This window comes from Camelus bactrianus, chromosome 4, assembly GCF_048773025.1.
Source record: "Camelus bactrianus isolate YW-2024 breed Bactrian camel chromosome 4, ASM4877302v1, whole genome shotgun sequence".
Taxonomy (NCBI): Eukaryota; Metazoa; Chordata; class Mammalia; order Artiodactyla; family Camelidae; genus Camelus; species Camelus bactrianus.
This window is the reverse complement of record NC_133542.1, coordinates 75,215,838-75,486,522: the sequence shown is the minus strand read 5'-3', so window position 1 is coordinate 75,486,522 and position 270,685 is coordinate 75,215,838. Positions and strand designations below refer to the sequence as shown.

At 59.7% G+C, this 270,685-nt stretch overlaps 10 protein-coding genes and 2 long non-coding RNA genes across 58 annotated transcripts; 8 read left to right on the top strand and 4 right to left on the bottom strand.

Moving 5' to 3' along the window:
* Positions 1–1,513: 1,513 nt before the first annotated feature.
* LOC123617120 (uncharacterized) lies at positions 1,514–12,861 on the bottom strand. Of its 2 annotated transcripts, XR_006725194.2 has the most exons (4): positions 11,833–12,861; positions 5,266–7,336; positions 4,150–4,315; positions 1,514–4,003 (listed from the first exon to the last, which is right to left on the bottom strand). It is a non-coding gene; the product is annotated as an uncharacterized LOC123617120 (long non-coding RNA). The 2 variants fall into 2 exon arrangements; XR_006725195.2 differs by lacking the exon at positions 5,266–7,336 and having other exon boundaries at positions 1,515–4,003.
* A 114-nt stretch (positions 12,862–12,975) lies between these two features.
* On the top strand, positions 12,976–60,292 carry NOTCH1 (notch receptor 1). Of its 2 annotated transcripts, XM_074362557.1 has the most exons (34): positions 12,981–13,282; positions 15,008–15,089; positions 33,199–33,461; positions 34,050–34,388; positions 36,720–36,842; positions 37,315–37,548; positions 37,881–38,036; positions 38,235–38,420; positions 38,770–38,883; positions 39,607–39,720; positions 40,020–40,253; positions 40,326–40,436; positions 40,981–41,173; positions 42,606–42,751; positions 42,926–43,039; positions 44,579–44,698; positions 45,057–45,209; positions 45,971–46,199; positions 46,864–47,065; positions 47,679–47,832; positions 47,923–48,107; positions 48,598–48,730; positions 48,949–49,206; positions 49,283–49,395; positions 50,068–50,639; positions 50,968–51,396; positions 51,979–52,127; positions 52,846–53,062; positions 53,201–53,288; positions 53,380–53,545; positions 54,156–54,451; positions 55,438–55,585; positions 55,674–55,771; positions 57,125–60,292. In XM_074362557.1, the coding sequence occupies exons 1-34, from the start codon at positions 13,222–13,224 to the stop codon at positions 58,613–58,615; spliced, it is 7,671 nt and encodes a 2,556-aa protein (XP_074218658.1). In that variant the 5' UTR covers positions 12,981–13,221; the 3' UTR covers positions 58,616–60,292. The 2 variants fall into 2 exon arrangements, 1 of the variants encoding a protein (XP_074218658.1); XR_012506606.1 differs by lacking the exons at positions 54,156–54,451; positions 55,438–55,585; positions 55,674–55,771; positions 57,125–60,292 and having other exon boundaries at positions 12,976–13,282; positions 52,817–53,062; positions 53,380–53,440.
* Positions 60,293–69,806: 9,514 nt separating this feature from the next.
* Positions 69,807–103,151, top strand: SEC16A (SEC16 homolog A, endoplasmic reticulum export factor). 5 transcript variants are annotated; one of them, XM_074362545.1, is made up of 32 exons: positions 69,807–69,945; positions 70,884–70,960; positions 74,996–78,678; positions 80,401–80,537; positions 82,807–82,904; positions 84,163–84,289; positions 84,795–84,975; positions 85,067–85,241; positions 86,288–86,430; positions 87,097–87,158; positions 87,263–87,401; positions 87,784–88,023; positions 89,184–89,281; positions 89,700–89,781; positions 89,985–90,102; positions 90,266–90,377; positions 90,550–90,655; positions 91,445–91,585; positions 92,472–92,585; positions 92,758–92,950; positions 93,405–93,650; positions 94,140–94,222; positions 95,088–95,240; positions 96,848–96,928; positions 97,129–97,185; positions 97,311–97,422; positions 97,834–97,971; positions 98,247–98,341; positions 98,950–99,024; positions 99,528–99,587; positions 100,444–100,521; positions 101,478–103,151. In XM_074362545.1, exons 3-32 carry the CDS (start codon positions 75,064–75,066, stop codon positions 101,544–101,546), a joined length of 7,128 nt encoding a protein of 2,375 aa, XP_074218646.1. In that variant the 5' UTR covers positions 69,807–69,945; positions 70,884–70,960; positions 74,996–75,063; the 3' UTR covers positions 101,547–103,151. The 5 variants fall into 5 exon arrangements, with proteins under 5 accessions (XP_074218646.1, XP_074218645.1, XP_074218648.1 ...); XM_074362546.1 differs by lacking the exons at positions 69,807–69,945; positions 70,884–70,960 and adding exons at positions 71,282–71,398; positions 73,458–73,685; XM_074362544.1 differs by lacking the exons at positions 69,807–69,945; positions 70,884–70,960 and adding an exon at positions 71,260–71,398.
* Positions 103,152–103,703: 552 nt separating this feature from the next.
* INPP5E (inositol polyphosphate-5-phosphatase E) lies at positions 103,704–114,827 on the top strand. Of its 3 annotated transcripts, XM_074362551.1 has the most exons (11): positions 103,704–103,812; positions 104,566–105,646; positions 108,800–108,923; positions 110,274–110,371; positions 111,173–111,297; positions 111,391–111,510; positions 111,833–111,940; positions 112,460–112,621; positions 112,705–112,820; positions 113,286–113,422; positions 113,813–114,827. In XM_074362551.1, exons 2-11 carry the CDS (start codon positions 104,799–104,801, stop codon positions 113,943–113,945), a joined length of 1,971 nt encoding a protein of 656 aa, XP_074218652.1. In that variant the 5' UTR covers positions 103,704–103,812; positions 104,566–104,798; the 3' UTR covers positions 113,946–114,827. The 3 variants fall into 3 exon arrangements, with proteins under 3 accessions (XP_074218652.1, XP_074218650.1, XP_074218651.1); XM_074362549.1 differs by having other exon boundaries at positions 113,286–114,827; XM_074362550.1 differs by having other exon boundaries at positions 103,714–103,812; positions 104,428–105,646; positions 113,286–114,827.
* Positions 114,828–116,189: 1,362 nt separating this feature from the next.
* Positions 116,190–126,551, bottom strand: PMPCA (peptidase, mitochondrial processing subunit alpha). 2 transcript variants are annotated; one of them, XM_074362552.1, is made up of 13 exons: positions 126,405–126,551; positions 124,896–125,098; positions 124,402–124,481; positions 124,029–124,111; positions 122,436–122,530; positions 121,544–121,644; positions 120,888–121,151; positions 120,471–120,563; positions 120,272–120,390; positions 120,073–120,163; positions 119,922–119,984; positions 118,290–118,434; positions 116,190–117,269 (listed from the first exon to the last, which is right to left on the bottom strand). In XM_074362552.1, exons 1-13 carry the CDS (start codon positions 126,473–126,475, stop codon positions 117,100–117,102), a joined length of 1,578 nt encoding a protein of 525 aa, XP_074218653.1. In that variant the 5' UTR covers positions 126,476–126,551; the 3' UTR covers positions 116,190–117,099. The 2 variants fall into 2 exon arrangements, with proteins under 2 accessions (XP_074218653.1, XP_045373324.1); XM_045517368.2 differs by lacking the exon at positions 126,405–126,551 and having other exon boundaries at positions 122,436–122,528; positions 124,896–125,034.
* Positions 126,552–126,588: 37 nt separating this feature from the next.
* On the top strand, positions 126,589–133,103 carry ENTR1 (endosome associated trafficking regulator 1). 4 transcript variants are annotated; one of them, XM_074362553.1, is made up of 10 exons: positions 126,589–126,798; positions 126,928–127,077; positions 127,807–127,875; positions 128,593–128,708; positions 128,965–129,372; positions 129,919–129,992; positions 130,431–130,542; positions 130,908–130,970; positions 131,351–131,490; positions 132,097–133,103. In XM_074362553.1, exons 1-10 carry the CDS (start codon positions 126,729–126,731, stop codon positions 132,191–132,193), a joined length of 1,299 nt encoding a protein of 432 aa, XP_074218654.1. In that variant the 5' UTR covers positions 126,589–126,728; the 3' UTR covers positions 132,194–133,103. The 4 variants fall into 4 exon arrangements, with proteins under 4 accessions (XP_074218654.1, XP_074218656.1, XP_074218655.1 ...); XM_074362555.1 differs by lacking the exon at positions 126,928–127,077; XM_074362554.1 differs by lacking the exon at positions 127,807–127,875.
* Positions 133,104–134,623: 1,520 nt separating this feature from the next.
* On the top strand, positions 134,624–159,704 carry SNAPC4 (small nuclear RNA activating complex polypeptide 4). 6 transcript variants are annotated; one of them, XM_074362532.1, is made up of 24 exons: positions 134,624–134,713; positions 135,828–135,966; positions 136,875–136,921; positions 137,860–138,027; positions 138,169–138,294; positions 138,868–138,946; positions 139,454–139,535; positions 140,355–140,459; positions 140,543–140,615; positions 140,953–141,117; positions 144,043–144,190; positions 144,413–144,519; positions 144,660–144,754; positions 146,393–146,487; positions 150,822–150,901; positions 151,229–151,708; positions 152,525–152,608; positions 152,818–153,037; positions 153,583–153,653; positions 154,124–154,234; positions 154,991–155,018; positions 155,678–157,287; positions 158,579–158,691; positions 159,509–159,704. In XM_074362532.1, exons 2-24 carry the CDS (start codon positions 135,837–135,839, stop codon positions 159,579–159,581), a joined length of 4,290 nt encoding a protein of 1,429 aa, XP_074218633.1. In that variant the 5' UTR covers positions 134,624–134,713; positions 135,828–135,836; the 3' UTR covers positions 159,582–159,704. The 6 variants fall into 6 exon arrangements, 5 of the variants coding, with proteins under 5 accessions (XP_074218633.1, XP_074218631.1, XP_074218634.1 ...); XM_074362530.1 differs by having other exon boundaries at positions 151,226–151,708; XM_074362533.1 differs by having other exon boundaries at positions 151,226–151,708; positions 158,579–158,703.
* A 122-nt stretch (positions 159,705–159,826) lies between these two features.
* CARD9 (caspase recruitment domain family member 9) lies at positions 159,827–169,910 on the top strand. Of its 5 annotated transcripts, XM_010955930.3 has the most exons (13): positions 159,827–161,330; positions 162,671–162,934; positions 163,084–163,221; positions 163,746–164,050; positions 164,141–164,320; positions 164,421–164,564; positions 164,853–164,978; positions 166,467–166,658; positions 167,102–167,143; positions 167,430–167,478; positions 168,787–168,863; positions 169,426–169,508; positions 169,631–169,910. In XM_010955930.3, exons 2-13 carry the CDS (start codon positions 162,751–162,753, stop codon positions 169,728–169,730), a joined length of 1,620 nt encoding a protein of 539 aa, XP_010954232.2. In that variant the 5' UTR covers positions 159,827–161,330; positions 162,671–162,750; the 3' UTR covers positions 169,731–169,910. The 5 variants fall into 5 exon arrangements, with proteins under 5 accessions (XP_010954232.2, XP_074218641.1, XP_074218642.1 ...); XM_074362540.1 differs by having other exon boundaries at positions 162,749–162,934; positions 169,426–169,910; XM_074362541.1 differs by having other exon boundaries at positions 162,746–162,934; positions 169,426–169,910.
* Positions 169,911–170,043: 133 nt separating this feature from the next.
* On the top strand, positions 170,044–171,935 carry DNLZ (DNL-type zinc finger). Of its 2 annotated transcripts, none has more exons than XM_074362543.1 (3): positions 170,044–170,355; positions 170,834–170,922; positions 171,683–171,935. In XM_074362543.1, the coding sequence occupies exons 1-3, from the start codon at positions 170,158–170,160 to the stop codon at positions 171,849–171,851; spliced, it is 456 nt and encodes a 151-aa protein (XP_074218644.1). In that variant the 5' UTR covers positions 170,044–170,157; the 3' UTR covers positions 171,852–171,935. The 2 variants fall into 2 exon arrangements, with proteins under 2 accessions (XP_074218644.1, XP_010954228.1); XM_010955926.3 differs by having other exon boundaries at positions 170,048–170,355; positions 170,783–170,922.
* A 1,201-nt stretch (positions 171,936–173,136) lies between these two features.
* Positions 173,137–203,736, bottom strand: GPSM1 (G protein signaling modulator 1). Of its 7 annotated transcripts, XR_012506604.1 has the most exons (17): positions 203,531–203,736; positions 195,681–195,902; positions 194,557–194,692; positions 193,689–193,831; positions 193,118–193,241; positions 192,795–192,910; positions 192,285–192,440; positions 191,281–191,389; positions 190,037–190,160; positions 184,680–184,750; positions 183,625–183,804; positions 178,110–178,266; positions 177,468–177,676; positions 176,252–176,407; positions 173,920–174,043; positions 173,626–173,676; positions 173,137–173,243 (listed from the first exon to the last, which is right to left on the bottom strand). XR_012506604.1 is itself a non-coding variant. In XM_074362535.1 (15 exons), exons 1-15 carry the CDS (start codon positions 203,596–203,598, stop codon positions 173,981–173,983), a joined length of 2,034 nt encoding a protein of 677 aa, XP_074218636.1. In that variant the 5' UTR covers positions 203,599–203,736; the 3' UTR covers positions 173,417–173,980. The 7 variants fall into 7 exon arrangements, 4 of the variants coding, with proteins under 4 accessions (XP_074218636.1, XP_074218638.1, XP_074218637.1 ...); XR_012506602.1 differs by having other exon boundaries at positions 173,626–174,043; XR_012506603.1 differs by lacking the exon at positions 173,626–173,676.
* A 10,325-nt stretch (positions 203,737–214,061) lies between these two features.
* Positions 214,062–266,634, top strand: CCDC187 (coiled-coil domain containing 187). Of its 16 annotated transcripts, XM_074362522.1 has the most exons (26): positions 214,062–214,280; positions 220,580–221,085; positions 222,358–222,456; positions 224,759–224,854; positions 229,064–230,223; positions 230,451–230,545; positions 233,569–234,134; positions 234,494–234,581; positions 238,817–238,929; positions 244,133–244,185; positions 244,569–244,682; positions 245,842–245,966; positions 246,072–246,160; positions 250,145–250,230; positions 250,838–251,025; positions 251,921–252,008; positions 253,146–253,292; positions 254,234–254,406; positions 256,866–257,029; positions 258,420–258,508; positions 258,702–258,777; positions 260,181–260,359; positions 260,672–260,778; positions 261,320–261,396; positions 261,665–261,943; positions 262,453–266,634. In XM_074362522.1, the coding sequence occupies exons 2-26, from the start codon at positions 220,620–220,622 to the stop codon at positions 263,553–263,555; spliced, it is 5,820 nt and encodes a 1,939-aa protein (XP_074218623.1). In that variant the 5' UTR covers positions 214,062–214,280; positions 220,580–220,619; the 3' UTR covers positions 263,556–266,634. The 16 variants fall into 16 exon arrangements, 14 of the variants coding, with proteins under 14 accessions (XP_074218623.1, XP_074218627.1, XP_074218628.1 ...); XM_074362526.1 differs by lacking the exon at positions 220,580–221,085; XM_074362518.1 differs by lacking the exon at positions 214,062–214,280 and having other exon boundaries at positions 220,486–221,085; positions 261,668–261,943.
* On the bottom strand, positions 215,028–221,322 carry LOC105069731 (uncharacterized). Of its 4 annotated transcripts, XR_006725189.2 has the most exons (5): positions 221,061–221,322; positions 220,369–220,456; positions 219,595–219,692; positions 218,427–219,273; positions 215,028–217,764 (listed from the first exon to the last, which is right to left on the bottom strand). It is a non-coding gene; the product is annotated as an uncharacterized LOC105069731 (long non-coding RNA). The 4 variants fall into 4 exon arrangements; XR_012506599.1 differs by having other exon boundaries at positions 218,427–219,692; XR_006725188.2 differs by lacking the exon at positions 219,595–219,692.
* Positions 266,635–270,685: the final 4,051 nt, after the last annotated feature.

Below are 270,685 nucleotides of genomic sequence, written 5' to 3'. Positions count from 1 at the left end.
GGTTTCTGGCTGCTGTTTGGCAGCTAGGCCTCCCAGCTCTGGCCGGGTACCAGATGGAAGCCCAAAGTTCATAGCAGCACTATTTACAGTAGCCAAGACATGGAAGCAACCTAAATGTCCATCAACAGATGACTGGATAAAGAAGTTGTATATACAATGGAATACTATTTAGCCATTAGAAAGAATGAAATAATGCCATTTGCAGCAACATGGGTGGACCTGGAGATCATCACTGTAAGTGAAGCGAGTCAGACAGAGAAAGACAAATATCACATGATATCATTACATGCGGAATCTAAGAAAATGACACAAATGAACCTATTTACAAAACAGAAACAGATTCACAGACATAGAAAAAAAACTTATGGTTACTAAAGGGGAAAGTAGGGGAGGAATAAATTAGGAGTTTGGGATTAGCAGATACAAACTACTTAACAGAAAAATAGGTAAACAGCAAGGTCCTCCCGTACAGCACAAGGAACTATACTCAATAGCTTGCAATAACCTACAATGAAAAAGAATATATATGTATCTGACTCACCATACTATGCTGTGCACCAGAAACTAACACAACACTGTAAACCAACAATACTTCAATCGAAAAAAGAAAAAAAAGAGAGTATCAGCTTCAGGTATGGCTGAATCCAGGGCCTCCTGGTAATGCGCCATCTAGACCTTGTCTCTGTCTTTCTCTAGGCTCCTTGGGCTCCACTCCTCACAGCACGGCAGAGATGGCTTGTGTCCCCCCAGCTCAGCAACTCCTGTGGAAGATGGACTCTGCACAAGGCTTGGACCCCTGTCCCAGCCAGCCTGGGCCATGTGCCCACCCTGGACTTAGAAGTCCAAACACACGAGCAGAGGACTGGGGAAGCAGTAGGTTCCGAAACCACAGTTGTCCACCAAAAGTGCTGATCACAAGGCAGACCCAGAAGCATGGAGGGCCCACTTAGCCCATTTCAGCCCCTCATAGGTCCCAGAAGTGTGTCCATTCTACAGCTGAGAAGCCTGAGGCTGAGAGCAGGAAAGCCACCTGCCTTAGGCCACCCAGCTTGCTAGACCGTGAACAAGCACTGTGGATCAGGGGTTCCTGACCCCAAACTCTAAGATGCAACCCCCAAGCTCTCCCTCGGGCTTTAGGAGTGATTCCGGAAACCCTCTGCAGCACGAGGTCAGTCGTCACCCCAGGGCAAGGGCCTGCCTGCCCAGTGCTCCCCCTTCTTGGGGTTGACATTTGAGGTGAGGCTTCTTGATGTGCGGCATTGGTAGGGAACTGGGAGAGCCAAGTCCATGGAGTAAAGCACGGCCTGTTTGTTCTGGAGCTGGGTCTTTTGTCGGCGCAAATGGCGCTCACACAGGCCGAGCCGGGGACACCACGATAAAGCGCATGTTGCGATAAAGCAAGGCACACACGTTTTTTGGCCCAGTGCATCTAAAAGTCATGTTTACGCTATACTGTAGTCTACTAAACACGTAATAGTATTATGGCTAAAAAAGCAATGCACATGCCTTAACTTAAAAATTCTTTATTGTAAAAAAAAATGCCAACCATCGTCGGAGCCTTCCGTGAGTTGCAATAATGCCAAAGTCACTGACCACAGATACTGTGACAAATATAATAACCATGAGAAAGCTGGAACTGTATTCAAGAATTACCAAAAGGTGACACAGAGCCAGGAAGGGAGCCAGTGCTGTTGGGAAAATGGCTCCACTCGATGAGCTTGACGCAGGGTGGCCGCAGACCTTCAATTTGTAAAAATCAGAGTATCTGAGAAGAGCAATCAAACGAGGCCTGCCTGAATTCTAAACCAAATGTAAACAAATGTGAACACACACACTGGCACAACAGGAAGGTAGGGGGGCACAGCTCCCGGCGGCTTGGGCCTGGAGGGCACCCCACCCCCTCTGGCCCCGCACCCCTGCACCTCGGGTGAGGTTCTAGGGAGCCTTTTCACAGCTCCTGGAGGCCAGGCTGCCCAGAAGATGCTGAAACAGAAGAGCTGAGGTCCAGGGAAGGGCGTAGGGAACATGGGTCTTGGGGTTCCCTCCAGCCCATGCCAGCCCCCAGTCCCGCGCTAAGGAAGCCATGCATCTCGGGCCAGCCCTCGACGGCCCAGAGTCTCACATGAACTCGAGACACCGTCCAGGGAAAACAGCACCCCTCCCCCACGTGTGCCCTCACTGCCCCTGGCCTGGGGGACTCTGACCATGGCCACCGCCAGGCCACAGAGGCCTCCCCCACAGTTGAGTCAAAGGACGTCCCTGAGAGACTCCGGCACTTTGGAACACAGCTCGTCTGGGTTAATTTCCTGTTCCATCTGACTGACTGCGCATGGGGCTCCCAGCCCACCGTGAGCCCAGAACTTTCCTGACCTTGAGATGCAGAGGACTCTGGGCTACAGGGGGTGAGCTCCCCATCCCTACAGGGGTGTGACCACAGGTAGCGTGCCGAGGAGTGGACCACAGGATGGGAGCTGGAGAAAGTCCTGCTCGTACTCGCTCATTTGACCCCCAGATTGAGTGTCTACACTGCGTCCGGCTCTGTAGACCCCCGGCAAGCTGCCCCACCCAACCGCCGTCCCCAACCGCCGTCCCCATCCCCTGAAGATAACTATGGCGTCTGATCACAATGGCGGGCCCGGCGGTGGGCGTGCGGGACGGGGAGGAGACCACCCCAGCTCAGTCTCTAACCGAGGCAGAAAGAAGGGCCCTTGCTGGGGTGGCAGGGATGTAACCTCCGTCTCTACGCTAGTTGCTTCTGTCTGAATTTTTATAATGGGGGGGAGGAATTTTCATTTGTGTGAAAAAACATAACCAATAAACACAAACATGTTTGTTTTTTCATCAATTGGCCTTGAAGTGAAACAAGAGCCACTCCCCACGGAGGGGGGAGAGGCCAAGGCCTCCTGGGACCTGCTGACAAGGGTGGCCCCAGCCCGGGGCCTCTCTGCCTTGGTTCCCCTCTTGGGACGTTCCGAGGCCACCCAGCTTAGCGGTGACCAGAGGAGGATGCCCGGTCAGAAGTGTGGTCCTCCCTGCGTCTCTCCCCTCAGCCATGCCCCCTTCCACTCCCTGGCCTGTGTGGCTCTCAAGACCACCTCCCTCCTGCCACTGCCATGTGTGGGCTGAGGAGGGTCCCCACGGGGTCGAGTCTGGCCCACTGGGAGGGGCCCATGGAGGGAAGCCATTTCCTGGCTCTGGGCTCCTAGGAGATGGGGCCTCCCGTGGGCATGGGGTGGGAAGTCTGCCCCTTGGTCGCAGCACCAGCAGAGCCTGGACTCCCCAAATCTCACAGCCCCTCCCTTCTTCGGGGGCCTCTCAGGACCCAGACCAGGTGAGCCACTCAACCCAGCACCCAGCTCAGGACTGTGTGGCACGTGTCGGGGGCAGGTGTAAATCAGTCGTGGGGGGTTGACAAGTACCTCTGGGAGGTGGCCTTGGTCCTCCCCACCTCTCAGTGGGAGCTGGTCCGAGCCTCAGGCCTATCCCTCCATCTCCTGGGGTCCCCCCGCATGTCCCTGGAGCTTGTGCCTTCCTTGGCTGTGTGTGGCAGGGGAGGAAGTCCAGACTGAGTCATCACGGAGCCCTGTGGGCTCTTCTAGAACTGCCCCGATGAGGCCATCCCTGCCACCTGCGGGGTCTGCAGGCAGAACCGGGGACAGCCCCCCAGAGCTAGGGCCACTTCAGGGGGAGCTGCTTCCCTGTTGTCCAGAGTCTCCTTTGGAACCAAAATCCCACACCTTTGAACAAGAAGAGAGCTGATGAAGAAAAGGCCAAGACGCGGTTTCAGGGGCTTTGAGTACCTGTGTCCGTCTCATATTCCCGCTGGGCTGGGACACAGAGTCTCGGCAGAGCAGGCTGGGTGCCCCGCTCTCTGGGCTCTGACCGCACCTTCCGTCAGATGGAGGACTCGGGGAGGAGGGGCAGATACCAGCCGGGCAAGGCCCAGGCGGGGCTTTCAAGGAACATGTTCACGAAGATTCAAGGAGCAACCGTTTTCCTCGTTCTGCAGAAACAGGAAGCGGGGCTCCTTTGAGGACCTGTCAGCAGTACCCCTCAGGAAGAAACACCCAGAAGGAACCACTTCCAGACGAGCCTGTCGAAGCACACCATCCTCCCTTTCTACCTGAGGCACGGCGAACTTGAACCCACCCTGATTTAGTTTCCACTTCAATGCCAGCTCAAGATGCTTGTAGCCCACACTAATCCGCTTGCAGTGTTCCGTGCTTTCCTCCGAGGGGCTGAGCCCACAGCTTGGGTGAGAGAGCTGGACGTGCCCAGTGGCACAAACACGCAGCTTGCCAGTTGGAGTCTGTGTCTGGGGACAGAGCAAGTTCAGGTTTCAGTGTCGTTGTATTTTAGCAAGAATGTGGCACGTCGCCCCCACCCTCTCCCCCATCGGGGAGGGATCGGCCCAGCGCTGTGGACCAGTGGACACAGGACAGAGGCCTTTAGCCACCAGAGATCCAGGACCTGAGCGGCACCCTCCCTGCCATCTGTGACAACCCAAGCCCCACTTTACAGCTTAACAGACATCAAGGCATCTCCTTGTGCTGTTTCGTCGTTTCATCTGAAGAGGGACCTGCTGGAGCCACGTGCCAGCGAGTGGGCGTGGAGGCCGGTGCCAGCAAACCTGGGCTCTCTCCCCTGGCATGAGCAGCCTCTCCCCGCCCACCTGTGGGGGACTGGGCTCAGCCACACCCCACTCCCCCTCACCAAGCCCTCCTTGGGTTAGTCTCCTGGGCCGCAGCAACAAACGACCACAAAATGGGAGCCTTGGAACTACAGACAGCGATGCTCTCCGAGTTCTGACCCCACTCCAGTCCGACCTCACTGTAACTTGATTACGCCTGCAAAGACCCTATTTCCAAATAAGGTCACATTCACAGGTTCCGAGAAGAAACTATCCTATACATCTTTGCGGGACAGCCGTGACTGGCAAGTCACAAACCAGGAACCGCCTCCTGGCGGGCAGAACCGAGCACAGTAAAGGAGACAGGTCCCACGGACGGTGCTGCAGTCCCCTGATTTTATTCTAAGGGCCGAGCGTGGGCCCGCCAGGCTAAAGGCACAAGCCAGCCTTTGGCACCCGTGGCCGGTCCCTGTGGGAGCACAGGTGGGTGCAGAGGAGGGTGTGCTGGCCCCGCTCTGCTCAGCCATTTCTCCCCAGATACCTGCACGGCCCCTCCCTCACCTTCTGGGGTCTCTGCTCCTGTGTCGCCTCCTGCACTGACCCCACCCAGCGGCACCCAGCGCTCCGCCTCTCACCTGCCTCCGGCCACACACACCGCTGTCTTCCTCCTTCCTCAAGCACGAGGGGTTGGTCACTGTCCCACCCCTGCACCTGGCACAGCGGAGAAGGAGCCTGACAGATGCCTCTGAGTCCACAAAAGACTTTCTGGCCTCCCCGACCAGGGCACTGGTCCTGCTCGACACAGACATAAGAGTTCCCAACCCCCTGCTCTGTGCGCTGAGCGCTGTTGCATTCCTCAGCCCGGGGCCGGCCGGGCCTGGTCCAGGCGCAGCCGATGGAGGGGTTTGGGGCTCAGGTGGCCTCCAAGTGCAGGTATATAACTGCTGACAAGGGATCCCAGCCCCGGCCCGGCGAGGGGCCCAGGCACACAGACAGACAGAGGAACAGACAGACAGGTCGCTGCAGCTGGTGGCTCAGAACCCCGCATCAAGTTCCCGGGGACCAGACAGCCCCATGCAGGGGTCTGGGTTGATGTTGGAGGGACAAGGGCTCTCCCCACCCACAACTTTGCAGAGCTCCTGGCCGCGGTGGACAGAGCGTGGAGGTCCCCTGGAGATGGCATCTGCTTTCCTTCACATTTCTTCCCTTGAATTGACTCCAAGCCTCACTGTTCTAAGTGAAGAGCAGACGTTAGTCCAAACACACCCAGGACCTCCAGCTTCGGGGAAGGGAGGACAGACACCCCACCATGAGTCGGGGCCCCCAAGGAGGGGGAGGGGCCCACGTCACGTTCACTGCAGCGGCCCACCTCCCCCAGCGCCCTGCTCAGAGGATGCGTGGCAGAGGGGACCTCCCCCTACACTTGCCCCACACCAGCAGAGCCCTGGGCCCCTGTGGCCCCTTCCCAGCCCTGCCTCCAGCATGGGAACCAGCTTTCCTTCCATGAGATGCTTGGGAACCAAAGAGGGAAAAATCAGTGAGGCCCTTCACCCCTGCCATATCAGGTGGCTGAGGGAGTGGGGTGCCCACGGCAGGTGCTTAGGGCATGGTAGTCACCCCAGTGCAGGGCAGGTCCCACGCGTGGGTCACCAGGCTGGGCCAAGGAGGGGCAGTGGCCCTGGGTTCCCACGTCTGCCAGCGCCCCCCGCCCCTACCTTAGGGCCCCGCACCCCTGGGAACACACCAGGGAATCCCATCAAGGCTGCTCCCACAGCACTGAGGTATTTTTTATCCTCCCTCTGACCGAGCAATAGCCGGTCTGATTTATGTTGCATGAAGACCCTCGGTGGCCGAAGACCTTCGGTGGCCGAAGCCCCCTCGGGCGTCTGGCGCTGCTGGGCAGTCCTCTCTCCAGCTGGGGCCAAGCAGTCACAGCCACATGAAAGATGGCTTTCCTGGCTGATTTTTGAGAATTATCGCACCAAACATTAACCAGAGAGACGCTGATAGTGACCAGAAGGAGGCTGGAGCGGCCAAGGGAAAGGCGACTAGAGGGGGAGGTTGCAAAAGCCCCTTCTGGACTGCAGAAGCTCCGACCAGGCACGGCCCCCTGGTATTTGCCACCAGTGTGCCTGTTTGTATTTAAACTGCCCAGAGCAAGCCTCTGACTCAGCCAGCATTCCCACGCCAACACTCAGCAGCGCCTCTGGTTTTTGGCAAATTTTTTCCTTAGCTGTCAAGGCAGAAATATAGAAGAATTCTGGTCTTACTTAAGGATTGTTGGGGTTTTTTCCTTTTCCCCTGGAGACGTGAAAATAACTCACAGATGTGCCGTACCTGCTAATGTTTGTGTTCCATTTTATGTCAGGAACAGAATTCCCTGTGCTCCCTGTAACCCAAACCTCGGTTTCCAGGCCCATTTTCTTTTTAACAGGGGGCCGTTGGGGGGTATGTGGGGGAGGGCGGAAGTCCTAGACATGTTTAAATGTGTCTGGAGCAAATGGGAAGAAACCCAGGCAGCCCTGAGAAACTTGCTGAGAGGCTGAGAGTCCCGCAGGCGAGGGCTGAGGCCCCCCTGGGGGATGGGGCAGCCCCAGAGGGCAGGGGCTGCAGAGCTGGGGCAGATGGTCCGCAGGGGCTCCTGGCTCCTCCCCAGCGACTTCTGCTGGGGCAGAAAGATTCTGCTGTGAGACTCCTGTATCTTCCCTGTGAAGATAAAAACAGACTTTTTTAGGAGATCTCTAGCTATTTTTAGCCCCAGAGAGAAAGAAAGGGAAGGAGGGAGGGAGGGAGGGAGGGAGGGAGGAAGGAAGGAAGGAAGGAAAGAAGGAAGGGGCAAGGGAGAGGGAGGAGATGGGGGAAGAGGGACCCAGCCTGGCTGGCTTCTCCGTGAGTGGGTGACTCAGGCCTGCGGAGGCTCTGTTCTTACTGAAGCCAGAGGGGTGGGGCCTAGCAGTTTCGTCCCCTGGGGCCCTTTCTTTTTGGAGAAAGTTCTGAGCTGCAGCCAGCAGGGCCAGGCAGGGTGGAAGCTCCCTAGGGCCAGGGCCAGCCCCACTCCCAGTAGGCACTGCAGGGGTCCCAGGATCCACAGGGGTGGGGGGGTTCACAGGGTTAGCCCACGGGCCAGGTGGGCTCCACAGCGCCCTCAGTGTCCTGTCTGTAAACCGGGCATGGCGACAGCTTCCCTGCCTCGGCCAGCCCCTGCCAGCCCCTGCCAGCCCCTGCCAGCCCCTGCCTGGAGCTGTCAGCTCTAAGCTAGACAGCCTTCCTGAGCCCACCCACCGACGTCCCTCCTCCATGGTTTAGCAGGCTCAGCCTGCTTCACACAATGCCCCAGGCCCCAGGCGGGCCCTTCCTCCTTTGAGGCTGGCTGTCTCCCCGCTGGGCACCCAGAGGTGAGCCACTGAGCCCTGAGTGACACGACTCCAGGCCCAGCTCCGCCAAGGCTCTGTGGGCAGCTGAGGGGGACTGGGGGCCTTCTCAGAGCTGGGGACACCATGCCAGGGCCACCTGCCCCTGGGGTCTGTGCACTGAGCAGTCCACGGGCTCCTGGGGAGAGGCGAGTGGTCCCTGTCAGGGCCTGCACTCCTCTGACTGCCCTGCAGCTGAGTTCTCATGTGACAAGCACCAGGTGCGCCCCATGGGCCAGTCTTGTGGCCCCCGGAGCCCACACCAGCCACGCCGATCGGCTCCCCTGCTCAGGGAGGAGTCTCCCTGTAGGGGACTTGCCCGGGCAGCACACTGCCCGGGCTCTGTGCCTGCTTCTGGGATGCCGACCCTCCTGCCCAGGCTTTGTAGGCAGCAGGGGTCTTACAGTCAATCCGCTTCCTGGCTCTGAGCTGCCAAGAGGTCTTGGGGCTCCCAAGCAGTGACCGCTGTGGGTGACAGGTGGATAGCACCCTCAGCAGGGCAGGGCTCTGTGCAATCACCCATCACCGGGCCATCTGTTAGCCATGGGTTAGTCTGCCTCTGTTGTGGGGGAGGTGGGGGTAGGACCCACAGGCCCCTGAACATAGGACTGCACCCTCGCCGCCCCCAGCCCCAGAACGCCGTATGATTGGTGCGGGGGCTTGGCAGGCCCTCGGGTCTGGGATAGCTTCCTGGAGGTGAAGGCTGATGAAGGAGGGGTCATTTCAGCAGAGGACGTGTATGCAGATGGCAGAGCAGGGAACTGACCCACTGCAGACTGCCTGGGGTGCAGAGCATGAGGGGGCCTCTGCCATCAGGCCTGGTGAAGCTGGCCCAGGAGAGATGCCAGCACCTGCAGGTGGCCCCGGCCAGTCTGCTCTCAGTGTAGGCATGTGGGTGCACACCCCGGCCTGGGTGACAGTGGATCCCTGCATGTGGGGTGAAGGCAGGGTAGGACGCACGTTCTAGACCCCAGCCTGCCCCTTTCCTTTTTGGAATGATGAGGGAAACCCTCAGAGCTTGGCCTGAATGCATCCTTAGGAAAGAGCAGCAGAGCCCCAGGCCCACCCGCACAGAGAGGAGCTGCTCACAGCCCAGTGTCCGGCACCGGGGACGGGGTAGCCCGCCCTGGCCCATCCTCCTAAAGCAACACCACACAGCCACTGAATCCACATCCTGGAAAGATGCTCAGACCTCTGGAAATGTTCTGAGTTGGTTTTAAGCAGGAAAAGGTAGACAGGGTTTTAGAAATCTCTCTGTAGAGGAGGAAACGGAGGCCCGGGGGCAGTGACGGTCCTTCAGTGGGTCTGCTGGTCAGAGGCCAGTGCTGGGCCTGGGCCTGGCTGTGTTGGGGTAAGAGTGGGCCCCTAGGCTCTCTCTTTCCAAGCAAGTCACCTATGTTTTACAATCGGCTTCCAAAGGTGGAGAAGCCCTACCCCTTGTGTTCTGGAATCGACCCACAGCTGCCCTGGCTGGCACATCCCCCCACAGATCAGGCCAGTGCACCCATCAAAAGCCACCCCCCCGCACTGTTCGCAGGCCGGCCTCCAGGCCCTCGTCTCTTCCATGGACCTCCCTCCCCCGCTATAGGGCCACCCTAACTCACACCTGTGCCTGCACCCTGCGTCTGACCTGCTGCCCCCACACTGTGAGCAATACACAAGGGCAGAGAGGGCGACCCCCAGCCCTGCTGGTTCTGGGAGCCCGTCCGCCTGCTGAAGACCCAGGCTGGAACGTGGTCTGACACAGAACCAGTCTCATCACAACCTCTCTGAAAAATCAGGAGCGTCACACTACCCCTACCCCGGGCTGCAGGGTCACAGGGGAGCCCCTGAAGCACCAAGACCAATCACCCCTGCATGAAGGAAAGGGAAGGAGCCCGGGATCATGAGGCTCAGCCCTGGCTACACCCTAGAATCCTGGGGAGCTCTTTTTTTTAATTGACGTACAGTCAGTTTGCAATGTTGTGTCAGTTTATGGTGCACAGCGTACTAGTTCAGTCACACGTATTCATAAGTATATTCATTTTCATATTCTTTTCATTATAGGTCACTATGGGATAGTGAATAGAGTTTCCTGTGCTGTACAGTAAAAACTTGTCATTCTTTGGGAGTTTTAAACATGCTGACTTGTCCCCCAAGCAGGCCAAGTCATGCTGGACCCCCGGCAGGAGGATGCTGGGATGGGTTTTCTTTGGGGGGCAGGTATGGGCCAATGCCAGCATGGCCTCCCCAGCCCATCCGGATGATGGCACCCCTGTATCTCTGGAAGCAAGAGACAGGGGGACTGACCCAACTCAGCCTGAGGTCCTTCTCCCCTTCGGGGCCCGGGCAGGCTGGCCCCCAGGACTCTCACCCGTCCCCTCTGCAAGCCAGGTCTGCAGCCTCACTCCCCCTGGTTCAAGCTCCCCTAGACAACTTGGGAGCTGTCCATTCAGCAGCCTCTGCAGAGGACTGCCCAGCAAACCCAGTCCCGGCTCCCGCCACAGCAGGACAGGACCCAAAGTGGTGTCCCACTGCTGTGCCTCAGTTCAGCTTCTGGCTGCCCCAGGCCCCACCCTCCCGTTGGGTTTTTGAAGTGGCCAGCACCCCAAATTCCTCTCTCCTCCCTTGTTTCTCCTTAGCTTCTCCCACATCCACTGACCAGGGCTTCCCTAAGCTGCCCACCCTGTAAGAGGTCTCCAGGGTCTAGGCCATCTGGCCCTCCAGCCCTCCCCTCCCTCAAACTCCCTGGCCTGAGCAGACTGATAAAGAGGGACAGGAAGGGGAGGCCAGAAATCTCCCGCCTCATTTGTGAATGAAAAAGCTTGGGGCCCATTTGCCAGGGCCTGGCCCACCCCTTTCCCAGGACTGGATGGGAGGGCGTCCTAGCCCAGCCCCTGTCCTTGGCCTCACACACAAGGCACTTCTGCTTTTTCTGGGGTCTCCTTAGGGCCCCAAGTTGCCCATGGGACAGCCCAGGCAGCAGGTGGCACAGGGGTTAGAAGCTTGGAAGGCCTGGTTGCCCGTCTGTACCATGAGCTAAAGAGAGAGCCCAGCTCCTGGGCAGAGACCCAGGGTAGCGTTGGCAGGGCTGGGCAGATCCAGGTGAGACTCCCCTCCTCCCTCCCTCCCCACCTCCTGCAGTGCCCCCTCCTCCAGTGCTGCTCCTTGGCAGAAGGGTGAGAACTTGCTCCCCAGCCAGGGCTGGATGGGACTTTACTTTTGGTCTGGGTCCTGCTGGCAGAGACGCAGGGCTCCAGTGGAGGGCACACAGGCAGTGGCTCCCAGAAGACTGCCTGGCATGAGGTTCTCAGTTCATCCCCGGGAGTAGAGAGGGATGTGGCCTGCAGAGATCTGAGTCCATGAACTCGGGGTATGCAGGGGAGGGACTCTGCAGCCCCCTCTTCCTTCTACGGAAAATCTGCTCTTCCAGGCTGCCTGGCTGCTGTTATATAAACATCTCTGCTGCCTCCGGGGGCCTCCTCTCCCGGGCACTGACCCCGACAGAAGTTACCCCAGGCTCTGAGAAGTGCCGCCAGCTTCTGGGAGGAGGCAGGCCAGGGAGGCTCCAGCAGTAGCTGCTGGGGGGCCAGGACTGACTGTCCCTCTTGTGCTCGTGACAGCATCCCAGCTGCCAGCAGTGCCCAGCAACAGGTGTGCCAAGAAGGGCAGACTGGGATCAGGTCTGTAATATGCCCACCACCGGGCACCCCACTCTGCCCACCTCTCTGGACCTCCCCAGGAAGGGCTGCTTCTCTGCCAGTCTCTGGGATTTCTGCAGTCCTGAGGGTTCTCCTGCCCCGGGCCCCTTACCTTGCGAGGACTCTCTCAGCCTTTAAGGCTCCCCTCTGGCATCACCTACTACAGGAACGTCGCCAGGATGCAGGGCTGGGTGGTTGCGCCACCTGCCTGGGGCTCACTACCCTGTGTTGAGATGAGGGGGTGCTGTCTGTCTCCAGTGCCAGACTGTAAATTTTGGTTTAGTTAAGGTAGGCATTTTGGACGCCCAGCACTTAACCTAGGTTGGCACAGGATGCCCAAATTTGGCCTCGCGGAGGAAATAAATAAATCATCCGGAAGGAGCTCGTGGGAGGGGCCCTGGCTGTACAGGTGATAGCAGCAGGTCTGTTTGACCCATGCGTGCTTTGCCGCGCGCCTTATGCTGGAGGCGCTAGAGAAGGAACCAAGAAGCGTCTAGAGGCGGATCCCTCCTGGGGAAGCTGGTGCGCAATCCATCCGTCCAGGCATTGGCCCCAGACTGTTTCCTTGGGGCATTCAGAGCCCCCTTTCCAGATGCTGAGGCCATGGCGCCACCGTCCCTCGGGGTCAAGCGCCCCAGCCTTCAGAGCTACGGGTGTCTGACCTCCGTCTCTCAGAGGCTTAACTGCGACCACGTAGCCCCTGGGCCAAAGGTGCGCCCACGGCTGCTGAGGGCACGACTTCTGCCAGAGTCCCCGTCCCGTCCCGTCCCGTCCCGTCCCAAGGTCCCCCAAACTGGGCTTCGGTCGCTCCTCCCCATCTCCCCGGGCCCAGCTCCTCCCCGGGCACGACTTTCCCCAGGCTCCCCATTCCCCACTTGGCCCGCGCCACCTCGGCTATTGAGATGCAAATCGTTGCCAATTGTCGCCGAGCGCGACGACTGCCAGAGCCGGATCCTTCCGCAGCCCTGGACCAAACTTTTGGCTTCCGAAAACTTTTGAACAAGAAGTAGTCCCTAGGGCCGGGTCCCGACCCTTCCCGGTATCGCCGCGGCCCCCAACCCAGGAGGATTTGAGCTCAAGACACGCGCCCCAGTCCGAGGAGGCGCGCGGCTGGTCGGGGCGCGCTGAGGGGCGCGGCCAGCGAGGGGAGAGGGGTGCGGAGGGATCGGCGGGGGCGGGACCCGGGGGCGGAGCTGGCGGGGCGGGGGCGGAGCGCACGGCGGCCCAGCGCCTCACTAGTGCCTTGGCCGCGGGAGGGAGCGAAGGGGCGCTGGGCGCTGGGCGCGGGCGCGGGCGCGAGCGCAGTGAAGGAACGATCTCGGGCGCGGAGCCGGGCCGTGGAGGCCGCGAGAGCCCAGCATCGCCCCCCAGCCAGAAAGGAGAGGGCAGTAGCGGGCCGCCGCCGCCCGTGGGACCGTCCGGCGCGCGTGTGTACGCCCGAGCCTAGCCGGCCGGGCGCAAGAGGCCGCCACCGGGCGCAGCGGGCAGCCGGCGGGCAGGCATGCCGCCGTTCCTGGCGCCCCTGCTCTGCCTGGCGCTGCTGCCCACGCTCGCCGCACGAGGTAGGCGCCCGCCCGCCCGCGAGCCCGCAACTTTCCGCGCCTTCGGAAAGTTTGGCGGCGCCCTACGCGCGCGCCCTGGGTGGCTGGGAGCGGGCGGCCGGGGTGGGGAGGGGAACCGGACGACCTCGGATGGGGTGGGAGCTGGAGTCCCGCGCTCGCGGAGAAGGACTGAGCCTTCCCCGCGCCGCTTGCCCCATCGGGGCGGGCTCGGGCCGCTCGCGCCTGGAACTTATTTGGAGCCGGGTTTGAAGTCGAGTTTGAAGCCTGACGTGGGCCGCTGGGGGCCCCGAGGACCCAGCCCTGGACTCGCCCTTCACCAGCCGCGCGTGGGGCTCGCCGCCGGTCCTGGCGAGCGAGCTGCCTACTACTTTTCGATTTGAATCGAGTCGGTTTTGGTTTCCTGTTGCTTTGGGGCCATTTATCTTTTTGCTTCGCCTCTGGCCCGCGCCGGGGGCGGATGTTGGGCCCGGAGCCTAGGGTCCGGGGCGCCGCGTTCGCCTTTACTGAGCCGCACCGCCGGACCCGGCTGCGGGGCGTGGTGGGCAGAGGGGCGCGAGGTGGGCGCGGCCTCCTTCCTGGTTAAGAGAGTTCGCACGGGGCCAAGGAGAGGGGCGCGGACCAGGTGTCCCCGGGCTCCTGGCTGCCCCACCAGCGGTGTCCGCTCCCCACGCCGGCTTGCTGCCCCCACACCGGCTCGCAGTTTTTGTGGGGTGGGCGTGTGTGCGGAAGACCGAGCTGCGTGCAACTGGTGGGACTTCCACTTTTCGGAGTTCAAGTTTGGAAACCTTGCGGGGGAGTGGGGCGGGGGGCAGTTTGGGAGAGGGGCGCTTTTTCCTCTCCACTTCACATCGAGGGGAATCTAAGGAATCTAACGGTGATTAATTCTGCTCTTCCCCCAAAAGTTGGAGGGAGAATTAGCTCCCCAGTTCCAGAAGGTAGGGCCCCCCATCACACCCCATCTGGGCCCCCCTGGGGGCTTAATTTACACACCCCTAGTAAGATCGAGAGAGAGGGGCTTAATTGATCCCTTCCCAAGAATGGGGTCGAATTCCTAACAAATGGGGCATCTTCATCCCCCTCTCCTGGTTGTGTGTGAGGGGGCTGCCACTGAAGATGCCCTCCCTGGGGAGCCGGTGTTGGGTGTCCGTGGAGGCGGGGCCATGTCCTCGGGTGCAGTCCCGGTGCCCTAGGAGGCGGCCCTGGCGGGACAATGAGCTGCTCTGATTCCTCTGCCGGCGCTTTGTTGGCGGGCGGGGCAGCGGGCCCTGCAGCTGTCGCATTTTCCCACGAGCGGGGAGCTGAGTGTAGCCACCGCCACCCCCTCCCCAGCACTGCCCCCTCGAAGAACTTGTTTGAACAGCAGCACAATCCTGGTGACTGGTAGGGGCCCAGCCCAGCCAGGGTCCCAAGTGAAGACAGGTTGGGAAGTGAGAAGTTTGGGAGAGTGGCCAGGGTCATCTCTGCTTTTCTCCACCACTGTCCAGAGGCATTTCAGACTACCCGTCCCCACTTGGGGCATGACTTATCCACCTGCCATCCAGCCAGCCTGTTCCTCCTCCCCCTAGTTGTGACTTCAGAACTCTAGGCAGAATGTCGAAGGTCCTTGGGGTTCGTGCAGGGCTTCCTGGGACCCCCTTGCCCCCAGCAACCCCATGATTGGGGCAACCTTGGGGTGTGCCCTTTCTAGTACTGGCCAGACTGACCTCTCCTCTTGCCCCTCCCCAGGCCTGCGATGTTCCCAGACCAGCGAGACTTGCTTGAATGGTGGGAAGTGTGAAGTGTCCCTCAATGGCACCGAGGCCTGCGTGTGAGTATGCGCCCCTGCGGGGACCTGTTGCTTTGTCGGGAGCAGAGCCCTTGCCTTCTGCAGCAGGGCAGCAGGGGCAGAACACTAGGCCATTGTCTTCTGGAGATGGCCCAGAAGGCTGGGCGCGGTCACGTGCTACTTTTATTGGACGAAGTCTGGCAATTACTTAATCACCAGCAATTATGCTGCGTGTGGAGCTGGTCTGGCTGCTGGAGGTTTGAGCACTCTTTTGTGGGCCACCTAGGGTTCCTGCGGTGCTAGGTGGGAATCCCCAGTACCTGTTTCTTCCTGAAGTCCCTGAGAAACAGCTGAGCTGCCGGGGGGGGGGGGGGGGGGCTCTGGAACATCTATAGAGAAGCTGCGCCCTCACTGCCCTGCCACTTGGGGGTGCCTCTGCCGGGCAGGTGAGAGCCTCCTGGGCAGGTGATGCCTGTCAGCAAGAAACTGACTATTTCAAAGCCAAACCCGCCCTTCTCAGCCCTCTGCCTTCCCTGTCCACTCCTCTCTGGTGTCAGGTGAGGTGGGGGAAGACTAGCTGGAACTCATCTCATTGGCTGTGCCCTTCTCCCCAGGTTGTGGGGGCTAGTAGGACCTGCAAGAAGCTTGGTTTTGGTTCTGGCATCTGCAGTTCTGACCTCCTAACTGGCTGGCCCTGCACCTTCCCAGCCTTGAGTCCTCAGCTGTGAACTGAGGGAGATGGTGACCTGCCTGGATTGTCCCGGACTCGGGCAGGGAGTCCGTTTAGAACCTGCCTTCTGCCTGTCTGTGAGGACCAGTCAGCAGCCTTAGGGAAGTGTTTCTGTGGTGGCCGATGCCCTTCAACTTGAGTTCATCCCTGATGGGAATAATGAGGAGGTGCCTGGTGGCTGGAGAAACGGCCCCCTCCTCTCCCTGGAGGCTGCAGAAGAAGTGGCTCCCCAGCCGGGTTGGCGCGCCCTCATTCCAACTGCTGAGGGCCCATTCCCTTGACAACCCCGAGCCCGGGCTTACTGCCTGCCCAGCCAGTGGGCAGGCAGCCCCCTCCTTCCACCACCCCCACCTCCCCGCCAACTGAAGCCAATTAAGCAGGTCTGTGAGCAGTTTAATGGACAAAGCGGATTGTGTCTTTGTCAGATGCTAATGAATGCACACTACTTTTTTTTTTTTTTTTTTTGCTTTTTTGGGGGCCTTTTTCTCCTCCTGCAGAAGCCTCACCGACGCTTGATGCCCTAAATCTTGTTTCCTTTCATTCAGAGACCGACAGCTGGGATTCAGTGGAAGTGCAGTGGCTATTGTTGGGGGAGGCGGATTAATGCTGTTTGATTAATTATGCGTGGCTTCCCAGAATGCATAACTCCCTTCCCTGCGCCGTGGCGCGCTCCTGCCCTGGCTTTGCCGCTCACTGGTGTGTGTGTGTGTGTGTGTGTGTGTACGCGTGTGCGTGCACATATGTTGGGGGGTACTCAAAATCTCTGTTCTTCTGCAGAGGGCTTTGGGAGGGTAGGGGGAGTGTTGTGCTGGGGAAAGTGGGAGCGGTCTCTTCTTGGGGAGTAGGGACAGCCTGGGGTCTCCAGGACTGAGGCTCGCGCCCGGTGCTGCCAGGGCCAGCCGGGAAGGAGGTGCCTTGGGCCATCAGCTGCTGCAGCTCGCTCCCTGGCCTCAGGGTAAGGCACTTCAAGCGGACAGCACCCTGCTGTCCCACCCCTCAAACCCGGGTGCTTTGGCGGTCCTGCCAGCCCTGAGCCATGGCCCAAGGCTGGGGTGCCGGCCTTTCTTCTCCCTTGGGCCTGGTGCCCCGTCCTCCTTGGTGGGAAGCCTGCCTCTCTGGCCTGGCACCCGGCCGAGCTCGGCCCACAGAGACCCCATTGTGCACACCCCACAGATCCACTTGGCAGATGAACGGAAGTGCCCTCCTCAGAGGCCCCACCTCTGGGCAGCACTGCTGGGGGCAGGGGGCAGGCGAGGGCCCAGAGTGGGGACGGCCCGGCCAGGCGCAGCCGTGGAGAGGCACGGGTCTGCGCCCCCGGGGGTTGCGAGGCTTGCTCTCCCAGCTGAGAGAAGCCGCTTTCTTTCCTCCGAGGTGTCAGGGTGCAGGCCTCCGGAGCCCTGCCGACCTGGTGTGTGAATTCCAGCTCTGTGGCCTCCAGCTGGGCCCCTCAGAAAGCCCTTTGACTTTCCGTGCTGACTTGCTGGCTCCCCTGTGGACAGGGCGTGGGAAACGGTGGTGTCAGTGTGCCAGGCATGTTAATACCTGGTGAATCATCTGTTTCCACCCCGAAGAGAAGGAACCGTCCCCAGAAGCCGCTAGTCAGGTGGCTGCAGGGCTCAGAATCGGAAAAAGAGGTTTCTGCTGGTGCGAGTGCCTTCCCAGGAAGTCAGGGGGTGCAGGGGCCTGGCCGGCCAGTGGCCTTGGAGGAAAGGCTCAGTTGCAGGTCCCCATGGGCAGAGTGTCATCTCTGGACAGTGGCTGTGTGTGGTGGCCCGGGGGCTGCCACAGGGGGCTGGTGGCCTGTGGGCAGGCTAAGGGGGGGCCTCTACCCGACCCCAGCCTCCTTGCAGGCCCCACTGGGGCCGAGGAAATACGGAGGTGGACTCCCCCTGATGGGTGGGAAGGCCTGTGGCGACTGCTGTCTGTTTGGGTGAGCGTGTGTTTTCGGTCTGAAAGGCTAAACAGGAGCTGCTCGGTTCTGGGCTGGGAACTGAGGCCCCAGGATGACTAAGATACTGCTCTTGCCTGTGAGAAAGTCAGAATTTCACTGGGGGCCTCTTCCAGGTGATCAGAGAAGTGGGGTGAGCCCTTCCACCCAGAGCACCCGGCAGGAAATTCCTGCTGGCTGGTGGGCCTCAGCTCTGGACAGCCCTGTATTTGAGGCCTGGCTCTGCCACCCAGGGTCTCCGTGACTGCAGATCATCCGGTCACCTAAACTCAGGTTCCCCCAGTCTGTGTTTCGTGGCTGATACACAATTGATCTCTGAATGGTGCATAAGGATTGCATAAGAGTGGCCTGCCGTAGGCACCGGGTGAGTGTCTGTTTCCTCCCTGTCTTCTCCTTTTGAGCTGACAGTGCTGGTTTCAGGATCCTCATTCTCGAATGTTTAGTTAGCTGATAGGTTAATTCAGAGAACCCAAAAGGTGCAACCTGGTGGGCCGGAGCCGGGGTGCCGCCCAGGAGGGGCTGGCCGATTTTGAGGATCTGATCGCCTACGATGGCTCCAGTCAGCAGCCCTCTTGGCGTCCTCCCGCACTTCTGAGTGCCTGGTGTGTGCTGGGTTCTGCTCTAGGCTTTGGTGCAGTGGGATCAGGTCAGACACAGTTTATCTTCTTTCTGCCCCTGCCCCCATGGAGTTGACCTTCTAGTATGAGGGCAGGAGAGGCAACATGATGTACATGTGACGTGTCAGGTGGAGGTGAGCACAGTGGGTAGGGCAGCCTGGCCCCATGTGGCTCGAAGCAGCCCCGTAACACCACAGGGATCAGGGCGGAAATGGGGGAGCACAGAGATGTCGACGCTTGGCCCCAGGATCACACAGCACAGAGTAGAGTCCAGCCCTGGGTCTTTCTCCAAAGTTGTGTTCCTAACCACTGCTGCATCCTGCCCGCACTGCCCCAGGCCCTCCCTGGCCACCCTGCCAGGAAGCAGGGCGGGGACTACAACTTCCCTTTAAAAGAGGAGGTTCAGAGGGTCGGGTGGGAAGTGGCTCGGCTGCCCGCCCCGGCTGCGGAGGGATGGAACGTCGTGTGTCTCTGTCACCTGGTCCGTCTGTTTCCACTGAGTCACCTGCAAGTCTTGGGCGAAGCCGGGGGAGGAGCAGGTTAATCCTCACCCTCGCCCCTAGGCTGCGAGCAACAAAGGTCTGGTTCAGGACTTCCTCTGTTTATGCAGCGCCTGGGCTTCAAGGACGCAGGGTTAGAAAAACACACCTTAAACGCACAGCGTCAGCTAGAAAGTCTCACCTACTGACTGACTGTGGAACAGCATCAAGGAACACACATTCTTTAAAGGAAGGTGCCTTCTTGGGCTTGGCCCTGGCCCTGAATGACAGCCAACATTTTTTCCATTGAAAAAAATAATAGTAATGTTTTTTAAAAAGAGAAAGAAGATAAACTGTGCCCTTAGCTGAAAGAGGGTGGGGCAGGGCAAACAGCTGGTGGAGAAACTCTTAACAGGACAGCTGAGCTGGGCCTGGGCTGGGTGCTGGGACCCCCCCCCCCCAGAAGCTAGGGTGGCAGGGGGGTGTCCAGAGGGTTCCACTCCCAAGTGCTGGGTGGCACCTGAAGTTCCCACAAGAGCTGGGAGTGACGCTGTTCCTTGCTGACTGTGACTTTGCTGGGTGGCAGTGGCCGTCACTGGCACATGGGGTCTGCTGGGCAGAGGGGTTGCGCCCTCCTGGGGTGGGGAGGGCACCTTTCCTGTTTCATGTCTCATCTATAAATAGTGAAAGGATGTGGTTTTGCAGAGTTGATTGAGCGTCTAGATTGCTTTCCTCAATAATGTAACGATCATAACTCCACGCACAGACAGCCGCTTTTATTGGGCATCATAAAACCCCAGGCAGACGTTTTATCCAACTGGCTCACACCCGCTCCAGGTGGTGGCCAGCTCTGCCTTTTTTTTTTTTTTATCCCCAGTTTACAGGTGGGAAAAACTGAGGCTGAGAGTTGAAGAGGCTCTTCAGGGAAAGGGGGTGGGGATCTGAGGCCAGCTTGCATCAGCTTTTGCCTTCATGTACAGGCATATCCAGAACTTTCCAGAGGCTTTAATGAGCGGCTGGCTTTGGGGCATCGTGACTATGGGTCAGGATGTGTTTGATGGTCCTGAAGTTCCTGGTGGGGCTGGGGCTTGGCTGTCTCTGGGGGCCCCACCCCATGCCCCGCCACGGACAATCCAGGAGACACAGAACCAGCCTGGCTCTGGTTTGCTGTGCCCCTCCAGACACATGTCTCCTCTCTGAGCCTCGGTTTCCCTCTCAGTACTTGAGGGTGTTGGATTAAGTGGTCCTTGGTGCTGTATCCTTCCAGCTACATGCTGGCAGGACCCCGGGATTGGCCGGCAAGAGCCTGGGTGGTGGCGGTGGGCAGCAGCAAGGTGCGGGGAGAGGCACCCAGGAGTCAGGCCTGGCCGCGATGCAGCGTGGCAGACTCTGCCCGTCTGGGGCCAGCTCTGGGCTGTGGTGCTCTTGTTACCGGGCTGGGGACACACCTGCTGGAGATGGGGCAGGGCTTGACAGGCACTCCAGAGGAGGGGCAGGTGGGCAGAGGAAAGCCCTTTGCCAAAGTGGCCTCAGGTGGCCTTTCTCGAGGCCTCGCCCCACCTCAGCCTGCTCTCTGAGAACATAAGGGAGTCGACGGCTACACTGGAGGGGGTGGGTAATACGTACATGTACTTTGGCAGTAAATTGCCTATAGCATAAGTTTTATGATTTCATCGATTTAAAGCGTACATTTAAATGTACACTTAAATGTACATTTCAAGTGAAGTGGGGCATTTGGTACATTCACAAGGTTGTAGAACTGTCACCCCAAATAGAACCCCCACACCAGTTAGACAGGCACCCCCATTCCCTCTCCCCCAGCCCCTGAGGAGCACCGATCTGCTCTGCGTCTGCAGATTTACCTATTCTGGACACTTCACACGATAGGATCACATGTGTGGCCTCCGGCTCTTATCCGGCCTTCTTTCACTCGTGTGTGTCAGTGCTTCACTCCTCTGGGCACTGGACTTGACCTGCCTGAGACTGTCAGGGATGGGCTGGCGGTGGGCACCAGCATCCAGGCCCTTGCGCAGTCTCGGTCTTGGACAGGAGTCCAGAGGAGGTGGTGTTGGGGGTGGTGGATGACTGGAAGGCTTCCTGGAAGAGCTGGTGCTCATCTCTGTGCTTGAGTGGGGCCTGGTATGTCCCAGGTGTATTAGTTAGGATGGCCTGTGTGTCTTCTGCTCCCAGCCTGCTCGGCGCCCCACGTCAGCTCGCAGCCTCAGGTCCTGTCCCTGGGCCTCAGCTTCCGCCAGCCAAGCCGGCCCGGGGCAGGAGTGCCCAGGGCTGCGGAGCCAGTGCCCCACTTGCCTGGTGCTGCAGGAAAGCTAGGGGAAGCGGCTTTACTGAGCAGGTGCTAGGTGCGGGGCCGGGAGCGGGCCAGGCGGACGCAGGCCCCACCTGTGCAAGAGAGGAGGCACATTGCTTCAGCACCAGGCTTCAGGGAAGACGCCTTGACGCCTACTGCTCGTGGCCCAGTGCTGTAGGAACACCCTGTCCGTGCCCCAGGCCTGCCGCCGCCTTGGAGTGAGTCCACCACAGAGATGGCAGGCAGATGGGCTGGGACAGGTCAGCAGGCAGTGCAGCCCTGGGCGGAAGGAGCGGGAAGTAAGGCTTTGGACCATGGAGGGAACACTGAGACCCTGAGACCCTTGGTCCCTGCCCAAGCCAGCTGCCTCCTCCCTGGCCTTTTCCTGTGGTAGGAGCACATCTTTTCCTGGACCCTCAGGGTCAGCGTGGAGTTACCCCCAGTGGACCCCTGGCAGGAGGTACTCAGCCTTATGTGAGGGGGAGAGGGCTGGGGGCTGGCCCCCCGCTCTTAGCATCAGACAGGCCCCCTCCAAGCTGCCCCCGGGGCTCAGGGAGGCTCTGTGTTTGCTACTTGGCACCAGAGGGGCCCGGGACCCTTGACAGAGCAGCCCTCCTGGTCAGTGGTAGCGTCTGGACACCTGCTTGGCCCCAGTGGGGAGGGCTGAGACGGTCCTGGCATCACAGGGCCGGGAGCTCTCCGTGCGTTTCTGAGACCCGTGGAACTCTGGGGGCAGAAGCCCCTTCCCCAGTGCTTCGCCACTGCGTGGCCCCTTCTTGCTGAAGGTTTCTTCCCCACCTGCACCCACTACCCCTGGGATGGAAGCGTTCTGGGAAAGGTGGCCCGAGACCTCCCCGTCCACGTCCCCCAGCCCCGGGGGCAGGGATGGGTCATCGTGAATCAGGTTAGCATCACCTTCTTCCCTCTCCCTCCCTGACACAAAGCTGCCGCTTTGAGTGGACGCCCACTAGGTGGGGTGTGGATGCCTCAGAAGGGCGGCCTCGCCTACCAGGCAGCCCACCTCTCTTGGGGTCCCAGGCCTCCCAGAGCCCCCATTTGGCGCACTGTGGTTCTCAGGCTCCCCTGGGCTGGGGGCTGGGGGCCGTCTCTGGAGCCTCCCTCACCTGAGCCACACCGGCAGCTCTCTGGGCTCTCACAGTTTCCCAGAAGGAGCACCTGGGGTGCTGGTCTCCAGTGACCTTGGAAGGGATACACTGGGGGAGGCTTACCACCAACGCCCATGCCGTGGTTCCCAAACCTGAGAGTCACTCAGACAGGCTGCCAGGCCCTGCCAGGCCCGGTCTGGGAGTCCTTATGCAGCAAGTGCCAGGCCCAAAGGCTGCCCCAGCACCTCAACCCAGACAGCCCCCTCCCCCCACCAGGCTGCCCGGGGACAGGTGGGCCCCAGGCGGGAGCTACTCTTACCAATGGGAGGTAAGGCCGAAGCCTAGATTGGTCGCTGAGATTTTCACCAAAGAAACGGCTGCGTTGTGACTCTGCTGCACCAGGTCTGGCCTCTGTCCCCGGCCTGTCCCAGCTCCCCCGCCCATCATTGGGCTGGGTGTCAGTCATGTGTCCCTGAAGTGCTTGAATTGGTTGTCCTTTTAAGCTAGGTAAACGGTCCCCTTGTCACTCTGTTGACACTGATTTGCTGAACAAACTCATACCCTACAGGTAGCACGGAGGCCAGCCTCACCCAACCCAGCAGAGGCTGCGGGCAGGCAGGTCCCACGGTGTCACAATGATCCTGGTGTGAGTGCAGTGGGCCCGGGAGAGGAGCTGGGGTTCGAGAGGTGGCCAGGAAGTGTCTGAGACACCCAGGACGGGGGACACAGCTAGAGGCTGGCAAGAACCTCAGCTCTGGTCCTCGTGCCGAGGTCCCCTCCGGGGACCCCTCGGGGACCAAGGCAGCAGTGTGGCTCCTGGCCTTCTGCCTTCGTCACTTCCTGATCGTGGCCCAGCATGAGTCACAGCCGGGCCGCAGGCACCTGCCCCGCAGACCTTTTGCCGGACAGACCCCACGTTAGGGAGCCCGCTCACTGCACCAGGCCCCGGTGAGGACTGCCACCCTGTTTACCCATCAGGACACAGCTGGGCCCCGGAAGCTGCCGAGAGGTAGCAGCACCGGCTTCAACCCTGGCCACCCTTCCCAGGTGGTCGTGGGCCCACAGCAGAGCCGGGGCTGCTGGGGGAGGACACCCGTGAGAGGAGGTGGGCGGCAAGAGCAGCTGCTGGCAGCCTCTGGAAAGATCTGTCGGTGCCTGAGCAGCAGGACCGGGGGCCCTGGGACCTGCCTCCCACCATTTCCTCTCAGTTTCGGTTGTTGATAAGCGGAAACTACACAGTTACTGGAAATGAGAGGTTTGGGGGAGAAGCCAGAGTTTTGAGTGTGTATATTTTTCCCTGACAGCTTTTCAGTAAAAGATGCTGGGCTGAGACTGGGCCAGGACAGGGGACAGGCAGGGGACAGGGTAGGGGACAGGCCACACTCCACCCTCTGGAGTGGAGTGTGGACAGGCTTCCATCTCCCCTCTGTCCGCAGAGGGCTGGGGAGGTGACTACCTCTGGGCCTCCAGGGTCAGCCTGATGGTCTCTTTTCCCCACTCGCCAGACTGGTCCTGGCTCCCAGGGGCTGGCCCCACAGGGTGGGGCTCCCCTCACTTACCCCTCTCGGGGTCAGAATGAGGACAGCCTCAGGCCTGTCTGGTTAAGAGCCAGAGCAGGGAAGCATCCACTGTCGCAGGGGCTCAGACCGTGGCAGCATCCTCTCTGGGGGCCCAGGGTCCAGGGCCGGCACAGCATGCGCACTCAGTAGGTTTCCGGTGTGCGAGCTGGGAAGGGCTGGAGCCCGGTGGGCATGGAGCTGGAAGTGGAGGCAGGTGGGCAGATCCAGGTTTCTGGAAGGCCTGGCTTCCAGGCTGCCGCGAGGCGCTGTCTGAGCCGGTTGCCCTGCACCGGATTTCCCCTGTTCCCGCTCGCTTGTGTCTCTGAGCTGGGATGGTGCCGTGGTCAACAGCCCGGGCGTGGAATCAGCTTCCTTCCCCCACCTGGGCTGTGTGACCTTGGGCTGCTCACTCACCTCTCTGAGCTCCCCCTCCCAGGAGGATGGGACTCAGCCTCTGCGAGGAGCAATAAAGCATCACACGAGTTCCTGACTAGTTAGGGTCATCCTTGCTGCCCGTCCCTTGTTATTCTTCATTCCCCGTCTTATTTTGAGGTCATTGTGGATTCACACTCAGCTGTAAGAAGTAACCAATCCAGACTGGCCCCATGGGGTGCCCTCCGTTTCCCCCAGGGGGAACGTGTCAGTTCAGTTTCACTCCACACTGGAGTCTGTTCCTGATGCCCCGAGGCCTCATCCTGAAAGCTCTCCCAGAGACCAGTCCCACCCAGGACTTGGGCAGGGTCATTCCGGGGCAGAGGGTCATCCCCAGCCTGAGAGCCTCCAGCGTTCCCTGCAAGAAAGAGCCCCCCCACCCCAGACGCCAGCTGGCCCGGGATGCCCAGTGTCCCCAGGGTGTGACAGGGCAGGCCCTCCCCTCTTCAGGCCCACGCGGGCCTGGGTGCAGCTGGCTGGATTCTGCCTCTGGTGTTTGCTGTCTCCCTTGCTGCTGGTGCTGGGCCCGGGGTGAGAGCAAGGGTATGAGTGGCCGGCCGGGGGGGCGGGGCATGGGGGCCTAGTGGTCTGCCTGGGGCACTGCTGGGGGGGGGGCAGGTGGCCTACATGATCTGGAAGAGGAGGCCAGAGAGAGGCACTGGTGATGCTTGCAGGATGGGGGTGGCCTCTGGGATGACCACTGAATTCTGCGCTGGGCGCTGCGGCTTAGTAAGAGGCCGCCCACAGCCGGCCCTGCCTGCTGCCCGTAGGCAAGGGGGTGTCCTGGGAGCCGTGGAAGAACGTGGCAGGGGCTCGCCCTTGGCTGGCCTGTCCAGCGGCCGGCTGGCTGTGGGCTTCATCCCTTGTGTCCCCAGTGCCAGTGGATTGGGAGGAAGGTCACGCAGGTACTGTGGGTGCTGCTGTGACCCTCCTGATGGACAGAAGGGACATTGGGGAGCCAGGGCTTCCCAATTCCCAGGCCTCTCACCCAGAACCCCGCCCTCCCCCCCACCTCCCCCCGCAGGGTTTTGAGTTTCAGCTGATCTTGTGGGGATGTGAGAATGCATTGTCTGCTCCAGCCCTGGCCCTCCCGGTCTGGGGAGATCAGGTGGTCAGGCAAGAAATCCAGGCCTTTGGGGGTTGGGGGGACCCACACCTTCCCTCCTCTACCCATGGAGCTCCTGCGGACCCTTTGGCCATCTCTGGGGAGGCGACCCTGCTCCGACTGCCCTGGGTGGCTGGCGTCTGGCCACCACTGGTGGCAGGAGAGGTTAAGAACTGCATTCAAATCCAGGCGGTACCATGGGCATAACCTGCCTGAGCCCTGGTTTTTCTCATCTGTAAAATGGGCCCGGTATGCACCTGCAGGGCCGTCTCCAGATAAAGCTGGCAGAGGCCAGGGGTGGAGGAGAGGTGTCCTGATTTTCTTCCTTCTGGGACCCGTGTCAGGGGGTCCTTGGTGTCCTCGTCCCGTGTTTTCAACCAGACACAGGACGGACACAGAGCGGGGCTGTCACCCAGGATCCGCGCTGGTCAGCGGGAGAGGCTGGCAGCGCCAGTGGGCAGCCCTCCCCTCTCCCCACACCCCCGAGACAGCATCTGCTCCCGCGAGAAGAGGCGCGAAGTTACCAGAATCGGTTCTGCCTTTGGCGTGGAGCTTGGTCTGCAGTTGCTGACTTAATTAATCGAGTTTTGGATTAAGTCCTCCCCGTGGTACCGGCTACACAAGCATCGATCCTTCGTTACATCAGAGGAGAGTCTGGGAGCGGGGGCCCGGGCCCCGCCCTGCTTGGGCACAGAGGCCCCTGGCGGCAGTGGGGGTCCCTGGGCTCCCTGGCAGTGGGGGTGCAGGCTCGTCCACGTGGGTCTCGAGGGGCCGTTGGGGGTGAGCTCAGCGGAAGACACACATTCCAGCCTTTCTCCAGCTTAGGGCTCCATCTTCTGGGGGGCAGTAGAGCAGGGGCGTGGGGGGCAGCAGGCTTTTCTCACACCCAACAGCCCCTGGGCCTCGCTCGTGATGGCCGGTTCCTGGGAGACCCTGCACTTGCTCGGGTGCCTTCTGCAGGGTTGGGAGGGGCTGTCCGGCCAGGGCCCCCCCCGCGCCGCGGGTGAGTCTGGGCTGCCTCTGCCCGCTGCAGCTGGGTCATGTCCGGGAAGCCGCTTGACCTCTGCGCCGGCCTTTCCGTCCCCTCAGACGGGCGCACAGCTTCCCATGTCGAGGGTGGGGCGGCTCAGCTCTGAGCGCCTGGGGGTCAGCGGGCCGGGGACATTGTTTTCCTTGCAGTGGGAAAGGTGGCTTCCCGAGGACAGGTTCCGTCCCACACACAAAGGGCTTCCCTGGAGCCAGGGAAGGAAGCCGTCCCTTTTCCTGCACTTCCTCTTTCCAGGGTATTTTAAACCATCCGAAGATGCAACTTGGGGAAAAGATTCAAGACAAAGAGCAGAGAGTGCTGGGAGCAGCTGCTGGGCTCAGAGAGCCTGGCCCTGCAGCCATGCACCCTGCTCCCCCTCCAGGACCCGGCTCCTCCCCTGCCCGCTGCCGCCACTGCCATTCTGGGCTGAGGATTAACTGTTGTTTGGGGTTGGGGCCTGTTGGTATCAGACCTAGCTGGCCCCCTTTCTGGGTCCGCAGTCCCTCTATAGCCCTGACTGCCCCTTTCCTCATTCCTGGGCCCTGGGGACCAGGGGCAGGACCCCCACCCTCCACACCACACAGCTCTGTGCTGCCCCAGCCCAGCAGCTGCAGAGGCTGGAGGGAGGCCACAGCTCGACCAGGTGCCGGCTGGTCCCCCTGAAGTCACTTGCTGGGGCAGCGGGGCCACAGTGGGGGTGGAGCAGCGGTCCCACACTGGTCTCCAAACTGCCCCAGGCACACCCCACGCGACCCCCACCCCATGTCCCTTAAAACCGAAAGGAGAGAGCCCAGCAGAGTCGCTGGCTTGGTCCTAGCCCAGCCCTCAGACAGGTGTCTGGACAACAGACGCTGCAGGCTTGAAGGAACCCTGAGGGCTTTCCATGCTCTGGCTCTGTCCTGGGTGCCCTGGGGAGAAGAGGGCGGGGGGCCGTGAGGAGTCACCTGGCTCTCATGTCTCCTCTGGGCTTTGTTCCCCAGAGCTGAGCTGTCCCGGCTAGGCCCAGTGAGAAAGGACTCCAGGAGCCCGAGTGGGGCGCAGCGGGGGGAGGCTGGCAGATGTCACCGAGCCCCCGACCCAGCCTGCCGTGAGCTCATCGTCCCTCAGCAGCTCCCGCCTCCTGGAAGGTGTGGTCCCCCACTGGGGTTGGGGGGGGGCTGGGACTGGCCAAGTAGGGGCTCAGGTCCCAGGACACTCCCCCACCCAAGCCCTGACTGGGAACGCAGTTGTGCTCATTGCCCCTGTCTTCTCTGGGGAAGGAGTCTGGGGCCCCCCTGTCCTGCTTTGTCCTGGCCTCAGTCTCCCCTTGTGGCAAGGGGTCAAGAGCCTCCTCTGCCCAGTCTGCAGGTGGTCCCAGTGGCCTAGGCTGGGCCAGGGGTCTCAGAATCTTCTGGCCAAGCTGCCCAGGGGTTAGTGGGCCTGCCTGGTGGTGATTTCCTGTTTTGTGCCCAGTGTCAGTGGTTTAGGGGGAGGGCAGGGGGCCTTAGCGGGCCTTTATTTGGCACTGCGGGTTCACCCAATGGGGAGGAGGGGGAGACCACACCGAGCCACCCATGCTCCCCCCCAGCCCCTGCCACATCAGTGGGTCCTGGCGACATGGCGTTGGGTGGAGGGTACAGAGCAAGTGCCCCAGAGCCCCAAACTTCCCTTCCTGGGCAGAAACCCAAGAGAGGAGGCAGTGCTGGTGTGGGGAGGGGCTTCTAGGCAGGCACTCTGCTGCAGGCAGAGGCGGGGCCCAAAGAATGGGTAGGAGGGGCCTCTGGCCGTGGCACATGCGACCCAGGCCCTGACTCCGGGCACTTAGCAGGTGGGGGCTGGGCAGCGTTTGAGGGGGCAGCCCCCCCTGTATAGCTCGTGAGCAACCACTCTGCCCTCTGCTGCCAGAGGAGACTTTGGAAACTTTGGACTTCGACAGTGGCGGGAAGATGGGCTGGGAACAGATGCTGGGGGGGTGGTGTCCTGGGGAGGGGCAGGTGGAGTATTGCCTTCCCTGGTACACCTGGGATGGGGGAGCCCCCTAAGGACAGGACGGCTAATTAGAGCCAGGTGACTCCTTCCACCCTGGTGCTCAGGGACACAGGCTGCCTGGTGGGGCTTCCAAGCGGCCTGGGGCCCACAGAGCTGTCCCTCACTGTGTCACCTTAGGAGTACAGGCCCCAGGCTGGCAGACGTGGCCTGCAGCCAGGGTTACAAGCTCTTCTGCTGCACATCCTGGCCCCAGGCAGCGCAGGGTGGGGCACCTCTGTGCCAGGGAAGCCTTGTGTCCCCCATGGCTTTCCTTTAACAGATGCACCTCCCCCAGGTGCAAAGTACATGTTCCTAGGGATGCATCAGTAAATTGCGTGCAAATCAAATTCACCAGCACGTGTCCCCTCTGCCCAGATGGCCAGGTTGCCTCTGCACAGAGCCCTCTGTGAGCACACGCCGGCCCCTCGTACCCCCATTGCACTCACAGGGAACTGAGGCCAGGGAGGCAGTACCCATCTGTGCTGCGGAGAGTGGAGACTCCTCTCATGCCCTCGAAGTTCCCTTGATCAAACTGCATCTCACCAGTCCATCGGTGGAGCCCCGAGGATGCATCTCCCCGGGGCATCTCCTGCAGGAGGACGGAGGGGCACCACATCACTGACCCCCGTCCCCAGCTGGCCAAGGTGCAGTGTCCCGTGCTCACCCTGGCTCTGCCCCACTTGACCATAAACTCCTTGAAGGCAGAACTGAGTAAATCCCGCCTGATACTTAGTCCCTCCCCATTGGAACTAAGAGGGAGCTGTCATCCATCCCCTGGGGGTGGCAGATGGCCGTTAGCTTAGAAAGGAAAACAGCACAGTTTAGAATTAGTCCCGGGTGAAAGGGTGAGAGGTCGAGGTAACATCTGCCTCCGGATGCTTTCGGGAGTTGCATTTCTATGGAGCCGCACTGGTGATGGGGGAGGGCTGGCGGGGGAGGGCTGGCGCCCAGCACAGTGGAAAGATTGAGGCGGTAACAAAGCTGACGCCAGGCTGGGGACACAGCCATTTGGCGCTTCTCCGGGCAGGGAAACCTGCCCCTCCACAGCCCTTCCCCGGAACCCCCAGCCCCACCTGTCCCTCACCTGCTGCCGGCCAGGACGGGTCACCCCAATGGGCGTGTGTGGGACGGGAGAGAAGGAAAGTGGAGGGGCAGATGCTGGGGTGACCTCCTCCAGGAGGGGAGCGAGAAGAAGAGAGCCATCATGGGCCCTGGGGGGCCGGGAGCTGGGCCGTGCAGGGGACAGGGCCATTGTCCGGTTTGTAGGGGGCTCACGCCTCCCACCTTGGGTTCTCAGCACTGTCCCCCAACAGCCCCCCAGCAGGAGGGGTGTGGGGCCAGCAAGGGGTGTTGCTCACTGGAGACCCTGGCCCGGGACCCTCTGGGAAGTTGCAGAATTGCAAGGCAGGTGTTGGGTGCAACTTCCTTCTCCAAGCATGGGCACCTGTCCCCACTGGGCACTTCTGCTGACCCACCAGGATAAGTGTCAGGACAGAATGGCCATCAGGGGCTTGGTCACTGGTGCTGGTGGCCCTGGCCATGTCTGAGCGGGGCCTCCCACCTTCTCAGGCACCGTGGGCAGAGAAGGCAGCAGGTGTCTCCCCAGGAAGTCCAGCACGATGGCCAGGCTGGGAGAGACATGCAGACAGGTACAGAGGAGAGAGAGATGGCACAGGCCGGGGGCTGCCCAGAGCTGGAACAGAGCTCTGGAGAGTGGGGTGAGTGGCCTTCGGGGCTGGCCTGAAACCTCTCTGCCCACCTCCAGATCCAGGCCCTGCTCTCCTGGCTTGGAGTTTCCTCCGTCCCCGCATAGGTACCTGGCACGGCCTGGTTGCGCCTCATACATGGTGCTTCCCCATAAAGCGCCTGCCTTGCTGTCCCACCTCCAGAGCCTGCCCCTCCCCGTGGCCCTGCCTGTCCCCGCGGGGTGCTGGCGGGGTGGTGGCAGTGCTTAGGCGCAGCCCGGAGCCGGCCCGAACGGGCAGCATGCCTTCACGGCAGTGTCCGCCAGGCCTGGCGGGAGTGGGGCAGACAATGGGCCCTCTCAGCTGCCAGGAGTCTCCCTGGCTCATGCCCCGCCTGCTGGGGTGGCGGCCACCATACCCGGCTGGGAGCAGCTGCCGCCCGCGTCCCCGGCCACAGGCGCACCTGCTCCCCGGCCGCCCTTTGTCCACGTTGCTGACGCCTGATTTACTGGACACGTTTTCCCTCACTGGCCCAGCATAACGTAGCCTCACTGCTGATGATGCAGCCAGTCCTGGCTGATGCTCCCACAATCCTCCACGTTAGGCTCCCCATTCAGGTTTTGGGGACGTGCGTTCAGGGGCACACTGCCCTATGGCTGGAGGATTTAGGATTGTGCATCTGGGCAGGATCTTCTGGTCCACTTGGGAATACTTAATGTCCTGACACATTAAGGTGCTGGGCAGAGGCCTGCTCTAGTGGGGGACCCCAGGGTGTCCCCCCTTCCCCAGGACCAATGATGGAGGCCTAGCCCACAAGAAGGATGGCACTGGGCAGCCCTGTGTCAATTCCCCCCAAAGCCATGGGGTGGGCCTGCCTCATCTTGCCCACCCGGGTGGGCTTCCCTCCCCTTGGAGTTGGTGGGGCAGGGGCAGGGCACGGAGGGTGTGCAGGAGGCATGGACAGGGTGGGCTCCTACCCGGCTTTGATGATCAAGTGTTCTCTGTCCAGCACCCACCGCCTGCCTGCTCGTCAGTAGCTGGGAAGGAAAAAAGAGCCTTTTCTCCAAGTGGGAGAGGCAGCCAGCTCCTGCCTGACAATGGAGACCATTGATAGGTTGGGGGAGGTGCTGCCTCTGTGGCACCCCCGCCCTGACACTGGCGTTCCAGATTCCCAGTGCCACTCAGGCTGCGACCAGGAGGCTTGTAACTGAATCCGTGCACAGTGAGGGCCACGTCACCCTCCCCAGACTCCCGGGCTGTGTTCTTAAAGGAGCTCAAGGTGCCACAGCGCCGCCGGCCGCACTGGGGGTGCATCCTGGAGTCCTAGCCCTTCACAAGGAGCCAGCCAACCACCCCCCCCGCCCCCACCTTCCTGAGCCCTGGCTCAGGCCTGAGCTGCCTCCCCTGGACCCCTCCCAGAGGGGCAGCTGGTTTTCTTTAAGCCAGTTGGTTTGGGACTTTTGGCTTCTGGCAACAGATGGTGGGCCGGAGTGGCCATTTTGTGTCCTCCCTGCCTGCCCTCCCCAAGCTGCAGCCACAGATAAAAGCCGTCAGGGAGACAGACGCCTCCCAGGCCACAGGGGTAGGGGAGCAGCTCACCTGCTGAGAAACAGGCAGACCCCGGCCCCCCCAGACTGCCACCGCCACCCCCCTGGGGCAGAGCCTCTGCTGGGGCCAACCCTCCCCCTTCCTGTGCAGCTTTGATTATAGCCCCTATGGCAGGTGGGAGGGGAGGGAGGGAGGACTGTCAGGCTGGCATTTGTTGGGGGTAGGGGTCCCCGAGTGAAGGCCATGACCACAGCTTTGGGTGCCTGGCACCAAACAACAGCCCCTCCTGGTGGGCTCTGAAAGGGGGGTGGTCCGGTACTCGGGAGGGCTCTCTCTTCAACCAGGGGACTGGAGGCTCCTTGCTAGCCCCCCTTGCTGCCAGGTGGGAGGGAGCCCCACCCTGCCGGTGCCCAGCGCTGTGGGCCCAGCGTCAGGGCTGCCTTCCCAGGCCGCCGCGGGCTGGGGGCTGGGCCAGGGCACGTTCTGCCTCAGAGGCTTTGCTGCTGGGAAGAGTGATGCCTGGCTGATCCCAGAGCCTTTCCTGAGCTGTTCCCTCGAGTGCAAGGCCATGAGGTGACCTCGGTGGGCAATTTACAGCCCAGCCTCTGGAAGCTGAGCCAACAGGTGGCCAAGAGGGGAGGCCCTGGGGTAGGGATGGCAGGTGCTAAGCCCCTCCCCACGGGGAACACGTGAGACCAGGCCTGGGCGGGAAGTCAGGATGTCCCCCTTCTGGGTCATCTGCTCCCACTACAGCCTGAGTGGCGTACACGGTGGGGTGGTCATCGGCCAACCTGGGCCATCTCAGAGAGCTCAGGAGCCTGGTCCTCCTTGACCTTGGTTTCTCCAGCTGTGCAGTGGGTGCTTCTGCTCTTGCCTGACGTTGTGTGGACATGAGCGGTGAAGACTTGATCCCAAAAGGGAAAAACTGTGTCTGGGTGCTCCGTGTGGGTGGGGATGGGGTGGCAACCAGCAAGATCCCTGCTGCCTTAGACCCCTGACCAAGAGTTCCACGTTAAAAGGAAACTGGTGGCCAGGGCACCAGATGTCTGCAGTCCTTTCCGCATTTGACATCGTATTGGTGTTGAAAGAGGAAAAGGCCAGGAGCTCTTTTATTACCCAAATAATGCACATTCATCACAGAGAGGGGGTAAAAAGCAGACAAGCCCCCAGAACAAAAGGTTTTACAGAGCACCCCACCAGAGCATGGCTGGGACTGGCCCGTGTCCCCCTTCTCAGTGGCTTTCCAGGTGCAGACAGACGCCTACGTGGGTTTGAGATCTGAGCCAGGTTCTGCTGAACCTTCTGGTTTCCAGCTCGTTCTCCAATTAACATAATCACTTTTTTTAATGGAGGTGAATTCACTTTATATAAAGCTGACCTCTTTAAAGTGTACAGTTCAGTGGCGTTGGCACATTCGTGATGTGCAACCACCCTCTCCGTCTGGTCCCAGGACCCTTCCATTGCCCCTTGGGGGGCCCTGCCCGGCCACGCGGGCCGCCCATGGTGGTGCCTGACTGGTGGCAGGGGCTGAGTGGCGGGGCTGGTGGGGGCGGCTGGCTGGGGGAGCCGGGGACTCACTGCTCTGCCGTGTCCGCTGCAGCTGCAGTGCGGCCTTTGCCGGCCAGAGATGCCAGGCACCCAACCCCTGCCTCAGCGCGCCCTGCAAGAACTCCGGGACGTGCCGCGCGGTGGACCGCAGTGGCGTGGTGGACTACGCCTGCAGCTGCCGCCTGGGCTTCTCGGGGCCACTGTGCCTGACGCCTCGCGACAACGCCTGCCTGGCCAGCCCCTGCCTCAATGGTGGCACCTGTGACCTGCTCACCCTCACCGAGTACAAGTGTCTCTGCCCCCCGGGCTGGTCAGGTGAGGGCGCCTGCGGGGGGCGAGGGGCGGGCATGGCACCCAGGGCCCGCTGGGAGCCCTAGCCCAGTGGGGGCAGCCAGAGCCTGGCCCGCCCCCAGCTGCCCGCATCCCTGACCTGCCTGGCAGGTGCCGGGCCCCTGTCTGTGTGGCCGAGAGGAGGTCCAGGGCTTTGCTGGCCATTGGGATCGGGGTCCGTGACCAGAAATCGCCCAGAGCCCCCACCCAAGAGTCCCGTGCCCCTTTCCCTCCCTAGAGGTGTCAGGTTTTGGCTCAAGGGCCCCCACCCCTCCCTGCCTCTGTCAGAAAAGGGGATACTCCCACCTCCGTCCTCCTAGGAGCGCAAGCCCCCCCCCAGGAGTCATGATGTCAGCATAGGCTCTGGAGGGCGACAGGCTGGGTCAGCTCTGGAGGGCCACCCTCCCGCCACACGTCCTGGGGTGGCCACTTAGCCTCGAAGATGCCGGGGTCCTGAGGTCTAAGGAGATGATGCTGTTTGGCATCCCTGGCTGGCACCTCCTCTGTGGTGCCTGGATGCTGGGGACCAGGAGCAGGGAGCTCACCTGAACCCCTCGCCCCTTCGACCCCCAGGAAAGACATGCCAGCAGGCTGACCCCTGCGCCTCCAACCCCTGTGCCAACGGTGGCCAGTGCCTGCCCTTCGAGGCCTCGTACATCTGCGGCTGCCCTCCCGGCTTCCACGGTCCCACCTGCAGGCAGGACGTCAACGAGTGTAGCCAGAACCCTGGGCTCTGCCACCACGGCGGCACCTGCCACAACGAGGTCGGCTCCTACCGCTGCGCCTGCCGTGCCACCCACACCGGTCCCCACTGCGAGCTGCCCTACGTGCCCTGCAGCCCCTCCCCCTGCCAGAACGGGGGCACCTGCCGCCCCACCGGAGACACCACCCACGAGTGCGCCTGCCTGCCAGGTACTGCCCCTCGGCCCCTGCGGGGGTGGCTGGGCTTCCACGGCTGTCTGGTCGGAGGGAAGGCCACCAGAGGGGGCCGGGGTGCCCAGTGAGGAGAGGGTGAGGGACCGTTTGGCAGGGGTGCAGTGGGTGGAAAGCTGGGCAGGCTGCACCTAGGAGGGGAGATTGGACAGCAGCATTGGGTGTGATGTAGGGACAGGTCTGGAATAGGGGCCACCCTTTAGGAGGTGGCTTGTGTAGGGTCCAGGCACCCACCTGCCCGGTTCTGCTTGGGGGTGTATCTGCTGTGTCTGTACAGCTGAACCCATAACCCCCAGTGCTCCTCCCTCTGCCAGGGGCCTGTGGTCCCTGGAGCCCCAGGGTGGGCTTCTCTGCAAAGTGCAGGCCTGGGTGTACCCTCTGCCCCGGAGCACCCCTGCCTTCGTGGCCCTGGCATCTCGTCCTTGCTCCGAGTCTCTCAGGGCAGTGGGCACCAGCCTCTTTGAAGCCACTCAAGAGTCTCCCTTATCTTTAGTTCCCGGGAACCACGTGTAACAAAACTCTCCACTACCTCTGGGAGCACCCTCACTTGTGCAGCCCCAGAGCTTCTCCCATTTCCTGGGGCTGGCACTGTCGTCACTTGCCCTAGGGGCGGCCCTTCCTCCTGTCCCCACTTGTCTCCCACTGGTGGGCGGGGAATGGCAGGCAGGCGCAGCACCCTCTGCTGTCCCCCAGCAGCTCCACCATTCCTGCTGTACATCCCGGCCTTCCCACCGTAGTTCTCATTTGAGTAAATTTTGTTGCTGCTGATCTAAAAATAATCATGAAAAAGAGGCTTGAAAACCTCTAGTCTGTCGACTACACGTGAGCGGTTAGGCAGGAGCCGGGAAGGGGAGGGTCCTTCAGGTCGGGAGGAGGTGGGGTTGGTGGGTTTGGGGAGCTGGAGTCGGGCCCAGGGTCCGGCTGACCCAGAAGTGATGCAAGGGCTGCCCCAGCCCCCACGCTGCCCAACCCAGCCCGGGCCCCGCAGAGAGGAAGTGCTCTGCCCACCTGCCATCCGCGAGCCCTGGGCCTTGTCACTGCAGCAGCTGCCTCTGCATGCAGACGCCAGGCGCGTGCATTTCCTGTGTGTCACTGGGTGCCCCCTCACCACCTGCCTGCCCGGCACTGCTGGCTGCCTGGCTCTCTCCAGGGGGCTGAGGGCTGAGCCCTCTTGCCAGGCCCACCCCTGTGTTCTGGGTTCAAATGCCTTCTTGGTGGCTGTGGAACCCTGGGCATCGACCTTACTTGTGGCCACTTGGGTCATGATGGGCTGTGGTGAGGGCTGGGGGCGCTGAGGGGTGCGAGGAGCCCCACCAGAGCTGCCCCAGCCGTGGAGCTGGTGCTGGCCCCACCTGGGCGGGGGTAGGGTGAGGTCCATCTGCTTTAGAACAGACCCTCTGAGGCAGGGGAGAAGCAGCGCTGAAGGCCCCGATGCAGGAGAGGCGCTAGCGTGGGGGCTTCTGTTTGGGGCACCTCCCTAAACTACTATCCCATTTGCATTTTGGCTTTTCCTGGCCTCCTGCTTTGGCTCCAGGGCTCCAGGTGTTGGGGGGCCTCAGAGGGAGGGGCAGGAGGGGGTCCAAAGGCACCCGGGAGGGGCATTAATTAGTAACTGGCTGCAAGTTTGGCTATTGCCAGGCGCACCTTTCTGGGTTGATTATTGAACCAGCAGGAGTTGAACGGATTAATAGCTAACTGGCTGGCTGCGGAGGTGGTGCCGCAGAGGTTGGCCCAGGCTAGGGGAGGAGGTGGGCCCCGTGCCTCTGTTCCTGGGAAGCTGAGGGCTGCGTCTGCACTCTCCCTCAGGAGTCCCACTGCATCCTAGGTCCCACCGTCTCCGGCTTCCAGCTCCGAGGGCTCCCAGCCCGGCGCAGCCCCTGGAAGATAGCATGTCTGTGGCCGCCTGCGGGGGTGTTGCAGAGAGCCCAGCACAGTGCCTGGCCCACAGGCAGTGCCCACCTGTGGGACCCCTACCCAGAATGTCTATCACAACAGAGCCTCTAGAGCTCTGGGCGCCCGGGTCGCTGTCTGCTCAGCTAGCCTTTACAGAATAATTCCTTGGAGATGACTGCGTTGCTTGTGGGCTCTGGAGTCTGCAGCTTGGCCACAGGCGTGGGATGGGCAGGGCGTGGGGCATAGAACGCAACGGCCTCAAGGCTGTGGGCATCACGGGGCGGGCCACAGAGGGGCAGCTCCCCGTCCTGAGCGGGAGGTCGTGGGTCCAGCCAGGAGGATGCGAGAGCCCGGCGTAGCGAGCTTGGTGGGGCAAGTAGGGAGGACTGACTGGGCTCCTGGCTCCTCCTGCCACAGGCTTCACCGGCCAGAACTGCGAGGAAAATATTGACGACTGTCCAGGAAACAACTGCAAAAACGGAGGTGCCTGCGTGGACGGCGTGAACACTTACAACTGCCGCTGCCCCCCGGAGTGGACAGGTGTGTGCACGGTGAGGCAGGGATGGGAGTCAAGAACCTGGTCCAGGCTGGGGAGGATGCTGTGACCTGGGGCCCACCGCAGCAGGCGGCACAGATGTGGCATCAGCTTGATCTGTGTGGGCCGTTTGCAGCCTGGCCCCAGGCAGCCCTGAGCCAGAATCAGGTCCCCAGGCTGGATAGGACACAGGGACGCTGGCCAGTAGGACATGGGCCCTGGCCCCAGGGCTGTCTCCCTGTATGGAGATGACAGGTGAGCGTGGACCCTGGTGCACCTGTGCCCACAGAGCAGCAAGAGGAGAACCCCCTCCGGTGCCCAGGATGCAGAGGAAGGGGTCATTCAGGCTGGCGGCGGGTGGGGTTCACCAGAGGAGGGAAGGTTTCCTGGTGGAGGTGGGCCCTGCACCTCGAGGGGTGGGGGTCTCATCCAAGGGTCTGGAGGCCCTGCCTGGCCTGACGGACCCGACCTCTGCAGGTCAGTACTGCACTGAGGACGTGGACGAGTGCCAGCTCATGCCCAACGCATGCCAGAATGGTGGCACCTGCCACAACACCCACGGCGGCTACAGCTGCGTGTGCGTCAATGGCTGGACGGGCGAGGACTGCAGCGAGAACATCGACGACTGCGCCAGTGCCGCCTGCTTCCATGGCGCCACCTGCCACGACCGCGTGGCCTCCTTCTACTGCGAGTGTCCCCATGGCCGCACGGGTGAGCGCAGGGCCCGGAAGGGCAGGCTTTGGCCTTCTCGCTGCCCTCGCTCGAAGGAGGGCCTGGCGGGTGGGAACCTGGGAAGGCTCGTGCAGACGCAGATTGCAGCTTTTTGGGGCCTGTGAGGAGGACCTGAAGGGGCCTTTCTGGGGGAAGTGGGGTGGCCGGGGTGGGGGTGGCCCACAGTCAGGCCTGCTGGTGGTGAACCTCCCAGAAAATCCCATGCATTGTGGGACGCTCCCCAGGGTCACTGGCCGTGTCACGGTGGGAGGGTGGCATGTGGGCAGCCTGGGGGGACACAGTGCCTCTGCTGACCATCCCGCCCCGCCCAGGTCTGCTTTGTCACCTCAATGACGCCTGCATCAGCAACCCCTGCAATGAGGGCTCCAACTGCGACACCAACCCCGTCAACGGCAAGGCCATCTGCACCTGCCCCTCAGGGTACACAGGCCCAGCCTGCAGCCAGGACGTGGACGAGTGCTCACTCGGTACGCATGGGCAAGGGGCAGCCAGGTCCCAGAGGAATCCATCAGAAATGTACCCTCTCCTTAGAGGGTTCCTAGTCTGATGGGGGAGGCAGGCCCCGACTCTGGACCACCAGTCCAATGGGGGAGGTGGGCACATCCCAGAGTGTTCCAGAGGCCAAGGCTCTTGGAATGGCTTCTCATCCAAACCATGTCTCCCAGGCGCCAACCCCTGTGAGCACGCAGGCAAGTGTATCAACACCCTGGGCTCCTTCGAGTGTCAGTGTCTGCCGGGCTACACTGGCCCGCGCTGTGAGATCGACGTCAATGAGTGTGTCTCGAACCCGTGTCAGAACGACGCCACTTGCCTGGACCAGATCGGGGAGTTTCAGTGCATCTGCATGCCTGGTACACCACCAGCCCCCCGCCCACCGCCCGTGGGCAGGCGCCTTTGCCTGGCAGTGGGGAGTGGGGAAGCCGCGTCAAGGCAGATGGCCCCCGGCAGTGCCCTGGCCACGTCTCCTCGGCCCGGGCATCCACGCCCGCCCTAGCCGCACCCTCCACGGGTCTCTGGGGAAACTCGGCCAGTCCTGCAGGGCATGGCCGAGAGTGGGCCAGAGCTGGGCAGATGGGTGGGGTGCTGGGTGGACTGCCAGCGAGCAGGGCATTGCTTTTGGTGTCAGAACCCCTGGCCATGGTGGGGGCCCCAGAGGTGGTTCACACCCCCTGCGCCCCTGACTCTCCCCTCCCCCACCAGGCTACGAGGGCGTGCACTGCGAGGTGAACACGGACGAGTGTGCCAGCAGCCCCTGCCTCCAGAACGGCCACTGCATAGATAAGATTAATGAGTTTCTGTGCGAGTGTCCTACGGGTGAGGCCTGGCCTTGTCCTGCAGGAGCCCTCCTGCTCTCCAGGAGGGGTGCCTGATCAGGTCCCCCAGGGGCTGGGCTGGGGCTGGGGGAGAGTGGGGGCTTCTCAGGAGCGGATGGGGCGTTTTCAGGCTGGGTGTGCTCACCCAGGGCCCAGAGACCCTCCTTCCTGCTGGAGTCTCTCTGGGAGCAGCAGTGTTCTCGCCAGCCCCCTAGGGGCCGGGATGGGAGGAGGGCCAGTCTGAGTCCCTGATGGCTCACAGCTGGGAGGGAGCCAGCCTGCCGTGGACATGATGGCTGGGAGGAGGGCTTAAGGAGCCTGGGGTAGGGGGTGGCAGCTGAGTCTGTCCCCGAGAGAGCTGGGGGCTGCGGGACACCAAGCCCAGGGAGGCGTTGTGGGTCAGAGCCTTGGACCTCCCGAGATGCAAATCAGCTGTCCCAGACACCGAGCGGGGAACCCCATTCACAGCCCAACCCGGCTGTAGGCACAGCAACCAGAGTTCAGTCTGGGGAAAAGGCCCTTCTGTGAGGGCGCAGGAGGGGTCTGACCTGAAGGGCAGGAGCTGAAAGGGGACGAGGAGAGAAATGGGTTTGCCCGGTGCTGGCCAAAGCACTCTGGGGGGACCCCTCCCTCCCAGGCACTCCCTGCTCTCGGCTGGCTGGGGCTCGGCCATGGGGCCGCCATCCCCATCGCATCTGACCGCCACCCCTCTCCCCGGCCGCAGGCTTCACTGGGCACCTGTGTCAGTATGACGTGGATGAGTGTGCAAGCACGCCCTGCAAGAATGGCGCCAAGTGCCTGGATGGGCCCAACACCTATACCTGCGTGTGCACGGAAGGTGCGGGACTGCCCAGTGGTCTCGGGCAGAGGGAGGAAAAGCAGACGTGTAGGGTCCAGGGAAGGGGGACGGTTGGCAGTCGAGGCTGGGAGGGTATCTCTCAGTCTGGGGCCTCTGGTCCAGGGGCCAAAAGCAAAGCAGGGCTCTAACCCTGGGCAACAGGGGGCCATCCCGAGACAGAGACCCAGTCTTCCCCAGCAAGGGCATCAGTGACTCAGTCTGGCTGGTGGTGTCCTGGGACAGGACGATGGCATGCCCAGAAAGCAGCCACCCTGAGCCCCCCAGTCCCCGCCCTACAGGCTACACGGGGCCCCACTGCGAGGTGGACATTGACGAGTGTGACCCTGACCCCTGCCACTACGGGTCCTGCAAGGATGGTGTCGCCACCTTCACCTGCCTGTGCCGGCCGGGCTACACGGGCCACCACTGCGAGACCAACATCAACGAGTGCCACAGCCAGCCCTGCCGCCATGGGGGCACCTGCCAGGACCGCGACAACGCCTACCTCTGCTTCTGCCTCAGGGGGACCACAGGTGCCTGGCCGGGGCTGGGTGGTGGTGCTGGGGCTGGGAGGGCGGGATTGACACCTCCGGCCCCACCCACAGGCCCCAACTGCGAGATCAACCTGGACGACTGTGCCAGCAGCCCCTGTGACTCGGGCACCTGCCTGGACAAGATTGATGGCTACGAGTGTGCGTGTGAGCCGGGCTACACGGGTGAGCCACCTGGCGCGGGGCCCCGCGGGGCGCTACCTCCCCTGCCTTCGTCTCTGCCTTGCCGAGGGACCAAGACCCCTCTGATCTACAAAAGTGATCTGGGACCCAGAGGGCAGGATGGTGTAGGTCACTGTCCAGGGCCCAGCTGTCCAGCCGCCCGTCTTGGCCAACAGCAGCAGAGACCGTGAAAGGGCTGGGGCTCTAGCTGGTGTGGGGATGGCCATCTTCAACCTTCTTGTTTCTGGTCAGATGCAGCCCAGCAGGGCAAGAGTGGAGCCAGGCTCCCGGGAGCATGTTCTGCTCTGCTGCTGCCCTCTGCCCCGAGCTCAGCCAGAGCCTTCAGGGCTTCAGGCCCTTGTCAGCCAATCTGTGCCCCCAAGACCTCAGAGGGGAGAGATCATGTGGGTGCCTAGTCTGGGCCTCAGGAGGCCCTGGGGAGGGGGCTTATGGGAGGGCTCAGACGCCCCTCCCCGGGATCCCTCCTGCCCTTGCTCCTGTGGGGGTGGGCACGGGTCCCTGAGCCCTGCCCCCGCCCCGCCCACAGGGAGCATGTGCAACATCGACATTGATGAGTGTGCGGACAGCCCCTGCCACAATGGGGGCACCTGTGAGGACGGCGTCAACAGCTTCACATGCCGCTGCCCCGAGGGCTACCACGACCCCACCTGCCTGTCCGAGGTCAACGAGTGCAACAGCAACCCCTGCATCCACGGGGCCTGCCGGGACGGCCTCAATGGGTACGGGCCGGGGCACAGCCGCCCGACGCGCCGTGTCCTCAGAAGCGCTACCCCAGGGAGGTGGCTGCTCGGTGGCCGGCGGGTGGCAGGCCAAGGAGGTGCCAGCGCAGAGCTCCCACGGGCCAGCAGTGGGCCCCTGGCTGAGTGGGAGGGCGCTCCCCCAAGCACTGACCCGCTGCCAGGGCCTCAAAATGTGCCGTCTGGGCACAGCTCCTGGTCTGTGCCCATCGCTGTCCTGGGCTCCGTGTGGTCACTGGCCACTTTGGTCTCGGGAAACATGTTTGTGCCAAGGCAGCAGCCGGGGTTTCTGTGACGTTGTGTCATAATGAGAGACGATTATTTTGGTCTTTGTCCTGGTTCCTGCAATCACTCAGGTGTACAAAAGTGGAAGGGGCAGCTTCTGTTATTTGTCCAAGTCCCTTTCAACTGCACCTGAGTTTAGGAGGCTGCTGGGTCACCTCAGTGTGAGGCTGGGTGCCCAGATCCATGTGATGAGGGGGCTGGATCTTGGGGTCCCACCCTGACCTGCAAGGAGGGAAGAGGGGCTGCTGGCAGGGTGAGCTTCTCACCAACAGCCAGTGATGTAATCGGCCGTGCCTATGTGAGGACGCTTCCAGAAAAATGTTCACAGGGAGTTCAGAGAGCTTCCGGGCTGGTGAACGCAGCTAGGACGGCAGAAGCTCTGAGCCCCTCCCCATGCCTGGCCCTGTGCACCCCTTCTGTATGACTGTTCCTGAGTTTAACCTTTTATAACAAACCACTCATCAAGTAAGTGAATTGTCTTCCTGAGTTCTGTGAGCCATTCCAGCTAATTGCGGAACTCAGGGAAGGGGTCTGATTCAGAGCTGCTTGGTCAGAAGTACAGGTGACAACTTGGGACTTGCAGTTAGTGTCTGACATGGGGCCAGTCTTATGGGACTGAGCCCTTAACCTGTGGGGTCCACACTAACTGCAGGGAGTCAGTGGCCAAATTGAATTGTAGGAGACCCAGCTGGTGTTTGAGAGCTGGAGGGTTTGCTTGGTGTGCGAAGAAGCCCATGCACACATGGTGTCAAAGTATTAGTGTAGAGAAGAAACACAAGCTCACCTCTAGTTTTTGACTCTCATCACATGCGCAGCACTGCTCCGTCTCGATGGGGCCATTGAAATGGGCACGGACCCCATGTCCTCTTTTTGCACAGAGAGGGTAAGCACTCTTTTGAGGCCACACAACAAGTGAAATGGGCACTGTCCCCAATCTGGCTTAACAAACCCTCACCACTGTCTTGGACAAGGTGGGCTATTTAAAGGAGTGTAAAAGACTCTGAGGGTCAGAGTGGACCAGCATCTCCATACAATCAGATCATAGGATGGTGGCAAAGCTGGGAGTGCCCATAGCCTGGGCCCTCCGCTCTTGGGCCATACCTGAGCAGCAGTGTGGTCACCTCTGCAGGTACAAGTGTGACTGTGACCCCGGGTGGAGTGGGGCAAACTGTGACGTCAACAACAACGAGTGTGAGTCGAACCCCTGCGTCAACGGGGGTGCCTGCAAGGACATGACCGGTGGCTACGTGTGCACCTGCCGAGAGGGCTTCAGCGGTGAGAGGGGCAGGCGCTCCCAGCGCAGAGCGGACCTTCTGGGGCAGTGGGGTGGGCATTGCCGAGCCAGGTCACGGGCATACGTCTGCTGGGGTTGGCCCCAGGCAGTGCAGTAGGGCCTGGCCATGGCACCCAGGGAGATGGATACACTGACTGCTGTCCCTCTCTGTATAGGCCCCAACTGCCAGACCAACATCAACGAGTGTGCGTCCAACCCGTGTCTGAACCAGGGCACCTGCATCGATGACGTGGCCGGATACAAGTGCAACTGCCTCCTGCCCTACACAGGTGAGGGCAGGGCCTTTGATCGGGCACAGGGCCTGTGCAGGGCCTGGGCCGCCCTCGGAGCGGTGGCTGAGGGCACAGTGGTGGGTGGAACCTTTGGTGGCAGAGCTGGGAGCTGGGCCTGGGCTGTGGGTTCATGTTTGCACTGCCGTGGGCCCTGGGGCCAGGCCGTCCTCCGCATCCGCTGGCCGAGCCTCAGGGCTTTCTTTGATGGCGGGCCCTCTGTGTGTGGAGAACAAGGAGTCTTCTGTTGGCACTGTGAGCCGCAGACGACGTGTCCCTGGTTGTCTCAGCCTCAGCCGTTGGCCAGGGGATCACCCAGATATGGTCCCCTCCTTAGAAGAGATTTACCAAGTTTTAAAAGATAGAAGCCCACAACCACCTGGGCCACCAGGCCCCGCTGGGAGTGGGCAGAGAGTGCCACCACTGGGGATAGTTCTGGTCCTGGAGGTCCTGAGAGGGCCCTGCCTGGCCTGGCCGGCAGTGATGGGGGCCTGTGACTGCGGTTCTCATGACATTGGGAGGCCCGTGGCCAGATCATTGTTTTTTTTTGAGCAAAGCTGGGGACCTGGACTTTCTCTCCTGCATCGGTGAACAAACTCCCCTCGGTGGCTGTCCATGGGCCTCTGCGCCCAGGGCACACCCCAGTCCCTTTCGGCCACGTTGACATCGGAGGCGGAGGGCCAGCGGGGAGGAGCCGGCCTGTGCTGACCTGCTTCCCGTCTGCCCGCTTCCTGCTTCCCTCTGCACAATTGTCGGAAACTCTGGCGAATTTCCGGCCTGCCCAGGTCGCCGTGGAAACCGATAGAAAGAAAGGCCCTGGACAATCGCATGGAGGGGCCGGGGAGATAGCAGCCGTGAGGAAGATAATGCTTCCGTGCTGCCTGGGGACTCAGCCCCCACGGGCTGTAAACAGGAAACCCTCCATCGGGCAGTGGAGGAAAAGTCACCGGTGTGCGCAGTCCTGGCCATACTCCCGTCCCCGTCCCAGGGGTCCTGACGCCGCACCCGATGCCCGCCCCCCCCCATAAGTAGGACGTGCTTGAGGCTGAGGCTGGCATGTCCCCTGTCCCCCGGCAGCAGAGGGCTCGTCCCTGCTGTCACGGCCTCCGTTCAGTGCCCCCCCCCATGACGGGCACTTGCTGCCTGTGACACAGAGCCCCTGGGGTTAGATCCTAGGCCACCCGCTCAGTGCAGGGCGTTCTGCCACCAGGAGGCGGGGCGGGGCGTGAGGTGGGAGCAAGGCCAGGGCCCCGCGATGTTGTGGAGGGCACAGTCCGAGCCCGGTCCTTACTCCTGGTGCTCTTGGCGCAGTGAGACCCAGGCAGGGTCCTGTAGCCTCAGAGGGCGCCAGGGGTTCATCTGATTTGTCTTCAGTTCAGCGTTCACACAGGACTCCAGAGCGGCGCCATATGCCCTCCTGCGGAGCCACCCAGATGTGTTCTGATGGTGGAACGACCGGCAGGCCGTGGCCACGTGGCCTCTGCCACAGAGCTTTGACCCTCTGGGCTGGGGCTCACCTCCTGTTCCTCCTCCCCTCAGGAGCCACGTGTGAGGTGGTGCTGGCTCCGTGTGCCCCTGCGCCCTGCAGGAACGGCGGCGAGTGCAGGGAGTCTGAAGACTACGAGAGCTTTTCCTGCATCTGCCCCACAGGCTGGCAGGGTGAGCCGGTCTGCTCCCTGCGGCCCTGGCTCGGGCCGAGTCCCAAGAGGCGCTGGGACAGGGAGGATGGGAGGTCCAGGGCACACAGGCATCTCCGGAGCGAGAGTTAGCAAGCCCTCTCTTTTTGGAGATGAGCCAGGGGGCTGCAGGAGAAGGAACTGACCTTGCTGAGCCCTTCCAGACTTGAGCATCGAAATCTTGCTTGGCCCCAAATTGGGGGACACCAAGTCGGAGGGCCCTTCCTTCTCGGGATGTCCCCAGAGGACCGTCCTCCAGCTGCGGAGGCCCGGCTTCTCGGGGGCAGGGGAGAGGCCTGTGGGGCGCGGGGCTAATCTGACTGCCCCCGCTCCGCCTGCAGGGCAGACCTGCGAGGTCGACATCAACGAGTGTGTGAAGAGCCCTTGCCGCGGCGGCGCCTCCTGCCAGAACACCAATGGCGGCTACCGCTGCCACTGCCGGGCCGGCTACACCGGGCGCAACTGCGAGGCGGACATTGACGACTGCCGGCCCAGTGAGTGGCCGGGGCGGCGGGACCGCCAGGCTGCCCTGCCCGCCCTGCCCACCCGGCCCACTCCAAGACCCCCAGACCTGTCTCCCCAGGCGGGCTCAGGGCAGGAAGCTCGTCGGTGTTGGACAGGAGGGTGGACATGGAGCACCTGGGGCGGGGTTGGCCCAGGCAGTGTCCGGCATCTCTCCAGACAGGCCTGGCCCCCTCGGTCCAGCTGGGCCCCCCAGGAGGGAGTGCTGGGGACCGAGCGTCACTGTGGGCCTTGCATGGACTGAGCTGGGTGGTTCCAGGCGGCCTCTGAGGCTCTCGAGCCAGACTGAAGGGCTTCAAGCGCGTCCCAGCATCTCCCAGCCAGATTCCAGGACTCCTCGCGCGCTGCCATGCCCGGCCCCTGTTCAGCATGGCGCTTGCTAGTCCTTGTCCCGACCACCCCTGAGCCTGGTTCACAGACCTCTGGGGTCCAGAGAAGCCAAGTATCTTGTCTGGCGTCACTGACGAGCAGGAAAGACTGCGACCCCAACCATGATTTGTCTCCTCATTAAGCCTGTGTGTCCTCCAGCTCTTGTGGCCTGGGGACTGGGAGCATATGGGGTGTATAGACCCCAAGTACGGGAGAAGGGGCGCCGTGCAGCCTTCCAGGTCAAGGGCTTCCGGCCAGACCCCTCTGTGGCCGTGGGGGCAGTGCCAGGAGCCCTCCCACTGTTGGTCACCTAGGCAGTGGGGGTGGTGCCCACCCCTCAGACCTGTCCTCCTGTCCCCTCCAGACCCGTGCCACAACGGGGGCTCCTGCACAGACGGCATCAACACAGCCTTCTGCGACTGCCTGCCTGGCTTTCGGGGTGCCTTCTGCGAGGAGGATGTCAACGAGTGCGCCAGCAACCCCTGCCGCAACGGTGCCAACTGCACTGACTGCGTGGACAGCTACACCTGCACCTGCCCCGCTGGCTTCAGCGGGATCCACTGCGAGAACAACACGCCTGACTGCACGGAGAGGTGCGTGGGGCTGCGGCCATCAGCACAGGTGCCGCGCAGGGCGGTCCTGCTCCAAGGGAGGGCTGGGGGCAGGTGGGATGCACAGCGTCCAGCAACCGGTGCCCCCGAGCAGGTGTCCGCCCAGTCTAGTTGAGTTAGACGTTGTTTGTTGTGTTGCCATGTTCCTCCTGGAAGGGCCATTGTCCACTGACCAGTGTGACTTGGAAGCAGTAACCCTGGTAGTTTATCCTGAGGAACTGGACCAAGGACCTTGTAGCCCATCTTGTTTCCCTTTTTGCCTTGGCTGCCAGGAAGCTCAGTATGAATGTCATTCTTGTCTCTTTTTACATAATTATCTCCTACATTGTCTCTGCAGTTCTGGTTTCTCTCTCATTTTTTATCTTAACCACTCTTTACCTTAATGTGTTATAAAGCCCCTCTCAACGTGAATTATAAAGAAGGCTGAGGAGAGGGTATGACATGATATGAGAGAGCCTGAGGTCCCTGGCCCTGCGTTGGGGACCTCCTGGGACTCCTGTCGGCCTCCTGAGGTCAGCCAGGCTGCTCCTGGCCTGTCCTGGCACTCAGGCCCCCTAGCCACGCTGCGTCAAGAGGGAGAGGCCAGCACGGAGGCACCTGCTTGGGCACCCTGCTCACCTCCCCACTGCTGCCTACCCTCCTCCAGCTCCTGCTTCAACGGCGGTACCTGTGTGGACGGCATCAACTCCTTCACCTGCCTGTGTCCACCTGGCTTCACAGGCAGCTACTGCCAGCACGACGTCAACGAGTGTGACTCTCGGCCCTGCCTGCACGGTGGCACCTGCCAGGACAGCTACGGCACCTACAAGTGCACCTGCCCGCAGGGCTACACAGGCCTCAACTGCCAGGTGAGGGGGGCCACGTGGCCGGGCCTGCCCACATCGGCTCCAGCTGCCCTCCCCGCCCCGGGTCACGGGAGAGCACACCAGGCTCAGGGGGCGGGGATGGCCTCAGTCCGGTGGCTCCTGGGGATTTGGGCTGCCAGCCTGGTGCCCAGCCCTGGGCCCTGCTGCCAAGAAGCGGTGAACAGGGGCCTTCCAGGTCAGGCAGCAAAGCTTTATGGAGAACCAGGACTAGGTGACCTGGGGGAAGACAACTAAAAGCTGGTGTCTTTATGGAAGGTACGTAAAAAAGTACTGGAGATTTACCTTCGTTTAAGGTTTTCACATAAGACACTGGTAACAGAAGAGTTCTGACAAAGTTGTTTGCTTCTGAAGAAAAACTTTTCCTTGAATGAAAGGCAGCTAGTGGTCCGGATTCACTGAGGGCCCAGAGCAAGAGAGAGACCTCCGCTCCACCCCAGGCTGCTCCCTAGCAGGGGGGCCCAGGGGCCTCAGTTTCCATTTTCGTGGGAGGGGGTCACGAGGCACCCTGGGCGGAGGTCCTCTGCCGGGTGGGCGGCCCTGTGGGAGCTGGCCTGGGTGGGGCTGCCGGAGCGAGGCTGAGCGCTGCCTTCCCCAGAACCTCGTGCGCTGGTGTGACTCCTCGCCCTGCAAGAACGGCGGCAAGTGCTGGCAGACCAACACCCTGTACCGCTGCGAGTGCCACAGCGGCTGGACCGGCCTCTACTGCGACGTGCCCAACGTCTCCTGCGAGGTGGCTGCATGGCAGCAAGGTAACTGGCTGTGTCCCGCCCTGGCCCAGGCTTCCCGGTGCCCCCAGGACGGGAGCCCCAGCCTTACACTCCCTGCTGTGTGCCCTACAGGCATCAATGTCACACACCTGTGCCGGAACGGGGGGCTCTGCATGAATGCGGGCAACACACACCACTGCCACTGCCAGGCCGGCTACACAGGCAGCTACTGCGAGGACCAGGTGGACGAGTGCTCACCCAGCCCCTGCCAGAATGGGGCCACCTGCACCGACTACCCTGGCGGCTACTCCTGCGAGGTGGGGACCTGGCCTTCATGAGGGTGTGCATGTCTGGGTCTGGGGAGGGGGTGTCACCGAGGGCCAGGCCCTGGGCTGAGAGCCAGCGCAGCAGGGAAAGGTAAGCCCAATAGATGTGTATCCCTTTCAGTCCCACTAAGGGAGGGCTGGGGTAGTCAGGAAAGGCTGCCTGGAGGAGTCGTCCTGTGGGGGCATCTGGAAGAGAAAGAATATGCTGAGAATTGGGACAGGGTTTTCTCTCCCCCAGGTTTGCCATGGGGCCCTCCTCTATCCTAGGGAACGGGGCCTAACCCCCAACTTAGGCTGTGAACCACAGCCTACTGGGGCCCTTCCTGGGGTCTCCATCTGGGTCCACCAGATGTGAGGAACCCATGGCTTTGCTAGACAAGAGGGCAGCTCACATGGCCCTGTCAGCCTGCACAGGGGGTAGGGGGGGCTGCACCCTAGCTGTCCACTGACCACAGGCCCTGCCCCTTGCGGTCCCCTGCAGTGCGTGGCTGGCTACCATGGGGTGAACTGCTCCGAGGAGATCAATGAGTGCCTGTCCCAGCCGTGCCAGAATGGGGGTACCTGCATCGACCTCACCAACACCTACAAGTGCTCCTGCCCCCGAGGCACACAGGGTAGGCGCTGCCACACCCCAGGGCCAGGCGTCGGGGAACTCGGGCAGGCACAGGGCTGACCAGGAAGGGGCTGAGAGAGGGAGCCTGCCGGATTGGCCGCCAGCATCCTTCTGGGCATCTGTGGTCCCAGTCCTGACCCCTGACCGATGGGGCACGCTTGGGAGGAGTGGGGCTGGTGAGCAGCCAGCACAGGGTCTGATGGTGCCGGGCGCCTGCAGGCGTGCACTGCGAGATCAACGTGGACGACTGCAGCCCCCCCATCGACCCCATCTCCCGGGGCCCCAAGTGCTTTAACAACGGCACCTGCGTGGACCAGGTGGGCGGCTACAGCTGCACCTGCCCGCCCGGCTTCGTGGGTGAGCGCTGCGAGGGCGATGTCAACGAGTGTCTGTCCAACCCCTGTGACACCCGCGGCACCCAGAACTGCGTGCAGCGCATCAACGACTTCCACTGCGAGTGTCGTGCCGGCCACACCGGTGAGTACCCTGGCCGGGGCCGGGGGTGGGGGCCGGGGGTGGAGGGCCAGCCCCTCACGCCCGCTCTCATCCCCAGGGCGCCGCTGCGAGTCGGTCATCAATGGCTGCAAGGACAGGCCCTGCAGAAACGGGGGCACCTGTGCCGTGGCCTCCAACACCGCCCGTGGGTTCGTCTGCAAGTGCCCCGCGGTAGGTGCTGCCAGGGCAGGCGGTGGGGAAGGCCCTGTGCGGCCAAGGGCTCCCTGGTCTGAAGGTGACAGGAGAACGTCCTCACTCAGTGCATCTTGGGGTGGAGGGCCCTGAGCCTGGGCTTGTCCCCCTACCAGAGGGCAGAGGCTGGCTTGAGTGTCTGACTCCGTCCTCCTCGTTCTCTTCTAGATCATGTGTTTTGTGTCAATAAACTACTTTCATAGTAGCTTCAGGGTTATAGAAAAGTGGTGCGGGAGAGTCCCCACGCACCCTTCCCACCACACCCAGGTTCTCCCATTACTAGCATCTTGTCGTTGGATGGTACACTGTCACAGTCCCAGCGTTGATGCATCGCTAAGTCCGCTCCTGGCGTCCGGCCTCCTGTGGGCTCTGATGCAGGCCCGGTGTCACACCTCCACCAGAGCAGCGCCACGTGGAGGTTTTAGTGCCTAAAATGTACCCCTTGCTCCGCCTGTGCTCCTTCCCTTCCTCCCTCCCGACCCAGGGCAACCCCTGCACGTTTTTTGTTGAAAGGCTTTCTTTCAAGGAGTCGTGCTCCCTGGGGAAAGACTGCCAGCCCTTCTTCTGGGTGGGCGGATGCGTGGCTCAGCCAGGCCTGGGTGCGTCCCAGCCCACCCTGATACCCCCTGCCCGCGTCCTTTCCCCCGGCAGGGCTTCGAAGGTGCCACGTGTGAGAATGACGCTGGCAGCTGCGGGAACCTGCGATGCCTGAACGGCGGCACCTGCATCTCAGGCCTGCGCAGCCCCACCTGCCTGTGCCTGGGCCCCTTCACCGGCCCCGAGTGCCAGTTCCCGGCCAGCAGCCCCTGCGTGGGCGGCAACCCCTGCTACAACCAGGGCAGCTGCGAGCCCACGCCCGAGAGCCCCTTCTATCGCTGCCTGTGCCCCGCCAAGTTCAATGGGCTCCTGTGCCACATCCTGGACTACAGCTTCGGGGGCGGCGTGGGCCTCGACATCGCCCCGCCGCAGGTCGAGGAGGCCTGTGAGCTCCCCGGGTGCCGCGAGGAGGCCGGCAACAAGGTGTGCAGCCTCCAGTGCAACAACCACGCCTGCGGCTGGGACGGCGGTGACTGCTCGCTCAACTTCAACGACCCCTGGCAGAACTGCTCTCAGTCGCTGCAGTGCTGGAAGTACTTCAGCAACGGCCACTGTGACAAGCAGTGCAACTCGGCCGGCTGCCTCTTCGACGGCTTCGACTGCCAGCGTGCGGAAGGCCAGTGCAAGTAAGGCCAGCAGGGATGGCTGCTCCTCGCGGCACGGGAGGAGGGAGCCACCACTCATGGGGCAGGGAGAGGAGGGAGCCACCACTCACCACTCACCACTCACGGGGCGGGGAGAGGGGGTCGAGAGAGTGGGCAGAGGCGGAGGGAGGACCCTGAGCTCCCGTGCAGAATGGCGTGCGGCCAGAGGCTGGCCAAGGGTCTCCCGGTGGACAGGGCAGGCACAATTCCCTGAATGTGGCCCGGGGAGGGCAGCAGGATGGAGGTGGGCAGGTTGTGGCTCCGGGGCTCCAGGCGCAGAAGGAGTCCTGAGCGTGCCCTGTGCCCGCAGCCCCCTGTACGACCAGTACTGCAAGGACCACTTCAGCGACGGGCACTGCGACCAGGGCTGCAACAGCGCCGAGTGCGAGTGGGACGGGCTGGACTGCGCGGAGCACGTGCCCGAGCGGCTGGCGGCCGGCACGCTGGTGCTGGTGGTGCTCATGCCGCCCGAGCAGCTGCGCAACCACTCCCTGCACTTCCTGCGCGAGCTCAGCCGCCTGCTACACACGAACGTGGTCTTCAAGCGCGACGCCAGCGGGCAGCAGATGATCTTCCCCTACTACGGCCGCGAGGAGGAGCTGCACAAGCACCCCATCAAGCGCTCTGTGGATGGCGGGGCTGTGCCCGGCACTCTGCTCGGCCACATGAAGGCCACGCTGCTCCCGGGGGGCGAGGGCGGGCGCCGGCGCAGGGAGCTGGATCCCATGGACATCCGAGGGTGAGTGAGCTCCAGCGCGTCTCCCCGCCCCAGCCCCGGCCAAGGCCTCCCCGACCCTCAGGGCTGCCCCCGAAGGAGGAGGTACACTCTCCACTCGATGGTGAAGGAGACCGAGGTTCCAAAAGGACCCAGGACTTCCGGGTCCTGTGATGGACAAGGGGCAGAGACAGCATTCCCACCGAGGGCTCTTGATTCCACAGCCCATGCCCTGGGGCCTGGCGTCAGCTCTTGGAGGAGGATCGGGCCTTGAGATCTGTCTTTCTGAGATGAGGAAGAGGGATGTTCAAGGGACGCACAGGGCCAGGGTGGGAGAGCACTTTGAGGGGTGTCCGTGATGAGCACCTGAGTGGGCCCAGCTAGTGCTGGTGCTGGACGTGGTGGGCGGCAGGGGCCCTGTCCACCTCCTGGGTTGTTTCCAGTCTAGACCCAGCTCCCTTCCACCCCTCAGGTCCTGGGAGCATCTCTCCCGCAACTCACTGGGGTGATGCCATGGGGGCAGGACTGCTCCTCCAAGGCAGCTCGCTGGGCGGGCGCAGGGAGGAGGCTGGGTTCTGAGCCCCCTGACCCTGCCGTGTCCCCCAGGTCCATCGTCTACCTGGAGATCGACAACCGGCAGTGTGTCCAGTCGTCCTCGCAGTGCTTCCAGAGCGCCACGGACGTGGCTGCCTTCCTGGGCGCGCTCGCCTCACTGGGCAGCCTCAACATCCCCTACAAGATCGAGGCAGTGCAGAGTGAGTAGCCCGCCCCGCTCGGCCCGCCACACGCCCTCGGGCGCTGTTTGCTTGTGTTTGGAGGAATCCGCCTGGGAGGGGCTGAGTCTCCCAGTGACCCCCACCCCAAGATGCCCTGTGTGCTGTTTGCCACCCACAGGCGTGTCATGCCATCCAGAGTTTGGGAAGCGCGTTTCTGGCATTTTCTGCCTGGCATGCTCCCCCTACCCATAGTGACAGCTGTCTGCAAGGCTGGCCCAGGGGAACCCGCCGGGAAGTGGGGGCCTTTTCCCTCCCCACCCCTTCTCCTGATTTTTCTTTGTTGGGTATTATTTCAAAATCATTACAGCTTTTTAAAAAAAAAAAAAAAAAAGAGAGGGAGAAGAATTGATCGGTGTCATGTGAAGTGTTGAAGTTTGTATCTCGAAAATCCCCCTAAATCCTTTGTCTTAACAGCTCAATGCGAGTGCAGTGATTTGAAGTCGACTAATCCTCCTCCCTTAAAGGAGAAAAAAGTGAAAGCCGGCTCCAGATAGCCCGCTGGTGCAGGAGAGAATTTAGCGATAGTTTGCAATTCTGATTAATCGCGTAGAAAATGACCTTATTTTGGGGGGCGGGATGGAGGAGAGCAGGCGAGGAGGCACTGGCCGTGGAGCCAGCGCGCTGCCCCCCGGCCGCCAGCCTGCCTTGTAGCGCTGCCTGATGTCCAGGCGCCTGCCTGCGGCCCCTGTGCCCGCAGGTGAGACGGTGGAGCCACCCCCGCCCCCGCCGCTGCACTTCATGTACGTGGCCGTGGTCGCCTTCGTGCTGCTCTTCTTCGTGGGCTGTGGGGTGCTGCTGTCCCGGAAGCGCCGGCGGCAGCATGGCCAGCTCTGGTTCCCCGAGGGCTTCAAGGTGTCGGAGGCCAGCAAGAAGAAGCGGCGGGAGCCCCTCGGCGAGGACTCCGTGGGCCTCAAGTTAGTGGACGCTGTGGGCTTGCGGGAGGCGGGCTACCCTGCAGACCCCGGTCTCCCCGGCAAGCTGCCTGAGCCACGGTCTCGGGGGTTTTCTGGGGAGCCCTGCTCAGTCCTGCTTCCCTGACCCTCCGCCCCCAGGCCGCTGAAGAACGCCTCGGACGGCGCCCTCATGGATGACAACCAGAACGAGTGGGGCGACGAGGACCTGGAGACCAAGAAGTTCCGGGTGAGTCGGGGGCCCCAGCACTTCCCCAGTCCCCTGCCCACCCTGCCTGGGCCCGGCAGGACATGCTTCTCTGCTTGACCCCCTTCCTTAGTTCGAGGAGCCGGTGGTTCTTCCCGACCTGGACGACCAGACAGACCACCGGCAGTGGACCCAGCAGCACCTGGACGCAGCCGACCTGCGCGTGTCCGCCATGGCCCCCACGCCACCCCAGGGCGAGGCTGATGCCGACTGCATGGATGTCAACGTCCGCGGGCCGGGTAGGTGCGGCCGGACCCCTACTCTGCCCCCAGGGGCTCCCCGGCCGGGTCAGTCTCCTCAGGCAGCCTGCGCTTCCCTGACCTCATGATCCACCTGTCTCCCGCCCCTGAGCGCTCGCAGTCGGTACCTGGAAGCTTAGCCAGGAGGGGCAGCGTGCTCCAAGGTCTCAGCGGGATGGGAAGTCCCAGGAGTCTCGCTGCCTGTTCACTGGCTCCCTCCTCGGGGTGCCTGTCTAAGCTCACTCTGCCCTCCAAGTTGATTTCTCCTCCCAAAACACTCCTTTTAAGACACTCAAACTGTTGGTTTTCTAACCACCCATCTCTCACTTCGTCTTTCGCCTGGACGTGTTGTTGGTGAAGATCTTGAACAGGTCAGAAAGCAGAGCCTCGGGGTCCCTGTTGCCCACCTGCAGGCTGGCCACTGGACTTGACTGGGAAGCTTGGATTGATTCCGTTGGCCCCAGGCAGCATGGCCTTGTGTGCAGGGCCACCATGGGCCACATGTCCACAGGGCTGCCCACCAACCGAGGGCCATTGTTACTGCCCAGAGCAGCTGCTGAGGGCTGGCCTTTCTGACCAAGCCCCCGCCCTTGTCCCGGCCTCCCTGCAGATGGCTTCACACCCCTCATGATCGCCTCCTGCAGTGGAGGGGGCCTGGAGACAGGCAACAGCGAAGAGGAGGAGGACGCACCGGCGGTCATCTCCGACTTCATCTACCAGGGTGCCAGCCTGCACAACCAGACGGACCGCACCGGTGAGACCGCCCTGCACCTGGCTGCCCGCTACTCGCGCTCCGACGCGGCCAAGCGCCTGCTAGAGGCGAGCGCTGACGCCAACATCCAGGACAACATGGGACGCACCCCACTGCACGCAGCTGTGTCTGCTGACGCCCAGGGCGTCTTTCAGGTGGGCAGCCCACCCACCTCCCCTCCTCCTGAGCAGGGGCAGCTGGTGTCCTTCCTCTGCACTTGGAAGGAGGCACGAGGCCAGGAAGGTCATCAAACCCCACGCGTCTTCCTCACAGGGAAGCCAGGCAGTCCAGCAGGAGGCCAGGGGGACCTGCAGGGGGCAGGGCCTCCCCGCCTCACCCAAGACAGGACCCCGATGTCCCTCTGCGTCTGCCCCTCACAGCCTTGTTCCCCACTCTGCTTTGGCTGCAGGCGTTGCCTCTGGCGTTGGGGCAAAGGGATGTAGGCTGCTACTTGCAGCCTGCAAACCTGGGGCTCTGGCCTTGCCGAGGATCCCAGGACAAGGGGGGATTAGGGACTTGGATGCCTGGGTCTCTGGGGACTGTCCTTGGCAGAGGCTCCTTTTGAAAGCTGCCAGCCAGTCCCCCTGCCACAAACCCCCAGGCTCTGGGCAGCACTGCTCTGCACAGACGGGCAGGTAAATGGGGCACAAATAGGGGAGTTTTATAGGGATTTATTAATTCTTAACATGTCCTTCTATGAAAATAAGAAATTTTTTGTTCTTTTTAAATGGAGGTGCTGGGGATTGAACCTAGGACCTCATGCATGCAAAACACATGCTCTGCCACTGAGCTACACCCACCTGAATGCCCCCTATTCCTGGGGAAATAAGAAATTGAGAACAGTCTAACAAGCTCCTGGAGGCAGGCCCTGGCCATGGTGGCACTGGTGGCCTTTCTGACACAGGGGTACCTAAGTTCCCATGGGTGCTTTGCAGGAGTTAAGTCCAGTCCTGCACTCAGCTTGGCCCCCAGTGGAGTTCTTCCCTCCCTGTGCGCCCACTCCCCACTGTCCAGCCTTGCTGGGGCCATTCAGACCTCCGGACGGGCTGCTTCCAAGTCCAGGATTGATTCCTAAGAACATGTTCCCAGCGGGGGCCTCAGGCTCACATCTGCTAAGGCTGAGACCTTCCCTGTCTTCTAGATCCTTATCCGGAACCGAGCCACCGACCTGGATGCCCGCATGCACGACGGCACGACTCCGCTCATCCTGGCCGCCCGCCTGGCTGTCGAGGGCATGCTGGAGGACCTCATCAACTCCCATGCCGACGTCAACGCTGTGGACGACCTGGGTGAGCCGGCTGGGCCCTGGCCACGGGGTGGGGTGTGGGCGCCCGCGGCCACCTGCTCTTCCCAACCCACTCTGCGTCTCCAACACAGGCAAGTCCGCCCTGCACTGGGCCGCCGCCGTGAACAACGTGGAGGCTGCGGTTGTGCTCCTGAAGAACGGGGCCAACAAAGACATGCAGAACAACAAGGTGGGTGGGGGGCGCTGGCTGGCAAGTCACTTCCCCTAGCGCCCTTCCTGATCGTGGGACGCCCCCAAGCCGATGACTTCAGCTCCAGGAGAACCTCTGGGCACTTAGACGCAGACTCCTCAGCAGGGTGCCTTGTGTCGGGGCTCTCTCCCCTTCATTTCGTATCTACAGGTCCCCTCCCAAGTGCGGGGCATGGGTCCCAGCAGTGGATGGGTGGCTGCAGCTGTCCTGTGTCACTGTGACCTGGACCTCATCCTCTGTTCCTGGCTGTCACCCGGCAGGGTGGGGGGTGACCCAGGTGGTGCAAATTGAGCTGAGGCTGGTGGGGGTGGGGGGCTCTGCATTCTGAGGTCCTCAGTTGGAAATGCAAGGGCCGCCTTGCTACACATGGACTAGCCTCTTGTCTTGCTCAGCGTCGCCATGATCTGTCCCTGAGGCTAAGGAAGCTCTTCCCAACCCCAGTCTGACCCCGCATCTCCTGAACCTACCTTGGATTCCTCTGTGTGCCAAGCCCCACCCCACACTTCACTGGCCTATGGCTGCATTTCAAACGGGTCTCCCTCTCACCTGGGTGAGGGAACACTGAGTGCCCAGTGGGGCTGAGGCATGATCCCACCTCCTCCTGGAGAGGCTAAGCCTCAGAGACAGAGGGTCTGGCCAAAGGGACTGTCATGGTATGGCAGCAGCCGTTGCCACGGCCTTGTGTGTACCAGGCAGACACCATCAGGTCTCACCCTCCACACAGCAGCCTGGCAGGGATACGAGGCATGTCTGCTATGCAGATGAGGAAACTGAGACCCAGGGAAGGAGCTCAGATGTCAGTGTCCCTCAGGGACCATCCGGTGTCCATAGTTGCTCAGACCCCCACGTCCCTGAAATTGCGGCCATACTTGCATCTGCGCCATTTTGGAGGGAGGGAAGAGGGGCCACGGCTTAACTTTCCAGTGGAGTCTGCGACCCTACAGGGCAAAGCCTTACTGATTAAGAATATAGGATCCCACAGACCATCTCTGGGTGGGTCTTAGAAGATGTAGTTAAGGTGTTTAAGGCTTTTTTTTTTTTAAGACTTAACAGTCCAGGTAGAACACTGGAGAGGGTCCACAGCAGGGAGGTGGGGGTCAAACTGCTGGTTCCTCTAGTGACAGGGCATTGATGGACCACTGGTCAGGGGACTCCAGGAACGGGGTGAGGAAGGGGTGCTCAGGCACCTGCAGCTGGTGGCTGGGCGTGGTGTCCACGGGCGAGGAGGAGTAGCTGTGCTGCGAGGGCAGCGTCAGGAACTGGGCAGTGGTCTTGGGTGGGGTGACCATGATGAGGGTGACCCGCTCACCTGCTCCCTGTCCATTCCCCCAGGAGGAGACGCCATTGTTCCTGGCCGCGCGGGAGGGCAGCTACGAGACCGCCAAGGTGTTGCTAGACCATTTCGCCAACCGGGATATCACAGACCACATGGACCGCCTGCCTCGCGACATCGCGCAGGAGCGCATGCACCACGACATCGTGCGGCTGCTGGATGAGTACAGCCTGGTGCGCAGTCCCCAGCTGCACGGCGCCGCCCTGGGTGGCGCGCCCACCCTGTCTCCCCCGCTCTGCTCACCCAATGGCTACCTGGGCAACCTCAAGCCGACAGTGCAGGGCAAGAAGGCCCGCAAGCCCAGCACCAAGGGCCTGGCCTGCGGCGGCAAGGAGGCCAAGGACCTCAAGGCGCGGAGGAAGAAGTCCCAGGACGGCAAGGGCTGCCTGCTGGACAGCTCCAGCGTGCTGTCGCCCGTGGACTCCCTGGAGTCGCCCCATGGCTACCTGTCGGACGTGGCTTCCCCACCCCTCCTGCCCTCCCCTTTCCAGCAGTCTCCATCCATGCCCCTCAGCCACCTGCCCGGCATGCCTGACACCCACCTAGGCGTCAGCCACCTGAGTGTGGCAGCCAAGCCCGAGGCGGCGGCACTGAGCGGGGGCGGCCGGCTGGCCTTCGAGGCGGGACCCCCACGCCTCTCCCACCTGCCTGTGGCCTCCAGCACCAGCACAGTCCTGGGCAGCGGCGGCGCAGCTGTGAATTTCACCGTGAGTGGGGCCACAGGCTTGAACAGCCAGTGCGAGTGGCTGTCGCGGCTGCAGAACGGCCTGGTGCCAAGCCAGTACAACCCGTTGCGAGGGAGTGTGGCACCCGGCACCCTGAGCACACAGGCCCCCGCCCTCCAGCACGGCATGATGGGCCCGCTGCACAGCGGCCTGTCCGCCAGCGCCCTGTCCCAGATGATGGGCTACCAGGCCCTGCCCAACACGCGGCTGGCCACCCAGCCCCCCCTGGTGCAGACACAGCAGCAGAACCTACAGATGCCACAGCAGAGCCTGCAGCCTCAGCAGAGCCTGCCAGCGGCCAGCCTCCAGCAGCCACAGAGCCTGCAGCCGCAGCCACCGCAGCCGCTCCTCGGCGTGAGCTCGGCTGCTGGCAGCCACTTGGGCCGGAGCTTCCTTGGTGGGGAGCTGAGCCAGGCAGATGTGCAGCCCCTAGGCCCCAGCAGCCTGGCGGTGCACACCGTCCTGCCACAGGATGGCCAGGTCCTGCCCACATCACTGCCGTCCGCGCTGGCCCCGCCCATGACCACTGCCCAGTTCCTCACGCCGCCCTCGCAGCACAGCTACTCCTCCTCGCCGGTGGACAACACGCCCAGCCACCAGCTGCAGGTGCCTGAGCACCCCTTCCTCACCCCGTCCCCAGAGTCCCCTGACCAGTGGTCCAGCTCATCGCCACATTCCAACATCTCCGATTGGTCCGAGGGCATCTCCAGCCCGCCCACCAGCATGCAGTCCCAGGTCACCCACATTCCGGAGGCGTTCAAGTAAACATTCGGCCGCCCAGAGGGACCCTGCTTCCTTTCCCAAGCCCTGCTGGGGCGATTGCGTGCGCTCCGTGGATGCTGCGGCCGACCAAAGGAGGTTTTTTTCAAGAAACGTGTTTTTATACAAAATAAGAGAACAAGGATTTTTAATTTTTTTTTTTTAGTATTTATTTATGTACTTTTATTTTACACTGAAACACTGCCTTTTTATTTATATGTACTGTTTTGTATGGCAGCAGGTAGACTTTTATCTGCTCCAAGAAAATAAACTAGTTCTCAGTCGTGATTTTTCCTACTTAGGATACAGAATCCTAGGTATTTGTAAAATATAAACAAAGATTCATGATTTATACATGCCATTTATTTATTGATTTCCTTTTTTTTTAATCCAAAAAGAAATGAGGTTGAAGAAGGGAGGTTTGAACCAGTTTTCAAAAAGTTGCTGGGGTGCCTGGCCTGTTGTGATCTCCCCAGACGTGCCCCCCAACCCCCAAACCCGGACCCTCCCGGCCCCCCCGCTCCTCCCAGCACCACCTGCATTTTATGGGAAGATGCATCTAGAGACAACGAAGCAAAACTTTGACACCTTTGGCACGTGGGTTAATTTGCGTCTAAAATAGGAATGTAAAATGATGTGGTTTATGCGTTTTGGTGTTCCTTTAAGTGACTTTTAAAAACATGCTTTTAAAAATGTGGCCTTGGTGTATACCAAGGGTACATTTCATGGTACCAATCATGAATCTTTGTTTTGGGTTCAGTATTATGTAGTTGTTCATTGAGCTTGTGAGTTCTTGTTCCTTCTGGAGGCTCCTCTGCCCGCCCCCTACCCTGCCCCCGCTGATTCTGAAGCATGCTGTAGAGTGAGAAGTTGGAGATGTGGCCGTGTGGTACCCACCTTTGGACACTGTGGTGGGGAGGCCCACTCTCTTCTGGGGAAAGACACTGCCTGGGCCGCCCCATTGGAGGCCTCACAACCTGAACTGCATCTTCCAGGTTCAGCAGAAGATGGACAGGCACTCCTGGGGCCCAGCCGCTAATGGGCCCTGGTTTTATAGGAGACTTGGAGAAACATGGCTGGGTCCAGCCTCCGTGCACAGAGCCCTCGTCCCCCAGCTCGGTGGGGTGCTGGGGGCGCTAGGAGCCTGCTTGTGGGCCACCCCTCCTGGTTTAGGGGGGTGTGTGCCTGGAGGAGGAGCAGATTCTTGATATAGTATCAAGTGTAAGCCTGTGGCGGAATAAACGTCTGTAAATACATTTTTAAAGGGGATTTTGTTTAAGAAATCTGAATGAAAGCAAATCTGTCGGGACACGCTAATAAGGAATGTCGGACGGAACCCAGTCCTCGAGACCTGTGTCTGCTGGACCCGTAGATCCTATGAGCAAACCCAGGGAAGGGTCTGCCGCCCCACCCTCTCCCGCTCCGTCGGGCAGCACCACCTCCTCAGGGCAGCTTCTCTGGCCTCACCAGGGGCGTTTGCCATCCCTAGTGGGCATGACCAGACACTGCCTAAGATGTTGCTTCCTATTGTGTTTTATAAAATAGAGTGTAGTTTACATAAAAAGGAAACTTTTCAAAAACATTATCTACATGCAAGAGGGTAGGTGATGTAAATGATGTATTTTTTTTCATCTTTTTTGTTAACTGATTTGCAATAAAAATGGTCATCCAGGTTTTGCTAAACTTGGCTGAGGTGCTGGCTTGCTTCCTGAGAGAGGGAGGGCACGCCGTTCTGCTGTGCAGTCACGCGGAGTCCCTGGCCCGTGAGTGCCGGGGTCACTGTCTCAGAGGTTGTACAGTGGCCCTGTCTGCCTGGGCCAGCCTCCATGCGGGGAGGCAGAGACGCAGCTGTGAACAGGGCATGTGCAGCCCTGTCTTGGGAGACTCAGCCACCCTGACACCAGGCTCCAGGCTTTCCCATCCATCAGTGCCTCAGAGGGTGAAGGCACCACATCCCCAGCCTGGGGACTTTGGCAGGGAGGCTGCTGTAGGCAAGAGGGGCACAAGGAGGGCCTGGAGTAAGCCAGACCCTAGCATGCGAGCAAAGGGAGCTGCAGAAACATCTCAGCAGGGGCACCATGGGGGTGACAGAGTAGGGGAGGTTCTGTGACCACAGGGGGTGCTGGCTGAGCAACACCCTTCCCTGGGGAGTCCTGCGTAGGGCCATCAGGCACCCACATGGGCCTCCCTGTCTCCCTCCTGCCTGGGCCTCTACCTCCACCTGGCCCCACCCCTTCTCTGCCTGACCACGCCCCTCCCACTGGCCCCACCCCCAGGCCAGTGGATTCAAACCAGGTCAACCAAGGGAGAATCTGATGACCTGCTTCTACTGCAAAGTGCCACCTGGGCCTGGCATATCCAAGCACAATTGTGAACCCAAGATTTCCTCACTAAGTTTGGATGCTGCATTCCTGGGACAAGTTCTGGAAAATGGAATATGGCAAATGGCTGAACTTTCACTTTCAGAGGGAGTGGACCCAGCCTGAATTCTGCCCGAAGAGCTCTCAGCACCCTGAAATCACACTCCTAGGTGTACACACAAAAGAAGCGAAAACAGACCCAAACAAGTCCACGTACACATGTGCTCACAGCACCCAAGAGGTCGGAACAACCCAGATGCCCATCAGCTGACAAATGTGTGAACCAAATGCAGACCCACCCTCTGATGGCTGGTTTTACATGCCGAGCGGCTGGGCCCTTGAGCCACGTGTGAGCCTGCCTCTGGATGAGATGAGCAGTGGAGCCTGTGGGCGAGTAAAGAAGACGCCCTCCCCCGTGCGGGTGGGCCCGTCCAGCCAGGTGGAGACCCGAACAGACCGAAAGGGTTGAGCAACGGGGCCGTCCTCCCGCCTGGCCGCTTGAGCTGGAGCACCTGGCTCTTCCTTTCTTCAGATTTGGACTGAAGCCTTCTCTTCCTGGGTCTCAAGCTGCTGATCACAGACCTTGAGACTTAGCCTCTGTCATCATGTAAGCCAATTCCTTAGAGTGAATCTCTACATGTTGATACGTCTTGTTGGCTCTATCTGGAGAACCCAGACCAAATACACATATGATGGAATATTATTCAGCTATAAAAAGGAATGAAGCCCTGACACCTACTACAGCGTGGCCAAAACTCAAAAACATGCTAAGTGATAGAAGCCAGACACAAAAGGCCGCGTAACGTGTGAGTGCATTTGTGTGAAATGTCCGAAGCAGGTAAACCCACAGAGACAGGAAGCAGGTTAGTGGTTCCCAGGGTGGAGGCAGGGGCGTGGTGCAAAGTGACTGCCCAGTGGGTCAGGGTGATTACTTTGGGGGATGAAATGTTTTGGAACTTGGTGGAGGTGGCAGTTGCACACCATTTTTAATGCATTAAATGCCACTGAATCGTTGGCTGTACAACGGTTAATTTTATGTTCTATGAATTGTATCCCCATAAATTATTTTTTTAAAAGAAAGAACTCCCTGCAACCTGTCCTTCTCATCGTGGATGTACAGTCTGAGTCGGCCCGCTCTGCCACCCCACCCTCACAAGGACCCTCGCCCGGCCACCATGCACCTCCCAGGGAGGACACAGCCCCTCCCTTGGACTAAGCTCAGCCAAGACACCCCTGACTTGGGGGTCTGTTATGGGCTGAATTGTATCCTCCCCAAATTCATAGGGTGAAGCCCCAGCTCCCAGAGCTAAGAATGTAGCTGTGTTTGCAGACGGGGTCTTTACAGAGGTGATTAAGTTAACATGAGGTCCTAGGGTGGCTGTAATCCAGTGTGACTGGGGTCCTTATAAGAAGGGGTGATCACGACACAGACACACAGAGGGACGATGTGAAGATGTGGGGAGAGGACGGCCAACTCCAAGCCCAGGAGACAGACCTCCCAGGACATCAGCCCCACTGACACCCTGATCTCAGGCTTCCAGCCCCCAGAACTGTGAGAAACGAATTTCTGTTGAGCTACCCGGTCTGCGGCACTTCGTCATGGCAGCCCCAGCAGACTAACACAGAATCCCAGGTCACCCCTCTCAAGTGCCCGGTGCGTGTCCTAGGGGCCACATCCCCAGCAGCTGCAGCCAGCTGGCCCTGCTGTCTGCCCTGGTTGCCTGGCCCTCCTCGGGGGGGGGGGGCACAGCCCAGGGGTCCGACTTGCACTTGTCAACACGCAAAACGCAGGAGGCCAACACGTGGCTGCCAGTCCACCCTCTTGACTGCTTGGGGGAGGGGGCACCTTCCTCCAGGACTTGAGGATGGTTTAAAGCAGCACCATCCAACAGAAATGGCATGCAAGCCACATGTGCAATTGCAAATGTTTTAGTAGCCACAATTAAAAGTAAAAAGAACCAGGTGAAGGTTATTTTAATAATACCTCTTAGTTAACCCAATATATCCCAAATATTATCACCTCAGCCTGTAATCGACATAAACAGTTAATGGGATATAGTTTAGATTCTGGTTTTTTGGGGGAGGGGAGCAGGGAGTATCCTGTGACTTTGAAATCCAGTTGGGATGAGGAGGGTAATAGCTCAGGGGTAGACTGTGTGCTTAGCATGCATGAGGTCCTGGGTTCAATCTCCAGTACCTTCATTAACAAAATAAATAACATAAATAAACCTAATTACCTCTTCCCCCGAAAAAAAAATTTTTGAAAAAAAAAGAAGGCTATGGTACACCTCTGTCCTGCCACAGCTCAGGTGCGTGATCACCATGTGTGGCTCAAGGCCATCACGTTGGATGCTCGGATTGAGATGATCAAAGTGTCCAACTTCTCAGCAATGCAGGGAAACCTAGGTGTATCACTGGCATGGTGTGCTCTCCACATTTTCCTGGACTGAGCCCCAGATGTGGCTCTGCACCCCTCTAGCCATAGCAGAGAGGGGATCCATGAGCCAGGAGGGACAGCATCAATGCCCAGATTAAACAGACTGGCAGGGCTACCCCCTGCCAGAAAGCCAGCAGAGTGTTGTGGGCGCTGGTGCTGCTCAGAGGGCCATCGCCAGCTGCCCGCTTTCTGAACATCGGCAGGCGAGGCTGTGCTTAGCAGGGAGCTGGCCTCCACTCTGGTGGGACTTTGTATCTCATCACGGGCCAATGACAAATTGTTTGTGGACCAGCCCCATCCAGAAACCATGGCCAGGAGCCATGCTGGAGGGGGCAGAGCTGTCAGTGGACAGATGATGATGGAGAGCTTTTTATGGTCACTTCTCATGGTGGGGTCCTGGGCAGCACAGCCAAGGATTATTGTGTCCAAGTAATTCAACCAGAAACCTAAGTGATGTGGTCCAGCTTGATCCCATGGCCAATGGAGACCTGGAAGCACTGTGTCCCAAAGGGTGTTTGGTGGATGGTTGACGGGTTTGGGAAGCCCTAGGTCAGGGGATCCCTTTCTGGAGGACTTCTTAGACCTCTGAAACGATCGTGTGGACCGTGAGTCTCTAGGAGGGAACACATGTGCACTGGTTTCCAAAGGAACTCACCGTTACCACGATTGAGGCATGGCGTCAGTTGGGCACAGTGGGGAAACACTGCTCCAAGGAGTCATGGAGTCTGCCTGCTGGGCTTCCTAACTGTGTTCCTGTGTCTCCACCTGCCCCGTTGCAGCCAGTGCACCTCAGGCAGGTGACTCAGTGTTTCCGAGACTCAGTGTCTCAGGCATTAAGCAGGAGCTCTCTGAGCAAACCTCCTGGGCTTGCGGCAGGGATGGGACTGGCAAGATTGCTGACACGGAGCTCCTGGAATGGGGCACGGACTCAGAAATAGCACAGAGTTCTAAAGTGTGTTCTTCGCGCTGCCCCTGCAGACCCGTGCACTCACTCAAGCCAGGCAGCAGTCCCACTCAGTAGATGCTGCCCCCGACCCCGTTCAGGACAGAGAAACCCAGGCTCAAGGAGGTGGTGGTCTGCACCGCAGAAGCATTGCTTATGTGTAACAACAGACCTGCCGTGTGAAGGGCCTGAGTTACATTTTATATTTTTTCACATGTGACCCGTTCCTGAACCACGCGGTGCATGATGCGTTACCAATATTTGTTATCAATCTATAGTTCTCTAGAGATTCACGATAGCTACTACAAATCTCCGTACACCTGAGAGATATTGCGAGTTTGGGTCCAGGCTGTGCAATAAAATGAGTATCACAGTAAAGGAAGTCACACAAAGTTTTTGGTTTCCCAGGGTATATAAAAGTTGCGTTTACACTAGACTGCAGTCCATTAAGTGTGCAATAATAGCATTAAGTCTAAAGAAACAACATATACACCTTAATTAAAAAATGGGAACAGTGGGGAGGGTATAGCTCAGTGGAAGGGCACATGCCCAGCATGCACGAGGTCCTGGGTTCAATCCCTGGTACCTCCATTAAATAACTAAGTAAATCTAACCCCCCCCCCAAAGCAATACAGTAACAGACAGTAACTAATAGCAGTAACATCAGGCCGTTTTCCTCTCTTGGACTGGCCCACTCCCAGCTCCCGGGAGTGCACTATATTTCACTACTATGTTTTCACTTCACTAATAAAAGTCCTGTTTATATCAAAAAAAATTAGTAGTAACATCAAAGCTCACTGGTCACGGATCACCATGACAAACATAGTAATAATGAAAAGTTTGAAATACTGTGGGAATTACCACACCATGACACACAGACATGAAGTGAGGGCATACTGTTGGAAAAACAGCACCCATAGACTTGTTCAATGCGGGGTTGCCAGAGCCCTTTGATTTGTAAAACACACAGTATCTTTGAAGGGCAAGAGAGCTGGCTCTGCCTGTACTATAGTCTTTGTCACCCTGTTTCAGCATTTCTTCATTTAAAAAAACAAGCCTTAGAAAAGTGTGTGTGTAAATTTATGTAGGTTACGTATCCTCCACCAGTCATTTTCTCACCTGCAAATTAAAGAAAGAAAGGATGCTGACCTGAAGTGGCATTCTCCCTGGCCATACCTGGCTAAGGACTTACCCAGTTACCAGAGACCTAGTGGGTGCAGGATGAGTGCCAAATATGGATTCTTTATTTAAAAACGACACTTACCAGCCCCCACTGCTGTGAGGATTAAATCGCTGAGCATAGAGCTTGAAAAACGCACGTCCCCTTTAAGCACAATTCCTGGAGGATTCAGGGAGGACCTGCCTTGTTCAGCAGACCCCACCACCCTCAGGGAGGGCAGAGATGAACCCTCCCCAGAGAGAGCTGCAGTCTGGGGGTGCTGCGCAGGGCCAGAAACCATTCTCTGGCTGCACTGGTGCCAGTCCTGAATGAGCCTGGGGGATTCCTTATGCCAGCACCTGGAAGCCCAGAGCCTCAGCCGTCATGGGAGGAGCCGCCAGCCTGGCAATGGCTTAGCCTGCCTACTCGGAGGTGGCTCTCTGCCTCCCCCTGCTGGCCATGCCCCACCAGTGTCCCCTTTGGCAAGCAGGTGGTCCCCATGGGGATTTCCAGTGGACCAGGTGAGGCTTCATTATTTACAGTTTATGTCTGCACCTCACCTAACACTCAGGGCCATCTCCTGCAACACGGCTGTTATCCCATTTTACAGATGAGGACGGTGGGGCTCAAAGAGGTAAATGACTGCCCCAAGTTCACTCACGTGAACCAGAACTCTGGGACTCTCCAGCCAAGGTTCCCATCACCTCTGAGGGGCCATCTCCCCTTGGAGGGCTACGAGGGCCTGTTGAGCCTGTACTGCTCAGCCCTGCCAATCTTCAGACAGGGAAACTGGCGCTCATGGAGGGACTTGCCAGCGTCACTTTGCCAGGAGTTAACGCTGCAGCCAGCCTGGTGCTCGGCAACCTGCTGGTGTTCCTCCAAGTTCCACTCTAGGGCCTTCCTAATTCCCAGTCCACAGTCCTCCCAGGCCTCCAAGTCCGCACCTGTAACTTAAGTCACCATCGATGCTCAGGACTCCTGCCCTCCCATCCTGTTTGCTCCCTTGGCTGACGTGTGTGGAGCATCTGTGCTGTGCCGGGGGCTGCAGATGCAGCTGGCAGCAAGAGAGCCAGTCCTGCCCCCAGAGGTCATCCAGGGTTCAACTGTCCCGACCAGTCTGCCCCTAAACCCCTGGGGAACCCAAGGCCAGCTCCTGGGCTCCTGGCTCTGGGTGGTCTCCCGTCAGAGAGACAAGGGGAGGCTAAACTGATGTCATTCCTGGCTGAAAAGCCCCCAAACACTTCCCATGCTTTCAGAGACCAAGTCTACGTGCCCTCAGGGAGCCTGCAGAGCCCCACGCAACGCACACCCACCAGCTCTCGCGCCGTTTCCCACTTTCTGGTTTCTGCTCCTTGCCACTACAGAAGCTTCTGTTTGCTTCAGCCACAAAGGCTCCTTTTTTTCCATCCTGCCTCTACCTGACCCCCAACAGGGAGGATTCTGCCTTGCCAGGTGCCCTCACAGTGCTCCCTGCCTGCACTGGGCACATTCACAGCTGTCCAGTGTCCACGCTCCCCCAGGGATAGCAGCCAGGCCTGTCTGTCCCATGGACAAAGCCTCAGCACTCTGCAACACCTGGTGTGCAGTAGGGCTCAGCAAACATCTGCGTTCAGTTTGGGGAAGGACGGCTCCCAGACTTTCCTGAGGCCCCGCTGCAGCTAAGGAGCCACAATGCAGGTTTTCCTGCGACTCCAGGTCTCTGTAGCCCCAGGTGGGTGTGGACTCAATGTCTCCCTGTGCTTTCTATTTCATCCCTGTTTGCTTATCATCTTAGATGCTTACTACTTGGCTTAATGATTAATAAAAGAAAGTTCTCTAAACCTTGCTAGGCGCCAGAAGTGTTTCCAGATGCTGCAGATGGGAGACAGCGCTGTCCTCGTGCCAACAGTGACACTGACGGTGGTGACATTTATCAGGCCTGGCTGGGGCTTGGCCTGGATGTGGATTTCCTGCCGAAACCAGCAGCCAACCTGGAGGCACGACAGGTGCCAGCATACGCAGGGGCCCGACACACAGGTGCTGCGGAACAGATTCTAATGTGCAGCTACCTGTGCCTGGGGACTGCTTTCTCCCAGAGGGGCAGACTCCCACCCCTCCTCTCCAGCCATGCAGTCCTCCTCAGCCCTGTTAGCGCCTCTGGAAGCCCTCCCAGCCTGCTCTTTTCACCTCTGTGGCCCTAACATGCTTTCTGACCAGACCACTCAGCCAGCCCCATCTCATGAAGGCTGTCCCTTCTCTCCAGGCCGAGCTAGGCAGGCCCGCCTCCCGCACCCCGAGCCTCAGCACCCAGGACTGAGGGTGTGTGTGTCGGGGGCAGAGTGCCTGGCACGGAGCAGGCTTGCCCTACAAACAGCCCCAAACCACATTTGGTGCCCCAGGGGGAGTCAGGGGCAGAGGCTCAAGGCCTTGGGCCACCCGCCTCCGCCTACACCGAGACTGCTGCCCTACCTCCCAGGGGCTACTCTGAGGACTGCCTGGCTGGTCGGTCATCAGAAGAGGGCCAGTTCCACCAACCAGGAGGCTACAAGCCCCAGGCTGGGGATGCTGAGTGGGCAGCCCCTGTCCCCCTGTGACAATGTGCTCACCATCTAGACCAGCACTGTCCAGTGGAATTATAATGCCAGCCACGTACAGAATTTTCAACTTCCTGGTAGCTATATTTTTTAAAGAAAACAGATGAAAACATATTTTATCATATATTTTAATTTATTTAACCCAATATATTCAAAATATTATCATTTAAATAGGTGGTAAAAGGCTACCAATGAGATCTTTTGCATTCTTGGCACTGAGGCACATCCTCTGCACAACCAAGAGCCCATCTTGGTTCGGACCAGCCACCTGTCAGGTGCTCAGTGGCAGCCTCCTTGGAAGGCACAGGCTAACAGGAGAGGCCAACTGTCATAATATGGAACACAATGTCACAATGAAAGGACAGCCAGGTTCTCTGGCACAGGCTCCGCCCATTGTCTGGGCAAGTGTGCAGCTCTGGGTCCTGTGAGCTCTGGGTAACGTGACTACAGCTTGGGTCACCGAGTTTTGCATGAGGAGCTACAACTTTGTCCCCAGAAAAGAGCGGGTGATCCTAATCCACATAGGGGTGCTTCAGGGAGGAGGAGACGTTTGTATCCAATCTCTAAGTATGAGCCAGGGGAGGGACTGAGAAAAAGGAGAGGAGTGGGCATTGCAGGCAAAAGGAAGCAAGCCTAATCAAGAAGAGAGATGGCCCTGGGGCAGCGCACCTCCAAGGCACAGCCCCCCATCCTCGCTTCCCCTGACAGTCCCAGTTCACGCCTGATGTCTTGTCCCAGCATGTGTATCAACAGTACCCTCTTTTAGTCCTCAAGTTGTCTGGGTGCTCACCCTGCCTAAACCCTGGGATGACAAGGATAAGGAAGCTGACAATGGCCACACAGCATCTAGGTAGCAGACTGGGCATTAAAGCAGACGGTCTTCGACTCAGAGCCTTGCCTCCATGGCACGATGACTCGGCTGTGGGCCCAAGAACCATCTCCTTCACATCAGGTTGCAGACCTGAAAACCTGAGAGGGTCTCCATGTAGGGGCTTAGCAGGAGGAAGGAGAGGGAAAGATGGCCCCAGGGTCCTTGCAGGTCCACTTTGCTGACCATGGTTTTCCTTAAAGTCACCATCTAGGAGTCAACACCACGCTTCACCTTTGACAACCCACTCAGGGCCCAGAGGTCTCAAATTTGCCCTGGGCAGGTTGCCTTCTGCAGCTTCTGGTGTTTTCAGGTTAGAGCCCGCCAGACCTGACCACAGGGCTCCCTGGGTCACTAGAGGGGAAAGTCTGAGCCCCAGCTACTGTGCTCTTTGAACTCAACCCGAGAGTGGAGGAGCGAGCCCTGGGCCTGGGAGCGTCAGTGCTTTTGCCTCTGCACTGGGGTGGGGACAGGTGGTGGTGGGGTGCGTGAACAGCCACATCCCCCTCTGCAGAGCGATTTGTTGGGACAAAGTGACTGCAGAACACAGTGACCACCAGGAAGAAGGGGATCAGGTGGTGGGGCCCACGGATGCGTTCTAGCACCTGTTCCCTGACTTTGTATTTAAACAGGCTGGGAGCTCGATTTCTGCAAGGCAAATGTTAGCTTAGCAGAGTGGCCACGTCAGATGGGCTGAAATTCTCCCCGCACCCACCTGGTGCTCTGACAGCGTGGCTGCTCCCTTGCCAGCGTCACAGAGAACAAACAGAAGAATCACACTTCTTCCTTCTTCCCAAGCTTCAGGGTCCCACCAGTGACCAGGGTGCCCTCCCGCCCCCACCCCCCCAGGGCCAATGCACAGCAGCAGCTGGGAGCTGCTGGAAGCTGCTGGGAGCTGAGTGGCTGGGCGTTGTGCAATTGGACAGGCACACTTGAAGGAACTAGGGCAAGCCAGAGGGCTGCTGTTCTTCCCTGTCCTTGCCAGGCAGGTGGCAGGTGAGTGGGCCGGGTCAGGTGGACGCTTCTTCACCTGCTAAGCCTCCCACTTCTCAGTGGGAGAACAAGGGTACAAATGGCAACACCTCGTCTTCCCTAAGATCCTCCACAGTAGGGCTCAGATGGTGGCCGGGTGGGCGCCAGGACGGGGTAGGGACAAGAGGCTGAGGCCCAGCAGCCTAGCGTGTCACTCCGTACCTCGTGGGTCGCCTTCATTCAACACAAATGTCCACTCAACAACGGTTATGGAACAGCGCAGAGAGCCCCTGGCTTCCGTCCACGGGGCATCACTGGGCACAGAGGGAACCGCTGCTCACTGGGAGAAGAGTCAGGGGGCCTTGAGGAGGCTTAGGGCAGACAAAAGAGGGGCCTGGGACTGCGCGGCCAGCGCCCGGGAGACGGGGGTGGGGGTAGGGGGAAGGAAAGGACAGGACGGATCGAGTGCCCGCGGAAGGCGACGGCCGAGCCGGGGGAGGGCGGGGTCTGGGCGAGGCGGGGCGGCGCGGCTGGGGGCTGCGGGCGGACAGGAAGACCCCCGAATCGGGAGCCTGGGTGGTCAGTGGAACTCCGACGGGGGCCTGTGGACTGGGGGCCGGTGGCGTCTGTCCCTTCTTGACTTCTGTGCGGAGAGACGGCCCTGCTCCTCGAGAGCTAGACGTGGACGGAAACGAACTTCCCGGGCCGAACTGGAACCTGGAGCCCCGAGTGGCCGTAACAAGGTCACTCCCGGGCAGCCGCGAGGCGCGCACGCGCAGTCCAGCGGGCGGCCGGCGCGTGCGCGGCAGCCTTCCGCCCATCTCCCAGGCTTCGGGAGTCCAACGGCAGAATGGGAGGAACGCGCCTGCGCCAGGGCGCCGCTCGGGTTCTCGGCTCAGCCGTAGCCGTTCTCGGTGGGTGCACCTGCTGGCATCGGTCGTTCGAGACTGATTCTTCCCTAGGGTCTGATTGAAGAATCCCGACTCTTCTCACACCCTAAGAGGAGAAAAGACTGGGAGAAAGAGCAGGCGTAACCCAGGTAACGTCCTAGGGCGGTCCTCACTCGCCCCATCGGGCAGGTGGGCGAGGGGCGGGGCCAAGCGTGGGCGGTCAACGGCCGTACGCAGGCGGGGCGGGGCCAGGGGCGGGACGAAGGGATGGAGCGGTGAAGGACAGGATACCGGCGGGGGCGGGGCCAAGGAGCGTGGCGGGGCGTCGCAAGCGCAGCTGCGAGGGGCGTGGCGGGCGGGCGTGGCGCGTGCTGACGTCGCAGCCGGACACGTCGGCGGCGCGGCGGCCGCGGCGGCCACGGCGACCGGAGCCGGATGTGCCAAGATGGCTGCTGCGGCTGCCTTGTCTATTCTCGTCGCAACCACCGGGCAGTCTTCCGCCGGCGGCTCCTGAGGTGCTGGCGCCTGGGTTCGCGGAGGGACCAGGCGGGAACCGGCGCGAGCCTTGGCCGCGGTGCGGCGCGCAGGTGAGGGCCGGGGTCGGGGCGGAGGGAGGCGGCCGGGCCGGGCCCAGCCCCGAGCGGCCGGCGCGTCCCCGGGGTGCCCCAGGGGTGTCGGGCCGGGGCGCAGGGGGTCGGGCGGGGGCCTGCGGGTCCCGTGAGTCGGGCAAACACCTTTATTGGCCGCCCCGTCGGGCTGACGTGATCCCACCTGTACTGCCTGCCGGGCTCAGCTGTGTTGATACTTGCGTCAGCCGTGGTCGCCTCGGTGTAGGGTTGTGTTGGAATGGCTGAAGGAAAAGCCGGACCTGCAACTTTCTAAAGAGTAGAACCCTTTAGGGAATTTCTGTAGCAGTTTAGCGTCTTCTTTGCTTCGAGGGTTCTAAAGTTGTTCTGTGCGCATTGGTTGAAAGACTCGTACTGAGCCATGCTGGCGATGAGGTGGGTTTACGTGTGAACCAAGGAGCAGCGGTGTTGCTGTCTGTCGGTAATCTCCTGGCAAGGTGACCAGGATGTTGCAACGGAGGTCGAGTACTTGTATTTTATATCAAGGGGTAGAGTAATGTGTAAACCAGCTTGCCCTTTTTGTGATGAAAGTATTTCAGTAGAGCATCTGGACATGACGCAGCCATTTAAAACCCGCTTTTGCTTCTTTACTTAAAAAGTTTTAAATGCCTTGGAGGTTGAATGTGAGTTGCTTGTTAAGGTTTTGTTTTAAATATATATGACGCAGATGTTAACTAGAGAGGTATTTCCCATCCCCAATATGGCAAGAAACAGTCACAGATAGTTGTTCTTAGAGTGATATTTTGCAAGTTTCAGCACAACCAGCCTCCCTGCAGTTTTTTTTTTCCCCTGTGCCCTTTCATAGGGTTCTGGGTGCTGTTATCTTACAAAGATACAGCAAGAGGCAAAAAATCACTTTATTGCTCCTTGTGACTCATTCACTGTTAATAGCTGTTACTACAGTAAGTCTCAAAATTGTACTCAAAGTTTTCTTTAGAGTAGTGTGTAAAACTTAACATGGTTCCTTCTTGCTTCTGTAAACATCTTTCCTGAGTGTCAAGGTGTCCTTTTGGATCTTTGTCCTTTTTAGCAGTGTTTAGACACCCCCTTCTTCTTTTTCTTAAACATCTAAATGTGTTTGATTCTTTACTTAGAAAAGTTGGAGTTTATGATGTTTTTGTGTCAAGTGTCCCATAGTCTGATAGGTACATCACTCTAGCAGCCACCGTAAGGGGGGATTGTAGGCAGAAGAGAGATTTCTTGGCACTCTTGTTGGTTTACATGCTTACACTTGAGGGGGCAGGTCTGGGAGGAGAGGAGTGTGCTTTAAATATCAGTTCAGTAGCCAGGAATTTATATTGAAACAGTTTGTGCTTATTTCACACAGATCCGAGGCAGTTTAATTGAAGAGCTAGGTTTATGAATAATGCATCTTTTGGAAGATCAGCTGGTTCCTTTGAAACAGTCTGCCTTTTTAAAAGTTAGATGACTTGAGGCTACAGAACGACTTACTGAACAGAATAAAATTCTCTATAGTCATGAGATAAATGATACGCAGTTGCATTGTTTTTCTGTTGGGGAATAGAAAAAAGAATCGAAAGAGTAATGTTCATGTCACAAGATTGTTCCAAATGAAATTGGTATATGGCTAAATGCTCTTGTCAGAGGGAGGGAAGGGGACGCTACTTTGTAGGGAAGTGATAGTGTTTGCTTAAAAAACGATTCTTAGCCTAGGAGTTGAAAATAATTTTAAGAAAGTTGCTATAAGGAAAACACTTAAATATAAATGCTTTGTGAAATTTGTAGATTGTGATAAGATTTCCCTATTAAATAGCCGAAGGGAGTAGGGCATCCCAGAATCCACTGTGAATAGAATTTCATAAGATTAAACCCAGAAAGGACTTTAGAAATCATCATTTCAATTCTCTCACTTTATAGATGAAGAAATTGGGCCACAGAAAGAGAAGTGGTGTGTCCAGGCCGTTCAGCTGGACGCCCAGACTTGCTCTCACAGTGACATCTGATGAATAAATCCTCTAGGCCTGTGCTCTGTTTTTTTTTTTTTTTTTTTTTTAAACAGCTGAGAATGGTTGAGGGTCTTCTGCTGAAACCTTACAAAGAAGTCGTCTTGTCCTGTAAGATGTCCTGGGTGCCTCTGTTTCACAGAGAAGAGGAAGAGGCTCTTGCTGATTCTACCCTCAGTCCACATAAAGCTGAGCTGCAAAGGTTCTTTGTTTTAAAATGACAGCTCAGAACCAAAGGAAGTCTCTGATGCTGTTCCTGATGTATTTAATCCCATTAAATCTGAGTGAGTTTCAAAGTGCTTGTCAGTCAGAAAGGGTTCCCTGTTGGCCTAGGGCAAGAGTGTGTGTGGGCAGTAACAGTAACTCATTCGTAGGTTTATAGGACTGGTTTTCAGGTAGGAATAGGGACTTTGATTTATAAATAGCTTTATTTAATGTATGCTCTTACGTTTTCTCTCTTATCTGGATATCAGAAAGATTTCTGAGGACAAAATCATTATATATCTGCAAAAGTGTGTGGATGAAACTCTGGAATCCTTCCATCAGTTCTCCTTCAGTGTTTACTTTTTTCTGTAATGGGCTCGACTCCTGTTCGTGAGGGTGGTGCTGGGCGGAAGGACTGACACATAGAGGGGGGCTTGGTAGAGTCAGTGCTTGGATTTTTGTCTTAAAAGTTCAGGTTAACCATTCAAGGTTATACTTAGTGTGTTTAACTAACAAACAACAACAACAAACGCTGTAAGAGGATTTCTGCCCCTTTGTTTTCCTTAAAGTCTTTGTGGGCACTCTGCCTATTATTGACCATTTTTGAATCAAGTCAGTTGGTCAGTTTTAAAGCTGCTTTAGGATTACTTGGGATTTTCATTCCAGGCATAGTTGTTGCATCTCCAACAGTCAGAGGCAACTTGTTTTGCTAGTGATGTTCAACCAGTCACAAAATGAGATATTTTACTTGGTGGGATAAAAGGCATTTTAGCTGGATATATTTCAGATATTTTGTAGCATATTATTCTGTATTTTATAATACTCTTTAGTTAGTGGGAGGACCAAATTTTAAACTTTTGTTTTCCTTTCGAGATTTAGAATTAACCTGTATGACAAGTATGATATGCAGTCTTAACAGAGGAGTTGGCTCTTACTAGATGTGCTGATAATTTTTAGGAAAATGTGGAGGAACTTCATACCTGGTGACTGGCAGTTAGGTTCTGCTTTGTCCCTGCCAGCTTGGTGAGGGCATCGTGGAGGCAGTGGGCATTCCACGTGGGTACCTAGCTGGGTTATGGAACTGAATTTCAGAGAAGGGCAGCGACTTGTCTGAAGTCCCTCAGCTAGCTTGGGGCACAGCCAGCTTCTGCGTCCTGTCCCTGCAGTGTTCTCGCTCCAGGCCTCCCCCACCCCCAAACTCCCCAGAGCAGGAATGGCTCCTCAAGGACCACAGTCCTCCCGGGAATGGGAAGGAGAGATATATCCCTTGGGACTTAAATGATGCAGAATCATTTTCAGTCTTTTTTTTTCCCCTCCTAGTTTTCCTGATTGCAGCCATGACTTTGAATATATGGATCTTATGCTAATTTTTGTTCTTTGTCTTTTTCAGTTCAAATTAAGGAAACCTATATCCTGCTTCTTTCTGTGAGCAGCGCCTGACTGTGCAGGAGATCAGTCATGCAGCCGCAGCCCCAGGCGGTCCCGTCAGGCGTGGTCGGGCCACCTCCAGCTAGGAACCCTCAGGGCATGTTCTGGTCCAGCAGCCGGTATAGGAGACAGGCAAATAATCACGCCCCGGTGGCCCCGGTCACTTGCCCACTGCAGCCGGTGACAGATCCTTTTGCTTTCAGTAGACAGGCGCTCCAGAATACGTCTTTGGACAGTTCGTCTAAAAGTAGCCCATCAATTTTGCAAGGCCCGGCCCAACCGTCGTTTCTTCAGCATGCTGGTTTGCCTGTGCCCCACACAAATGCCAGGGATAGCTCCCGGGGGCCCTGCGAACCTCTGCCTGGACCTCTGTCACAGCCCCGGGCAGATTCCAGCCCGTTTCCTGGCCTCTTGACGCCCTCAATGCCACCTGGGCCAGACAGGAGCAGGAGTGCCGAGGTCACTCCCAGCTCCAACCCCGAAGTTCAGCCTCTGCTGTGTCCTTCTCAGTACATTCCAGGAGCGGGTCCTGACAGCTCTCACGGGGGCCGTCCGCAGGGGAGTGCGCCTCAGCCCGACAGACCGCTGAGTCTGCCAAGCCTGCACGACGGTGCCGTGGTACCGGCAGCGTCCCCTTTCTCCCTTCAGCTTCATCAGCAGTTGCCAGGGCAGTGGGGGCCCGTGCAGGGAGGCCCACAACCCTCAGGTCAGCATTACTGGTCTGGTGCAGAAGGACCTGTTGAGAACACGATGCCCCATGCCTCCGGTGTTGCCCAGTTTCCCACTCCGTCCAACCCGCATCAAGGTCCTGGCCACGAGCAACAGAGTCCCCTGGTGTCTTTACCAGGACCCTTGGTCAGTGATGGAAGAAATGAGGCAGTCTGTCTGCAAAGTGGAAACCACTCGGCAAACAACTTGGACCCTGAGAACACATCCAGGCAGAACTCCAGAGCTGGGACTACTCGCGCAAGCCACGAGTTCAGGTCGAATCCAGGAGTGAACAAGGAGCAGTTGCCAGACCTTGCTCTTGTCAATCCATTCGCTCAGGGAAATAGCCCAGAAAGCCATTTGCACTACCCCCCGGGGGCTGGGGGCAGCTGGACCCTGCCGGAAGTGGGCTCGGGAGCGCTCTCCATGTTTTTCCAAGGAGGAGAGACAGAGAATGAGGAGAACCTCTCATCTGAAAAAACAGGCTCTGCTGCTCAGTCCGACTCAGATGGTTTGTCCCCCAGCCTGGGACTCGGCCATCCTCCTGCCCATGTGGGAGCCAGAGGAACCTATCAGCTCTTTCTCAAAGGTTCCAACAGCGAGACCACGCAGCAGGGAGAAGACATGCAGTCTTATTTTACCCAGTCTGCAGGCTTCCAGCAGGATAAACCAACCACTCAGAATGCTGCTCTTGACGTGTGGGGTGATGCAGCCAGCGCAGGGACTCACAACACGGGCAGCTCCCAGTATGAGAATGTGGAAAACTTAGAGTTCATGCAGAATCAGGAAGTTCTTCCAAGTGAGCCCCAAAGTCTGGACCCTTCCTGCCCAGGCGATCCGCTCAGATATGGACCCCTTCCCGGGCCAGCTGTCCCCAGACTCAGTGCTATGGGCCACACTGGAGGCGGAGGCCCAAATATCGAGGCCCCAGATGCAATGCCACACCCCGTGCGATCTGATAGCACATCCTCCAGTTACAGCGGCAAGAGCCCCCGGGGCCTTAGCAGTGCAGCCGCGTCCGACGACGCGGGGGGCACCTTCATTCAGCAGGAGGTTGGAAAACCTGAAGATGAGGCTCCGGGGGGTTTTTTTAAGCAAATTGATTCCTCTCCCATCGGAAGCAAGACAGACAAACCCACCACAAGCCAGAACTACTGCAGCGGCCTGTCCCAGCCCTCAACCCCCAGCCCCCCAAAACCTACGGGCATATTTCAGACAAGTGCAAATAGTTCTTTTGAACCCGTGAAAGCCCACCTCGTTGGAGTGAAACCGGTTGAGGCAGATCGCGCCAACGTGGTGGGTGAGGTGAGGGGGACCAGCGCTCACCAGAAGCAGCGCAGACCAGGCGCTGCCCCGCCTGACGCCTCCCCGGGCAACCTGGAGCAGCCACCGGACAACATGGAGACCCTCTCCCTCCCCCAGCTCTGTGCCCTGCCTCTCACCACGCCTGCGGAAGCCAGTCATGGGCTCCTGCACGCCAGGGCGCCGCCCTTGGAAAGTGTGCTTCCAGCACCTGAGAAAAGGCCCTCGACCAGGGCTCAAGGAGCTGGGAAGTGTGAGAGCCCAGCCACGACTCTGTGGGCGCAGAATGAGCTGCCAGATTTTGGAGGCAATGTCCTCCTAGCCCCAGCTGCTCCCGCACTTCACGTGCCTGCGAAACCTCGGCCACCTGAAGTCATCCAGCCTCCAGACGAGGGGTTGTCTGGTCGGCAGTCCCGGCAGCCTGTCCCCATCCCTGTCCCCACCGTGCAGAGCGGGGATGCCATTGGTGCTTCTGAGAATCTCGAGAACCCTCCCCAGATGGGCGAAGAGGAGGCCCTCCAGTCCCAGGCAAGTCCCGGTTATGCCAGTCTTCTGTCCTCGCCGCCCACCGAGTCTTTGCAGAATCAGCCAGTCTTGATCGCCCAGCCTGATCAAAGCTATAGTTTGGCTCAGCCCACGAATTTTCCTGTGTCCTTACCGAATCCTAATGAGAAGAATCATTCCTGGAGAGATTCATTGGTGGGAGACAAGGCCACAGTAGGCAGCCGAGCTGTCGGGGGAGATTCTGGAGAAAACACTGCTTTGTCTGGGGCTCTGGCTGGCTCTCTCTTCTGCCCGCCTCTGCCTCACAATCTTGCCCAGAGTAATTCCCCACAAGTTTCTGGTACCTCTGAAATGGTTTCTAACCTGCCAGCCGATTTGCTGATTCAGCTGTCGTGTCATCCAACTCCAAAGAACTTGCTTCCAGAAAGTCAGAAGACTGAAAATGCAGAGAACGTGCTTCCCGAGTTAGTTAATGGTCCTGGGGGAAGCACCGGCGTGATGTTAGTACCACCTGCAAACGGTGCCTCGGTACCCAGTAGTACTAAGGCAGATCACCCCAGTAACCGGGATGGAACTTCAGGAGCTCTAGACTGCTCTCTAACTAGGACTTTGGAAAATCCTGTGAGAATGTATAGCCCGTCCCGTTCTGATGGCCCAGTTCCTGGTCAGCAGACCATCGCCAGTCTTCCCAGACCACCTGAGCCTGGGCCGCACGCCCCAGACCATTTCTACCAGCAGGTGATGAAAGATGCTCGGGCCCAGCGCAGCCTAGAGGGAGCCCAGCAGGGGCCAGTGCCACCTCCGCCCCTTCCACCGGCTCCCAAAGCAGCACTTTCAGAGCCTCCAGACCCAGGAAGTCCCCTAGCGCAAGGACAGCCCCAGAACTCAACCCATCCTCCTGCAAGTCCGTCTCCGGCTGACGCGGGCCAGCAGCTGCTGCCTCGGCCACCTCGGTCCTCCAGCGCGTCCGTCGTGTCCACCAGTTCGAGCCAGGCAGCCGCGCGGTCAGACCAGCAGTGGCCACAGCAGCCGCCTCCAGACCTGGCATCCTACTACTATTACAGGCACCTGTATGACGGCTTCCAGTCCCCGTACCCGCCGGATCCTGGCCCCGCTCCCCACTACTACCAGGTAGGGTCGAGCTCTCAGGCTGTCAAGTCCTCTGACCAGTGGTTTTTCCTGCCATGTCGTGCTCCTAGGCAGGGTCCTGTTGGTCAGGTCTGAGATGCCCCGTAGCCCCGTTTCTGGCACCCACTGCTTTGTGAGAGGAATGCTCCTGGTCAGAGAGCTCCTCCTGAGCGCGGCCCCCCTCTGGGAAGTCCAGGTTGCGCGTTAGCGTGTTGGGCTGGGTTGGATACCTGCTTAATTTCTGTTGAACACAGCATACCCCAACCTATGTGACAGAAGGGACCTCTGTTTGCTGTCAGACCCGTTGGCTCTCCACAGACCCAGAGTTCTGGGCCACACACTTTGGGAAACGGATGGCCTCGTGAAGCTTCTTTGTGGTTTGGACACCAAAAACCCACCTGAGAACAACAGGACACGTCTAGACTTATCAGCCTCTCCTTTAGAATTAGATCATTTAGGGAAGAAAGTTAGGTTTGGAATGTAATCCAAATGAAACAGCTAAGCCGAGAGGTGGAATTCCATAAACTTCCCCCAGGTGATACCTGGTGATACCGGCAGCAGAGCAAGGGGCCCCTCTGTGCTACACAGAAGATTCTTGCCTCTTCACGGTGATGCAGACTCACAACTGTTTAACCTTGCATTAATGTGAGAAACACGGTCCAGGTGGGCACGGTTGGTTACTGCCTGCTTCTCACCACCTCTAGCCCTCGCCAGCATCGTCCACACCCAGCTGAGGCAGGAGGACTGTGGGCCAGAAGTGTGGCATCCACTGTGTCAGCAGAGGCTGACAGAGCAGGGCTGTCACCAGTGGCACTGGGGGCTGCCCCGGCAATGGGGGCCCGTGCCCACCTCATGGGCTTTGGGACGTTTGTATATGTGTGAGCAGTTACACGCCTAACCCCTGAGGCCTGCGAATCCTAGATCCAGAAGGAACCCCGGGGACTTTTATTTCGCAGAAGGAAGTTATGCGCTGCCAAGAGCTCGGGGAGGGAGCCGTGTACCTGCATTGGGTCTTCTGTGTAGCGGCTACTTCTGCGTCCCAGAGGTTCCACCCAGCACCCTGCGTCACTTTGTGGGAGCCCACTTCTTTTTGCCTTTCTCTGTTTCATTGCATTTTCCATCAGGGTCAAGAATCAGTCCATCTTACGTGATTTCTCATTCTCTGCCAGATGATGGCGAGGGTCAGGCTCTGAGACAGAAGGACTGACTCTGGCTTGTGCCCCCGTCACCTCATCTCTGCTTCTGGGCCCAGCATGTCCACTCCTTAGAGCCATGGGGGTTCATTGATCTGAAATGGGCTGAAAGCTTCATGCAAATAGCATGATCCTCCTTTTGAGGCTGCTTGTAGCTTCAGGACCCATTTTAGTGGAACCCTTGTTCCACTGAGGCACCTGAGACAGTGTCTGAAATAGGGCCCAAGCTTGGGGGTCATGGCACCTACGCACACGACGCCTCAGGAAAGAGAAGCCTCGCAGCCCTGGGAGAGTCACTGCCGCCCGCTCCCCGGGGCCTGCTGGCCTGCGGCCGTGTGCCGAGCGCGGTGGGCCGCAGGAGGGAGAGGCTGCACCTGCCTGTGGCTGCGGCTTTCACTCTAGCTTCTTCTTTCATGTCAGTGAAGGGAGCCCTGCCTCCAGGCTCCTCCTGGAGAGCATCACTGTGGGTGCTCGTGCCAGTTGCTTAACAAGTTGGCTCTTCGTATCTAATGAGACATCCGTCTTTCAACAGGATGTCTATGGCCTGTACGATCCCAGATACAGGCCCTACGACAGCGCTACAGCCGCCTACGCAGACAGCTACCGCTACCCCGAGCCCGAGCGGCCCAGCTCCCGCGCGAGTCACTGCTCCGACCGGCCGGCTGCCAGGTGATCGGTGTTCATGCTGCTGGCTGTGCTAGTAACTTAGTGATTTCAGAAAGACCGTGTTTGTGAGGAATGATACAAGCCTGTTTAATGTGTTTGCATCTTGTCAGCGTGGACAGGTGGTAGGATGCGTTTTTAAACTGAACTACTGCCTGTTCTTTGCACCTTGAACTACCAAGCACATTGCCACACAGTCACAGTCGTGGCTGTGTCGTCAGCTGCACTGGTTGGGCCGGGCCCTGTGCGGGGCCACTGTGAAGCCACCAGTGCCCCCATGCAGGGTTCCTTCCGGGCCAGGCATTGTCCCATCGCTGAGGCACACACACAGCTCTTCGGGCTTGCTAGGCGAACCTTCACGGTCCTTGGACCAAGGCAACTTTCCCACTTGTGGTTACAGAGGTGCCCTGCTTCCCAGGCCAGGCAGGCTGGGCGGAATTCAGAGCTGGCCCGCTGGCCCGCTGGCCCTGACAGCCTGGCTTCTTTCCCCAGAGCCTGTGCCCACAGCAGCACGCCCTGACACCTCGGGAGTGACCTGTCCCATGGGGTGGGGTTTGCTACAAGGTCACGTGGTCCTTAACCTTCATAGAGAAAGTCCGGTCACAGGTGAAGGCTTCATGCACACACTGCCTTTCAAAGCCGTGGGCTCCTTATGCTGGTTCTTTGAGGCCTCAGTAGCCTGTCTGGAGACAGGGCTCTACCTCTGTGAGCCTTCTCCCGTGCAGCTGGCCTCTCCCCACGCAGCTCCACAGGGACGAGCTGACCTGCATGTAGCCTGGTGCTCTGGGTGCTTCATGTGCGAGAGTGCCTGGCGTCCCCAGAAGCAAGGTTGGAGTCCCAGTGGGCAGGTGTTTTCTGGTACCCCTGGGAGGCGCAGGAGAGTGGAGGGAGGAGCCAGGCACATCTGGCCCTTCCTGTTTTCCCTGCCTCTGCCTGCCGCCTGCTGCTTAATGTGGCACTTCATTCAAGAGGCCACGGAGGCTCCGTGCTGCTGGGGGGCACCTGCGTGGAGGCTCGGTCGGATTACCTTGCAGTGGTTCTGTCACCTAATCCGCAGCGTCTCCACGTCTCCCCCACTTCCTTGGGATGGCTCTGGGGAGCAGCCTCCCCTTTCCTGCCCTGCGTGCTTGTGTATGCACAAGAGTGTGTGCCTGGTGGTGTTCTCGCACAGCGGGGAGCATCAGCTTGTCTGTCTACTGCATGGTGTGAGCTCTTGAGGAGGGGACACACCTTGTGTTTCTGTGCGTGTGTCTTTCCTGATAGACACGCAGGGTTGGCCAGGGCAGCCAGGAGGTGGCACGCTCCGGGGTTTGCCCATCAGGTGGTTTTTCCGGAGCCCCCGCTGATGTGTGCAGGCAGGGCAGTCCAGTGTGCTCCCCACAAGGCCCCCAGCCCAGCGGGTATTCGTGGGGCTGAGCAGGGCCGGGTGGTGGCGGGAGCACACTCCTCACGGGCAACACCCCACCCCCAGGAGTGAGCTGGCTGAGTGAAACATTCCTGAAGGGGCATGTTTTCAAAATCAGATCCTGCCTGAGTCTTACTCTTAGAAGACAGAAATGGTGGGAGGGTATAGCTCCAGCGGTAGAGCGCATGCTTAGCATGCACAGGGTCCTGGGTTCAATCCCAGTACTTCCATTAAAAAAAAACCCAGAAAACCTCACATAAACAACAACAAAAAAACCACAAAAATGCTATTAAGTCTTTCCAAGAATCTTACTGCCCCAGAAGTTCTGACACCTGACCTTCCCGCTGAGGTCTGCCTTTCCTGTGGTGAGAGGTAGTGTCCATCTGGGTCTGTGAAGCTGACCTTGATCACTTCCGTGGTGAGTCCCGAGCCAGGCAGCTCTGAGGACACCAGGGGCCCCTTACCTTACCACTCCGCGCGTGGTCTGTGTAGTGGGTGTCAAAGTCGGCCTCAGGTTGGTTTGATAGCTTAGTGCTTTTTGCTTCAGCAGGCATGATGACAAAATCGTGAGGAGCTGTTCCAGCGCCGGCTTTTATAGGACACAGCACTGAGAACGCAGAAGAGAGTCCGTTCTTTTATGTGGAACACCACTTAAATAGTTACTCCCACAGATACATCTCAATTCGCTATGTGTAGGGAATCCCGCAGTCTTATCACCGTTACTGGTTTGGATCTTCTGATTAGAATTTTCTCACAACCAAGGTGCTTTGATCAATGCCTGGTACTCTGGTATAATTCGTATTGACTGATAGCTTGTGGCACTTTAAGAAATAGGTAATTTGTTTTTTAACAGCACCGTGTGTTTTTCAGGCAAGGGTATCCTGAAGGTTACTATCATTCCAAAAGTGGATGGAGCAGTCAGAGTGACTACTATGCAAATTACTACTCCAGCCAGTACGGTTATGGAGGTAAGTGCAGGGCTTTTAATCGGCCAACCACTAGCAAACCTGTGTTTAGACCATTAGTGCAGCCAGGTGCAAAGCAGCAGCCTATGGGATTTCTTAGGGGACTTCCCTTTTTGTTAGTCTTATGATTTTATTCAAGAGCCAAAGTAATTGAAAATGAACTGTATCTGGCCATAATTGTATTTTGTTGCTATTCATTAAAAAGTTGTATCTTAACTATAGAATTAATGCATTTTCGTCACGTTAGTAGTTTTCTTTGATTTTTTATTTCTTTGATAATTTTCAGTAGTCCTAGAGTGGCCTGGCCCATGTGTGGCTGTTTAAATTGATGAAAGTAAGTAAAACGAGGGACCGCCTGTTCTTTGCACCAGCCATATCTGACATGCACGGGGCCACACGTGGCTGGGGTCCCCGTGTTGGATGGTGTGGACATAAGCTGCCCCAGGTGCCACCGGCGTCGGGCAGTGTATGAGAGTGGGTGTGTGTCCCCTGAGCAGCCCTGCTGGTCCCCCTCCCTGGCAGTGACCAGATGCAGGGTCCGGAGTCTGCAGCCCCTCGCTGTCCTGACACATTCACCCTCCACATCCCACAGGCCTCTTCCTCCCCTTTTACGTTTACACTGCTTTACACATAAGTTCTGCACACAGCTGCCCAAAATGGAGTATCTGGTTTGTTTGTAATGCTAACGTGCTTTTTTTAAAGCAGTCTTCCCGTTTTGAGAGTATTTATTTAGACTCTCTGAACCACATTAGAGAGAAAAGATATGAGTAAACTGGATAGTCACAGGATCAACTATTAAAAAGCAGTAACTACAAGTAACAACTTAATAAAAATGTTTTTTCGGGGAGAGTATAGCTCAGACGATAGAGTGCATGCTTAGCATGCACGAGGTCCTGGGTTCAATCCCCAGTACCACCTCCAAATATAAATAAATAAAACTCAGTTACCTCCCCATCATAAAAAAACAAACCAAGAGAAAAAAAAAATAAAGATGTCTTTTAGCAGTTTTTTTTTTCTTTTTAATTATGTATATTGAGAAAAAAACAGCCAGTGGCCATTGGGTATCAGTACAGTCAAGACCCAGAGGGGTACTCTGGGTCTCACAGCTAACATCCCCAGGGTTGTGTTGGTTTTCGGGCGGAAAGTTTGGTTCCTCTAGGAGGCAGAAAGCATTCTTTGGTCCTGGGGTGCCGTGGTTTCTCCAGTGATGGCTGAGGGGTGTCTTGCACATTGTGTTGACCTGTTGATCTCTGGCCTACAGCTCCTGGTCGCTGGGATCGGTACCACTATGGTTCTCAGTTCAGGGACCCCCGCTCCTACGACCGGGGGTATTGGTACAACACTGAACGCGACGCATACAGGAAGGAGAGCTGTGCTTATGGTGACAGGTTAGTGACACACACCTTGACGGTGAGGGTTGGTGGTAAATCAGAGCCGTGCTTGTGCGTCTCTGCCCTGGTGTCTTTGTGATTCACTCAGGAGCTCCAGTTGTGTTGGGTTTCTGGTGGACGGCTGACGTCACAGTCACCGTCTGGAAGAGGAGGATGAACCAGGCGCTCCTGGCGGGTCTTTCTCTGGGCTGCTGGAGGAGGCCTGGCCTCAGAACCAGTGCCGGGGGCCAGTTCACTCCTCTCCTCGGTGCCATGAGCGGCACGCCGGGTCGACTTGCAGCAGTGCCTTGAGGCTTACGGTGGGGCCTGAACTTGGGCTCAGGAGACGGCAGCTCCTCACTCGAGGGGGGCTCCGACCCGTGTTCTTAGGCCCGGGACTCGGGGTGATGTTTGCGCGGTGGGCAGCGGGGCCATGGTGGGGCCCCTGTGTAGTGGGTGCACGGCGGCCCTGGAGCGCCCTCCCAACTTCCCTTCCCCCGCCACTGCCCCACGGCCCCTCCAGGCCCGAGAAGTACGACGACCAGTGGAAGTATGACCCTCGCTTCACCGGGAGCTTCGACGATGACCCTGAACCCCACAGGGAGCCCTATGGCGGAGAGGCGGACCGGCGCAGCATCCACAGCGAGCACTCAGCGCGCAGCCTGCGCAGCCGCAGCGGCAGCTTCAGCTCCCAGTCGCAGCAGGTGGGCGGGCGCGCTGCACCGGCCTCGACCCGGCGGGTCTGCCCGCCTGCCCAGGCCTCACGGCGTCCCTGTTTGCTTTCTGCTCTCGAAGAGTCAGATTTACCGAAGTCACAACATGACGGCTGGTTCCTACGAGGCACCCCCTCCACCAGGCTCCCTCCACGACGACTACGCCTACAGCACCTATGGCGGCAGTCTCCACGGTGCCCTGGGCTTCCCGGAATACAGCTACCCCGCCGATGCCGGCTGGCCCTCCGTGGAGCACGGTGTGTGTGGTTGAGGACCAGCTGGGCCTGTGATGAGACACAGGGACTGGGCTATACCTGGGACGGGTGCTGGTGATGGCCTGGCCTGGTGGCTTCCCTGCAGAGAAGGGCACCTGTCCTGCTGAGTGACAGCTTCCCACGCTGGGCTGGCAGCGTCCCTTGGGCTACATTTTGGTTCACAGGCTTGAGAGCTGCCCAGCCTGTCTGTTGTGTCCATGTCAGTGTGACCGAGGACAGGCTCACGGCCGAGCTCTCAGGCAGGGCCTTGTGGTAGCCCTGTGCTGACTACAGGGGTCAGCGGCTTTTGGAGGAAAGCTCTAACTCCACTCAGAAAAACCCCTGTTCATACACTTATCACACGGGCCACGTCCTCAGCTCCCCTCTGAAGTGTCTGGTCAAATGCTGTTTCTTGGAAAACTGCACAAGCATGTGTGGAGTTCTGCACTATAGCAGCACGAAGCAGAGGTGGGATGGCTGCTTCGCTAGTGTCCTGTCTGTTAAGCACCTCGCTGTCTGTGGGCTGGGGTGCTTTTCCTCTTGGTCACTTTCATTTTGGTTTCTCTTCTGTTTTCTTTTTTTCAAATGGAGGTACTGGGAATTGAACTAAGTACCTCCTGCATGCTCAGCGCGTGCTCTACCAACTGAGCTATCCTCCCACACCCTCTCGGTCACTTCGTTGCTCCTCCGACGCTTGCTCTGAGGTTGAGGGTGCAGCGGGGGCTGTGGGAGGGTGCCCCAGCCCAGGGGGCGGTGCGCTGCGCTGCTTTGTGTAACACATGCATCCTGGCGGTTCTTAAAGGAGCACTGTGATTTAAAGGAGAATAGTTCTCGTGTTTAATGATTTGAATGTTTTTCTGACATATGTTTAAGTTCTATTTTTTAATAGGATATTTAACAGTTACTGATCTCTAGTAGAAAGTCGGGTTGTCGTGATAAACCTGTGATTCCAGCTGCACAGGCATCTTGAGAATTTAAGCTGTTGATCTAGTTCAGAAGCATTAAAATGTAACAAGCCTATTGTTTCCTTTTTACTTTATTTAACGTAGCTCCATCAAGACCAACGTCTCCTGAGAAGTTCTCAGTGCCTCATATCTGTGCCAGGTTTGGTCCTGGGGGTCAGCTCATTAAAGTGATTCCGAATTTGCCTTCGGAAGGACAGCCTGCATTGGTTGAAATTCACAGCATGGAGGTAATTCCACGGGTAGAAATTCCACGTCACAGCCCAGGCTGCCCCCTGCCCTCCACTCTGCTTGGCAATCTTAACATCTTCAATTTGTGAGTCGCTGTCTGAAAAAACAACCTTGGGAAATGTTTATTCTTGTAAATCTTCAATTTGTAGATCTTTCTGGTTGTTTGGTCGTCTCTTTTTCCTCCCAGAAGTTGGCATTTTAAGAATCTGCTTTGGGTACCGTGTTAGACTTGGTTTTACCGTGTGTTCATTTTCTGTGCTTACTTGAATTTCTGATTTTGGAGGGAGGACCCTGTCCATGGTCACTTTCCTGGTGATTTTGGAGAGTGGGTGGAGGTGCGTTATGATCTCCGGGGGCCGGTGTGGGTTGCCCCGTTCTGTGCCCTGGCAGGCCTGTCCTGTGACTTCTTTCCAGGCCCCGCCTCAGAGTTTGGGCAGGGAGAGGGAGGGTTGGTCTCACTGCTTAAAATACAGTTAGAAAATCATTGTTGTAGAGCAGACATGCCTGCGGTCCGTGATGGAGGCCTTTGCCCCCCACGTCGAGGGACAGGCCATCCTCAGGACCGCGTCTGTCACTCCATCTGCAGGCAGAGCCAGCAGAGGCAGGCCGGGTCAGGCAGTGATGTGCCTGCACCCCGTGAGCTGCTCTCTCTCTGTCCCCCGCAGATCTTGCTGCAGCACAGGCCGGAGCAGGAGGAGATGCGGTTGTTCCCAGGACCTCTTGGCAAGTACGTGCCCCACGGAAGCAGTCCGCCACGCATGTCCCGGCAGTGCCGAGCGTGGCCTCGCAGATGCAGTGTTGCTGTTCACTGAGTGTGTGTTCTTTTTTCAGAGATGACACCCATAAAGTGGATGTTATTAATTTTGCGCAGAACAAAGCTACAAAATGTTTGCAGAATGAAAATCTAATTGACAAAGAGTCTGCAAGTCTTCTTTGGAGCTTTATTGTTCTGTTATGCAGACAGAATGGGGTATGTTTCTCTTTGCTTTTAGGGTGGTTCTTTTGTCAGGCTTTATAGTCTTAGGGATCCTCAGTCCCCCCAAGGAGCTGGGCAGGTCTCTGGCCCAGGCTGTGCACGGGGAGCAGTGCTGCCATCCAGGACTCCCCTGGGAAGAAGGGCTTGGCAGTCATTTGGGGAAGTGGGAGCCAAGCAGGGCCTGTGGTCTGGGGTGGAGGGAGGTTTGGGCTCACTGTCCTATGCCTGTCTGGTGGCCCATCTTGGTCCTAGGCAGGTTGGGAGCAGCGCCTTGTGCCCTCGGGGACCAGGACCAGTCCTGTCTGGTCGCTCTTGCAGGAAGTTCTCTTCGTAGTAAAGCCTTTGTTCTCCTGCCTGTCCCTGCTGACCCTGACAGACCGTGGTGGGCACGGACATCGCGGAACTGTTGTTACGAGACCACAGAACCGTGTGGCTTCCTGGGAAGTCACCCAATGAGGCCAACCTGATTGATTTCACTAATGAGGCCGTGGAGCAAGTGGAGGAGGAGGAGTCAGGGGAGGCCCAGCTCTCGTTTCTCACTGACAATCAGGCCGCCACCTCCCTTGAGAAAGAAACGGAGAGGTTCAGGGAGCTGCTGCTATACGGCCGGAAGAAGGTGAGCCAGCTGAGCTCAGCGCGGGGCGGGGCCCGTCCTGCTCCCGGGGGTGCCAGCATCTGGGCTGAGCGCAGTACTGGGGGCCTGGTCCCACAAGGCACATCTGGCACCTGGTGTGTCATCTCTGAAGGCGTGGGTGGCAGTTTCTCCTAAGCGTTGCCAGTGTTGAAGACTCGCAGGTTGGCTTTTAGGCATTTGACGATAAACACGTTGACTGAGCTCAGGCTGTGTGGAGCCCGTCTCAGGGATCAGCACATGTGCGAGGTAGGAAGTTAACGTGCACACGCGCAGCCGGGGTGCCCTCAGCATTGCTGAAGTGAGGGTTCTGGGTGGGAGCCCTGCTGGGAGTGAGCTGGTCGCGCAGAGCAGGGGCTGAGGCCTGTAGGCAGGAGGTCGGTGGAGAGTGCCTCAGAGACTCGGCATTGGCCCATGAGAGTGTGCTCTGGTTGTGCAGAACACAGGGGCCCAGACAGGCACATGGCAGGGGACACCGCATTGGGGCATGTTCCCAGCACACGCCTGCCTCTGGCAGCACGGGTCTGGGGGAGGCCAGAGTTCTTGGTACTTTTATGTTATGATAAAATCAGAAAGTTCATACCTGATACTTAAATGACCTTAACATGGACGTTTTACAAGTGATCAAAGTCGCGTGTTCTGTTAGGTTTGATTACATTTATCTCTATTGCAACATTTTTGCCTCCTGGTCAGAAATTCTTTAAATTATGCCCCAGATTATTTTGGATCCAGGGAGGCTGCTGTAGTGAAGGCCCTGCTTGTGCAGAGAAGACACCCAAGGAGGCCTCATGGGTCCCCTGGACCCGGGGGTCCATGTGCCTGTGGCATTTCTTGCAGTGGGAGGGGCAGCTTGGGGGTGGCGGTTCAGCCACTCCATGTCCCTGTTTCTGATCGGTGTGCTTGTTCCCTGTGCTGATGTTGAAAACAGGGACCTCCTCCAGGAGGGACTTTGTGACGAGGGAAGACGGCCCCACTTGCCTTCTCTTCCACTTTGGGACCAGGAGCGGGTGTGTAGGGGGACCTTTTTCACGTGCAGCTGAGTCCTCTCCTCCCTGAGTGTGCGAGTGACACATGTTCCGTTGCTCCTGTTTGCTCACATCACTGCGTTGTTCCAAGAATCAGAGAACCACTGAAATGTTTTGCAGGATGCTTTAGAGTCTGCGATGAAGAACGGCCTGTGGGGTCACGCCCTGTTACTGGCGAGTAAGATGGACAGCCGGACGCACGCCAGAGTCATGACCAGGTACAGAGCTCGCCGTGTGGACTGTCCCTGGGTGTGTCTGCTGGTCAGTGCGATGCCCTGGCGGCTCCTTGACGCACACAGTCACCTGTGCTCCTGTCAGCAAGAGCCATGGGCATCCCGCCTGCACTGCACCTGGTGCCGCCATGTCCGCGTGCGTGCAGGGCCCTCGTGCTCGGGTTGTGTTGCTGAGGGGTTTAAATTTTCTGTTAAATGCATGGGTTTTTTTTCTATAAAATCTCAGTGAGTTCTGTAGTCTTCATCTTTTCCAGCCTTTTATAAAAGTATTGCGGCGCGTATCCTTTGCTTAGATCAAGTGTCAGGCCAGTCCTAGAGGGGCTGAGTGAGACCAGACTTGTGCTTTGTTTCCTGTTGTTTAAGCTGGGCTGAGTTAGCTCTGTCTCTCTTCGTGTCTGCCCAGGTTCGCCAACAGCCTTCCAATCAATGACCCTCTGCAGACAGTCTACCAGCTGATGTCGGGGCGGATGCCAGCTGCGTCCACGGTCAGTGCGGGGTCCACGTCAGCCCCCCACAGCCCAGCTCTCTGCTCAGAGCCCGCTCCCGGGAGAGGCCACCTCCTTTGATGCGAAACCTGGGTGTCTGTCCTCTTTTGCCTCCTCATTGTGCTCATGGAGCTCAACCACCACAAAATTAAAACGACACTCTTTCCAAGGATAAGGGTTTTTCTGCTCTGTTCTGCCTTCAGTGCTGTGGAGACGAGAAGTGGGGAGACTGGAGGCCACATCTTGCGATGGTTTTATCCAACCTGAACAACAACATGGACGTGGAATCCAGGACAATGGTCACGATGGGTGACACCCTAGGTGGGTCGGGCGTGGGCGTGGACGGCTGACGTGGGCGGGCAGCTGTCGAGCTGCTAAGGCCACGAGCCTTTCCCTCCGGAGTCTCCCTGGTGTCTCCTGTCAGCCCTCCGGCTGCCGGGAGAACCCCCATGACTGAGGCTGGGCCTGTCTTATGTCTCTTCAGCTTCCAAAGGCCTCTTAGATGCGGCGCACTTCTGCTACCTCATGGCCCAGGTTGGATTTGGGGTTTATACCAAGAAAACCACAAAACTTGTCTTAATTGGATCAAACCACAGGTGAGAAATCGAGTAAATGTAGCGTCATCCGTTTCCTCTAGAGAGGAAGCGGCCCCTCCTCTGGCGAGCCCGGACACACACGTGCGGGGCCGCCGGTGGCGCCCTTGCATCTTCGACATGCAGTTACACATTCCAGGTGACCTGCTCCAAGATTAACTCATTTCCTCAACAGTTTGCCGTTTTCAAGGTTTGCAACCAACGAAGCTATTCAGAGGACAGAGGCCTATGAGTACGCTCAGTCCCTCGGGGCGCAGACCTCCTCCCTGCCTAGTTTCCAGGTGGGTGGGAACTGCGCGGGCTCCGGCTCTGACGGTCGGGCTGACAGGGCTTCAGTTGTTCCGGGTTTTTGGTGGTTCAGGGATTTTAAATTTTCCCATAAAATAATGAAGTGTTTTTGGAAACTTTGAGATGATTGCTCGAGAACTGAACCCTGTTGAATTGAGGGGTTTGTGTTTTGGTTTTTATGTTTCTTATGTTTATTTTTGGGGGGAGATAATTAAGTTTCTTTATGTATTTTTTGATTAATTAATTTTTCAGTGGAGGTACTGGGGATTGAACCCAGGACCTTGTGTATGTTAAGCATACACTCTACTACTGAGCTATATCCACCCCTTGTTTTGGTTTTTTATACTTTAAATATTAAAAACCTTTAGTATTCAATGTCAAGTAGTTTCCTGGCAGCTTTGGCAGTAACACGGGGACTGCACTGCCTGACCCCGAACTGTGTGTCGGAAACGCTGACTCCGCAGACCAGGCGCCACAGAGAAGGGTTCCAAGCAGGTGGCGGTCATCGCGGGGCACATGCCGCATTGTGGTCTCTGTAGTCAGAGCTCTGGCAGCTCTGTTAAGGGTGTTGAAGAGAAGTGAGTTTCTTAGCAGCTTAGTTGTTCACTCTGATGTAAACCAGCTCAGGAATCGGGATCAGTTCTGCTGCGGGCAGGTTTGGGGGCACGCAGGAGAGATTAGAAATGTCCAAAGCAACATCCTCCTGCAGGGCGACCCCAGGATGATGCTGGGAGGCGGTAGCGGGGGAGGCCGGGCACGCCAGCTCCATCTGTCTGTTTCAGGTGTTTAAGTTCATCTACTCCTGCCGCCTGGCTGAGATGGGGCTTGCCACGCAGGCCTTCCACTACTGCGAAGTGATCGCCAGGAGCATCCTGCTGCAGCCGCACAGACACTCCCCGGTGCTGCTCAGACAGCTGGTACAGGTGCGCCTTCCACAGCGTCGTCCCCACCATGCCGGCACGCGGGGTCTCTTGATCATCCAGGTGCTCGTGACCAGTGGGTGCTCTAGACTGACTCTTGGCTGAATTGAGACACTCACTTTTCTTGGGCAGGGGATGGTGTCTTCCACCTCAACATGGGAGTCTCGTGCAGGTGCAGAACTTAGCAGCGAGCTTTGGAGTAAGAAGGACCCTCTCCTCCAGGAAGTTCGTATCTTGAGGCATCTTAAGTCTCGCAGTTAACAGTGTAGCTTCCGGAGTCCGGCCTCCTGGGTCTGGTTCTGGCTGCGGGACTGCTGGCCCCAGGTTCCGCTCTGTAAACCAGAGACAGTGTGACCAGCCCCTGGGCTTTGTGAGCCGAAAGTGTGATGGAGCAAGACAGTGCCTCGCCAGCCCCGAAGTGGCCGCAGCCTGTGTTCCTTTCCCCCAGGAGCTTCATTTTTGAAAGCGTGCTTGTGTGATGCCTAAAATTTTCACTGTGGATATTTTTAGACGTACAAAGATAGAATAACAAGTGAACCCTTGTTTTCGTCCCCCAGCTTCAGCAGTTAACATGAGGCCAAACTTGTTTCATCTATTCCCACCCCTGGCCCCCACAGTCCCCCTCCATCCCCCCTTCCCTCACCCCGCAGACCAGAGTGCAAGGAGAGTGGGGTGGAGGCAGGGCGGTGCTGCGGGCCCCGTGCCGGCGCCAGTGGCTGGTTGCCCTGATGTGCGTGCTCAGCCTCGGTGTAAATGTTTAAGGACCAGTCACAGAAGCACAATGGAGAAGGGCTTACATAGCGCATTAAAACACGTGCTCCAGACCGTAACGGGTTCCGCCAGCATGATTTTGCTTGCCATCCCCCGTGGTAATGGCCTTTGTTTCCAGGTTGCCTCCCAGTTACGCCTCTTTGATCCTCAGCTGAGGGAGAAGCCGGAGGAGGAGTTCTTTGTGGAGCCTGCCTGGCTGGCCGAGCTGCGGCGGGTGGAGAAGCAGGTCCAGGTGTGGTTTGCTTCCAGTCAGAGGGCTTGACACTGAGGGTGTGGGGCAGATGGCACAGTTCTGGAGGCACGCATTTGTCAGAGCCCTAGTTCCCGGGCCAGGCTGGCGCTCCCTGGAGCCCAGCAGACTGAGCGGGTCGGGGGTCAGCGTCCAGTGACGCATTTCTCCTTAGGAGGGCACCGTGGTGTGGAGTCAGGACGGAACCTTCCCCCTGCGCTGTCCCAGCACCCCCAGCTCTGAGGCAGGGCAGTGTGACGGCCTGGCCCTCACTCAGCTGGCGGGCTTGGGCACCGACAACCCACTGCTGGTGCCGCCCGGGCCCAGCGCCGAGCACCTCAGCCAGGACGTGTGGCTGCTGCCCTCAGGTGAGCCAGCATGCCTTTCTCTGCTTTATTCCTTGGTGAGCCTGCTGCTCTCCCAGCTTAAAGGTCTGGGTGAGTGGGCAGGTGGCCTCTTTGGCTGGGAGGTGGAGGAGGTGGGGAGAGGACTCAGGGAGCATGGAGAGCCAGCTCTGGGCCAGGAGGCTGCTCACCGGCTGTGCTGGGGTCGCACTGTGGCTTTGAGCCCATGCCCTATGTCCCGCTGAATGATGTCCGCCCCTGGCCCTGAAAGGTGCATGTTCCACCTTTGCCCAGCCAGACCAGTGATGTCCCAGCAACTTCAGCCTTTGTGCTTTGATGATTGATTTCCTGTTCCTTAACGAAGGAAACGTGTCCTGCTGGGCATGTGCGAGAGGCTGTTTAGTAGCTGCCAGATGGCTTTTCAGGTGACCAGAGTGAGCTCAGCACCTTAAACCTTCTTGTCCATGTCTCCATGCAGCTCCGTCGATGCTCCCTGACAGCCAATCGGCCATCCCCGCCAGGGTGCCGATGTTCCCAGTGCCACAACCCATGGGCCCAGTCGAGCCGGGCCCTGGCTATGGACCCCCCGGGCCTGCACTTGGCTTTCCAGAGTCCCCAGGGCCTGATCCAGCTGCTCTGTACCCGGGGCCTGGCCTGACGCCTGGTGCACCACCTCTCCAAGAGAGTGACCACCTGCTCCCGGACCCCAGGAGCCAGGTCCCAGGTGGGTCTGCCAAGGCGCTGTCCTGGGGGAAGAGCTGAATTGTGTTTAAGTCCAAGGAGGTGACTGGGGAGAGATTTGGAGCAAATTCTTTTACTTAGTGTGTACCCAATACTCCAGAAGTCCTAGGCTGACTGGGTTGATCCAAGGTTGGTGACCTGGTTTTCTTTAGGACATGAAGTGGGAGTGGGTGGCCAGGGTGGGCAGGCCGGCATCGAGGTGCCTGGCCTGCGGCCCCTGTGAACCTTACGGGAAGCTGTGCCCTCCTCGTGGGAGGCAGATCCATCACCAACCTGCACCTGACTGTCTTCCTGACAGCCCGGCTTTAACAAAGAAACCGTCTCCACGAGTCCGGGAACATTTTCCGTCTTGGTTTCTGCAAACAGGGTTGGGGAGGCATGGCCGGGAGGAGCTGTGTGTCCCCCGTCGGCGCCTCACTTCCCGGCTCTGTGCTTGGCCCCGCCAGGTCACGCCGTTCCTTTCCCTTGACAGGAGCGATGCCGCAAGATGGTCCCTGTAGAAGCTCACTTCTGGAGTCAAGAGAAGAGGATTTTGGTGGAAAATTTGCTCATATGGTACTTCCCCACTTTTTTAAAAACTGTTTTCCATAAACACCACTGAAGAGGTACTCAGACTCTGTTCTTAAGTTGTAAGTAGGGAGATGATACTTAAAATTATGGAATTATTTTTTCCATTGTTTCTTAAAGAGAAAGCTTGAGTCCTTAGACCATGAAGACATGGTGAAAACATCCATAGGGAAAAAGGTGGTTTAATGCTGTAGAAATAAGGGGCTTTAAGGAAGGAGTGCTTGTCTATAATGAAACCACTCTGTCAATTTTAACTTTTCTAAAATGGAGAACTTCCCCCAACTTTTGCGTTTCTTTCTACCATAGAATCCCTAAAATTTTCAGTGGCTTTTTGAAATGGAGATTGACTTGATCAGATATGTTTGCTATAAATGGCACATCTGTGCTGTGATCCCAGTGGGGGTGTGGGGGCGACAACCGCGTTCTGGAAGCTTCTTTACAGACACCAGCTCTTTATGGGCCCGTCGGTGGGGGTGGCTGCAGCTCACACTCTCCTTGTGTGCTCTCCCACTAAAGTGTTCTGTCCCCGGGAAAGCAAGGGTGGCAGGTAACTGTGCTAAAAACAGCATCTTAACCCAGGGTAAGTATTTTCAGAGAAGTGTGTCTTTGGAGGTACACCTACCCCGTTCTGCCCAGTCCCGTCCTCCATGCACATAGGTACCCATGTGTTCCCACCCAGCAGTCCCATTCAGCTCCAGAATCCACACTTGAATATTGTACAGCTCTATGAAAAGTCTCTCCCCAGTGCCCCCTCACTCCCCTCTGCTCATCGTGGTCAGGAGCCTCTTGGCAGCACTGTGAGGGCTCCCAGAAGTGCCCCAGGTGAGCCTGCCCCCGTCTTTCCTTGGGACAGGGCCCTTCGAGGACACCGCTCAACTCCGAGGCGCCTCCAGCCTGGGAGGGTGCCGGCTCAAGGTCCCTGCCACCGTCTCCGTCCCTGACATCGGCGCCCGAGATGAAGAGACCTGAACAGGTGGCCAAAAAAGAGACCAAGGAGCCTAAGAAGGTGATGGGCAGCCCACCTCCAGCTGGCAGGGCCGGGGCTGGGCAGGGGGCTCAGCCACTGGAAGCGAGGACGGAGCGTTTGTTTCTTTTTCGTTTAAGCCAGACATTTTCTCAAAGTGCAGTAAGCATGTGGGAAAGCGTGTGGCCCTTTCTGTGAGTCTGTGTCCACGTATGACCAACCACCCCCGGATCGGAGTTCCTGGGGGCCCCACGAGTCCAGGACTGTGGGCGTCCACCCCTGCAGGGTGGCCTCCGTTCTGGTCTCTGGCTCCACCGCTTAGTTTTGGCTGCTTCCCAGCTTCGTGCAGAGGAGGTTCACCCTTGTCATCATGGCGTAGTGCCGTCTGTGCCACAGTTTTATGCACCCTTTCTCCTAACACTGGATGTTTGGGGCTTTTTCAGGTTAGAGTTTCTGAAATAAAGCCACATGAGCGTTCTTATCTTTTGGTGGCAGAGGCACTTGTTTCTCTCGAGTGTGCCCCGAGGTCACAAACAGCTGTGTGTCCAGGTTGGAGTGAGCTGCCAGCCAGTCCCCTGGGCATTGTCCCAGGGGCCCCTCCGGCAGCCTCTTTGTTCACAGTGGCAGCCGCAGTCCAGTCCTCGTCCCCGCGGGCCTTGTGCTGTCAACCCTGTTCGTTTTGGCCGTTCTGCCGGGATTGGTGACACTTGATTGCGGTTTAGTTTGCATTTCCCTGGCAAGTGATGGCGCTGAACACGTCTCACGTGCTGCCTGCCACCCTCTGCGCTTATGTGTGGGGCCACTTCCCGTCTTCCCCTGACCGTAGCTGGGCACTCAGTCACCTGCAATTCTTTGCCTGTTGTGGCTCCGAGTCCTGCCTGATGTCCCGTGTATTGTGTATTGTGAGTACCTCCTCCCGGTCTGTGCCTTTTACTTTTGGCGGTAGCTTATGAAGAACATGGTTCTTCAAGTTCAGCTCATGAGACTTTAATTTAATAGTCAATGTTTTAGGTAAGCACAAATGTAATGCCAGACATGCATGAACCACAAGGTAGAACACGGCCTTCAAACAAGCTGTGAGTAAGCAGTTACTCCCCTCCCCACTCCAATAGGCGCATCACTCTGCTGCAGGTTCAGGGGAGCAGGCTGGGGGAGCGTATGGGGTTTAGTACAAGTGAGGTCACCCGGGAGCACCGAGGGCCTTGTCCTTGGGACCTCTCTGCCACCTGTCCCAGCGCTGTCACTCCTCAGATGGGAGATGGTCATAGGCTGCTCACTTGTTGGCATTTAGAATGAAAAGCTCCATAGTGCAAATGATTATTCTAATTTTTTTAAGTTGTGGTTAAATATACACAAAACTTACCATTGTAACTGTTGTTAGTGTGCGGTTCTGTGGCATTAGATATGTTCACATCATAGTCTAACCACCACCAGCTGTCGCTAGGACTTTCTCATTGTCCCAGACTGAAACTCCCCACTAAACACCAGCTCCTCCTTCCCGCCCCCGCCCTGGGCATCTGCTTCCTGTCTCTGTGGGTTTGACTCCTGGGTCCCGCCCTCAGGGACTCCTGCAGGATCGCCCTTCTGGGTTGAGCTAACTTCACTCAGCATGATGTTCTCAAGGTTGTTCTGGTGGTTTTTATATTTAGACTAGTGAATCCTGGTTTTCTCGTTGGCTGCCTGGGAAGAGAAGGACAGAAGCTTACTTGCCAGATGACAAGAACAAATCGGTAAGCCTGGCGAGCGGGGCACTGAGGAGCCGGTGGGCGCCGTGTAGCACGTCCGTCCGCTGGTCTGCACGCTGCGTCTCAGCTTCAGGATGAACCCAGCAGGTGCCTCTCAAGTAATCGGGTTCTAGTTCTTCTCTGCTTCAACGACTGAGTGTTTTGTTTTTGTTTTTGTTTGTTTTTACTTTGCATAATTGTGGCAGATCGTCTGGGATGAAAAGAAGAACCGATGGGTGGATGTAAACGAGCCGGAAGAGGAGGTGAGCTGGGGGCACTTGCCGTGACCGGAGGGGGCCCCTCAGTGTTTGGGCGGGGGCGCTCTCTGAGAGGCTTCAGCCTGCATTTGTCCGAGAGCAGATTTCTGAAGTGGTCTTTTCCTTTACAGAAGAAGGCTCTGCCCCCGCCTCCAACATCACTTCCCAAGGCTCCGCAAGCTGCCCACCCTTGTCCCGGAGGGCCCCCCAGAGCCTCTGTGAACATGTTTTCTAGAAAAGCAGGTAACAAAGTCAAACCAGAGATCAGAGTGAGTTTGGTTAATTTGTCCTACAGATAGGCCAGAGTTTAGCAATGATGAGGCACATGTTAGATGGTAGTTTGTCACCTTACAGGAGGGAATCCTGGTTGTATGAGGATGAGTCGTGGAGGAAGATACCAGGTCTCTTAGAGATTAAAACAGGCCTCAGAGGCCAGGTGCCACTAGTGAGCAGGTCCCGTGGTCGGAGAAGGGCTCTGGGAGCGTTGTGGTGCGAATGGCCCTCACCCCAGGCCAGATGCCGCACACGTGCTCAGCCCTCCGGAGAGCCCGCCTTCACGCCCCGCCCCTGCGGCTTGCGGGCTCCTGCTGCCCTTTGGAGCAGTGGAAGCGGTCATCACTGTGCTGGCCTGAGCCCGCTCCCTCCCCGTCACAGGCGGCAGCAGAGCACGCTACGTGGACGTGTTGAACCCGGGCGGCCCTCAGCGGAGCGAGCCAGCGCTGGCCCCCTCGGACTTCTTTGCTCCGCTTGCCCCCCTCCCGATCCCAGCTCACCTGTTCGGACCACACCCAGGTAGGCAGCACGGGAGCAGTGCCCATGGGAGCCCTGGCGTCCTGACCTTTGACCCTCTTTCTGAGAGCCTGTGGCTTTAACCTCCTTAAGGAGAACGAGCAGCCAGCGCGCCGAGAGCCTGAGGTTGGCCTGTGCTGGGTTTTGGGTCTGTCTCCCATTGCCTCCATTGGGGCGGGCACTGTGTGGACCCTTCTCGGCTTCTTTCCAGTGAACCACACCCCCGCCCCCCAAGATTTTGGACTAAATGACCACCTCTCACACTGTCTCCTCCACAGATGCAGAGGACGCACCACCTGCAGAGGGGGCTGGCAGGGAAGGGCAGGCACCAGCTGGGGGTCCAGCCAACCGAGAGTCTGCGTCAGAACCCAAGGTGAGCGGAGCCGTGGGACAGAGGGGAGGGCCCAGTGGGGAGTCAGCCCTGGTCTTCTGCGCGTTGAGTTCCATCGTGTGCACAGAGCACCCTGTGTCTCCCGGGAGTCTCTTTGCTATTGAATGTCCTCCGGGGGCTGCAGGTTAGAGCCACGTACGTGTTACGCAGTGATTTTGTCTTGCTGAAATCACAATAGTAAAGACATTTTTTTGAATAATTAAAACGTATGTGTGAAATACAGTCGTTTAGCATATGGTCTCTGAAGTTGAATGGATCTGGGTTTCAGCCCTGGTTCTCCATTAACTGCCATTTAAAGTTTGGGGAAGTCACTTACCTAAGCCTCAGTCTCCTGCTTGGTGGATACGGTGACAAGACCATCAAGTCACCAGGCCGTTGCAGGGCACAGCGGGCCCTCCTTAGGGATGCGCTGGTGGTGTTGGAACCTGTGGGACGGCCGGCCCCACTCTGCGGGTACACGCAGGAGCGCTGTGCGTGGAGCAGAGTGGCTTGTAACCTGGGCAGAGGGCCGGCCCGAGTGCTCTGCCTCCTGTGGGGACTCTGGTTCCCTGGGGTGTGCTGGTGGCTGCATTTCTTCTTTTTCCTGGCAGGTGTTCAGTTCTGCGGCCCCGCTCCCTGGTTCTGAACTGCCCCCCTCCAGAGCGGACGGCTCCCAGGGGGGAGAGGTAAATGGCCCTGGGTGAGAGTATCTGTGGAAACTCTGAGCTGAGGAAGGTCGTTTTTATTGTCAAAACAATTTTTTCCTTTAAAATGGATATTAATGGGTATGAAAAAGGCAGCTTGGGAACTTTTGAGAACTTGAAAGTGTTGTGCTCTTAAAAAGTCACAGTTGTTTCAGCAGAATTGTTTGGGGGCTCCAGACAGAGCAAGGGGTCGAGTACGTGCTCACCAGCCAGCGTGGCTTCTGTGTGGAGTTTGTCAAGTGCCCCGAGGTCATGCTGGCTGAGGCCCGGGCTGGCCGGACTCCTTCCCCTGAGCCAGTGGTGTTTCTTAATAAAAACTGTACCTTAAAATAGGAATTTAAAGCTAACTCTGGCTTTTTCCCAATGAATTGTATTGACTCTGATGGCCTCATAAGCTCTGGAATTACACTGACAGCTTGGAGCAGTGACTTGCATCTTGATTGTTTGATTTGTCTGTCTCTGTGTGTGTTCTTACTGTTTTGTAGCTTTCGCGCTGTAGTTCAATGAGTTCATTATCACGTGAAGTCAGCCAGCATTTTAACCAGGTACCTGTGGCTGGCCGTTCTCACTGGACTTGGACTTGAACTGGGCTGTTTGTGTCGCTGTGCTGGCTGGTCCCTTGCTCTCGGTGTCTAACATTACCTCTCGTCTCAGCCAACCGTCACACGACTGAGGATGCAGTGTTCCTGTCTTTAAACCTTCTGGAAGGGTGGTGCTAGATATCCAGATACACTGACAGTCGAATTGAATGAAAACGTTCATAGTGAACCAGCAAGTTCTGGACTCCTACACTTTCTGAATTGATTTTTCCAAATGACCAGCCTCAGGCATAGCCTTACATGTGTGTGTGTTTCAGAAGCCGGGCTGCTCTCAGTTGAAAGGAGGAGTTTGTTTTCTGACGGAGCATGAGAAGCTTTGTTTTAGGCCAGGTGGGGTGGCAGTGACCGCTGCCCTGTGGTCAGTCTGGGTGGGACGTAGAGGAAATATTCCGTCTTCACGCGTATCGTGGAACGAAGCTTTGCCCACTGCTCGGCAGAAAGGCTTCGTGTGATTGGTTTGCATATTAAACCACTGGATTTTGTAGCTGCATACTTTGGGCTGAAGTAGCCAGAAGTCGCTTCTAACTGCTCCAGCTGATGCCAGCGGGCCCCTCGGGGCGCCGCACTGCCTCGCCTGCGTGCTGTGGTCTCTGAAGCGCTGTGCTCTGCATGTTGCTGTGGTGTTCGCCATTTCTCTCTGAACCACTAAATAATTAAATCCAGTGTTGCAAGAAGTATTTAGATCTGCTTCTGTGCATATTTAGAAGTCGTACAAATCCTGACCCAGAAATAGTGTATTTGCAAGTGAAACACAAACCACTTTGTAAGTTAGTTGTTGAGATGAACTCTCTGTGGTTCTCAGGCTCCCAGTGCTCACACCCCTACAGGGGGCCCTCCCGGGGGAGCAGTGCCCTTCTACAACCCTGCCCAGTTTGCGCAGGTAAGCGCCCTGGCTGTCCCTCAGGGGCGGGTGGGAAGCTGGAGGAGGCCTTTCCCCCACCGATGACCCCGACTTGCCTGCTCACCCTTCTCCCTTCGCCGCCACCGCCATGGGTATGAACGCCGCCACTGTGCCCGGGGTCCTGCCACCTCCTGCTGGTCCACCTCCCTCCCCTGTTGGCCTTGGCCACCCCTCACCTGGTACTTGTGACCTCCAGGCAGGGAATGTTCCTGAGTGTTCCCTTTCATTTCTCCCCACCTGCCTTCTCTCTCCTCCCTTCCAGGCTCTTTCCTGCAGAGTAAAGACGGCTGCCCGTCTAGGGGGAGCTCAGGGTGGGACGAGGTCTGCGGGAGGTCTTGGCATTCAGAACGTGTAACCTTCCCTGATCCCCGGTTGTCCCGAGGCAGCCCCAGCCTCTCTCCTCCCAGCCACGGGCTTCTGCCTCAGCTGGCAGTGGTGGCCTTCCCGGCCTGCCGCCTGCACCCTCCCCTGGTCCCCGGGCTGCCACCTGCTTGTTCACTTCAGGTTTCCATGGTTGTTTTCTCCTCTCCTGTCATCTTTATCTTATGGGTTATGCCTTTACAAACGCTCCCTGGCTTTCATTTCAGTTAGGATTTTCGAGGGAGCAGGAGTAGATGTCCACTGTCTTCCCATGGGCGTCCCTGTGTCCTGTCAGTAGCAGGCCGGCCCCAGGCCCTCCCTGGAGTCTAGGCACTCAGCTGTCGGGTCAGCCTGACGAGACTGCAGGCACCCTTGAAGGGGATGTCAAGACGGGGTACTGCCTTGGTCAGTTATCACGGGTTTGCAGCAACAAAACACGCAGAACATGCGTGTCTGTTGAGAGAAATGGTCTGTTCTGGCTTGTTCCGCTGACCCGCTGATCCTTCATGGAGGGTGGCCCACCTTGGGGGTGAGGGGCCAGGTGTGCGAAGTCAGTGCTGTCTGTGTTGTTTCAGGCCTCTGCTGCCTTGGGAAGTTCAAGGACGGGAAGGATTGGCCAGAGGAGATACCCAGCATTGAGCTAGAATGGTCCGTCTGGATTAGCGTTTGGAACCCTGAAATTATTACCCTCCACCGAGAGCTCAGGCCGATTGCCTGCAACCTCTCTTCTGTTCCCAAATGGACGGCCGTGATTCAGAAGTACCTTCATTTCCTCCTCACCACCTGTCTTTACACAGTATCGCCAACAGTGATTCCACACCTTTAAGATGCTGAATGACAAGAGTAAATCTTTGACTCAGAATCTTTCATTCCTTTTAAGGATCCAACATTCTTAGTCATTTAAGGATGTTACACTAAGCAAAGCTGCAAACATCTTGGCTACAGGAGGACCTTGCTTTTCCGTAACTAAGGCATCTCTCAAAACCTAACAGTGAATTATTGCCAAGTCACCCCACGGGGTCCTTCAAGATGCTAGAAGGAAGTGGTGGACCTCTGACTCAGAGGGAGGCGTTGACACCCACCCTACACGCAGAGGCAGTGGGCTCCCACGTCACTGTGGCTGAGCCTGGGAGGGCGTTCCTCTCAAAGGAAATGTGGGGTTAATTCAGCGAGTTCAGTCAGGCTCTGCGGGAGGCCTTGGTTACTGAAGTGCATTTCTCTCTAGCAGAGCTGGGTCCAGCTTCACTTAACCTTCCTGATCCGGCCTGATCCGGCCTGTGAGGGGCTCCACGCAGCCGAAGGAGCTGTCTTTGCCCGTCCCTAGGGGCGGCTCCATGGCGGGGAACGAGCCACAGGGAACTTGTGTTCTGACGTGACTGAGCCCAGCTAGTCAGCCACATTAACACCTGGTCACTTGGGGGACTTTGAGGTACGTGTGCGTAGCCTGGTCAGACTCCCCGTCGGAAGCTCTGGGTCGCCGTGCTCCCCGAACCAGTCGATGCGGGGCTTCCTCCTGGGCGGTGTTCACAGCACAGCCCCGCTGACTGGCTCCTCTCCCCTGGTTGACTTCATATAAGGAGTTGGTAACATCTCGAAAAAAGTAGCTTAAAATAATTTCTTGACGGAAGCTCTGGAACCTGATCTTTCTGCCCCTGAACTTCTCCCACACCGAGCTCCGGGGGAGCTAACGCGTCAGCTCTCGGCCACATGAGGCCGCAAGGAAGACCTCCTCCTGTGGGCTCAGAGCTTTAAGGCTTCACCGACTGTTTCTAAAACTTCACATTCTTGTTAAGTCTAAAGGGACTAAAGAAAATATTTAAATATTTATAAAAATCATTAGGAAGTAATTTCTGTAGATCGCTGGGGGAACACGGTTGGTTGGAGTTTTAGACCCAACTGTGAGGTTGTGTGTGGACCCGGCAAGGTCTGCCTGTCTTCCAGGGTCACTTGTCACCTAGGAGAGACCCACAGTGGTTTCCAGAATGCGTCACAGATCTGTGACTGATCCATATTCCTGTCACCTCGCTGACAGGCAGTCTGCCGTGTCCCTTGGTCAGCGCTCCGTTTCATTCCTGGGACCTGAGACCCTCCTGGCACCATCAGCTCCCCCGTCAGCCCTGCCCATCATTCTGTGTCGACTGCCAGTGACTTTTGACTCAAGAAGCTTCCTCTGAGGCGGGAGCTGCTATTTTTCCTAAATGCAAATTGTTACACTGCAAATTGTTAAATAAAATATTTTGCTCTCTCAAGCATTTCACCCTGCCTCTTTTTGTTTATTGGGAGCCAGTGAGTCTCCCTCTGCAAGGCCTGGGAACCCTGGGCCGCACCTGCAATTTTTTTTTTTTTTTTTTAGTTGGAGAAAATTAGGCTTATTTACGTATTTTTTAATTATTTGTGTGTGTGTAGGTACTGGGGATTGAACCCAGGACCTTGCGCACGCTAAGCATGAGTTCTACCACTGAGCTACACCCTCGTGCTCACCTGCACTTTATTGTACAGAGGCGCCTGGGCCACCTGAGCCTGTTCGCGATCCTTGCTTTTCATGGGCAGAGGAAGGAGGACGCCTCTGAAGGGTGGTGGGTTTGACATGGATACCCTTCCTGGTGGGAAGGAGATGAGGCAGTGCTGCTCCCTGGGGACCCCGGGCAACACCAAGTGTTCTAGGATTCCCTCTGTCCGAAAGGGCCCCAGCCCGCATACCTGCACGGGCATGGGGGCGGGGGGCGGAGGCAAGGAGGCCGCAGGTGCACTGGCGCCCACCGGGGGGCGCCCCCCATCCTCGCTGTGCGCGGCTGGGTCCTCCGACCGCCAGGGGCCGCTGCAGGCGCCGGGTCCCGGCCGCCCTGCCTGCCGGTTGCCGGGGAGCGGCCGCCGAGGCCCGCCGGGCTGGAGAGCAGGCGGCTCTGAGAGGTGGGGACACGGGGCGCGGGGCCCCAGGGAGAGGGCGCGGGGTGCGGCGCGAAGTGACCCCCGGGCGGGGGCGCGGCGGGAGTCCTGGACGAGGTCCGGGGCGGGGGCTCGGGGCCCAGGGGTACCAGGCGCGGGATCACCCCTGGGCGGGGGTGCAGGGATCCTGGGCCGGGCGCGCGTCGGGGCACGGGGTCCTCGGCGCGGGGCGGACCGCGGGGTCCTAGGCGCGGGGAACCCCTGGGCGCGGGTCTCCTCTCCCCTCCCTGCCCCTCCGCCGGGGCCCCGCGCCGGTCGTTGCCCTGAGGAGCCCCACAGCCGGCCAGGCTGGACTCGCAGGTCCTGAGTCAGGGGCCTTCGCAGCCGGGGCCGCTGACCTGCTCAGGGTCGCCCGCTCTCAGGGCGGGCACTGCGGGCCGAGCTATGGTGGTGGGCGCGCAGGTGAGCGGGGCGGGGCCGCCTGGCTGCGGGAGGAAGGAGCGCGGCAGGGTCCCCATCGGAGGCTGCGCCGACGGGGAGCTTACTTGGTCATGCCCCCGCACCCCACGGGAAGAGCAGGCCCCTCAGGAGGGTGGACTTCCACCATCCTAAGTTGCTCCTGCTTTCACCCACCTCTAGGAGGAAGCCGCAGGCCAGAACGTCTAGATGCTACTTCTTGCTGGCCTGTTGCTGACCTGTCAGCTCCGTCACCTTTAGGAACAGTAAACTGGCATCAGGGCCACGGTGGTGGCAGGCTGATAGCACACTTTCCTTTAGGTTCCAGTCGGGGACTTCAGACCTTCAGGGCTTCCAGCCATGCAGCAGCCAGCCCTGGTGGTGCCGGACCACCCCAGGCCTGAAGGGGAGCTGCTGCCGGTCCTCTCCTCCGTGCCTCACCCAGCGACGTCTGACTTCGCACCCCTAACACTGGGCGTTGCCAGTAGCCCCAGGAGGAGCCATCTTCTGAGTCGGCTCAGCTGCTGTCGTCCGTGAGGGCTGGCCCCTGGACTATGCCATCTGAGTTGGCGTGTGTGGGGCACTCGGAGGCTGCCCCCCAGCAGCCCGCCGCCCAGGGGCATCTGCAGCCTGAAGTCAGGATGCTCAAGGGGCAGCTCCCAAACACTGAGGAAGACCCCGTCCCCGACCCTTGGTCCCTGCCTGACAGCCGGCAGGCACCTGAGAAGAGCCCAGTGCTCCCTCCTAACATCCCAGCACAAGTCACCGATGAGGATCCACATGCCAAGGCAAGAGCCTTCGCACCGAAGCCGCCGACGAGGCCCCGGCTGGAGCGAGCACTGTCCCTGGATGAGAAGGGCTGGAGGAAGAGGCGTTTTCGAACCAGCCGGGAGGACCTGGCTGGGCGGAGTGGGGCCAGCCCTTCTAGGGGCTCCCTGCAGGATGAGGCCCCCGGGACCCCCACCCACAGTGGCTCCCCACCCTGCCTGAGCACCTCCCTGCAGGAAATCCCCACAACCCGCAGGGCCCCCTGCAGCTTGGGTGGGGGCCCCTCCTCGTGGGGGAACTGTCTTTCTGGAATGATCAGCACTTCCCTGGACCTCCTGCACCGGGATGGGGCCTCGGCTGGGAGCACCCCCAGGCTGGCCAGCCTACTTCCCCCACGCCCGCTGCCTGCCATGGACCAGAACGTCGCCTCCAATGCCCTGAGGACAGCAAACAAGGTGGACTCGGATCACGCGGACTACAAGCTCCGCCTGCAGGCCAGGCTGTTCCGGGCCCACAGCAGCCTCGGCCCTGGCCGGCCCCCGAGCCCCCTGGCCAACGACGACTGTTCCCTTCACTCGGCCAAGTCCACCTTCAGCCTCCTGGCACCCATTCGTGCCAAGGACGTCCGGAGCAGGTAGGGCCTCCGGGGTGGAGGGGTGTCGTCCGCTGCCTTTGTGTTAACCTTCAGATGCAGGTCCCATGAGAACCACGGGAAGGTTCTCCTAAAAGCATGTGAGGTGCTGGAGCAGCTCTTCCACCACTGACCCCCTTGACCTAGCGCCTCCCCAACTTTGAGACGTGCCTCTCATCTCTTGTAAGAACTTAGGGCTCCCCTAACCCAGGACGATCTCATCTCCAGGACATCCTTTACTACATCTGCACAGACCCTGTTTCCAAATAAGGTCATATTTGCAGATTCTGGGGGTCAGGTGGCAGACAGAGGGCCGTCTTCCCCTCTCTCCTCCCTTGGTGAGCTGAGCAGTAGAAGCCAGGCAGGTGGTCTCTCTCCAGCCCTGGAGTGAGGGCCGCTGTCCCCAGGCTCCCTCCTGCTCTCTCCATCAGCGAGGGAGGGGCAATGTTTATTATTATTATCACAAAGTGAGCTCCTTTGTTAATTTCATCCACCGTGAGTTTCTCGTAAAGAGCAAGATCTCTTTGCGCATTTGAAGTGTTCTTATACTGTCTGAATTATACGCAACTTACGTAGATGTAGCACGTGTTATAGAAAATGAGAAACACATCTCAAAGTTACAAGCAGCAAAGGTGGACTGATGGGGACACCTCCCTCTTCCAGACCCTCTGTATGTTCTCGGACAGGGGTGGGCTTTGTAAGCCACGTGGTCTCCGTGGCCGTGGGACACACACATCAATGGCCATGGCTGTGCATCAGGGGCACTGTTCAGGGACAGCAAAATGTGAATTCATGTCATTTCTTCATGTCACAAAGTACTTTTATTTTTAACCCCAACCTTTTGAAAGTGTAAAAGCGATTTTTGGCTCGCAGACTGCACACAGCCCAGATCTGGCCGAGGTTGGGCCGGGGACCCAGGGAATTGCCCTTGGAGGGGCTGCTCTCTGGCCACGCAGCGGACGGCCCGCTGGAGGAGATGGCACTACAGGCAGTGGAGGGGGTTTGAACACGGTCAGTGAGGTTCCTCCCTCCTGACGTGCTTAAATTCATGTCCTTCAAAGCTTGGTCAGGCTTCAAGAGTCTCCTGTGTGAGCCCGGGGCTTGGGAGCCACACTCCAGACCTTATCTCCTTCAGAGGGATTGGCGCCTCTTTGAAAGCTAAGATTTTCTCAACAAGCTGCAGTGAAAAGAGCGCGTGAGCAGTTTGCAGGTTTCTGGTAACTGACTCAGGCTTGACCCCAGGCGCCCCTTCCCTTCTTGGGAGCTCGATCAGATGGTGTAAACCCTTGGTGAACAAGCGAGCTGGGATTGGGGTGTCCACGGTGGGGTGTCCACCTTCCCGGAAGGTGGAGGCCAGCAAGTAGACCAGGGCTTAAGGGGTGCGTTTGCTGCGGAAGTGCCTGTCTGACCAGGTGAGAGTGGACCCCAGGACAGAGGCCAAGCTGGTGGTTACCCAGTTGGCCCAGCTGCAGGAACAAGTCCCCCACACAGGCCTCCTGCACCGCAGCGCCCGGTGGCTCTCCTCATCACATCGCAGAGCCCAAGCAGCCCCCCGTGATGTGCTCTCAACACTGGACAGGGACATGTCAGGAAACAGGGAGGGGCCTCGGAAGAAATCAGAAAGTGTGCCGGCAGGAGTGGGCATCTGCAGGTCCCGGTGATGAGGGGAGATGACTCAGAGGAGGGCCCATCAGGCGATGCCATGTGCACCCACCAACCCATCTTGGTGCCCCTGGATGGGGAACGGGACACGTGGAGCTGATCGGGGCACATCCGTCAGGAAATGGGAACAGGTCTAATCAGCCTCGAGTTGTCACGAGCACTTGGGAGACAAAGGAGTCTGAGCTGGGACTTCACAGGCCTGATGACCAGTGTCCCCAGTGTGGGCAGCATGGGGGAAGGAGGCCTGTCATGGAACTAAGAAGACGTCAGGGACGGAGCAGGCCAACCCAGGGTGTGGCCATTGCCGGGGTCCCGATCCAGGGACCAGCCTGACTGAGAGCTGGGTTGGTAGTGGGCTCCTTCCAGAAGGAGGGTTCCCGGAGAAAGGCCCGCAGACAGTGCAGCGGGAAAACGCAGGGGCCTCCCTGCGCGAACGAGTCTCAAGAGGAGGAGGGAAAATTAGAGCAGGGAGGGGACACAGCCGTCACCACCCAGCTGGCCCCCTGCTCACCTGCCCAGGCAGGGATGGAGAAGGCGGCCACCAGGGCCTCGGTGCGGAGGAGCTGGACTTGGTCCCCACGGGAAAGAAAGCAGCCCCTGTAGACCTGGAGCAGGAACGCACTCGGGGTTGGGCGGGACCGGGACGGGCCGGCGCAGCCGCCACCAGTTTCTGTGCGGTCCCCCAGCCGAGAACGGTTCTCACATTGTTGAAACAAAACACTGAGGCAGTACTGACACCCTTTGTGATGTGTGAAAGTCACGTGGAACTCAGGTTTCGGTGTCCCTAAGTAGAGTTTGACTGGCACACGGCATGCGTCATTCGGTTCCGTATGGGTGGTGGCTGCTGTCAGCCGAGTGAAAGAGGGACAGACTGGTGGCCCAGAGTGAAACACCACAGCTGCTCAAAGTGTCAGTGCGACCTTCAGGGCAAGAGTGGGGCAGGGCGGGCCTTTCTTGTTCTTTGTCGGGGCCTTGTTAACCATTTGCAGGTGGTGTCCTCTGAAAATCTGAAAGTGGATTTAACCGCCGCGTGTCACGTGCAGCACGTGTGCGCTCCCAGTGCTTGAGGACGAGGCCAAGGCCAGGCCCTCAGAAGAGGGCCGGCGTCCTCCCCGAGGTCTGCTTACAGCCAGAAGCCCACCTCGACCTCTGTCTGTGGCCCTCCCAGGGCCTTGCCTCTAAGAGTTTCCACAAAAAAGCCCAGAATGTCCCCTCATGTCCCTTCACCTATGGAGGTGAGAAAGAGAAGTCGGAAGTCTGGTGTTTGTGGAACTGCGGACCTGGTAGTCTCCTGAGAGGGCAGGGGACCCCGGTGCTCGGCTCCGGGCCAGCTGGCAGGGTCCTTAGGAAACCCCAGCTCTGGGAGAGAGGCTTCAGGAAACCGAGGCCTGAGGCCGACAGGCCTGCCCGCGAGGCGTGCCCTGCACCTGGCCCCTTTGTGGGCCATCCGCTCCCACCCCCAGCACCCAGTTCAGTCTGTCCCTGTCCCCACAGGAGCTACCTGGAGGGGAGTCTCCTGGCGAGCGGGGCCTTGATGGGGGCGGATGAGCTCGCCCGGTACTTCCCAGACCGGAGTGTGGCCCTCTTCGTGGCCACCTGGAACATGCAGGGCCAGAAGGTAAGCAGGCCGCCCCCTCCCACCTTGACTGGGGCCAGGGTTCCTGCCAGGCTCTTTCCAGGGCCTCCCCAGCTCGCCCGTCACCCTCACCCCCGAGGAGCCTCCTGCCCGTAACACTGACTCGGCCACCTCTCCACCCTGACGACGGGGCTCAGGGGCCCAGGGCTTCTGTTGCACACACACTGTGTTGTTAGAGCGGCTTTAGGTTCACGGCACACCTGAGAGGAAGGGCGGAGGTCCCACAGGCTCCCCACCTGTGGCGCCCGTCGCAGGGCCCAGCCACTGCAGGCAGCCCAAGCCCACGGTTCCCCTTGGGCCACTCCTGTGTGCATCGTGGATCCTGGCACATGTGGGGACACACATCCACCCCTGTCCTCCACAGAGCAGCGTCTGCACCATTATCCCAGTCTGTTTCTCATCGTGAGTCCCTCACTGGTCGGGGCTCCCCATCCTCTGCCCCACCACGCCCCGTCAGGGTCCCACTGCGAGCCGGGCGCTCAGCTCCCTCAGTCCTTGTGGACTAGGTGAGCATCCTGGCCGCCAGGCTGGGGCTTTGCATGCTGGTTTCTGGGGAAGCCCATTGGATGGACGCTGTCCCAACGGCCTCCTGTGCTGCCAGCGCCTGAGTCTCCGGGGGCGCCCTTCCCACAGTTAGTGGTCTCCCCCCTGCCTGTGGGGCTGGGCGTGGACGTCCTCTAGACTGTGGGTGACCCTGACACCTGGGTGAAGGAGATGACTGGCCACCAGTGGGGGCTCGGGCTATCGCCCACGTGTGCCAGTGTGTTTGCTGCCAAGAGGAGCGAAGCAGCCGTGTCCTGGGCTGACAGCAGGGTGATGGGCGGGGAGGAAATGGCGCAGGGCTGCAGCCCCCACAAAACAGTGACCTGAGCGAGACAGAAGTGATTGTCTCTCGGGAGGAGGCAGTTGCCCAGGCTGGTGGCTCCGTCGTCCTCAGGGAGCCACCCTGCCCATCCACCCATGGCCCTCACCCTGGGCCCAGAGGGCCAGAGCCGGCCGGCAGCCCATGGCAGGGCCGGCAGCAGCTGGGGTGAAGACCAGGGGGGCTCGCTTCCCTCCCTGGGGCTGCAGTGAGAGCGGAAGCACAGGGGAGGGAGGCGGGGAGCCCACTTAGGGGACGGCCAGGCTCGGGGCTGGATGCAGCAGAGCAGACAGTGGCTGCACTGTGGGCAGGGCCGAGGCGGGGGGGGCATGGCGAAGAGGGGAGCCAACTGGGCCGTGACAGACCAGGGACTCCCCTCCCTTGGGAGAGGCCGTGGGGTCTGCAGGCCGAGCAGGAGCCCTGCGTGCCAGCCTCTCCAGCCCCTGCCGGGCGCTGCTGCTTTCCCACAGGAGCTGCCCCCGAACCTGGACGAGCTCCTGCTACCGGCCGAGGCCGACTATGCCCAGGACCTGTATGTCGTGGGGGTCCAGGAGGGCTGCTCCGACAGGTAGGCGGCTCACCCACTTTCCTGCCTCTGCCCCGCCCTGCGTCTCTGAGCTGCTGATCCCACCCAATCCCTGGGAACAGCGGCTCCAGTGGGCTTTCGGGGCCGAAGCTGCTGTGGCTGGAGAACCCCGTGTGGGGCAAGACACAGGCCACGGCCAAGCCTGGAAGCTTTTCCTTCTCAAATGGTGACTCACAGAATTTTAAATAAATGAGATCTACCGTCTTGTAAGTGAATAGCTGATCTAAGAGACAGTGAGGGCAGCGAAGCCTGGCACGTCCTCTTGGCTCTGAGCCCAGCCCTCAGTGGTGTCGCTCACCTGTCCTAGGTCTGGCGGTGGCCCTCAGGTGTGTTTGCGAGTTGACCTGGTGAGGGGAGTGGGGTCCCCACCCCTCGAGCAGCAGTGGGAGGCCTGGCCAGAGCGGAGGTGCCCCGACTGCACAGACACTCGGAGGGGGCTCTGCTCCCCAGGGGTCCTGGCCTCCAGGGGAGGTGGCCTCACTCCTGCCCGGCCCTGGAGCTCTCCCTGGGCCTCTGCTCAAGTCTCCACTGGGGTACCAGCCCCGTCCATCACTGAGACCTTTGGGAGGCAGCGGGAGGACATGGGCCTGTGACCATCACCGGAGACGCTGAGGAAGCGGGTCTCCTAGGGCCCGGTGGACCTCTTGTGCTACTCGATCACCGCATTCCCACAGGAAGAGGAGCTTGCTTCCCTCCCGGCTCCTGGGGGCTCTCTGGGGCTGGGGCGGGGGGCTGGCGGAGCTGGGAAGCCCCATTCCCAGGCCGACTGCTTCCTCACCGCAGGCGGGAGTGGGAGGCGCGCCTGCAGGAGACGCTGGGCCCGCACTACGTCATGCTGTTCTCCACGGCCCACGGGGCGCTGTACCTGTCTGTGCTCATCCGCAGGGACCTCATCTGGTTCTGCTCAGGTAGGTGGCCCAGCTGCACCGCGTCCCCTTCCATGGCAACCACGGGGAATCGATCGGCCATGTTGGGGCTCAGCGCTCTTCCCCTCCCTGCAGAGGTAGAGAGCGCCACGGTGACCACACGCATCGTGTCCCAGATCAAAACCAAGGGCGCCCTGGGTGTCGGCTTCACCTTCTTCGGCACCTCTTTCCTCTTCATCACCTCGCACTTCACCTGTAAGTCTTGCCCCAACACTGGGTGCCATCTGCCAGAGTCAGGCTGGGGGCAGAGGGTGCCGGGTCCCTCGTTGGCCTCCCAGGACCTAAGAGGAGACCTCACGGGGGCCTCCCATCCAGATGGGCTCCGTCCTGAGCTTGGAAAGGTCTGCTGGGAGGTGCTGTCAGCCTGGTGGGCCGGGTCCCCACATAGACGCCGTGTGATTAGAGCACTCTCAGAGGGCAAAGGGGGGGGTCTTTGCCCAGGACGTACCCCCCAGGTGCCCAGGCCTGGGTTCAGAAACCTGCCTCTGTGGAGGCCCTCACCACACCATCCTTGCAGCTGGAGATGGGAAGGTCAGCGAGAGGCTGGTGGACTACAGCAAGACCATCCAGGGCCTCGCCCTGCCCCGGAACGTGCCGGACACCAGCCCCTACCGCTCCGACGCAGGTGAGCGGCCCGGGCAGTGCTGCTGAGAGATGCTTTACCCCAGAGACCTGCAGCAGCTGCCTCGCCCCCTGGATAGTTCAGTGGGGACGGACTGTTTAGAGCTTTTGAGAATCGAGGTCAGGAAAGTCTGGAGAGTCACAAGGCTTTGGTGCCTGCCCACCCGCAAGTAGTGACCATGCGCACCTACTCAGCCAGGCCAGGCAGTGTCCATGCAGCTGCCAGCCCGGGTCTGATCCTCGCCGCTGCCTCCCGTCTGTGCTGTGAGAAGCTGGGAACCCGAGGGCAACTGTAGCCACTTGAAATGAAAGAAGGAAAGTCACAGACTCAAACATGACCCCAGAATGCTGCGGAGTCTGGCCCTCACAGCCCTGAGCCCCCAGGACAGCATTCAGGGCTGCCACCCTCTTCCCCAGGGTGTCCTTGCCCCGCTGTGGCTCTGGGGGTTGGGGGACACAGACCAGTCCCTGCTGCCAAGGCCTGGGGAGGGCAGGGCTCATGTGCTTCCCTCTCGCACCCCAGCGGATGTCACCACCCGCTTCGATGGGGTGTTCTGGTTCGGAGACTTCAACTTCCGCCTGAGCGGCGGGCGGGCGGCGGTGGAGGCCATCCTGAAGCAGGACCCGGGGGCTGACGTGCAGGCCCTGCTGCAGCGCGACCAGCTCACCCGGGAGATGAAGAGAGGTGGGGCCCAGGGGAGGCTGACGCCCGGGACAGGGGGTGGCACTCCTGGGGTTGGGGTGACCCTGGGCTCCATGCTGTCCCAGGGTCCATCTTCAAGGGCTTCCAAGAGCCAGACATCCACTTTCTTCCGTCGTACAAGTTTGACATCGGGAAGGATTCCTACGACACCACCTCCAAGCAGAGGACTCCGTCCTACACGGTGAGCCTGGGCTGGCCCCCCACGGGGCGGACTGGATACCCTCTTGTCCAGGGCGGGGACCTGGGTGAGCCAGCACCCAGCCTCAGCCCCGGGCCAGTGACCACTCAGCTCTGCCTCCCATGGGGCTGCCCTCCAAGTGTTGTTCTGAAGGGGGGCTCGCTGGCCCAGAGGAGGCCTGGCACGGGGCAGGTGCCCGCACGGTGGGCTCTGGGCAGGCGCTGGGAGTGTGTGCAGGGTTTGAATCTGGGCAGGAGATGCTGCCCCAGAGCAGTGAGGGAGAGGCCTCAGGCATACCTGGCCCCGTCCAGGGCCCAGATGCCCATTGTAAGCAAGGCTTGGGGCTCGGGCTCTGGGCAGGGCCTCCTGAGGGTGGGCGTTGACTCGGGACTCTGCTCAAGAGCAGCTGGGGTGACGGGCAAGCAGGCCAAGGCCTGTAGCAAAGCTGCCTCTGGGTATTCTGGGCAGGACCGGGTCATGTACCGGAGCCGCCACAAGGACGACATTCGCCCCATCAAGTACGCCTCCTGCCCCGGTATCAGGACGTCCGACCACCGCCCCGTGTACGGCCTGTTCCGGGTCAGAGTGAGACCAGGGAGAGACAAGTCAGTATCCCGCCAGGCCTCCTCCCTCTGTCTGCTCCTGGGGCGGGGTGGGGGGTGCTGGGAGTGTAGTGTGGCTCCTCGGGTCCCGCAGCCCCACGTGGGGGCTGCTGGCATTGGTTGCCTGAAGTGCTCGATATGCAAGTGACATGCCAGAGGGTGGGGACCTCGCCCGGAGCAGCCCGAGGACAGCAGGGGTCACCCTACAGCCCCTGCAGGGGCCTTCCCGCCACAGGCAGGGTCTGGCACCGTTGTGGGCGGAGGCCTGCAGGTCCAGGCGGCCGAGGGAACCCCCGGGCCCCATTCCTCCATGCGCCGCCGCCCGCAGGAAACACCACCCAAGCAGGAGCGGCTCGGAAGACCGGCGCCCTCCTGACGGCTCCTTCCCCACAGCATCCCGCTGGCTGCTGGCAAGTTTGACCGTGAACTGTACCTGATAGGAATTAAAAGACGGATTTCCAAAGAGATGCAGAGACAGCAAGTGCTCAAGAACCAGCACTCGAGTACTATCTGTACTGTTTCTTGAGAAGTTTGCCGAAGGAGGGGGATTCGCCACCTGCAACGTGGGAGGGTATTTGGCCCAGACTCCCTGGAAGAGAGAGGAGGTTGCCATCTGGGACCTCTCCCTGTCTTTGGATCAGGATGAGCCGCTCCTGGAATGGGACCAGCCCGTGCGTACTGACTCACCACCCCCGGAGCTCCCCTCACAGGGCGGCCCGCGCACGGCCCGACGCTGGCCTGCTCGCCCACAGTCCCTGTCAGCCTAGGCGTCAGGGCGGCTTCAAGCGGCTCGCAGGCTCTCCACCCCGCCGCCGCCGAGCCGCCGCCTCCTCTTCCCGCCTGGCTGCCGAGCCCTCACCTCCGTTTGCATGTCCAGATCCGCAGCCTCCCTGCAGCCCCTAAACACCAGCCAGCAGCTGCCCGTCTTGTCTGAGCTCAGGGCGCCCGGTAGTGCTGGGGAGGAGGCTGCCCGGGGCTGGGTGACCCTGGGATCTCGGATCCCACGTCAGGGACCACAGACAGGATCCGGCTGAGGCTGGGATGAGGAGGGGCCGGTGGTTCAGGGCCACAAAACCACCTCCCTCTCCTCTCTTGGTCTCAGTGATTTCAGACCATTTTCAGAGGCGAATGGCATTCATGTAAGAGGTGAGTTTCCCGGTCAAAGAAACCGTTAGAAGCTTCTGATGTCACCACCTGGCCCGCCTCGGCCAGCACCCCGCCATGTTCCAGATTTCTTCTTCCTCAAAGGATTTAGAGCCCATCATTGCTTTGTGTCTTAGCCCATCTCTTAAAAACAGTGCAGGCTTTGAATGTGGGAAAATCTAGGGGCATTCAATCTAGTCTTTTAAATTATTTATTTTTCAGTATTTATATTTTTAAATAAATACATATATTGACTCTCAAACTCTCTCTGGCTAAAGGTTGAGTCCTAGAAAGAAACAATCTGTATACACACCCTGTTCTTTCAATGTTCTTATGAGGAGAGGCTGTCACATTCAAAGGCAGCATGTTTGGTCTCACGTGATCTACCTCTGCTGCCCGTGCACCCACAGCCTCGTCCGCTGCCCCCAGGTAAGTGTTCACTGAAAAAGGGGCTTCTGAGGAGACCTGAGTACTTCAGACTTGAGTGAACCATGATGAACGATGGAAAGTCAATTCCAAGAAGTAGACTATCAAACTTTTATTAGCGTCAGCTTCCAAAATGTGGAATGTAGATTTTAAAGCAATACACACCCAATCTTTTGGTACAAGTGGGAGAAATTCCACTGAGAAGGCAGTCAATCCCATCTAATCTTTAGAAACTGTTCAGATTGTCTGAATGTATAAAATTGTGCTCAGAAGAATGTGCGTTTGAGTTTTGAATCAATTGTGGTAACAGGGCTTGAAATGAGAATTTATGGATTCTTTCTGGGTGTTTTCTCTGACCAAAATCATGGAAAAGAGATTTAATGTGACACAGACGTGTGTTAGCTTTGAGACTGAGCTTCATGTGGTTGGGGGGCCATTACATACACCTGATGGGTCCAAAGTGAAGCAGTTAGTACCAGCCATCAGAGTTTAGACGAATGGGGTCTCACTTGGCAAGTGAGGTTAAAGCTCAAATTAATGCAAATGAAACTGGTGACCGTCTGGAAACTGAGCTTCATAAAGAAGCGTGGAACACAACCAGGCTTGAGGGCGGTTTTTAGAGCCCAGCTCTTTTCTCAGAAATGTGCTTTGAGTCCTGCACGGCCAGCGCAGGCTGCCGCCAGAGGTGGGGGTGCTGACAGGGAGGCTGCTGAGGATGACAAAGGCGCACTCGTGCTCAGGAATGGAGTGGACAACCTATCACATGGGTGCGCTGGAAAGGTGGCCAGGAAAAGCCCCCCTCCCCCCAGCAAGAGGGAGGGGCGCGGCACCCAAGGCACAGAAGTGCCCGGCCTGGGGGTGGGGGGGAGCGGCTGGCAGAGAAACCAGCCCTGCATGAGCGCCAGCTTCTAGGAGGCTCATCAGGAGTCGAGTGCAGCCCAGGCAAGTCCATCTGAACATACCTCAGGGGCACAGCCCCTCCTGGCCTGTCTGCCACGCGCCTCCCCCCCCCCACCCCCACCGCGGTGAGGACTTTAAGTCTGCACTGCAGGACCGCGCCTTTGACTCTCAGGCTCCCACCCCAGCGGACGGGACTGCGAGGGGAGCGCGGAGTCAGCGCCGGGCCCAGACGCCTCCCACCCAGGAGTCGGAAAGGGATGGAAATGGAACCACAGGCCCTGCAGAGTAAACAGACGAGAAAGGCGATGCTCACGTGTTTATTTTTCCTTGTACCCCCCCCCCCCCGCGCTGGACTGCAGAGCCCACACCTCCTCACATTTCAAAAACCACAATTTGGAGATGACTCCTCTACAAAACTGTGCGGTCCGAGTGCAAGCTGCTGACCACCAGGAAGCCGCCTTCTGAACCATGGCAGCACAGGAACAGCCCAAGGCAGCCAATGCACATGTCCAGGCCCCGGCCTCCCACATGCAACCTGGGGACCTGTACGTGTCTGAGGCCCCCGCAGTGTCCTGGGTCACCAAGGTCACCAGACCTTTTTGAACTCCCCACCCTTCATCATGCTCACGGGCTTTGCCGTTTTCCAGCTGTCAGTTGTAAGCACCCCACCTCCCCCACCCCATGCACATCCACACCTCGGAGGTTGGGCAAGAGGGTTCACAGTGCCGGGTCAAGCTGGACAACCCTCAGGGAGAGAAGCGGGTGCTCACGTCGCCCCGGGACCCACCATGGCACTCAGTGTGGGCAGCACAGGCCTCTCGGCAGCGGGCAGGGTTGACAGCCTGCTGGCCTGAGGAGACGGCTGGGTGCTCCCCCACCCAGGGACTGCCAGTCTCGGAGACCTCATGGAGGCCCCCTCCCAGCGAAGCTCCTTGTGGAGGTGTGGAGACCAACCTGGTCTGACTACAGTGGTGGCTGTAACCTCTGTGCTTCACCTGGTGTCCAGCTGCAGCCGTGGAGAGAAATCTTTATTCCACTGATTGGCACGTTCAATTCTGAACAGCTGTGCTCTGGTAACATTAAATAGGTTCACTGATGTTTAGGGAAAAAAGCCCGAGAGTGCACCATTTATGAATGTTTGCTCTAAAGTCACATCCCAAGAAGCACATAAAAAGGTGCTAACAGCTCTGGGTCTGCGGGTCCCAGGGCCTCTATCGGAAGAGCCGGTACATCCTGGGCAGGCGCCCGTCCTTGCTGGACAGCGCCGCCTGCACGTGCTCGTATGTCGGCAGGTCAGTCAGGTCCCCCAGTGCGGCCACTGCAGGCTTCCCCCGCAGCATCTTAGAAGCAACTCTCTTGATGTCTTCTGGCTTCACATCGCCTGGCACAGGGAACAAAAAGACATCGGGGGACACGTGACTCCTCCACGATTCCAGTCCTCTCCACGCAGTGGCTGCGATCGCTAAGCGGACTGAGGGGTCCCCAATCTCCCATCACTTCACCACCTCAGGACCCCAGAGGGTCCAAATGCAGCTGTGAGTGGACTCAGTGAATCGGTGAAATTTCTTAGGAATGGGGAAGTGTCTTTGGTTTAAAATTATGTACTTTCAAATGCGTACAGACATGCCCAACTCAATAGGAGTTAATACAATTAAAAAAGAAAGGACCCCCTCATCTAATGAGTTACCTACATGACAAATCCACAGGGGAGGAAAAAACCAAAATCCTCAGGGCTGCATGGACAGAAGGGTGCAGCCTTCGGAGGTCAGAACCCGGAAACCACACCCCAGTGAACACGCCCACCAGTAGGCTTATCTTCTATGGAAAACAAGGCCTTGGAGAGATGGGACTGTCATACTGAAGTGACTGAAGGGATCTCCAAGGAAGGACAAGGGGCCACACGTGGGGGGCAAGCACCGTCCCAGCAGGACTCCACACTCAGGAGACCCCAGGTTCCTCGTCTCCACAGAGTGGGAGGCCGAGCCCTTGTGGGCTTGCAGACCCTTCGACAATCTGATGAAGCTAAGATCAGCCTGTCCCACAATGCGTCACAAGCAAATCAAGTTTGGCATACAACTGGGAGAAGTTCCAGGGCCTCCTGAAGGTCACTGGTGGGAGGCCTCAGACACTTGGAGACCCGACCCCACCACAGAGCCCACAGGGTACCCCTGCTGGAGCCTCTCCATGTGCAGAACAGCACTGCGCCAGGAGCCTTCCGCCCATTTCCTCACTGAACCTGCTTTGAAACCCACAGTGATTGTAAGAAGCCCTTTCATAATGGGGGGCAAAAGCTGGGGTCATGCGGGGAGGCACTCAGCCAACACTGGCAGGGCGGGACGCGTGCCCCTGGCCTCCTCCGGGGGAGAGGCCGTCTCGGCCGAGCCGTGAGCGCGGTACTCACGGATGAGCGCACATAGCTCGTGGGGCAGCTTCCGGGAGCGGGTGGCCAGCACCTGCCTGCCCACGTCCTCGAAGATGACGGGCCTGGCCTCCAGGTTCATCATGAGCATGGACATCAGCTGGGTCTTGGCCCGCTCCAGCTCCACCTGCGGGGCACACGGCTCAGCTCTCAGGGCTCACTGCCGCCCCTCCAGCTGCTCGCCAACAACGCAGCCCACAGAGTGGCCGACGGAAGCGTCCCTGCAAAGGGTCTTCCACGTGCCCCAGGCTGAGGGAAGGGAAGACACCCGTGGGCTTGGGCTCCTAGGCAAATCCCGCCACACTTCCTCTGTTTTCTGGGTGGGGCTGGACCTACATTTGGTAGGACCTTCACCGTATTTTAAATAAGGAAGAAACATGCTAATGTTTAAACATTCTCATGTTTAAAAAGTTCGCCATGCAGTGGGCAGGGTGAAATGTCAAACACCCAAACTCCAGGACTCCAAAGCTGGCCACACGTCAAGATCACAAGGAAGACAGATGCGTGCAGATGCCGGGGCAGCACCCAAGTCCCAGGAGCAGGCCCCCCGGGAAACTCTAGGGAAACCTGCTCATCTACTAACCCTGCGACTCGAGCCCCTCAGACCAAGTGTGGAATCTACAGCTCCGTGACTCCAGGGGGTTACGGTTACAATGCTCAGCCTGGGAGTCGACGGTAGGAAAGAGGGGCGGGGCTGGGTGAGAAACGCCAGGCCGGTCGACCTGGGAGCTACCTGACTTGGAGGAACGAATGTCGGAAAACATCCTGGCTACTTAAGAGTCTGTGCTTTTTAAGTAAAATAACTTCTAATTTAAGACACATCTTTATTTTTGAAACTTCAGGCAGCTACCTTCTCTCAGACTGACTTCACATTAGAGAAAAACAGTTTTTCTAGCAAAACGCTAAGGGAACCATCAAGTGTTAATTTTTAAACACATTTGTATTTTTAAAATAATGTTCCTTTTTCTGAACTAAAAAGGGAGTACGTGATTCCTGCAGAAAACACGGAATGTGCAGAAAAGAAGCTCTAAAGGTGAAGGACACCCTCCCGCCCACAGGGCAGACAGCTCACGCGCTGGGCTTCGCTGCAGCTGCTGGTGTGTATGTGTGCATGCGCATGCATGCATCAGTCCATAATGTACATGAAATCAACTTAATTGTGCCAGTTCTGGTGCAGGAAGAAACAAGACTTCTAAACATGTTCAGTATAAAAAATGAAATTAAAAACATGAAACAAAACCTAAGGTTACTACGGAAAAGCTACACAGCCAGGAGGAAGCTAGGACAAATGCTGAGTGACCCACACGTTTTGTACGGCGCTGCCTTAGTTCACTTGGTTTCCCAGGGCGGCTGAGAGGGGCCCAGGACGGTCACAGGACGCACGGGGTTGGTCAGAGCACACAGACCTTGTGCTGGGGGTGGCTCTCAGCATGGATACGGGGAGGATGGGCTCCCAGGGCTGCAGGCCTGAGTCACCCCATGGGCCACACTACCCTGGCTGGGGTACTGGCGCTGTGGGCACAGAGAACGGGCCCACTGCCAGCCACCCTACACCATGGTCTCCACCTGTCCAACACTGTGGGGCTGCTGGAAATGGCTCCAGGCCGTACTCACCACGTCCACGGTTCCAGCCGTTAAAACAAACTCTCTGGTGATGATTTCCACCATCTCCCGAACCTGCAAGAGAGCGTGGAGCGGAAGAGCATGACCTGAGCCCAACAGCCCTGCGGTGCTCCGAAGAAGGCGCCAGCTACACCCGGCTCACCTGTCTGGGGTCAGCGCTGGCATGGATGCACAGGAGGCCCGTGTCCTCATAGCTGTGATGATAGGAGGTCGCATTGTACATCCAGTGGTGCCTGTGAGGAGTGGGAGAGAGGGCCACCAGGAAGGTGGTATCAGGGTCCCGGAGCACCCTCGGCGGGCCTGGAGGCCCCGGGATAGCCAGGGGAAAGCATCCAGCGCACCTGTTGAGCACGTTGAGGTAGAGCCTGGTAAACATGCCCTTGCCGGGCCCACCGGCTGAGAAGGAGCCGCCGCCCCCCATCATCATGTTCAGCACCGCAAAGGGGATGAAGTCTGCCTCCTGCAGGAGATGGGAGGGCCGAGCTCAGCCGCAAGGCGGCCCTGGCTCCAGGGCGTCCCGTCCAAGCTGCTGGGACTCACCAAGAAGGAGCAGCTCTCCAGCCCTATCATGATGTGCGTAAGCTCCGGGAATGGGGCAGGGCCCAGGCTGACATTGGACATGTCTCTTTCCAGCTGCAACCAAGCAGAACGGATGTGTGTGCACACATGATAAACCACACCACCAGACCATGCAAACTTCTCAGTCTTAAAAGCAGTTCTACAGAAGCCATCCACGGATGTCAGAAAACTCCCTCTAGAGGAAAGAACTGCCCCCGCCTCAGGCCCAGCTGGACTCTCGTCTCACAAGCGCTCAGGGAGCATGTGGCATGCTTCGAGTAATATGCACTAAGGTAAAGCCACGAACGCACAGCTAATCCTGACACCTTCACAGGAACACACTGAAACGACGTCAAAGAGAACGTCCTCGACCCGAGGTCCCGGGACCCCCGGCTTTACCTTGGCGATGCCCCCGGTGTACTGCGCCACCGATCTGTCAACCTGCACAGCCGCCTCGCTGCCCCAGGCTGGGTGGGCCCCCAGGAGATGCTTTCTGGCACATTCCACCAGGCGCTCGTGCTCCACCCCCACTCCAGCCAGCACCATGCGGTCGGGGGTGTAGTAGTTTCTCAGGTAAGAATAAAGCACCTCTCGATTGATCTTTGCTATGTTCTCTGTGGGGCAGAAACGGTGCAGGCCAACTGTGTTTTCCCTGTAAGCAGCCTGAATGAGGGAAGCAAGAGCAACGCGAGTGACGAGAACACGACCAGGTCTCCGCAAGCGAGCCAGGCCTGCGGCAGCCCTGCCACAGAGGCCCCCACCACACGGGGGAAGCCCACCAGCTGCTCACTTCAGCTACGGCTTGGCAGTAGCAGTCTTGTGTGTTTACAAAAATGGTAAATCTGCTGCTCCAGAGCAAAAGCTCATAAGAAATGCAAAACAATAGGCTCACTCTAGAGCTCTGTCACTTTAAGAACTGGGAAGTTAAAGCCTTGCCTAAATAGCAGACCCAGAGACTAACACGACCCTCTAAACTGACTACACTTCAACTTAAAAAACTGAAATGAAGACTGTTCTGTGAGGTGACATCGGCCCGGTGTGAGTGACAGCCTCACCTCGTGGATCATCTCGGTGAGAAGCGGTTCCGGGTCGGGCCTCATGTTGAGGTCCTCCAGCTCAAACTGGACTGCCATTCGGGTCATCTCAATTTCCTCATCTGCAAAGAACCAAAGACAAGGCTCAGACGGAGACTGCCCTGAGCATCACTGGCTGGCAGCTGCTGGCAGGGTCCCCTCCGCCTTCCTCAGGGGCAGACCTGGGGGACACTTGCAGGAGCTGGGGTGAGAGCGCCCTCAGCTGTGACCTGAAGGAATTGGGCCCCTCATCAGTCTCTGCCTGCTCTGAGCCTTGGCTCCCTCCCCATTAGAGGCACTCAGGACCTTGACCCGTCTGCTGCCATGAGGATCAAAAATCAGCCTGGGTGTGAAGGTGCTTAGAACACAGAACCCCAGACCAGTGTCAGGGGTGCCATTTCATCAGCTACCTAGGACAGGCACCCCAAAAAATCGTCATCGGAACTACAGCCTGGGACCTCAAGGCCACGGTGCTATGAAGCAGGGGTCAGTTAGAGCAGCTGGGACCAATGGCCCAGCCCTTGCTCCTGGCCCACTCCTGCTGGGGAGCTCAAAGTCCTGCCACTTGCAAGGATGAGTAAGGGAAGGGGGATGGGGACGTGGAAACTTTTGTTAGTATGTCAGGCAAGGTCTTTAAAGACAGTCTGAGGTGCCTTTCTGAAATGAAAGAAGCAAGGTCACCACAAATGTCAGAGGGCATAGAGACAAGGATGAAGCACCAAGGACTCTTCTAATCATTGGCATTATTTCTAACGAGACCCTGCTGTCGCTGGCAGGTGAGCCCCAGGGCTCCAGGAAAGCCACGCCCCTCCCTGGGGTGGCGCTTCTCCCAGTATTCCATCCCCCAAATCCCTCAAGCAGCCTGAATGCACACCTGTCAGCTGGGGGTGCAGGACCACATCAGCCAGCAAACCAACCACCGTCTCCAGGCCTTTAGAATCAGCAGACACAGCATACATGGTGGTGTCTCTGGAAAACCGACAACACCGGGCACTGGGCGCTGAGGTCGCGGCAGGTGTCAGCACACGCTTGGTGCCTTTCTCCCTTTCCTGCCTCACAGCGTAGGAAACACAGCTGCGTGCTGGCTACGCACTGGGCGGAAGACACTGTCCCGCCAGACCAGAGAGCCAGCTCTGAGAGGACTGCACCAGCACAGGCTCCCTCCAAGGTGAGTCATTTCATCCTGTGCTTTCTGAGTGTCCGCTATGTGAACTATCAAGATGGGAACAGGCCTGGCCTTAGGTGGCTGGGGAGCAGACTCCCTGTGGCATCAGCTCACAGCACGGGGCACGAGGATCAGACAGGCACCAAGTCGGTCGGGAGGCACTGGCATGACAACCACACAGCCACAGGACGGAGCAGAGTCAGGCAGGAGCCCACACAGAACAGACATAACCCACGCGGACAGGAGAGCCTTCAAGGGGAGACACGGCCACCAGTGTCTTTGCAGACCAGGGGCCATTCTCAGCGGGGAGGTGCTGCAGGTCCACGCAGGACAGTGACAAGAATGAAATCTGAGCTGAGATTAGTGGGCGGTGTCAGGGTCAGAACACAGTCCTGCCTGACCAGAAGGAAGAGCCCTGGGGAGACGGAGGGAGATGGGCTCACATACTGGGCATGCGTCTGGACTGCATTCAAATAACTGGGAGCCAGGAGCTTTCAAAGACTCTTTTGGAAAATGTGAACACATGGCCTCCACGCTAACTCTAATTCTTTTCTGTGTAATTTCGTAGCATTCAGACTGAAACAACCAACCACGTGTGACCTCTGTCCACTCGTCTTGTTGCCTGACAGAGCTCTCTGAAAGGGGCCCACAGCTGGCAAACACCATCTGCCTGTGCCCACAGCACCCTGCCCCATCTGTGCTCCAGCTACTTACTGGACTTTCCCCCGTCCCCACACACACCACTGCCTCCTCCAGGCTGAGCCTCGGCACCTGCTGCTCCCCAGTCTGAGCCACAGTCCCCCTCACTCCATCTGGCAAATTTCTCCAAGAACCAGCCCCAATGTTGAGTTGCCCTTCCTTCCTTTCCTGACTCCAGACCAAGTTAGTTCTCACCCCACGCTCCCACCACCCTTGGTCCCTGGCTTCTTTGTCTACTGCCTAGGGTGCAGCCCTCTGCCCAATCTGTGCACATCTTGGGGACAGGGCCTGCTCGGCATTCCAGGGCCCAGCCAGCAGCCTGGCTCAAACAATAGGGTAAGCAGCCTTCTGGGGACTGCTTGGGCCTCAAAGCACCTTCCTCTGTGTAAGCGTTGCCACCCATGTGTTCTGCTCATCCAGTTCTCCACCCAATTCTCTGCCCATCCAGTTCTCCACCCAATTCTCTGCCCAGATCAGGCCTCACTTCTCCCCATCCACCTCCACAGCCTCTCTGATGGGAGGGGCTCAGTGGGACTCTGACCAAGGATGAGAAGAACAGTTTCACCTGATGCAAAATGAGTCCGTATGTAAAAGCTGGTGTACCTCGATGTCTGGCAGTCACAAATACCCCCATGCTTTTCCAAGGTAAGCAGAATTTCATCTTTGCTGCCAAATCGATCAGTAGACTAGAAAGAATAAATAAAAACTAAGTAAGCAATCCAAAACAACCTCTAAAATACAACTTTTAAGAAAAAAATTACTGTTGCTTTAAAAACACATTGCATCAAATTATCTTTTAACTTAGAAATCTTTCATTAGTGTTAATTTTGCAATTTAATCATCTATTAAAATAACCACTTAAAAAAGCAAAACTTGACAGATTCCTCCCAAGTATAACCTCAGAAATCACAACTTGTTGTAAAATGACTATAACTCAATAAAAAAGTTAAAAAAAAATCACAAGTTGGACACTGACCGAAAATGCCAATTTTTCCAAAAAGTGAGCAATTCCACTAAGATATTTTGCTTCATATCTTGATCCTGAATTAATAAGAACTGGCAATAAAAAGGAAATTGACAAGTAAGTTCAAAGGGGAAGATTTAATCAAGAGAAACCTTTTAAAATTGTGATGACTACATAAGCAGATGTAAACAAACGAGATGATGAGTATGTTCACCACCTTACTCAGGACGGCCTCACAGCTAAAACACATGTATTTACAGACCTGCGCGCTTTATACTCGTGGTGGAAAATTGTTAGAATAACAGGAAGAAAGAGGGGAAAAGTCCACCACCAAAACAGCCACCCTTCTTACTTAGTCTACTAAGTTTTCAGATTTTATGCCATGCTTTTTCACTCAGGATACAATCCATTAATGATGGACTAATTACAACCGACAGTCAAGTGAAGTGTGTGCACGTTACAGCAAACGGGACCACCCACAACACGGCGAACAGTACAGTACTTACTTCCTACTGTACAGAACTGTCCAAACTTATTTTGGGATGCCACACGAAGCCCATTATCCAGTGTGGTAATTTTGGTTTCAAACTTTTCCTGTCCATCAACTGTAGCAAAAACGGGCTTGGGTACTCCAGGTAAGGGAGAAGACAGGGGGATGTTGGGGTAGGCACCACCACTACTAAACCGTCTGTACGCAGGGGTTCCAAACCTAAAACAGAGACATTAGCCCCATTACAACAACATTGAGCCGACAGAACTCGTGGGGACCACCTACGTGCAGTTATCTGTATTCTATCTGTATTACAAGTCAGCCTCTCCCTTCATAAAGGATGTATTTCTACACGTCTCCAGAGATAACACAGAGGGGTGACCAAACACACTACTGCGGGGGACGAATCCTGGCTGAGCCCAGGGGCCTGCCACAAGTTGGCTCAGGTCTTCGGGCCTCAAATGCAACTCTGTGAGATAAACAGTAATAACAACACCTTACTCTGAGGGAGGCTGTGTGGGTTAAATCAGCTTTTCCACACAGAGCCCTGCCCTTCCACAGCCCCACTGGAGTGGAAACGGAAGCCCCACCTCTTCACCTAGACTGGAAGGCCACGTGTGGTCTGGCCTCTGACTTATCCAAACTCACCTCCTAACCGCCCATCCCCCAGCTAGGTCTGGTTCACTCTGGCCTGTTAGTCCATTCCCAGAGCACACTGGGCACTTCATCCCCAAAGCTTCTGATCTCACTGTTCTGGCCCACCCTGCTCTCACCCGCACTTTTCACATGGTTGACTCTTCTTTCATTCTTCACCTCTCAGTTTAAATGTCACTTCCTCTGAGATCACCCCTCATCATTCGACTTTAAGTTAGTCTTTCCTGTTTCCCATCACTGAATTCGACTTACGTGCTCCAAAGCTGACACTCTGGGCAGGCTACTATCTATCCTCACTGTCTGGGGACAGCGATGGTGTTTCTGTCCCCATCGCACCCAGGCGCCTACACAGTTCCTGCAGACAGAGCGGTGTCGACATCCATCCCTTGTCTCAGTGAAAGTGCCAAGTGTGGAAAAACGCAGGCCTGGCCACTGGAGCGCGATGGCGGCGGGTAGAGAAAAGGCCAGACAACAACAGGAGGGGACACGGCACGGCTATCAAGGGCACAGCTTTGGCGACCACAGAATCCTGGCTCTGTGGGCCCAAAGGACCTGAGGCCCCGCGGGCTCGGCCTCATAAGGGGGCACGAGGCAGGAAGGGGCCGAGGCGAGATGACACGTGACCTCGGACAAGCTCCCGTCCGCCCGGGAGGAGACGGCGGGACAGGAAAGCCGGATGGGGCTCGGGGCCCGGGCCCGCGGCGCCAGGCGGGGAAGTGCCCACGACGTGTCGAGGACGGGCCTGGGATCCCGCAGTCCCAGTCCGACCGCCTGGCGCCGTGCCTCGGCCTGGGGAAGCCAAAGGTTAAACGTCCAGAGAGACGCGAACCTCCCCAGCCTCCGACCGACCCATGGCCGGCCCTCGACTCACCTCAGCCGCGAGCGGCCCCAGGAGCTCGAGCCTCGCAGCAGCCGCGTCGCCGCCAACACCATAGCCGCCATCTTGTGTCTCCGCCCACCGGTTCTGTCGTCACTTCCTGTTCCGCCCCTGACGCCCCGCCCCCCCGGCGCCGGCCCGCGACGTTCGGGCTCGCGCTTCCGGTGCGCGGAGCGGAAGCAGCGGCCAGAGCCTCGGAGCGGCGGCCGAGCGGCGGGCGACTGGGGCGGGCAACTCGGGCCGCGGCCGGGGCGGAGCCGCGGCCATGGAGCCGCCGCTGCCGGGCTAGGGAGGGCTGGCGCCGCCGGGCCCGCGGCGATGGCGGGCTACGCGCGCCGCCCGGGCGTCACCCCGCTATCCCGGGCCCGGAGCCTTGTCATTTCGGACGGTGAGCGGCGGAGCGGGCAAGGGCCGGGGTCCGCGGCCCGGTGGCCGTGCTGAGGTCCAGGTGAGGCGGGCACGCAGAGCGCCCGCGCAGCGCCGGCGCGCGGTGAAGTCGCTCTTGTTGTTATTACAGCTCCAGCGTTCTATGAGCGCCGGTCTTGTCTCCCCCAGCTAGACTGTGAGCGCCCCCATGGCAGGGACCTGGAGTCCCACTTCTTCGGCATTCGGCCGACGTTTATGTGCTATGTGCCCAGTCCGGTGCTAGCTTCCGTGGGAGACACAGGTGAGAGACCAGCCTCAGGGATCCCCGGTGCCGGCACTACCTGTAGGTACCTGTGCTGTAGCCTGAACTCAACCCTTGACCTAGCGATAAGCACTAGCACCACCGTGTGCCGGGCGCTGGGAGTACAGGACGCGAGGGGATAGGGGTCCCGCCCCCAGGAGCTCACAGTCTGATCTTGGATCCCCCCCAGCCAGACAGCTCTAGTACAGGATGGTAAATACTGGAGTGGAGGTATGCGCAGTGGGAGCAAGGGAAACCACCTCGTTCTTTCAGGGCAAGGGAGCCTTCATCCAGTAGGCAAGGCTTGGAAACCAGCTGCAGTGATCCTCTGGTCACTGCAGCTGGGCAGTGGGCAGGCTTAGTTGATCCTAATTCTCCCCAAGCAACTACACCGCCTCGTGTCCAGGGTGTCCTTGGAGTGTTCAGGTAGTTATGTGAGGGTCTGAGAGGCCATGGCAACCCACAAGGGCATTCAGGAGGTACCACAAGATGCAGGAGGATATATGTACCTGCCCCACTGGGCATCAAACCTATTGAGAGCTTTGTCAGAAACACACATGCTAGGGCCCATGGAAGTCAGACCATCTCTAGGGGCAGGAATCCAGGTGCTTGTGCTTTGAAAGTTCCCCAGGCTATGAGAACCACTGCAGTAGAGACCCCATGTAAAAAAAAAGTTGAGGTCATAAAGGATTCCTGTGATCATGGTGGGGTGACGATGTCTCTTTGCAGATTTTGGCTATGGAAAGGGGAAGTGTACTAAGCAAGGTCCATCAGGAGCCCAGAACACACATTTTGGAGGTAGAGTAGTTCAGTAATCCTTTCTTTTTCTCTTCATCAAACACACAGTGCCAGGCATGTGCTTGGTAGTGGGGTTGTTGGTTTGACAGCATAGAATTAGTGTACCTGGAGCCCAAAAGATCAGGTGGAGGTAGAATCCCACAGATTCAGTCTTGACCCCAGGGCCAAGGGAAAAAGGGCATGGGGCCAGAGAACTGGGACGTGGCGAGTGGAGGTGAGGGGGAAACCCTGCCTGAGGGTCTGAGGATACAGCCGGGGCTGGGGTTACAGGAACTAACTTTATGCAGGGTTGGCACCTGGGCTTGGGTAATTGGTGGGCCGGAAGGGCAGCAGTGTGGCTGGCTGGGTACTGGCAGCGGGAAAGGGAAATAAAGGCGGAGCAGTGATTCCCAGCGTGGCCCGCGGGCGCACTTTGCCCCCAGGCCAACTAAAACTCAGCCTGTGTGGGAGCTGAGGTGCATCGTGGTCATAAAGATTCTGAGGTGGACTCCATGGGCCCCAAGGTGTGGGAACCAAGGGGCTCAGGACAGAGAGGAGTAGGTCTGTTTCATTGGCCTGCGCTCATTTCCTAGTGTCACCGGGGTCTGGTGGAAAGACAAGGGCAGCCTTCCCAGTTTGCGCTGGGGCCGAGTTTGGGAAAGAGCAGTGCATGGGAAAGTCCCCTTTTAATGACCTTCTGGAGACTCTTTGCATGTGTGACGTGCGTTATCATTTCAGATGATAAACTTGAAGATCTTGAAGAGGCAAATCCATTCTCCTTTAAAGAGTTTTTGAAAACCAAGAACCTTGGCCTGTCAAAAGAGAACACGACCAACAGCAGGATCTATTCAAAGGTAGCTCGAAGGCACTGTTTGCAGTACTTTCAGAAAAACCCTCCAGAGGACGTCTCTCCTCTGATTGGCAGCGTTCCTTCCGAGAAGGTTTTGCAGGAGTTGTGGGGCACATCGAAGCAGCTGCTAATCCTGGTGGGGAAGCTGCATGGGTCCCTCCTGCCTCCCACCTTCCCAGTAGTTCCAGCGTTGAACGTCCAGGAAGAAAGGCCTGCAGTGTCTTCTGAGTCTGAGCTTTGACCCCCTATTTTTTTTTTAGGAATCCACGAGGCACTCTCTGGGACTCGACCATAACTCCCCAACCTCCCAAACTGTGGGGTATGGCCTGGAATACCAGCAGCCATTTTTCGAAGACCCGACAGGGGCTGGTGACCTCCTGGACGAGGACGAGGATGAGGACGACAGGTGGAATGGGGCCTACCTGCCGTCTGCTGTGGAGCAGACCCACTCGTCCAGGGTCGCCGCCAGCACATCACCCTGCAGCACCTACATCTCCTTTTTTTCCAACCCATCGGAGCTGGCGGGGCCTGAGTCTCTGCCCGCGTGGACGCTGAGTGACTCCGACTCTCGCGTCTCCCCAGCGGGGAGCCCCAGCGCAGACTTTGCAGCCCACGGAGAATCACTGGGGGACAGGCACCTTCGGACACTGCAGATAAGTTATGAAGCAGTAAGTGAGGGGGGACTGTGTGTCAGGTCCCCAGTAACAGCTCAGATCTGAGCAGCATTCTTGGAGAAAAACCTGGAGAGCTCTGGAGGCCTCGATGGCCTGGGGTTTTGGCTCCAAAGACAGCAGTCCACGCCAGGGTCTCTGTGCGGGGCCCTTGCCCAGTGTGCCCGTAACCCACTGAAAGGCCCTGCGGGGGCTGCAAGGTCTGGCCCCCCGTAGGCATGAGCTGTAGCAAGGTTGAGACCCTCAGAGCTGCCCCTTAGAACAGGGTCCACTCCAACCGGTGGCTTAGGGACAGCCTGCCCAGTATTCTGGAGGCATTTTAAAAAGTAGTAATTACCTAGAAAAGCGTTACAAGGTATGAATATGATTGAAGTTGTGACTATAGGCCTTGGGAAAGCAGACAGCTTTATTCTTGGTCTTTCTCTGTAAGTGGACTGTGGGGTGACTCTGGAACATTCTGTGTCCCAGAGCCAAATGGCAGAAGTCCAGACTCCTGGGAGTGAGACACGCTGAGTTGCTAATGAGGATTTTCTTTTTCTGCAGCTCAAAGATGAAAATTCTAAGCTAAGAAGAAAGCTGACTGAGGTTCAGAGCTTCTCTGAAACTCAAACAGAAATGTATGTAAGCCTTTAGTTAGGATTACAGTTCAAAACGTCTTCTGACCCAAACAGAGCAATTTGAAAATAATGACGAAGTATCCAAGTTGAACCAAGCCCAGGTTTTATTGTATTAAATCCTCAGCATCAAACACGTTTCTTACGTCCCGTGTAAAAGTTTACATTGAACATGAGGCTGAAATCAACCAAATTTGGTGACAAGGCAGCAGAGCGGTCAGTTGGCTCCCGGTGCCCCTGACCTGGTGGCCCTGACCACGAGCTGACTCTGCATTGGCTCGGGGTTGTTGCCTCCCCCGCTGGGCCTCCTTGAGGTTCATTCTGAAGCAGCAGGCTCTTAACGTTTTTTATCCAATCAACCCAATTAAAATTCCTTCTGTTCTAATACTGTTAGCGTTACTCGTGGGAGTTATTAACATCTCGGGGCTTTCCTTTAACAAGGGTGAGGACACTGGAGCGGAAATTAGAAGCCAAGATGATAAAGGAGGAGAGTGACTATCATGATCTGGAGTCGGTGGTCCAGCAGGTGGAGCAGAATCTGGAGCTCATGACTGTATGAGCCGGTTTCCTTGTTTGCAGGAGGGAGGTGGGCAGGGCCTTTGTCTGCTGGGCGGAGCCAACAGGGACATTGTGAAGTGTTGGGTGTGTCACTCCCTGCAGGGGACCCAAGTCCCAGGCATTGTTGCTGCTGAGCCCTGCCCTGGGGGACCGGAGGCCTGGGTGGGCCCCGCAGGCAGGCAGTGAGCAGGGGCACGGATTCTGTGAGGAGAGGTCCCTCACAGTGGGCACCCTGAAGGTGGGGTGGGCCCGCCTGGCTCTGGGTGAGGGCGGCAGGGCCAGGAAGGAGGGGACGCCTGTGTCCACATTACGACGTCAGTGATGCCTTTCTTCTTTTTTTTTCTGTGGGGGGAATCACAGAAACGGGCGGTCAAGGCAGAAAATCACGTCATGAAACTGAAACAGGAAATAAGCTTGCTGCAGGTAACTAGAGGGAAGGTCGCAGATGCTTCATGTGCACACAAATCCCCTAAAACACGCCAGAGCCTCTGCTGGGGTTCTTCCCATCCCTAACTGACAAAGCATCCAAAATCAGGACAGTGTGAGCTTTCCTCTCAGGCCTTGAAAGAAGGAAGCCACTCGGTCCTGGGCCCCGGGCCTGCACACCGCGCAGCGTGGGGGACTGTAGGGCAGGGTGGCACATGCTCGCGTGCTAGTCTCATTTCTGTGGGTCACCGCTGAGGAGGGCTGGGGACAGCGTCAGGCCCGCATCCATTAGGAGCCCCCCACCCCCACTAGGAAAGACCACCATTGTCGCCAGGTTTGGCCAGGGAAGTTCTTAGCACCCCCCCACACACACACAGGCACAGGTCTCTAACTTCAAGCGGGAGAATGAAGCCCTGCGGGCGGGCCAGGGCGCCAGCCTGACTGTGGTGAAGCAGAACACGGACGTGGCCCTGCAGAACCTCCGCGTCGTCATGAACAACGCACACACTTCGATCAAGTGAGCACGGGCTGTGCCCTCGGCTGGCCGGGGGCGGGGTGGGACCTCCCTCAGCGAGGGATTTCAAACCACGACCACCCCACGCACGGCAGACCGAGGGCTCCCTCGGGGTGAAGGGGGCTGGATGATCCTGTTCACCCCAGGGTCACAGGGTGCACACCAGCCAGCCGGCCCCCTATGGCCCACGTGGTGATGACCATTCTCACCCTGGAGGCTTGAAGGTTAACGTCAAGCGGGCCTGAATCCTGGCTCCTTCGCCTACAAAACACCGAGATTTTGAGTGAAAAAAAATAATAATACTTTCCCTCCTGTAAAAAGCAAATAAATTGGAAGAAGGACCTAGGACCGCGCTCAGTGCTGTAAGACTGTGGGAGGTGACGGCTGCTGTCGTTAGCGGCCACCCTCGTGCTCTGTCCCCGGGCCGACCCCAGCCAGGGCAGCAGTGAGTGACAAAGCCCATTTCGCTTAAGTGGAGCATGAAGAGTCTCTTCAGAGTAAATCCAAGATTTAACAAACCTGCACTTTTCACTCTGGGACGTGAACGCTTCTGTTGGCACTTTTGAGCAGCTGTGGTAGCGGTCCGTCCTGTCTGTATTCTCGTTTCAGGCAGCTGGTTTCTGGAGCTGAAACGTTGAATCTCGTTGCTGAAATCCTTAAATCTATAGACAGAATTTCTGAAATTAAAGATGAGGAGGAGTCCTGAGAACCACCGAGGGGCTTCCAGCTCACAGCTCTGTTTACACCCTGAAATAACTACCCAAAGATTCCAAAGCGCCGCTGTGTCTTTACATAAACAGTCCTCACCCGTGATAGAAATCTTTATCATGCGAGACTGACGTCACGACCGGTCACACTGTTACCAGCCACGCACGGGGAGGAGCCGCTCCTGGCTAGGAGGCCGCCCCTGCCTTGGACGCAGCCCCTCCGGGGGCTCCCGCTGGTTTCCAGCTGCCGATCTGCTACTGGGAGGCACTTCTATAAGAGCTGGTGGTTTTTTTTTAATGTACTAAACACAAAAGCAGTAGTTCTGTTTTATAAGCGTTTTCCGTTGTCATTCCAGAATAATTGTCAGAGAAGTCCAGTTGCTCGTCCTTGACTTCATGAGGCGAGAACAACACTAAATGAGCCGTAACTAAACACCTAGTCAGAGGGGACTTGTGCCTTCCCGCCCTCGCTCCGCACCCCCTCTGGCTCGTGTCCACTCTGTTGGCCTTCACAGGGTGGCTCTGTGGTTGGTGGCCTGAGCCCGGACCCCCGCAGGGACCAAAGTCAGCACGGGCATTCCACGGTGGGGGGCCATCTAAGTGCATCTCTCCGTGGGCCTTCAGATTCAGAAAACTGCTCTTGGCTGAAGGGTTTTGGTACACGTTTCAGGTGGCATCTTATACCGTGAGGTGTAGAATTGAGGAGCGTGGAGCGTGGGCAGAGCCTTCCCGGGGCAGCGCGCCGTGCCCCACGGTGCCTCTCCCACCCCTTCCTGTCCGCAGTGAGGCCTCATGTGCACTAGACGCCTTTCTGGCTGTGTTCCCGTGGATGTTATTTTTTAAAATAAAGTTCCTTTTCCTCTCCTCTTCAAGTCAACAGCTTTTTTATTTAATAAATTCTAAAATTCATATGCACTGTCCCTGTTTTTGTGACTTAGCCTGTTGTGTCTGAGAAGCATGCGGCTGTCCCCTGATTTCAAGGTGTGTGTCCTGTCCTGTCCTAACAGGTGGTTTATGCTGACGAATGAAGCATCGTGCCCTGCCCGTTAGGGGTGGACTCGGGCCACTGCTGTGTGGGACCGGCTGCAGTGACAGCACGCTGTAGACTTGCGAGTTGAGTCAGAGCAGCCTGTTGAGTGGGACAGGTTAGATTCTAGTATTGGAGCATTTGAGATCATGCGGCTGAATTTTCAAGACGTTTAAACTGCTAGGCCCTCTGCCCCTAGCTATGGGTAAGAGCTTCCCAGAAGTCACCGTGGACCATGTCCTTCATCTTACCCCCCACCAATGCCTCGTGCTCCTGCGCATTGGTGAAAAGTGGGCACTGGGTTCTATTGTCAGAGCAGACTTCAGACGGGGTGGTCTAGCAGGACAGTGTAAGAGAGAGGTTCTTTTCTGGGTGTACACATAGCAGCTCTGGGAAACCTGTAAAAACAGGGCTGGGACTGCCAGGGAGGATGCCTCGGGCCACAGCCCCGTATGGAGGGCACAGCATTTTACAGGGGTTGGGCCCATGCAGGCAGATCACCAGCCTGGCACCTCCTTCACCCACCGGCCCACAGGCCAGGCTGGGCCCAAAGCAGGGTGGCTCCCAGAGCAGCAACCCTCAGATGGGCCACCCACCCCTGACCCTGGATGTGAGTGGGCTCCAGCTGCTGCAGCCGTGGGGGGAGGGCCTGCTGGGGGGCGGGGTGGGCAGAGAGGGTCTCCACGAGGTAAGGTGGGCGGACACAGGCTTTTATTACACTCTGGTCTCTCCCTTTACTTTTGAAGTGTTCGACAGCAAAACTTGGGTTCGCCATTCTCGGTGACTTAAACGAACCCGCGTGTCTGCCCCTGGATTTCCAGTAGGCACGTCCTGGGCTACTCCAGGGGCACTTGGTGAGCCCTGGAGAACAGGCAGCTTGCAGTTTCCGTCGTCGTTGTCCTCACTTCCAGCGCCAATCCCAGCTTCCCCTGCGCCCACCGGCCTCCAGCTCCACTTGGTTCACTAGAGGGGGGCGTACTCATCCGCCGGGACCCAGCCACCATCACCCTCGGGAAGATGCCCCTCTGGGGGTCAGGGACCCCTCCTGGCCGGCTCTGCCCGCTCCTCGCAGAGCGCTGCGCCGGGCGAGGAGGGTGGTCTGGAGATGGCCTGGCCAGGAAAGTACCGAGCGCTGGGCAGGATTCTCCTCGGTTCCTCAACCAAAACCCTGCATACAGCTAATGGAGAAACAGCACAGTGAGGCTCGGGTGCTGCGGAAGGTCCCACCGCGGGGGAGAGAACGCTGCCAGGCGAGCACCCGGCTACCAGATGACCCCGCCCATTGTGGGCCGCAGCCAGGCCTCCTGCGGACGCGGGCAGTCCCAAGGGTGGCCGCGCGGGGGCAGCACCGGCCCGCCTGTGGGCCTCAACCCGACGTGCCTCCGTCGCGACCGTGGAGGCGGGACTTCCGGTCCGCGGCACGGGAGTCGCGCATCTGCCGGAACCGTGGGGTGCAGAGGCCTGGCGCCAGGGCTGCTGCCGGTGAGGAGCGGTGGGTGTCGACGGGCCCGGAGCGGCGGCGAGGGGCTGCGGGGGGAGGCGGGGTCCGCCCCAGAGGCCCTCCGCACCCAGTCCCCGGCAGTCGCCGTCGGAGGCAGAGCGTGCAGGGCTGCCTGACGCCCGCGGGTCGCTGGGCCCGGGGCCGAGCTGGCCGGGGGCGCCCGCAGACCGCGCTGCGGCTCCTTGAGGCGTCCCTCCCGGCCGCCCGCGGAGGGGCCGCTCGGCGCCTGCCAGGAGCTGTGCCGGTTCTGCAGACTGGCTGGCGTTTGGCCGAGTTGGGTTTATAAACCTTTGAAATCTCAGCTTTGTGCTGCTGTGCGAGCTGGGGGCGCCCCGGTTGTCGCAGGGCGGGCCTCTGTGGGTCTGCAGCAGGGAGGGGCCGGCCGGGGACGAGGAGGATGTTTCTCGTGCGTGTTTTGGGTTTCTGGTCTGTGCTTGTGTTCCGTTCTTTTTCCCTTACCAGTGACTTATTCTCCCTCTTTCGGCCTATTTGAGATTTTCCAGACTCTCAATCCTAAGAAAAGAAGTCCCTGTTTCTTTAGTAGAGTTTGTTCAGTGTCAGACACTACCCAGGGCCAGGTGCTGGACTAGCTGCTGGGCAGTCGTGGGCCTTGCCCTTGGGGCTTCCTTCCCAGAGCTGTTGGCGCATGCCACCTGGTCCGTCTGTATTTCAGCGAATGCTGGCCAGATGCCCTCTTGTGTCCAGCTCTGTGCCGAGGGAGAGCAGGGTGCACCTGTGGTCCCAAGTTCAGGTTTCGCGCGGTCTGCGGGCCTCCTCGTCCTCATCCTCTGACAGTTTTGCCACCACATCCTCCTCTTAATGCTCCGCGTGACCAGCTCATTCTCAGCTTGGTCGTGGGTAGACAGACCAGGCATGTTGGACCATCTTGGTGACCATCATTCTTCCCCCCGTGCTGGTTGCAACCTTGGAGCAGCTGACAGTAAAGAGCTGGGGTTCATGGGGCTCCCCGGGCTGGGCCTCTAGGAGCCCAGGACCTGCTTTGGTCAGTGCTCTGCCACCCCTTGCAGGCCTGCGCATCTGAGGGACAATGAGATTCCCACATACCCTTTGGTTTCTAGCATCTTGTGTTGTATTTTGGAGGCAGGTAGAAGCCATGGATATAGATGCTGAAAGAGAAAAAATATCAAAGGAGATCAAGGAGCTGGAAAGGATTTTGGACCCTCAGTCTTCAAGTATCAGCGTGGACGTCTCAGCGTCGAGTCTTGATTCAGACTCTGATGCAGGTGAGCTCCCGCGCACTACAGTTAGAACAGCTGTGTCTGCCCTGGGCCCTGTCAGCCCAGTAGGCCACCGTGCTGCTCTCTCCGCAAAACCAGCCTCTGCCTTGACTCCACTGGACAGCTTGTTACCATTCCTCCTGCGTTAGCCCCTGGACCTGCCAGCCATGCGTGGGCATCCTGCCCCAGAGTGGCCATCTGCATCAGGCTGTCCTGGGAGGAGGGCCACGCTGCTTGCCACAGGAATCGGAAGGTCCCGGGGTTCAGCTCTGTCCTCCACCCCTCGTTGAACAGCCATCACAGCTGAGACCCCTGGTGCCAAGGCTCATATTCTGCCCCCCGCCCGCCAGTGCTCCCCAGGCCCTGAGTGACCTGCACTGCATCTCTGACTGGAGGCCAACCTGCAGTGGCTGAGCTGTCCAGGGTCCCCCAACCTGTTCACCTCTCTGCAGGTTCCAGGGGTAGCTCTGAGGCTGAACTTCTCATAGTTCCCAATACACCAAGGCCTTTTTTCCACCTGATAGCAGGGCCTCTGTCTGTCCGCTCTCCCCCATAACAAGCTCCAGTTCCCCCAGGACAGAACTGTCTCCTGTGAAGTCTCCCACTGATTGTCCCAGTGGTCACTGTTCCCTGCAGGCCTGAGAGCACTTTTGTCAGGCTGGTGTCTTCTTCTTCTGGCTGACCCTGCCCGTGGTGCAGTACCTGCTCCTCACAGCCAGTGAGCAGTGCTCAGCCACCGGCACTGGAGGGGGCAGGAGGGGCACACGCAAAACAAGTCTCACCTGTGGTCTTTCATCCCGCTCGCCCGCCCGCCCCGCCTGGCTCCAGCCCCTTGAAGCTCAGCTGCTTGGTCTCCCCGGCCCCCATGGCGCCCCATCGTCAGTCACCAACATGGTCTGCTTGTGTTCCTACAGATTCACTGCCCGATGAGGACTCGGATGCTGCTGCTCCACTGATCTCGGTAACTTCTGCTGTGGCAGACACACCGCCCTCCTGGTGGGTCCGGGAAGGGGGTGCTTTGAGGCCAGCTGGGTGTTTCACATTGTAAAGATATTGCCCACCTGTTAGTAAAGATGAGACATCAGCAGGTATCATCAAAAATAAGGTTGTCCCCAGAACCGCCACTGCTGGCAGCTTGTCGTTTGGCCTCTCTTCTTGTCTGAGCTTCTGCTGGTTGCTGTGTCTTGTGTGACATGTGACGTGGAAGGGCTGCTGGGCTGCCTGGGTCCTGCCCCTGGTAATCCACCTCTCTGTGCCTCCGGTTCCCAGCCTGAACGGGAGGGGCAGTTACAGCACAAGCCAGTTCACACACGCCAGCGCCTAGAGCAGCGCCTGGCAAGTCAGCTCTGGGTAGCGCCACGTACTGTTTAACTATTTCTTGTTTGTTTTGTAGTTTTATGTTTTTCTAGAAAACTTTTACAGTTGGCTTTTTGTTTTTTCCATCAAGTCAGTAGGTACAGAATTGCTCCCTGTTCTTACTAGCTGGGTGGTCCCCTGACTCAGGTTTACTGTAGTTCCAGGGTTTTAGCTGCATCGCCTTGTGGTGGACATTTGTCTGTCTTTAGTGTCACTGGTGCTGCAGTGGCCTTTGCACATGTTCTTGTTCGCTGCATTTGCCAGCAAGGAACATGACACGAGCCTGCTCTAAAGTCCAAGCCTTACAGACGTTTTTATTGTAGAGAATGAAAACTGCTCACTTCCTCGCGCTTCCACACCTGAAGTACACTCCTAGAAGTTAAATTTAAGTAGAGTTGTTTTCAGTTGGGAGTGTGCACGCACTCTGTGGACCACGCCAGGCCACAGCCAGAGCCTGCTCAGGGCCCTTCACACCCCTGGGGCACGAGGGTGCCGGAGTACGTGCGCCTGTTTCCTTAGCTGCGGTTTCCCGTTTGTAACCAGGAAGGAGAGAGGTGGGGTGAAGCCAGCAATGATGAAGACGACCCCAAAGAGAAAGCTCTCCCTGAGGACCCGGAGACCTGTCTGCAGCTGAACATGGTCTACCAAGAGGTCATCCAGGAGAAGCTGGCAGAGGTCAGCCTGCTGCTGGCCCAGAACCGGGAGCAGCAGGTAGGATGTGGTCTGGCTCCCAGAGCCCCCGCAGCTGGGCCTCCCAGGACCAGGGCTGGGCTCTGGGTCAGGTCTGCCCCTTTCTCTGCCAGGAGGGTTGCTGCTGCCTGGCCCACAGATGGGCCCTTGTGTCTGCCACAGGAGGAGGTCATGTGGGACCTGGCGGGATCCAAAGGCCCCAAAGTGAAGGACGGCAGGAGCCTGCCCCCAAATCTGTACATTGGGCACTTCATGAAGCCCTACTTCAAGGACAAGGTGACCGGCGTGGTGAGTGGCCAGGGCCCTGCCCTTCGGTGAGGCTTCAGCCAGGCTCTGTGGGAAGGGGCTCTTGTCCCCACAGCCTTCTGTGGCTGTTGTGAATTCCCTTGGATTCTTCAGGACAGTATTTCCCAACCTTCCTAAATTAAAAGTCTCCCCTGGGCCCAGTGGTGAAAGTCAGGGTCTGCCCTCCAACCCACCCCCAAAGGTGGCAGTTGATCTCCCTTCTCTCATAAGCCTGCTGGGGCAGCTCCTTTAACGTGGTGCCATGGGCGGGGCAGCCTGGAGGGCCTGCTGAGCTTTGGTAGTTGGGGTCTTGATGTTGCTAACAGCACCCCTCCCCTCCTTGTCCACCCTCGTGGGGTCACTGAACCCACCCTACGCCCTCTGGCTTGTGTCCCAGAGCTACTCCCAAGGCACAGTTCTAGGTCCAGGCGTCCAGGGCCTTGCCTCACACGTGGCTGGGTTGCTGGAGGAGGCTGTGGGGAAGGGGTCTTAGGAGGGACCCCAGAGGGACATGCTGGCCCTTCAGGGGAGCACCCTTGGGTTCTGTCCACACTGTGGCACTCCGTTCTCTGACAGGGACCTCCTGCCAACAAAGACACGCGGGAGAAGGCCGCCCAGGGCATCAAGGCTTTCGAGCAGCTCCTAGTGACCAAGTGTAAGAGCCCCGCCCAGTCCTCAGTGCCTGCCACACTCGGACGCGGGGGGCCTTCACTGCGCCCTGCCTCTCCCCGGGCGTGACGAGAGACTCCAGCAGCGTCACAGGCGCCTTCGGCCTCAAGCACCAGAACTGGTTACTTGGAGCCTTGCTTTCCCATGCTGGGTGGGGTCTTCAGGATGCTGTCATGAGGGACAGGCTCGGACCACCCACTGTGGCGCCCTCTCTGGTCTCCCCCTCCAAACTCCTGAACTTGAGGCCCCAGGAGGCCCTGCCTTGTGAGCTTGTAGCTGGTGCTAGGCCCGGGTGGGGCTGCGCTCTCTGGATGGAGGGCCCAGTGCCTGTGGCCTGGCTCACCGCTCAGCCCGCATCCCCGGGTGCCAGCCACTCAGCCACTTCCTCACTGCAGCCTGGATAGAGCTCGAGGGTCCCAAGAGGATTCAGCTGAAGTGCACGGGGCCTGAGTGCGGGGCCAGGGGCTGCTTTGACATCCTTGTGTCTCCTCAGGGAAAAACTGGGAAAAGGCCCTGCTCCGAAAGTCAGTGGTGAGCGACCGCCTGCAGCGTCTGCTTCAGCCCAAGTTACTGAAGTAAGTCTGAGAGCAGGGCCTGGACACAAGGCTGCCCGGTGAGCAGGGCGCCCAGGCTGGCAGCTCATGACGGGCAGAGGCCCCGTTCAGCCATGCCCCCTTCTCTGCCGGGTCCCTCTGCTGCCACGGGAGAGGCTCTGGTTTCTGAACTCTCTCCCAGAGGAGGCTGCCGAACCCTGAGGTCAAGCGTGTGAGAGCTGGGTCAGGCTGAGTGGCCACGCTGGCTGTGTGACCTGGCAGTGTCTCTGGCCTGGGCCTCCGTTTCCATCTCGGGAAAGGAGGACCATTCACAAGATCTGCAGCACATATGGGATGATGTCTTGGAACCACGTCTCAGCACCTGTAGTCAGGCCGGGGCTCCGCGTGGGGTCGGGATTTGTTGTGGTGACAGCTGGGACGCTCCTTGGGCTGTCCTGGAAGTGCTTATGTTCTCGAGTGGGTGACTGCAGTCCTAAGAGACAGTTTCCAGCCTTGTTGCTGGGCATTAGGGTCAGGATGCCTGTGAAGCGCCTCCCTGTATGTGGGATGCAGGGCTGGCAGTGGGACACCGAGCTCTGAGATGTGGGGAAGCAGTGATACAACATCTGTATCAGCACACACGTTGCTGCCCTTGCCGTCCCGACACCGGAGGGGTGCTGCTGCTTTCTCTGGGTGTGGTTCAGAGAGATTGAGCGGTGTGTCTGCAGAGGCAGCGCCAGCATCGAGCCGGGCCCCAGGGGGCGCACCCTGGGTCCGAGTGAAGGCTGAGCCAGCCGTGGGGTCCCCCGCAGAGCAGACCAGCATCATCAGTGACCGTGGTGCCTCTGCTCTGCCTTTCAGGCTCGAGTACTTGCACCAGAAGCAGAGCAGGGTCACAAGTGAGACCGAGAGGCAGGTCCTGGAAAAGCAGGCCAGGGAGGCCGAGAAGGAGATCCAGGACATCAAGTAAGCCAGGTTGCCAGCGGGTGTCAGCCGGGGAGGGCGGCAGGAGGCCAGGCGTGACCCCGTGCCCTTGCCCCCCTTTCCAGTCAGCTCCCAGAGGAGGCCTTGCTGGGGAGTAGGCTGGACAGCCACGACTGGGAGAAAATCTCCAATGTTAACGTAAGTTGGGGGTGGCCTGTCCTGGTAGCTGAGGGGCGGGTCAGCGTCGGCAGGGTCAGCTGCAGGCGGTAAGGCCGTAGACCTGCGTGGTCACCAGGCCTGCCGTGACCCTCCCTGGTCGAGTGCTCATCCAGCAGCGTGGTGTGGCTCTGCAGGGCCTTCCCTGCTGGAGCAAGGCGCTTCTTCTGAGGTGGATGGCTGTGGAGGCTTTGTCTTTGAGGTTGGAGCCCCCTCTACATTTCGGCTGCGCGAATCCAGGCATCCTGACTAGAGATCCCACCTCTCCCTGGCTGCCAGAGTGACACCCCCTGCAGCCCGGGTCTCTGTGTTGGTGCAGTTTGAAGGAGGTCGCAGTGCAGAAGAGATCCGCAAGTTCTGGCAGAACTGTGAGCACCCGAGCATCAACAAGCAGGAGTGGATGGGGCAGGAGGTCGAGCAGCTGAAAGCCATCGCGGCCAGGCACGGCCACCTGGACTGGCAGAAGATTGCTGAGGAGCTGGGGGTGAGGCCCGGACCCCACGGGCAGCTTCGGCTCCACAGCTGGGAGGCTGGGTGGGTCTGGGGTCTCCATGGGCCACGTGTCACACTGTGGCCCAGGCTTTTCCCTTAGAGCAATGGGTTTCCTCCTCTCCCCGCTTTCAAGGCTGTGGCCCTCGGAGAGGGTAAGCCCTCCCTGCCCCCGGGCTGATTCTTCAGAGCTTCCTGCTCTCAGACCCCACTGCCTCCCTGAGAGCGCATTCATGCTCCATCTGTCCGTAGAGCCCCGTCTCTGAGGCCGTCTGAATTGCTTCCCCTCCTCGGCCCCCCCTCACCCCCGTTAGGCTCAGGAGGAGTCCGCGGGGTGTTTGAGAAGGACGCTTTTCCTGGTTTCTTTTGGGTTTCTTGTCTTTCCCATCTAAGGCGAGGACTCAGTTCTCCGCTGGCCCCTCTCCCTAATGGTAGAGGCGTTAAGGCCTCCTGTTTTGAGAACAGCTTGGTGTGAAATGCCTTCCTTTTACAAGTTTTGGGATGGCTGTGACTCCCGTTTGTGTTAGGACTTAGCCTGTGTAGGAATGTGTTTCTCATTTTCGGATGGCAGGGTTTCTTGGAATCCCTTTTGTTATTCTTAGTTTGAATTTTGTTGGCTTGTGACATGAGAATGTGATGTGAAAAATTTCCGTTTTTAATCTCACTTTTTTTGGCCAAGCACATGGTTGCAGAAAACCAAACTAAACTTACCAAGCTGTTTAAAAAGAAAAGCGTGTTCTCTGCTCTGAGAGTCTAGGATGCCATATAAGCCTGTTAAATAGAGTTCATTATATTATTAAATTTCGTTCTTTAGGGCCATTCATTTCTGAAAGAATTGCATTGATGTAATTTGGTTAGAACCTGAGGAAACATTGTTAACTTTTTTTGTGCTCTCGTCTTTAATAGTTTTACTTTATACGCTTAGCGGCTCTGTAATTTGGTACACGTGCTTTTATTTACTTGATAAATTCTGCTTTTAAAAAATTGTTTTATGTCCTTATGTTTTTAGTGCTTATTAAGACAGGTTTTAGGGCTTAGGTTCACGGCAAAATTGAAAGTACAGCTGTTTCCCGCATACCCTTCGCCTCCACACACACACCAGCAACGTCGCTCACCTGTCGGTGCGTCCTTACAGAGGGTGGATCTGCGCTGACGAGTCACAGTCGCCCAAAGCGCATAGTTGACCGTGGGTTCACTCCTGGTGGTGTGTACTCTGTGGGTTTCAGCAGAAGTGTAATGACATGTCCCCGCCGTTACGGTCTCAAAGTGATTTCACTGTCCTAAGGGTCCTCTGGGCTCTGCCCGGCCACCCCCTCAGCCCCTCCCCCAGCAGCCAGTGATCATTTAGGAAGACGAGCGCCATCATTTGGCCTTTTCGGGCCATCCTGTAGCTGGACTCCCACAGTCTGCAGCCTCTCAGGTTGGCTTCTTTTGCTTGATCATAAGCATCTAAGGTTCTTCCTTATCTTGTCGTGGCTTGGTAACTTCCTGTTCGTGCTGAGTACTATCACCGTCTGGATGGACCAAAATATGTTTATCCATTCACCTACTGAAGGGCATCTTGGGGGCCTCCAAAATTTATCAGTTATGAATCAAACTGCTGTAAACATCCGCATGCAGGTTTTTGGGTAGACAGAAGTTTTCAGCTCCTTTGGGCAAATACAAAGGAGCACAATTGCTGGCTTATACGGTAGAAACGCATTTAGCTTTGTAGGAAGCCCCACGCCGTCTTCCGGGGTGGCTGCCCTGCGTAGCATGGGCGCCAGCGGTGGTGAGCGCTCCTGCGGCGTGCAGCCCCGCCCCGCCCACGTCCGGCATTGCCAGCGCGCGGCGTTTTGGCCGTCCTGATACACGTGTGGTGGTGTCTCAGCTTAGCTTGCTTCTCCCTGACGACGTGTGGCGTGGAGCTGCTTCTCGTGTGCTTATTTGCTGTCCGTGTATCTTCTTTGGCGAGGTGTGTGTTAAGCTCTTTGGTCCACTTTTTAATCAGGTTGTTCATTTTCTCATTGTTGACTTTGAAGAGTTCTTTGGGTACTTTAGGTAACAGTTCCTTGTCAGATGCATCTTTTGCAAATATTTTCTCCTGGTCTGTGGTCTGTCTTCTAATTCTCTTGACATTGTTTTTCATTGAGCAGAGGTTTTTAATTGTAATGAAACCTCACTTATGAAAATTATTTCTCCGATGGTTTGTGCTTTTGGTGTTGAATCTAAAGAGACATCACCACATTCAGAGCTCATAGCCGAGCAGACCATACACGTCCAACCGCACCTGTTCCCTGTGAGAAAGCTTACTTGAGAAAAGAGAGTCAGATAGCGTTAGCCAGCCCTCGGACAACCACTTTCCCACGAGGACATGAGTGAGGGGACAGATACAGGCAAAAACGCCTGCTCTGCAGCCCAGGGGTGTGCACAGCTATAAGGTGTGGAAGCAGGCTGACAGGCACTTGGAGCTTGCTGTGAGCTGTCCCCAGACGCAGGCACCACACCAAGGACTGTCCAGTATCCCCCGCCGCGTGCACTGCCCGCTGCCCCCTGGCATAAACTTCAGAGAGACCAACTCAGGGCTGCGAAATAAGAGTCACAGTGCCAGCCGTGCTGTGCAGGCTGGCCCTCCTCCCGCAGACCTGGCCGAGCTGAGGTTTCCATTGGGTATTTGAGTTTGCAGTATGGTTTAGGGTTATGTGAAGGTGGGGTCATGACTTTCTGTGGGTGTATTTTCCCTCGTGCACTGGTGTTTGTGCTCCTCTTTAGTGGACCCCGTGTTTTCCCCCATGGGGGTGCCCTCCACTGTCCCCAGGGGCCTGGTAGGAGTAAGTAGGTCATTGTTTCCCAGAAGTGCATTACCTGCTTGGCGCCTGGACGTTCCCTGTGCACGTGAGCGCCTAGTAACCCCCACTCTGCTCTGGTTCGGCCTCGGCAGACCTGCCGCAGCGCCTTCCAGTGCCTGCAGAAGTATCAGCAGCACAACAAGGCCCTGAAGCGCAAGGAGTGGACGGAGGAGGAGGACCACATGCTCACCCAGCTCGTGCAGGAGATGCGTGTCGGCAGCCACATCCCCTACCGGAGGAGTGAGTCCGCCCCGCTGCCTGGCTCCAGCACCGTGGTCGGGGTCGCTGGGCTACTGGGAGGTCCTGGGGCCCCAGGCCAAGGCGGATCACTAGTCAAGGCTGTGAGGGGTGGCGGGAGACGGGTCATACGGTCCTGGGCGCCCACAGTTTAATTCCCTGTGGCCAGCGACTCCTTTCTGGGCGAGCCCGGAAGTGCAGCCCACAAGGCCTCTCTGTCCCCAGTCGTCTACTACATGGAAGGGAGGGACTCCATGCAGCTTATCTACCGGTGGACCAAGAGCTTGGATCCCAGCCTGAAGAAAGGGTTCTGGACGCCAGAAGAAGATGCCGTAAGTCTGCGGGAGCCGAGGAGAACCGGACACCTTGAGTGGCTACTGGGCCCCCATGTCTCCTTGTTAAACTGAATTAAAGGTGGGGAAGTTGTGGCTGAGCCAGCAGAGGTCACCTGTCTGCTTGTCTCTCCCTGCAGAAGCTGCTTCGAGCAGTTGCCAAATACGGGGAGCAGGACTGGTTTAAAATCCGGGAAGAGGTGCCAGGTAGGAGCGATGCCCAGTGCCGAGATCGGTGAGTCGGAGGGCGCCGAGCAGTGGGGGCCTTGTGGGTGTTGCTTCTGTGTGGGCCGCCGGTGGGCTGGGAGGCTGTGCCCCAGGGCGACCTGCTGGCGCAGGAGGAGGATGTGGCCGTAGGGGCGCGGAGGGCCAGGGCTGACCTAGTCAGGAAGCAGTGGCTTCTGAACAGCTCCCCTTGGTGTCCCGTGAGACCCCCTGGCCGGCAGCTTCCCTGAGCCCTGCTGCCCGAAGCCCTCTCTCAGGTATCTGGTGGGCAGCTTCCGCTTCCCCCTTCTCTCGGCTTGCTTTTTTAAAAAAGAGGTTTGTTATCATGACTAGTAACAGCTTTATTATGTAATTCACATGTAATTCATTCATTCAAAGCGTACTACAGTTCTGTGATTTTGAGTGTATTCATTGAACTGTGCAGCCATCATCACAGTCGATTTTAGAACATTTTGATCACCCCTCAAATGCTGTTCCCTGACAAAAAACAATTCAAAAATGGGCAGAGGACTTGAACAGACATTTCTCCAAAGAAGACATACAAATGGCCATTAAGCATGTGAAAAAATGCGAACATGATTAGTCATTATAGAAATACAAATCAAAACCACAGAAAGATACCACTTCACACACTAGGATGGCTATTGGTTTTAAGAAACGGGAAATAACAAGTGCTGGAGGGGATGTGGAGAAGTTGGAATCCTCGCACACTGTTGGTGGGAATGTAAATTGGTGCAGCCACCGTGGAAAACAGTATGGAGGTTCCTCAAAAAGTTAAACATGGAATTACCACATTATGTAGCAATTCCAGCCCGTACCCAAGAGAGCTGAAATTAGGGACTCAAACATATTTTACACCCCCGTTCATAGCAACACTTACAACAGCCCAAAGGTGGAAGCAACCGAAGCGTCCATCAGCAGTGAAGTGGCTAAACACAAGGTGGTCCTAATGTCGCGTGGACGGTTGACTGTCACTGAGCCTTAGAAATAAGCAAGAGTCTGGTACCTGTGACGTCATGGACGAGCTGTGAAAACGTAGGCGTTTGTGTGCACGTTCTTGTGCGGATGTGTATTCACTTCTCTCAGCTCTGCCTGGGAGTGGAGTCGGTCACGTGTTGACTTGACTTCTGAGGGATGACCATGTCACGCTCCCCCCAGCCGTGTAGGAGGGTCCCGGTTTTCTGCATCCTCGCCAGCACTTACCATCTTTCCGAGTCCAGCCATCCTAGTGGGTGTGAAGTGGAACCTCGTTGTGTTTCTGGCTCACGTTCCCCTGACAGCTGATGGTGTTGGGCATCCCTTTGTGTGTTGAGTGGCTGTTTGTGTATCTGAAGAAATAGCTGTCCTTACCCTTTGCCCATGTTTAAAATTGAGTTAGAAAAGCGCTTTCTGTATTCCAGACACAGGTCTCTCACCGGGTACGTGGTTTGCAGGCAGTCTCCCCCAGTCTGTGGCTTGTGTGTCTACTTTCTTGATGGTGGCCCTTGACGCACAGAAGTTTTCAGTTTTGCTGAAGTCCAGTTTATTTGTATTTCTCTTCTGTGGCTGTGCTTTTGGTGTCATAGCTGGGAAGCCATTGCAGATGCCAGGACGGGTGGGAGGCCATCTGAGCTTCTGAAATGTCCCTTTGTCTTTATGTCACTTTCAGGTATCTCAGAAGGTTACATTTTAGCCTGAAAAAGGGACGATGGAATTCCAAAGAAGAGGAAAAGTTAATTGAATTAATAGAGAAATACGGTGTTGGTGAGTTCTTACTTTTTGCTTCTGTGTTTTTAGTTTCACACTTACCGGTGACTGAACATTTGCATGTGTTACGAAACAATCACAATAAAGTCAGTGACCGTCTGTCCCTGTGCAGAGTATCTGTGATGTTGTTGACCGTGTCATACCATGTACTGCGTCTCTGTGACTTGCTTAATTTATAACTGGAAGTTTGTGCTGCTTAGTTCCCTTCGCTGGTTTTGCGCCCCCCACCCCACCCCTGGCAGCCGTCCATTTGTTCTCTGTATCTATAAGTCTTTCTTTTCGTTTTGTTTCATTTTTCAGATTCCACGTATGAGTGAGATCACACAGTATTTGTCTTTCTCTGTCTGACTTACTTCACTTGGCATTATACCCTCTAGGTCCTACCCTGTTGTCGCAAGTGGCAAGATTTCTTTTTTTTTTTTTTCTTTTCTTTTAGGGCTAAGTCATATCCCACTGTAGAGTAACTACATCATATTCACTCTTCTTTATGCAGTCGTATCAGTGGGCACTTGTGTGGCTTCCGTGTGTCGGCTGCTGTACACAGCACTGCAGTGAACACGGGGTGGTGCTCAAACAGCCCGTAGGTTTTCGGAGACTTCACCTGTGCGGCTGTCTGGTCCTGCACTTCTGTTTGTTGGGAATTCTCTTTATGTGAATTCAGTTTTATTGCCGGTAATCGTTTGGTTCATCTTTTCTGTTTCTTTCTGAGTCAGTCTCAGGTGAGTGTACTTTTTAGGATTTGATCCATTTCTTGCAGATTTTCCAGTTTATTGGTGGATAATTTTTCATAGTAATCTTATATGATCCTTTGTATTTCTGCGGTGTTGCTTGCAACTTCTTCCCATTTCTTTTTTCTTTTTAACATTTTTTATTGATTTATAATCATTTTACAATGTTGTGTCAAATTCCAGTGTTCAACACAATTTTTCAGTCATTCATGGACATATACACACTCATTGTCACATTTTTTTCTCTGTGAGTTATCATAACATTTTGTGTATATTTCCCTGTGCTATACAGTGTAATCTTGTTTATCTATTCTACAATTTTGAAATCCCAGTCTATCCCTTCCCGCCCTCCACCCCCCTGGTAACCACAAGTCTGTATTCTCTGTCTATGAGTCTATTTCTGTCCTGTATTTACGTTTTGTTTTTGTTTGTTTGTTTTTGTTTTTGTTTTTTAGATTCCACATATGAGCGATCTCATACGGTATTTTTCTTTCTCTTTCTGGCTTACTTCACTTAGAATGACATTTTCCAGGAGCATCCATGTTGCTGCAAATGGCATTATGTTGTCGGTTTTTATGGCTGAGTAGTATTCCATTGTATAAATATACCACATCTTCTTTACTCAGTCATCTGTTGATGGACGTCCCATTTCTGATTTTACTGATTTGGGCTCTCTTTATGTTGATGAGTCTGGCTAAGGTTTATCAATTTTATCTTTTCAAATAAGCAGCTCTTAATTTCATTCATCTTTCCTATTATTTTTGAAGCCCTTACTTGTTTCTACTCTAGTTTTTATTGTTTTCCTCCTCCTGCTTACGCTGGGCTTTGCGCTGCGTTTCCTGGTCCCTTAGGCACGAGACTAGGTTGTTGCCTTGGGCCTTTCTCGCTTCCTGAGGCAGGCGTGCATTGTTAACCTTCCCTCTTAGAACTGCTTTTGCTGCGTCCTGCTTTTATTTGTCTCCAGTTACTTGTTTCCTTTTTGACTTTTCAGTGGCCCGTTGTTCGTTAGGCAGCAGATGGTTTAGCTTTCTCGTGTTTGTGTTTTTCAAGTTTTTCTCGTTCATTTTTAGAAAAGGCACTTGATACTATTTCAATCTTAAATTTACCAGGACTTGTTTCGTAGCCTCGCATGTGATCTATCCTGGCAAATGTTCCATGTGCACCTGAGAAGAATGTGTATTCTGTTTGGGGATGAAATGTTCTGTGAATGTCTATGAATTCTGTATGGTCTTGTATGTCATTTAAGGTCAGTGCTTCCTTACTGACTTTTTGTCCGGATGATCTGTCCATTGTTGTAAGTTGGGTGTTAAAGTCCCCCGCTATCAACACATTACTGTCAGTTTCACTTTGCCTAATGCTGTGTATTTACTGTCAGGTAGATCAGTTACATTTCCCGATCATGAAGAAGTGGCCTTAGGCAGAAGATGGCCAGTGAGGCCAGCAGCATAATCTTCTCTGGTCACAAGAGCTATATGTTCTAGGGGTGCCCCCAGTGTGGGCTGTGTGGGCCCTTCTGTTGTGGTGGAGTCGACAACTGTAGGGGTGCCAGTAGGTGGGGCTGGGCCTTGGTCCAGCTGGCTGCAAGGCCATGCCTCGTGCAGTGGCTGTGGACCTGCTGGAGGGCAGGGTAGGCTTCCCCCATGGTTGGCTGCACACCCGGGGTTGGAGGAGGGTTGGTGCAGGATGCTGCCAGCAGCTGGTGGGTGGCCGCGTTCCCGGGCTGATAGGGCCGCCAGCTCTGGTGTTACTGCGGTGGACTGAGCTCCAGAGACGGCTGCCGCCACATCTCCATCCCCAGAGGGCCCCAGTGCCTCCTGGGAGGCTCTCTGTGATTGGCAAGCGTTTCTGACCCAGGCTCCTTCCAAGCTGCTGCTTCTGTGCTGGCCCTCGGAGCACGTGAGATTTTGTGTGCCGTCCAAGAGCGGAGTCTCTGTTTCCCATGGCCCCTGGCTCTCTCGAATGTATGTAAACCTTCTGGCTTTCAAACCCAGACGTTCTGGGGGCTCATCTTCCTGGTGCAGGGCCCGCTGGGCTGGGGAGCCCGGTGTGGGGCTCAGAGCGCTCGCTCCTGGAGAAGGCCTTCTGCAGCTGTGATACTGCTCCCTTTGTGCGTCGCTGACCCGGGGGCATGGGTCCTGCCTGCACCGCCCCCCGCCCCCCGCCCCCCCATCTCGCTGTGGTGCCCTGTCCATGCCTTCTGTCGTGGGAAACCTGTAGGTCTCGAGATCATTCTCATGTAGGATTGCTCTGTAAGTAGTTGTAATTCTGGGGTGTTGTGGGAGGAGGGAAGTTTAGGGTCTTCCTTCTCCACCATCTTGGCACCTCCAGCAAGTTCTTGGTACATTTGCTCTCTGCGGGTTCCTGACAGCTTTGAGTTCACGGTGGAGGTTTGCACACACCCCTGGAGGTTGGCAGTTTGCGCCGATCCCAGGCTGCCTTCCTGGCCACCGACTTTTCTGCCTCGTTTTTCATCATCTCAGCACGTGGTGGCGGTTTTTCCCTTTTACAGGCTAGTTCACATTCATTGTAGGAAATTTAGAAGCAGAGATGTATGAAAAGGAGAGTGACGTAGTTCCTCTCTCATCACCAGAGGCGGCCACCGCTGGCTGGTGTGCACTTGCCCAGTCCTTCTCTGTGTTTGGTGCTTTCCTAGGAAAAGGCAGCTCGCTAGATTGAGTCATTCCATTTAGTTTAATTGAGCCGGCTGTTTCTGCTTCATTCTGTCATTATGCTGTCTGCTACGAGTATTTTTCCGTGTCTTTACACATTCTGTGTTCCAGCATTATTTTCCATAACTGTGATATATTCCCCTGAGTAATAGTATTGTAGGCTACTCAGCCGGTATTCTATCGATGGACATTTAAGTTGTTGGCATTGTTGGTTACAGGGCTGGAATGAGCTGAGGGTTTAATAGCTAAATTTGTGCTTATATTCGCAATATCTCCCCCCCAAAAAAATCCCAGATACGGCATTGCCGGGTTCAAGGGTATGTGGAGTCCTAAGGCTTCTGTCACAGGTGATCAGACTGCCCTGTAGAAGCAGTGCGCCCGTTTCCATCCCACCAGCAACTGTCTGGAAGAAAACACCAAATAATTTAAAATGTCTGGGGGCAAGGGCACAGCTCACGTGGGGGAGGGCACAGCTCACGTGGGGGGAGGGCACAGCTCACGTGGGGGAGGGCACAGCTCAAGTGGTAGAGTGCCTTAGCATGCATGAGGTCCTGGGTTCAATCCCTGGTACCTTCTTTAAAAATAAGTAAAGCTAATTAAATAAAACTCCCCCTCCCACCAAAATAAAAATAATGCAATAATAAATAAAATGTTTTTTAAAAAAAGAAACGCCTGGTTAGCCGCCTGGCCACAGGAGGCGCGCACGGGCCACTTCACATAAACACTGATGAGGCTTCTCCTTGTGGTTGTGCGTTGCTGGAGCTCCCTGAGGGGCTGTGTATCCACCAGGAACCAGGTGCCCAACTTCTCACCGATCCGTTCTGACGGGAAACACAAATGCGTCTTAGGAAAGAGTCCTTTTTTCCAAGCTGATAAACTTGTGCTGAGGAAACCTGTTTGTAAGAAGTGACTTCCATGTTGTTTGCTCTTGTAGGTCACTGGGCAAAAATAGCCTCTGAACTACCCCATCGGACGGGCTCGCAGTGCCTGAGCAAGTGGAAGATCATGGTCAGGGTGAGGCTTCGCTGAAAGCAGACCAGCAGGCCCGTCACCTGCAGGGCTGGTGTCACACTGGAGGATGAGGGCAGAGCGGCTGGCAGAGGGAGAAGGGGCGTCTTCTTCCATGGGGCCAAGAGTAGAGAGAGACCTGGCCTGGTTGGGACCCTCTGGCTTCAAAGCGGGTGGAAGGGTTGCTTACAGCACCACCAAGCCAAGCCCCCCTGCCCCCTGGAGGCGTGCCCACTCGAGGCCTCTCCCCAAAGGGCTGGCTGGCCTGCCCGTTGTCCCCATCAGTGAGCCCTGGGCGGCCAGGACCTCCAGCCAGCCCTTCCCCCACAGCAGAAGCAGCGGCGGGGGGGGCGGCGGCGGCGGCGGCCCCTTCGCAGAGTGCAGTGGAGCTCCAGCAGCGAGGACAGCAGCCATGGGCCCGGCAGCAGCAGCAGTGGCAGCAGCAGCAGCAGCAGCAGCAGCGAGGACTCGGAGCCAGAGCCGGAGGAGGCCCTGGAGGATGGCCCAGTGCTGCCGCCAACCCCGCACGCTGTGCCGGACTTGGACCTGTGGGTTCCCGCCAGGCAGAGCGCCAAGGAGCTGTGGGGAGGAGGAGCAGGGGGCCGGCCGGGCCGCTGCGCTGCCTCCCCCAGCCCTCCTGGTGGCTCCAGCACGGCCCAGGGTGGGGGCAGAAGAGCTTGCACCACAGCCTCAGCCCCCACAGAGGAGGCCGGCCGGCCGCAGGCCGCTGCTGGGACCCAGAGCCCTGGCCAGAGAGGTGTCGGATGTCCGCGCTCGTCAGATGCTCACCCCTCGAGCTCAGAGACAGACGAGGTAGGCGGCAGGCAAGTGGGCACGGCCCTGCGCGGTTGTCACCGAGTCTGGATGACGTGGGGGTGGCGGGCTGCGCTGTCACATGCCCACTGGGCCCCGTGTGTGCGGGGCAGACACCCCCTCCTCGCTCGTCAAGGTGCTCACTCCTGGCCACTCCAGGGCAGCTGCACCCAGGGTGGCAGCTCTCCCCATTGAGGCCGGCCACCTCCATTTCCCACAACTGGTTGGCTTGAAAAGCCCTGTGGGAGAGCTACATGGAGGAAGGTGGGGACAGCAAGGAGGAACTGTTTCCTCCTAGTCTCCCCAAGTCCGAGGAGCTCCCCATGGAGAGTCTCACTGTCCACCAGCTCAGGCCCAACTTGGCTAGTCAAGTTGAGGCGTATCCTGGCTGGTCTCAGAGGTGCTGAGGCTCCAGGCGCAGACTCGGCTCTGGCCACGTTCAGACTGGCTGGTCTGTCCTGGGTGAGGCTGGAAGTCCACTCTGTGACGCCCAAGGGGACAGCAGATACCCACAGCTCCTGTAACTACGGGCCTGAAGCCCCGGTTCCAACTTTGTCTGCAGCATATGGTGCCGTCAGCTCAGGGAGCTGCCTGGGGGAATGGGGACTCGGTCAGCCCTGGGTATGTCCCGGCCCAGCAGCATCATGGGGCCAGGCCTTAGGGACCCACTACCCTCCTGAGGGGGTGGACCTGCCTGAGGCCACCACACTCCAGCGAGCATTTCCACTAACCTGGAGTGCGGATGTGGTGCGCTTTGGGGTGAGGAGCTGCGCGTGCAGCCCAGGGGGCAGCCAGCCTCACGCGGTCTCTCGCCAGGGGGGGAGACATCCGCTCACAGTGCCCTTGGAGACAGTGCTGCAGGTGCTCAGGACCAACACGGCTGCCCACTGCCGGGTGCTGGTAAGGGCCTGCCCAAGGCCGCTCACAGCACCCCAGGCCGCCAGGATCACCCCAGTCCCTATGAACCACCTTGTCCCCCATCCCCTGCTCCCAGCCTGGGTGTCCCACCCCACCAGCACATGGCAGGAGGGGGGACAGTAAGGGTGGGGCTTGGGCAGCCCCAGAGCTGAGCCCGGCCAAGAGGCCCAGGTCCCTTTCTCTCCCCGCAGAAGGAGAAGCGGAGGCAGCCCAGCCCCAATGGCAGTGGCGTGGCCAGGCCCCGGGTGCAGCCGCTGTGGCAGGGTACCATGGGGAGCAAGCGGCGGCGCCAGAGACACGCCCTGCAGAGGAGGCTCCTAGAGCGCCAGCTTCTGATGGCTGTGAGCCCGTGGGTGGGCGATGTCGTCCTGCCGTGCGCTCCCCTGAGGCCTGCCATGGTGCACAGTCAAGGTACTACCTCAGGGCTCCTTCCCCTCGGGAGCTTCCTGTGGGGCCCAGGGCCAGGGGAGAGGAAGGGGGAGGGGGGCACCCACTGACACAGCTGGTCACATCTGTTCTGCTGGGGCGAGGCAGAAACAGGAGGGGCCACCTGCCCAGTGTTGACCTGTGAGGTGTCTGGGATTTGCCTCTCCCGACCCCCTTAGCACACGTGGTCAGCCCAGGAATTGACCGCACATTCAGGCCTGAACACGAGCATCTTCTCGGGATCTGAAATGTGTGGGCACCTGGCGTGCAGGTTCCAGAGAGCTGGTCACGTTCTCCAGGGGACGGGGCTCTTGTGGCTCAGGAGTGCCTTTCCCCGAATTTGTGCTGAGGGCCAGTCAGGGCCAGCCTGCCCCCTGGACCCTTGCCCTGTTTTCTGATTGAGTGTAGCGGCAGCCGGATTTGGGGTTCTTTGGGGCCCCTTGCCTGGTACCCAGTCTGGGGCTCTCGGGCCTGGGGAAGAGGAGGCTGGTAGTTGAGGCCACTTGGCACATGTGTCCTTGTCCCTTTAGCTGATGGCATCAGGCAGCGGCTGCGGGGCGCCCACCTGGCCAGCACCCCAGTGTTTACTCTCTTTATTCAGGTAAGATGCCACCCGGTGTGGCGCTTCCTTATCAAAGCCCAACTTTCTAAAGTTCCTCAGTGGCCTATGACTCAGTGGGCGAGTTAAGGTGGAGGGGCAGCCATGGTGCAGTGTTCCTGCGGATGTCAGCTAAACCCCGTGGGGAAGGGCTGGGAGGGTAGCCCCAGTGTGGAAGTGGAAGCTCAGGGGACAAGAGGCTGTCGCGACAGGTGCACTGGACGTCCCATGGTCTGAATCAGGGCAGGAAAGGCAGCCAGCACTGAGGCAGCCTTGAGTTCCCGCGTCCAGGTTAGGGCGTGACCCGTGCAGGCATGGTCACTCCCTCAGGGGCTTTGGGTCTTCTCCATGAGAGCGGCTCCCACCACGAGCGCCTCATCGGCTCAGCCCTTGTTGGGGTGGAGGGGGCCTCAGGACGGGCGGTGAAGGGCCTCCTGTCACATGGCATCAAGCGTGTCACACACATCCCTCAGCTGTTCCAGATCGACACTGCCGGCTGCATGGAGGTCGTTCGAGAGAGGAAGGCCCAGGCCCCCACCCAGCTCCAGGCTGGTGCCCGGGACCTGCCGCCACAGCTTCTGCAGGTGAGAAGTGAGCATGGGAGCCGGACGCGGGCTCACCTGGCTCCAGCCACCCTTCCCCATCCTGCTGCACGGCTAGTGCCAGGTAGCAGGTGCTGGCCAGCTTTCTGGAGATGGGAGGCCTTTCTGGGTCCTGTGGAGGCTGGGGCTGGCCCTGCGAGCAGCTGTTGCCCATTCCTGGCTCCAAGGCTGTCCCCTCCTCCCACAGCAGCCCTCCTGGGAGGTGTCTGTCCATCTCACAGTGAGGGCCTGGATCCCTGAGTGGCTATGCTGCAAGTCCAAGGGGTGCAGGGCCTGAATGGCACTGAGACCCACCTGGCCCACAGCATGTTTCTCCCACCCTGCCGTACCACCCCTGGGCAGAGGGCGGGAGCTGTTGAGCACCTGCTGCCCTGGGCCCTGGCTCTGCTAGGGGGAGCCTGGTCAGCGCTAGAGAAAATGACAAGATGGTGTGGTTAGTCAGAGGACCAAATATACGAGCCTGTGGTGCCCCATCTAGTCCACAGAGTCCATGCCCTCTTGCCTCAACAGCCAGGCCCCCTGTCTGTCCCTGCAAAGTCCACACAGCCCTGACCCCACTGAGATGAGCTCTCCTGAGGGTGCCTTTGGGTGGAGTTGCATCAGGAGGGGGCAGGCTGGCCCTAGCACCTGGAGCCTTGTGCTCACTGCAGGCAAGAAGTGAGAGATGGTCTTCTGGGGGTGGAGAAGTGGATCTGGGCCTCTGGGGACTATCCTGAGGTGCTAACCCTTCTTTTCCAGATGCCCTCGAGTGCCCAGAACACCCAAGGTACTGTCTGTCTGTCTCTCCGTTTATCTTGGTGGTTTGTGTCCAGTGGGAAAAAGGCCATACCTGTCACAGGCTTTGAATTTTGGCTCTGAGCAGCACGACTGTGGCCCCTCGTGGTGGGTCTGTTTGGATCCCACAGCAGGGAGGGCCGCCTGGAGGGCCTGGCTGGCGGGGGGGTGGGGGGGCACTTCTAGCATAGCAAGTCCACCTGCCCCAGCCATGGCCCAGGAGGTGAAGGGCTGCCCTCTAGCCAAGGGGCCTCTCCTGCTGGTGACCACCAGTCTCCCCACCGGCAGGCTCAGGGTCTGGGTTCTGAGAGGTGATGCTAGAGGGGAGAGCAGTGGGGCCAACAGACCTTGTTTAGAAGATTCTCCAGAAGTGGGGCTGACATGCAGGGCCTTGCTCAGTGCCTGCCGTGGCCGAACGCCCCCGGCTGGGCTGCCCAGTGCCCACTGTGAGCTTGGGGGGTGCCGTGGGAGGGGAGATTTGGAAATGTGCAGCCAGACTGATGTGCCCCTGTTGGCCCAGATGCCAGGCTTCTGCTTCCACGCTCCCAGCAGCTGCCCACCATGAGGGTCCTTCCACCAGGACACGAGGCAAGTCCTGTTTCTGGGCCAGTCACCTGGGGTTTGTCAGCATGTGTTCCATCCTCCCTGCAGGCTGCCTCTTGCAGAATGTGCCAGCCCGCGGAGTTGCAAAGAAGAGTGCCAGCCATGAAGAGGGTGCAGCACTGCAGCCTCACCACGCCAAGCCCACTGCACGGGTGCCCCCGCCAGCTCTGAGCGGACCCCGGCCCAAGCCCAAAACTGTGTCTGAGCTGCTTCGGGAGAAGCGGCTGTGGGAGGCCCGAGCCAGGAAGGCTGCCCAGAGCCGGGTGGTTCTCCCGCCCCAGGTGCTGGTCTCCTCACCCGTGGTCCTCCAGCCACTGGCCCCTCAAGGCCCCCCTGTGTCAAATGCAGTGCTCTCTGGGCCCGGGGGCCCTGCAGTGGCCAGTCTGAGTGCTCCAGGCTCCTGGGCCTCAGCCTCGGATGAGAGACCCCCGTCTCTGCAAGCCTTTGCCCTCACCCCAGCCTCCACGGGAGCCAGGACGACCCCAGCTGCATCCAGGGCCCCAGCTCTGGGCCCCAGCCAGGGCCCTGTGAGCCACCACCTGAGCCTCCTCGGACAGTCTCAGGCGCCTGCCACGTCCCGGAAGCAGGGCCTGCCCGAGGCACCTCCCTTTCTCCCTGCAGCCCCCAGCCCTGCTCAGCTGCCTGCCCAGCCTCTCAGCCTGATCCCAGCTCTGGGCACACACGGGGCCAGCACCCCTCTGCCTGTCACCTGGGTGCTCACAGCCCAGGGGCTGCTCCCTGTGCCTGTGCCAGCTGTGGTGGGCCTTCCGACGTCAGCAGGTACCCCTGACCCCAGAGGGCTGTCGGTGACTCCGCCACCCTCCCTAACTGAGCCTCCTGCAGCCCAGGGCCCTGGACTCTCTGGGCAGCCCCCAGCCAACATGGACACAGCGTCAGACCCTCCCTCAGGGACAGACCTCTTGACCCTTCCGAGGCCCTCCACATCCCAAAGCCCTACAGAGGTGGACAGCACCAGGGCCCAGGACCCCGAGGGACTCTCCTCCCCCCCAGAGGTCCAGGTAGCCGGGGAGACAGCTGTGCCCAGGACATTCTCCCAGGCCATGCTGCTGGCTCACCACCCTGAAGCAGAGCCCTCCCAGTCTAGCCAGCTGCCTCTGTCAGGTGGCAGTGGCCCAGGAGAGACACCAGGACCCGGGGAGCCCAGGAGGCCTCAGCCTGGGCCTGAGAAGGGTGCCCTGGACCTGGGCCTTCTCTCCCAGGAGAGCGAGGCAGCCGTGAGGGAGTGGCTGAGGGGACGGTGTGGGGTGTGTGTGCCCCCGCTGGGGAGCAGGCTGCCCTACCAGCCCCCGACCCTGTGCAGCTTGCGGGTGCTGTCTGGCCTCCTGCTCCGCAAGAAGGACCTAGAACAGCGAGCCGCTGCCCTTGTGCCCGGCAGGGCAGCCGGAGCCCTGCAGGCCTCGCTGCAGCAGGCGCAGGAGCGGCTCCAGGACAGCCCGGCCCATCTGCTGCTGAAGGCGCGGTTCCTGGCGGCCTTCACCCTCCCCGCGCTCCTGGCCACCCTGTCCCCGCCCAGTGTCCCCACCACCTTGTCAGCAGCCGTGAGGGCTGAGCCTGAGAGTGACGACGATGATGTCCACAAGGACGACAGTGGGCAGCAGAGGGGCTGGGCGAGCAGTGCCCACGCCAGCCCCGCCCAGGTAGGTGGTCCTGGGTGCGGAGCCCTCACCCCACCTCCCTGCAGCAGCTGCAGCCCCCACAGCACCCCACCCACCCGTGGGTGTCTTGCCACCCCAAGCACCTGCGGGTGGGAGCAGGTGGAAGTCGCGGCCGGGAGGGCTGGCTAGCTGGTTTCTGAAGAGGAAGAGGCTGCTCCAAGGTGCCCAGTGGCGGGCGGATTCTGTGCAGCAGGGACATTGCTTCTGCCCGCCTGGGGCTGCCGGCCCCGTCTGAGCTGGGGAGCTGCTGTGGGTTTCTGCGCCCCGCCATGCACACGTGCGTTGTGCCCACACACATACACACACATACCCACACTCCTGTGGGGGCCACATGGGTACCTGCACTTCACGGACACCGCAGTCCTTCCAGGTGCCGAATCTGGCACTGTCTGCCAAGTCTTCTAAGCTACAGAAGGGGGATCGTGTCCCTGTTGACTGACAAGAAACCTGATATGGATGCATGGGAAGGTGTCCTCTAACCAACCCCCTGGGGCTGTGTGCACCAGGGAACCCCTGGCCCCTGTTGTCTGGGCCAAGCAGGACGGCTGGGTCACCTCGCGACTACCAAATCAGGGAGGTCGCCCAGGACTTGGCCAGTGTTGTCTGGGGAGTATGTAGTGACCCTCCTGGAGAACCCCCAGGAGCTGTCCCTCCTGTTCACTTGGGGTATCTGTGGCACTGGGCCTGTTGGGCCTGGGGCTCCCCTTTATGTGTTAGCAGGAGGATAGGGAGACGGGGGCCATACTGCCGTCCCCAAGACTATTGCCTCAGGAGCCCCAGGGCTGCCTTCTGGGCTGGAGCAAAGTGGAAGCACAACAGGAGCCCAGGTCCCGAGGGGAAGAGGCTCCCTGTCCCCCACGGCCTGGGCAGCCTCCAGCACCTACCCGCCTTGGTCCAAGCCCTGCCGGCCCCGCTCAGGGAAACCGTGACAGGCTAGCTATTGGGGGGTTGCTCAGAGGGGATTGGAGCCCCCAAGTCAGGGAGGGGTCAGCAGAAAGCCAGAGCCCACTTGTGGCTCCATAAGGCAGCGCTTCTCCCATCCTTCCCTGTCACACCCTTGGGTGTGTCACTGTCACCAGGCCCAGCCTGGAGTGGCTCCCACTGCTGGGGCCTTGGCTCACCTGAAGAGCTGCTCGTTCCCAGCCAGGATGAGTCTGAGGAGCTGCCTGTCCTGGTTCCAAAGGCTCCTCGCTGCTCCCCACTGCCACCCCAGCCCCTACCTGTACTGGCTAGAGGGTCACTCTTGTCCCCCTCTGCCTGGACTTTGTTTCAGGGAGCCCCAGACCAGGGCCAGGGCTCTGCCCCCTCCTGTCTGGACGGCTCTGACGACCTTGACGTACTCAGGACCCGGCATGCCCAGCACGCCCGAAAGCGGAGGAAGCTGGTGTGAGTGGTGGGGTGAGTGCCAGGGGCCTTCCCTTGGCTCTGCCCTGGGCATGTGGGAGCCTCAGGGCTCACCTCAGTGTGGCAGTGTCACAGGGTGGGTGTGGGCATAGATGGGACCCACACCCCACTGGCTCCACTACCCAGCCACTAGTGCTTCCTTCCTGTCGGCGACATCTGCCTCAGGGCCTTTGCACTGCTGTCCCTCTGCCTCGCACTCTTCTTGCTGTCTGTCTCCAAGGCTTGTCTATCTCTCCATTCTGGTCTGCTCAGTGGTCGGCTCCTCAGACACGCCCTCCCCTACTGCCCTGAGGTAGCATCGCTGTCCTAGGGCCCATCTGTTCCCACGGCACTTGCCCCACCCTGACCCCCTGCGTGGTCTGTGGTGAATTTGTTCACTGTCTTCCCCATGAATGCGAGCCTCTAAGGGCAGACCCTTCGCTCTCAGTTGCTGGGTGCACGGTGCCTGGGTAGCAGGCACCGAATAGGCCCCGGGAGGACATCCCTAGAGGCAGGAGTCGGGTCCTCTGAGCGTCGAGGGGGTTGTGCTGAGAGCTCTGCATCCTGGAGTAGGTGGAGAGGGAGCAGCGAGCCCTGGGCTGTGGGGGCCACAGAGGGGATCTCTTGGGTGAGCCCATTTAGAGCCTGCTTCGGCTCCACGGCCTGCCAGCACAGCCCCCTCCAAAGACCACAGGTGGGCGGCGAGACCTCGCTCCAACCCCGCCATGGCCCACGGAGCAGAGTGCTGTCCCTCCACTGTGGCACCTGTGGGGTCCAAGGAGGGTCAGGGTGCCCTGCCCTCAGTGTGGTCGTGTTCCAGGACTGCCCGGGCCAGACCTCCACCGCTGCTGCCAGCAGGACTGGGAGCCTGTGCCTACCCCGCAGGACGCTGACGGAGGCTTTGCCGACAGTGACCACGTTGTGACCGGCTCAGCTGGTCCCTAAGTGCAGATCAGAATATTGGAAGAAATAAAGAAATGTCCTGGTTTTTTTAATTAAAAACAAGCCATGCAGGGTCTCGTTGGTCTTTCCTGAGGTGCTTGGCACGTGAAGGGGAGGGGCGTCCCCGGCATCCTGGGCCTCCATGAGCGCGCGGGAAGAGCAGGGGTTTGCCCTTTCACGAGGAGCGCCTGGCACTCTGGCCCTCAGGCTGAGGGCCTGCTCCCAGCAGGCTGCCCAGCACGCACCCAGGTTAACACCTTCCTCAGCGCTCGGTTTTCCCAGGAGCTTGGCTCTCTTGCGAGCTGCTTCCCTTGGTTTTCACAGATTTATCACACACACCCCGGCCCCAAACAGCAGTCCCTGTCCCCCCTTCACCCCTGACACCACCGTCACCCCAGCTCTGTGCTGACACTCTGTGGGTTGTTTCAGAGGTTTGCTGTTTAATTTCCAAGTCCGTAGTGATTTTCCAAATGTCTTTCTGTTACTGATTTCCAGCTTGATTCCAGTGTGGTCAGAAAACAGCATTTTCAATTCTTGAACACACCCCTAGGCAGCTCCCTTCATCAGTCTCCGTTCGCAAAGTGGGGAAGCGCTGGGTCACTGAGGGCCCAGGCACAAGCCCCCTGACTGCGGCCCCCCCACCAGGGGCCAGGGGACTGCGTTTGGAGGGTGTGTCGGGCCTCTGGGAGGCCTGCAGGAAGGCCAGGCCACCATGCTGCCACTGTAGCTCAGCAGTGCCTGGACTGACCGCCATGGGCCAGGAGGCAGAGAAGAACCCCGAGGCTGAGGTACAGGACCCCACTGGAAGGGCTGGCTACGCAGAAGGGAGCCGCCTCAGGATGGTGGAGCCAGGAGCACCCGTCAGGCTGCCTCCCTGCCCGCCTACCCGCAGCCCCTTCCCGGAGCTGTTGCCTCAGCCTGGCAGGTGGCAACTCAGTCCAACCAGTAAGGCTGCCCCGGTGAGGTGGGGCCTGGGGATTCCTGCTTGTCAGGACACAGCTCGCAGCCAGGGGTGGGGGCCTGGGGAGTACCCTCCACAGAGAACTGGTGCTATGGTTGTTGGCCCAAGCTTTGCCCAGTTGTCTACAGCCCTTGAGAAACTGGCTTGTGGGCCATAGGGAGTGGCCTCACAGTCCAGGTCCTGCCGCCTGTGTCCCCTGTATCCTGGTGGAGGGGGCTGCAGAGTGGGGATGCTCTCAGGATGGGACAGGGTACCAGCTGCAGTGGGGGCTGGTGGAAGTGTGGGACAAGTGCGGCCAGGCCCATGACCTCTTGGACACCACACTGCAGTCCTTAGGGGGCCCAAGTGGACTGGAAGGTGGCTTGGTCTCGTCCAGCCCTGGGAGAGCCTTGATAGAACTTCTTAGGGTCAGGGCTGGGCCTCCAGGGCAGGTCCCAGGACCCCCACCCCCCGGGGAGGGCTCTGACCAGCTGCTGTCCTCGGAGAGCAGGCGACTTCCACTTCCCTCTTGCCGCCATCTCCTGGGGCCACCCAGGGCGACTCAGAAGGCAGCCACAGGGCCCGTCCCCCATGGGAGGACTGGCCGGCCTGGGGTTAACCAGAACCATCAGGAAGTGCACAGGCTCCCCTCCCGGCTCCACGGCCCCGCCCTCCCTCACCTCGCAGCAGCCAGCAGCACCTCCTACCACTCCAGGCTGACCGGCGACCAGCTACACAGGTGCCCCGGGAGGACCCTGAGGTAGGCTGGTCTGTTGCCCTTTCTGAAGGGTGGCTAGGAATCCTCAGTGGCTCAGCTCAGGACTCCTGGGGGCAGGGAGCGGGGTCTGGAGCAAATACCCCAGAGGGATGCCCTGCGCCCCTCACAGCCATCTGTACCTGCTGTCATTTCAGTGGAATTAGCAGCAAGGCGTCAGGTGTGGGACCTGTGGACTTTAGGCCAGAAAGGCAGGGAACAGGCCAAATGCTCCAAAGACTGTCCAGCAAGTTGCTGCTGTTCTCATTCAACACCTTGTCTGTCACCCAGCAGGCTGGCTGGCTGAGAGCAGCGGGAAGTTAGACCCCTCAGCAAACCAGACCCGCTGCCACCCGCATCTCTAGGAGTGCGGTCTAGGTCCTCTGGGCTGGAAACCGCTCCTGTTCAGGTTGAAGGCTCAGTTTGAGGTGGCCGGTCAGGGTCTCTATCCCCACTGCCGGGACAAGGCACGACCACGTGGCTGCTCCCAGCTCAGCCCAGCCCTGGAGAAAGTGGCTTCCTGCCCACTGGTGGAAGAGACCGGCAGTGAGTGGTTCCTATGTAGAGGGTTCCCAGGCGGAGAGCTGGCGTGACAGTCCCCCAGAGTGTGGCCAAGAGCAGGCCTCACCTGGGAGGTGGAGAGGATCCCAGGGATGGCTGGTGGCCAGGACTTGAGAGCCTGGATGAGGCGTGGAGCTGCATCCCGGGCCAGCCATGGGCAACACAGTCCGCCCTCCAGTGTGCCGGGGCCCTGGCACTCCTGTGGGCCGTCCACAGTCAGCTGTCCCAAAGGGCACCGTGTCGCTGAGCCTGACCTGGAGCAGGCTGGCCCCTGCAGCAGCTGGATGACCGTTGCATCACCAGCAGCCGCCGGAAGGAGAGGAGGGGACGGGACTGGATGTGAGCAGGCACTGTCGGGGAATGAGGAAGTCCCCAGCAGCACAGCCTGGTGCCTGGCAGGTGGCAGGGTCCCAGGCCAACCAGCTTCTGGCCCCAGCTGGGGCATTGGCCAGCTGGGGGCTGGAGCCGGGGTTCCACCCACACCTGCCAGGGTGGCTGTACCAGCTCCTCCCGACCCCTCACCTCCATGGGTGGAAGAGAGCCCCACAACACTTCAGGGGGTTTGGGGGGGCAGAGGCCAGAGGAGGGCCACAGTGCAGGGAAGAGTGTTCTCTTAGATGCCACCTGTCCCTGGAGCATCCCCACATCCTCCTCCATGCTTACTGGGGTGACTGGGGAGAAAGAAAGCCCAGGACCGGGTGAGCTGATGGGAGCGGGGTGCTTCCTCTCTTGACGACACCTCTCCTGGAGTCCCCTGGGCTGAGTTCCTGTCTGGCTGTGTCCAGAGCCCTGGCAGGCATCAAGGCGGCAGGCCTGGGTCAGGACTCAGACTGCGGCAAGCATTCCCCGACCGCCCCCAGCAGCCATGTCCGACTACGAGAACGAGGACGAGTGCTGGAGCGCCCTGGAAGGCTTCCGCGTAAAGCTCATCGCGGTCATCGACCCCGCCCGCATCACCCCCTACCTGCGGCAGTGCAAGGTCCTGAACCCTGACGATGAGGAGCAGGTGCTCAGCGACCCCAACCTGGTCATCCGCAAGCGGAAAGTGGGTCAGTGCTGGCGGTCCCGGCCCTGCACCTGCCCTGGAGCGCACTGCAACCCCAACTGCAGGGTGGCAATGGGGACTTCCCAGCCCCCGAGCCCTGTCCCTCTGTCTGCCTAACCCGCTCAGGCTCAGCTGGGCCTCTCTGGTTTGCAGGTGTGCTCCTGGACATCCTGCAGCGGACTGGCCACAAGGGCTACGTGGCCTTCCTTGAGAGCCTGGAGCTGTACTACCCACAGCTCTACAAGAAGGTCACAGGCAAGGAGCCCACCCGCGTCTTCTCCATGATCATCGGTGAGGAATGGGACCTGGGCCTGGGGACACTGGAGGCGGGGCGGCATGGGAGCCTCGAGGGGACGGGGTGGGGCCGGCATAGGGGTGGGGCTGGTGGGCCCCTTCCCACCTGGCCCCCTGATGGATACATTGCAGATGAAAACAGGTGAGCCTTGCGGGGAAGGGTGCCAGCATGGGGCCCTGTCTGGCTCCACTCCCATCCCGAAGGGTTAACAGGTGGGAGGTGGGGTGCACAGGCTGATTCGTGGCCCAGAAGACCATCTGCCCCTGGCAGGATGGGGCCTGCTGGTCCCAGCAGCTGGTGGAGCAAGGCCCTCCTGGCTCTGAGTTGCCTCTCAATCAAGATAACAAAATTAGACAAAGAGGGACGCCCTGTCCTGGGAGGTGGTGGGAACAGGACCGAGCAGTGAGTCAGAACCTCAGTTCCTTTCCTTGATGGGGAGCTGCAGCGACCTGGATTTGACCCTTCGAGTGGAGGCGAGGGAGGCGAGGGGCACCCCAACTGATGCCTGTCTGGTCCACAGATGCGTCCGGGGAGTCGGGCCTGATGCAGCTGCTGATGAGCGAGGTGATGAAGCTGCAGAAGAAGGTGCAGGACCTGACGGTGCTGCTGAGCTCCAAGGACGACCTGATCAAGGAGCTGAGGGTGAAGGACAGCCTGCTGCGCAAGCACCAGGAGCGCGTGCAGCGGCTCAAGGAGGCTTGCGAGGCGGGCAGCCGCGAGCTCCAGCGCTGCAAGGAGGACAACTACGACCTGGCCATGCGCCTGGCCCGCCAGAGCGAGGAGAGGGGCGCCGCGCTCATGCGGAACCGTGACCTGCAGCTGGAGGTGCCTGCCCGCCCCTGCTCACGGCCGGGCTGCTCGGGGTGGGGGCCAGGCGGCGGATCCCGCGGTCCTGGCTGACAGCTGGTCCCGCAGATCGACCGGCTCAAGCACAGCCTCATGAAGGCAGAGGACGACTGCTCGGTGGAACGCAAGCACACGCTGAAGCTCAGGCACGCCATGGAGCAGCGGCCCAGCCAGGAGCTGCTGTGGGAGCTGCAGCAGGAGAAGGCGCTGCTGCAGGCGCGGGTGCAGGGGCTGGAGGCCTCTGTGCAGGTGGGGGCCCGGCCGGGGCGGCGTGGGGCGGGCACGGGGCAGCCGGGCCTGGGTCTCCCAGCCAGGCGTCCCCACTGCCCTCTCCCTTCATTGCCCACAGGAAGGGAAGCCGGACAAGAGCAGCCCCTACATCCAGGTGCTGGAGGAGGACTGGCGGCAGGCGCTGCGGGACCACCAGGAGCAGACCAGCGCCATCTTCTCCCTGCGCAAGGATCTGCGCCAGGCCGAGGCCCTGCGTGCCCGGGTACGCGGTGGGCAGGCGGGTAGAGGGGGAACTGGGCTGCACGTGCCTGGAAGTGGGGCGGCCTCTCAGCTCGACGGCCCCCTACTCCCCCTTCCTGGAGGTAGAGGCCCAGCCTTCTCACCCAGCAGGCTCACGGCCAACCTTTGGTGAAGCTCAGGCCTGGTGGGGACCTCAGGGCTCAAGCAACCCCTCCCCCTCTCTCCTCCCCCTCCCCCATCCCATCCCAGCTGGCCTGACCCGGGCCAGGATGGGGGCCGAGGGCAGGGGGCTAGCTACCATCTCCCACAGTGCATGGAGGAGAAGGAAATGTTCGAGCTGCAGTGCTTGGCCCTGCGGAAGGACTCCAAGATGTACAAGGATCGCATCGAGGCCATCCTGCAGCAGATGGAGGAGGTCGCCATCGAGCGGGACCAGGTAGGGCCTCCCAGCCCCACCACCCATGCAATGACTTCTCAAGGGGAGGCCGCCGTCAAGATGGTTTTTCAACGACAGATGAGAACCCCAGGAAGTGGCTATCCCTCTGCCAGCTGCACCCCAGCCCACTGCCCCAAAATCCATGGTCCACCTTCTGCTGGACATACCAGACTCTCTTCAGTATCTGGGTAGTTTCATTTTTGTTTTTACAAAAATAGAAGCTTCCTGACTTGTCTCGCAAATACATTTTTAGCAGTGGCACCTTGGCTGGCGGCATTCTCATGGGCGTGGGTAGGAGGCAGCATCCGAGCGTGGGGAGGGCTGCATCTGCTTCACTGTTTCCCGTCACTTTGCCGTCCCATCGCTAGGCTCGTTTCTAATCAGTTACAGCTGGTGCGGCAGAGATCTGCAGGGCGATCTGCAGGGCAATCCACAGTCTTAGATGCAGACCCCTTTAACCCAGCGATTCCACTTCCGGAAACCTCTCTGGTGGGAATAACAGTAACTCAGGAAAAGCCTGGTGTGAGGGTGTTATCTAAGGGCCATGGACAATGGTGAGGTCTGGGGCAGCCCCTGTAAATGGGTGCAGCCATGCGCCAGAGCTGCCAGAGCAGGGGCCCTGCACCGCCCCAGGGCAGGCGGAGGAGGGCAGCCACAGGTGTGCCATCTGCCTGGGGAAGCTGGGGGGCGGGCCCCGCAGGTGAGCAGGAGGGTTTTCTCTGGTTGGTCCTACACTGGAAGCAGGCACAGAAATTCAGGCAGTTCTGTCATGAATCAAGCCCTGGTCGTCTGGGGTCAACCGACACAGCGATATGGTTTAGCTTCCTGGATTGTTGCTGGAGACAGAGGCTGGCTTCCTACAAGTCTGACTTGCAGCCGCTGCCTCCTGGGCCAGTCACTGTAGGTCGTGGGCCAGCCTCCTGGTCTGGCCGTTGTGCCTCTGCAAGTTCATTCTCACACCTCGATGTCCCCCGGTGGAGAGCGGGCATGATAAAGCAAGGGGCGTTCTTTTTAAAGAATCTTACACTGCTGTCAACAATCTCCTTTTTGATATCAAGCCACACCCAAAATGTGTAAAACGCACGTGCGGCGTAAACCCGTGCGGGATGTCTGCACAGGGAGCAGGACTTGGAGACCAGTCACGCACGGTCAGCAGGGACTAGGCTGAGGGTTACTGTCTTCTTTGTAGTTTCTTAATGGTCCACCCTTTCCATCATGAGCCTGTATTATGTTTAAAACCCCCTAAACATGAATGACGTCCACAGAGAAGAAAGAGGAAGAGGTGGGCGCGTGTGTCACCTGCCCCCCGCCCCACCCGTTGCTGGGAGTTCTCCGGGGAACATTGCTAGAAATCAGGCGGGCTGTGCAGAGAAGTGAGAGTGCTGGGGAGGGGGGGAGAAGTGAAAGTACCCCCATGTGGGCTGGGGGCGGGGGAAAGGGGCCCAGGCTGCGCTCTGCAGGGGTCCCTGAGCTGCACCCCACCCCCAGGCCATCGCGAGGCAGGAGGAGCTGCACGCACAGCAAGCCCGCAACCTGCAGGAGAAGGATGCGCTGCGGAAGCAGGTCCGCGAGCTGAGCGAGAAGGCAGACGAGCTGCAGCTGCAGCTGTTCCAGCGCGAGGGCCAGCTGCTGGCCGCGGAGGGCAGGCTCAGGCGGCAGCAGCTGGAGACGTCCGTCTTGGTGGGCCTCCCCCGGGGCCAGTGTCCATCAGTCAGAGCCACAGCTCTGCCACAGTGGGGCTCAGGGGTTTGGCCACTTAGGGGCAGGTGCGTCCCTAGACACCACAGAGCCCAGAGGAGAAGCCTCCAGAGAGCCCCGGCCCTGGCCTGGCTTGGCCACTGCTCTGCTGGTGGCCCTGGTGGGACCCCGGACCTTCCTCCTCTGTGAGGTTGGCTCCTCACTGAGCCCTCCTGGAGGTGGGCTGCAGGGATGGCAGAGCTCAGGGCTCGGGGTGGGGGTGAAGGGGATGGAGGGGTGTTCTGGCCAGATGCCAGCTGTGCCCTGGAGGGAGGCCTCCCTGGAGGATGGGCTGGCCTGGAACCCCTCTCCGCACCCTGTCCCATGCCTGGGAGTGTTTCTGTTCCCCCATGGCCTGCTGGCTGACCCCTCTTCTGTGACCACAGAGCTCCGACCTGGAGGACAGCTCACCCAGGAACTCCCAGGAGGTGAGTGTGACTCCAGGGGTCAGCCCAGGGCTGGCCTCACCTGGGGCTCTGGGCCACTGCCTCTGCCAGACCACAGTCCCACATGTGTCCCTCAGAAGCTCTGGAAGCTTGGCTGCCCACAGCAGGCCATCCTTCCAGTGCTCAGCCAGACAGCATAAGGGTCCCTGAGAAACTTGCACAGGGGGTGACTGTGATGGGGTGGGCGGCCCGGGGTGGGCAGCACGAGGGTTAGGTCCAGTCCCGGGAGGGTGGTGGTCTAACTGGTTGCCCCCTCTCTCTTGGGAAGCTCTCGCCCCCCCGTGACCTGGAGGAGAACGCCCAGCTCTCAGACAAAGGTGAGGAAGGAGCGGCTTCTCATGGAGGAATCTGGCCAAGGCCTCCTTACCGCTGCAAGTTGGCCCCTGTCCTGATCTACAGCACACACAGCCCAGTGACAGTGCCTGGGGATGCGGGCCCCAGCCCTGACCCATTGACCATCACAGCCCCACTTTACAGATGGGAACACTGAGACTCAGAGAGATAAATAACCCCCCAAGGTTCCCCAGTGAGCAAACGAGAGCCCCCCAGGTTTGCAGGTCCACACCCCAGCTCTGACCTTGAGAGTACATCTGGCCGTTGGAGCCCACTTGGGCCCTGGGAATGCTGAGTGGAGAAATCCTGCCCCCCCCAGAGCAGGGAGCTGGGGAGGTTGCAGTAGGTCTCTGCCCAGGTGTGTCATGTGGTACCACCCAGGTGGTAACAGTGCTGGGGATTTTGGGTGGCAGGGGCGGGATCTCTCTGCCTGCTTGGACACAGGACTGGGCAGGGTGGCCAGGAGATGGTCCAGAGGGGATGACGAGGGGCTCGCTCTGAAGGTGGGTGTCAGAGGGGAGGTTGGAAGGACTGGGTGTGGAAGGGGAGGGGGAGGTAGCATGGAAAGCCAAACAGACTTCCTCAGCATCAGGCCTGAACCCAGATTCTAAAGAGGGGGGCAAAAGAGGAAGAAGGGACAGCAAATGGAGAAGTAAGAGGTTGGTCCCTCTGCTGCTGCCCAAAGACGTGAGCTTGAGGCCACTGAGCCCCCACATGGGGACAGGCGGGCAATACCCACGGGCATCGAGCAGGAGGGGAAGGCTGCCAGCCCAGCTGTCCTGGGAGGGAGCCCCAACTCAGGGCTGGTGTGGCCCCTTGCAGGAGGCAGGGCAGGCTTCAGGGTCAGAGACCAAGGAGGAGGGAAAGGTGTCAGCTTCAGGGAGAGACCTGGGCCTCGGCCTCTCTCACCACAATGTCCCCTGAAATCCACAGTCCCCATCATGGGCAGTCCAGGGGAGCCAGCCCAACAGAGTACTTTTTCTGAAGGTCCTGGGCCCTGGATCTGTCAGACACTGCAGATTTTGAGGGAGCCCAGCAGCCTGGTGTGTTCTGCTCCCAGCTGCTGCAGTGCCCCAGTCCTTACCTAGAAGGGGCCAAGCCACCTGCTCTGGGAGCACTTGGGATCTGCTCCTGGGAGTGGGGAGTGGGAGGTGAGGTCTCTGAGCCCCAGTCCCCTTGTCTATACAATGGGAGTCTCTGCGGAGTCCAAGTGAGGACCCAGGACATGTCTGGGGTGGGGAGGGGGAGGTATGGAAGGTGGGCAGGACCACAAGCACAACTCTTCTCTGCAGGTGGCCAGGCCATTGGGGAGAGCCTGGAGCAGCCCTCTGTGGCTCTGCAGAAGGAGCGGCTTTCACTGACCCCCGACGTAAGGCTGCCTGGGGTCCCTGGTGCCCTGGGATGTCCCTGGCATGGGCCTCAGTGTGACTGATCACAGGGAGGGTGATTGCTCCACAGGACGCCTGGAGGGTGATCACAAGGGTCTCTGCCCATGGGCGCTTGGGGTGTGGTTTTTGGAACAGGAAGCTGTGCCTCCTCCCTTCTTGGACAGAGCAGCTGGAGAGGGGGCAGGGGGCGGGGCAGGACGGAACTCTGCCAGCAGTATGGCAGTTATGGGAAGTCTGTCTTCTGGGAGGGCCGCAGCGTTAACCTCAGTGGGAACTCAGTCTCACAGTCCACCACATGGGAGTCCGACAGCAAAGGGGTTCCCCTGGACATTGTAGCAGAAGGAACGCTGGCCTGGAGCCCAGCCCCTCTGGCTGCTGGTCTGGGCCAGTCGTCATCTGAAAGGCGACAGCACACCCTGCTCCCCTCACCAGGTGCACGGGGGACGCAACTGGCCTGGACCGCAGTTTGCATCCCTGGGGCAGGGCGCGGGTAGGGCCCACCAGGGTGCTGTTTGGAGCCTGAGAGTCCTCACCCTTCTTCAGGATGCAGGCCTGAGCAGCAGGGAGCCCCCAGAGAAGGAGAAGGGGCGGCGGCGCCTCAAAGAGAGCTTCGAGAACTACCGCAGGTGGGCCCGCACGGTGGGCGGTCCCAGGCAGGCTCCCCCGAGGGATGGCCGCGGTGGGGGTGCTAAGGGGCCGCAGCCCTGGGCCCACTCGCGCACACCTGTGCCGTCTGGGTCTCCCGCAGGAAGCGGGCCCTCAGAAAGGTGCAGCACGGCTCCAGGCAGGGAGAGGTGGACTGGGAGAACACCACGGGCAGCGACAACACTGACACCGAGGGCTCCTAGTCGGCGCCTTAGTCCAGCGGCCCGTCGTGGGAGGAGGACATGGCGCCGCCCCGGGACCTGGGCGCTGCCCCTCTAGGCCGCCTCTTTGTTGGCGAGCACAGGCGTGCTCTATTGCTATGTAATGTACACGCATGCTACAGTGTTAAAAACGCAGCCGTCAATAAACAACCGTGGTCCAGACACCGCCGCCTCTGATGGGTCTCGCTTGCACCTGCACCTTCGGACACCGCGCCAGTCAGTGCGCACCTCCCGCCGCCAGGAGGCAGCAGAGCGCAGCCCGCCCACCGGCGACGGAAGCCGAGGAGGGCCGTTTCCGCTGAGCGCCCGCTTCCAAGATGGCGTCGGCGCGGCGTCGGCTGCGCGGGGAGAGCTGGGGCGGGGCCGGTCTCGGCTGAGCCGGGCGGGGCGACCAGGGCCGGCGGGCGGGATGCTGCGGACGGCGCTGAGCCGCGTGCTGACATTGAGCTGCGCGCGGCCCCGGGGGCCCGGCCTGAGGTGGCTGTGGGGGCGCGGGGCCTGCCTGGAGGCCGCAGCGAGAAGGCGGGCCTGGGGCTGGGGCTGGCGGCGCTCGAGCTCCGAGACGGGACCCGGGCTGGCGCACTACCAGCTCGTCTACACCTGCAAGGTGGGCACGCGGCGGGAAGGGGACCGGGGCACACCTGCACCTGGCGCTGGAAGGCGCTGCGTGACTGCGAGACTGTGTGGGACTATCCCCAGGGGCGGAGCCGCGCAGAGCCGGTGGCACGAGCCTTGTGGAGGGGTGGGGCTGTTCCCCAAGGGGCGGGACCCTCCAGGAGAAGGCGGGACTGCGCGGGGGTGGAGCTACCTCTAGGGGGCGGGCGGATCCGCGCGGAGGGGTGGGGCTATTCCAAAGGGTGGGACTTTCTGGGAGAAGGCGGGACTGCGTGGAGGGTGGGGCTATCTTCAAGGGGCGGAGCTTTCTGGGAGCGAGGTGGTCGTCTCCACAAGGGACGGGGCCTCACCGAGGGGTGGGGCTGACCCCCCCCAGGGAGAGGCGGGGCCAGGCACAGGTCCTTCCATGTCTCCAACAGGTCTGTGGGATTAGGTCCTCCAAGCGTATCTCTAAGCTTGCCTATCACCAGGGTGTGGTCATTGTGACCTGCCCTGGCTGCCAGAACCACCACATCATCGCCGACAACCTGGGTTGGTTCTCGGACCTGGATGGGAAGAGGTGAGGCCACTTCAGCAGGGTTGGGGATCGAGGTCTGTATCCCAGGGCTGGCCTGGTTGATCTTGGGTCTGGAGCCCCACCCAACCTCCCTGGGGCACCCTCCTTCTAAAGATGATTACAGAGCTCACCTCTCCAAGCCCAGCTTTCTTATCAATACAGGAGGTTCAGTTACATTTGAATTTCAGATAAAATACAAGTCACTTTTTAGTGTGAGTGTGCCCCAGGTACAAGACATGTTTTTATTTGCTAAATTTTCCACCCTAGACCAACCCTCTTTGGCCCTGCTTCCTTGCCTGACCTCTGTCCTCGCTGATGGCCTATGTGTGGGAGGCAGAACCTGGTTACGTGCCAGGGCCATCCATGAGCCTCCGCTAAAATTAGGGGATCAGATGAGATTGACTCTTGAAAGCAGCGACTTGCCTATCATTTTGTGGTTCCTTCCTTCACCCTACAAAGATTCCCTGAGTGCCTGCTATGGGGCAGGGATCCTAGTATGTCACTTTCTTGTCCTCTGTTGACCCTGGCTGGTTGACTACTCCGGTCTTGGTGGGGGTGTGTGAGGTGATGTGTTAGGGCCCTGGGCCTGAAGAGTCAACCTCACCCCCTTGTGGAGAGCACTGGGGGGCAGTGGTCAGGAGCCTCCTGGCTGGGTGGCCCTGATCCCACACCCATGCTCCGCCTGGCCTGGGGTGCCCTCAAGGGACCAAGATGAAGGATGGCTGCTGGCCCTGGAGTGTCATGGTGCCTCCCTCTTTCTCAGGAATATTGAAGAAATCCTGGCAGCCAGAGGGGAGAAGGTGTGCCGAGTGGCTGGTGAGGGGGCCCTGGAGCTTGTTTTAGAGGCTGCGGGGTCCCCCAAATCCACCACTGCTGTGGAAGGGGCTGAGGACCAGGATCCCACCCACCCTGGCAAGACGGAGGCCAGCTGACTCACGTGCCTTCAAGAAGGATGCTCTGGCCCTGGGCCACTCTGGACGTGCTTGTTTTTTATCAATAAACAGACATCACTTGCAGATGTGGAGCCTGGGGGTCTCCTGCTCTCCCTGGTTCTGGAGTCAGAATGACTCACAAGAACCCTCTCCAGGCTGCAGCTGGGGCCTTCTGCAGCTACAGGCCATGTCCCAGTGGGAAGGGGCTGGACATGGAGTCTGAGCCCTTCCTGGCTGTGGCTGTGTAGCCTTGGGCAGGTCACTTTGCCCCTCTGAGCCTCTGTCTTCCTGTCTACAGATGAAAATGTTCACAGTGCCACCTCGTCAGGAGGACAGGCAGAAAGACAAGACTCAGGACTGGCATGGGGTGGCTCAGTCCTGCCCCAAATGTCAGGGCTCCGATCTTGCTGGCTCTCGGGGATGCCTGGAAGGGATGGCCAGTTAGCCACTGTTCTTCCTGGGTGCAGGATCAGCACCCCCACACCCCACTGTGGGTCCTGTCCCTCTGGCCAGACACAAGGAGGCCCCGCAGATCCTTCTGTGACACCTGCTGTTCCCTGGACAGCACTGCTGAACCAGTGCCAACCTCAGCCCTGACTCTTGGCCACTGGCCAAGCGGTCAGGAAACCAGGCTGCTCACCGTCGCCACAGACAGGCCAGGCAGCCGTGGTGGCGAGCAGAGTGGGAGCCAGGGCTGTTGTCTGACTGGCGGTGGGCCGCGTGCCCCGCGTAGTGTCCCCTCCCCCAGGGTGTGCAGTTTGTCTCCCAGCCTCGTTTGACTGTCTTCTCAGGATGTTCCTGTGTTTATGAGAGTGTGTTTATTTCCAGAAGCCTTCTGGGTCGTGTGACCTTCAGCATTAATCACCAGCCACGATCTCACAGGATCCTGGCAGGATGCGCACTCCCAGCCGCCGACCCCGCCAGCCCTGGGCCTCAGCATCTTTCCCCAGGCGCTGGTGGTCTGTGCTCTGACTCTTCCCCCGTGGCAGACAACCCTGCATTATTCCCGCCCAGAGCCTCCTGTGCCTTTTGTGAAGTCGCTCCTGGAGGCTGAGCCAGCACCCCCACCGTGGCCTGCTCTCCCACAGAGGCCCCAGGGGACCCACTGGCCCTGAAATGCCTGAGCTGCAGGGCTGGGCCCTGGCCTGGCTGCCTTGCTGACCCCAGAGGGTTAGGACCAGAATTTGGGGAGGTCCTGGGAGCTGGCTGGACTCTGAGAGTGCAGAGCTGGAGGGCCACCCAGACCAACCCCTCCCTCCACAGATGGGGAAACGGAGGCCTGCAGTTTGGACATGTATGCTAGTCGTGTTTTTTATTGTTTGTTTTCTGACGCTTTGACATCTGGGCTCCGCTGACCCTGGAGGGACTGCCCCTCCCAGGGCTAGTCAGTACCTACAGACAGTAGAAGATGCCAGTGAGCGCACTCAAGGCAGGGATGGACAACTAGGGGCAGTCCCTCCACCCAGAGCCACTGATCCCTCCCACTGCCGGTCCTGCCTCCCTGTTGCTCCCACGGAAACCACAGGAAAGGCTCTTGCCCACTTTTTCCCCTCCCCTGCCTCCTGACCCCTGAGGGCCCTGCTGGTGCCCCTCCGAGGGCAGTGCCCCACCTGCACTGATGTTTCTCAGCCCAGCCAGTGTCCAGTGGTCTGGGTGAGCCCAACTTGTGCAAGGCCGGGGTGCCACTGACTTCATGGTGGCCTCCTGCACGCAGGCACAGGACCCCGGGACTAAGACAGCTTGGAATGTAGAGGTGTGGCCCTCAGGGGCTCACCTGCACCTAGGCTTTGGCAGGCAGTTCCTGCTGGTCCTGTTGCTCTGGGTGCTGTCAGGAACACACAAGTGTGGTGCCCCTTGGCGTCCCAAGCTTGGTCTGCATTTCCTAGCCTCAGGAGCAGACGTCTCCTGTTCGCTCCTCCTGCTCAGCTCCTACTGGGTGGGCCCTCAGCCTCTGCCTATAGACCCCTGCCCAGCCTTCGGGGTCACCTGTCCCCCTCCGAATGCCAGTGGAGCCCAGGCTGTATCTCCTGGGGGTGAATCCCTGAGCAGGCCAAGGTGGGGGTCTCACCTGTGCAGCAGGCTGTCCTGACAGGTCCCGGACACCTTATCTGGAGCCCAGACTTCAGGACTCAAGAGACGCAGGCGGGGAGCTGGGCTGGCCCCGGTTCCACGGCCCCTGGTGAGAAACCCTCCTGCAAGTGGGGAGGTGGTGGTGGTTCCAGCAGGGCACTGGGGCAAGGCCAGGGGTACACGGGGGGCAGCCTTGCTGTCATACACCCCAACTGCCTGCCTGCTGTGTTCGCTGGACATGAGCGGCCTTCTCCTTACCCCCCACTGCCTGTGGAACACAAACCCCTGGGTTCCAGGCTCCTCTCCCGTGCGGACCAGCCAGACTGTCCCAATGGCTGGGGACTCCTGGGATGAAGTCTTCTCGGTGGGGGCGGCAGGCTTAGCCCACGAGAGGGTGCATGGGTGGCTGGCCAGATGGGGAGGCCCGGGGTTCCCTGTGCCCCACTACAGAGAGGGGGCCAGCCCCCACAGCACACTCCATGTGTCCCAGCAGCCTTGTCAGCACCAGAGGATCTCTATTCTAGGACAGGAGTGTGGGGGTGGGGGTGGGGTGAGGCGTGGGCTTTAGGAGTCATGTGGGCTCCAACACCAGCATTCTGGCTGACTGTGTGTCCCTGGGGCTGCCACTTAACCCCTGAGCCCTAGCCCCCTCACTGATGAACTTAGCAGGGAGCGAGACTACTCGTGGGGGTGGGTGGGAGGGCGTGGCTTGAGCCCCAGGCCCTTTGCAGGGTGCCGCTGCTCACCCTGATACAGTCGTCACCAGGCTTCCTGAAGGACCAACACCCTCAGTCGGCACTCACCCCGACATGGACAGCATTCACTTGGCAGACTTTATTTTTTCGGGAAAAACAAATGTACCTTTTGGGTTGGAAAGGACCCACTGACAACATGGCAAACACATGTGTGAGCAATAAATATGCACGTACAATCAGGCATGTGGGGCGGCTGAGCAGGAGCCTGTGCTTGGCCTCTGACCCCACATCTACTGACCCACCCTTACCCCTGAGGGCCCCACACCCCTTCTGAGGCCCCTCCACCTAGAGCTCCGCAGGCTGTACTGTGGGGTGGGGGTCTGGCCACCTCCCAACACTCGGAGGGCAGGACTGTGGGGCTGGGTGAGGCACCACCCAAGAGGAGGCGTCGCCTCTGAGCTCTGGAGGCCAGGGGGGCTGCCGCTCGACCCTAAGAGTGCTCCAGAAGAGCTGGTGGTGGGTGGGCCCTGCAGGGGGTGGGCTGTGACGGAGGCCTGGGAGAGGGCCTGTCTCCAGCCCAGTCCTGTGGGCCGATGCCCCCACGGGGGAGGTGGTGGTGTCATCTCCCCCCGCTGGGAGGGGTGAGGACCAGGTGCTCACGCGGTCAGGGCAGAATCGAACTGAGCCCCTCCCAGCTGTGCTGAGCCATCGGTGCCCCCCACAGCCACAGAGCCGGAGCCCTTGCACCCACTGCCCACCCTGGCACGGTCCGGGAGTAGATCTCGCTGCCACTGGTACTCCCAGAACCAGGCCGGCTCAGTTCCTGGGTTTCTCGGCTTGGAATTGAGGAGTGTGGCAGCTCACCCCGCTCCCTCCCCATCCTGCTTGCTTAGGACTGTGTGCCTGGTGGGGCCGTGGACCCCGTGTAGGGGCACTGCCGCCACTACGGCGTCAGGCTCCAGATGTGACTGCCTCCTCTTCCCTCCTCCAGCCGGGGCAGGATTGAGGGGAGTGGGGCTGGGAGGAGGCACTTGCCAGGGGTGAGGCCGGGACTGGGGAGAACATGTTTGCGCTCACCACCCCGGGACCAGCTTTGGGAGGACAGAAATGCCCATGTCGCTGGTGGCCCTAGAGAAGAGGCTTCAGAGACAACTTTAGGGGTCGGGAGGGCTGCAGAGTTTTCACATTTGGATGGGGGTGGAGGGCAGGGGGAGAGCATGGAGGGTCTGGACAGTACTGGGGTTTGGGGCCGACATGCTGAAGGCCGCGCCCGGGGCAGGGGTGAGGGCAGGGCTGGGCTGGGCAGGACTGCAGGAAGCTGCGTACCATGTGGGGACCAGCCCAGGACAGACTATGCCGAGGCCTAAGCCTCCTGCCCTGGGGCAGGGGGACACAGTGAGAGCTGTGTGCCCAGCATCCGGCTCAGTGGAAAGGGCTGAGTGACTCAGAGCCTGCCCTCAGCCATGGCCTGGGAGGATCTGGCTTCTCGGGGGGTCCGTGGGCATCCTGGATATTTGTGAGTGCCCCCACCACCCCGGTGTCCAGGAATGGGGGTGGGGTGGGCCTGGCCGCAGGTGCGAAGCCTTAGCTGGCGCCAGGCTGGCACTGCTGCCGGGGCTCGGGTGGTCTGCCCACCTCCTGCTCCGGGCTCCCGGCGAGATCCACCCGCTGCTCGTCCATCCGCTTGGCCTGGACCCTCTGGATGAGGCTGAAGAAGTCCTCGTCGGGCATGGTGGGGCCACGGGGCAGCACGTCGGGCGGGGGGCAGCGCTGGTCGTCGATCCTGGAGGACTGGGCAGACACGGACACGTGGGCCGGCGGCCTGGCCTTCCTGGGCCTTGCAGGGCCTAACCCAGCGGCCAGTGGCCCCACAGACAACTCGGAGGCAAAGGCTGCTATCCAGCGGCAGGGCCAGCTCAGGAGGGCTGGTCAGGCCACCTCGGGCCTCCCTGGGAAGCACCTCCGGCAGTGGAGCTGGGAGCCCTGACCCCAAGAACAGTCCACCTGGCGAGAGTTTTCCACAGCCGCTGGGAGTGGCAGGGCCAGAAGACAGCAGCTTGGGTGGCTTCCCAGGCCGCTCGCAAGGTCACCAGACAGCACGTGCTCATGAACCCCAGGGATGGGGCGAGGCTGCAGCTCCCAGAGCCTGGGGTGCAGAGCCCCCCAGGGCCCCATCAAGTCCCATCGAGTCAGGGGGCTGAGGGGGTGGCCGGGCTTCTCTGTAGGGTCTGGAGCAGAAGGGCCGGAAGGCGGCGCAGCCACGGGAGCGTGAGTGAGTGTGGGCGGGGGGCTCGGGCCTTCCCGGAAGGCGCTGGATTCGAGGTTCCTTGGACTTGCCCAGGGCTGCGCCTTCCTCTCCTCTGTGGGAATGAACGTCACATCTGGAAACTTCCCAGCTTCCTGCATAGGGGGCTGCGGTGCTGCCCCTCCCCGGACATTTCACTGAAGGTTTCCTGACCCTGAAACCCTGCCTGCCCCTGCACTCTGGGGGTACTGCCTGGCCCTCGGTTTTCTCCATCCAGATGTGGAAGGCTGGAGAGGTACCTGAGGCCATGGTCTTGGGGACCCGGTGACCCCGGGCTCCAAGCTCCTGTGCTGTAAGGAGCGGCCGGCCTGAAGACGTCCTGGGGTGGCCTTCTCAGGGGGCTGGGGAGGTGGGCCACAGTTTAAGTACCTATGGGTGCTCAGTGACACCAGCAGAACCGGCATAGTGTTCCGCAACCCCCCTAGACCCACTCTGAGACCGGGGGACGAGAGCTTGTGTGTGGCCGCCCTGGGGCCAGGGGCCTGGGAGGACAGGCGGTGGGGAGATGACCGGCACCCAGCCCCCAGCCCCGGGCTGCAGGCCCACCTGGCACTTGATGAGCATGTTGAAGAACTCATCCCCTGGCTCCTGGGGGTCCCCGTCACCTCGAAGGTGCCCCAGATTGTTGTGGGTGATGCGCAGTCCGGGCAGGCTGCCCACGCTGGCCCGCTGGTCATCCAGCCGGCGGCTCTGGGAGCTGGCGATGAGGTCGAAGAACTCCTCGGTCTGGGGGGAGGCTGTCAGCGAGGGCTGGGCTGTGGGGGACAGGGGTGGGGTGAGCTCCAGGGAAGCAAGGCGCCACCTCAGGTCAGGCCTGAGCTCTGACCTCTGTGAGCTCAGCACAGCCCACTGCACCCCCAGGGCCGACCCCAGACCCCAGCTGCTCTCAGCTGTCCCCACCGTGGGCCCCACACCCGCCTCCAGGAGGTGATGGGAGGAGAGCCTCGCCTCCCACGCCCTCTCCCCGGGACGGCTGTGCTGACACGGTGTGCTCCGGAGGCGGGATGATTACACACTTCTCAGGATGTAGCTTTGCGCAAGGCGGGGACGTGGAGCTCACAGTGACAGGGGGCACTTTGCAGCTGGCCTGCCCCGCCCTCGGAGCACTGCAGCAGAGTGGGGGGGGGGGCTCACCCGGTCCCTGTGCCGCACCCTTAAGGCCTAAGGGAGCCGACCGCAGGTGCTCACCCATCCTCTCCTCCAGGGTGGGGGCGGCTGTGGCTTCCGCAGCCGCGGGCTGGCCCTCCTCCAGGGGGCAGCGCTGGTCATCCATGCGGCTGCTCTGGAACTTGCTCAGCAGGTCAAAGAAGCACTCCTCGTCGGAGGAGGGGGCCCGGGGGATGCTCTGCGTGAGGCAGGTGTGGGAAGTCAGTGCTGGCTCTGGACCAGCCAAAGGTGGCCCTGTTGGGGCCACCACCCCTCACAGACCCCTGGACACGACTGAGGGGCCGCTCAGCTTGAGCCAAGATCAGGACCCTCATCCATCACCTGCTCGCCACCCAGGCGTCTTCCCCCGTCTGCCCCTCGCTCCTCCCCACAGCATCACTGCCACTCACTTCCCTCCTCCCTTGGCCCCTGGCTTCCCCATCAAGGCTGCCGTCATCCTCCCTGGACTTGACACTGCCCTCCCCCGGGGCCGCTCACACCCGCTCTCCCAGCCTGGTATGCCTCCCCCCACCTCTCAATGCCCCGAGCCCCACGGGCCTCTATTGTTGTGTCAGACCCCTTTGATGAGCTCTCCTCTGGAGCCCTGGCACCCAGCACAGCACTCACCAGTGATTGCTGAATGAACAAACGAGTGAGTGATAAGGCCCTAGGCAGGCAGGGTGCCTTGATGGCCATTACACACACTCGCTGTGGTCAGTGCCGAGGCCCTGGCAGTGATGAAGGTAGACTCAGAAGAGCCAGTAATATCAGGTCATATCACCAAAGGCAAAGAGCCCAAACTGGGGGAGGTGAGGGCTTCTGTGTTCTACCTCAGTTCCACCTCTTATAAGGTTTGGGCACGTTTTTATAAGGTCCTGAATCCATGCGCGGGCCCAGAGGACAGCAGCTGTGTGGGGGCCAGGACCCTGGGTGCGGGGTGTTTAGGCCAGAGACAAGATGCTATCACCCCCAGCCCCCGCCTCCACATGCTGGCTTAGAGGTGCATGTGGTGGTCCAGGGTCTGCTCTTGGTGGCTCGGGGCGGGGACAGAGCCAGGACGCCAAGCTGGGGTCCTGGGTTGCTGGGTGGACCGCAGGGACTCGGAGAGATGCCATCAGTGTGCAGTCTGGGTGCAGGGATGGCTGACCTTGGGGTGACCCAGTTGGGGCCAGACAAGTCCCACTGGCAGGGGAAGGATGGGTGGGGAGGGTGGCCCTTAGAGGGGCCACAGTTCTGGGGGGAGGGCTGGGGTGAGAAGTGTGAGATCAGGTCGCTGTGTCAGGCTGAGCCCACTCCCACTGGCCTCAGTTTATAGGTGCACAGAAGGCATGGTCTCTCAGGCCAGCCTGGCCTCATCAGGCCTGGTCCAGGGCCCTGAGGACTGACAGGTGGATGGGGAAGCTTCCAGAGGACACTTTGGCTGCCAATCGCTGCCTGACACCCTCCCCTCAGAAGGTACTGGTCTCTGCCCAGCCCTGGCCTGTCCATCTCTTGGCTGGCTGGTGGCTGTCACGGCTGCTCAGAGTTGGGTGCTGCCCAAAATGTGTCAGGACCCCCAGAGCTCCCGACTTCGCATCTCCAGCCTGTTTTAGAGGAGACTGGGGCCGGGGAGCTGGCCCAGCCCAGCCTGGGCTCCAGGAGCACAGGGAGAGCTGCTTAGAGCTGGGCTCAGGCCATGGGGCAGTGAGGCCTCCGAAGGCCAGGAGGACCCGTCGGCCAACCTGGGCAGGGAGGGGCAGCTGAGCGGGCAGTCCTGACCTGCACCGACAGGTGGGAGCTGGGAGAGATCCCACCAGGGCTCAGGCTCCGGGGCTGCCTCTCCCCACACGCAGATGCACACGCACACCAGGGCAGACCCGGAGCCGAGGCTGGGGGACCTCAGGGCTCAGCTCTCCTGCAGCCCCTACAGAGCCTTGAGGAAGAGCCAGGGCTGAGGGGCCCAGCCCAGAGGGCCGCACCTAGTCAACTAGGGCCTCTGAGGGAACCCGCAGGCCCAGCAGAGTGGCCAGGGGCCCAGCAACAACCCAAGCACAGGTGGGGACCACACACAGGTGCCCCCCAGGAGGTCGTGGGCTCTGCTCACAGGCTGACGGTGGCCCTGGGCACACCAGTGTCACCCCCGCTGCAGGGGACAGCTGCTGCTCCTGGCCCCCAGCCCAGCATCTGGTGCCAGCTGGGGTCTCCCAGGTGGACCACGGGCCAGGTGGATGGAGTCAGGCCCCTCCCAGCCCGGCGTCCCACTCCTCTGGACGCAGGTGCTCCCAACATTTCTCCAGCCTCCCCTGGGCTGAAAGTCTGGCTGAAGAAGAGCTCCTGAATGAGACGGGCTCGTCTGGCGGCCTCTCGTTGCCCCATCACCACTGCGGCCGGGGCTGGGCCGTCCAGACAGGCTCTGAAGGCGCTGTGGCAGGGCCGCCTAAACCCAAGACCCAGGACGGGCTGGGGCCTGGAAGCCCTCACTCTCCCCAGGACTGGGGCCACTGGCGAAGGGCGGGCTTCCCTTACGTGGGAGACGGCTAGCCTGAGACCACAGGCACACAGGTGAGGCCTGGGCCCCTCGCTCAGGACGCCATCCTAGGTCCCAGCAGGACAAACTCAGGGGACCTGGGGACTACCCCTGGCCCCTCCAACCTTTCCTCTGCCCCAGACTCAGGCTCCTTCCATCCTGGAGGTCTCAGAATTCCTTGGGTCTCAGCCTAGCTCCTCCAGTGGGAGTTTCAGCCTAGTTTCTCCCCAGGAGGAAGGAGCCAGCCCTGGTTGCAGAAACTCTCCCTTCCCCTGGGCCCGGGGCTAACCCCTCCGGCTGGTGCGGCCAGCCCTTGGGGCTTTCAGAGCTGCTCAGGGCTGAGGGCGGGGGCTGATGGCAGCGGGGAGGCAGCTGGGGCGGTGCGGGCAACGCACTGGACTCTCCCGCCATGGACTGGCCTGGGCGAGGCTGCTAGGGAGCTGACTGCTCACCTCCCGCGGACTGCACAGCCCCTGGTGTAACTGCTCACCCACCCACTGGCCACTCACCCACCCCGGCCCCCCACGAGCAGAGCTCTGCCCCCGAGTCCAGCGCCCACAGGCCTGTGACCCTCCACCTGTGTCGGGGCCCCGCACTCACGCAGATCCGAAGCTCTCCAGCAGAAACCAGGTGTGGTTTGGGGTTCTTGGCCACGTGGAGCCCGGGCAGGACGCCAAGGTCCCTGTGCCAGTGCCCTACCCGCCGTGCCTGGTGCTGCCTCGCTGCTGAGACCCACGGGGCCGTTAGCTTAATGCTTAAATAGGACCCAGGGCGAGGGCCCCTCCCCGTCCCCGCCCACCTTCGCAGCACACACACACACACACACACACACACACACGCACACGCACACGCACACACGCAGGCGCGCTCGGTAAACACTGGAAGATGGATTTCCCTGAGCACAGAACCTGTGGGCAGTCACACCAGAAGGGGAGGGGGACGGAACCTGTCCGGACAGCACTTCCTCACTCTGCCAGCAGCCCCAGCTTCCTTCCCCTCCTTCCTCAGCCCCGATTGATTCCCGAGGCCGGGAGCTGCGGGTGAGAAGCCAGGTGGGTTGGTGTTCTTTTCCATCCTGGGCCTCGGTGGCTGTGTGGCCTGACCTCCCTCCCCCCTACACAGCCACCTCCCTATGCAGCAGTGCCCTGGCCTCCGCCCGGCCCCGGCCTCCTGCTGCCCAGCCTGCCCTGGTGTCCCTTTCCTGCTCTGGGAGGTCCGTGGAGTCCTAGCGTCTCACAGCAAGACCCTTGTCAGCCCAGCCCTGGGGTCCAGCAGGGGGCCGACCCCAAAAGGCATCCTGGGGAACCAGCTGTGAGCCCTGGCAGGAGAGGTGAGGACAGGATAGGGGGCACTGGAGCCCCCCAACTAGGGCCCTGTCCTGCTTCCACAGTGAGCTTGGAAGTGCTGACCCCCTCCCATCACGGCCCTGGGGGAGAAGGGGCCCCCACCAGCAGCCCAGGCCTGGCCCTGTGAGGCTGCCTCCTGTCAGGCTCCAGTAGGCAGGGGGCTCAGCCTACCCTTGGCCTCAGGCCTCCAGCTGGGACCAGGCTCAGCACTCAGCTGTGGGAATTGTCTCCAAAGGCACCACCACGGCCCGAAGCCCTGCTGTGTTCTCTGCAGAGGCCAAGGGGGAGGTGCCAGGAGCTGGCCCTGGTCCTGGGACCCCAGCTCCACCGCCCCTAGCTGGACGCCCTCAGGCCATTTCTTCCCTGCTCTGCGCCTCAGTTTCCCCTCTTTGGGCAACTGTAAACACAGCACACTTAACAAGCCTGAGCGTCGGCTCTGTTTGGTGGAAGGGGCTTTGGGTGGCAGCTGTGGGACGCGGCTGGGGCCAGAGTGAAAAGGTGGAGCAGGTGAGCGGTCGGCAGCACGTGGCAGCCATTTCTCGGCCTGGACTCCACCTTCCCAGGTCCCGCCTCTGGGGCTTAAAGCTCTGAGACCCCCGGATGGGAGTGGGGTACAGCTTTGCCTTGGCTGCCATTTTTGGCGAGGCTTCAAAAACAGCCCTCATGCTGCGAGGCTGGTGTGGTTTAGGGGTGCGAGGGAATCAGAAAGACAAGTCTCTCTTCGCTTTCCCTGTTTTGGGGGCCTAGGCAGGCTCTGCCCCCTCCACCACTCAGCCTCCCTTTCATAGCGTGAACATGGGGGGGGTACCACCAGCGCCATCACCTGGTAAGTATGGTCCTAGATGGAGAAGCCAGGTGGTGGGAGCCATGAGCACAGGTGGGAGCCCTGGGCAGGTCCTTCCTGCTCCAGAGCCCTCTGTGGCTCCCCAGTGCCCTGGTGGGGGTCAGCCACACCTCCTCAGACCCCAACGTCCCCGTTGTGCTGGTGGCAACACCCCTGCACCACCTGGGCTTGGGGTGGGGGAGGAGCAGGGCCAGCTGCTAACACAAGGGAGTGTCAGCAGCGGCCCCGTTGGCCTGGGACCTGATGGGGGACTCCTGCCCCAGGCAGGGACCCCTCGCCTTCCCACGGGATAGCCTGGCCCACGTGTCCCGCTCCTTGTCTCACTCCACAGACACAGACTCTGGCCCTCAGTTGGCTCGTCTGGTGGCACTGGGGTCAAACGGGTCAGTGGAGGCTTCCCCAGGCTCGCGCTAGATGGGTGCAGAGCAGCCTCAGGCTAAAAACACCAGCACAGTGCCCACACCCCTCGAAGGCTGAGAAGGTGCTGATTAAACCCTTGGAGGGAACTATTTTTAGACTAATTCTCTGAGATTTGAACCCAGGTGCTCTGCATGGGGGGCTCCAGGCTGACCTCTAAACCTGGGCTTGACCAGAAACTCGGGTTTGCCCTTCTGTGTCCCCCGTGCCCTAACCAACTCCAGAGAGCCGGGAGGGGCCAGCCTAGGCTCCTGGGCACAGTGGGACACCGGGCAGGAAGAAGCCACACCCCCATTCCTCCATCTGCCGCTGTCCGTCTACCTGATCACTAGCACACCCATCCCTCATCCATCCCCGGAGATGCTAGGCCTCCCAGGTCAACTGCCCAGGATGGCCCAGAGCCCCCTGGGGCCCCCTGTTGGCGCCCAAGGAGAAGTCTCCTACCGTGCGAGGCACCTGCACCCGGACGTCCGCACTGTCCAGTGGGGAGTGGCCACCTTCCCGGGGCCTCCTCTCAGCAGCGTCCGGCCCCTCCTGGTACTTCCTGCTCCTCACGGGGAGGGGGAGCAAGTCCCTGCCTGGCCCCCGCCAGTCCCCCGCATGGTGGCTGTCTCCATTCTGCTCCTGGAAGTGGGGAGGAAGGCCGGTCATCGGAGGGGGCCAACAGCAATTCTGAACCAATGCTCCCCGTCCCAGGACCCTAAAGGGTGGCTGAGCAGATGCTGTCACCCCTGTCTCACTGAAACTCACGGAGGCACTCAGGTGCCAAAGGGAGGAGGATGAGAGGGCAGCAGGCAGCGTGAGGGCAGGCAGAGACACGGTGGGTGCTGGAGGAGCTGGGGCTGGGTGTCTGACTGCCTCAGACACCCGCCTTCCCACACAGTGGGAGACTGGGTGGCCCTGAGCTTTGTCCCCTAGTGGGTCCCTGTAACTGAACCCAGTCTATACTGGAGGAACCAGAGGCTTTGAGAGGGGAGGCCACTGCTCCAGGACCACACAGCACCCACCCCTGGCAGGTACAGAGTAGGCCCAGGGCACCCAAATCTGTTTGGGGTTTGTGAAGTCCCAAATGCCCCATCCATAACAGCTTTGCTTCCTCACGGAGCAGAGTCCGAGTGGGCAGGGAGCGGACAGGAATGGAGGCCAGCCAGGACACTGGGGACAGTGGCTGAGGATTGGAGAAGGGGGTCTGCAAGGTGTAAGGACCCTGGCTTGTTCCCTTGGGGCCCTGGCTGGCGGGACTCTGAGGTGAGGAGGGAGGGGATGGGCGCTGGTGCGGCAGGGTCCCCTCGGGGCCTCTCAGGGCAGGGCAAATGGCCTGTCCAGGGTCCTGGGCTGCAAAGGGCACATCAGTCTCCCACGGCAGGGACGTGATGCAGACAAGAGCCCAGGCGGGCGGCGGCAGCTCAGCACACACTGCCCCAGCCTCATTAACCCACTGCCTACTCCCTGCCGCCCACCCCCAAGGTGCCCCAGGACCCCGCCTAAGACCCACTTACCCGCTCCAGGGGAAGCCTCAGGAGGTCCCAGGTCTCTGCGCTCAGCCTCTGCGTCCTTTTGGGCCTGGCCCCTGAAAGACAGCAGGCCTGGTCAGCTGGCACTGACCCCTGGCCTCGAGGTGGGCTGGCTTGGGAACCAAGCATTCCAGGCTCCTGCCCCCTGCCCGACATGGAGGCAAAAGCAGGGTGCGCATGACCTCCAGCCCTATCAGGACAAGCAGTGCCATGTAGAGATAGGGCCGACCTGCAGGGACTTGGGCAGGGTCAGGCTCTGGTGCTCCCCCATCTGGTCCAGTTCCCAAATTCTGGACCTCGCACTCTTACTCCCCGGCCTTAGCTTGCACTGCTCCCTCTCCTGGGAGGCCCTTCCTGCATCTGCGCTGCCAGCAGCTCAGCTGCTCCCCCTACCCTGCCTGCACGGTGGGCAGCCCAGGTCCCCCAGGGGGGCCCAGCGAGCTCTCCTCTGAGGGCTGGACGAAGCGAGGGAGAAAGCTCCAAGTAGGAAAAGAAGGGCTCTGTCCGGAAGCAAAGGGTTGGTGCATCACCCATCCCACAGCCAGTACCCACCCCAGCCCACAAAAAGCCCTGTTCTGCCTTCCTGCGGGAGGCCAGCTGCGGTCCTCTCTCGGCTGCCCCTGGATACCCTGGGGGTCCGACTAGGTTTCCCCACCCCATCCACTGGGCCCTGCATGGCTGTCTCTGCCCCACCTGGCCCTCCACCACAAAATGTCCTTCTGAGACGCAGCCCGCGTCCAGCTCCTCCGGGGCGGGACCCTCATGGCCACGCGGACAGCGGGCGGAAGGTCCTCCGGTCCCAGCTAAATGCACCCTCTGTCTGGAGTGTGCGTCGAGGCGGTCTGAACCCGGCGCTTCCAACGGTCCTCGCCCTGGGCTGAGCCCTGACTGGGGGCATTCAGGCCTGGCACTGCTGGCTGGCTTCCTGCCCCGCCCACTTGAGAGGGCCAGGCCTGGAAACTTCCCCAGGGATGCCCCACCACCGCCGAGTCTGACTGGCACCTCGTCATCACTTCTGTCCCCACACAGCCTGTCCCAACCCACTGGGCCCCTAGCGCCTCCCTCGCCTTCACCCCCGACCCCACTTCTGAAAACCTGGCAGCTTCACCTTTGGGACAGACCCAGGATCTGACACTCCCTCCCAGCCCTGCCTCCCTGCCCAGCCTTGCTCCCCCCCCACCCCCAGTCCCTTCTCCATGCAGGGGCCAGAGAGATGCCCTTAGAATCTGGATTAGATTTTCTTCCTCCTCTGCTCAACCCTGCAGGGGCCCCACTAGTGTCGGGGGTGAGGCTGACACCAGGGCCCACCAGGCCCTCCCCGACCCTGGCCTGCCACCCTCAACCCCAACACTAACCCTCTGCCCTCGCTCCGCTCCAGACACAGTCCCACCGCTCCTCCCTGCCAGGTTCTCCTGCCTTGTGGAGGGGGGGCTTTGCAAGGGCTGTCTGGTCCACCTAGACTGCTGTTCCTCTTAAGCTCAGGGCTCACTCCTTCCCTTCCTTCAAGTGTCTGCTCAGATGTCACTTATGGATTGAATGTTTGTGTCCCCCAGATTCCATATGTTGAAGCCCCGAACTTCAAAGTGATAGCAATGAGGAGGTGCCTTGGGAGATGGTCAGGGTGGGCTGAGGTCATGCGGGCAAGGCCCTGGAAATGGGACTGGTGCCCACATGGAAAGAGACCAGAGAGCTCACTCTCTCTTCCCCCTGCACCCCACCCGTCTCACCTGGGCCAGACCAGGAGGAGGGCCCTCACAAGGCCCTGACAAGTGGGCCCCAAGCTCTTGAAGGTCCAGCCTCCAGAACCAAGAGAAAAAAAATCCAGTTTTAAGAGTTTTTTTTTTTTTAATTTCTTTTTGGGGGGGTGGTAATTAGACTTTTTTACTTATTTATTTATTTTTAGAGAAGGCACTGGGGACTGAACCCAGGACCTTGTGCATGCTAAGCATGCACTCTACCACTTGAGCTGTACCCTCCCCCCAACATCCACTATTTAAGCCGCCCATTCTGTGGTGTTTTGTTACGCAGCTCGACCTGACTGAGATGTAGGTCTCTGTGAGGCCCATCAGCTGCTGTATTTACTGCTACGTCCTGCCCCACCTGACACTCCCAACCCCCTACCAACCTGCTCCCTTCCAGGCTCCTAAAACGCATGATTTGCTTTCTGCGAATTTATCATTTCTCATTTGTTTCCTTCGCTGCTGTGCCCCTAGAGCTTGGACAGGGTTTGGCACATAGGGGCTTTCAGGACAGTGGAATGAGTAGCAAGTGTTTACTTAGTGCCTACTGTGTGAGGACCTGGGTGCATTTTCAGGCACTGTTCCTTCAGGGCTGTCCCCAGCATAGGAAGTACTGGCCACCCTCCAGGGACTGTGGACATTGGGCCTCAAGAGAAGGTGACCACCACCAACGTCACAGAGCCTGGAGGGGCAGAGCCAGTGTCAGGATGGGAAATCAGGGCTGTACATGTGTGCCCACACCGGGGGGCGCTATGGGAAGTCAGGCTTACCCGGCCAGCCCTTAGGGGGTCGAGCTGAGCACAGCCAGAAAAGAGACAGACATAAAGGCAGACTTGTCCTCATGCCCCGAAGCCCCGATCTGTCCATCACAGGTGCCTGGCATGTGGGTGGGCTGCAGGCACTTGCTGAATACACGGACAGACAGTGATGTGTCTACAACTCTAGACCTCCCCAGGGCATGAGCTGTGACCTTGTCCCTGCCAGGAGCTCTTCCCAGGACCACCAGTGGGTCTGCTTCCCAGATGGGGACACTGAGGCACTGCTAGGTCAAGTTACTACGTCAGCTGACCAGGATGTGTGGAGCCAGGGCGAGAGCCTGCAGCCGAAACTGCCAGTTAGATGTTATACTGTGTACATCCCAACCTCCCATCATGGCTGAACCTGCTTGTCCAGGGACTCCTCTGCTCTGGGCCCAGGACCCCCGCAGCATGAGCAGGGGAGGCAGGGCAGCCCCACCCTGGGCACAGAGGACAGTTCAGGGCTGACTGCCTCCTCCCGTGCACTGATTATGTTGTCACGCCAAGCAGGCGCAGTAGGACCTCAACCAGCACGCTCCCCCAAATCCTGTGCCCTCCCGGGACAGCCACCTGGGCAGACTGATCCTGGTCCAGGCAGCAAATGGCAGGGAGGTGCCCCCTCCCACCCAGATTCACTCTGAGCCCTCTTTGCTGGGGTGTGGGCAGCAGGGGCCATGAGTTGGGCTCTGGCTCCTCCTGCATGAAGTGTTCTCGTTTTTATGATAGAAAAAAATGTCCCTAGGCCTGGCCTCCAGCCGGCCGGCCACCACCAGGCCTGCCGCCCCACCACGGGCCATGCCTCCTGTCCTGTGTCCATACTGGCCACAAAGGCCACACCCACAGGCTTCTTCCTGTTCTGATGCAGCCCAGGGCTCCTACCTCCCATGGAGGTGCCTACCTGGCCCCCTTCACCTCCCTGCACACTCACAGGCTCCGGATGTGCAACTGTCCCATCTGCACCCCCAGGGACAGTTTCCAGAAGACAGGCACCCGGCTTTCTGGAAACTGGGCCAGCTTACCGCCCACGCTCAGTATGTGCCAAACGAACGAGTGAGTGAGGGATGAATCAATGAAGCCGCTCCAGCAGACAGCCTAGCCATGGCTCCCTCCACGGGCCTTGCCCGAGCTGGGGTCTCCTCCGGAGCCACCCAGACTCAAGGTGCTGGTCGGCCTCCAGCAGTTGCATCCCAGGGCTGGGGCACCCAGGGCTGCCCAGAGCCCTCAGACCTGGCTCTGCGGGCCTGGGTGGGCCACCCCAGCCACTGTCCTCCCAGGGGGATGGCCTCTTCCCAGCGTCTGCTGGCAGATTGGTGGGCGGAAGCTGCCAGGGGCCCTGGCTGGGAAGGGTCTGGGCACCGGGCAGGGCAGAGGAGCAGGCATGGGGAAGACAGAAGCTGCCTTGTTCCTGCACGGCCTGGCCGGTCACCAACCCTGAGCCCCCCTTCCCTCAGCTCAGAGAAGGCAAATGCCGGGAGATGCAGGGCTGGGCCACACCTCTCTGGGAGCCTTTCCAGATGCTGGGCCCAGCCCTGCCCCCACCTGCTGCTGGGGTTCCCAGAGGGTGGCCTCGCAGGGCCAGCTGCCCGCCCTCAGAAAACCCCAGCCTGAAGGGCAGATGTTGGCCTGGACAGGCTGGGTAGGGTGGGGAGAAAAGGGGGCCATACTCCATCCTATCCCCACTGACCACAGCACCCCCAAAACAAGAGTGGCTGAGGGCCCCAGAAGGGATCTCCTGTCCTCAGCCTCTGAGCCAGGTGACACGAGCCCCCATCTCTCATACAGGCCATCGTCAGAAACCCAGGAGCTTCACAGCACAGGAGTCCAAGACCTGACACCACGGCTGGCTGGCCTCCCAGCCTGGCTCTGGGCAGGCCAGCAGGGCTTGGAGGCTGGGGCAGGGTGGGCACTCTCAGGGACACAGCATGAGGGATCTGGACCAGAATCCCTGAAAACTCAAGAACCACAGGGACTCTGTGGGCCAGTAGGGGACAGCTAAGTCCCTGCCCAGAGCCTGCCCCCACCCACCTGCAGGAGGCCAGCTCAGTGCGGCCCCCTACCCCAGTGCCCATATTTATTAATCTGTTTACTTTGCAGTGAACGTCCTGTCCTGGTCCGAGTAGCATCTCTGACCTGTATGGGGCAACCAGCAGCCTGTGAATGAGGTCATTGTACCCACCGTGGCTGGTCTGAGGCCTCGGCTGATGAATACCCAGCGCACCTCCCTCCACCTCAGATGATTCAGCCCCTCCCTCCTACCACCAGCCCCCTCCCACTGGGCTCCCACAGGAAGGCCTCCCCCAGGCCCAGCCCCCAGCCTGGAGCGGGATCTTGGGCTCCAGAGGGGTGGAGCAGCGAGGGAGAGGCAGTGAGCTGTGGTGATAAACCCAGGGACTCATCAGGGTGGCCCCAGAGCCATGAAGAACTGGCCTGAATGCCCCTTTGCCCGTGCTGTCCCCCACCTTTTAGTCCCCCGATTCTGACCCGCCCTGGGGAAACAGCCCTATCTGTGCCCCAGCACCTGTCATTCACCCACTCCTATTGTGAACTGGGCTGGTGAGTGGGGCTCAGATGCTGACAACCCCCAGGGACAGGGCTCCACACCTTCCGAGGGGCCCCTCCCTCACCCGGCAGCCATCAGAAATTCCCGTTTAGGGACAGAGCCCACCAGCCCCAGCACGAGGCAGTGCCCACTGGCCCCCGGGCAGCTCTCCTGCCACAGCCCTGCCCTCCGAGGCCCCTGCATCCCAGGCTGGAGTCTGAGCCTGTCAGGGAACAGGATTCCCACCCCTCCAGGCCAGGAACTCACCTTGGGCCTCATAGCCAGCCAGGTCTGGCTTCTCCGCGGCCGCCGGGCTGGACAGCCGGCCCAGTGCCAGCTGCAGCTGCGCCACGTTCACGCGGGCCGTGAGCTCCCCGCCGCGGTCCCCAATCTGCGGTCAGGCAGGGCCCGGTCAGCGGGCAGGTGGGCTGGGAGGCCCTGCCGTGAACTCCCACTGGACCGCCACGATCCTGGGGCCTCCAAGGGAAATAAACTGGGCCCCTCTGGGCCCTAGAGTGGACTCCAGAGGTGTCCCTGGGTGGGAGTGGCCTCAAGAGCCCCAGACAGCCCCCCTTCACAGCCCAGCCTGGCTGTGCCATATGGGGCCCTCCTTCTGGGAGCCCTCGTGGCAGAAAGGCCGCATGCTTAGCCAGGAGCAAGCCAAAGGAAGGGTGGGGCAGGAGGGACCTGCGCGTGGGGCCCCAGGGCCACTGCCCGCCCTGCCCGTGCTCGGAGGGACATGGCGGCTAGCCCTGCTGGAGGCCCCAGTGGAGGGCTCTCCAGACCAGGACCTCCCCGACTCGAGCTCTCCTGCTCCTCCCCATGTCCACCACGGCACCTGTGGGTCCTGCCCGCCCATGGACTTTGGCCCATGGCAGGTCTGGACAGGCGCTGGGGGTGTGCCAGAAGGAGGCAACACAGCTCTGCTCCCGGGGGTGTGGTGGGGGCTGAGGAGCGGCATGGGGTGAGGTGAGGACAGGTCAGGAGCCGGGAGCCAGAGTTCACCTGTGATGATGCCCTCAGAGACCCTGCCCGTCCTCCCTAGGAAGGTGTGAGGGCCCTTCCCTGGTTGAGGGCCCCAGGGAAGACCCCCCCAGGGCCACCCCCCAACAACCTCCGGTAGATCCTTCCTCCTTGGGTTTTGGACACAGGCCTTCCATGGCCCAGCCTGGCCCAGTTCAGTCAGGGACAGAGGCACCTGCCTGTGGCTACCCAAAGGTGCTGCTCACACTCTAGGAGCAGAAAACAGGCCCCTGCTCCCTGCTCCCTGCTCCCCCCGCCCCCCGGGACTATAGCAGACAAGCAGCCACCAGGCCTCTGAAGGCCCGGGGTAGCTGGGCCCCATCACGGCGCACAGCACAGCCAGGAAAGGACGGGGAGGCAGTCCAGTAAAGAGCCCAGAGCACACAGAGGCACCTGGCCCAGTCTGGAGCGGGTTGGGCAGCACCTGGGCAGCCTCCAGTGCCGGCCGAGGGCAGGGTTGGGGGCAGAGGTGGGCAGGCCGGGCTCACCTCCTGGGAGATCTCCAGGTGCTTCTTGGCGAAGGTCAGGGCCTGTGCTGGGCTCCCCATGGATACGTAGGCATTCCCCAGACTCCAGCACGCCCGGCCCTCGCCCACTCTGCCGGAGAGGGAAACTGAGTCCATGTCTGTGCCACCCAGGCCTGCTAGCCTCCCTCCTAGTCTGGCCAGCCCAAGCCCTGCCTCCAGGTGGTTAGGCCCATCACAACGTGAGGTGGGAAGGCAGGGTAGCTTGGCAGGGTGTCAGGGGCTGCCCATGGATGGCCCAGAGTTCCTGGTGTGGCCTTGACTGCCCCCTAGTGGCCAGTGAGGCTCTCACCCCTGTGGCTCCCTCCACCCTGGGCAGCAGTGACCTCATTCCCTTGGATCATTAATTTTTAAATTGAGGTAAAAATAACAGCACGAAAATGTAACCGCTGTAAACGCACAACCCAACAGCGCCACACACGTTCACAGCCTGGACCCTTGCCGCCATCTAGGTCCAAAGCATCACCCAAAAGAAAAATCACAGGCCACTGTAAGCCTCCTGGCCGAGCAGCTTTTTAGGAGCTCCCTCCTGTCCACCAGCCATGAGAGAAACCCGGCCAGTGGCTCTGAGTTCTTGAGCTGCAGCCGCTGCCCCACAAACACACTTCTGTGTGTTCAGGAGTCTTCGGTCAGCCTGTCTGTCTCCCCACGGAGACTAATATTTGCATAGACACAGAGACAGAAGGGGAAGGGAGGGTGTTCCAAGGGGCAGTGGGCTGAGGACTAGGGCACAATCCCCCAAGCTTGTGCCAAGGGTCACTGTGAGCTCACCCAGTCTTACTTAGAGGGCTGCGTGGCCCAGTGACGGAGGCTGAGCCGAGGGGTGCCGTCAGTGGTCGGTGGCACCTCAGATGCAGACCAGTGAGTCTGAACTGCAATCAGCTTGCAGTTCAGCCCAGGAGCCTGAAGGGGCTGTCGGGAGCCCTCCAGTCTGGGCCTGCCCACCCCCGCGTCCCCGCGGCACACACCTGTCGGCCAGCTCCTGGGCGATGAGCAGGTGCCGCAGGTGATACTCGGCAGCCCGCTCATAGTCCTGCAGCAGCGTGTACGTGTTGCCCAGGCTGTAGCAGGCCTGTGCCTCCACCGCCTGGTCCTTGAGCTGCCGGGACAGCTGCAGCGTCTTCCTGCACAGGGGGTGGGGAAGTCAGCCCCCAGGAGGGAAACTTTCAGTATCCCCCCCCTGAGGGGGCAGGGCACCACTCGTGCTCCCACGAAGCCCCCTTTCCAAGGGGCAGATGGTGGGTGATGGGGGAAGCAGCCCTTCGGCCCAGAGGCCTCCAGCCCTAGGATCCCACTGGGGGTTTCTCTGGCTTTACCAGTCTGCCCTTCCAGGGGGGTCTAGAACCCCCCACGTGGCCCCTGGGGAGTCTGGGAGGGCAGACCTTGGGGTGGGCGTTTCCGTGGCCTGGTGTCCAGGCACCCTCCTAGGCCCCACCCTCTCCCTGGCTGGGCAGCGCGGGTGGGCGGGGCCTGCCTACTTGTAGTACTCTGCAGCCACGTCGAAGCGCCCCAGGAAGATGTGGGCGTTCCCCAGGTTGCTGTAGGCCCTCCGCTCTGCTGCCTTGTCTCCAAATTCCTTAGCAATGGCCAGGCGCTGAGGACATAGACATGAGGCCCGGGTGGTTGTGGAGCAGCCTGGGACCCGATGTGGATGGCAGGTGCTGCCCCGCCCAGCACGGTCAGCCTGATGTCTGTGTGCTCAGAAGGGCAGCCCCGGGAGCCCCAGCACCAAGCCAGACAAAGCCATGCCACTCTGCCCCAATACTGGGGCGATCCCGCCGCTGCCACGCTGTGCACTCACCTCCTTGTGGAAGGCGGTGGCCTCTGTGAAGCTCCCCAGCAGATAGTGCGTGTTGCCCAGGTTCCCATAGGCCCTGCCCTGGGCCGCCCGGTCGCCCAGCTCCTTCACCAGGGACAGGTTCCTCCTGGGGGCCGAGCCTGTCTGAGCTGTGTCCCTCCCAGCGACCACCCACCCAGGCTAGAGGATGCTGAGCGGGTGGCCTCACCCTCCCAGAGTTGTGTTCCCGAAAGAGGGTGGCTGGATGCTAAGCTCCAAGGCTCAGGTCAGGGGCTCCCCAACCCCCAACTCGTTTTCAGATGCAGCCTCTGAAGGGGAGGGTTTTCCCACACCTGGGGGCCTGGCCCAACTTTCTGGCCCTTCTTCCAGCCAAATGTTTTAAAACCCCGCACATGGCTGTGGCTCCGCAGTTCCCTGCCTCTCTCCACTGCTGTGTGTCATCAAGAGGTGGGAAACGCCCGGGCCTGGTGAGTCCCACCAGGCTGAGGATGGGGGGGGGGGGAGAGTGCTCTGAGCCTAGGGCCGCCCAGGTCCCTGTGTTTGTGAATCTCGTGGACAAACTCGCCCTGCTCACTCGTAGAACTCCGAGGCCCGGCGCAGCGTCTCCCGGACGGCAGGGGGCAGGTGCCCAGGGTCCTGCGCGGCGTTCCAGGACAGCTGCTTGCCCTTGGCGTGGTACACGTTGCCAATGTTGTACAGCGCCCTTGCCTCCCCGACCTGTGGGTGACACCGAGGTTTGGGGGTGGGGTGTCTCCAAGCCACAGTCCCCAGGAGCCAGCCGCTCAGGCTGTGTGTCTGCAGAATGGGTATTCCCACCAGCTGGCCCACCATCCCGCTCTTCCTGGGGCCCTGAAAGCAAGGGCCCACGGGGTGGCATCACTGACTCCAGACACTAAGGTAGGGGTCACGGGGAGGGAGGGACCTGGCCCCACTCCTCCTGGGCTGCCCCTCCCTGGTGCCCAAGAGTAAGGTTCTGGCTCCACTCCACCACCTCCTGCTGTGACCTGGGTGAGTCGGTCACCTCTCAGCCGCAGTCCCCTCGCCTGGACAGCGGCAGGGAGGCTCATCTCACAGGGTCATGGGGGGAGGACACAGAGCACGGCTGCTCCACCAACGTCCGCCCCTCCAGCCAGGCCTCCTCCTGGAGCCGGGCCCCCAGCCCTCCAATCCCAGAAAGAGTGACTAGACAAGGGTGTTGGCAGATTCGTGGGAAGGTCGGGGGAAAGGCGAGCTGGCATAGAAGTGACGGACTGGGAACCCCAGCCTGGGGAGCTGGGCCTCAGACCCACGATGTCTGTGTGAGCTGGAAGTGCCCTCATTTCCAAGAGGACCATCCTTCCATCTTTATCCCGTGGCGGGAGAGCGTGGGGCTGCGAGTGGTGTCATCTGTGGCCCCAATCCCAGACCCTGACAGGGGGCACAGGTCAGGGGCTGCTGCCCACCTTGTCCCCCTGCTCCTGTGCGATGTCCAGGTGCCGCTGGCAGCAGACGACAGCCTCATCAAAGCGGCCCAGAACCTTGAGTGTGTTGCCCAGGTTCCCGCTGGCTTTGGCCTCCCCAATGCGGTCGCCAATGGTCCTGGGGGGCAGGGAGGAGTGAGGGGCCAGACCAAGGACTGGTGGGGACCCTGAAACCAGCAGGGAGCCCGGTGAGGGTGGCAAGGGCCTGGGGGGAATGGGAGCCCACAGCCCCTGGGATGATGCTGGGCTGGGGTCCTGTAGTGGGTTGAGGCCCAGCACAGAACCGCTCTTTGCTGGGCCAGGTCTGGGGTTGGCACTTGAGCAGCCTGCAGCTGCTGGGGGGCTCAGGGAGTCCCCTGGATGCAGGAAGGGAGAGTTGAGCTGCCTTGCAGGGAGTTTACAGTAACTCGTTCAGTGAATGTTTGCTCTGTGCCTGGCTGGGTGCTGAGGACAGGGCTCACTGGCTAGTGCAGAGGGCCTGTGAGCAGGGTTGGAGGGGAGCCCCGGGAAGCCCTGGCCAAACCTGGGAGGCCTGGGCCTCTGATGGGGCATTTCCTGCAGGCCTGAAGGAGCAGGAGTGGGCAGGGAACATGCAAGGGGAGGTTATTCCAGGTGGGAACAGCATGGGCAGAGTTCTGGAGACCAGAGGAGAACAGAGACACTGGGGAATGTTGGGGGTGAGAGGCTGTGGAGTAGGTGTGGCCAGCAAGGAAGGGGTCAGAGTTCATGGTGGGAGGAGGAAGGGGCCCCAGGGACAAGACCACTCCATACAGGGCAGGTGGGGAGGTTGCCCTGAGCCCCCCAGAAACAGGCAGTCCCAGAGACAGGCACACGCACACAGACACACAGACATGTGTGCTTACCCAGACATGGAATGCTGGGCCACGCCCACGCTTTTGGATACACTCACAGGAGTCTCAGCTTAAACACAGCCCCTGGGGGCACCTCTGAATCCCCCCCCAGGTTAGGGGTGCCCCTCTGGGTTCCCGTGCTCACACTGGGAATGCCACTCCCCAAGGGCAGGGCACCCAGACCCTGCCCAGTGGCCGGCCCAGCAGGGGAGGGGCAGCCAGGCCCCCCGCCCCGCGCCCCCGCCTGTGGCTCACCGGGCGAGCAGCAGGTCGTGCTTGTGGTACTCCAGCGCCCGGGCGTACTCCTTCAGGTAGAAGTAGGCGTTGCCCAGCTGGCTGTAGATGGCGCTCAGCGTTTTCAAGTCCTCAGTGCCTACCTGCACAGCGGCCTCAAAGAAGGCCACGCCCGCCTTGAAGTCCCCCGCCTTGCACAGACGCTCGCCCTCCAGGGCCAGCTCCAGGCACGAGGCCTCCATCCTGGGCAGAGAGAGGAGTCGTCACAGCCTGCCTCTCACGCCGTCGCGTCTGGGGCCCCGCGCTCCTCCCTGTCATCACTCGGACCTGGGCCCCTCGGATGGCGGCGGCCAGCCCCATGCCAGTGGGGGCAGACCCAAGTCTCTTTTTGGATAAACTCTTAGAAGAGCACTGGGTCCGGCAACAGGCCCCACCCGAACCTCACTGTGCGCCCTCCTCTACCCGGGGGCCCAGAGTGCCAGAGCACCATGTGAGGCTGCGATGACAGTCAAACCCTCAGCCTGCGGAGGCCAAGCTGCAAACACTGCCTCTGTCCCCTGAATCCCAGCCGACAGGACAAGGGCTGCCCCTGGGGCAGGTGCCACACGCTGTCTTCCAGAGTGGCTGCGGTAGCCTGGGGGCAGGCCCTGATCCCCAACGAGGACGACCAAGGCCCACAGGGTCACGGACAGTGCCACACAGGCAGGACCCAACCCAGCCCCGCCTCCGCCCTGCATCCTCAAGCAGGGGGACCCCATGCTTCAAGCTCTCGTTGGGGGCCTGGGGCTCAGCCATCACCTGTCCTCACCTCCCATACTCTGGGGAGCATGGCTGCATCTGAGCTGATGTCCTGTCTTGGGGCAGGAAGGGGGTTTGTGGGGGGAAGGCACAGGAGCAGCCAGGGAGAGGGCCCCCCCATGAAGAGCAGGCGGCACCCCTGTCCCCGCCCGGTGACCACACAGCAGGTGAGCACCCCGGAAAAGCCAGAGGCAGCTCTGCCCGTCACAGGCTGCCAGATCCTCCTCCTCTTACGCCCACTGCTTTCTGATGTCAGCAGAGTAATTTAAAACATGCACCCCAAACAGCCCCATTGCACCCCAAAGCCCTCCCCTTCTCTGTGTTGTTAGAATAGTGGAATAATCAGGAATTACTGGGGGGAAACCAATGCATTTCCTTAAAAAATAAACAAAATTGTCCAGAGCAGTGCTTTTCAACCAAAATGCCCCTTTGATACAAAACCACAATGCTCCATTCACTCTTGTCCCTGTATTATCAAGAACACGGGGCACTTTCAACTTTTACAAATGATAAGGACGCCTCGGGAGTGGGCTGGGGCAGGGCTGGTGAACCCCTTGAGAAGCTGAGCCCTGCGCCCTGCACCCATAAGCTCAGCGCTCTCTGCTGGGGAAGGCCTCACCTTCTGGGCGCCCCTTGTCCAGCCACCACTCCCCAACGTCAGGGTCGCTCCTCCTGGGAAAGTAGGCTCCTCCCCTCCTGGAGGATGCAGGGCTGTACTCACAGACCCCACCAACCCCCCACCATCTCCCTGCCTCCCAGGGCCTGCAGTGGATCAGGGGATTCATTCAAGCAGAGCCCAAGTGGCCTCACTGAGAACCGGGGTCAGGGATATGGCCTTGACACCAGGATGCCAGCCCCTGGGGCTCCCTACCACCATACGCTGGAGCCTTGGCAGCCACCTCGCCCAGCGCTGTTGGTAGAGCCATTCAGATGCCACGTCGCAAGAGCCCATGGACAGTCCTACTCCCATCACCAGGGCCACACACGGGGCTCCCTGTTTAGGGCCTGCTTGTCCCTGCCCAGCTGCTCACCACACTGTCTGACATCGCGCAGCCCTCTCCTCCCAGGGGACTGTAGAGGAAGGACTTGGGGTCTGAAATGTGGGTATTTTGGGAGTCCCATGGGCTCTGGCAGATCTGATTAATGAGGCGGCCTCCCCCCACCCCACCTTCCTGCCTGGAGAGGTGGCATCAGTGGCTCAGAGCAGAGGAGGTTTCTGGCTTGGGAAGGGCCCTGGGCCTAGAGGCCAAGGGGACATGGGCACAATGGGGGTGTCCGATGCAGCCATCGCAAATCACAGATTGGGGATAGCTAACAGGGGCCCTGCAACGAGAGGAAGCCACCCAGGGAGGCATCAGGCAGGGTGTCCTGGGCTAGAAGCCCCCGGCCCTCCCTTGTCCCAAGAATCTCCAACTGCACCTTGACCTCCAGCCCAGGCCCCATCCCCAACCTGGTCACTGCCCGTGGCCAGGTGCCAGGCGCACCTCTTCCTCTGAAGGTTTCTCATCTTCTGCACGTACAGCCACAGCTCCAGGCCCACAGGCAGCAGCAGTGGGCGTGGACGGGGGGCGCCGTACACCACTTTGCACACAGCCTTCTCGGCCAAGCTCAGGGCCACAGGCTGGCCCTCCGTGGTGGCAGCTGGCATGACAGGGCTCTGGGCCTCCCTCCTGGTCGGCCAGCCCGCTCCCCACCTTGGCTGTTGGTCCTGGGGGTGCGCCAGCCTCAGGGTCCCCTGCATCCTCCGACCCTAGAGGGCTGGGCTGAAGGCTCTGGTGGGCTCAGCTCTGGGAGACCCCTGGCCCCCTGGCAGGTCGACCAGGGCCTCCCAGGGCCTGCGGTGGATCAGGGGATCAAGGGCGGCTCAGAGCCAGGATCAGCACCGTCAGCAGGGCAGGCGGGCGGGGAGCCCAGAGGGAACCTTCACTGATGGGCGGGTGCACAGCAGGGGTGCAGAGGCAGTGCCCCGCTCCCGCTGGCCCTGATTAGGCAAACTTGTACCCAACTCCGGCCCTGTGGCCAGTTCTGGGCCAGAGCCTGGACAAGCAGCATAGAGGAGCACTGGGCACCTAGTAGGCGCTGGCTCAGTGTTCGTAAGAGAAGGAAAGAAGGAAACGCAAGTGTGCCCCCCCCCCCCGCCCTCCTGCCTGTCTTGGCAGAGGGCAGGACCCTGGGCAGAGCTCTCCGCCTGGGGAAGCTCCCTGCCTGAACAGAGCTGGGATTCGGCAAGGTCTGCACTTGGCCCCGCCCGGTCCTCCTGGAGGCTCCACCCTGCCTCCCCAGACTGTGTCCTCCCCAACTCTGCAGCCTGGCCTGGCCTCAGCACAGGTGTCCCCTGTCCTGTATGCAAAGAGTCAACAGGTAAGCCTGGGGGCCAGGCCACCCTGTTAGTCCCCGACCCTCTGGGGAGCTGCTGGGCTTACCAGCACCTGACCGTCCGAGGTGAGCTCCCAGCCCCAGGTCTAACCTGGGTGCGGGAGCTGGAGGGGCCTGGGGCTGGGGAGCTTGGGAGGAACAGACACCCCCTCAGCTCCTTTCCTGAAACCTCCCAGTTCCCTCAGCCACCTTCTCAGCCCAGCTCCCAGCTCCTCCAGCCACCATGGCTGATGAGAGGCCAGACAGTGTGACCATCCTCGGAGCAGTGGGGGTCTGCACTAACATCCAGCGACAGAGAGGGGGCTGCAGGGCTCAGTCAGGGCAGAGTCGTGGAGAAAAGTCTCAGGCCTCTCATGAGGGCCTCCCCCGCTGCTCCAGCCCAGAGCCCCTGGGGTCCCCTGGGCCCTCAGAGGCCCTCTCTGCCCCACCGCCAGAACACTTCCCTTCTCAGGGATGGGCCTCGGGATGAGAGGGAGCTCAGCGAGCCTGCCCAGCCAGAAACCTCGGGACAGGGAGGGAGGCACGGTCCTGGGTTCAGGGAGAACTAGAAAGCCTGCTCCCCCAAGACCACCCCCGGGTCTGAGCAGAGGCAGGTGGGAGGGTGTGGAGTCCGGGGCAAAGGCTGCCCCGGATGTAGGACCTCGAGGTCAGCATTAGCCCATGAGGCCCAGCAGGCACTGCCGCTCTGGGCGGGGGAAGTCTGGGAGTCCTCGAAGGGGCTGGGTGGGGGGATGCAGAGTTGGGAGGATGAGGTCCCAGGCCACCCATCTGCCCACAAAAGGCCCTGCTCCCCAGGGCATCCAGGCCAGGGTGCTCTGCTCCCTACCCTGAGGCCTCTGTCCAAAGCGGCTTTCCACCCGCTAGGACAGCTCAGCTCAGGGCGCAGGGCAGGGCCTGGACCATCTCTTTGCCCTGTTCCTGTCGACGAGCTGAACGCCCGAACTCTGCACACGCACAACCACCCCAGGCCCCCCCTCCACCACCCAGCACCCTGTGGGGCCCTGCCCAGGCTGGCTGGGCCCACTTCCTTGCTCAATGAAGAAGATTCTGGAGCCTCTGTCTCTCCACACCACCTCTGCAGGCCTGTGGTATGTGTTGTCATCTGGCAAGATGCTCAAGTCCACTGGGGACCCACTGGGGCTGCAGCCACCCTAGGCCACCAGCTCCAGTGTGGTTCTGCCGAGCCGGCCTTCCCTCCCACTACCCTCTGCCCATTCTGCAGGGCTGCTGGGGCCTCCAGAAGGCCTGTCTGCCCAAGGGCTCTCAGGGCCCCGGGGCTGAGGTCTTACCTCCCCCTTCACCAGCCTTACCACCCAAACCCTGGGAGGGGGCATCCTTCCCTCCTAGGATTTGCCACCTGGGCTAAACAGATGCTTAATTGTTCATCCACAGGCCTCCACCTCCTGGGGAGAGAGCTGGCCCACCACCTCAGAGGCCTCAGGGACCAGTCTGCCCACCCCAGCCAGGCCACATTCACCCGTGAGATCCGCTCTCTGACATGGTGACTGCCCGGCGCATCTCTCCTTGAAAGTGGCTGACCAGGGTCGGCCTTCCCAGCAGCCAGACCGCAGCGGCCAGGAGGCAGGGCACTGTCTGCCAAGCTCCCGCCACCTGCCCACTGGCTCACCAGTTAATGAAGTGGTTATTGACTCCCCAGCGGCTGGCCTCACTGCTCTAGCCACACCATCCCCGCATCCCTCCCACCTGGGACCGCGCCTGAGACAGCATCCCAGGAGTAGCCATCAGCCCGGCCTCAGCTGAACCATACTGCCCTGCTCTCTACCCTCTGCCCCCACGGGCTCCCCACCGGGGCTCCTGACTCCCCTTGTCTGCCTCTTCAGGCTGCAGGATGTCCTCTGGTGCCCACCGCTGAGGCTGGTCTCTGAGCCAGGCCCCCAGCTTCCACTGCCCAAGGCTGACTAGGGGCTGTGTCCCCGTCAGCCCCTCTCTCTGCTAAATGCAATCACCCCTGTGCGGGTCTGTCATCCACACTCTGCTCGCCCCTTGTCCCGCCACCCCCAGAGTGAAGCCACGTTGACTCCCCTTCAGTTGGCGGGGCGGGCCTGGGAGCAGCATGGGACAGACAATGGGGTGGGTATAGAGATCACTGGAGAGGAGGGGTGGGAGGGCCACCCAGCCTCAGAAAGTGCCTGGGGGTCACACTTTCTGGGAGCCGGGGGCAAAGCTGGGTTGCACGGCCATACAGAGTGGGATGAGGGGTGGGATGACCCTGCCTGGGGCGCACCTTTAATGGGTCACCCCATGGTAGGGGTGCTATGCCTCTCTCCCCGTCCCAGACCCAGATAGGAGCCCTCAGCTGCTGGCCCGCAGGGAGCCAGGAGGCCAGGAGAGGATAGCCCATAGCTCCTCTACTTTTCAGGGGCTTCTTGGCCATCAGCCCATCCCCCCCTCCCCCAGCCCCTCAGTCCCTTTCAAACCCCTGATCTGGGCAAACAGGCATCCCCACCCGACAAGACCCATTTGCCTCCCTAACCCAGTCCCTTCGTCAGGACCCACTGGGGGCACATTCACACTCAGGCCCTTCTCAGCGTGTGTTCCAAGCCCACTTCCCCTGGGACCCACTTGATAAGAACTGAACTCATCTCACCAGGCAGGAATGTCAGTGTGGGAAGGGGAACCACCAGGCTGGGGGGAGACAAGGCTGCAGAGCCTGGCCTGGCCCCAAGGAACCCACATACACATTGGGGTTCTCCTGAAACAGCCATCCAGTGGGTGCTCAGAACAAAAGGACCCAGTCGGCGGGCCATGCATGCGCCGGGCTGCCCACCCCCCCGGCTCCCACGCTGCAGGTGGGCTTCCCCAGACACGCAGGCTTTCAGGGGTCAGATGGTCCTTTGATGGCTTCCTGGTAGCCTCTGGAAGACAGCTTTAAACAGGAACTGCCCTGTCTATGCCTGGCCTCTGCTGCGCCCTCAGGTCCAGACTCCCACGGACCTCCTCATAGGCCCTGAAGGAAGGCTTGTGGCCATGCACCCCAAACCTCTGTGGGGCTCGCCCCCTTGAGCTCAACTCAGGGCTCCACTTGCAAGCATTCCAGCCGGTGCTCAGGGCCTCTCCCAGCATTCACTCTGACCTCTGGCCCTGCCCATTGAAGGCTCCCCTACAGTCCCTGCTGGACCCTGCCACCAAGCTCGCAGATGAAGTGACTAACACGGTGTGGACGCCATGCTCGGCTGCGTAGGGTCTCCCAAGGCCAAAGCTCAGGACGCCCCCTCCACCTACAGCTCCCCTATGCGCACAGACAGACAGACACACACACACACACACACACAAGTCGGTGGCTGCCAGATCAACTCCTGTAGTTCTTTCAAAATCCCCTCTGTCCATCGGAGAGACAACCCTGGGGAGAGACATGCTGCCCCAAACAGCTCTCGATACCCATAGAGGGGCCTGGAGGGGGTCCTTTAGGACAGGCCTCCAAAGTCAGCAGCCAACAAACCCACCCGCACGCCCCTCCCCCTGCATGGGGCCCCGGAGCCAGGCCGGGGCTAGCGCTCCATCCCTGAGACCATACAATGGGGGCTGTGTCTCCAGCCAGCAGCTCTGTTCAGACCAGGGAGGGAGGGGCCATCAGGGCTTCATTCTGCATGGGTTGGGGGAGCACCCAGCAGAGGTTTGCTGCTGCTGGACTCCTGACTTGGGCTGGAGAATCCTCACAGGCCAGGCCGGGCCCCTCGAAGGATCAGCAGCCAGGGAGTCCCCCAGATCTTAAAGATGGAGCAGGAATGATAATGTCCTTCCAAGCTGGAGGGGCCTGTCACCACTGTGGGGAGCCAGGCCTGCCTCTGGGAGCTGCAGCGGGCAAACATCCCCAGCACTCATGCTGGCCCTGCTCTGCTGGACACTTGCACCTGAGGACAGGCCCTGGGAGAGCCTGTGCCTGCCTCATGGAACACCCTCGAACAGTCTGGAGTCACCAAGTAGGCACGCAGCCCTGGGCAGGGCCACCCTGTCATCCCTGACAGTGCAGAGAAGAGCCCAGACCGCTGGCATCACCCATGAACCTGCCCGAGGCAGGTGCCTTTTCAGGCAGGCACACAACCACCTGGCTGGCTCTGCAGCCCCAATCCAGCCCCAGTCTGCCGGACCAGGGGCACCCGGTGGGCTGGTGGGGGCAGGGCCCCATCAATGACACAGCCTGGTCTCTTCAGACATGCTGTTCCCTGAGGACCCAGAGCAAGGCAGTAGAGAGGTGGGGCCAGGCTTGGGAGGGAATCTCCTGGCAACCCCCTCCACACACCTGCTGTGCCAGAGGGCCCAGCTGCCAGGAGGGCAGGGCTGGAGAAGCTGCCAGTCTCCCAACCCCTGTCCCTGGACCCTACGGCGGGGGCGGGAGAGTCTGGCAGGCAGCAGCCCAGCCCGGGGGCCCTTTCTGCCCACCCCCTAGTCCCCGGGCTCTCGCGGGCGTGGGCGGCGGGAGGCCCCAGCAACCTCTACCCCCGGACCCCCTCCTCCGACACCCGGGGCACCCCCACGCCGAGCCTCCCACCCCAGCACCCGCCTCCGGCAAACGGCCCCCCCACCCCGTCGGCCCCGCTGGGAGGGGCGTCCGCGCCACGTTGCGCGCCCGCCAACGTCTTTGTTCCCGGCCAGCCGCTCCCGCCTCCCGCCTCCCGCGGTCCCGGCGGCCCGGGCCCCGCGCGTCCCCGCGCGTCCCCGCCGTCCGCCCTGCCCACCTGGAGTAGAGGCGCCGGGTCGCGCCGGGCAGCTCGTCGGCGGCGGCGGGCGGGGCCGGGCCCGCCATGGGGCCGGAGGCGCCGAGGGCCGCGGGCCGCGCGCCCCACGCTCGCGCCGCCCTGCGCCTGTCCGCGCTGTGCTGTCGGCCGTCCACCGCCCGCCCGCCGTCCGTCTGTCCGTCCGCGCCCGCGGGAGGCGCCGAGGAAGTGATGTGCGCGGCGCCGCCCCTCCCGCCGTGGCCGTGATGTCACCGCCGCCCGTGGGGGTGGGGGGGGGCGCGGACCCAGCCGCCGGTCCCTTCTCTGTCCTCGCCGTGGGGGGAGGGGAGGACGCGGGAGGAGGGGGGCGGCCCGCGGCGGCGGCGGGGGGGGGGGGGGTAGGGCGGAGCCTTCGAGCGCGCAGCTGGCACCGGCAGAGGGTCCGACCCCCAAACCCCCGCGGCGAAGGCAGGGGAGGGGTTGGCGCTGGCAGCGCTTCTGGGGGCTTCTGGGGCCTGTGAGGCCCCTGGGTGACAGTGCAGCCCTGCTGGCCTCCCCGCCGCTTTTCTTTCGCCCCTCACGAGGGGCCGTTGGAGGCCTCCCTGCCTTTGTTTGGCAGGTGACCCCTCCCCCCTCGGTGGTCGTCTGCCTCTCCTCCTGTCCAGCCCCCACGTGCCTCAGCCCGTTCTTCACACTGGCAGTGGGGTGCAGGCCACGGAGGATGCCCCTCTGCCTACTTTAGAGTATCCCCCATGTGGATTCGGGGTTTTGAGAGACTCCTGGCCCATTTACCAGGGCGTGTGTGGGAAGCTGTGGATCCTGCAAACACGTCACCCTCCCCCCTACCCATATCTCCCTTCTGAGATTTTGGGTCGCAGGTCCCCCTCCAACCTTGGTCTTTGGTGCGAAGTGGGGATGAATGAAAACTTGGAAGGATGCAGGTAGGGCAGCAGGGCTGTGCCCCCCCAACCCCAGTCTAGTACCCCAGTCCTGGGCCCCTTCCTCTGTGAATTCCTGGTAGCCCTGCTGGTCCTGACCGCCGCCGCCCCTGGCTCTGCACTCCTCGAGGGTCCCAGCTGGTTCTGTCCTGCCCCACTTCTCAATCTCGACCCTCCCCATGCAGCCAGGAAACTCCAAATTCTGGAAAAGCCGCTGTGACCAAATGGAACTCGGATGAACCTGGAAGAGGGAAATGGGCTACTTTTCTTGGGAACACCCCAGCCCCTTCCCGGAGAGCGACCCTAAGGCCAGGAAAACGCCAGGGCCACCCCGGCCAGACCCTCGGCAGAATGCAGCCCACAGGACACTGGCTTCAGGCAAAGGCAACGAAAATAAACACGAGATAAAAAAGGGTTGTTGGCCCCGAGCTGGTTTGTTTTTCCTGTGGAAGAGACAGTGGGATGAGAACCACCTGTGCCTGGAGCACGGCGGCCTGGGGCTCAGCCCACACACCCTCCCCCAATGACCACAGGAGCTGGGCAAGTCCTCACTATTGGCCTTAGCCACGGCCACCAGCTGGCCCCTGCAGGGTGGGTGGGGACTCAATCACTGCAGCCCCAGGCTTGCCTCCTTGGGCGCCCCTGAGCCAGCACCATTGTCAGGGCAGGGGCTGCCGTGGGCCCCGCCTATGCCAGTCCTGAGCTCAGTGTCCCTGGGAGGCCACTACTGTGGGCCCCTGTAGGTCCCCTGAATCTGGGGCCGGGTGCCTGTTGCCAGGAAGGCCGCCTTCAGTGATACAACGTGAATGGCGGAGTGAGGGAAAGATTCCTGGCCCCACAGGGGTCACTGCAGGGAGGGCATCTTCTTCCTTCCTTGGACCAGAAAAACTGGGCAGCTGGGTCCCTGGGCCAGAAGAGTCTCAGTTTTAAATCAGAGCATCTGCAGGAGGGGCTTGAACCCTCCTAGAGGTGCTATGCAGTGAGCTGGCCAAGGACTCAGGTCCTGAGTTAGGCCGAGGGGGACTTGAGCCCTCCCCACCTCTTACCTGCTGTGTGCGGGCCCAAGTCACTTTCCCCGTCTGAGCCTTGGTTCTGCCACCTATAAGTAGGATTCAGCAGCCCCTCCTGTAGGGGCTGGGAAGGACCACGGGCTTTGGACAGTGATAGTCACAGTGCCCAGCGCACAGTAAGAACTCAGGGAGTACCAGCTGTCGGGATAATGCTGTCCGTGGACTAGCACCTGGCCCCACTGGGCCCCTGCACACAGCCCTGGCTGGATGGGGAGACGCCCCTCCCACACAGCACAGAGGTGTGTCTTCTCCTGCCCAGAGGCCCGACAGTCTCCTGTCGAGAGGACCCACAAAGGAGGATGGCATGTGGACCTCCACCAGGTGACAGGCCCAATGTACGGTGCCCGTGTGGCCACTGATTTGTGAGAATGATTTTGCTTCGGCTCCACGGAGCACAGGGGCTGCTAGGTGACAGGTCAGGGAGTGGAGGAGCTCCTGGGGGCACTGACTCTCCATCACCAACTGACCCTGCTGGCGCTGGGCCTGCTTCGCCTCCCCCCTCTAGGCCCCATTCACTTAGCTCACCCTCTCTGGCTTTTTCTCCCTCCCCCCGGCCTCCTAGGGGGCAGGGACCTGCTGTCTGTGCACATCTGGGCTCTGCATATACTCTCTTATAAGTTCCCTCTGTGACGCCTCGTGCACCAGCCCAGGGTGCGTGTCCCTTGGAGGCTGTGAGCACGCCCCCTCTACCCACCCTCAATGGGTCTCATCCCAAAGTAGCATCAGAGAGAAGAAAAACAACTTTACGTCTGGATGCGTCCTAGCCCTGGTCACAGCTCGGGGAGCAGGGCGGCAATGAGGTGGGCGGACGCAGACAGTCATGCCAGACCTTGTCCTGAGAGGCACCACCTCTCACAGGCTAGCCCACCACACTCAGAGTGCCAAGAGTTTAGTGCCAGCACACCCAGGGTCCTGCTCCTGGCGGTCGTCTGCCGAGCCACCTCCCCCTGAGGGCGCCTACTGCTCACCTGCCGGTCATCACTCGGCCCTCCCTGGCGTCCTGCCTCATGAGTGGACAGGGCAGTGATGCCCTGGGTCACCAATCTAGGCCTCGGGGGAGCTGAAGTCAAGTCCTGGTTTCCTAACTCACCCCTCCCTAGTCCTGTCCCCTGGACAGGCTGGTGGGAGATGACAGGGGACACTTGCAGCGTTCTTCTGAGCCCTTGGGAGTGCAGAGGGCTGGACTCCTGGAGAGGGGTGGTCCTTCAAGGCCAACATGGACTCCAGATGAGGACCAGGCTGGGGGAAGTGGCCAGGCTGCCCCAAGCCATCCCAGGGACAAAGAACCAGCAACTGGGCTTAGACGGGATGTGCGACTTCCAAGGCCCACCCAGGCATTTGTGACGGCGAGGTATAGGTGGGGATGTCCCTGTGGTCTGCCTGGCAGCTCCCAGCCCAGGGCCTTCCTCCTACTCCCACCTCCCCGGCCCCTCCCCAGCAAGTCTGCTCCTGCAGGGCCCAGTGGAGGCTGGGGTCACCACCAGGGGCCACCAGCAGAGGTGCTAACACAGGACCTGAGGGAAGACATGGACAGGGAGGAGAGAGAAAGAGAGACCCAAACACACAGATGCATGCACACACGTCCGCACACCTATGTGTTTAAGTAAAGAGAGTGCTCATTTTTACCACCATTTTTAATAATCTCATTACTCTGAGAAAGATCTCATTTTTTGCCCAGTTTTGGTGTACATGCCCCTCCTGTTGCCCTAAAATCTCCAAGAAATCATCCACAGCCATTTCTCTCCTTGGGGACCTCAAAGTCCCTGGAGAGTGGGGGCTGCAGAGTGTGTAGTGGGTGTTGCAGGAAGCCCGGAAGGAAATGGTTTGTCCAACCACAGGGGCCTGAGCGCCTCACTGGGAGATGACGCGTGCCCAGGAAATAGCTGGAAGTCCGCGTGAGGCTGCGCGCCACGGTGTCATCAAGTGACACCTCGCCACGCGGCATTCCTGGAGTGCTAGCTGGCAGCTCTGTCACCCAGTTTGTGTCCCCGGGGCCTGTGTGGAGGAGGCAGGCACACGTGAAGCAGGCGTATACTGTTCTGTCCACAGCAGGGCTCATCTGTGGCCTGTGTGACCAGAACCCCGCCCCCCTCCCGGTCTGTGCCGCTCCGGCTCCCCTACCCTCCCCACCACATCCTGGCAGACACAGAGTGCTGGAGAGAGGCACAGAGAGAGACAGAGAGGGAGAGACGGACAGAGACAGAGAGACCGAGGGAAAGACAGAGAGAGGGGAGCCTGTTCCGGCTCCAAGTTTCTGGGCTGGTTCCAGGCCCCCCAGCCCTTGGGTGTGGGGTGGAAATCTTTTAACATCAGCCTAAATCAAACAGAATTAGGAGGGCAAATCTGCCACCCCGATAAATCCAAGGAAAGCCCCAATGCAGACAGAAAATCCAGTGGATCTTTCCCTTTGTGGGGCGGGTTCTCTGCCCGTTCCGGGTGTGTGACGATGGATGGTGAGCCCAGACTCTCTGGGGTAGGAGGCCATGAGCTGCCAGCCTGGAGAGCAGGCTCCCGCCCGGCTGTGTGATGCTGGGCAACCCCATCTCTCTGGTACTTACCTCCCAGGCTTGCTTGGAGGCTGAACACATTAGAACAGCAACATGAGGCACAGTAGGTGCTGGTTAAATCCTGCTTGACGGAGTGTAGGCCTCTATCTTAGTCTCCGAGGGGCTGTCACAACAGATGACCACAACTAAGTTGCCTAAAATGACAGAATTTGTTCTCTCTCGGCTCTGGAAGCCAGAAGAATCTAGGTGCTGCTCTGCCTGGAGGGCCTAGCAGGCCTAGCAGGGCCTGCCTTTCCCAGCTTCTGGGGCTCTAGGTGTCCTGTGGCTGTAACCAAATCATCCCCCCTCTGTCTCCAGCTTCATGTGGCCTCCCCTTTTCTCCTTGGGTCTATGTCTTCTCTTCTCCTGAGAGGACTTGTGTTGGATTTAGGGCTCATCCTAATCAGGGATGAGCTCAGGATCCTTAACTTAATTTCACCTGCAAAGACTGTTTTTTCCAAATAAGGTCACATTTACCATTGTAAGTAGATGTCTCTTTGGGGCCCACCATTCACCCCAGTACACTCACTCCTCAGTACACACTTACAAGAATTGCTATAGAACTTGGGTCATATAGCACATGTAGTTTTGTAGCCTCCTGCTCTCACTTAATGTGACGTTGTAAGCATGACCTGGACCTCACAGACACAGCTGAGAGTGGGGGCTGTATGGCATTTACCTCGTGGATGTGTCGCTGTAATTGAAGCAGGCCCCTACCGGTGGACAGAGGGCTGAGCAGAGCACCTGTGTGCTCCAGGTGGACAGGGACCTGCCGGAATCGCCGAAGCTCCCGGCATGGGGCTGATACATAAATGCTCACTGATGGATGGGAGAGCCTGTCTCTGTTTGGACCCTGGCCATCTAGAGTGTAGGGGAGGTGTGGGGCTTGGGGCACAGCAGGGCTCCTCACGAGTGGGGCCTCAGCCTTCCGCTGGGCCTCTCTCTTCTCTCTCAAATGGGAACCCGGTGAATGAAGTCTTGCCTGCAACGCCCTTGGCGTAGACCTGGAGCACAGCAGACACTCCACAAGGGACAGCTGTCGCTGTGAAATCTGCACTGACCACCTTGGACAGACTCCTGCCTGGCCTGCAGCTCCAGGCAGACGCAGGGGATCTTCCAGGCATGGGCTTCATGTGTGGGGCCAAGGGGCCAGGAGTTGCCTGCCCCTGGGATAGGTGCTCCATTTGGCAGCAAGACGAAGGGAGCCCAGGTGCCTCTGGTCACCAGTCTGAGGGACAGGAGCTGCCCTGCTGGCTGGGAACCTGGAAAAGCAGCTGAGCCCTGGGCCCTGCAGCTGGGGCCTCCACCCTTCAGTACCCCTCCCTGCCTCATCCTCATTGCCCCTGGCCTTGGCCCCTGGGCACTGAGTGCTTATCACCTGTGTGCCACCTGCCACACCTGGAGTGTGGCCACAGAACCTAGAGGATGCCTGGTCCCCATGACACCCACTTGTCCCTGTGGGAGCCCCGCACCCACCTGCCCTGCCTCTCCTTTGGAAGCCAGGCTCTGAAGGCTCCGCCTACTGCCACGTATGGAGGAGGCAAGGCCTCAGCCCTCGCCCACCCCCTGGCCTCAGACACTGGCACCCCTAGCTAGGCCCAAGCAGCCAGGCAGACTGGAGGGGGACTGTGCCAGCCCCAAGTCTGAGGCCAGGGCTGCAGGAGTGCCGAGCAGTGTCCAGGGAGAGCAGAGGATGCTCAGGGGATGTGTGGCTGCTTCAGGGGAAGGACTAGGGCAGGGGACAGGGAAGGCAACGGGCAGGGGACCCTGTTCAGGTCTGCCTGGCACTGAGAAGTGGTGTGGGGAGGGCTGGGGGGCACAGGACTCCGGGCAGAGCGGGGAGGTGGCCAGCTGCTCAGGGCACAGCAGGATCTGGAAGCTTCACCACAGGAGGGCTCGAGAGGCGCTAGTCACCCCTCCCCCTTCGCCGCATCTCAAGGTCCGCCCTAGACCTGCCAGCCAGGTGGGGCTGAGCCCTGAGACAGGCACGCAGCAGCAGAAAGAGATGCCTGCCCCAGAGGGGTCCCCAAGCAATGTCCATCTGTCTGTCCGGCAGCAAGGAAGCGGAAGGAAAGCAGGAGAGTGGGACCGTGCCCCCTACGGACCTTTGCTCACACAAAGTCTCTTCCTTGAGCCTCGGCCCAGTAGTTCCCAGCCTAGGCAGCTGAGAGTTGCCATGGAAACCCCGCATCCTCCAGGTCGCCCTCTCCTGGCCCTTGCTGCTCAGCCAGTGGCCTCCTCTCCTAGGCCCGTGCGGCGCTGGGCGCTGGCTGAGCAGGGCAGGTCCGCAGATGACATTCCTTGTTGGTTAATCCTGCTCTGGGACAAGGATAGCAGGTCTTTTCCCTAATTTCTGAGTCATCTGGGAATGCTGGGCTCTGGGGTTTTCAGGTTGTTCTTGGTGTGGGGTCTCTGTGTCTGTGGCCCTAATTAGTCCAGGGGCAATGGTTGAGGTGTACGGGAGCAGCAACCTTAGTGGAGCAAAGCGAGGGGCCACGTGAGACCCTAGGGAGTCCCTCGTCTGGAGAGAGTCTGAGTCCTACTCTTCCTACCTGTGGTTAGCGCTGCCCTCCTTCTGACTGCAAATCTCCCAGAATGGGTATTTCCCAAAAGAGCTGTGTCTGGCCCTGGACAGCTTGAGGGGAAGCTGTAAGGAGGAAGGAGAGGTGGGAGTTGGGGCCTCCCTCCCCAGACACAGGACCCCAGGGCCAGGGTCCCTCCCTCTCCCTGCAGGACTGGTCAAAGCTCAGAGCCAGATTCACCAGGAATTAGGGAAAGAAGCTACTGTGAACCATCAAAAGCCCCCTTGGGCCCTGGTGGCCAACTGGACCCAGCTCGTGATGGACAGTCCTTGGCACGTCATGCTTGGTATCTGTCCAGGCATCCGTCTCAGGGCCCAGTAGCACTCCAGGACTTATTCAACAGGCATGTGTCTCAGTCAGGTCAAGCTGCATAACAAAACACCACAGACTGGAGAGCTTAAACACAGACATTTATTTCTCACAGTCCTGGGGGCTGGACGTCCAAGGTCAAGGCACCAGCCGATTCGGACCTTCTGGCTTGCAGACAGCTACCTTCTCATCATGTCCTCTCGTGGTCTTTCCTCTACCCATGAACGTGGCGGGGAGAGAAAGTGAGCTCTCTCGTGTCTCGTCTGGTCAGGACACCTATCCTATCAGGTCAGCCCTCTCCCCCATGACCTCATTTAAACTGAATTACTTCCTCACTCCAAATACAGCCACGCTGGGCCTTAGGGCTCCATGTATAGATTTGGGGAGGACACCAACATTTGGACCCTAGCAGGTTGAAACTCTCTTCCTCAGATGGCGAGGCCTCCGTGCAGAGTGAGGCGCCAGGAACGCCCCTTTCCCCTGGCCCTGTAGCACCTTCACAGATGCAGCAGGCTTTGGACTCTTTCCGGGGCCTGGCCATTGCCTCTGCTGCTGCCCGAGGCCCCGCCTTTAGTGCCCATGCCCCCACTGCGTCTTGTTCCGCCAGCCTAGCAACACTGCGCCACTGATGAGATGGATGGATGGATGGGTGCCTGTGACTCAGGGCTGAGGGGTGAAACAGCCTTGGGCAGACCTGCACAAAGGCCTCCCACAAAGAGAAGATCGTCTACAGAGAGGATGAGTAACCCACACCGTGGGGCCTCATGTCCCCGGGGCCACGGCACCCTGCCCCAGAGACTGGCCGGCTCTCTGGTCTGGAGTCACCCTCCAGGATTTAGTCTCTTCTGGCAGAGACTGGACTGGAGAATGAGGTAGAGAGGTGCTGGGGACCAGCCCCCTGCTTCCTTCAGCTGCTCCAGGCAGGCACCCGTCTCTCCGTCTCCCTCCCCGGGAGGTGACGTCGTGTTTGCTTTACTCTCTTGGCCACAGGAAGCGGGGAAGCTTCACAGAATCCCCTTGACCTTCCCATGATGATCACGACGCTAGCTCTGACCCCCCAGAACAAGTAGGGGTGTGTCATTTACACCTCCACAGACTGGGAAGTGACCGCTGGGTGGGACTGGACCCAGTGGACCCACTGTAAGCTGGACTTTGGGCAGAACCCTGTTAGTTGCCTCTCTGATGGGAGTCGCTGGGCATCAGTGTCAACCCTGGCCCTGTGGCTTGTGGTCATCCCAGCACACTTACTCTAGGTCCCCTGGAGAAAGGACTCTCACATTTGTCAGAGGAAATTGAGGACGAAGGGCTGAGAAGTAGAACATGGTTGCCCAGTGAAAAGCCACGACCCCTGGCTTGGTGGTTTTGGCCAGGAGCCGGTTCTCAGACCTGGGACCCACGGACTGAAGAGGTGGCCCGTCAGCTGGGAGAGTTGCTTCAAAGGGTCTGCATTGGCTCATTTCCTTTTAACAAAGAAAATAAATTAATTTGTTTTCAATTGTGGTGCTCTTTGGATCTGAAGTCTCCACCTCAGAATTCCAGTTTGAGATGCTCCTGGCCCTTCACGCTGCACAGGCTGGTGTGGTCGCCTGGGACAGCGACCGGGCCGAGGCACCCGGCACCCACGGGGCAGTGCCAGGCGCCGGGGGGCAGGGAAGGCTGAATCTGGACGGCGGATGCACTGTCACCGCCCCCTGGGGGTGCTGGGATTGTTTTCGGCCAGCTTGCGGTGGGGGGGGTGGTCCAGAAAGTCTCAGGGAGGAACTCCAGCCCCCTGCAGGCTCCAGCCTCCACATTCAGCCCTCAGACCAGGTGGACGTCTCCCTGCATCTCTGAACATGATGGACAAAGCCAACCTGGGTGCACGCCCTGAGGCCGTCCATCTTTTGGTGATGGATGCCTCCTGGCTCGAGGTGGCGGAGGCAGACCTGGGCAGGTGTGCCGAGTACCGACACCACACCTGCCGACCGTGGAGGTGGGCCCCCTTTGGACCCTCTGGCCCTTGAGCATTGTCTTACTTGGAGGGCCCAGCTTTGGTCTGAGGTCTCTAGGTGTCCGGCTCTCCTGGGATGATGTCCAACAACTTCCCAGGGGCTGAGGGGCTGCTGCCCCACCATTCGGCCTCCAGGGGGCAGATATACCTCTCAGTATTTAAGAGCCCAGGCTGCTCCAAGTCTCTGTCCCCGAATCCCAATTTCCTGAATGCTAAGAACGGTTTCCTGGCAAAAGATGGTTTTTCTAGTTTTTTGGGGGGAGGGGACAGAACTCTGGAGATAGGGTGGTGGCAGAAACAGCAGAGGCTTATGGGACCCCCTCAGCTTCCCTTTGTGGGGCTGGCTCCCTAGCCATGACGGGGAGAGGGCGCCACCTGCCGGCGTTGCCCCCGTGGTTGGTTGGCAGGACCGGATCTTTGTGGGGCCAGCTGCCTGCCCCCAGGACTCCTGGGCCCCCAGCCTGCCCGCTGAGCCGGTGGCTGGTGCTGGGCAGGGAGTGGAGGCAGCACGCTCTCCCCTGTACACTCACCAGCATTTCTTGTTGGAAAACTAGCTGAGAGCCACGGGGAAGCGTGCAGATCCCAAGCCCAGCACCCCAAGACCTCCCTGCGAACTCCAGCGAGGCCGCCCCACCGGCCCCGAGGAAGCACGCGAGGGGCTTCACCAGAGGGAGTTTGGTGTGACCGAACCTTGCAGCGCTTTGTGCCTGCCTTCCCCCGACCTCCGCCTGCCCAGAGGGCTACTCTGGAGGCGTGAGCTGTCCCAGTGACCTGTGCTTCACACCGTGTCAGAACAGCCGGACGGCACCCATCTGCCTCCAGCCCCCTGGCTCCGAGCCGCCACAGCCCCGGGTGGGAGGGTCTCTGGGGAGGAGGGTGAATTCAGGGGGCAGCAGCTAGAGGGGCCCAGAGGCCCACTAGGACACGAGGGCTGGGCTCTGGATGCCCTGGAGACCCTCCCCTTCACCTTCTCTGCCGAGTGCGCACCTGCCCGCTCTGGCTGGGGCGGGGTTCTGGGCCGTGCCCGGGGCCAGTGGGGAGGAGTGCCCCAGGTGTGCGCCTCCCCCAAGGCGGGGCGCCTGTGCAGGTGAGGGCCCTGGTGCCTGGCCCTGGTCCCCTAGGCTCTGAGCAGGCCTGGGGGAGGAGCCCACACGATTGGACGCCCTGGTTTCTCTGGCAACGTAGGGCGGGCCTCCCTCCTGGCTGCTGGCCGACCTCCCGTGGACCTGGAGGAGCAGGTACCCCAGTCCCTGTGCTCTGTTTCCCGCTGGCCTTTGAGCCACGACTCCTGCCTGGCGTCCTCCCATGGAGAGGGAGGCCTGGAGCCTTCCAGCTGGTGAGCACTCTGGGGCCTCTACCTGAGCCCCGCCTGGCCTGCCCCAGGCACCTCGGGGCTGGGGAGGGGCCTGTGAACAGGGTGGGGGTGCAGGCAGATTGGAGAGGGGGTTGTAGCCCTTCCTTCTTCCGTGGACTTGGTTGAGTGCAGGCCAGCCGTCCCTACTCTGTCCTGCACTCCTGGGGAGGGATCTCCCTGTCTGGGGGCTCTCTCTGAGGACTTGAGACTTCCTGAGTGCCCTCTGGCCCTACCCACTGGGCAACCCCGCCTCTGGGCTCAGGTCCCACTGTGGGGCTGGCATCAGACTATAATCTAATAAACGGTCCCTCTGTTTCCACATCTGTAAAGTGGGGATAAACACTTGGGCCCCAAATGGGGCTGATGGATTGTTCTGAATTTGGTCCCGCCTGGTAAGTCCATTATCCAACAATGGGACCGGCTCTGCATGGACCCCTGCCTGTGAACTCTCCGTGGGCCCCCTGGGCCGTCCCGTCCTGCTGGAAGTCTCCCATCCAGGAGGGTGGTGAGCTAGGAGGGAGGAGACCCACTGCCCTGCTCCCCTAAAGCCCTGGCCCCAGTGACTCTGAGCCCTGAGGATGGCTGTGCTTCCCAGGGCAGGGATGTCAGATCTACAGGCTCCTTTCCCAGGGCCACCGGGCTCAGTGGCTTCATCTCTGCTACGGGCGCTCCCAGTTTGGGGGAGGTGGTGCCAAGGGTGTGTCTGTGCTCTGCGTTGTGTGACCTTGGGCAAGGTGACAGCGCTTCCTCCTGGGCTGTGTTGTGGAGGCTGGGTCACCCTGGGGAACACGCTGGGCGCAGGGCCTGGCCCCTGGCAGGTGCCCAAGGCAACGGCTGGTGCTGGATGCTGGGTGGCCTGGCCCAGCGGCCGGGACTAACTTTGGTCTGGCAGGAGGCTGACCAGGCCTGGGGGTGGGGGAGCGCCCCGCTGGCCTCTCCCTGTTGGTGTGGCCATGGGTCTCTGCTTGGCAGAAGTGCACGGTGTCCCCAGGGTGTCCTGAGCAGGAGAGACTGGGCTGCGACATCATGGCGCCCGGCTGCTTAGAGGGCGTTTGCCGAGCTGGGGCCCAGGCACGGGGCCAGCTGTGCTTCCATCCGTCCCTGCACCCCTCTGACTATAGAGTCCCCCGTCCCACAGCCCCATCTTCTGTCCGTCGCGCATCAGCACCTCCCAGACAGCACCGCCGAGCCTCCTCCAGCCGCCTTCCCAGATCGCTGCCTGTTGTGGCACCAGGTTCCTGACCCTGACCTTGCCCCTTCTGTTTGGCTCCCAGTGCCCTTGGGACCCAACCAGCCTGAGAAGTCGATTGGCTCCCCTGGGAAGTGGCTGGTGGAGCACAGAGGGAGGTAGAGGCTGAGGGCGCCGCCCTGGCCAGACACCCGCACGGAGCCTGTGGGCAGCTTGAGCCGGACTGCCCTGCTTGCCCCTGCTCGGCAGACCCTGGCGGTGTGCGTGTGTGTGCATGTGTGTGCTGTGTGTCTGTGTGTCGTGTGTGTGTTTCTGTGTGTGGTGTGCCTGTGTGTGTGTGGTGTCTCTGTGTGCAGCATGTGTCAGAGGGGAGGTGCTTCTGAGCAGCAGGGTGCAGGTGCCCAGGGGCCCTTGTCATCTTCATGTCACTTCCCGATGTGACCTGAGCCTGGAACAACCTCCGGACAGCTTCCTCTGGACTCTCAGCCCCTGTGCCCCCTCTGGGGCCCCGGCTGCCTGGTGGCTTCTGGGCACTGCCTGATCCCCTGAGGACTCTCATCAGGGCGCCAGGCCAGTGTGGGTGTGTCCACTGTGGGGACTGCTGCTCCCCGCAGGGCTGGGGCTGGCAGGTGGCTGTCGGTACCATGCCCATGTCTAGGCCTGTGCCAGCCGTTGTCACTGCTGACTCCTCTGTGGTCTCTGAGCCTGGGGCCCCGGCTGCTGTGGGTGTGGGGGTCTAACTCTGTCCCCGAGCCTGCTCAGGCCTGCCCAGGGCTCACTGTCCTGGGGCACGGCAGGGAGGAGTAAACAGTGTGGCTGATTAGAGCAGAGCTGGGGCAGCTTCCAGAAGGAAGTCCCTCCCCACTCCGCTACCCCCAACCCACCCGCCAGCCAGCCGGAGTTCTTATGGGGCAGCAAGCTGCGGGTGTGGTCAGTGGGCGTGCCTGGCCCCTGGCAACGAGGGACAGAAACAACCACCCTGGTAGGTCATCCATCTCTGGCCTCACTGTTGGGGTGTGTCGTGGAAACAGGCATGGCCAAGGCCTGAGTTGGGTGGGGACGGAGGTGCCTGGCTCCCTTTTCTGTGTCTGTGCCCAGCAAGAGGGTGCTGAGTACCGGGGGTCTCTGACCCTCACCAGAACCGCCCACGTTGGGGCTAATGTTGCAATCACTTTCCTGATGAGAAACTGAACTACCTGCCTGAGGGCACCAGCTGGCACCTGGTGTATCTGGAGTTGGGACTGTCCCCTGGTATGTCCACCACAAGCAGGGCAGGGGGACGTGACGCTGTTCAGTTTGCTCTCGGCGCCAGCCCCTCCCAGCCAGGAAGCCCACACCTGGTACCCCTCCCAGCCCTGGACAGGCTTAGCATGGTCTGGGAGACCCATGGGCACTGTCTCCCTGGCCCCGGGGGTGTGACTGGTTGTGGAGACTCGTGGTGTCCGGCTTCTGACCCTGACGGAGCACTGGACACAAGTCTGTGGCTGAGCCTTTGGGACGCAGCTGGACTCCTCCCGTAGGACTGTCGGCAGGACAGTGTGAGATGGAATCACCACGCTTCCATGGGGGGCCGGGCAGTGCTGGGGGCTCCCATAGCCACGAGCATCTGCACACAGGTCCCCCCGGCCCCCAGCCGTCTCCGGCCCTGTGGAGGGGGCACAGATGAACGGGGCCCCACTCACACAGTGCAGGTGACGGGACCTTCCTCAGAGAGAGAGAGGCATTGGGCAGGCCCGAGCCAGGGAGGGGGTCGGGGGGGCTGCCTGAGCCTCACCAGCCGGGGGAGGCTTGGGTCCACATGGGGCAAAACTCCGGCTGGGCCTGCAGCTCCAGGCTTAGCTGAGATGCTGCAGGGTGGCCGAGCGCTGGCCTGACGTGCATGGGGGAGGCTCCTCACCCCTGGGCTGGGGCCTCTGCCCAGCAGCAGTCTTCTCAGAGCCTGGAGAAGTGCGACCCAGCAGGAGCCGACTGGCGCAGTGCACAGCGGGGTGGCCACCCAGGCAGAGAGAGGGCGAGGAGCAGAGGGTCCGGGCGGGAGCGGCCTAAGTGGGCGGCGAGGAGAGAGAAGGACGTTCTCAGGCTGTCCCAGTTCCCAGTGCCATGTCGTCAAGGCCGCTGGGTTTGTTTTCAAGTTCACCACACACCACACGCTTGTATCCATGATTTTGCTTTTATCGCCCGTGGAGCGTTTGAACTGGCGGCCCCGTCATACTTAGGGCGCCGGCTCTTCCTGGAGAAGTCGGTCTCCGCTGACTGCTGGTGGCAGCTTCGGACCTGCTGAGGGGAGAAAAGGGCCACCAGGCCCATCTGTTAGGAGAAACTTCTGGTTGCTAGGTTCCTGCCACTTCTGCTCAGAATGACTCTTTCCCTCTGCCCTTAGGGGAGGAGGGCTGGAGAGTCTGGGAGGACACTGGGAGAAAGCCCCCCACCGAACCCCAACTGATGGGGAAGCCCGAGGGCCTGGCGGAGGTGGGGGGTGGCCCATCAGTAAAGGGGCCAGGCCTCTGCTTGGGTGACCCCTGGGGCTGCAGAGAAGGTGGGGTCCTCCCGCAGGGTTGTGGGGATGGGCTTCCGTCTTGTCCAGGCCGCAGAGGGATTCTGACCTGGTCTGGGGGGCTCTCTTTGGGAACTAAGGAGGTGGAGCTGTCTTTGAGCCTCCCCTCAGCTGTCCAGACCTTGAGAGTTGTGTGGGGGACCCCATGGTCATCCCATGTGATGTCCCCCAGAGCTCGCTGCCACGTCCCAAGACCCACCACCCCAGTGCAGTGGAAACTGTCTGCAGGCCGGGTGTGCTCCCAGGACACTGCAGGAGGGTGCTTAGCCTGTGCCTCTGCTGGAAGGGCCCGCCTGCCAAGCCTGAGCTCCCCTGTGCTGCCCCGGGTCAGCTCCCTCGGACGCCCACTGATTGCAAGTGTCCTAAAGAGACACACGGATGGGACCTGCTTCATTTCAGCCTCGCCTGGTGATGTCCCCAGTGCAGTGGGTGGGACTCCGGCCAGGCAGAGGTACGTCATCTGTCTGGGCCACCAGATGTGGTCGAGGGCCCCAGGGCTGGAGGCTGGACGTGGGCGTCGGCTGGCTTTGCGCATGTCCTACCCTGGTCCCAAATACAGGGGATGCTGAGTGGGGTGGAGAGTGGAGGGGACGCCACCTCGTATTTCAGGCAGGGTCGTCTGTCCTGGGGCAATCCCCCTCCTGCTGGCAGCTAACTGTGACCAGAGCCCCGCCCTGCAACCTGCCCAGACAGCAGTGTCTCCAGGTGTCTCTGGTTTTCCAGGACAGGTCCTTTTGAAGGAGCCTTGAGGACAGCTCTCCATTCTCCACACCTGTCTGGAATTAGGGGGTCTTTTGCTGCAAACTTCCCTTTCTCCGGGGCCACTCTGGCAGGAATGCCTTTAGGGCAGTTCCTAAAACTAATAAATACTCATAACCATCTCAGCCACCCCCTGGCTGCTGGTGAATGCCAGCCGCCCTACAGTGCCCTCCCGTGGGAGTGAAATCACCAGATGCTCACAATACCCAGAGGTAGGGTGGGGTGGGGTCTCTGGTTGCCCAAGGTTACACCGCTGGCTAGGGCGGAGCCAGGATTTGAACCAGCTCTCCTTGGGGGACCATGCTGAGCCCAGGGCCAGTTGACTGCAGACCCCGTGTCCTTCCCACCGCGCTGCCCTGCCAGGGTCATCGAAAAGGTGACAGGAAGCCCACTGCAGGCTGCTCAGGCTGGGGTGCTCTTCTGGAGCTCGGGTCCTGGGGCTCCTGGAGCTCAGGCCTCTCTGGCTGTGATTCCTGTGGTCGGAAGGGGCCCTGAGCTCGTGCCAGGGGTTGCCAAGAGGCCAGCACCTGCTTCCCCTGGCCACCCTGAGGCCGGAAGGGTGAGGGCCAGAGTGCTTATCCCCTGGGCCAGCCATTGGACGTGCCCCCAACAGGCTCCTCACTCCTGTGCCCGGAACCCCAGGCTGACCCCACCGGGAACTGGGCCGTGACCCCGACACCAGCTGGGGACTGAGCCCACCCCTGCCCCTGCTCACCCCTGCCCCTGGCCCCTCACCTTGTCCCCACTCTGGCCCAGGTGAAGCCTGACCCCCCAGCCCTGGCCAGCTCACTCACCATGCATGGCAGCCACTGGCCCCAGCACCCTGGGAGGACTGGGGTGGGGGGTGCTGCCCACAGCCCCCGCAGGAGCTGCAGAACCCGGTTTTCTGTTGCTGAGTGACACAGCGTTATTATGCTGTCATGGAGCCACCCGGAATTCTCACCCCGCGGAGAGGCAGCTCCTTGGGAAGGCCCCCCAGGCTGTTGCCAGCCCGGGGCTGGGCAGCCCACTGTGCCTGCCCAGTTTCCATGACCATCCTGAGGGTTTCCATCATGGGCCAGGGGACCAGGACAGGCTGGCATCTGGAGCTGGGCAGCGGCCAGCTTGCCTTGAGAGGGGATGATGCTGGGGTGCAGACCTCGAGGCTTCCCATTGAAAACACCATCTGACCCCAGGGCAGGTGGTGACGGAGTGGGGGAGGCTCACCAGCTCCATCCTCAGTCCCCGCCCTACCACCAAGCCAAGTCATCCTTGGCCATGGGGATGCCGCCCACCTGCCTGGGGGAAAGGACCCAGCCTCACCCCAGAGATAGCCAGAGGCAGGGCGCCCGCTCCCTTGGGCAAGGACCAGCCGTCAGGAAGGCCCGTGCCAAGCCCAGGCAGCGTCTGTGCTGACTTAGGTGCACGCATCAGCACGCGGGGGTGGAGGCACTGCGGGGGAGACGGCCGGGCTCCCCCCGAGGGCAGCGAGCTGGTGCGGGAGCCAGGACGGGGGCCCGAGGGCGTCTGCCACGAGCCTCCTCCCGGGTCTGTTTCCTCACATCCTGTGGGGGGCCTGTAGAGCCCACCTTGAAGGGGGCGGTCTGGATCCAGAGAGAGCATCACAGCACTGCCACCAACGGGGTATTTTCTTGGCCGCCTTGCACTTTTCTCCGTCTGAGAGAGGAAAACGGGGAGCGGCAGGGGTGCCGGAGGCAGCGGGGGTGCGGCGTCAGATGCTCTGCTCAGCACCACCTGGTTTCCGCACCTTATGGGCTGTGTCTGCCTCTCTCTCCCAAGGAAAGACAGGCCCCTCCCACCCGCGGCCACGGATGGCGTCATGGCTGCCCTGAGGCGGCCCGGGCCCGCCCAGCAGGCGGGCGCCCTGCGGGGATCCCCCCACGTGGCCTGGTCTCACGACATCGAGGAGCCCCACCCCCGGAGGAGGGCCTGCGGCCGCCCGGCATGGTCAGCAGACAAGGAGGCCAAGGATGGGGACAGCTCGGTGTCGTCGGGACCCCTCTCTGGCTCCTCAGGGGGCCATGAGTCGTGTACACCTCCCCACGGGCCCTGGAGGGAGAGGGGCCCCCGCGCGCTGGGGCCCCCGCGGCGGCCCAGGGAGAGCAGCCCCCGGCTGGAGCTGCTGAGGGACAAGATCCGGGCCCAGGCGTGGCGGCAGGCAAGCTGCGCCTCCCTGGGCACCTCTACCCGCTCCAGCACCTCGCGCCTCTACAAAGCCCCCACGCCAGCCCCCCGGAGAAAGGCCCGAAAGCACACAAACCCCTCTCCAGCCCCGGCCTCCGCAGGTCAGTGTGGGAGGCAGGGAGCGCGGGCTAGATCAGGCTGCTGGAGGCCGGGCCTGCCGGCACGGGGGTGGCCCTGCCTGGGCTGGTGGCCAACTGGGGAAGGCGGAGCAATGCGCCCCGCGGCCCGTTTGTGCCTGGGAAGCCGAGGAGGAGCCGGGATGGAGTCTTCCCAGGGGTGCCTCCCCGCCGGGCTTGGGAACGAAGAAGAATTGACTCATCAGTGGGTGGGCTGGTGGAACAGCAGGATGGTGTCTGGAGGGGAGGGTCACAGAGGCCGGGGGACTGGTCCCCTGGGTGGGGAGGCTGCAGCCTCAGAGAAGGGGTCTGGGGTGGGGTAGGCAGGTAAGGGGCACAGCCAGGTGTGGGGACTCAGTCAGGGACACCTTGAAGAGCCCGCAGGGGATTATGTCCTCAAAGGAAAGGACCTGGGGCAGCGGCCCAAGGCCAGGGCAAGGGTGGGAATGTAAAGAATTCAGCCTCTCTGTTGAGCCAAGAGGCGGGCCTGCATCCTTTCTCACTGTGTGGGTGAGACAGGGAAGATGGTTTCTTTTTTGTTATTTTTAAGATAATACTTCCTGTTATTTTAAACTGCAGTGGAAGAACACAACATAAAATTTGCTCTCATGATCACTTTAAGTGCACAGCTCAGTGGCACTAAATACACTCACAGGGTTGTGCAATCATCACCACATCCTTCTCCAGAACATTCTCATCTTCCCAAATTGAAACTCTGTCCTCCCTAAACCCTCACTCCCCTCCCCACCCCAGCGCCTGGCCCCTAGCACCTCCTTTCTGTCTTTCTGGACCTGACTCCTCTAAGGCCTCTTGCAACATGAGTAGAATGCTGCAAGATTAGGCCTTTTGTGACTTTTTTCTTAAAGTCTGTCTGTTTATGGCAGCACATCTGGAAAGCACAAAGAATGAAATAGAAACAGCCACTATTCCTCGAAGGCCTCCCTCCCTTCAGTTGCCCTAATTGACACTTTGGGGTGCGTCCCTGTAAGTCATCACTTCTCTTTGAGAAAACAGGACTCTGTGCACGTGCACGTGGTCCAAGCAGCATGCAGGGCCTGCCCGAGGGCACACAGGGCCCTGCTAGCCTGCTTCATAGCTGAGCACTGGTTCCTGTCCGGCTCGGCCCGTGGGCTGCACTCTCAGGCCTGGGGCAGTGTTTCAAGGCTTTTGAGCGGCTGGCAAATGGGGACCTTTCTCTGGAAATTTCTGCATGGATTCTCTCTCCTCACGATGCACTTTCTTGTCACTCTGCTCCAGGCTCAGGCATCCTGAGTGAGGCTGAAAGTGGAATTGAAGACAAGGCAATCCCTGGCCAGGGGTGTGATCCCTCCCGGGCCTCCCAGCGCCTGGCCTCAGGTGAGTAGCCCTGAGGTTAGCCATTCTGGGACCCCCAGTCGGACACTCAAGCTGAGGTGTGGCCAGCACGGTTCTGGATCCAGAGCTATCCATTCAGCTTCTCTCTCACTCTGTGCGATTGGCTCTATTACGATCCTCACTCACAGATGAAGACACTGAGGGTCAGAGAGGACCTCACCCATGAAGGTGTGAAGCAGGGATTTGAACCCAGCCTGCTACTTTCTGGAGCCCAATTTCTAGCCCTCTGCCTCCTGAGCAGGGAAGGAATCCAGGCAGGCCCCTTAGAGCAGACTGGGGCTCAAGGGGCAGTGGGCCTGGGCAGGGGTGTCTCCTGCACAGAGTAGGTGAGGCCTTTCCTGCAGTGTCACAGGCCAGTTGGGCCTGAGGCCCTCCAGCTCCTGGGCCTGCTGTTCCATATTGCAGGCAAGAGGCACTGCCTGCCTGTCCCACAGGAGATGCTGAAGGGGCGGCAGGGGGTTGGCAGACTTTTGGATGGGTGAGGAAGGGTTGAGGGGCCAAGGGAACCACTAGGTTTTGGCTCACTCATCCATCAGCAAAGAGGAGGGTGAGGATGGGAAGGCAGACAGGGGCCACTCCTGGGGGCTGGAGGGCAGCAGCGTTAAGGAACCTCGGTGTCCCCGGCAGCGGGATCGGTTGGAGGGTTTTAAGTGGAGAGCCAGGCAGGTTTGCTCGGTTTGCAGGGTGGGCCACATATGGAGGAGGCTGTCTCCACAGTCTAGCACGATTTCAGAGACCCCAGAATGGGGGATGGAGAAGGGCCTGGGAGCAGAGGTCAGGCTGCCCTAGAGCCCCAAGGTTTTCGGGGTCTCCAGCCAGGAGAACAGTGTGGGTTTTCCACGGGGCTGTTGGTGGAGGATGAGGTGAGAGTCAGATCCTTAAGGGACAGTCGTCATCCACCCAGGTGGCGCTGTGGTGGCCAGGATAGGACGAAGGTTGGTGGATGCTTGAGTTGAGTGGCAGCCACAGACATGTTTCCAGGTATGTGAGCCAAGCACAGTCCTAGGTGGGGTCTGAGGGACTGGCCTGAGGGAAGCCAAGGGGCAGAACCCTGTCCCTGAGCCCAGCTCTGGTTTAACCATGGCAACAGCAGCTCCGCGGAGAGCCCCCCGTCTCTCTCCTTTTCCATCCACAAGGACCCCAATGGCCTTAGCTGGTCCAGCAGGCCATTCTCCCCGCCCCCACTCCACTGAGGCCACTGAGGCCCATCCGCCAAATTCAGGACTTGGCCTTGGTCACTCGGGGACATCACCCAGTGTCATCAGTCACAGCTCCTTCCAGTCTTAGAACCCTCTGGAAGCAGGGTGTGGGGCAGGGCCTGGTCTTTTTTTTTCTTTTTAATTGTGGTAAAATACACATAACATAAAATTGACCATTTTATCTGTGTTCAAGTGCACAGTTGCTTTCTGTCTCTATGGTTTCGACTCCTCTAGAGGCGTCCTGTGAGTGGAATCCTCTAGGCTTTGTCCTTTCGTGTGGGCCTGGGTCTCGAGGGCCCCCACCAGGGGGGTCGGGTGCTGAGGAGGCAGGGATGAGCGGAGTCTGGGACCCAGCTGCTCCGCGCAGGCCTGGAGAGTCCTTCCGGCCAGTCTTTCCGGGTGCTTCCCGGCCCCACGGGGACACGACGGGCTAGGCCCAGTGCTCGTGCACTCTTGGCCAGTTGGCTTTTTGGTGCTTCATGGACGCAGCACCCACCCACCAGTGAACAGAGACGAATGAGGCCAAATGGCACAGGGAAAGTGGCCACACTGGCCCATGGGAAGCCGGTCCACCCCAGTCGACCTCTGTGCTTGCCGTGGGACTTGGACAGCCTCCCCGCCTTGGGATCTCATATCCCCAGCTGTCCAGCCAGGATCCCGCCATGCGAAGGCCCCTCTGGGCCTAGCTCTCACCCCGCTTCTCCCTGTGGAGCTGATGTTCTGTCTGTCTGGCTGCCACGCCATGGGTTCACTTGGGGGCCCATTCGGTCATTTATTCATTCAACAAACATGAGTACTGTGGGCTGGCCCTGAGACGGTTGTGGGAGACCGAGATGGGAGGCCGTGGCTGTGCTTGGGGGCTCTTGGAATTTGTGCGCATTTGTGCACAGTTAGCGCTGAGAGGGAGGGCAAGGTGAGACCAGGCCTGCCACTGGTGGGGAGGGTCCCAGGGGTGGCCCCACAAAGAAGGCCAAGAAAGGACGGACAGTCGGGTATGCCCGCCGGCTGGTGAGCAGGCTAATTCATGTGTTGTGTTGCTACTCAACCCTCTCTCCCTTCCTTCCCTCTGTCTCCTCTTGCTGAAGTTCTGCAGGAAAAAAACAAAAGGATGAAAAGTAGTTCTTGCAAAAGAGAGAAGGCCCCCAAGCCATCCACCCCTAGGAGACCTGCCAAAGACACAGGTAGGGCTGGCCCACTTGGGGCTTGGCAGGGCGTGGGGACAGGCGGTTATGGTCCAGGCTCAGGAGGTGAGCGCCTGGCTTGTGTCCGGAGCCAGGACGGCTGGTGCAGCACTGGCTGCTCCCTGGAAAGGCGGGCGTGAACCGAGTGGCTCATGATGTGCTGGTGGACAGACAAGCTTGCTTTCCTGTGACTTGCTATCCCTTGACGAGCTGTGGCCGTTTTGCTGCCTTCAAGGTGGGAAGTGTGATTCATTTCCCAGTCGGCTTGGTTTAAGATTTAGACTCTAGGCTGCAAGCGTGGGATGGCTGCTTCCCTGGGCACCTGGTGCTGGGAAAGGCTGGGCAGTGTCCGCCTCCTGGGAACACTTGGTGGCGTGCCGCTGTCTGCGTGTGACGGTGTTTCACAAACACGACCCGGGAGGGTTCTGTTCAGAGGTCTTAGTGGTGCTGGGCTGCGGTAACAGAGGGATTCCCGCCTCAGGTGTCTCTCCCCTGAGGGCTGGGCAGGGCTGGTCACCCAGCAAAGACCCAGCTGCCCAGCCTGGGTAGGTCTGTTGGGCTTGTGGGGTGAATGGAGGGGGCTGCCTCCCTCTGGGGCTTTCCTTCAGAACATTCTGGGCCAGGGTGGCATGGTCTCGCTCAGTCCTGGGCTCCGTGAGTACCACTCACTCAAGCGACATCAGCCCAGGAGATCCTCACATCTCTCCCTGGAGGAAGGCGGCCTGCTCCCATTCTGTAGATGAGGAAACTGAGGCTCAGAGAGATTCAACAGCCTGCCCAGGGTTACATAGGCAAGCCAGGGTTGGGCCCTGACCCATCTAGCTCCAGGGTGGTTCTCCCCACCTGAAGGCACCCAGCTGTGTGTACCTGGGACCACACCTGGGCATCTGCTTAAGGCCCACCTTCAGGGCCTGGGCTCGGAGACCGCTGTACCATGGGCTTTGGGGACACCAGCGAGAGCCCCACAGGTGGGGAGAACTCTACCCGCCTGGAGCTGAGTCTGCTCTGTGGGACCCTGGTAAGGGTGCTGGGGGGCAACTTTCCAGCTGTTCCTGAGCATCTCTGTGCCTCAGTTTCCCCAGGGCATGAGATCACAGTCCTGGACGGGAGTGGGCCGGGGGTGGTCTGCCCACATCATCAGACACCCGCCTCCGCTGCTCGCAGACAGACCCGTGGTTCCAGCGCTTTGAGTAACTGTTTTCCTCCTCTGTGCCTCACTGGAGGTGGGCCCTGAGCCAGGTGGGGATGCACAGGGAAAACCTCTGGAACCGGAGAGTGAGGGATGCTGGGAGACACAGAGAAGTTTCTAGAAGTCCACTGAAAAAGCACAAATTATAACAATTCTCTGCATCATGTCTACTGCTCCCCACCCCCGACTTCTTGGTTTGTTTTATTTTAATGGCTCACTTGAAAAATGACCTGCCTTCTGCCTGTCACTGGGTCGAAAGGGCGTGCCACGGGCCGCATTCATCACCGTAACCGCTGTGTCACCCTAACGGAGCTGACCATTAGTTTCTGTCAGTGACGAAGTCACAGCTGGGCTAAGGAGAGATGAGTCTGGGTTCAGAGGTCAGAGCCACAGGACTTGGGAATTGGGTGAATTAGAAATTTGCTGTAGTTAACAAAAAATTAAATCACAATAGTTATAAAATATTCATCCATCCAGGCAGAAGGAAAATGAAGCCCGGTATTTAATTTCAGATTATGTCACCTCACTTTGCATTTTTTATCATAGATTAGGTCGGCCCTGGAACTCTGACAGGGCACTTGGGGACTTCATCCATTTCCACAGATTAAAAATCCTCTCGTAAAAAAATTAATTGCCATTAAACTGCTCCGCGGTAGAAAAAATGTGCCCATCAGGGCCCATTTATTGACCTAGACCCCTCTGGCGAACTAACGGGGAAGCTGGTGATGGAGGGGCCAGAGGGTGGGGGCGCTGAGAGGGGCCTGACCAGCAGGCGGCCCCTCGGCACCTGCAGCGGTCTCTGCCCTCCCTCCCCCACCAAGGGAGGTGACCATTTTTGTGTAGTGCAGCAACTATGAGGCCAGGAAACAGGACCCTCGCCTGTGAGCCCAGTCCCACAGGTCCCACGCTCAAGGCTCACATGTGGCCCCGGGGGCCGTCCCAGACTCAGCCCTGATCAGCAGAATCCTGAGCCTTTGGGGCAGCTCCTGTAGTGAGAGAGACCGCTTCTGCATCCTTGTGGCCCTGTGGGGAGGTGCTTACAGATGGGGAAACTGAAGCGCGGGGAAGTTAAGTCACTTGCCCAAGGCCAATGGCGAGTGATCCAAAAAGCCAGGACTTAACCCAAGGCTGAGACTCCTGAGACCGCGCTCCTGAGTCCCCAGGGCCCTGGGGGTGGAGGGCGTGGCTTCAGGGAGGGGCGCGGCTTACAGGTGGCACGGTCAAAGAGATGGCCGCAGGGTCCTTTCCGGGGGTGTGGTGTCAAGGAAAGGCATGGTCTAGAGGGCTGTCCCAGGGGTGCGGCTTACGGGGGGCGTGGCCAAAGCGCAGTCTCAGGGCCCTCCTGGGGGCGTGGCGTAGGGAGGGCGTGGCTCTGTGTCCTTCCCCTTCCTGGAGCCGCACCTTCAGGCCCGTGGCTGATGTCTCAGGTCTGGGCGGGGGAGGGCGCCATGTACGGGCTGGGTGCAGTGCGTGCTAGGTGACTGTCTCTATTGCCATTCACTCTCGCTTGGCAGAAATGCCCCCTCCCCAGGGGCCCCATCTTGGCCTGAGTGGTAATGTTTACTGTGGTGCTGCCTGGGCTGCACTCCCACCCCATGCCGCGTGTGTGTCGACGTGCGTGTGTCTGTGTTCTCTGCATGTGTGCATGTGTGTGTGTGTCACGTGAGCGCAAGGCCTGCCGCCGCTTCCTGCCTCTGCCAGGGCCCTTGTGGACAGGTTTGTAATGATAATGGCATTTGGTGGGCATAACTTGGGATTATGAAGTAAAACTTTTATTAAAGACAACATTTATTAAAGAAAACTCGTTTGTGTTTGCGGTGCAGTGGTTGTCTATTTGCACCCTCTCTGGGACCCTGGTCAGCCTGGGTGTCTTCTGGGAGCCCCCACCTTCTATTCCTACTGAGTCTCACCGGTTTAAAAACAAATTAATCTCCTCTGGCTCAGGGCAAGTGGCCAGCTATAACATTACTACCCCTCTCGCCCTGTGTGAGCCCAGCCTGTGCTGGTGACTGTCTTTATTACTGGCCAGCCTTTCCTGAGTGTGTGCCCGGGCCAGGGTTGAATGTTTTACAGACAAATCCATAGGGAGCAGGTTTTATTACCCTCAAGGGTCAGAGAAGTCAGGTCACATTTCAAGGTCAGCTGGGACTCAGACTTGCCTCTTGCTAGCTAGTGGCTGAGGGTGCCGCCCAGCCCCAGGGAGGTCTGGACACGAGGGATTTCACACTGTCCCCTCCAGGAACATGTGAATTGATCTCTGGAATCTGTGGGAGCCTCCAGCCTCCCTGTCTGGGTCAGCATTCAGAGGGCCCCGGGCATCTGGCTGTGTGTGTGTTTTCTGTTTAAGATTCTGAGTTGGTTGGTGTTTACACCTGGAGAAAAAGACGAACTCTGGTGACAAACTCTGCTTGGGCCCCTCCTGCCCTCCCCAGGCTCCAGAGCAAGGCGCCCTTTAGAGACCGGACCCCTGCCGCAGAGCTGGTTACCTTGTGCCTCCGTCCCAGCTCTGCTCTGCCCTGAGGCATCTGGCAGGTGGGCACGGAGGGAGGTGCCCAGGAAGCCGTGGAGTCAGGGTGTGGGAGCAGCACCTCTCTCTCAGCAACCCGTCAAACGCCCTGCAAACCTACCACCAGATGGGGCCTTTGAGGGGTTGCTATGTTTAAAAGCCTAAGGAAAGGATTTCTGTCGCTGAGAGGCACCCTTTTGGCTCACAGAAGGCAGAGCATGAATGGCCTCTGGGCTTTCCCAACTCAAGGACTGCAGGTTGGGAGCCCCAGCAGCTCCCAGCAGACGTGTTACCTCACCCCCGTGCTCAGTTTTCACAACGTTCAGAGCAGATGGCTCTGTGCCAGGTGCCCAGACACAGCCTTGAATCACCCAGATGTGGCACCTGCCCCCAGAGGGCTTCTGCAAGTGGATGATGAGTGCAGAGCTAAGAGGGGGCCTTGGGATGGTGGGCTGGCTTGGCCGTCCCGGAGCCCCACAGCTCCCACCACCCCGGTGACTGCCTGTCTTTGCAGGACACACCAAGAAGGTTGGAGTGAGTGAGAGCTCCCCTGTCCGCCCCCGGACACCTAGTCCAGCCTCTGTCCACAGTGACCCGCAGGTGTCTGCCAACACACCCAACCTGCCTTCCTGCCGTCCGCCCGTGGACATCCAGGCTGCTATGGCCATCCTTCGAGACCTCCGCCAGCAAATCCAGGTCGGGCTGGAGCTGGCCCGGGACCGCCACCCATGGCGAGGGCTGGAGCTGCGGAACCTGAGGGGCAGAAGGCGGCAGGGCCCCTGGAGCTCCCCAGATGTACGGGGGTCTTTCACTAAGAGCCCTCGGGCCACGACGGGGGGGATACCCACCTCAGAGAGGGCTGGGAGCCTCCCCACTGGGCAGTGCTGGAGCACCGTGGCCAGGCGGGAGTCCTATCCGCAGAGGGCCTGGGCGGCCCACGGACGGGACCTCTCCTTCCAGAGGCCTGGGAGCCCCACTGAAAGGCTGAACTCCTTCCCCCAGAGGCCCTGGAGCGTCTTGGCCAGGCAGGCCTCTGGTCTACAGAGGGCCTGGGCAGCCCATGGACAGGATCGCTCCTTTCAGAGGCCTGGGAGCCCCCATGAGAGGTTGGGCCCCTTTCCGCAGCGGCCCTGGAGCGCCTCGGCCGGGCAGGCCTCTGGTCCGCAGAGGGCCTGGGCCACTTGTGAAGGCCTGGAGGCCCCTACCCGAAGACCATGGAACTCTTTGGAAAGGCTGAGCCCTCCCACCTGGCGGCCCTGGAGCACCTCCTTCACGCAGGAGGCCAGCCCCCTGTGCAGGGCCAGAGGCTCCCTGCTGCCCTCCTCGGGGGCGAAGCTGGCCTGGCCAAGGCCTAGCCAGGGTGCCGTTTGGAACACACCTGGGAAAGAGAAAGAGGGGCGGCCACCCCCGCCCTGCCCAAAGCCCCGGGGGCCCCTGGGCCCTCCCCACAGCTCTGAATCCCTGCGAGAGTTCATGCGCCAGAAGACGGTGGCCTGGCGGCGGCAAGCCCTGGAGGAGAAGGCTTCGGCCATGCGTGCACTGGAGCTGAGAAACCAGAGGCTGCAGGACATCTACAGGAAGCAGAGGGAGGCTGTTCTGTGCAAAGCGGTCCCTGTGGTCTCCCAGACAACCCCTGGCATCGTGACCTTTGTCCCTCATTCTGCACAGTCCAGGGTATGTGCCACTGGCCAGCTCAGCCACCAAGCTCCCCCAAAGCCTGAGACACCTTCCTCCCTGGCTATGACAGCTCTGGAGGGACCCCCATTGCCAACAAAGAGGGGACCCTGGGATGTCCAGCCTGAGACCCTCATGGAGGCCAAGGCTGGCTCTGAGGCTGAGAGACAGGGTCTGGGGTCTTCTGGCATGGGGCGGGGCTCTGACTGCATCCTCCTCTGCTTTAGGGCCTGGAAGCCTCCGAGAGCCCAGGGTCGCCTGTGCTGGAGTGGAGCAAGGTGACTTCCGGCATGGTGCTGGGGGACCAGGAGGCCCCAGGCAGGTGGGTATGCAGGTGCCGGGGCTGCACTTCCTGGGCGGGGCTCTTCTGGGCAGGGGGTCAGTTCCCTGGGTCCATGGCTGCACAGAGCCTGTGATTACAGCTGCGTCTGTTTTCATCGAGGTGAAATTCATGTCACATAAAGTTTACCTTTATAAAGTGAGCGATTCAGTGGCATTTAGCATGTTCACAATATTGTGGAACCACCACCTTCATCTAGTTCCCAAACATGTCCTCACCCTGAAAGGAAACCCTGTACCCATTGCAGTCACTCCCTCATCCTCCCCCAGCCCCTAGCAGCCCCCAGTCTGCTCTCCATCTCGATGGAATCTCCTGTTCGGAATGTTTCATATCAGTGGAATCCTACAGCACGTGCCTGGCTTCTTCCACTGGGCAGGATTTCTTGGTTCATCCATGTTGCAGCCTGTGTCAGGACTTCCTTTTTATGGCTGAATAATCCATCATGTAAGAGCCCAAATTTTGCTTATCCACGGGGCAGTGGATTGACACATGGGCTCTTCCCCCTTTCGGCTGCTATGAGTGAAACATCCGAGTACCCGTTTTCACCTCTCTCGTGTGCGTACCTCGGAGTGGAATCGCTGAGCCGTACGGTAACTCCAGGTTTAACTTGCGGACAACTGCCAGACTATTTTTGGCAGCAGCTACACCAATTTGCATTCCCAACAGCAGGGTGGGAGAAATTCGGGTTCTCCCTGTCCTTGCCAACACCTATTTTCTGGGGTGTTTTTTTTTTTCACCCTTGCTTCTGTTTCTGTTTCGTTTTCATTTTACCAGGGCAACTGTCCAGAAGATCCCTTCCCTGGCAGCATCTTGACGTGCAGGATGGGAGACATTACCCCACTTTGCTTAGGGGATGAAGCAGCCCCTCTCACTAGAGGCTGGCCTTCCCCATGCTTGCCTCCACTGGGGAGAGGCTGGAAGAGGGCCCCGGGGGCTTCAGGCCAGCGCCAGCCACTTCCTGGCCACCTGCTCAACAAAGAAGGGAGGGCGGTGTGACAAGAAACTCACAACCAGGCTCCCTGAGCATGATGCACTTGTGGGAGGAGGGAGGAGCTGGCCCAGAGGCTAAGAACGAGGTCCCCACAAGGTGCCGCCCACCAGGAGCTTCCTGCCCTGGGCTGGCTCTGAACCTGGCTTCTGGGCTTGTCTTTGGCAGCCCGTGTTCTGGGAGGAGGCTATGGGCTTATGGGCTGAACCCCTCAGTGCCCAGCACCCACCCCTCTTTGCAGCCCCACAGTGGGATGGACACCCTCCCCTGGCCCCTGGCTCCTGGAAGTTTCTCTCTTTGCCCCCCTTTTGTTTCACTTGTTTTAAAAGTGCCCATTCCTGGGCCGCTCCCCAAGATTCTGGGTCCTCAAGGCAGCCCAGGTGTCTGCATTTTTTTTTAACTTTTTAAAGTTGACATTAGGTAACATCCAGGCAAAGACACAGGTCCTAGGTGTACAGCTCTATGAACGTTCACACACTGAGCACACATGTCACCTGCACCGGAACCAAGAATCTGATCACACCCCAGAGGGCAGCCTCCCACTGCCCCATCAGAAAGGCGGGCAGAGGCATCCTGTCTGTCAGCTCCTTTTGCTGGACACGACGCTGGGGGATTTGTCCCCACGGGTATGGAGGCTGCAGGTCCTTCATCCTGCTTCATTGTGTTCTTTTTTCACTTAAAAAATTGTGGAAAATACACATGACATAAAATTACCATCTTAACCGTTAAGTGTGCAGTTCCGCGGCACTGAAGTACATTCATTTTGTTGTGCAAACATCCCTACCATCCATCTCCAGAACTTTCTCATCTTCCCAAATTTAACCTCTGTCCCCATTCAACACTCACTCCCATCCCCTCCCCCAGCCCCTGGCTCCACCATCCACTTCCTGTCTCTGAACCTGAGTCCTCTAGGACCCTCGTATGAATGGAATCATATAGGATTTGTCCTTTTGTGACTGGCTGATTTCACTCAGCATAATGTCGTCAAGATTCTTCCTTGTTGTAGCAGGCATCAGTTTCCCTCTTTTTTATAGCTGAATAATATTCCATTATATGGATGGACATTTTATTTATTCCTTCATCTGTCGATGGACACTGGGGTTGCTTCTAACTTTTAAGTGGTGAGTGGTATTTCTGGGAACATGGGTGTACAAATATCTCTTCAAGTCCCTGCTTTCAAGTTTTTGTGATATATACTCCGAAGTAGACTTGCTGGGTCATAGGGGAATCTTAGCTTTTGAGGGAATTCCTTACTGTTTTCCATAGCAGCTGCACCATCTCACATTCCACCAACAATGCACAAGGGTTCCAATTTCTCCAAATCCTTATCAACACTTGTTTTCTTCCTTCTTTCCTTCCTTCCTTCCTCTCTTCCTCTCTTCCTTTCTTTCCTTCTTTGTTTTAACAGTAGCCATCCTAATGGGTGTAAGGTGGTATCTCACTGTGGATTTGACTGCATTTCCCTGATGATCAGTAATGTTCAGCATCTTTTCACGTGTATGTCTTTGGAGAAATGTCTATTCAAGTTCTTTGCCCGTTTTTCAATCAGGTTATTTGGGCTTCTTTGTTGCTGTTGTTGTTGTTGTTGTTGTTGTTGTTGTTGTTGTTGTTGTTGAGCTGTAGGAGGTCTTTGAATATTAAGGAGAGTGATGCCCAGTCAGACCTGTGGCTTGTAAACGCTTCCTCATATTCTGTAGGTCGCCTTTTCATTCTGCTGACCGTGACTTTTCATGTATATACGCCTTTAATTTTGAAGTAGCCCAATTTGTCTATTTTCCTTCGTTACCAGTGCCGTAGATATCACATACAAGAAATCACTGCCAATTGTCCTCCGTCCTTCCAACAGCCACGTGCGGTCTGTTGTACGGACGCCCGGGAACCACCCCCGGGTCATAAACAGACCAGCTGGGTCTGTTGCAGACGCTGCCGCCACGGGCACCCTTGCACATGCGTGTTTCGCATGTGGGGCTGGAGACGGCTAACCCAGGGCTGACCCTCTTCCCCTCTCTCCCTGCAGCTTCTGCCTGTGTTTGAACAGAGCCTTGAACCCTGCCGAGACTCGAAAGTCAAGAGGCCCCAGAGCTGGCTGGGAGGGCGCCCCCCTGCTCATGTCCGCCCGGTCCTCCCAGGGCCCCCTGAAGCTCCAGGACCTGACCACCCCCTGCCCGCGCCCAGGGCTGTGTATCTACCTGGACCCCGAGGAGTCCGAGCGCCTGGGCATGGCGGGCCCCCTGCACTTCCGGTACAAGGAGGCCCGACTGCAGGCCCTGGAGACCATGGCCAACATCCTGAAGCAGCGGATTGACATCCTGACTGACAAGCTGCGTAGGTCCGAGGCCGTGGACACTCTGGGGGACGCGGTCCTGGACCCGCACCCCTGGAGCTCCAGCACCCCCGCCTGCCCCGGAGCCTTGGTGGCCAATGTGGGCGGAGGGGCGCCCTGGGACTGGACGAGCACGCAGGCCAGGCCTCTTCTCTCCACCACCTCCTTCCCGGACGGTGAGACGCCGTCCTGGAGCCCTGGCTGGGAGCAGCAGCAGCAGGACGTGAGCCCAAGGGGCCACCATGCCAGCAGGCCCCGAGGTAGGGCTGGCACCTGGGCCTTGGGTGACCACCGGCCCCGCCAGTGGCCAGGGGACCCTACTCCCTCCCTGACACTGGTTTCTCCTCCTGAAAGGGGGGTACAATGACAGTACCGTAGCTGTCCCTCTGCAGCTATTGTCACCATCTTGCCTCTGGCCAGAAGAGGGATGGGGCCTGGTCTGGAAGCTAATGTGCCCACCGCCTCCCTGCCCTGCCTCCCTAAGAGGGGCCATGGAGCAGGACCATGGTCCTTCCTGCTGCGGGGGTGGGGGACCCCGTCCTCACTCCCCACAAACCAGCAGCTCCTCCCCTCCTGCCGACTTGTGAGAAGTGAAGTTCTGGTGCCGGTCTCTCCAAAGGTTTCGTGGAGGATGGACGTTTGGACCTGGGCAAGAAGCTGGCAAGAAACATGGCTCCCTTCCAGGCCCTCAGCCCCCTCGCAGGGAGGTAAGCCTGCGTGTGCCTGCTCTCAAGAGCCTCGTGCCCCTGGTGCGCAGCCCATGCTGGCCAAGGCCAGGAGTCTGGGTGCAGCCAGGGCTGGCAGGGCAGTGACACAGCTCCTGACCCATCTGGGGTGAGGTGCTCGGACTTGGACCGGGCGGTGCTGGCTCTCTGATGGGGCCATGTGCGGTAGGCCGAGTGGGGACACTGCTGGCCAGGCCCCCCTGTGTAGCTGGCGGTCTGATCGTGTCCAGGGGACACCGACACAGGCAGTCCTTATTCCAGGTCCCCCCACCGCCAGGTCCAAGTTCTCACCTGTCCGCAGACCCTGGCACCTCCTTGTGACTCCATCAGCAGCACTGGCTGTGGCCTTCTCTGGGGCCCCTTCACACAGGTCCCTTTGTACAAGTCCACCTACAGACAAATAACTGGCCTATGGGCACTGGGGGCCCTTGGCAGCCCCACTGCCCACCTGGCCAGCCCAGCCTTGGCCTGGGATGTGGCCTGAGCAGCCACCAGTCCTCCAGCTCATTTGCCCCCAGTATGCAGGGTCCCTGCTCTGTGCCCCCGGGCACTCTTAGCCCTGACTCCTCCTCCCAGGAGGGGCGTCCTTCCTGCCCCGGCCCAGCCCTGTGGCCCCACTAATTGGGCATCTCTGGTCCACGAGGGTCCCTGCAGGTCAGTCTGCACAGGGGAACTGCTTCTTTGCCGATATCTGACCTTTACTGAGCAGCTGTGGCCTCCAGTCTTCCTAGGGTTCTGTCTCTTCCTGCAAGGACCTCCCTTCCCCACCCCAAGAACTGTTCCTTCAGCCCCATCCCCTGCCCCGCTGCCTGGCGGCTCCTGCCGATGCCAGAGCAGGCACGGGTCCCTGTCTAGTCTTCCTCCCGGTCCCCAGCCCCACCCATGTCCTTCCCTGACACCCCAGCCCCCTCACCTCTCTGTCCTGGGACTGAAGCACCTGAGGCAACCTTTCCCTAGGCTGCTCTCTCACCTTGGGTGGCCACACGTCCGCCGGGACCCCAGGCTTGATAGAGCCAAGGGTGTGGGACCTTCCAGAGGGGGTCAGGCCAGTGGTGGTCTCCAGGGGCCTGGACGCACCTGTTGCCAGAGCCCACCCAGGAGATATGCCAGGGGATCCTGACCACCTACTTCTCCCGGTCTGTTCTGGGCTTGGTGCCCAGTTTGGAGGGCCTCGGGGGTCCGGCTGGAGGGTGTAGAGCTCATTAACAGGGTGAAACGGAGGGTGGAGACTGCGGTCAGGGTAGCTTGGAGCCAGGAGTCCCTCCCAGCCTCAGAGTCCTCCCTAGGAGATGGGGGGTGGCTGTATCCACCTCGATTCCCTGCAACACTGCCTCACCCTCCCCTACTCCTTCGCCAGCCTCAATCCAGTTGCTGGAACTGAATTGTTGCCACCAGTAGGGGTCAGCATTGGGCTGGGCTGCCCGTCTTCCATACCTGTGGCTCTCTCCAGTGCCCCCTCTAGACCTTGAGAAGGGGAGGGGAATGCGAGAATTCTTGAGAGGTTAATTTTGGTGCCCCAGGCTCCAAGGGGAACATCTTATATCTGTGTGTCCTGCTGCCGGATGGCCAGCAAGATCCTGTGGGCCCAGACCCAGAAAGTCTCCGGGCCGAGGGGCGGAGGGCACATGGCCTCTGGGGCGTTCCTGCCTGTGGCACCCCACCAATGCGGCCTTCCCAGGGCACTGAGTCCCCCTCCCCACCACAGCCCTGACCAGGCAAGGAGAGAGGGGCAGAGATAGGCCATCCCAGAGACGCACCCTGGACGGCCCAGCGCCCTTGGAGCCGGGGCCTCAGGGCCCAGGGCCTTGCTGGGCCTCTCGGACTGCTAGGCGAGGTGCTCGGCTTGCCCTTCTAACACAGTGGTCCATGGCGCTGCTTTGCGGCCGTGCCTCTGGTCACCTCCCTCACTGCCTGAGTGAGTTCAAGGCTGAAGGTCACACGTCCCCTCTCCAGGGCCTGGCCTGTCCCACGCCTCTGAGGCCAGTTTCTGAGCTGGGTGGGTCTCCATCCCACCCTTTCCCTGCTGGGACCACAGCACTCAGGGGCCCAGTGGGGGCCGAGCTGAGCTTGTCACCAGCATCATGCGGTGAGGACACCAGGTCTCCCTGCCCCCAAGCAGGTTTGGGCCCGGGTGTCCAGTCTGTCTGGAAGGAAGAGCAGTGGAGTGTGTGCCCCTGCCACGTGCCCGCCGTCACCCTGTAGGCCTTCCCACACCTCACACAGTGTGCACAGCAACCCTAAGGGATGTGTTCTCATCCCCATTTTACAGATGGTAAGGCTGAGGCTCAGAGAGGAGTCCTGACTTTGCTCAGGGTCCCATAGCCTGTGGGAGAACAAGCCACGATTCAGACCCACGGCTTGGACTTCAGAGCCCACGGTTTTTCCACTATGCTCTTTCCATGGTCCAGTGGTTCTCAAACGGCTCCCTGGGATCCTGTTAGAAATGCAGAGTTCCTGGCTCACTCCAGCCCTCCTGAATCTGATATGCTGGGGATGGGCCCAGTGCTTAGATGATTCTGGTGCACACCAAAGTTTAAGAACCACTGCTCCAGAAAACCTAGACTGGTGGTCAGCAAGCTACAGACCCTGAGACACACTGCCTGTATTTGTAAATAAAGCTTTATAGGCACACAGCCACGCTTATCATTTCCATAATGGGCATGGCTGCTCTCATGCTGCCGAGGCAGAGTTGAGTGGTTTCCGCGGAGACAGAGACCACGCGGCCTGCAGAACCTAAACATCAGCCCTCCATCCGTCTGTGGGGAACGTGTGCCGACTCTGCTCTGGTAACTGAGGCAGACGGGGGCTTGTCAACTGGTGGCATTTCCTTTAAGGGAGACTTGGAGGGCGTAGCTCCTGCCTGCTGCTTGTTGAGGCGGGGGTTACAGCATCCTAAGTTCCGGGCTGGGAAGGAGGGAGTGAGAGAGCTTGGAGAAGACCCTGCAGCGACGGCTTCCCCCCTCCCTCCATGGCCACGCATTCCTGGAGCAGCCTCTGCCCACCGTGTCCTCCAGGAACCCTCCCCCGCCCATCGCTCCTGCCCTGGCATCTCTGGGGTCGCCCTGGGGTCAGCCCCTGGGCCTGCCCAACGCCACCTCAGCATCCCTTGTCTCAGCCCCAGGGCTGCTCCCTTTTTCTGGAATAGTTTTTACACCATCTCCCCTGCAGGACTGTGGGCTGCGGGGGCAGGGCTGGGCAGTGGGTGACCCACACCTGCCCGCACAGCACCCAGCAAGCACGGCCGGTGCTCAGCAGACACCCGTGCCATGGGTTGGAGCGGGGACCGACTCCAGGGCCCATGGGTGTGGCCAGCGTCTTTAATCACTCCAGGGGGTCCTGGTCCCTGGGTGTGAGGGCAGACAGTCATGTGCGCTGATGAGACATGAAGTGAGGCAATTTGGGCACACTGCTCATCCAAGCTTGGCACACGCACCTCCTTGCCCCAGGGCCTCCAGTCTGGGCAGCAGCTGCCCATCTGTGCTGGGCGGCTCTCCCGCCCCACCTGGGCTGCTGCCTTCTCGGGGGGGGGGGGCCCAGTACCATGCCCTCCTCCTCCCCCGGGCGGGCATGCTGGCCAGCCTTGGTGGGAGCTGAGCTCGCCCCGACGAGGGCAGTTTTCTGAGTCCGACTGGACCAGCTTGACTCCTGCCTTCCCGGTCACCCGGCTGGCTCAGGCCCTTCTGTGGAACAGGGTGGCAGGGCCAGCCGTGAGAAGAGGTGGTGAGCGTCAGAGCTCAGGTGTGGGCCCTGCTCCACTCTGGGCCTGGTGGGCAGTCCCCCTTAGCAGATGGCAGAGGGGACAGGGAGGAAGGCCGTGCCCCATGCCTGTCACACCAGAGCAGCCGTTTTGCAGGAGCAGACCCAGGGCAGTCGGGGGCTTTCAGGCAAAGGGCGCTCTGACCCCGGCCCAGCCCCCAACGCTGATCATGGAGGCTGCCAGGAGCTGGTCCCCCCGGGTCCGAGCGCAGAGCCCTGAGCCACTGCGTCGCAGACCAGACCCTGGCAAGCTGGGGAATACACAGGTGGCGGCATCTGCGGGCCCACCTGCTCACCACTGCCCTCCTGAACCTCTAGTCACAAGCTCATCCCCGCTTTGGCCCGTGGGTCTCCCTGGACACTAGGTCTGAGAGCTGCTTTGGGTTGCTCCCACCCCAGCCCCCCAGCTGCCTCCTGCCTCACAGATATTCATTGCTCATAATATGTTTGTGTGTCTCCAGCTCACGAGGGGCGCCAGCCATGCCAGATCCCTGCTGCGGCTCCCAGAGGCTGGAGGAGATGCGGTCAGCCAGAGGGGTGGGCTTGGTCACGCCCTGGACCACCCGGAGCTGCGGTAAGGGCGAGCCTGTGGACAGGCCCTGGGCTGGCTGGTCGGGTGGCCAGGGAGGTCCACTGGGGACTCCCTCCACTGCCTGACGCCCCGCGACGTTCTGCGGGTGTAGAGAGATCCTTTTCTATGTGGAGTGCATCTGCGCATCAGTATTAAAGTTTTTTGGAGGCTTTTGGGACCCAGCTGCTTGCTATGTGCTCTTGCCCCACCTCTGTCGTGACTGACACTTGCTCCCAAGAGGGTTGATGGCTGGTTTCATCAGCAGCTCCACTCCTGGGGCTGCTCCGAGGTGCACTTCCTCAGAGCCTCTGTCAGCCCAGCACTCTGCCTTCTCTGATGCTGCTGGAGGGTTTCTGTTCCTGGGTTACAGCTGAGGAGACGACCAGGGCCACAGAGCTGGTGCATAGGAGGGGGCGTGGGGATAGTGCCCCCGTCTGGTGCCCTCTGGGGTTCGGGGCCTTGGTCCAGGCAGCAGGCCGGCCCGAGCTCCCGGGGCATGTGGCAGGGGGCAAGGGCTGGACCGTGGGGATGCTCTGCTCAGTGCGGGCTCACGGAGGGGTTCTGGCGCGGCACTGGGAACTGAGCGCTGCTCTGAGAGGCCTGGGATGCCTGTTCGCTGTTAATCTTTGTGCTTCAGCTGATTTTCTTCAAACGTTTTAAGGATGTGAATAAAACATGCTCACGTCTGGCCGTAGGAGAACTGTGCACTGCAGGTGCATTCAGAGTGAACCCCCAACCCCTGCTCCCAGTTGCCTCCAGCAGCCCTGATAAATCCTGTACCTTCTTACAGAGCCAGATGGAGTTGCCCGTGTCACGAGGAGGGGCAGTGAGACCTGAGGGGTCCAGTGGCCTATGAAAGGCCGGGGGGCAGTTAGCTGCCCTGGTTTTCTCCTGGTGCCTGGGCTCTGGAATCCCATAGACCTGAGCTCAGAGCAGCCCCTACAGGGCCAGTGCGGTTGGGGGTGGGTGTGTGATGGACCCCTCATGGATGAGCAGCTTCCCAAGGGGCTGACCAGCAGCAGCCTCCCAGACAGACACCTGCCCTCCCTGGCAGACAGAGGGCCCTCGAGCCAGATGGGACAAGGGACTGGGGACCAGAGCCCTCAGGCTGCAAAACACTCCTGCAGAGAGGCTCCTCAAGCCCACCGGGATGGGGCGTGTATGAGCTACTTGACGTGTGTGTGTGTGTGTGTGTGTGTGTGCGTGCGCGTGTACACAAACACATGTGTAGACGGGGCCTCGGGCCTCTGAGGCAGGAGGGCTCTGTGCCTCCCTACCCTGATGCTCTGGGAGACCCTCCCAGCCTGGGAAGGGGGCTGCTGGGGCGCCCGACGTGGCTCTGCCTCTCCCAGCCTCCCGAGGCGCTGAGAGCCCCAGCTGCCCACTAGACCCTTCTTCATCCCTCCCTCTGCTCACTCAGCGCCGACGCACTGAGCCCCTGCTGAGCCTGGCACTGACCGGGGACTGGACCGTGCCCCCTAGGCGCCTGCCTTTGGTTGAGGGGGCGGTCAGAAGGTGCACAAGTGACACACACAGTATGTCAGGTCCCGGGTGAGAAGTGCCAAGGGGTCGACTCTACACAGAAGTGGGTAGATGTTTCTGGCCCTTCCTCTCCCAGGAGGGGCAATGAGCTGCCTGGGACGGGGTGCGGGTGCCCAGGAATGACGGGCTGGGACCACGGCCTGGACTCGGAAGCCAGCTCTCTGCCCACCCCTCGCCATGCTTCCGGCTTTGAGCAGGCTCGGGGAACCTGGGCGCAGCTGCATGTTCCAGAAAGCCAGGACAGCTCAGGTGGCCCTGTCTCTCTGGGCCATCGGCTGCCCCCAGTCTGGGGTGACGTGGGGACTAGGGAGTTCGGGCAAAGGAAGTTGCCCAAGGGTACCACCGCAGTGCTGTTAGCTTTCAATGCTGCTGGTCACCAACGCCTGGCCACTCTGTCCTCCAGGGACACACAGCCCCAGTGCGCCCTGTACCTGTGTCTGCCCATGCAGGTTGGGCAAGTGACGCCCAAGGGGGTGGCAGGGAGGTGGTATGGCGTCTTGGGGGACAGCCAGCCCCACCTGGAGCCCACGGTGAGGGCAGAGAAGGGCACCCTCTTGGCACCTCAGGGAGGAAACCGTCATTGCTGGTAGAAAGGAGAAGTCACTTGGACTGCGGACCACGAGTCGGGCTGTGGCGGGTGCGAGCCTTCCCACTACTCTCTCCCTGGGGGAGCACTCCGTGGACAGCCTGCGTGCCAGGGCGAGGGCAAGCACACTGACGTCAGCAGCCCCTTCGTGCAGATCTGTCCCTTCCCCGGGGTGCCTCTCAGCCACACAAGGGGCTGGGCCATAGACCTCCTGAGAAAGGGGACCCAACCCAGCCTGCCATGGGGCCCACCCACACCTGCCAGGCCTTCCAGGGGAAAGAGACAGAGCAGAGGGCTCCCTCCCCATCCCTGCCCTCTTCCCTGAGAACATCCTCCCAGAGCCTCTGAGGTCTGGTGTGGGTGGAGCTGTTGGCCAGGCTCCCCCCAACCCCCCACCCCTGGCAGCTTCCATGGGCTGTACCCCAGCAGGCCAGGTGCCAGGTCTTCCAGAAAAACCCACTCCTGTCCCAGCTCTGCCTCCAGGCTTCCTCTCCAGGATGTAGGGAGCAGGTTGGGCAATGGGGTGGGGGCACACCCCAAATTCTCAGCCCCTCCTGCATGAAAGGGCTGAGTCCCCAGCTGCCCTGACACTCCTTCAGATAGGGCTGGGCAGGGCCACCTCTCAGTGCATTTGGGGACTGAAATTCCCTGCCAGGATCTCTTTATCCTGAGGCTGTGGGCAGTCCCAAAGAGTCAGCTGAAACCTGAGCTGCTCCTGCTTGGTGGCCAGAAACCCAACAGTAAGCACAACCCAGAGTGCCTGTGCTGGGCTCCCATCAGATGCCTCCTCCAGGAAGCCTCCCAGATGACACTTGGGCTGGATCAGGTGCCGCTGTTCACCCAGTGACACCTGCTCAGTGGGAGTGAAACTCATGTTTGTGCATCTCTCTGTGGCCACAGGAACTTGAGGGCCTGGCTCTGGTTGCAACCCAGGCCCCTAGAACAGCCCCTGCCACATGTGGGGGCTTGGTGAATGTCTGCTGACAGCATGAATGAACTCCTGAGGGCCCCAGGTGCCTCTGGGCCAGGCACTGCACATCACACACGGCATCTCATCGATCTCACCCTACCTCAGGGCAGGTCCCATCCCCATGACTCTGTTTACAGAGGAGGAACCCGATGTTCAGAGAGGCACCTATCACCTCCAACCAGTGAACAGCAGAGCGGGGATTCCAGCCCAGCTCTCGGCCGCTGGCAGCAGTGCAGTCCAATCGAAACTTCTAGACAAACGTCTAGACCAGCATCCAGTGGCACTTTGAAGACGCAAACATCTAGCCCAGTGTCGTCCGATACAACTTCCTTCGAAGGATGAAGCAACTGTTCTAAATTCTGGGCTGTCCAATGTGGCAGCCACCAACCACAGGCCACTGTCAGGCAGTTGGAATGTGGCTACTGAGACCAAAGAGTGGACTTTTACATTCTGTTTCCTTTTCATTTGAGTTTAAATGTAAGTGGCACGTGTGGCTGCCAGCTGCCATTAGACAGTGAAACCGCGGCTCTCAGACCCGGCGGCCTCCCCCTGGGGCGGGTCCCCCATCGGCTTCACTCCGGTTTGAGGCCACAGGTCCCCAGTCCCAGCCCTGTCACCGAAAACACACCTGGTCACCGTCATCCTCACCATGATCGGCAACAGGAACAGCTGCCACGTGCTGAGCGGGTGTTAACCCTTGCAAATGCCAGGTGCTTTGGGGTGCAGGCATGTTGGGTTCTTGGGGATCCTCCCTGATTGTCATCAGAGGAGTTGGGGAGCAAGGCCAGTGCCACCCTCTGCTCAGCAGGGTGACCGTCAGCTGCTTGGCCAGCCAGGGCCACGCCCACCTTGCTTTCTCCCAGGGCTCAGAGCTCAGGGCACCGTGTCTCCCTGGCGACCTGCCGGGGTGCTGGCCTGGTTGCAGATGACCAGGAAGGCCCCTCCTCAAGCCGCGGGGCTGGGGGCTTGGGTCTCTGAAGCCCCCAGGCCCCTGCAGGAGGGCCAGTCTCTCTCCAGGGCCACAAACCAAAGCAGGGGTGGACTGTTCCTTTCTAGAGGGAACTTCAGATCACAACAGACACCGTAAACCGGTTCCTCGAAACGTCTGCATTTCCCGCGGTGGCCAGTCAGCTGGGAGGAGTGGGGAGCGCCCCAGGCATCACCCCACGTGCTCAGCACTCCACATGCTCAGTAGGCGGCCAGAGCCCTCGTCTCCCCCCAGGCTTACTGCTTCCGAGGTTTCTCCATGGCTGTAGGAATGCCAGGAGGAGATTTAGCCATTGTTCACAGCTCTATGCTCGCTCTAACCATGGGAAGCTGAACGCTCTGTTCTGGGAAGGAGGGCACAGTCAGAAGGATGTCATCCTCTCTGCACACTCACCAGTGATGACAGAGGAGCTCGTCCAAGAGCCACAGGGGGGCTCCACCATCCACAGACCCGGGGCCTGTGCCCGGGAGGGAGCGGCCCCCTACGGCTCTCACAGGCTCTGGCCAAGAAGACGAAGGCTCGAGTGAGGAAGGAGCGTACCAGCCGCACCTCCTTCGGACCACAGAGTCACCGCCTGCCCCCCACCCAGGCATCCTCCGAGGGGCCCAGTGCGCCAACAGGGTGCAGAGCCCAGGCTGGGTCTTTGGGGCCAGAAAAGGAAAGAGAAGCCCCTTGGCTGCCTTCGAGGAGGGGCTGAGGTTTCTGTGCTCCCACTCTGGAAAAGTCCCAGTGTCCCTCTGCCTGTGTCACTGAGCAGCCACCAGGCCATGATCATCACTAGTGCACCATAACGGCCGCCACCCGTTGAGCGTGTGTCAGATATTTCACCGCCCCGACGTCCCCGCCGAGGCTCCGATGGGCTAGTGATTTGTTCCAGGGCACCCTGCGAACGCGTGACGAGTGGAGGTCTGTCTGGCAGCAAAGCCCATGTTCTTGGCCCCGGTCATGTGTCTGCCGACTTGGGTCACTGCCCCTGGGGGACCGCTGTCCCCCCCTGCACCCGCCCCTGCAGCCTGCAGCCCCTCCTGGCCCTTCCCCTGAGGGTCTTCCTGCAGGCTGGGCGACGTGGACACTGAGCGAGGGGAGGCCACTCACCTGCCCTTCTCCGTGGTTTCCGCAGGTCTGCTGTCTGACATCCAGCAGAAGTCCCTGAGCTTCCTCGAGTCACTGAAGGTGAGCCACCTTTATTTCTCTTCTGATCGGGAGTCAGCTGGGAGCAGCCTCAGTCCCCGAGGCTGAGCAGAAGAGGCCCAGAGGCAGGGAACTGTAGACTTGAGAGCTGGACAGATCCTCAGCCTGGCCGGAGGGAGGGAGGGGAGCCTGGACTGGGGAGAAAGCCACTGGACTGGCCCAGACAGAGGCGAGGCTGCAGGCAGGGGATAAAGTTGGTGGGCTGGGGGGGGGGTGTTCCTATGGGGTGGGGGAACCCTCGGAAAAGGACCCTGTTCTTGGAGGTGGCACTGCCTGCCCTCTCAGGCTGAGGGCTTGCCAGGGAGCCATGGGGGGGCAGCAGGCCGGGTCCCTGGGGAATCTTGAGGCTTGGGCCCTCCCTGCAGCTGGACCAGCAGAAGCAGGAGCAGGCACTGGCCCTTCTGCGCCGACAGGCAGAGCTGGAGGTCTGGGAGACGCAGAAGGCCCTGGAGGAGCTGCTCTTCAAACATCGGCTGGAGGTCAGCTGGTGACCCTCCCAGGGCTGCCACAAGCATGCCCCACTCCTCCTGCCGGCCCAGCCCCATCCTGTGGCCTATCTGTGGCCAAGTGGGGAACCACCTGCCTTTTCGGAACTGGTGGAAAGCATGGGTCAGGCTGGGGCAGGATCGTGGGCCCCAGCTATGTCAAGAAGAGCAGAGCGCAGCTGCCCGCTGGGCTGGCTGGCTGATCTTTTTAGACAGAAACAGGATGTTTTTTCTGCTAGTGTGCTGGGGGCCCCTGGCTGGGGTGACAGCCTGTGCCTCCCACCTGCCCGTGACTCGGGCTTGTGGGCACCTGAGCTGGGGGTTCTCCATTGAGCTCAGGAGCTGAGGTGTGAGGGCACCCATGCCATGGGGGGTCTGCCCTGGAAGGGAGGGGGCCACATCGCTGAGCCCACCTCCACCCAGCGCCCTGGGCCAGCATCCTTCAGCCCCACCAGATAGGCTGCACTTGCCGGTCAGGGCGGCCCAGCAGCGCCTGGTGAAGGGGAAGGTGGTCCTCAGCCCCGGCAAGGACAGGAGGCTATGTCTGTGGTCTGGCTGCACGTGGTGAGCCTTCTCGAAGTGACTATTTCTCCCCTGGGTCCTGGTCCCGGGGACTGCTGATGGGCTGCGCTCACTCACAGTACTTTTAGGGATGCCTTCCCGGGAGAGGAACCGAACCTGAGGCAGCATGTATGCCTGTGTGTTCACGTGTGTCTACGTGGGTACACACGTGCACAACGGCACAGACACACCTGGCCCCCCGTCTCCCTTTCTCTCTTCCCCTTCTGCCAGTTTCCAGCATCGCATTGCTAAGTAATTGTGGCCTCTGCAGCCAGAATGCAGAGCTGCGGTTTCCTCCCCAGGTGTCCTTCGTGCAGCTGCCCCGGGCATCCCATCCCCTACAGGATGCTCTGGCCCTGGCCGTGCTCCATCCACTGGGAACCTGCCACTCTCCCTGGACCTCTGCCGTGTCCAGCCCTCTCTGGGGGGCAGATAGGGGGTACTGGCCCCCCTTGAAGGATGGACAAATGAGGTCCCTGAGGTTGGAGGCTTGTCGGGCCTTGGGCTCCTCCCTGGGACCTGGCCTGGCCCCCCGGTTGTGCAGCTGCCCCGTTCACCCTCCACGATGCACACTGCCTTCCTGTGCTCCCAGCAGCGGCTGATGGAGAAACACTCGACCCAGGCCAGGCCAGAAGTGGCTTTGGAGCTGGAGCGGCCGCAGGTGCATGTGGACCTGGAGCTGATGACCTCTCAGAGCACCATGACAGCCAGACCCAGGTGTGGCCTGCGGCTGGGGCCCAGTGTAGGAGAGGGTGGGGTGGGGGTCTTGGACAGGCACTGTTGGTTGCCGGAGCTGGGTCTGCAGCGCTCTCTCCCCTGCAGCTCACACCTGGGCGGAGATGCTGCCACTGTGGCCTCCCCGAGTCCCAAGAGGGGACAGAAGACTCAGGGAGACGAGTCAGCAGACGCAGGTGAGGGTCCACAGAACTAGCTACACAGCAGCCGGCCCAGCACGACCCCCTGTGGGCCCGGAGCGGTGGCAGAGTCAGGCACCCAACAGAGAGGCCCAGTGATGGAGCGACCTGCCCCTGGGCCACACGGAGAGGGTGGAACTTGGATTTGAAACTAAGTGTGTCTGACGCCAGGACTGTGTGGTTGACCATAAGGCCACACTGCCTCCTGCTTGTAGGGGGGAGCAGGGCATCCAGTGAGCCAGTAGGTGGACACACGGGCCACCATCCCCACGCACGCAAACCTGGGAGCAGTAAGTCCAGATTACAGCAAGAAAGCTTTCAGTTAGATGAAAGTGAAACAGCCCAACAGTGGGGGCCGTGGCCAAGCAAGGAAGAGTGAGGGTGGGCCGCGCAAGCCTGTCTGCCCTGCTCTGGGTCAGACGGGGTCTCAACTGCTCCGGGAGGACTGCAGGGTGGCCATCACCAACTCCCCAGAGTCCTGGTTACAGCTCGTCTCTGCCCCTTTGGGAATGGGGGACCCCACACTCTTTCCGGGTTTGCCCACGTGCCCACCTGAGTCCCTCAGAGTGGTTTTCCCTGAGGCCTCGTAAGTGCTGGCCCGTGAGAATCTGGCCAAGTCCCCTCGCTGTGCTGTGTGCTGGAAATAGGGGTCGCTTATCTGCAGGCTGCAGGGACAGCCCGCCCAGCTTCCCAGAATTTGAGCCCTGGCTGAGCTGGTGTGTGAGCGCACTCCCAGCCTACGTGTGTGAAGACGCGGGTCTGTCTTGGCACATATCTCATGTGCCCTTGAAAAGAAACTCTGGTGTGAGGCACGTCAGCGTCCAGGATTATGATGAGCTCTTGGTGACTGGACGCCTTTCTGATACTGCCGTTATGGGATAGCCCCCTTTGTGCTCAGGGACCCGCTCCGCTCTGAGTCTGCTTTGTCTGATGTGGATCCAGCCTTCCTGGAACTGGTGTCAGCCCGGCCCACTCCTCTCATCCTCTCACTCTTAACCCACGTGTGCTTGCATCTCAAGCGTGTTTCTCAGAGGCAGCGTGTGGTTGGATCTTGCTTTTTTTTTTTTTTCCTCTTCGAAGCTGGAAACCTCTGCCTTTAAACTGGAAAGCTTACACTGTGTCTCCATTTCACAGGATTATCAATGTCATTAGGTTCTCTCTCTTTGTTATTTACCCCTGTCCGAACTGGCCTTTTCCCCTCTCTCTTTTTCCTGCCTTCCTTTGCATTAAACCAGTGTTTGATAATGAGTCCTTTTTATCTCTGCTGTTGGCGTATGAGCTCTGACTTACACCCGTGGTCACTTTAGAAGGTACGGTCACGTGTGTGGGCTGCCTTTGCGTGGCACCCTGCCTGCACCTGCAGTAGGCGGCCCGGCCAGCCCTCCTTTTCTTGGTTTTATGCCAGTGCTGTTATGCATTTTGCAACTCCACAGTACACTGTTATGATTTTAAACAGTCAACAATCTTATAAAATGTATATATATTTTATATACATATATATACACACACATACACACGCACGTATATGCATATGTGTATGTACGTGTATATATGTATATTTTTTCCCCATTTCCAGTGTCCTTCATTCCTTGTGTTCACCCAGATTTCCATCTCAGCATCATTTTCCTTCCTCCTGAAGGACCTCCTGAAACATTTCTGGCAGAGCTGGTCTGCTGGAGACAGGTCCTTTTAGCCTTCACGTGTCTAAGGACATCTTCGTGCCATCTTTGTTTCTGAGATACTCCACTGCATGCAGAATTCTAGGTGGACGGTCTTCTCTTTTCGTGCTTTAGAGACACGGCTCCACTGGCCTTTTGCTCACGTTTTGGGTAAGAAACCTCATCCTTCTCTTTCTTCATTTGTGCAGGATGTGTCATTTTCCTCTGGCAGTTTTTTTTTTTATTTTAATTTTTGGAGAGGGAGGCAATTAGGTTTATTTTTATTTATTTAATAGAGGAACTGGGGGTTGAACTCAGGACCTCATGCATGCTGGGCATGTGCCCTGCCACTGAGGTATATGATGCCCCGACTGGCAGCTTCCAAGTTTTTTTGTTACTAGTTTTGAGCTATTTAATTATGATGTGCTTTGGCATAATTTTTCTTCATCTTTTTTATTCTTGCAGTTTGTTGAAATTCTTGGACCTGTGGGTTTGTTTTCTTCAAGTCTGGAAGTTTTCCAGCCACTGTCTCCTGGGAGAACTTCCCTGCCCACGTCCCCCCTCCTCCAGGGCCCCCAGTTCCCCGTGTGTTAGAACATTTGAAGTTGGCAGCTCACGAAGCTCTGGTCTTCCTTTCTCTCTCTTTCCCCCTTTTCTTCCTTTGTCCTTTGGGTTCATTCTTCTCTGTGTTTCCTCCCAGATCGTTTCTATGGCTGTGTCTCCAGGTTCATCAAGTTTTTCTTCTGCGACGTCTAATCTGCCATTAATCCCATCCAGTGTCTTTTCAATCTCAGGTGTTTTCGGCCTTCATCTCTAAAAGATCCATATGAATTAAAAAATATATATATCTTCTATGATTTTATTTAACTTAAAGAATTTTTTAAAATTTTGTTAATGGAGGACCTGGGGATTGAACCTAGGACCTCACACGTGCTAAGCACGCAGCCTACCACTGAGCTATTACCCACCTCCCTTACTGGTCTTTCTATTTTTATTTAATTATTTTTAATGGAGGCACTGGGGATTGAACCTAAGACCTCGTGCATGCTAGGCATGTGCTCTACCACTGAGCTATTCCCCATCTCCTTTACTTACCTTTTTAAACATACGGAATATGGGTATAAAACCTTCAAATGCCCTTCTCTAATTGACAATTTTCATCAGGGCTTTTTTTTTTTCCCCCCTGCTTCTCTGCATTCCAATGGAGGTTGTAAATTTTACCTCGTTGGGTGCTAGGCATTTGTGTGTTCCCATGCACAGCTGTAAGCTTGCTTCTGGAATGCTCTTACTGGGAAGCATTTTGATCCTTTCAGGTCTTGCCATGAATCATGAGGTTTTCCAGCCTGGCTCGTGGAGACAGGCAGAATTCCTAGCCTTCTGGTCCTTCGAGATGCTTCTTTCCCGGGCTGAGCTGGGAAGTTTCCTCACGTGCATTCACAGATGAGCTCTCCACTGAAGGCTCCCGGGGACACCGCCCAGACCCCTGGGGCTCTCCCCATGTGGCTCTCTCCTCTCGGGTACTCAGTCCCACAAGCCCTGGGTGCCCTGGTCTCTCCAGACTCTCAGCTTCATCTCAGGGGGATCTCTGCCTCGGTTTCCCCTCCCTGCTCTACAGTTCAGAAACACTCTCAAGGCAGTAAGCTGTGGCAGAGGTCTCACCCCATTTGTTTTTTCTCAGGGATCACTGTGCTATGTTGCCTGACGTCCAGTGTCTGGAAAACCATTCTTGCGTGTGTGTGTGTGAATATTTATATATGTATACATACATATGTAACTTTTTGGTCCTTTTTTGAAGTTTCTTTTTTTTTTTAAGTGGGACAATGAACCCACAATCCTATCCCTTCTACCTTCTCTTGGCGGGAAGTGCAAGTCCTCAAATGAGCCTTTGAAAAGCACAGAGTTCCTTTCCCCTCACACCCAGCATCGAAGGGCAGCTGGCAGAGGTCAGTGGCAAGATAGCTGTTTAGGCTGGGAATTTAGGCTCTGCTGTCCCCCATCTGCTTGGTGCTGGACCTCAAACAGGTCATTCCCTCTCTCTCTCTCCGGCCCTCCCGCAGTGGAAGTGGAGCAGTGGGTGCAGTCATCCTTGAGCCCCTCTATCTCAGGTCTGGTCTTCTGCTTCATCAGTGGGGTCACGGGGGTTCCCACACCAGGAAAAAGGAGACAGAGGACCCCTTCTGGCGTGGCCTCGTGTGATCTGATGAGAAGCTGTGTGTGTGTGTGGGGGGGGCATTAAGCTTCCTAGACATTCTAGCTTTGGGAGAGCCTGTAAAGGACCCTGGAACCCCTACATAACCCAACCATGCTTGCTTTCTGTCCTCAGAGCCTGTGCAGGAAGGAAGACCAGGCCAGACCCCCTCCCAGCTGCCCCCGGCCAGGCTCTACTCTTGGGACGTCCCTATCCTCCAGGTACAGGAGAGGTCTGCAGGGGAGATGCTGGTGGTGGCATCAGACCCCATCCTCTCTCAGCTGCCTGGGGCCATCACGTGTTGGGGCCTCGCTCTCCTAGGGTCTGTACCAAAGGGCCTCCACAGCAGGTCCTGGGCTGAGGGGGGGCTCTCCCTGCCACAGGCACCACCCACCCTTCCAACTGACATCTGCCTAAGCCCCTTCCTCATGCCTAGGGTGGCAGGTGAGGGTAGGCATTTCAACAGGGTGTTTTGGGGAGGACTGGCTGGGTGCTGTGGGTGGTACATTTCAGGGTGGGTGGCCTGGCCTTTCCTGAACCCTCTAGGATCACAGACAATTGCCCGGCTTAAATCTGGGCAGGGCGCCAGGCCAAGCTGATGGGGACCCCGCCCTGACTTCGGGAGCCAACAGTCGGGGTGGGCCTACCCTGCCCCGGGAAGGGGAGCACAGCAAGAGGAAGAGTGGGGCGGCCAGTCCGGGAAGGCACCCTGGAGGCAGTGGCCTTCTCCCCGGGGCTAAGTGCTACTCCCACTCGGTGAGGCTGGTCCCCGGGAGGCCTGGAAACTCAGCGGCGGTGACGCGGCCTGGTCGGTCTGCTCCACCGCAGTGGAGCCGGACGGGGGCCCGCAGCGTCGTGCCTGGAGCCTTCATCCGCTTCACGCTGCAGATGCTTGAGCAGAACATGCGGGAAGAGGAGCTGCGCGCTCAGCACCAGGCCGCGCTGCTGAGCCTGCGCGAGAAGGCGCTCGAAGAGAAGATGCGCGCAGAGCTGGCCTGGCTGGAGCACCAGCGAGGGTGAGAGCGCGCATGCGCGCCGCGCTGGCCCGCCCCATCCCCGCCCCCGGTCCTGACCGCAGTACAGGGACCAAAGTGCCCATGCAAGTAGTAAAGGCGTTTCGAGAAATTTAGATGAGAGGTAAAGTACGAAAAAGTGACTACAGAGACATTAAAACCACCCTTAGTCCCGCCTCTCCGAGATAGTCCCTGCCCATTTTCTCGGTCTGTCTTGCCAGCGCTTGATGGAGACGCACATATGGCTATTTAAACAGCATCCGAAATAGACTACACATACAGTTTGTAACTTGAGTTACCTTTACTTGAGGAAACCTTTCCGTGTCCCTGCGTAAACGCTACGACACACAGGGCACCCAACACAATGACGATGCAGTCCCGTTAACCAGCCCTGCTGCGGGACATCCGTGTCTCCAACTTTGTGTCATGAGAAATGAACATCCCAGAGACAACCTCCTTAAGGTAACTTACTAGAAGTACAGTTGCCATCAGTGGGAATGCACTTTTTAAGCTTCTTGCTATTCCCATATTGGTCTCTAAAAAGGTTATTCCAGTTAAGATCATGGGCAGTTTACAATCGTGCCATGATGACCCCACCCCCACCCCCAACCCGCCTTCCTCTGGCTGGGCTCCAGGGTGGGAGGCACTGCCCTCCCTTTCTCTCTCAGGCCCAAAAGTGGTCGTGAGAGGTGGGAAGAGTGACGGCCTGTGCTGGGGCCATCGGACCACCGGGGCTCCCCCAGCCTGCCCACCTCCCTGTGGGGTGCCTCCTCCCTGTGCCCTGCTGCTGCAGAGGGCATGCCAGGTCCCCCTGACTGGCCAGGGCTGGCCATGCCTGGGGTTTTTCACACCTACTTGCTGGACCTGAGGTTGGCAGTTGATCTGTTTCCTCTCCCAGGTATCTGGGCAGCACGGGCAGCTATGCAGCGCTCGTGGCCTTGGCGGAGAAGCAGCACCAGGCCCTCAGCAACCTTGAGCGGGAGCAGGTAAGAAGTTTCTTCTCCAGGGCTCCACCTGGGTCGACACAGAGATTGTGCTGCTGCCCAGGGCTGGAATGTGAGCATCACCACACCATTGCTCAAGAAGTCCCCAGCCCCTACCACCTTCCAGGGCCGCTCAGGACCCTGCGGTGCACAGGGAACCTCCAGTGCTGGAGAGGCAGCGTGGCCTGGGTGGAGTGTGGCCCCATTGTCCTGGCTCCTGTAGCCTCTGAGCAGTGGTGGGCCTCTCGGAGCCTCATTGAGGGAAAACCGCAGCAGTGTATGTTTCATGGGATTGCCGGAGGGTTTAGCGCAGCCGGCGCTGACCAGGGTGCGTGTGTGCCACCTCAGAGGGGATTCCCGCCTGCTCTGAACCCAGTGTCTTTGTCTGGAAGACGGCATCAGGGGCCACTGTGCTGGTGTCCTTTCATCTTAGTGCCCTGACACTGCGGGGTGGGGGCTGCTGGTAACGCTCTTCATACAGATGGAGGAGCTGAGGCTGAGGGTGGGGGCTGCCTAGCTTGGGGACCTTCAGCCGGGAAGTGAGGGGTGGTGCTGGACTGGGGGCAAGCCCAGGCTCCTAACCTCCATCCTAGGTGGCCTGTGTGGACCGGGGAAGTGAGGTGGCGGGCGGGGGGCATTCCAGGCAGAGGAGGCAACAGGAGGAGGCCCAGACACTCCTGTAGGGCACGCCCTGGCCAGTGAACTGTGAAGAGGGCTCAGGAGGGGTCAGTTATTACATGGCATGAGGCGCTGAACCTAGGGTCCTGTGCTGTGGGTGGGGACCCTGGTGGACTCTGGGGTCTGGGCCCCCGACCACTGTGGTGAGGGACCCTGCTCTCCTCTGACCTGTAAAGACCCAGTGGGGGTGTTCTCCCAGCAAGGTGGCTCTGCCGAGGGGCGTGCTGTCAGGGAGGGACACGGCCCAGGACCTGGAGAGAGGGAGGGCTGCCTGGGGGGTGGCAGGGGTGGCCCGGCCTCACTTGGGGATGCCCAGGGAACAAGCACTGCACCTTCCCTCCTGCCTCCTGCTGGGCGTCCCCCCAGGCACCCCTCCTGTTCACCATGTGCATTTCTCTTCAGTGTGTGCCTCTGTGCGGGGCTGGGGGCTTGTGCTGACGTTCTCCCCTCTGGCTGCTTCAGAGGGAAATACGGTACCTGCGGAACACCCACCTGTTCTCGCACCAAGAGCGGAAACTGCTCCTGCAACATCAGAAGAACATCCTCGCTCTGCAGATGTCCACCGCCCTCTTGCAGCAGGAGCTTCAGGCCCAGAGCAGGCTGCCTCAGGTGGGTACTTTCACCTGGGCTGAAGGCTAGGCCTGTGGCCAGAAACGCTTGTCACCCAGCTGCTTCGTGGGGATGTGCAGGTCCCCGGTAAAAACACGGGAGACCCAGGGTGGAGAGGGACCCGGTGAGGTGCAGATTCAGGGTGGGAGGGGCAGCATCTGCTGGGGGGCCAAGGAGGTTTCCCGGACTAGGTGGACCTGGCCAAGCCCTGGAGGAGAAACCAGACCCCCAGGGGTAGAGGAAGGCGCTCTGGGCCCGGAGGTGGGGGGCCCAGCTGGAAGGGGGATGAGGCTAGAGTTGTGGGGGGCAGGGCTTTACTCAGTGCCTGGGGGCAGTGGTGGAGGAGGGGGCCATGCAGGGCTGGTAGGGGGCCAAGGCGGAAAGGAGAGCATGGCCTGTGCTCCTCAGAGAGGCCAGCCCTTTGGGGACCCTGAGCAGTGAGGGTGTCCCTGCTCCAGCTCCCTGTCCCCACCCAGCGTCACATGAAGGGGGCTGTGTGGACACGGGTTGGGCACCAATCCCCAGGCTGAGGGGTGCCGACGGTCTCACCGGGTGGGGTGGGGATGGGTGGAACCAGGTCCTAGGAAGCAGCTGGTACATGTGTGCAGCCACACTGTGGGTGACTGCCAGCGCAGGTGAGCTGCCTGCCCGAGGCCAGGCTGCAGGAGAGGGACCCAGGGCTGCCTGACCCCACAGCACTGCCTCTGGCTCCAGCGGGGACCTGGGCAGCCTCAGGTAAGGACTCTCCGCTCTGGGCCTGCTGTCTGCACCTGTCGAGGACTGTGAGCACAGGGATTCAGGGCTCCTGTGAGGACAGGACCACCTGTTTCCACCTGGTACTTGCCTGCGGGAACACGCTGTACACTGTGTCGCCAGCCCCGTGCTGTGGCTGCCGCCTGCTGTTCTCAAGAGATGGACCAACTCACTCTGTTCTTTCTCAGAATTCCAGCCTCGAAGTCAAGGCCACTTGGGCAGAGGGTGCTGAGACAAGCCAGCAGCCAGGGGGGCCTGCACAGGGCTCCTCGTGCCCCCCTTCCCCCACAACACCACACAGGTCTGGCATCCCCGCCAGCCACCGCCCCTGGAGGAGCCCTGAGAAGCCACAGGTCCCACAGTGAGTTGTCACAGGGCGGCCCTGGCCCTGGTGCTCGCCATTAAATGTCTTTCCTGCGCCGAGTGGCTGTTGTGTCACAGCTGCTGGGCCTGGCATCACCTCGCCCTGCCAGGGGAGGAGGGGCAGGGCACTGGGGGCACCTAGAGGCCCCTGCTCCAGCTGGCCGGCCCTTGGGATTGTGGGCAGAGGCCAGAGCTGCCCTGGCGCAGCGGGAGGAGCACAGGCAGGTGCAGCGCATTCCCCGCTGTGCCGCTGGCCAGGTGTGTCCACCCCACTCTGAGCCCGTTTCCTCGTCTGTTAAATGGGAACGGGGTGGCACCGTCCCCAGGCTGCTGTAGGGCACAGTGACACAGCAGATAGAGAGGCCTGGCTCGAGGACAGCGGGAGGTGGGTGTGCACCTCGCTGGGCACCCCACTCCGAGGCCAGCATGGGCTGTTCTCCAGGCCAGGACGCTTGGCCTTCTCCCTCAGGCCTGGTCACAGGGCTCCTTTGCAGCAAAAAAGCCTCTCGAAGCAGATGAGAGGGCCCCACCCAGGCTGAGTCGCGTTGTGGGGAAGGGGTCCTGGCCGTGGGAGGGAGCGGACCTGCTTTTCCCATGAGCTTCCTGACCACCCGCACTGGGAACGCCTCCTTCCCTTCTGTCCTAATTAAAATGGCCCTGATACCCCGGGAGGCCCTTTTCCTCTGAGCTTCCTCCCCCAAGGCTGGCCACCTGCCAGACTCTAATCGCAGCACCCCCACCCTGCAGCAGCAACCTGGGGTCAGGACTAAGAGGGAGGCCCCCACGCTGTCCCCCTAGGAGCAGGCTTCTCAAGGACCCCTGCCTGCCCTTAGGGGCACCACTGCCATCCAGCGTCGGGGTGGGGAGGGCCCGATTTCATGCTTCCCCTAGGAAAGGGAGTCATCGCCCACTCAGCCGCCAGCCCGAGCTGCACTCTGCTCCCCTCTGAGAGCGCTTCTCACGGACTGATCTGCAATTCACGTTGCTACTGACCGCCAGCCCCAGGAATCTCTGAAAAGGCTTCCAGGCTGACCCAGGAGCTTGTTTATAGCACTGCGCGGCCGGCCTGACCCCACAGTCCGGGGCCTGGGGCGGGGGGGTTCCGCCACTGGGAGACGGCTCCTTCCTGTTCCCGTCACGCCAGTGATGCAGGCCAGAGAACAGAAAAGCCATGTTTACAAGGAGGCGTCGGGGCTCCTATCACGAGAGGGGTTTGAGAGGATGACTTTACGTTTCTGGGAGGTCGTGGCACCTGGAGAAACAGGTGTACTTCATTCTTTTCTCCTTTTAAGAGAAGCTCAGCGGAGCTCCAAGAGGGTCAGGGTCAGGAGCATCCCTAAACCAGGGTCGGTGGGCCCCTTCCCACGCTCAGCCCTCCAGGGTGCCGTGGGCTCCCAGCCCGAGACCCTAGTGCCTGCTGGGAGGTTTTGGGGGAGGTATGATGAGCCTTTAAAAGGGCATGGGGTGGGGGAGGGTATAGCTCAGTGATAGAGCACGTGCTTAGCGTGCGCAAGGTCCTGGTTCAATCCCCAGTACCTCCATTAACCAAAAAACAAAATGGTCGTGGGGGCAGGGCCTCCCATTCTGGTTCTGTTCAGCCTGGTTCTGTGCCCGGGCTCAGCTCCTTTCCTGTCCTCTGCGTCCTTGCTTCCGGGGCCAGCCGGGGACCTGCACCCAGACACACTGGTGCCGAGAGGTGCCCTCCAGGTCCTGCCCCAGCAGGTCAGAGCTCCAGCCCCTGAGTCGTCTCCTCCTTCAAAGGCCTGAGAGGATCCCAGCTCCTAGGCTGAGGATGGCTCTCTGACCCAACCCCCCATTCACACATCCAGGGGAGAGGCTCAGACCACCCTGGGGGGAGCAATGTGCTGTGCCCCTTTGTGGCAAGTGCCTGGGGAGAAAAGGAACAGGGCATCAAGCTGCCCCCGAGAGAGCTGTGGAATGTTCCAGAGTGGGCCTCCCTGCAGGCACTGACCTTAGCCCCAGGCGGAGTGAGGACACCCGGCAGGCAGCGTCGCCCGAGGCTGCGACGGGAGCAGTTCCTTGCTGCCGGTCCAGTGCCCGGAGCTGGGCCGCAGTCTGGGCATGTGTCTCCCAGAGCTCAGGTGGGGCCAGCACGCACACACGGGGCTGCCCCGGGGCCGGCGCTCAGTCTCCACGCAGACGTCTTGACAGCGCAGATGCAGACAGACGTCTCCCTCCCACCACACCCTGTGTGGTGCTTTGTCACCCCCAGCAATGACCCCATGTGGGGGTGTGGGCCCTGCTTAGGGAGCTGCTGGGCAGGGAGGGGCCGGGACCCATCTTCCTTCACCCCAGGCTGACCGCTTGGCCACAGACCACAGCTGTCCCCTGGATGTGACTTGTTGCTCTACATTTAGCATGTTCTGGTCAGGGCTGGTTACCCTGGGAGGGTGCAGCCTGGGGGAATAGTCACCACCGCTCTACACTGCTTTGCAGCCTACTCACCGAGCAGCAGGACAGCACAGCCCCCCAGGTGGCTTTGGCTGGGGACGGTCACCTGCAACCTCCGAGGCTGGCGTGGGGAGAGGACGCACCCTCAGCCAGCTGCTGGCCTGATGTGGGAGACCGGCTGGGGGAGAGCCGAGGCCTTACGGGCCAAGGTAACCGGGCGGGCAGCAGCAGTGGCAGCGGAGGGCAGACGGTCACCCCTCAGGGCAGCAACAGACTCGAGGTCAGACAGGCCTGCGTCCCGCGTGCCTGGCCCGAGCTGTGCGATGGGGGCGGCCCTGGCCTCTCTGTCGCTGTGTCTGAGTGCACGGTGGTCCCGGGGGAGGGCCACCCGAGTGCATCTCAGCCAACATTTCCAGACAATGGGGGCGGGATGGCAGGCCCCCTCGGTCTCTCCTCCTGTACAACGAGCGGGGTGCTCACTTTCTGAGGCCACCAGACAGGTTACCACATGCCGGGCCGTTAAAAGGACAGAACTTCGCTGTCTCCCAGTTCTGGAGGGCAGGAGGCTGAAGTCCAGGTGCAGGGAGGCTGGCGCTCCCTCTGGAGGCTCCGTGGGAGGGTCCTTCCTTGTCTGTCCCAGCTCCTGGGGCTCCAGGTGTTCCTTGGCTTGTGGCCACGTCGCGCCAGTCTCCACTCCATCCTCACGTAGCTTCTCTGTGTGTCTCAAGTCTTCCTCTTTGCTTCTCTTGTAAGGCACCAGGCATTGGATTTAGGGCGCACCCTAATCCAGGATGATCATATCTTGAGATCCCAAAGTAGTTTCACCTGCAAAAATGAAAAAAAAAATCTGGAAAATGTGATCTTGTTTTCCAATAAGGTCACATTTGCTGGTTCTGAGGGTTAAGACTTGGACCTGCCTTGGGGAGGGTATTGTACCTCCATAAAATAGATAAATAAACCTAATTAACACACTGCTACAAAAAAAAAAAAGACTTGGATCTGCCTTTAAAAGGGACAAGGCTCCCTCCATTTCATCCCCTAAGGAGCTCTGGTGCTGGAAGCCCTACCCAGGCAGGTGGGTTCAGAAAAACTCGCCCCTTCTGGCCAGCACAGGTTTTCCAATTTCTCAGCCACACAAATGTAAAGGAAGCTTCTGTAGCAGGTAAGAAGGGGCGTTCGGGTGATGGAGTGTAGAAGGGCCCCAGGTCTGTGCTCGCTCAACTCCTCCAGCCCCCCAGTGTAACCTGGGGAGATGTCTCAAACCCCAGGAGTCCCTGGGACACAGTCTGTGAAGCACTGGGTGGAGTTCTGAGGGGCCTATGGAAGCACAGAACCTCTGGGCGACTGGGAGGAGAGGAGGGTATAGAGAAGGGGTTAGGAGTGCAGCACTGGGGTCCCAGGGAAACGGGGCAGGCCTGGGGTGCATGGAGGACTGAGCTCCGAAGAGGGAGGGGCAGGAGGACGTGATGGTCTGCGAGAACCTTCCCCAGAGTTCAGCTCTGCTTCTGCAGACCTGGGGGCTCCCCAAGCTCTGGAGTATGGGGGGCTCCCCCAGATGGCTGGTCCGAGCCAGAATACTCCGGTCTGTGTGTCTTTCAGAGCCGGAGGAGCAGCCTCATGTCCCTCTGCCCGGTCTTCAGCAGGCAGCCTCCCTGGGTATGGGACAGCCGCTGGACCCAGCCTTTCCTGTAAGCGAACGCCTAGAAAGTCCTTTCACCCGTTTACCCACTTGAGGGGCCCCTCCCTGCTCTGCCAGCCTGCATCTGATCTTGGTGGGACCTTGGGTGCCAGCGCACCCTTAGTTCCTGGGCTGGTGAGGGTCCTCAGCACCTCCCCCCCGGGGACTCCCGCAGAACGGCTGTCTTTCCTCCCCTCTTGCAGACACAGGCGGGCGAGGCGGAAGGGAGCTTCTCTGCCGCTCAGCTCCAGTTCCAACTGGTGAAGGAGCCGCCCCCGGGTAAGTCCCTGCAAACAGCTCACAGGCCCCCCACCTTTACCGTGTGGGCCTTACCAGAAGCTCCCGCAGTCCTGTGGGCTTCCTCCAAGGCTGTGCTAGCTGCCAGAGCAGGACGGGGAGGCTTGGGAGGCAGCCCTCAAAGCCTGGTCACAACTTCGTTTACCTGGAATGGATTTTTAAGTGGCATGGAAACCAGAGTTGCCCGAAGTGTCTTTATTAGCTAACGAGAGAGTTTTCCACATACTAAATCCCGGGTGGGAGGAGACTCATTCCTGGCTCTGGGGAGCCCCGGTGGCATGTTGGGGACAGTGGGATGGACAGCCAGGGGAGTCATGTGGCCCCGCCTTGTCTCAGTGCCCGAGATGCCACCTCAGAGCCTGCCCTCCGGCCGTGTGTCCAAGCCTTGTGTTCAGAAGCCCCTCTCAACGTTTACCCTCAGGAGCGGGAAGGAGATGGTTCAGACCAGCCAATCTGCGGGACTGGGGGCTCCCTGCAGTCGGGGCCTGGGAGAGTGGACCTCGGGATGGGTCAGTGCAGATGGGAAGGGGCTGGAACTGCTCCGGGGCATCGGGGCTGCGCTGAGGGCTTGCGATAGGGTGGTCCAGGATTGGCGCAGCGTCTCTCTGACCAGGCACTGGCTGCCCTCTGCTCAGGACACCATGCCTGCAAGGGCACCCTGGGTGATGCTCTCTGGGGGGACTCCCCATCATGGTCACCAGGAAGCTTGGGGTCCTTCTGCTTGACCAATAACACCTTGGCTTTCACTGAGGGCCGTGGACAAGAGGGCGGTGTTCCTGTTGGTGGAGGTTCCACAAATCTGGACTTTGGCCAAATAGTTCCAGTCCCTCAGGCTGGTGGCCTTAGGACCGACCCAGACCCCTTGGCCTTGCTGTCTCGCCCCCTGCCAGGTCGCAGGGTGGGATGAAGGTGTGGGAAGATGACAGTGTAGAGGTGACAGTCCCCGGGAAGACCCCACTGCAGCTCCCTCCAGGCCCTCCCTGTCTGCCCTTGGCTGACCGTCCAGCTGACGCGGCTAAGGCCGGCCCCCACCCTGCTAGCACAGGCCTGGACAGTGGACACTGAGGGGAAAGAACAGCTGTGGCAAAGGGTTTGCAAGTCCCATGTGGGAGTTTTACCCAAAAAACTAACCTAAAGCGGCCTCTACATTTTCCATGGTGTTTGTAGTTTCGCTCTGGGTCCTCGTATCAGTAACTATCCAACATTGGGATAATTTTAGCAGGTAACCACGTATTTTTCTGTCCTCACTCTAAATGAACACAAGTAGGTGTTGTGGCTCCTTTGAACTTTAAGGCTATTCTCGCCTGGCTTCAGAATTCCCGGACCCCGTGCCCTGTGTCCCGCGTTCTGTGCCCGTCAGTGCTGACAGTCCCTTTGTCTCACAGGAGACCCCCAGACCAACCCCAGCCCCTGGTCAGCAGAGGAGGAGACGGCTCTGATGGAAAGCCACGCACCGAGCTCCTGGGACAGAAGCCAGCACTCCCCAGGCGCAGGGAGTCCCCGTGGCCCCTGTGAAGCCAGCGTTAGTCGAGGCTTGGCCCTGTACCCTCTGCAGGCTGAGGGGGTGCCTGGCCTTTCTCTGTTGGGTCCTCTGTGTGGCCGTGGGTGGGTGGGTGGGGGTCACCTCGTCCATCCGATGGAGGTGTTGACGCAATGGGGCCTCCGTCCCTTCCCACATGGATTTGTCCATTGTGGGTCTTTGGAGCCCACTGGGAGGTGAATGTCTGATGAGTAGGGATCTCCATGGCCCTCGTTACGGGGATGGCCCTTGTTCCTCAGCGTGGTCGCAGAAGCCCAGGGGCTCTGTCCACAGCTCAGGACCATGCGCAGCAGAGGTGGCTGCACCCTGACTGGCATTCCTCTGTGTTTCCAGCAGGTGGCTGAAGGCAGCAGGAGCCCAGTGGGGTCAGAATCAGGGCTGGATTTTGCCAGCAGCCCCGTGGGGGAGCCCCACGCAATGGAAAGCTGGTCAAGGGAGCAGAGGTGTGGGGCCTGGGGGTGCTGTGCAGACCGGTGGGACCCCTGGGCAGGGGCTGGGGCCCTGGGACATAGAGATGGCTTGGCCAACTCCTCTTCCTGTGGAATCACTCCCTCCCAGTGCCCCTTGTCCTGGCCTGGGCCCTCTGTGCATCCAGCCCACCCCCGTGCCCTCCTGAGTCTGACCCCCCTTTGTGGAGACAAAGATGTCACCTGGTGAATTGGCCTGAGATCCCGGGGGCGGGGGCAGCATGAAGGGCCCCTCGAGGGAGCACATGCCTCTAAGTCGCTCAGATGGCGACCCCCCCACCAGCTACCTGATCCAGTGAGGACTGAGACCAGAACCCCCTAACCAGGGTAACTCACCCTCACTTGGGAGCCCTGGCCTCTGCCGCTCACCTCCCACTGGGGGCAGACTGCTGGCAGGTGTGGTTTTCAAGCGCCTGCCATAGCTGAAGGCCCCCTGTGGAGACTCTGAGCCCTGGGGAGGAGGCTGGAAGACAGGCCCCCTCCTGGGGCACCCCAGGACTTCATGCTGTGCTTCCAGGGTAGAGACCTGCTGGCAGGAGGACCCCCTTGGCCCCTTCTCCTGGCAGGAGGCTTCCCAGCTGACTGCCTCTCCAGGTGATGCCTCTGCCCCTTCGGCGTCCCTCCCTCTTGCATGAGGACCAGTCTCTACATGAGGGGACCAGCTTCTAAGTCAGAGCCAGCCCACTCCTACAGCCCCTGCCCTCCCCATTGCTTGGACACTTCTCCTACCCGTCTGAGGATTTCCGGTTTTGATCACTGGCTTAGGGACCATGGGGTGTGGGTTCTGCTCTTCCCAGTGTTGGGGGGACGTCCTTTGTGTAAAAGGCGTTGGCATCGTCCCTAAACTCTCCTCTCTCTGCAGCAGCAGCAGCAGCTGAGGCAGTGGCACCACCTGCCCAACCTGAGGGCAGCCCCCTGGCCCAGATCTCGGACCCCCTGGACCTGAGCTCCGAATCCGAGGCTGCTCCCAGGACCTGCTCCGGGTCTTCGGCACGGTCCCCTACCTCCCCCTCCGGGAGTAGCCTGTCCTGCCCCTCTCTCCAGGAGTTTCAGAAGGCATCCGCCATCCTGATCCAGCTTTCTGAGAGCTCTGTCTCCCTGTCGGACTGGGAAGCAGGGGACACTCGGGACGCAGACTTCGGCTAGTCTGGGGGCTTCTCTGCTCTAGACTCCTGGGGGTTCCACCAGGGCGGAGGGCAGTGACCTGGGAGGGACTGGAGGGCAGTGGGGCCCATTCTGAGCGCGGGTCCTACACTGTGGCCGGTGGCGCAGCGCCAGCAGGCCTCCTGAGGGCGGACTGGCTGCTGCCTCTCCTCCATGCCCCCTCTCCAAGGTCAGGGTCACAGCTGTCAGAGGCATCCAGAGAGGTCTGGGACCTGGAGAGCCTGCAGGAACCTGGCCCTGGTGTGGAGCCAGTCCCGGGGCACTCCTCCCTTGCAGGGGGCTCGTCCAGCCCGGAACCCAGTCTCTACCCAGCTCCGTTCCTGGGCCCTGGGGAGGGGCAGGAAGATTCTGGAACCAATAGGAGCCTGACCAGTGGATCAAACACAGGAAAAACCAAACGGAAATTCCCAGAGGCTGCCTGCACTGCACTCCCACCCCAAACCTCTTCCTCTGGTGACTTATGCTCATCTCTTTCTTTTCTCTCAGGGACCTCAGCCTCCGAAGGGGGGGATTTTGGCAGAGGAAGAGAGACTGGGCCTCTGCAGGTCTTGGCTGGCCATCCAGAGGAGCCCTGGGGTGTTGACCCGAGTCCATCTGCTGACAGGAAACCCCTAGAGGCCTCTCCAGAGCCTGACCCCAGGAGCCCACAGGCTCCTCCTGGGGACCCCAGCGGGCTGGCAGCCCCAAGAGCCGAGAGCCAGGCACCTAGGTTTGTGGGGAGCAGAGCCCCCCCTGCCCTGGAGGAAGTCTGCCCTCCCGTGGCTGGTGGGGTCTTGCCAGAGGTCCTGTCCCCCACTGATGAGGTGCTGTCCTATGGTAGTGCCACCCTCCCGCCCTCCACCCACAGGGACACCTGCCTCCCTCCTCTGCCTCCCAACGTCCTAGCGGAGCGTGAGGCCGACCCTGCCCATCCCCACTCAGAAGGCTTCCCTTCCCTGCCTGAAGACACCTGGTCTCCTTGGGGCGCACTGGGTGCCCCAGGGGAAGATGCCTCCATCCTCACCGGAGAGTTGCCTTCCTTGTCGGAGGAGGGACTGCCTGCGGCACTGTCCCTGGGGCCCCAGGAGTCAGGGCTCTGCCTGGGGGTGGCTGGACAGGGCAGAAACTGTGGGGACGAACTGGGAGAATCAAGTTCTATTGGAGGTCACCAGGCCATGGGTGGCCAGTGGGCCGAACCAGTTGGCTGGCTAGGGTCCCCTTTGTGTGGGGGAGCAGGTGATACCCCAGTGGGGCTCCCAAGGCTCTCAGTGCAGCCCCCAACCCTGTCCAGCGTGGGCTGTGTGACTGGGGAGAGTCTGCCCACGCTACTGGCAGCTGGCGACACAGGGCTGTATGGCTCCAGGCTGGGGCACCCAGCCCCTACTTTGGGCTCAGGCCCTTGCACTGACACCCCTGGTATGGAGAGAGCCGAGGTGGTAGATTTGGTCTCTACCCAGCTCACCAGAAGGATCCTGTGCGACTCACTAGCTGTGCTCTCAGAGCCAGCCCCTCCAGGCAGCCTGGGGACAGAGGAGCCGGCGGGTGCCAGCCGTGTCACCCAGTCTCACACAGCGGCCACTGGGCAGTCGTGGGGAAGACGGGACTCCTGAGGAGACGAAGGAGGGACTGTGGTGACACACAGACACATATGATACCCTCATGTGACTGTATGCAAGAGGCTTCAGGAAGCCTGGACCTGCCCCGGGCCGGGCTGCCACACGGAGGAGTCCCCTGGGGGTGGGCACCGGACGCAGGGCCGAGAACTGGACGTCAACTGCGGATTGCCTCTGTCTGCATTTCTCTGGACGTTGGGTCCACTGCTTCTCTCAGGCTCCTGAGGAGCCCCCGGAGGCCCCGACCCAAAGAGGTTAAGGTGAGAGGATGTGCGGGGCGTGTGCAGAGCTGGCTGGTCAGGAGGAGGAGCGGAGGCCATGGACTTGAGGGAGTCAGTCCCCAGGAGCCAGGACCAGGAGCAGCTCCCGGGGTGAACTCGGAGACCACGTGCCAGGAAGGAGTGCCGTGGGCCTCAGCACAGGCCAAGAGGAAAAGAGAGAGCGGCTTGCTGGGGGTGGTGAGGCCAGGAGCTGAGGCTGGGCGTCACACCTGCACTGACGCCACTCAGCTTTGACTAATTAGGATATCATCTGCCCCCACTTCTGACTTCTAAAGGCAGGGACCTGGGTGCCTTCATGTGTCCAGCCGACTGCTTGTGGCTGGGAGATGGGCGTGTGTGTCCCCCGTGGGCCCAAGTTGTGCAGATTAGGGGAGGTGGCAGCTCAGGGGCAGAAGGTCACTTTGCCTCAGCCAGCCAACCCTCCAGCCTGTCCTCTGGGGGTGGGTGGGCCACAGCTTCCCTGTATGTGCTCAGGTCCCCTCCCAGAAGAAATGAGAGCCCATTTCCTGGTGGGCCATCCACTAGTGAAGGAGCCCTTGACGACACAGCAAGGGCCACAGCCCCTGCACCATGCACTTCTGCAGGGGCGACCAGAGGGCCACACAGGCCTCCAGGTGTCCCGTTACATGAGCGCCTGCTTCTCTCAGAACCCGAAGCCAGGTGGGCATCCAGGAAGTCAGTGCTGATTCAAGCGTAAAGAGGACTTCCCGTGAGACGTGAGGATGAAGTGAGGCTGCCAGATGCAGGCCCTCGGGGACGGGGACTCAGCAGGCTGGGCAGGGTGGCCCTGGGGCCAGCTCAGTGTGAACTGGGACAGCTGGCCTTCGAGGGCCTGAAGGACAGGGCACTGCAGCAGTGACCTCTACCCGCAGCAGCCACCCTGCAAGCCAAAATGGGCTCTGACTGGGTCCCTGCAGCCCACCCTTCCCCCAGAGCAGCCCTGCAGCCACAGCCACCACCCTGGGAGAGCACAGACTCGGATGGCGGCAGGCCCCCGTGTCCGGTCTGCCCGCTCCCAAGCTCTGTCTGGGGGCCACAGTGGGCACGTGAGCCCCGTCTTCCCCAGGATGGTCAGAAAGCTGGGCGGCATGTGTGTGTTGGTTTCAACACGAGAGCACGTCTGAGCTCGTGCTCCAGGGCGCCCACTAGACACCGTTGCAGCTTCTTCTCAATGTACTTGCTTTGCACAGCAGACGTCTCCAGATTGGGGTAGGGTATGTGTGTGTGTCACTGCGATACTTTCAATATTTTTGTCCTGCACTTGGAGAAGTAGCTTTTAAATGAGGGCAACAGTCAGTTCTTTTATAAAGGAAAGCAGCTTTCAAATCTGCTTCTAATGTGGCTAGGGTTTCTGAGATGGGGCTCACTTATACTGTGCTTAGATCTCTCGGAAATTCCTTTCCAAATCCCACAGTCATACTTACCTATCTATCGTCTGTTTAGTCCTCTCTCATCCATCTGTAGCATCTATTTATCATTTAGATCATCTATCAATCATCTGTCTACATCAACTGTCTATAATCCACCCACCCATCCATCTCCAATTCCCTCTCAAATTGGAAAATACCTGCTTGACATGTTGTCCAGAATTGAGTGAACAGACTGTTGGCCTTAGAAGGTCGGTGTCCTGGTGCTGATCCCTCCGGGACTCAGCTTCTCCAGCTTTAAGAGAGGAACTCTTCATTTAACTACATTTATGGATCCTTAGGGACACCCAGACTTTCACACGATTGTCGTTTAGAGTGGGAGGCGTCTCCAGAGCTGGCCTGGCAAAGCCCCATGGTGCTACCTGTGCCCCGTACCCTTTGGCTCTGGTAAGGGACCCCTCAGACCCCTCAGAACACTGCAGAGCCCCACATGCAGGCAGGAGCCCCCTCTGCCGCCCTTCACCAGACTCCAGCCTCTGGGGCAGTCGCTCAGGTCCACGTGGACCCGCTCACCATCCTGGCCTCCATCACACCCCAACTAATCGTGAACAGGGTCACGGTTCAGGGAAGCACCGGCTGAGACAATTCAAATTGATTTTACACCTGACATTTCCAAACCCAGCTCAGAGTGCAAAGAGGTGTGGCTCTGTGGGGGAAGATGTGTTCCTTCCCCATGTACACAATTTCAAGACAAATTTTGAGCTACAGCTTTCTTATTGATTTCCTCCTGGATTTCTGAACAAATTAGTCTGCAATTTTTTATTTTTTTCCTACTTATTGCTGCCCCTTTGGGATTTACGAGGCCGTGGGAGAGGAATTATGTGTTTTACACACACGCGTTTGGCATGGTAATAAATCTCCCACATCAAAACCCTGCAGATTTGCCGCAGATCCTATGGTGTCCAGGCCAGTGCTCGCTGGGGGTGGATGCCGGTGGCTCTGTGTAACGTGCGGCCATGCCTGTGGCCGGGACCAGGGCCTCCCCGGGTGAACTTCCCCGGCGCCCAGCTTGCCACGGTGTCCCTGGAGTTGTTTCTCGGCCTGTGGCCCCTCGCCCCTGAAGGGAGGCTGGTCAGGAGAACTAATGGAAACCCTGGCCTCACCTCTTGTGACAGCTGGATCTGAGGGAGCCTGGGGCTATGAGATGGCCCGAGGAGGCAGAGTGTGTCCCTGGAGGTAATGGGCACGTTTCATCTCAGCCAGCATCACATGAGTGGAGCTGAGGGCTTTGGCATTCAGATATATTGACCTGGGGCAAGACTTCAATTTCAAGATTACTCCCTCCAAGGTCTCCCCGCGCTTGCCTTGGCTCCAATCCCTGTAACCTCTTGGGCCAATAAATCTCGATACCAGCCTCCAGAGAAGTCATTATCTTTCATAGAAAATGATTATTTCTCGGTTAAACCCCACGTCGAGTTTTCCTGTGATCTGTCTCCTTCGGGCTCCCCGCTTAGCTGTTCCCTCCGGTATAAAATGCCCACAAACCCACCTCCAGCGCGTTAAATCCCAAACCATCAGACGAGCTTTATGAGATCTTTTGGTGCCTTACCCTGCGCGGCTGTAACAGCCGCTCTATAAAATAGAAATGAAGACCGTGGGAGCGGTGGGGGCAGGGCATGGGGGGTGGCGACCGCACCCCCCCCCCGAACCACAGCAGCATCCTTTCAGATGGTACCCTCCTGTGCCATGCCTGAGGCGTCTGGCCTCTGTGAGGTGGGCAGTGAGTAAATGCGCTGGCCCTCCAGGTGGAGCTGGGGCCCCGCTGGGTCAGGGTCGCCTGCAGCGGGGACAAGGCTGTCCAGTGAGCGCCCAAAAAAGCCGGCTCAGGGAGTCCAGTTCCACGCTGGCTCCCCAGGCAGCATCCAGGTCCCAGAAGGTCTGCGAGTTCCACATCTGTTCCCCAGTCCCTTGTCCTATCTGCTCAACCTGTGCCAGCCCTCAAACGCCAAACTGCTTCTCTGCATTTGTCCCTTAACCCATGTCTCCTTTGCCCCAAGCAAAGGCTCCTCTCTAATGCCCTGTGAGCACAGCTGGGAGCAGGAGTGAGGTTTGCAAATCTGGACTGCAGGCTGGGGAGAAGGACAGAATCTCACACACACACGCACACCCCACATCCCTGGCCCTGCCTCGGGGGTTCTTTGGGCCCCACCCCTGCCTGTCACTCACCTGTAGGGGCCTTTCCCTCGGCCATGTCCATCCAGATTGTAAAGATGCTAGGAGCCCACATCCCAAGTCCCGCTCTACCCCTTACTGGGGGTGCAGCCAGGATGCCCGTCCCTCCATGTCTATAGTCACTGCCCTCCTCACAGTGTCACTGTGAGGACACAGAGGATCGTCCCCGCCAGGCTCCGACCCCAGCACGTGGCAGGCACTCAGGAATAATCCTCCTTGTAAGTTTTCCAGGGAACGGCTGGCGTCCTGAACCAGCTGAGCCTGAACATCAAACGCTGGCTGAATGGGTGTGACATGGAAGGCAGGGCCGGTTCTGGGGCCAGGCTGCAGTGGGAGTTCATCTGCCCCATGGGAGGGAGTCTCAGAGAAGGGACAGCTGGCCCTGCCCTCCAGGGCTCACGTCCATCCAGCCGGATACCAGCTGCCATGACTGGGGCAACTACTGGAACGGCAGGAGCCTCCGAGCTGGGAGGGGGGTTCTGCTTCTGTCTGGGACTCAGGCGTCAGAACAGGCCCTCCTGGGTGTTGAGGGCACCTGGGTTTGCCGTCCCTCTGTCACAAAGGTGCCATGTTCCCTTGACCACGGTACTAGGCCCTTGGCCCTTGGCCCTCTGAGCCTCAGTTTCCCCTCTATGAAACAGGAACACCAAGACTTCAACTCATCAGCACTGAGGTGCGCATCTTCCTGACGTTTTAATCCCTTTGAAATCAGCGTCCATCTTTCATTTTTCTAAGTGGAGGTTCTGGGGATTGAACTCAGGACCTTGTGCACGCTAAGCACGCGCTCTACCACTGACCTGTACCCTCCCTCTGTCCCCCACCAAAACGGAGTGCGTCTTTCTATCTGAGAATTACCTGTGCTACAAGCCTTCCTCCTACCACATGCACACGGGCAGTTTTTCTTACAATTGCCTGCTGGGTCTTAGCACCAGAAGTGCAGAAGCCTCTCCCGCGGGGAGGAGGACCAGCTTTGAGGAGGGTGCCAGGGTGGGCACCCCGAGCTTCAAGCAGGGAAGCAGGTTCTGGCATGGACACATGGAAGCTTTCACTATTCTGAGACTTCCCCTGCCCCCGGCTGCCCCACCCCGCCTGGTTTTAATGTTTCTGCATTTGGCTGCATTTTACAATCGATGCGTGCTTTTCCTAAAAATTCTGTGCTGTGGGGCCAGCAGCACTTCGGCTTTGAGAAACTTTGGCGTTGTTTTTTGGATGCAGCCTCTCAGTGCTGGGCTGAGCCAGCACATATGTCCACTGGCTGCCCCAGAGAGCAGGAGTCCCAGAGACCTCCCCTCCAACCCCCTCGGCGCCTGGAAGGGGAACACAGAAGCCCTAAGGGAAGAGCTGTGAGTGACAGTGGGACTTGAACCTGGGCTGGGGAAGGGGCACAGTCCTTTCAAGTGGCTTTGGGTGTTTGCTAAGGCCTGAGCTGTGTTCCCCAAGAATCCATACATTGAAGGCCTCACCTCCAATAGGACAGTGTTAGGAGGTACCTTTGGGAGGTGATCCGGGTTTGATGAGGTCATGAGGGTGGGGCCTCCACAATGGGGTCAGCGACCTTGTGAGAAGAGACACCAAGGGCTCCCGCTCCCTCTCTCCACACGCACGCACAGAGGTGGGTGAGCAGAGGGCGGGAAGGCAGCTGGCCACCTGCAAGCCAGGAAGCGAGTCCTCCCCAGAACCTGGCCATGCCCACCCCTGGTCTTGGACATCCAGCCTCGGGAGTGTGAGAAATAAATAAACGTCTGTTGTTTAAGCCACCCAGTCTGTGGTGTCTTGCTGGGGTGGCCCGAGCAGACTAAGACGGCGTTCGAAAGCTAAATCCCCCCAGAAGAGTCAAGGCGGTGCGCGATGTGGCCAAGAACCCTTCCGCGTGCCCCAATTCTGTCTGCTCAACAATCATCACCGGGCTTTGTGGCCATGCCCCCCGGCTGAAGCCTAGGGCCAGTGTTTTGGGGGGCTGGGGAGAGACGAGTCTGGGCTCGACCTCGAGGGCAGGAGGGGCTCCCTTGGGCACCCAGCCTGGCAGGAGGCACCAGGAAGCACAGAGCCTGAGGGCTCTGGAGGGCTGGCTGGAGGCAGGGGCCTCACAGTGGAGAGAGACCAAGAGAGGCCGCGCTGGGCAGGCGAGGGGCACAGGGACCCTTCTCTGTCCATCACCGCTTTCAGGCTGGGGTGCTGCCCAGGCAGCTGGATCTCATCTTCTCTCCTTGTCCATGCACCCTGAGCACTGCCCCGGCCCTCTCCATCCTGACCCGCAGTCCCCACTTCATCTCTTTGCTCCCCATTTAGCAGAACTGGGAAGCATCACCAGCCCCTGGGCCTCTTCCCTCTCTCCTCATTCTTTCTGCAAACACTTCTGGTCACCCTTTGTCCCCTGCATCTACTCAGAGCGCCGTAGTCAAGCCACCAGTGAGCCACCCCTCCAGACCCAATCCATTAGGTCTGTTCTCACCCTTGTCTCTCAGATCTCCATTCTCATATGTCCTTCTGCCTCCTCCCACTGTCCTCCCACCTCCCTGCGGCTCCTTCTGGTCCCCTCCCCTCCTCAGCCCTGCAGCTGCAGCCCAGGGCTCAGCGTGTGGCCAGCCCCCTCCTGTCCTTGCAGCCGTGGGGACCTCAACCAGCCCTGGCCTACGCTCTGAGCTCCAGACTCACATAGCCAACCAGTGGCCTGACACCAACTGCAGATGTTGGAAAGGTCTCTCGAATTTGAATTCACAGGTACAAGCCAACTCTGATCTCCACCCTCATCCCTAGGTTGCCCTTCCGCCCCCTCCTCTGCAGTCTCCCATCTTAGCCAGGAGAGCTTCATTCTTCCAGTTGCTCTGGCCAGACCCCTGCAGGCAGACATGATCTCTCTGTCGCACACCCTGGATTTGATCCATCCTGTGCCCTACCTGAAGTCTGACCTTTCTCATTAGCATTGCCACCCATCTTTTGCCTGAGTCCCATCATCTCTTGGAAGGCTGCCAAGACCCCTTAAGGGTCTCCTGCTTCCCTTCCCACCCCTTCTGCCTGCCAGAACCACAACCCTGATCAAAATCTTCCTGTGGCCACCACCACTTTGGGAACCAGGGCCCTCCTCTGCAGCCAGGCCAGTGAGGCCCTGCGCACAGCCTTGCTCTGGGCTGCTTCTCTAGCTCCCCCTCTCCCGCTGGCTTGCTGTGCTCAAGCCACGCCAGCCTCCTTGCTGTCCTTCCAACAAGCTTGCCCTCTTCTGCCTCAGGGCCTTTGCACGTGCAGCTGC

Excerpts from the sequence above, each read along its gene's own strand:
- NOTCH1 (XM_074362557.1), top strand. The coding sequence starts at position 13,222 with ATGCCGCCGTTCCTGGCGCCCCTGCTCTGCCTGGCGCTGCTGCCCACG. Across the intron at positions 47,066-47,678 it reads ACACAGGCCTCAACTGCCAG|AACCTCGTGCGCTGGTGTGA; the intron begins GTGAGGGGGGCC and ends TGCCTTCCCCAG. Across the intron at positions 55,586-55,673 it reads CAACGCTGTGGACGACCTGG|GCAAGTCCGCCCTGCACTGG; the intron begins GTGAGCCGGCTG and ends TCTCCAACACAG.
- SEC16A (XM_074362545.1), top strand. The coding sequence starts at position 75,064 with ATGCAGCCGCAGCCCCAGGCGGTCCCGTCAGGCGTGGTCGGGCCACCT. Across the intron at positions 90,656-91,444 it reads CCTCCCTGCCTAGTTTCCAG|GTGTTTAAGTTCATCTACTC; the intron begins GTGGGTGGGAAC and ends TGTCTGTTTCAG. Across the intron at positions 92,586-92,757 it reads GGGTGGAGAAGCAGGTCCAG|GAGGGCACCGTGGTGTGGAG; the intron begins GTGTGGTTTGCT and ends ATTTCTCCTTAG.
- INPP5E (XM_074362549.1), top strand. The coding sequence starts at position 104,799 with ATGCCATCTGAGTTGGCGTGTGTGGGGCACTCGGAGGCTGCCCCCCAG. Across the intron at positions 105,647-108,799 it reads GCCAAGGACGTCCGGAGCAG|GAGCTACCTGGAGGGGAGTC; the intron begins GTAGGGCCTCCG and ends CTGTCCCCACAG. Across the intron at positions 111,511-111,832 it reads CATCACCTCGCACTTCACCT|CTGGAGATGGGAAGGTCAGC; the intron begins GTAAGTCTTGCC and ends CCATCCTTGCAG.
- PMPCA (XM_074362552.1), bottom strand. The coding sequence starts at position 126,475 with ATGGCGGCTATGGTGTTGGCGGCGACGCGGCTGCTGCGAGGCTCGAGC. Across the intron at positions 124,482-124,895 it reads ACAGTTCTGTACAGTAGGAA|TTCTTATTAATTCAGGATCA; the intron begins GTAAGTACTGTA and ends TTTTATTGCCAG. Across the intron at positions 121,152-121,543 it reads TCACCGAGATGATCCACGAG|GCTGCTTACAGGGAAAACAC; the intron begins GTGAGGCTGTCA and ends TCCCTCATTCAG.
- ENTR1 (XM_074362553.1), top strand. The coding sequence starts at position 126,729 with ATGGCGGGCTACGCGCGCCGCCCGGGCGTCACCCCGCTATCCCGGGCC. Across the intron at positions 127,078-127,806 it reads AGCTTCCGTGGGAGACACAG|ATTTTGGCTATGGAAAGGGG; the intron begins GTGAGAGACCAG and ends GTCTCTTTGCAG. Across the intron at positions 129,373-129,918 it reads TGCAGATAAGTTATGAAGCA|CTCAAAGATGAAAATTCTAA; the intron begins GTAAGTGAGGGG and ends CTTTTTCTGCAG.
- SNAPC4 (XM_074362530.1), top strand. The coding sequence starts at position 135,837 with ATGGATATAGATGCTGAAAGAGAAAAAATATCAAAGGAGATCAAGGAG. Across the intron at positions 150,902-151,225 it reads AGTGGAAGATCATGGTCAGG|CAGAAGCAGCGGCGGGGGGG; the intron begins GTGAGGCTTCGC and ends CTTCCCCCACAG. Across the intron at positions 153,654-154,123 it reads TGTTTACTCTCTTTATTCAG|CTGTTCCAGATCGACACTGC; the intron begins GTAAGATGCCAC and ends CACATCCCTCAG.
- CARD9 (XM_074362540.1), top strand. The coding sequence starts at position 162,751 with ATGTCCGACTACGAGAACGAGGACGAGTGCTGGAGCGCCCTGGAAGGC. Across the intron at positions 164,979-166,466 it reads TCGCCATCGAGCGGGACCAG|GCCATCGCGAGGCAGGAGGA; the intron begins GTAGGGCCTCCC and ends CCCCACCCCCAG. Across the intron at positions 168,864-169,425 it reads GGCTTTCACTGACCCCCGAC|GATGCAGGCCTGAGCAGCAG; the intron begins GTAAGGCTGCCT and ends ACCCTTCTTCAG.
- DNLZ (XM_010955926.3), top strand. The coding sequence starts at position 170,158 with ATGCTGCGGACGGCGCTGAGCCGCGTGCTGACATTGAGCTGCGCGCGG. Across the intron at positions 170,356-170,782 it reads AGCTCGTCTACACCTGCAAG|GTCTGTGGGATTAGGTCCTC; the intron begins GTGGGCACGCGG and ends TGTCTCCAACAG. Across the intron at positions 170,923-171,682 it reads TCGGACCTGGATGGGAAGAG|GAATATTGAAGAAATCCTGG; the intron begins GTGAGGCCACTT and ends CCTCTTTCTCAG.
- GPSM1 (XM_074362538.1), bottom strand. The coding sequence starts at position 198,198 with ATGCAGGGGACCCTGAGGCTGGCGCACCCCCAGGACCAACAGCCAAGG. Across the intron at positions 194,693-195,680 it reads CACGACCTGCTGCTCGCCCG|GACCATTGGCGACCGCATTG; the intron begins GTGAGCCACAGG and ends CCTGCCCCCCAG. Across the intron at positions 193,242-193,688 it reads CGGGCCTCGGAGTTCTACGA|GAGGAACCTGTCCCTGGTGA; the intron begins GTGAGCAGGGCG and ends CTCGGCCCCCAG.
- CCDC187 (XM_074362516.1), top strand. The coding sequence starts at position 220,551 with ATGGGCTGTGTCTGCCTCTCTCTCCCAAGGAAAGACAGGCCCCTCCCA. Across the intron at positions 234,135-234,493 it reads CCATGCCAGCAGGCCCCGAG|GTTTCGTGGAGGATGGACGT; the intron begins GTAGGGCTGGCA and ends GTCTCTCCAAAG. Across the intron at positions 258,778-260,180 it reads GGTGAAGGAGCCGCCCCCGG|GAGACCCCCAGACCAACCCC; the intron begins GTAAGTCCCTGC and ends TTTGTCTCACAG.